This window comes from Leopardus geoffroyi, chromosome X, assembly GCF_018350155.1.
Source record: "Leopardus geoffroyi isolate Oge1 chromosome X, O.geoffroyi_Oge1_pat1.0, whole genome shotgun sequence".
Taxonomy (NCBI): Eukaryota; Metazoa; Chordata; class Mammalia; order Carnivora; family Felidae; genus Leopardus; species Leopardus geoffroyi.
In genome coordinates, this window is record NC_059343.1 from 88,797,521 (window position 1) to 89,042,076 (window position 244,556).

A 244,556-nucleotide genomic window follows, 5' to 3' on the forward strand; every position below is an offset into this window, starting at 1 on the left:
GGTCATGATCCCACGGTTTGTGAGTTTGAGCCCCACATCAGGCTGGCTGCTGTCAGCACAGAGCCTGGAGCCTGCTTCAGATTCTGTGTCTCCCTCTCTCTCGGCTCCTCCCCACTCGCACTCTGTTTCTCTCTCTCTCTCTCTCTCTCTCTCTCTCTCAAAAATAAATAAACATTAAAAAAAAAAGAGAGAGATAAAGGCTCTTTCAGTTTTTTCCTGGCAGCGGTGCCATGGTGGGGGGTCCTGGGCACTCAGGGAGAAACAGGAGGGCACTGACAGCTGGGAAAGTTGGCAGGAGAAATGCCTCATGAGGGCATCACCTGCTTTATAGAATCGGATCCCTCCCTTGGGTTCTGGGATGTCTGACAAATACTGGACAGGTTTGCAGGTCTATACTCTAATGATATTAATGAGGGCAGGGGAGCCTAGTGAAAATTTAATAGACAAGTATAAAAAGTTTCACAGACTCTGTCTGCAGAAGTTCCTTTGAAGGTCTACACAAGGCCGCAAGGGCTGCTTGGAGCTCTCTGTCCAAGGAAATTGTTAACCTTCCTCATTTCTGGAGAACGATGCGATCTGTTTATTAAATGCTTAAATTAAAGGGAGAGGATACAGTGCAGTTGGGGGTTTTCCACCATAATTCATCTGAGGCTCTCAGTCAGGGAAATTCGAGCCCGGGGCTGACTAGGCTTCCTGACCACTTCCTACTCTCAGACTTCCTCCAACCCTATGCCTTTAATAAGTTCAGGTTGTTCAGAGTTCAGCTTTCATTAACCCTTTGAAGTCTGGGTGGATAAATGACAGTTAAAGTCCACAAACCACTTAATGTACATCAAAGATTGGCCAAGGAAACGATTGTTCCAGCATGGATGTTTCTATTGTAAGGATCAAATGAGATAACATGTGTGTGTGTGTGTGAGTGTGTGCGCACGCATGCACCTGTGTGTGAAAGCACTTTCTGATCCTTAAAGCACAGTAAAATACTTTTATGATTATTTTTCTCAATAGGATGTCTTATTTTTTTGCAAGATGGATGCCTGTCCTCATTAAGTGCCTTTGGACCAACCCAACTGGTACTTGTTGAGCCTGGGAAAGTACTACCTCTTGTGTTCCTCAAGCTGATTAATACTTGATTAAGAACCTTCTGATAGGCCTGTTGCTTTGTGCACTTGGAACCAGTGTAATATGTGTATTGTTTCTCCTCAACAAAACTGTGAAAGGCAGAAGATGAAGAAGGAGCATTTCCAGCAATACGGGGCCTTGGGTTTGTCCATTGCTTCACCTAAGAAAGGGGGGGGGTCTCAGGAACACAAGGAATTCTCTTGTGTGCTGAGTAGCTGAGGTACCTTCATGCACATTGGAATGGATCAGTCACAAAGACAGGTCAGCTGAGAAATGGAGCTCATGTCCTGAGAAAACTCTCTTCCAAAAATGCCTGCAGTGACTCTCACATTAATGGTGGAAAAGAAAATTGATAAAGCCCTTTAGAAGGGAATTTGATAATATCTCACAAAATTATATGTCTTTACCTTTTGACTCACCAATTGCCCTTTTGGGAATTTATCCCAAGGATATGCCTCTAACAATATGGAAATGCACATGCATGAGGTTATTCATTACAGCGTTGTTTATAATTGCAAAATATTTGAAACTTACCTAAGTGTCCATAACTAAGAGAGTGGTTGAGTAGGCTTTTTGGTACAGCCACAGAGGCACCTGGGTGGCTCAATCGATTTAAGTGTTCGACTTTGGCTCAGGTCATGATCTCATGATTCATGAGTTCCAGCCCCACATTGGGCTCCCAGATGATGGTGTGGAGCCTGCTTGAGATTCTCTCTCTCCCTCTCTCTCTCTCTCTGCCCCTTCCATGCTCTCTCTCTCTCCATCAAAAATAAATAAATAAAATTTTTTAAAATGAGGATACTCTCTATGAACTGATATGGAGTGATTTCTAGGATATGTTGATGGAGGTGGAAAAAAGCAAAATGAAAAAAAGGTATCTGTAGTATGCTTCCTTCTGAGTAAGAAAAAGGGGAAGTAAGAAAATGCAGATACATCTGTTCACACATACAGAAAGAAACACAAGAAGAATAAATCAGAAGCTAATAGAATTTGTTACCTATGGGAGTGGGTGGGAACAGCATATAATAGGAGCTTTATAGGCATTTTTTGACAATGACTTACAGGTGTCATGAAGGACACAGTGGAAGGAATGGTAGAGTCAATCTGGAGTACCAAGAAAGGTTTCTGTTGCTGTCATGAAAGATTAGTACGTGGTCACCAGGTGGGCTGCTGAGATTGGCTGGGCGATTGTCCCAGAGAGAGGGAACAGTTATGAGCAAAGGTGCAAAGATCCAGACAGGGGAGACAGCCCGGTATATAAAGTGGTTGGGACATTGAGGAAGAGGGTGACAACCGGGAGAGAAGGCTGGAAAAGGCAGTCAGGAACCAGAACATGGACTTCCTTTTATGCAATGGTAAGGAGTTGGAATTTTATTCCAAGTGACAAGAAGCTGTTGGAATATTTTGAGCAGAGGAAATGATATGAGCCAGTTGATGCTGCAGCAGTCTCTCTGGCTACGGTGTAGGGGGTGGGCTGATGGGGAGAGAGTGGAAGCAGGGAGGCCAGTAGTAATACTTATGGAAAGGACTGGTCCTGCTCTGGAGATATTTTGAAGGTACAGCGGGTGGGACAAATTGGTAGATTGGGAGTGGGGGAGGATGAAGGAAAAAAAGGAGTCTGGGATAATTCCCAGATTTCTGGCTTGAGTGATGGGGTGTCTGATGGAGCCGTTTAGCAAGATGAGAAATGCAGGAGAAGGAGCAAAACTTGTGGGAAAAGGTGGTAAGTTTTCTTGGATGTATCAAGTGTGGGGTGTAGGTGGGACACCTAGAAGTTGGATGTATGGGTGTGGGGCTCAAGGGAAAGGTCCTGGCCTGGACCATAGGTGCGGGACCATATACATGGAGATTGAAAGGATGAGGCCAAAGCAGGAGAGTGTATGTACTATAGTGAGAAGAGAAGAAGTTCAAGGACCGAGTCCCAGGGAACACTAACATGAAATAGTGGCATAAGATGAAGACCCAGTAGAGGGAAACTTTTAAAACGAGTGTTAATAGAAATAGGAGAACAATTCAGAGAGCAGAGGGCCACAGAGACCCAGGGGAAGACATTTGCAAGAGGAATGCAATCAATGACTGCAAAGTGGCCATTGGGGCATTCACTTCTGATCTTTGAGCCTGATGGTTGGGGGTGGAGGAGCCAAACCTCAGGGACTAGGGAGTGTGGGGGAAGTGAGGAAGTGCAGTCAGGGAGGGGGACTCTTCTTCAAGACCTTTGACTGTGGAGGGAAAGAGTAAGATGGGTTGGCAGCTGATGAAGGGTTGGAGGAGAACAGGCAAGTGAGACCATTTGAGCTACAGAGAAAGAGTTACTGGACACACAAGGCTGAAAACCCAGAAAAGAAAGGTATTAACCAGTGGAGTCAGGTAGGGTGGGAGGGTCGGGTGGAGGCCTAGATGGCCCGGAGAGCCCCAGGAGAGGGGTTAGGGTTGATTAGGAGAAGGGAGACCTCTCCGTCTGAAGGGTGACTTCTCATGAAATCATTTTTAATACAAAGGAAGCAGCAAAGATCAAATTATCCATGCATGAATTGGGGCTCTTTGCAGACTTGCAGAGTGTGGGCATAATCCTATGTTGGTTCAGATAGGGCCCTGGGGTTTGGTCACAGGCATCTGGAGAGGAGGGTGCAGACAGGGGCGCTGGTTGCGCGCTGTGAACTGCAGACAGTACACACTTGGGATGTGTTTGTACAGACTCAGACACAGTTTCATGTACGCATGGGAGCCATGATAAATCATCGAGGTAAAAATCTCCCTTATAACAAATTATGAGACTTTACAATGAATGCACAGGACCTAATTAATAGGTTTGCTGATTGTTCTTTCCTGCCCTGGACTTCTGCCAAAAGCTGGAGGGCTGAGAACAGGACAGGGAAAAGGGCCCCAGGCTCCTTTCCTAGTTCTCAGCTCTGAGGTCGCCCCTGGCCCTGAAGGCTCAGCAGAACTTGGGGCAGAAGCGAGACCTGGGTTTGGCAGCAGTGCTGATCTTTTATGAAGCAGAGGCCCATTGGTCATAGTTTGTGCCAAGGGCAAAGGACTCAGGGCTAAGACATTCTGTCCCTTTGCAGACAATAGAGCCTGTAAGCTGCTTCCGAAGAGCTCATGCAAGTCATTGTCTAACTGAAAAAACAATGTGCTGACCCTTGCGTGATATATATTGGACAGAGAAACAAAATATTTGGTTTTGGCCCAGGCTCTGGCTGCAAGCTTGCTGTGTGACTTTAGGCAAGTACCTTCCACTCTCAGGGCTTCAGCTGTTCCATCTGCCAAATAAGTGGAGTGAACAGATGATCTTGAAGGCAACTGCCACCCCAACATTCTATCTTTTTTTAATTAATAGACTTTATTTTTTAGAGCAGTTTTAGGCTCGTGGCAAAATTGAGCAGAAAGTACAGAGTGTTCCCATATTCCCCTTTCCCTCCACATGCACGACTCCCTCTCCTATGGACATCCTTCACCAGTGGGACATTTGTTACAATTGATGAAACTGCACTGACACGTCATAATCATTGGGTGGTACATTTTATGGGTTTTGGCAAGTATATAATTATGTGTGTCCACCATCACAGTATGATACAGAATAGTTTCACTAGCCTAAAAATCCTCTTTGCTCCACTGATTCATCCCTTCCTCCCCTCAGTTCCTAGCAACCACTGATCGTTTTACTGTCTCCATAGTTTTGCCTTTTCCAGAATATTGTATAATTGGAATCATACAATATGTAGCCTTTTCACATTGGCTTCTTTCACTTACTAATATGCATTTAAGATTCCTCTATGTCTTTGTGTGGCTCGATAGCACCTTTCTTTTTAGTGCTGAATAATAAATATCCCATTGCCTGGATCTACCACAGTTTATTTCTCCACTCATCTGGTGAAGGACATCTTGGCTGCTTCCAAGTTTTGGCGGTTATGAATAAAGCTGCTGTAAACATCTGGGTGCAAATTTTTATGTGGACATAAGTATTCATCTCATTTGGGGCAATACCATGAAGCGTGATTGCTGGATTGTATGGTAAGTATATGTTTTGTTTTGTACGAAACTGCCAAACTATTTTCTGAAGTGGCTGTACCATCTTGCATTCCCACCAGCAATGAATGGGAGTTCCTCTTGCTCCACATCATCACCAGCATTTGGTATTATCAGTGTTTTCAGTGTTGGCCATTATTTTTTTTTTAATTTTTTAATGTTTATTTATTTTTGAGAAGAAAGAGACAGAGCATGAGTGGGGGGTGGCAGAGACAGAGGGAGACACAGAATCAGAAGCAGGCTCCAGGCTCTGAGCTGTCAGCACAGAGCCCGATGCGGGGCTGGAACTCACGGAACGTGAGATCATGACCTGAGCTGAAGTTGGACACTTAACCAACTGAGCCAGCCAGGCGCCCCTCAACGTTGGCCATTCTAATAGATAAGTAGCGGTATCTCACTGTTGTTTTAATTTGCATTTCCCTGATGACATACCTGATGTTGAACGTTTTTTTCATATGCTCACATACCAACTGTATGTTGTCTGTTCAGGTCTTTTGTCCATTTAAAATTTTGTTTCATGTTTATTTTTGAGAGAGAGAGAGAGAGAGAGAGAGAAGCCGAAAGAGGGGAGACAGAATCCGAAGCAGGCTCTGCACTGTCAGTGCAAAGCTCAACCTGTGGCTTGAATCCACGAACCCTGAGGTCATGACCTGGGCTGAAGCTGGTTGCTCAACCAACTGAGCCACCCGGACAACCCTCCTTTGCCCATTTTCAAATCAGGTTGTTCATTTTCTTACTGTTGAGTTTTAAGAGAGATTTGCAGATTTGGGATAACTATCCTTTATCAGATGCGTCTTTTGTAATTATCTTCTCTCAATTTGTGGCTTATCTGCTCATTATCTTGACAGTGTCTTTCATAGAAACTTTTTTCAGAAATTTTAAATTTTAATGTTCAGTTTATCAATTATTTCTTTCATGAACTGTGCCTTTGGTGTGGTATCTAAAAAAGTAATTGCCTAAGGTCATCTACATTTTCTCCTATGTTATCTTTTACAACTCGATATTGTTGCTTTTAGGTTTTACATTTAGGTAAATGATCTGTTTTGGATTATTTTTTTAAAATTGTTTTATGTTCATTAATTTTTTAAGAAAGACAGAGCATGAATGGAGGAGGGGCAGAGAGAGAGGGAGACACAGAATCCAAAGCAGGCTCCAGGCTCCAAGCTTTTAGCACAGAGCCTGATGCAGGGCTCAACCTCACGAACCGTGAATCATGACCTGAGCCGAAGTCAGATGCTTAACTGACTAAGCCACCCAGGCGCCCTGTATTTTGAATTAATTTTTGTGTAGAGTGTATGGTCTATGCTTAGATTCATTATCTTTTGTACATGAGTGTCTAGTTGTCCCAGGACCATTTGTTGAAAAGGCTACGTTTGCTCTATTGTATTGCCTTTCCTTCTTTGTCAGATATCAGTTGAATATATTTATTTGTGTCAGTTTATGGGCTGTCTGTTATGTTCCATTGATCTCTTTGTGCATTCTTTCACCAATACCATACTGTCTTCATTACTATAGCTTTATAGTAAGTCCTATAGTCAGGTAGTGTGAGTCCTCCGACTTTATTCTTCCCCTTCAATATTGAGTTAGCAATTCAGAGTCATTTGCCTCTCCATATAAACTTTAGAATCAGTTTGCCGATATCCACAAGATAGTTTGCTGGCATTTTGTTTGTGAATATGTTGCATCTATATATCTAGTTAGAAGGAACTGACATCTTGACAATATTGAGTCTTCATATCCATGTACTATCTCCTTATTTATTTAGTCCTTTTTTGATATCTTTCATCAGAGTTATATAGTTTTCCCTATATAGATCTTGTACATATATTGTTAGATTTATACTTACACATGTCATTTTGCGGGGTGCTAATGTAAATGATAATATGTTTTTAATTTCAAATACCACTTGTTCGTCGCTGATATATTGAAAAGTTATGGACTTTTGTATATTAATTGTGTATCCTACAACCTTGCTATAATCAATAGTTTCAGGGTGTTTTTTTTTGTCAATTCATTCAGATTTTCTACATAGACAATCACGTCCTCTATGAACAAAGATTGTATTGTTTCTTCCTTCCCAATCCGTGTGTCTTTTCTTTTATTGTCTTATTGCATTCGCTAGGAACTCCAGTATGATGTTGAAAGGGAGTGGTAAGAGGGGACATCTATACCTTGTTCCTGATCTTTGTATGAAAGCTTCTATTTTTTCAGCATTAAGTATGCCCTTAGCTGTACGTTTTTTGTTTCTGTTTTTGTTTTTTTTTTTGGTAGATATTCTTTATCAAGTTGGGGAAGTCTCCCTTTATTCCTAATTTTCTGGGAGTTTTTATCATAAATGGATGTTGGATTTGCCAAATACTTTGTCTATATCCATTTATATAATCATGTGATTTTCTTCTTCAGTTTATTGATGTGATGGCTTATGTTAATTGATTAAACAATTTTTTTACATTTTTATTTTTGAGAGACAGAGACAGAGTGAGATGGGGGAGGGACAGAGAGAGAAGGAGACACAGAATCCGAAGTAGGCTCCAGGCGCAGAGCCAACTGTCAGCACAGAGGCTGATGTGGGGCTCAAACCCACAAACTGTGAGATCCTAACCTGAGCCGAAGTCAGACACTCAACCAACTGAGCCACCCAGGTGCCCCCATTAATTGATTTTTTTGAATGTCGAACTAGCCCTGCATACATAGGACAAATTCCACTTTGGTTATGGTGTGTAATTCTTTTTATACATGTTGGATTTAATTTGCTAATAGAGGATTTTTGCATCTGTGTTCATGAGAAATATTGGTCTGAAGTTTTCTCATTAAAGCCTTTGTCTGGTTTTGGTATTATGATACTACTGGCCTCAAAGAATGAGTTAGAAAGCATTTCCTTTACTTCTATCTTCTGGAAAAGATTGTAGAATATTGTTATAAGTTCTTAAATGTCCTATAGAATTCACTAGTGAGCCCATTTGGGCCTGGTGCTTTCTGATTTGGAAGGTTATTAATTATTGATTCAATTTCTTTAATAGATATATACTTATTCAGATTGTCTATTTCATTTTGTGTGAATTTTGGAAGATTGTCTTTTAAGGAATTGGTCCATTTCTAGTTCATCAAATTTGGGGCACAAAATTGTTCATAACATCCCTATATTATCCTTGTAATGTCCATGGGATCTGTACTTGTGGTCCCTCTTTCGTTTTTGATATTAGTAATTTATGTCTTCTTTTTTTCTTAGCCTGGTTAGAGACTTAGAAATTTTAATGATCTTTCCAAGAAACCAGCTTTTGGTTTTGTTGATTATCTCTGTTAATGTCCTGTTTTCAATGTCCTTAATTTCCCCTCTATTTTTTATTTTTTTTAATTTAAATTTTAGTTAACATACAGTGCAATATTGGTTTCATGAATAGAATTCAGTGATTCATCACTTACATACAACACCCAGTGCTCATCACAAGTGCCCTCCTTAATACCCATCATCCATGTAGCCCTCAAACCAATTTCCTCCATCAGGTCTCAGTTTGTTCTCTTTCTTTTTTTTTTTTTTTTTTTCTTAAAAGATTTATTTAGTTTTGAGAGAGAGAGAGAACACATGGGAAGAAGGGGCAGAGAGAGGGGGGAACAGAAGATCCAAAGTGGGCTCTGTGCTGACAGCAGTGAGCCCGATGCGGAGCTCGAACCCATGAATTTTGAGATCATGACCTGAGTTGAAAAAGTCAGACGCTCAACTGACTGAGCCACCCAGGTGCCTCTGCTCTCTTTCTAAAGAGTCTCTTGTGGTTTGTTTCCCTCTCTTCTCTTCCCCCCCTTCTCATATGTTTATCTATTTTGTTTTTTAAATTTCACATGAGTGAAATCATATGGTGTTGACTTATTTCACTTAGCATAATACATTCTAGCTCCATCCATGTTGTTGCAAATGGCAAGATTTCATTCTTTTTGATGGCTGAATAATACTCCATTGTATATATAGACCACATCTTCTTTATCCATTCATCAGTTAATGGACATTTGGGCTCTCTCCATAGTTTGGTTATTACTGATAATGTTGCTATAAACACTGGGGTGCATGTAACCCTTCAAATCTGTATTCTTATATCCTTTGGGTAAATATCTAATAGCACAATTGCTGGATGTTAAGGTAGTTCTGTTTTTAGTTTCTTGAGGTACCTCCGTACTGTTCTCCATACTGTTCTCCAGAGTGGCTACACCAGTTTATGTTCCCACCAAGTGAAAGAGGGTTCTCTTTTCTTCACATCCTCACCAACACCTGTTTTTTGTTAATTTTAACCATTCTGACAGGTATGATGTAGTCTCTTATCATGGTTTTGATTTGTATTTCCCTGATGATGACTGAAGAAGATATTGAGCATTTTTTCACATGTCTGTTTTCCCAGCACCATTTATTAAGAGACTGTCTTTTTTTCCATTGGATATTCTTTGCTGCTTTGTCAAAGATTAGTTGGCCATATAGCTCTGGGTCAATTTCTGGGTTTGTTCTGTTCTGTTCCATTGATCTGTGTGTCTGTTTTTGTGCCAGTACCATACTGTCTTCATGACTACAGCTTTGTAATATAGCTTGAAATCTGGAATCGTGATGCCTCTAGTTTTGTTTATCTTTTTCAGGATTGCTTTGGCTAATTGGGGTTTTTTGTGGTTCTGTACAAATTTTAGGAGTGTTTGTTCTTGCTCTGTGAAAAATGCGGGTGGTATTTTGATAGGGATTGCATTAAGTGTGTAAATTGCTTTGGGTAATATAGACATTTTAACAATGTTTGGTCTTCCAATCCATGAGCATGGAATACTTTTCCATTTCTTTGTGTCCTCTTCAACTTCTTTCATGAGTGTTCTATAGTTTTCAGAGTATAGAACTTTTACCTCTTTAGTTAGGTTTACTTCTAGGTATCTTATTGTTTTTGGTGCAGTTGCAAATGGAATCAATTCCTTGATTTCTTTTTCTGCTGTTTTGTTATTGCTGTATAGAAATGCAACAGATTTCTGCACGTTGATTTTGTATCTTGTGACTTTGCTGAATTTGTGTATTAGTTCTAGCACTTTTTTGGTGGAGTCTTTCGGGTTGTCTACATAGAGTATCATGTTGTCTGTAAATAGTGAAAGCTTGGCTTCTTCCTTGCCAATTTGTATGCCTTTCATTTCTTTTTGTTGTCTGATTGCTGAGGCTAAGATTTTCAGTACTATCTTAAACAGTATTGGTGAGAGTGGACATCCTTGTCTTGTTCATGACCATAGGGAAAGGCTCTTGGTTTTTCCTCATTGAGGATGATGTTAGCTGTGGGTCTATCATATTTCGCCTTTATGATATTGAGGTATGTTCCATCTATCCCCACCTTGTTGAGGGTTATTATCAAGAATGGATGCTGTATTTTGTCAAATGCTTTTTCTGCATCTATTGATAGGAGCACATGGTTCTTATCCTTTCTTATATTAACGTGGTGTATCACGTTGATTGATTTGCAAATATTGCTATCTTCTTGTCAGTCTCTCCAATTTTGGAGTGAGAAGTTTGCCCTATGACCTCACTTCTCTCTCTTTTTTAGTATTTATTTATTTTGGGGAGAGTGCAAGTGGGGGGGGCAGAAAGAGGGGGCAGAAAGAGCCTGCACTGACAGGCTGACAGTAGTGAGCCTGATGTGGGGCCTGAACTCATGAACTGCGAGATCATGACCTGAGCCGAAGTCAAACGCTCAACCGACTAAGCCACCCAGATGCCCCTGACCTCACTTCTCTTATGGATCTAAGCTTTTTACTTGTTATTTGATGGAGCGGTGACTTCTAAGCTTTTTACATGCTGTAATGGAAACCAGAAATGTCTATGGTCTTTCTCTGTGGGTTTGTTTTTTCTCCCTCTGGACAGGAACCTTGTCTGTCTTATTCATCTTATATCTTCAATGCCTAGCACTGTGTCTGGCACATGGCAGGTGCTCAGTACTGAATGTATGATGAAAAAAACGAGGGACAAGGAGTCAGAAGACCTGGGCTGTGTGATCTTGGGCAAGTTCCTTCCTCTCTCCCAGTCTCAGCTTCCTCTCTGATGTTGTTTGTTCCTTTACTGCCTCCCTCCCTCCCTCCTCCAGAATGTAGACTCCATGAGATCAGGAACTTTGTTTGTCAGAGAGCCCAGCACGCAATGTGGTCTTTTTTTTTTTAAGTTTATTTATTTATTTTGAGAGAGAGAGAGAACACGAGCAGGGGAGGGGCAGAGAGAGGGAAAGAGAGAGAGGGAGAGAGAGAGAATCCCAAGCAAGCTCCACACTGTCAGCTCAGAACCTGATGTGGAACTCGAACTCACCAACTGTGAGATCATGACCTGAGCTGAAACCAAGAGTCAGTCACTTAACTGACTGAGCTACCCAGGAGCCCTGCAACAGGTTCTTTATTAATATTTGTTGAATGAGGGCGCCTGGGTGGCTCAGTTGGTTAAACGACCGACTCTTGGTTTCGGCTCAGGCCATGATCTCATAGTTGGTGGGTTCAAGCCCCGCCTCGGGCTTTGTGCTGACAGCTCAGAGCCTGGAGCCTGCTTCAGAATCTGTGTCTCCCTCTCTCTCTCTGCCCCTTCCCCACTCTCTCTCTCTCTCTCAAAAATAAAAAAATAAATAAAATAAATATTTGTTGAATGAACAGATGGATGACTGAATGACTGAATCTACAAAAAAAGGGGTTTGCCTTGGTACTTTGATGGCAAGGATTTCTGGGAACTTTCCCCTTCCCATACCCTAATGGGGTGCCTGTCTGAGCTAGTTTTATGTGCTCCTAAGAGAGCTTGATTCCTCTCTAGGAGAGAAACGCAAATAGGTCACATGGGTTAAGATGGTCTGGAGTATATAGAAAAACAAGTAGCCAAAGTTGGGACACAGTGGCTTCCCTTCGTGTCACCCAGGAGAACCCAGGTTGTGCTGCAACATGTGTGTCTGATGGCAGTTTGAAGCTTGAGGTTGAGCCCTTCAAAGCCACATAGACTTAAGTAATGTGACCCAGTTCTTTGGTTTTGCAAAGAAGGGGGCGTGCAACTGGGAGAAGAGAATGCAGTTATGTACCAGTTTCTTCCTAAGGGCAAAAAACAGAATGTTCAGCATTTGTGGGAGGGGCAGGAGTTGTGTTCCCCCTGAGGAATTCTTGCTCACTGGATGGGCAGGGTCAGGTGACACACTTCCATAGCTCGGCCTGGCACCAGAATGGGCCCTGCCCAGGGTCGGAAAAAAAATGTTTTAAGTCTTAGCTTCCCCAGCAGCTTGCAGCAGGGCCCTGCTGTCCCATTTCACAGACGTGGTGGGGCAGATTGAAGGATCTTCAAAGGAAACTCTTGTTGAAGAATTCAGTTGGGAGCCCCTCCGACCAAAGTTCTAAAGGGCCCCTTGCCTTTTGCCAAGAGAAACCCATTCCTTGACCCTTTGCAAGGCCGAAGTTGCTGAGATGTTATGGATGCCTTTGGAGTAAGAACAGGGGACTCACAGGATGCAATCTATCTTTCGGGGACACTTAGTCGTCTATGTCTTTCTTCCTAAGGTGAGCAACTGCTCTTCAGCAAGTTTGAATCAGGCTGTTGAAACAGATCCTGTATTCCTAAGTTTGGGGAACTGGGCGTTATTGGGTAATTTTTACACACAAAGGTCTTTCAGCTCTGCGAAAAACTCTATTCCCATAGAAAATAATCCCCTCGAGTTAACATCTTCTCAACGCAGCCTGTCTGTCTTGTGTGAGATGGAAGGGTGGAAGACAGTGGGGACTGGTGGGATGAGGCAGGACTGGATGGCTTGTAAAGCCTCTTGCAGCCCCAAGATTCGACAATTCTGTGCTGATCTTACTTTTACCGTCACCAAAATCTAACAGGGTCTTCTCTGAAATTTTGCCTTTGGGTATCAGAGACCCAGATTTTGACCTGAGGCTGCTTATTTTAGGGATCACTCTCCTTTTTACCTCCATAAAGACATTTAAGAGGATAGGCCGGCCTCCCAGTTTCTGGAATCTGTCTGGTGAGAGGCCTCTTGGGTCATCTCTTGAGGCCTTCTTGGATGAGCAATTCTGGGAAAACAGTTCTGCAGCAGCAGAGACCCCACCCACCCCAATCAGGGGTCTATTCTGCTTGCTTTGTTCCCAAGGCATATGGCCACACCTACCAGCCAGCTCTGGCCCCTGCAGTAAGCACATTCCCCTATGTGGAAGTCAGTAGTCACAGACCCTTTCGTTTCTGATGCATTTTTTGATGCTCTCTTCCCCTTTTCTTCTCCCTCCTTCTCAATCTCTCAATACATCCAAACTCTTAGAGAAGAGGCTGCTGGACATGCATTCTTCTCTTCCTTAAAAACAGAAACTTGGGTTTGTTTGGGGATGGCAGTGAACCTAGGTAAAGAAAGCCTCCCTTAGGAGGAGTGACCAGGCCAAATTTTGGCCAAAGAGATGTAAGCAGAAGTGCTGTGTAGTATTTCTCAGAAGCTTCCTCAAAAGGAAGGTGTGATTTTTCTTCTCTTTCCTCGTTTCTGTTGTGTGGATTGTGGGTACAATGCCTGGAGCTTGAGCAGCCATTATGGGCAATGAGGCAACATGCTGAATATGGTGGAACAGGAGCTTGGAAGAAGTTTAGGTCTCTGGTGACTTTATCAAGTCACTGTCAATCCTGGACTGCCTGCCTCCAGGCTTCTTTTATGGGGGACACAGACTTCTATCTTTTTAAAGCAAATGTTATTATTTTTTCTGTTATTGCAACTAGAGTTAATCCTACCTAACACCATACCCACTCCATAAAATGAGACTGTAGCTTGATAAGTAGCTCCAGATAATGGGATGGAGTTTGGGGGTTAAAATATGGACATGGAGAAAAGTGAGCATGACTGTGGGACTTTCCCTAGTCCAGAGGCAGAGAAATGCCACTGGGCTGAATGCAGTTTCCCTTCACAATGAGCCCTGTGAGAAGCCACATCACATCTCTCAGATTTGCCACAGTGCTTAGCTCAGTGCCTGACACATAGGACAGATTCAATTAAAACATTATTACAAGAATAACCAATTCATTGCTTTCACAATTGATATACTCAACAGGGCATTTTCTTGTATGATTTCAAAGACATTGGGAGTGCTCCCCCCACTCGTCCCCCTCCAAAAATTTCTTCCCCAACTCACCATCCCCCGCCACGATATCTGAAACTCATATATATTTATTTATTAATCAGTTTGTGTCCGGTACTGTGTTTGACTCCAAGGTTGTAGCAGTGAGCCAAACAGGTATAGGTCCTGCCCTTGGGGAGCTTCCAGTGCAGTGGGGTAGAAGCAATAAATAAAAATATGTGAACTAGTCATTACAATCTGGGATAAATGCAGGGCACCTGGGTGGCTCAGTTGGTTAAGCTGCCGACTCTTGATTTCGGCTCAGGTTGTGATCTCATGGTTCACAGGTTCGAGCCCCACATCAGGTTCTCTGCTGACAGTGCAGAGCCTACTTGGGATTTTCTCTCTACCCCTCTCTCTCTGCTCTTTCCCTGCTCTTGCTATCTATCTCAAAATAAATAAATTTAACAAAACCAATCTGGGATAAATGCAATGAAAGGAACAGTACAGAGGGAAACTTCTTTAAACAGGCTTATGGGCAAAAGCCTCTCAGAGGAAGGGAGACGTCCGAAGGATAGGAGCAAACAGTCATGCAAAGAGCGGGGTGGCTGGCCGTGCTGGCAGGAGCACTCTGGACTGCAGGAACCCCATGCACAAAGGCTCTGAGGTGTGTTTAAAGAACGAATGGAGCTCAGTGGGTTCGGGGCTTGGCAAGAGCAGGGGAGTGACACTCGAAAAGGCTGGAGAGGTCAGCAGAGGCCAGATCATCCTGGCCATGGGAGGGAGTTTGGACTTTATCCTAAGTGCAATGATAAGCCTTTGATAAGCTTCAAGCAAGAGAACACCAAGATCTGATTTTGCATTAAGAAAGCCACTCTGGCTGCTATGTGGAATTGGACAAGGTCCAGTGGGCAAGCAGGGAGACCAGTGTAAGACTTTTGCCTCCCTGTGAGAGAAGAAGGTGGTTTGGACCAGGTAGTGGCAACGGGGCTAGAGAGAAGTAGAGGGATTCGGGGTGCGTGTTGAAGGTCGAGTGGACCAAATGGGCAATGAACTGGATGTGGGAGTTGAGGGATCAAGGGTTCTGCTTTGAACAGTTGTGTAGATGGTGGGAGTTAGATGGTTTTGATCAGGTAGATATTGATAGACTTGTGAAACATACAAGTGGAGCTGGAGAAACATACAGATGGAGCTGTGGGGGGTGTGGTGAGGGGCAGTTGGATTTTTGAGGCTGGAGCCCAGGGGAATGCTTAGGACTGGAGGTGTAAATTTGGGAGTCATTAGCGTGGCAATGTTTCTTAAGACCTTGGGAATGGATGGGACCCACCAGAGAGAGAGTCCTGAGGGGGCAGAGCTGAGCCCAGAGGCATTCCAACAGATAGAGGAGCAGAAGCAGGCAGAGGTGGTTGAGAAGGGGTGAGAGGATTATTTGTAGGCTGCCTGTCATCCCCAACAGAATGTTTTAGAGTTTGAGAAGGCTGGTAGATAGCACCTCTTCCCTTCTGCCTGAAGTCAGAATCAATCGAGAGAGACACACACGGAAGTCAGGAGAGAAGAATATCGCCTTTACTAAGCATAAAGTAGCCGCCTCCATACGGAAACATGAAATGATCTCTAGTGGGCACAGAGTCAATGTCTGACCTGGTCTGTGCCTAGCAGAGCACCTGGCACACAGTAGGTACCAATGTTTGTCGAATAAAGGATTCCAGATGGCAAGATTGAAACAACCTTCACAGGCCATCCGAGCATCACCTGGGGGGCTTTAAACTGCCCATGCACACGTTTTAATCCCAGATCAATTTTATTAACATTTCTGGGGATGCGGTTGAGGCATCAGGTCTCATGAAACTTGCCAGTTGACTCCGTGTGCAGCCAAGAGTAAGAACTGTTGCTCTGGTCCAATTCCTCATTTTACATATGGGGACACTGAGACTTGGAGCAAAAGGGTTATCTGTAACATTAGGGGACTCATTCTGGCCCTGGTGCTGACCTTGTGAGTAGCTGGGACAAGCCAGTTTCTCTCTATGGGCTTGTGGGCCATCCTCTGGGAGTGAGGAGGTTAGGACAGCCCCATCCAGCCCTAATGGCATATTAATCTATTCTCTTATCCTACGTGTGACAGAATTCACTGGGACATGGCTTGTGCCTTGAGATGCTTTGAAATGATGATTAAGTTAGTTTCATGCTTGAAAAGCCTGGTTTCTGGATTGGGATATACAGCAAAGAAGAGATGTTGGGGACAGTTCAGGAGCCACAGAGCCAGTCTTTGGTAGAGAATTTGTTCTGTTTCCTCTTAGGTGGTGGCAGCAGGAAGCTCACCAGTGGACCAAGAGCATAATAGCAGAGGAACCCAGCTGAGGAAGGTCCGTCCAATGGGCGGGGGCCACCCTTTTTTTTCACATTCCTCCTCTTCCAGTTCTTGTCTTCCTTTGCCCAACCCCCTCTGACTTATCTCTTTTTCATTCCCTTCCTGCTCTCTCCAGTTATCTGCATCAGACACAAATCTTTCCAAGGTGAACCTATTCTCTTTGCCTATCCAAGATGTCCTCCATGCAACCCACCCACCTCTCTCCCAGTTCAGTTTGATGACTCAGAGTTTGTAAGTGTGTTGTTCATGAAACAAGAAAGACTAGGAAATAAGGCTGTAGGTGATTCCTGGCTTCACAAAATTACATGGGGGTGTTGTGGTGCTGAACCATGGGTTGACTTTTATAATTTTTTAAAAGTAGGCTCTATGCTCAATGTGGGGCTTGAACTCACAGCCCTGAGATTAAGAGTTACATGCTTTACCAACTGAGGCAGCCCGGTGCCACGCCATGCTTTTTAAAGGTGGATATTTCTTGGGGTGCCTGGGTGGCTCAGTTGGTTAAGTATCTGACTCGATTTCAGCACATGTCATGATCTCGTGGTTCGTGAGATTGAACTCTGAGGTGGGCTCTGTGCTGACAGTGCAGAATCTTCTTGGGATTCTCTCTCTTCCTCTCTCTTTGTCTATTTCCCTCCACCCCTCCATCTCAAAATAAATAAATAATTAAAAAAAATAAAGGTGGATATTTCTTCAGCAACTTGATAAGGACTCAATATGAGTATGAATAGAATCTGGGGGCTGGAAGAGAAACTGAGGCCTAGTGCAACGAGGCAATATGTGAAAATCTCATGGCTAGAGGGCCCTTCTTGGTCTGGGTACTTACTAAGCCCTGGGCTTAGAAATGATCCTGGGTAATCATTTTGTTTTGCAAGTGGGAAAACAGGTCTGACAATGCCAATAACTTGCCCAATGTCACACAGTTTGTTAAACAAAGACTAGGATTATGCCCTAGGACTCCTGACTCCTCTCCTTGGAACACCTCAGCTACCTTGGTCTTCCCCAAAGAGACCTTTAGGGACTAGTTATACACACATATATACGTGTGTGTGTGTGTGTGTGTGTGTGTGTGTGTGTTTAAAAGTTTAATGGGGTGCCTGGGTGGCTCAGGTGGTTAAGCATCCAACTTCAGTTTAGGTCATGGTCTTGACATTCATGAGTTCAGGCCCCATGTTGGGCTCTATGCTGACAGCTCAGAGCCTGGAGCCTGCTTCGAATTCTGTGTCTCCCTCTCTCTCTGTCTCTCTCTGCTCACGCTCTCTCTCTCTCTCTCAAAAATAAACTTTAAAAAATATTTTTTAAAAAAGTTTAAAAAAAATTTAAAAAATATTTTTTAAAAAAGTTTATTTAATTTTGAGAGAGAGAGAGCACACACAATGAAGGGCAGAGAGAGAGAGAGAGAGAGAGAAAGAGAGAGAGAGAGAGAGAGAATTCCAAGCAGGCTCTGTACCATCAGCACAGAGCCAGACGTGGGGCTCGAACCCACGAACCATGAGATCATGACCTGAGCTGAAAGCAAGAGCTGGAGGCTCAACCGACTGAACCACCCAGGTGCCCCTAGTTTATTTTTATAGATGGCGGGGCTGTGGTGAGGACTCTGAAGAGGAAATGTCAAAAAGAATAGACTAAAAGATAAAAGCAGAGAGATCACAAACCTCAGTGTTCCTTGGGGATTTTCCTTTCTGTCACACCTCCCCAGCTGGCCATTCCTCCTCCCTCACATGGCCTTTCTGTGGGCAGCCTCCAGAGTGTGGCTCTGGGCCTCTGGTTGGCCTCCTCTGCCCCCATCCTCCTGCCCCCTGGGGCACATGTTTGCTCACATCGCTTCAGCTCCCGAGACACAGACAACACCCGCATCTGGTGCTCTAGCCTTGGACTTCACACTGCTTTCCACAGCTGGTTTTGGGATATTTCCACATGTAAATATGTTGAGCTCAGCTGGAAAGCAAATTTGGAATTCATCTTCCCTCTGAAAATCTGCGGCCTGTTCCTACACCCGTTTCCTTGGGCGCATCCATAGTCTCCCAGTCCTCCAGACTCAAAGCTATCCTGTCACCAGAGGTTGGTGGGGGGGGAGGCAGAAATGGGAGACTCATTGTTCAATGGGCCCAGAGTTTCAGTCCGGCATGATGAGAAAGTTCTGGAGATGGACAGCAGTGATGGTTGCACAACAATATGAACGTACTTAATGATGCTGCGCTGTGCATGTAAAAATGGTTGCAATGGTAAATTTTATGTTATATGTATTTCACCACAATTAAAAACAACAGAAAAAAACAAAAATCTTTCTTCTAAAAATTGTTTTTCAATTTTATTTGTTTATTTTGGGAGAGACAGAGAAAGTGAGGAGGGGAGGGGCAGAGAGAGAGAGAGAGAGGGAGAGAGAGAATCCCAAGCAGGCTCCACGCCCAGCAGAGAGCCTGATGTGGGGCTCAAACCCACGAACTGTGAGATTGTGACCTGAGCTGAAATCAAGAGTCAGACACTCAACCGACTGAGCCACCCAGGCGCCCCAAAACAAAAATCTTTTAAGCCCTTCTTGACTCATGGCTGTTTCACTCTCTCCTCCCCAGCTCACTCTGTTAAATAAAGGTCATGCTAATTTTTCACTCCGCGGAGGTTCTGCAAACTTTCATATCCTCCAGCATCAACAGGAGTGACCAATTCCCGAACCTCACTCCCTTCTTTAGTCTGGGAGTGGGGTCTGGAATCTGCCTTTAAACAAACTTCCCCACACAGCTCATGGGGATGGGCTGCAGACTGCATTTGGACAAACACTCCCTTGCAGTGTCTTTTGGTTTTGTCCTTTTGTCTCCTTTCCATGACCCCTGTCCCTGCCCCGGCTGGCCCTCATCACCTCACACCTGGATTACAGCAACAGCTGGCCTGCCTTTGGCTAGCCTTTCTCTGCTTCAGCCTCCCCAGCTGCCAGCACCCATCTTCTGCAAATATCTTTGACATCACATCACTTCCCTACTTAGAAGCCTATCATGGCTCCCTCAGCCTGATTAGATCCTATCTCAATTCATCTGACTGGGAGCCAGCCAAGTTGCCCTCCCATCCCCCCTCTTTCCTCCTTCCCTGTTCACTCCCATCCCTGCAAGCTCCTTGATCATTTTTAATCTAATGTGAGCCTCTTCTGCTAGTTTGGGGTGGTCTCCTTTCTACCCACCCGTGAAACACTTCTGCTTACACAAGAGGAATTAGAAAAGCTGTTGAGATTCGGGGCGCCTGGGTGACTCAGTCCATTAAGCGTCTGGCTCATAGTTTCAGCTCAGGTCATGATCTGAGAGTTCGTGAGTTTGAGCCCCGGGTCGGGCTCTGGGCTGACAGTGCGGAGCCTACTTGGGATTCTCTCTCTTTCTCTCTTTCTGCCCCTCCCCTGCTTGTGCTCATTCTCTCTCTCTCTCTCTCAAAATAAATTTTAAAAAACTTAAAAAAGGGCACCTGGGTGGCTCAGTCGGTTAAGGGTCTGACTTGGGCTCAGGTCATAATCTCATGGTTCGTAGGTTCGAGCCCCACATAAGTTCGGGCTCTGTGTTGATAGGTTGGAGCCTGGAGCCTGCTTCGGATTCTGTGTCTCCCTCTTTCTCTGCCCTTCTCCCACTTGTGCTCTCTCTGTCTCTCAAAAATAAATAAACATAAAAAAAAAAACTTAAATGCAAACTGGTGCAGCTGCTCTGGAAAACAGTGTGGAGGTTCCTCAAAAAATTAAAAATAGATCTACCTATGACCCAGAAATAGCACTGTTAGGAATTTACCCAAGGGATACAGGAGTGCTGATGCATAGGGGCACTTGTACCCCGATGTTTACAGCAGCGCTTTCAACAATAGCCAAATTATGGAAAGAGCCCAAATGTCCATCTACTGACAAATGGATAAAGAAGATGTGATTTATATACACAATGGAATACTACTTGGCAATGAGAAAGAATGAAATCATGCCATTTGCAGCAACGTGGATGGAACTGGAGGGTATTATGCTAAGTGAAATAAGTCAGAGAAAGACAGATACCATATGTTTTCACTCATATGTGGATCTTGAGAAACTTAACAGAAGAACATGGGGGAGGGGAAGGGGGAAAAATAGTTACAGAGAGGGAGGAAGGCAAACCATAACAGACTCTTAAATACTGAGAACAAACTGAGGGCTGATGGGGGGTGGGAGAGGGGGGAAAGTGGGTGATGGGCATTGAGGAGGGCACTTGTTGGGATGAGCACTGGCTGTTGTATGGAAACCAATTTGATAATAAATTATATTTAAAAAAAAAAACCTTAAACCTGTCTCGATCCTCTTTCCCGTTTCTCATTGTGTCTGTCTCCCCTCCCCACCAGTGCTGGCCCTGCCTTTCACTAGCTACGTGACACGTGGCAAGCCGTTTCACCTTTCCATGCCTTAACTTCATTTTCTCATCTGCAGAATGGGGATCTTAGCCCATTCTCATAGGTTTGTGGAAAGGATTAAAAGAGGTCATGGATGTAAAAGGGTTTACAGCAGTGTCTGGCACAAAGTAAATGCCATGTAAGTGCTAACTATTATTACTAATTATTCTTATGATGACCCTTCCAGCCAGCTTCTCCCTGGAAACCACTTTTGCTTGGAAGAGCTAACTGAGGGAGTTCTCTGTCAAACCCTGCCCAATCTAGTGGAGGTGATCCGCAGAGCTTCTCTGCCTGAGACAACCTGAGGAACTGGGCTGTCTACCAAGCTCTAATTATGTTCATTAATTTCTAACCAACTAGGAGGAGAGGGAGTGAGATTTGAAAGCAAGAGTGTTCCAGAATATGTACGATGATGTTAGGACAACTTCAAAATACCCTAAAAGGACGGTGGGTTGGGTGCCTTCTTTCCGATGATCTTTCTAGAATCCTTCTGCCTATACTTCAGGTCCTTCCTGATCTGCTTGCTCCCTGAGTTCCTTCTGGGAGCCCAACTGGGAAAGCCTGTCTCAGTGGTAGTTCCCAGCCTGAGAGCTTTGCACCTTGTACCCCAGTAGTCCTTGTCTGTAAATAATCTACTTCCCACATTTCAGTTCTACTTTTCAAATCCCCCTCAGTGTTTTTGTGATAAATACAATGAATTCCTTTAAAAGCACTACTGAATCCACAGTCATTGTCATTAAGTGTTTTTTCTCTCTCTCTCAATGAATACTAAAAGTTCAACTACTATTGGGTTGAGGAGAGTCTGAGAATAATTCTGACATTTTATTTATTTAGTTTTAATTTGTTTTCAGTTTATTTATTTTTAGCATGAGCGTGCACGCACGCAAGAGAGAGAGAGAGAGAGAGCGAGAGAGAGCGCACAACTGGGCGAGGGGCAGAGAGAGAGGGAGAGAGTTGAGAATCCCAAGCAGGCTCCACACCATCTGTGTAGAGCCTGAGCAGGGCCCAAACCCATGAACCATGAGATCATGACCTGAGCCAAAATCAAGAGTTGGTTGCTCAACTGACTGAGCCACCCAGGTGCCCCTGATATTTTAAAAGAGCCCCTTGTTCTCACAAAGGCTGGGAACCACTGCCCCATGGGGTACACGGGAGCCGTGGGGAGTAGCACCAAGCCCTCTGGCTGTCAGTTTTCCTGTCAAATGGAGGTAACTCATAACTACCCCTTTTTCTAAGATCAAGAAACAGAATGTTCTGCATTCATGAGGAGGGGCACAGAGCGGTGATTCTCATCAACGTATGGGGAGGATCAGATAAGAGATAAGAGGGTTCTGGGAGAGGAGGCATGTTCAGGCAGGGGAGCATTAATGCTGCTGTTCCCCTTGTTCTTTTCCTTCTTCTGGGTCCAGCTGGACCAGCTGAGCCCAGAACCCCAAAGCCCGTGAAGGTCTTTCCGGGACTAGTGTGTTCTTTTGTCCCTCCACACCCCTACTTGGTTTTCTGTGGAGCAACAACAAAGAACTCCTGTATGTGACTAACAAACAGCCGCAAAGTTCCTCTTATCTAGTCTAGCAACTGATGTGGCCTCAGAAGTTGTAGTGTTTGTCTCTGTTTAGTTGGGGTTGCCTAGGAAACAAAGTTGTTCTCTCTTTCCCACTCTGTGACCGTGGGCCAGTTTTTTTCCCCTTTTCTTGTAGGGAAAGGCTGGATGACTGGGGAGGGCCATGTGTTTGCTGAGCCATCTTCTGGGTTTCTCTTTTGCATCTGTGGGTTCTTGTTTGGCTGGAGAGTGGGTGTGGGAAGTCTACAGATGAACCGAAGAGTCAAAAAGTCCCTGAGGGCCTCTTGAAAGGGGGAGGGGCTTGGGACCTAGTGGGAGCTGGGAAGAGCCGTATTTGGGTCAGGGTGGATGCCTGGTCCAAAGTTTGTTCTTGCAGCTGTGTGAAGTGTGTGCGCCGTGATCAAATCGGCCGGTGTACACAACGAACTTGGCATCAGGAGCAGAGAGGTTAGGAGCAGGTGGGGAAATTGGGATTTGAGAGGCCAGCCAGGCAGAGGTTAAGTTCTGAAGAAGAGTTTTGGCAATTGGAAAAGAAGAGGCCAGCACGTATGACTGCTACAATAAAAGAAGCATGGCATTTTGAATATATTTGGACAGTGATTGGCACAAGGGATGGGGGCCAAGACCTCTTGGTCCTTGAGGTTTGTGGTTCAGGAAAATCAGGGGGTTCTGTTAAATTTCAACTGGCAAAGGGATAGGCATAGATGTTAGAGGAAGTTGAGAGTGAATGGAATCACTTCCCTGGGAATAAGATGGGGCTTAGTACACAGCTCAGGGTCTATGGGTGTGGCTAAGGAGACATGGAATAACTCGTGGACAGAATCAGAGAAATGGCAGGACTCTGGATGCCAGAGACCTGGGGTCAGGGAAAGAGTGATGGATGAGAATGGACCCCACAGAGAGCCAGAGGAAGGAAGCAGAGTCAGGATCCTTCGACCTGCCCATGCGTGCACAGCTGGTGGGTTTTGAGCCAACTTTCAGCGGTGACAAGTGCAAGGGCAGGGATCCTGAGCATCTTTCCTTGGGGGAGGCGGATCCTGTTGGGCACCATATACATTCTGTGCCCTTTTCTCACGAGGGTCCTCTTAACTCCTTTGCCAAGGTCAAGGGTCTCACGTGGATTGGTATTAAGGAGGATGCGCAAAGTGATCCCAAAGATGTTTTCAGAAGAAGGAAGAGGCCCACTCGCGTTTATTTGGTTCCCTCCCTTTTCTTTTGGGCCCTTTTCTTTTGGGCCTTCTTGGGGTATCCTTCCTCCCAAATCAGCCCCTTAACTTGAGGTTGTGTGTTAGTGGTCACTTAGCCACTTGCTCTGGAGCGGTCTTATGAAAGCAGGGAGCAGGCCAATGTGGTAGATGTGGGGTTGAGTCCCCCAATTTGCCATAATAGCTGTGTGACTTTCGGCAAGTCACTTGCAATGGCTGAGCCTCAGCCTCCTCACCCGTACAATGCGGGTGTTTTGAGAGTTCTGCAAGATCACAGATGTGGCACTGGCCTGCCACTTAGAGGGTGCTCATGAATGTTCAGTGCATCAGAGAAACAGGGCCCCCAACCACGCCAGGGCCCCCCCCCAATACCCACTCCATTTACACTCAGACGCCAGGTTTATTTTTAGAAAAAAAGAAGAGCAAAGTTTATTGAAATTTCAAGCTACATTTGAAAAATCAAAATCCAAATCCTGGAGACATACATCAGAAAATGGAAAATGTTCACTGCCACAGAACCCCCTAGACACAAGCTCCCTGAGTACATCACCCAGGCACCGTCAGGTCAAAGCCATCCCCTCGTCCATCCCTTGTCCACAAGGGGACACCAGCAAGCCAATCATGCAGTTCACTTGCAAGTTTTCCACAAACACCAAAACAAAAGTTTCTCAATGACAATGTGAAGTCACAGCTGCTCTTCTCTGAACCCCATTCTATGTAGTCAGCACCAGTGAATGGTGGGTTTGGCATCTGAATGAGGACCTCACACATCTTCGGGCCGGGGCACACATGGGGCAAGGGCTGCAGCAACAAGGCATCTGTGGCCACATTCAGAGGCTTGGCCCTCCTCCCTGCCTTTTCTCTTTAGTCTTAACCTAAAGGACACACTGGATCAACTTGGTAAATGAACACAGTCAAAGAATTAGCCTTAAGAGATAAGGGACCAGTTGATACTCCCAAAGCTGGTTAGGCCCTTCAACACATAGGTGTGTGTATGTGTGCGCGCGTGTGTGTGTGTATACATTGCTACACTAAGATATAGATCTAGCCCTATGGGTATATATACGCATGTATGGCTATATAGAAAAACTATGCCAATACTAACCAAACAGAACTTTGTAAGCGGTCATCCCAAAGCTGTAATCCCACACTGGGCTGTGCGCAAAGCCATGCATTAGACCATATGAACCAACAGAAGACTGACTTGGCTCAATCTCTCCTATCTGTGGCCCTGCCTTGGTGAGACAGGGGAGAAGAGAGAGGTTGCCTCTGCTCAAAACACGAGTGGCTTCTTCATAGGAACAGTCGTTGTCAGGTGAAGCTGCTGAAGATGGCCATGGAAATGAAAAACAGACCCCTTATGCTTTCTGGAGTAAACTGGCATCACATCTCACACTACCTTTCTCCTTTGCCAGTTGCGGCCAAGTTGCCCAGACCCTGGGAGCCCCCAGGACACGGTGGCATTAGAGGCTCACTGGCTGGGGGTGATGTGGCCCCACGCAACTCAGCCTCCAGAGACCTGCTCTTTGTCAGGGGTCTGTCACTGGAGTGGACCCAAGTGGCCATGTCCTTAGGACATCTCTTGGCACCAGCTATGCTAGGTGTAAAGTTCTCCACGTGAGATGACGCTTGGGGAACCAAAAACAAACTGGAAAGAACTAGGTAGAACAAGTTTAGTGGCTCTGCCCACCCTGAGGACAGAGCCACTTACACCGCAGAACCACCGGGGGCCTCAGGTGCATGTGGGGTTTCTGGAACTGGCTCTTCGGGGCTCAGGCGGGACTGGAACTTCTCCAGCTGCTCTGGGCTTGCCAGGGTCTTCAGGAGGGTGTTCTCACGCTCCAGCTGGGAGTTCTTCTCCACCAGCTCCCGGATCTGCTCCTTCAGGATCTCCACCTCCTCTCTGACTGCATACATCAGATGATTCTTCACCAGATCCTGCCAGAGAGGGGAATCACAACAAAGCCATCCAGGAGCCATCACGGCCCCTCTGCAGCACCTTCACCCTGCTGTCTGGGCACCCCCGTGCTGTCCCTTGTGCCACTGGCCCTCCCCCCAACCTCCCCTATCAGCATCCTGGCCTTGCAGCCCTATTCCTCCCTTTCTCCAAAGCACTTAGACCCACTCAAGAGAGTTGCCCGACTGGACAATGCCTGAGCTGGAGCCCCGCTTTGAACTACACAGGATGCCTTCTGCAAGTTTCTACTGACTTTCAGAGCTGGCCACTTAGGAGCCACTTCTGTTGGTTGCTGGTGGTCGACTCTATACCCGTTTCTACATAAGGTCCTGTTGCTGGCTGACCACCTCTCAGGGAGGACCTGCTAGGCACCCCATAAAGTTTGTCTGCTGTACACATCTTCCCCAGAACAAGATTGGCTCTTTTGGAGACTCCTCCTCTTCAAATGACCCAGCACACCGGTTGCATCTGTGGTGCAACTAGACAGGACACTGGTGGCCCTGGGGGAAGGTGCCAGGATTGCTGCATCCTCTCTAAACCTGATGATTGCACTGGGGGTAGGGAACTGTGTCACTGGGCACTGGGGGCACAGTGAAGTGGTTGCTGACTGCTGGAGGCCCCAACCCCCTGCAGTCATTTTGACTGCTACCTGGAGTATGACCTCTACTTAGTAAGGAGAGGGAGATGGGGAGGGGTGCTCTGCTTCTTGGTTCCTCCCAACTCCTGACCCTAGCCCAGGCTCTGCGGAGGCACTGCAGTGCAGTTGCATCCAATGAGCTCTTGCCCCTGCCAAATGCGGGGATGCAGACAAATTCAAGAGTCTGAGCTCCCTGCCCTGCAACCTCCCCGGGAGGGAGCTACAGGCTGCTGCAAAGAGCGGGAGGAGAAAAGGAGGGGGGTCCAGCAAAGGCGACTGCAAATGCCCTAAAAGGTGCCGCTATGTTGGGATGCTACTTAGGGGCTCCAAGGGCAGAGGAAGCAGGCCGTTGGCTTCCTCAGGCTCTTGCCTAATGGCTTTTGCACCCACCCCCTCAGTCCTGCCCGAGTTACATAAGCGGCAGCTAGGTCTGGGGACAGGAATGACGCAGTGATGCCACTCACCATGGCCTGCTCAATCTTGTTGTCTATGGCCACCACGCTGGCTCCAGAGGCACTGCCAAAACAAAAAGCAAAGCGACCGCGTTACCCACTTGGTTCCACTCTGAGTACCTGGCAGCTGCAGCCAAAGTCCTCCATCTGCCCCAGCTCTTCCTCTCTCCCACCTCCCTGGCCCGGAGTCCCGGGCACTTTGTTCCCAGGCCCTGCAGGAAGCTGCACCTCCCCACCCGGGCCGGCTCCCCGCCGCGTGGAGCAGCGCGCGGGTCCCGGGGCGCACCGGCGAGCGTGGTCTGCTCCGCCGGCCAGGGCGACAGGCAAACAATGGGGGCGCGCGGCCTGGGGAATAACCCCGCCGCCAGCCCATTCCGGCGCCGGCCCAGAAGGTCCCGGGTGAACCTACCGCGCTCCGAAGCTAGCTAGGAATTCCTTCTCGGCTCGGAAGCTTCCGGCCTTCTCCCCAGCGACGCACGGCGCGTGGCCAGCCCTCTGCCCAGCCCTGCCCTGCCCGGCCCCGCCGCCCCTCTGCCTCCGGCTGCCTCCGCCTCGGGCTGCAGCAGTTCGTTCTCACGGCGCATCGGCCGCAGGGACGCTCCGACGGCGGATCCCAGCGCGGCGGTGACCCCCCTCCCTGCGTCCCCTACCCCCGCCCCTTCCCAGGATGCTGCACCGCGGGGAACGGGGGACCGGCGGCGCACGGCTAGCTCGGTGATCCCGCTCGCAGCCCAGCCCCCGCCGGCGCCTCGGCTCGGGAGCTGCGGCCAGTGGTTACCTGTTATCCAGCTTAACGGAAACCACATCCCCTCCAAGCAAGGAAGAGAAGAAGGAGATGTTGAAATTGTGCAGCTGATAGACCGCCACCTCCATGGGGGTCTGATACATTTCGGCGTTCATAGCTCGGGCTGCTTGGGCGGGCTGGGCGGCTGGCGGCTGCTGGAGCGCTGCACAGGGCTGGGCTCTGCGAGTCGGGCCCAGGGGCTAGGAGGGGGGCGAAGGCTGCCGATGGGACGCAAAGCCAGGCAGGCGCTTCAGAGTTGAAGGGAAGTGACTCGAGGGGTGTCACCTAGTGTGTCACAAACTCCACAGCCGCCAGTCCAACCCAGACTCGGAGATATTTCGGCTCCTGCTTCTTTATATAGGAGGAGCTGGCTGCGTCACATGGCGTCAGGGGCCATGCAAATGAGTCCTGTACCGGGCTTTGTGGTCCAGTTAAACCACATCCCCTCCCTGAACCTTAAGCTAGGACTGTAAACAGTTCAGCACTTTCTTGTGCCAACTGGCATCTGCAGAGAGGGCTCTGGAGATTGGTAAAAATCAAACTGGAGCTGATTCTTGAAGAAAGAAGTCCAAATGCCCTAACAAGAGCAGAAAGCATTCAGTAAAGGGTGGCGCTGGTTTTCAAAGCTCTTCTTCAGGTGTCAGCCGGCACACCCCCATGGCTTTGCAATGCCATCACACACCACGCTCCCTGGGTACCCACCCTCACCATCAGGAGCCTCACCTTCTTCCTGCCTCCTGACTTCCCAGCCGCTCTTCTGCACACACACTTTGTCATCTGCAAGTCCCCTCACCCAGCCCGCTGGCCTGCACCCAGTCCCAGCCCCTATACACTCACCTCCTCCTCCTTTGGATGTAGCCTTCTGTGTACTGACACATGCACAGATCTGTGACATGCTCAGAATGCAGCTGAACTAATCTGCACCTCAGTGTGCATGTAAGGAGAGGAGAGTGTCCAAGAACTCCAGTGAGCCGGGGGAACATGTACCATGGGGAGGCTGGGGCCATGTGGGTGACAGAGGAGGTGGGGGAGGAGATGGTAGGGGAATGAGTGCTGGAGTGACCACAAGACAGGGCCCTTTTCCTTTGATCTCCATACCCTACTCTGCAGAGAAAATACCTTCCACATTATCCAGGATTTCATGTCCCTATTTTTAAAAACAATATTTCCTTACTTTCCTATAAACAGCAAACTACAAACCAAGGCTATATATAAATTATCCCAGGAAAACACCTGCCCTGTGATTCGCCCAGCCACAGGTAAGAAAGGCTACTTCACTTCAGGAACAGATTCCAAGTTCCGAGGAAAATGAGGTGGTTGTTGCCTACCAAGAGTTACATATGTTTCCATGAAAATTTGTTTTCATTCTTTTCAGTCTCCAGCTTAAACCAAATAAAAGTCTGCAGCGGCTAGAGGTCCTTTTCTCCTGATGTTTCCTAAGCGAGGCCACCTGGTGGACAGAGGCGGAATTGCAACCAGAAGGAGCAATCTAGACAGAACAAGGGACAGGTGATGACCCAACGCAAGGATTATTGACATGGACTCAGGGCCGTGAGGAGAACATCGGGTTCCACCACACACACAATAGCTGGGATGAAGTTGGGGCCAGTACCCATGAATCAGTTTGTGATTCAGGCAGTGGTCCAAAGAAATACCCTAATGCAATCATGCTCCTGGAAAAGTACTGGGGCCTCTTATCAGCGAAGAAAGTAATTACTATTTGCCTGAGGCTATTTCTCCTAACCAGGTGCCTGGCACCGACACCCTGGCCAAGGCCCCAGTTAAGCCCAGTCTTAAGGCCTTGATTTTCTCCAGGCTGCCAGTGCCATTGTGCAACCGAACAGCCAACATTTTTGCCACTATGAAATGGGGCTCCCACTGGATCCCACAGGTGGTAACACACGCACAAGGGGCCGTTCTACTTGCAAAGGGCTGACAATAGAACTATCTGAGAGAACCTACTGTGTGCAGGCCCAGGATAGTGTATGTCTTCACCCTAGTTTAGGTGGGAGATAATCCCAGTCTCTGGATATTATGTTACCTTTAGGTCATAAATTCTCCCAATTTTGCACTCAACTGTGTGTAGTTGGCAGAACAAAGCCAGACTATATTTGTAGGTCATCGAGAACACTAGCTGAGGAAAAATAAATACTTTTCTTAAATCAGAAGCTTAATTGATACTGGAATTCCCTGATAGAGTAATCTGCCCTCTGTGCCACAGGGAGCTTTCTTGGCCCCAGGAAAGAGTCGAGGAGGTTTCATTGGCTTGTAAATCTTTCCTAAACTAACTATTGCTACCCACCCCCACAATTCCAAGTGAAATGATGAAAAGAAAGAGGGAGAGATAAATAAGCTGGGTTGGCAGAGAAAAAACACCACCAGGGAGACAAGGCATAGGACAGAAGAAAAAATAGCTCCTTCCATGGGGACTCCCTTATATGGAGTCAGAGGCAGAGAAACCAAGGTGGTTTGGGAAGGGAAAGGAAGAGAAGTTTGCTAGCAAAGTTGTGTTTGAATTGTACGTTAATTATGCTTTGATTAAAAATAAGCTGAGTTTGGGGCGCCTGGGTGGCTCAGTCTGTTGAATGTCTGACTTCGGCTCAGGTCATGATCTCGTGGTTCGTGAGTTCGGGGCCCCACATCAGGCTCACTGCTGTCAGCGAGGAGCAGGCTTCTGATCCTCTGTCTCCCCTCTCACTGCCCCTCCCCCGCTCATGCCCTCTGTCTCTAAAAAAGAATAAACATTCAAAAGAAAAGAAGACTGTCTTAAAAAAAAAAAAAAAACCTGGGGCGCCTGGGTGGCTCAGTCGGTTGGGCGTCCGACTTCAGCTCAGGTCACGATCTTGTGGTTCATGAGTTCGAGCCCCGCGTCAGGCTCTGGGCTGTTGGCTCGGAGCCTGGAGCCTGCTTCCGATTCTGTGTCTCCCCCATTCATGCTCTGTCTCTCTCTGTCCCAAAAATAAATAAACGTTTAAAAAAAAAAAACAAAAACCTGAGTTTGAGACCTACCAACCATAATGTCTACCATTAAGTGAGCACCAGCTATGGGCCAGACATTTGTGCCAGCTGCTCCACAAAACCTGTGGTGTAGGCACTGTCACCATCATTTCACAGATGAAGAAACCAACGGTCTAAGAGGCTACCTTGCCCAAGGTAGCACAGCTAGTAAATTACAGAGCTGGGACTCCAATCCAGGTCTTCCTGACCCAGAGACCAAGTTTGTTCCTACTGCATTTAGGAGTGGGGTAGGGGGTAGGTGTGTTGAATAAGTGAATCAATGCAGTTGGGGGGCTGGGTTGGAGGTGCCCAAAAAGCAGTAAGGAAGAAGAAAGGATGAGGGGCAGGACATGTGCCCCTAGGATGCCAGCAGCAGTACTGTTAGAGAATGGTCCAGAGGCCGACTTTGAGCTCCGTCAGCACAGCTGGCTTTTCTGACACTCATGGCAGGGGACAGCAGCATCGGGGACCAGAAGAATATCCAAAGTGTCCGTGTGAAATTTATAGTGGGCTGGGCTCACCCACATCATTTCAAAAGGCAGCCACACAGTCCTCAAAGAAAGCTCACTCTGTCTAAGGAAATAGGAAATATTAATCCAGCCCGGTGGCTCCTGCAATGACAAATATGTAGTCAGGGTATACGATACCCCAAATAAAGTAAGTAGTCTGAGAATAATCACAGTACAGGCAAACCTCCACTTCCTAGGGCCCCACTAACTAGCATCCTTAATTAACTTTTTGTTGTTGTTTCATATTCCTGCTATGCTCAGCTTTTAGGAGAATGAAGCCAGGCACAAGAAAACAAGCTCCTACCAGGGATTTAGTTTTACAAAACAACTTCGAAAGGATGTCCCACGTTCAGCCCACTCAGCCCACGCTCAGCCAATCTCTCATCCCCTCTATACCTCTAGTTTTGCCTGCTGCCAGGCAAGTGAGAAGTGATCACCTTGAGGCCTTAGAATCCACCATTAGCAAACAATGAAACAATGGCTGGATCCCAGGATCCCAGAGTTCGCTAAGGCAAGACAATGGACATAAAGGTCCCTGTAGAGAGATTTTTTCAAACAAGGGCAGGTAAGAGGGGGAGAAGAGAAGAAGCAGGAGACTCCAGAAGGTTTTCTGCTTAACCCCTGGCACACTAGAAAATTCCTCTGCCCAGAATATCTGCAAGAAACCTCACAGTGAGTGGAGGCTTGTGCTGTATGAAGTATCTATGATCTGATCTAACTTTTCTGAGAAAGTGCTGATCCGAGGGGCTCTCTGTGTCCCTATGTCCTACGGAGGTGGGCCCTAGGTAGGAAACCGTGGGCTAGGGATTCACCAGCCCAGCGACCTGTGTGCATATATCCAAATTCCCTTTCTTCTGTCCTACACTCGACAGGCTGGGCTGGACCCAGAGCCAGCACAGCAACAGCAGCTGGCTGATGAGCCAGGTCCTTTGCTGACTCACAGGTCTAGCCCCAGTGGCCACGGGATTCGGCAATTAAACAGACACAGCTGCCCCCTCCCTCTCTCAGGGGTGACTTGTAGATGCAGGGTGGCATACAGGAGGACAGAGCCAACTCCCTCCATTTTAGGAGGGCCTGGAAGCTGACTTGTTGAGCTGGAAGAAGTGTCTCAGCATTCCCACCGATATGTTCCACTTCAAAAGCCAGACTCTCTAGGACAAGAGCGCTTCCTACTTGGGGTTCCCACGGGACGGTGGGACAGAGACTGGGTAGTCTGGGCCACAGAAGGCGTGGGCCAGATTTCAGCACGCTGGTGAGGGGTGGGGAGCTGACTTGGGGTGGGTGTGGCGATGAGGGGGAACATCTCACTTCCCTTTTTGTCACACTTGAAGCATTGTGTACCATGTAGCCCAAAGGAAACTATTTATAGGCAAGTCTTCCTTATTTTCTACAGGGAATGTTCCACCCAAAGATTCGGCAATGGTGCCAGCAAAACACAGGGTCCTGTGTCAGGAGAAGCGGAAAAAGACACGACGTGAGAGGTGCAGGACAAGCCACAAAGCAAACACAGGGTTAGGAGCTGGAAAAGGAAATCAAAAAGGATATTGAGCACTGGAGCATTAGCACAGTTAATGGGGCGGCTGCAAAACAGCCCTCCCCTCTTATTCCTCCACCCCGGCCCCCTTCCGGCTGAAGCTCTGGCTACTACTAATTACTTACTTGTCCCTTTTTCTGAAGAGGCTGGGGGAATAAGGAGGCTGAAATGCCATCGTTTAATTTGTCCTTGCTTCTGTCTTATCTTCTCTCTTCCCCTCTGCTTCCCCCTCCAGTGTGGAAGACCATAGACAGGAAGGCCACTGCAACTTACATCGTTACTTTGGCTTCATGGAAAATCCCCAAAGTCCAGAAGGAGGGAAGCAAGAAGGAAAGACGGGGACAGAGAGAGCGCCTTGTCCTCTGTGGGTCATGTGAACTGCCCTGCATGGCCAAGGCCCAGAACCCTGACTCTCGGGGTGGGGTGGGGTGGGGGGGGCAGGAAAATGGTGGGGGAGGATGCGAACACAGATGCAGAATGCGATGGTAGGAGGGACCCCAAGGAGAGTCCTGGTGGAGATGGATACTCTCTTGGAGAAGCAGTTCTAACCACTGATTTGGGCCAAGCCCTGACACCAAATGACGACAGGAGCAAATGAATCGTGCCTTTCAGCTCCCTCCGGGACAGGGTCCCATGTGAGCTTCACAAACAATCTCTGAGTGACACTAGGGATGAGAGGCAGAACCAAACCCCATTCTGACAGGGCGGGCCTCCCTGCTCACCCTCATTCAGAGGAGTTCAAAAAGCGCTCTTGTCGAATCATCTTGGTCACCCCAACTTTGGCGGCTAACTCTGACGGGAGGCAGTTCCTCCCGGTGTTTTGGAAAGACTGGAAGTATTGGCCAACATTAGCCAGGAACACTGTTTAGCTCAGTGGATCTTAAATCTTATGAACCTTGTGTCAGTATTTATGCCTGTCTCCTTTCCCCTTATGCCTCGCAGCTGGGAAAATTGACCTCCATCATTTTTCTGAGCCCTCTTCTCATTTTCCACCCGCCCCATTACCCATCTCCTAGTGAAATAGATGTTCCTGAAAAAGAGACTGCAAAATTAACCTTAGTCAATAGAATCTCCTCCTTCTCCTCCTTTTCCCTCTCCGTGTTGCCATTATCATTCAATTCAAGTCAGTTCAACTCAATTCAATTCAAAATTGACTGAATGCCTATTTAAAGCCTAAGGCCCTTTTTTTGGGGGGGGGGATTTAAACAACCAAACAAACAAATTTTTGACCAGTCAAAAATTGTGCTTCCTTCCAGAATATCCTGGGCCTGCAGCAAATTCGGGAGTCTCCCTACTTGGTTATATCTTAGTGAAATGTCTGCTTCAGGAAAAAGCCCAGGACTTGAGGGTGTCTGGAAGGGTAGCTTGGGGTTCAGGAGGGCCACAACCACTGCCATCCCCAGGCATCACTTCATTCCTCAGAATTGACTGTGCTTTTTTTTCTCCTCACCCTGACCGTTGGGCCATGCCCATCTAGACGGGGATAACACAGCTGCCGCAGAGCTTGGACTTTTGGACCTACGTAGCTGCTCTGACCTTGTAGCCTAAGTGCCGTGCCTCTAACTCAGATTCTCTTCCTTAACCCTCAACATTTGTAAACTAAGGAGTTTGGAAACCTTGTTTGTAAACAAAGCATAGATATTTGCTCTCTGAGTTACCACTGCCTTCCTTCCGAGAAGGGTGTCCATGTTTAGTGTGGGGATCACCTCTACCTGCCCACTTCTCGGTCTTCCTTCTTTGGCCAGCTCCTCTTGGTCTTAACCTTGGTTAAGGTTAACCTTGGGAGGCTCACCCTCCCAAGCCTGCACCATCTTCAGGCAGGCGGAAGGCCTCCCCTCCCCCAGTCACAGCCCACCCTCTGGAAGTCCTAGCCCACTGCAACCTGCTCAGGAGCTGGGAGAGAAAGGGGCAAGAACATGGCCACCCTTCACGTTTGCACCAGCCCTCCACCAGCCGACCCAAGCCAGGGAGACCCTGGCAGGGCCTCTCCCTGTCCCTTCTGCTCTGTGGAGCAGCCCCAAGAGCTAAAATTCCAAGCCATTTTTTCTTGGAATGGGTTGCCAGGGTTACTTTGAGTGGTGTATGAAGGACTCAGGGCTACTGGTAATGCGTGGAAGACAAGAACCAGGAGGATCTCGCTGGGGATGTGGAGCCGGCCGACAAGAAGCCAATGAAGAGGCCAGGGCCTCCAAGGTGGAGCACCTGGCTCCATTGTGGGCCCTGCTATAGAATGGGTGACCTTTGAAGTGGTACAGGTTTCCTGGGGAACAAAACGCCAGTAATAATGCCAGCCTCTTTAGGTGCTTGGGCTCCTGGGCCACGATGGGCAAGCATTATGAGCCTCCCAAGGCTCTTGCGTTGTATGCCCCAGGCCCGTGCTTACCTCATAGCAGAGCTATTCACCAAGGGCTCACTTGAGGTAGCTCCTTGATCCTCTGTGGTGGGATTCTCTGACTTGTGAAGAGGGGCTCTGCAGATTGCAAAGGGCCTCCCCACTCTCCAGCTACCCCCAGAAGCCTCGGAGGTTCCTGGATGGAAAGGAGGCAGCCTAGCTTCGGTGAGGCCAGTGGCAGGAGGGGGCAGGGGACACGCTACTCGCACCAGAGAAAGGAAGGAGAGATACAAGGCAAAGCTCCTCCCTGGGCAGCCCCCACCCTGGCCATGGGAACAGTGCCCGGGAGCTCAAAAGAGTGTTTGTTGGGAGGGTTAAGGAAGGCCTCCCGGCTCGGTTTGAGAATTGCTGACAAGGAATATACATACCTTATCAGGAAGAAAGAGAAGCACAGAGGCACACACATCCATGCAAACATTTCTCTCAGCCTTTCACCAAGTCTAATTCACAGAGATAGGCAGGAGAAGGACATTATGCATATCTTCTGTCTCTGTCTCTGTCTCTCTCTTGGCTATTGCCAGCTTCCTCCTGACCACAAATAAGTAGTAAGACAACAGGACATGGCAAGATGGCAAGGCAGGACACTCTAGACCAAGCCAGCGTATCAAAAGACACAGCCTTGGGGGCTCCTGGGTGGCTCAGTCAGTTGTGTCTGACTCTTGATTCTGGCTCAGGTCATGATTTCATGGTTTCTGAGTTCAATCCCCACATCGGGCTCTTCACTGACAGTGCAGAGCCTGCTTTGGATTCTTTCTCTCTCACTCACTCTCTCTCTGGCCCTCCCCTGCACTCTCTCTCTCTCAAAAATAAATAAATAAACATTAAAAAAAAGACGCAGCATTGGCTCTCCCTGACATCCAGGGCCAGCTGCATGCTGTGCAGAGTCATAGGTGATAGGGTTCTTGGGAGAAGCGTGGAGAGGCAGTCAGATGGGTACAGGGGGAACCAGTTGAAGCCTCCCACTGTACACCAGGAACAGGAAGCCCTCGTGCTGCCAGGTGCACAGGTTTCAAAGATGTCGATCACACATTAAATTAAAAGAAAAATAAAAGCAAGCACTGCTTGTACGCAATCATATGAACGCCAAAGAAACGATCCTCACAGGCTCCTAGAAGAAGACCGTTCTAACTACAGCCAGTCGTAGCACAGATGCTATGTGACTGGTTACCTGAGAAATGTGATTTAAAGGGCACTGAGAAAAAATCCTCTCAGTACAAGATGTCTGCCTGACCTAGCTGCTGTACTGCCTAACGACATCACCATCTGAGTCATACTCCTGGGTTCTAATGATCATTCCTGGACTTCTTTATAATTTGAGGAATTAAGAAAGGGTTTTTTTTTTCTCCATGAAAAAGCCCTGGGAAAGTGCCACATTCTGCCACGATCGGTTATGCATACTTAAGTATGAACTCAATTTTCATATTACTTTCAACAGAGTGGTCAGGGGCAGATCAGCACTGGAAGACAACTGGACACACAGCAGGTAAACCTTGCTTGGTGGGCTGCAGAGGGAAAGAAATGGATCCTTATTAGGTTTTTATTTTTTTTTTTAATTTTTTAATGATTATTTATTTTTAAGAGAGAGACAGAGAGACAGACAGAGAGACAGAGCACGAGCAGGGGAGGGGCAGAGAAAAAGAGAGACATAGAATCTGAGGCAGGTTCCAGGCTCCTAGCTGACAGCAGCAAGCCCGATGCTGGGCTCAAACTCACAAGCCGTGAGATCATGACCTGAGCCGAAGTCGGACACTTAACTGACTGAGCCACCCAGGGGCCCCAAGGTTCTTATTTTTTTATGTTTATTTATTTTTGATAGAGGGAGACAGAGGATCCAAAGTGGGCTCTGCACTGACAGCAGTAAGCCGGACGTGGGGCTCAAACTCATGAGATCATGAGATTAAACCATGAGATCATGACTTGAGCCGAAGTTGGACGCTCAACTGACTGAGCCAACCAGGCACCCCCGTTTATGAGGTTCTTAATATCAGGATCACCCTGGGGGGAGCTTGTGAAGAATATGGATGTCCTGGGCTCCATCCAGCCCTAGAAAATCCAGTGGAATAGTGTGTGGCTTGGGAAGGGTATTTTCAGATGGTTTGGATGCAGCTTTTCTGGTCCCAGTCCATGGAACTGCCTTTGGGAACCACTGGCCTAAAGGTGACAGCCAAGACAGGGTCTACTCAAAGAGTCCCCAGAGGGTCAGGGTCACCAAGAGTTACTTTGTGTGATACACCATGATGGGGTTCAGAATATTCTGGGCCTAAGGTCTGTTTGCCCTTCACTTGCTTTCCCTTGCCTTGTCAACTCCTGAAAATTTGATCAGAACATGAATGAGCACTGCTAAAAGAAGGATAACCCAAACCTGCTCTAATTTATAAACCAGTCTCTGACAAATTTCACCTGTCTGTTATGAGGAACAGATTGCTTCTAAGACACTTCACAGCTGTCGGTGGGAACTCTGCCTGAGAGGCTGGGGACGCAGAGGGTGGGCATCACAGGGTGGGAAGGGAGAAGAACCCGGGGAGAGGGAGAGAACAGGGAAGGGCTGAGTTTTCTCCAACAGCACAGTTTGGTCAATTAACCAGCCCTGCCTCCCTTCTACAAAAGCCAGCTCTTCGCCAGCCCTGTGCCTGTCACCACCTGGTCAAATGTGGGTCTGTTCAGAGGTAGGCTAGAGGGGTGTGACTCATTCCCTCCTCAGGAGCCTGCTGGGGCTGACTACAAAGAGTTACTAGGATCTCCGCAACCATGCTCATCTCCAAGGGAGGGCAGAAGGGGAATTAGATGCTCTCTCTCTGTGGTACGCACCCGGCCTGTGTTTTGGTATTTTATTTTATTTTTATGTTTAATTTATACTGCCTGCTAGGTTTGGGGCTTAAATAAACAAAAGCTATGCTTCCCCCAAGGCTTGAACTTCCTGGTTGCCTGTCAGCAACAGAGTGACCCTTTTAACCTCTTCTCTTGCTCCTTGAGACAGGCAGTGCCGAGGGTGGGGTTGGAAGAGAAAGATATTTTGGATCCAAAGCCTGGAAATTCTTGGTGCCAGCTTAAAATACCATCCTCGCCCCCGCCCTTTTCGACATGTATGTTAAGTTCCAAAGCCACCTTACCAAGCACAGACTTGTTTTAAAGGCCACAGCAGAACCGTAAGGGGAAAGCACAAAAATGGGAAATTCAAAGTATTTATTGATTTTTTAAAAAATCTACCTCCAGACAACTTTGTACCACCAAGCAAAGACAGAAGGGCCCCAGGTCTTTGTGGGCAGAGCAGGCTTAAAGGCCTATAGACTGAGTAGAGTACGGTGAGCCTGCCTACCTGAAGAAGGCTCCCTGCCAAAGCTCATACACCTTAAAAAATAAGATGAACACTGGCTCCTATGTCCTAGGATAGAACTCTAACAGCAAAGTAACGAATCCTGGTCTGACATCCTGTTATTTGCTAAAACTAATAATACCGTGGAGTTTGTTGACAGACTTTCAGGAGAGCTAAAGTAAATATGGAAACTGAGGAATGGCCAAGTATAGACAGTTACTAGCTCAGCAGAGGAGAAGAAAGGAGTTTCACAGTTATTCCTTGGGCATCTTGGGGCACTGGGGCCTGAGCACAGTGGGGAGGTAATCTGGAGGCATCTGTCACATCACCGGATGATTTCTCTCCAACAATAGGCTGCTGCAATAATGGACTTGGCCCACAGAGCTGGGTCCTGAGCCCTTAGAGAATAATGGTAAGAATCGAGAGGGACTGCCCTAATACACATGCCAAGGGAGGTGCTCCCTCAGAAACACAGCTTTCTACATGAACTTGGTCAAGTAGGAAGAGACTATGTCAAGAGGCCAGAGTTCTTTTTCCACTTTGGCCACTAGCCAGCTGGGGGACTGCTTGGAAGGTTCTAAACCCCCTGTGCTGCCAGCTCCTCATTTATGAAATGGGAACGATGCTTCCCTCCCCAACATATACACCATACAAGGTGGATAGGTTTATAGACACCTCAAAGTCTGGAAACAGATAACATCATTGTATTATTTTTGCAGACTGACAATGTCTTGACAGTAACATATACACATATTTGCCCAGGTTTCCTGACTTGGTGGCTATCCTGTCAGTGACACAGCTGTGTTCTTCGGAAAGTCAGAAGGGCCACGTGATCACTCCATAAGTAAGGGTCCTGGTCCCCAAACACTGCTGGCAAAATGGCTCACTGGGTAAGCAGCCCTATCAATGCGATTTCAAAGCCTGGCATTGCTAACTTTGTGCCCAGTTTCAATTTTTGTTTCCAAGGTTTCACAAGTTATTGGTACGCTTATGGGGAGGGGGTAGCATGAGGGACAAGAGGCTAACTCATTTGCTTGGAGGTCTTTGGCAATCTGTCCCTGTACACAGGACTTGTCACTTGCATAACATTTTGGCCTCAAGAGTCTCTTCGATGGCACAAGCAGTCAGTAGTCGGCAGGACCTCTTGTCTTTCAAGCAGGACTGAAGGCACAGCCAGATAAGACCATGACCGGAGGTGGGCACTGTACCCTCAAAGTCTGGACAGTACCTGGCACACAGTTTCAATATGGTAAATATGTACTTTATAACTAACTAAAAGGTTTGAATAAGTGTTAGAACTTTGCTAATGGTTCCCGCAGGGAGGAACTATAGGCCAATTCATGAATTTGTCTTCTGTTAATGCTTTAATTTGGGGACAATCACTGTCTGAGAGCGATTCTGCAGTTAAAAACATGAAAGACTAGTGAAAATCAAACATACTTGGGAAACCCAACCCAAACACAATTTAATTGAGTAAGTGGCCACTAATGACCTGGAACCGAGGCCAGACCTTTTCAGTAAAAAGGGATAATTCACCCGAGTGTGTGCTCCTGGTTCTCCACTAACGCTAGGACTTTGGTCGGTTTCCATCTTTAGCTGGAGGGGTTGGGTCAGTTGGGAACAGGGCACCCATAGGGAGCAGTGGAGGGTGATGAAGCCCAAGAGCAGGGCAGCCAAGTCTCAGCTGGCAGTAACATCAAAGAGGGATTTGGGGCAAGCAGGCCTCATTCTGAGCCAGTGACAGCCATTTAACTGGAAAGATGTGGGTGCGGTGGGGGGGGGGGGCAAATGGGGGCAGACACACACACACACACACACACACACACACACACAAACCTGTCCTGATCAAAAATACCCTGATACCCACCAAGATAAAGGAAATTCTCACTGTTAATGTCACCATTGGGTTTGAAGTCTGAGGATCCCTGTTAAAATGAAAAGTCTTTCTCAGAAGGGGAAATGTTCAGTTTTTTTTCAGGGAAGGAACACGACGGCCTGCCTGGTGTGGTTCTGAATAGTGGGGGGCTTCTGGGAGAACTGACACAGGCTGGCTAAGTATAGACAGGTGGGGTGCTGCCTGGGAAGGGGCCTCACAATGGGTCCTGGCTGACCGGTGGCCTTGGGCTTTCAGGGGCCAGGCAGATGTACCCCCATATTCCTGGACTCACTGTCAAGAAACCAAACTGCCTGAGTGGGCAAACTCTAAGAGCAGTGGAGTTTATGACAAAGGAGATGGTTTTCTCCTGCCCTCCTTGGGAAAACGGTTCTGAAGAATCTGTGAGGAGCAGGGATATGCCTGAGCCTTACTGGGGACATTTAACTTCCATGTTCCCTGTCCAGGGGATTTTGTTTGCTTGCTTGTCAAGGCATCCTCCCTGGACACACCCTCCTCAAGTTCGACTTACTCATTAATAAGCTGGCACGGGTGACAAACTGACCCCCAGGAAGGCTCCATTGGCTGATAAGGTGTTGATGGGTTCTCCCTCCCATGGGGTAATTTCTTTTTCCCAAGAGCCTCCTATTAACCCAAAGGAACGAAATCTAGTGGGGGAAATGCCAGGCAGAAAGGCAGGTTGCTGGGGGAACTGTCTTTGGCCATTTTCTGCCACTCTCTGTTGGCAGTCGCCTTCTCTGCCTGTGCACCAGGCGGCCCTGGCAGCAGACACAACACTCACACCAGAGCTAGCCAGGCCAGCCCTTGCCCCTCCGCACCCCTCCTTCATACTCTTGTAAAAGCCTGGCAGAACCTCCTCCCTGAAACCCATTCTGGTCTGACCAGGTGATGGCCAACCGCCTAACACCAGGCAGAGCCGGGTCAATGGAGGGAGGGGGCAGGGGGGGGACAGCCCCCCACTCCTCCCTGTGGCCCTGTTGTGAGGCGTTGGCAGCTGGGAGAGGACCTGAAACCAGTTAGCCTGGGGCTCCCAGCCAGCAGTGTATTTTCATCTTGTTTTGACTGGGACTGTCCTCCCCTGTGTAAACATGTCCATGACAGGGGGAAGAAAATGTAGAACAGCTTAAAATAGGTGGGTGGAATACATCCCACCCATGAATCACCAGCACGGGGAATGCCCTGCAGGTGGGCCTTGCTTTAAGCAAACCTGACATATGAAAACCTTGATTCAATAAGCGGGTGGGGATGGACAGCTGTTAGGTCTTGACCTATCACTGGGAGCTCCCAAAGCCACATCTGGTCCAAATAATAACATCAGTGGCTCCCGTGTACTGCTAGCTTAGCAGGCACTGTGCTAGAGTAATTATATACATTAGCCTTTTGAACCTTATCAGCAGTTGGAGGATCGACAGTAGGGGGATGGGTATCATATTATCATTAGGCCCAATTGGTGGATGGGGAAACAGAGGCTCAGAAGGGTTAAGTGACTTGCCTAGGGTCCCCAGGCTAGTAAGTGGCAGAGGCCAAATATGATACCCTGGTGTGTGATTCTAAAGTTCCAGGCTGTCTCTGGCTAGGCGTTTTGCTTTGTTTTAAGGCGATTTCCAGGCATCCGAGGCACGAATGTCCCTTCCCACTGAACCCTCTGCATCACAGCTGCAGGGGAACTGGGAACCTTCTCAGGGTCAGGGTGGGGAAGCCCTTGGGGTCGGGGCTGGTTCTTTCCATTGATTAAAGGATTCCCATCTCAGTCCCCCGGAGGGGGGGGGACCCTTAGCATGTCAGAATGGAATGGATCTGTGTTTCAACTCAGGGACTGGCTGACTGTTTAAGGGCAACTGCTTGACCAGACTCTGGGAAGGCCCCTCAAGTAACTGCAAATAAGTCCAAACTACTCACACACCAGGCCAGGGAAGGGACAAAAGACTCAGTATAATAATCTAGTATAAGGAAAGACCAAATGTAAACATGTATTTTGAAACAAAATGTCACCAATCATGCTGTTGGTGCATGGCTGGCCCCCAGGGCTAAACTGTGAAGTAGGAGTCTGTCTTCAGAACCTTCCTGCTTCCTTTACTGGTACCTTCCTCCTGCCTGTTCCCTCAGGCGACCTGTGCCCTCCTGCTGCTGGGAGTTCCATGGGGCCCCTTACTACTATGTCGGGCGCCCTGCCCTCCCTAGCAGTGCCCACTTCAGGGGAGACTCTGTCTCCCTCCCCCAAATCAAACATACCTGGTTTGAGGGCCAATCCTAAAGGACAAATTAGAGAAATGTATTTGTGCCAATGGCAGGTAATGACTTAACTTGTTTTGCTCTGCCAGATCACAGGGGCTTTAACCCACAGATTTTGGTCAGTGGTATTTCAGGCATGGGTGGGGCATGGGGTTGGGGAGGAAACAAGGTTGGGGGGGAGAACGATAATGGGAGTGGGTAGGTTGTTTTTCAGTGATCTTCAAAACTGGCCAAGTAGGCCACATGCTACTCTGACTATAGGTAAGTCTGGATAGACAGAGAGGGATAAATACTGTATCCTTATACTTGTGCTGTATTCTTTCCAGAACATGGTGGAAAGAGTACTGGAATAGTAATCAGGAGACCTGGGTTCTGGCCTGGTTTTGCCCCTGGCTACCAGAACAACCTTGGAAAAGTCCTGTAACCATTCTGGACCCCAGTTTTCCCTAAACATAAAACGAGAGAATCAGGGCTGCAAATTTATATTTACTTGGGTGCTTATTTGATGAATGATTCCCCTATTTAGATGGGGAGCTCCATGAAGCCATATGCCAAGGGTCTAGAACAGTGTCTGGCACATAGCAGCACTCAGCAAATGGAATACTAGAATGAATGAGTGAATGACCTGAATGAATGAATGGCAAGGCAACTTCTGACTGTGCTGCCCGTTCTAATAGTCTCAGCCTCGACCTCGTCAGATGCAGCTGCGCCTAGAGTGGAGGGACCCAGGCCAAGGGCTGGGTGAAGCCCTCAGGCCTTTGTGCTCAGGATCATCAGGTGCAGGGGCAGCCTCTAGGACCTTAGGTAGCAGGCAAGAGCTTCTGTGAGGCCCAGGATGCCTGCAGGATGCTGGATGGGAGGGCAGTTAAGGGTTATAGGAAGGGCAGGGTCGGTCAGGAGGAGTCAGGAGAGTAACTTTTACACAGTTTTCTGTAAAACGGGAAGCCAAGATAACAGAGAAACTGATGGGTGTCTGGGCTGAGGTAGGAAAAGTGCCGAGTTGCATGGTGACTCAAGGTCAGGAGCTGGAATGGGGCCCGGAGCTCTCAAGCCTCCACTCACCCCCTTGGGGCTGCCCCTGGCTCCAGGCCAGCTCCCTGAATAGCTCCCCCACCCCCATCCCCTCCACAATTCCAGCCTCCAGCCTGCTGCCCTCCCCCAAGGCCACATGGAATCCTACCCCGCCCCCCACCCGCCTCCCTTCAAGGACTCCAGTGCAGTCACCCATCAGAGCTCTCAGAGGCCCACCTCTGGGCAGGCCTGCTCCCCTTCTCAGTGTCTGCCCTGCCCATATTCACGCTCTGACGCAACTCCTCCCCTTCTTACGCAAAAGAGGGGAGGTTGGCCAGCACGGCCTCCCCTCCCCCTCCTAACACACCCCCTGCTTCCCCTCCTCCACTCCATGGCTAGGGCCCTCTCCTAGAAACGCTCTCAGGCATTATTCTGAGGCACTGAGATTTTCTCCCATGGCCCCACTCTTTTCTCCAGCACCCTTCCCATTTTAACACGGGCCACATTTTCAGTCCAAAATGATGAACCTTTTAAGAGTGAAATTTCAGGAATTAGTGAGTGGAGTGAGAGATTATTTATGGGGCAGGGGCCCTTCCCAGAATTCTTGAGATAATGTTTGGGAGGTGGTTACCTCCATACTCTGCTCTGAGTGTTCATTAGGCCAATTCTGGCCTTTGTTGCCCCGGGAGTTGGGAGACCAAAGTTCTGGTTCCTGCACTGCCATTAAACTTGTCTGTGTGACTTTGAGCAAATCAGTTAATCCCTCTGAGTCTCAGTTTCTTCATCTGTCAAATGGGAGTAATTACCCCATGCCCCACCCACCCTGATGGAGCTGTTAAAAGTAAAGGAGTGTGTGTGTGAGTTTGTGAGTGTGTGTGTGTGTGTGTGAGTGTGTGAGTGTGTGTGTGTGTGTGTGTGTGTGTGTGTGTGTGTCTGAGAGAGTGCGAAAGCAAGAGCCAGAGAAAGAGAAAGAGCTTTCTAAATGGCAAGGTCCCGGACAAATACCAGGAATTATTATGTCTCCCTTCTGCTGTGCTTGAAGGACCTATTCAGGTTGCATGGCAGTGCCCTCCTTTTATGAAAAATGTCAGCGTGCCCCAGAACCTTTCCTCTTTCTCATTCTGTCTCTCCTCCAGGGTTTGGCCCTTACCCAGATTTGGTCTCCTACGCACCTCTGCTTTGCTTTAAGAACATCTCTTGCTCTGCCCCTGTCCCCTTCACCACCTATCATGTCACCCACAAGCTTTCCTTTACCATCCAAGGGCCTCCAGCCATTCTTTCTCCCTCTTTGGCCATGACCATGGCCATGGGTGTGCCCAATGCTCTTTCAGCCCTGAACTCAGCCCACCCCCACCAAATCTTTTAAGAGGAAGGATTTGGTCGGCGGGGGGGTCGGGGGGTGGTAATGATCGAACCTGACAATTTGCTATCGAGGCTGAACACAGTGCAGAACACCCAGCATGTGCTCAAGAAACATACCATTGGTTGGTTATAGATGTGTGTGTGTGGGGGGTAGATTTGGGAGTGGAGTCTGCTTTGGGGCCCCTGAAATCCTGCCAGATAGGCAATTGCCTGCTCCACCTCTAGATTCACCAGGCCCTGTACCAGCCTGCTCTTCCCACCCATCTTCCCCTTCACCTCTCAACCCTCAGAATGGGCTGGGCTCTTTCATCTGCAGGACCTGCATGCTATAATGTGATCTCGGGCCTCCCTGGCCTAGTGCCACAGTTTCTCTGGCGACCCCACCTTTGCCCCAGGGACAAAAGGCTGGGAGCAGTTTGGGGCTCCCTCTGAATTTCCCAGCATAAGCAATCAGCTCCCTCTGAAGGACCGCGCCCAAGAGTCTTTTTACCTGAGGAAACTTGGGTTTCCTCCCCAGAATCAGAGGCCCCTGAGCTTTTTCCCAGAGGCTGGAGAGTGATGCCTACCACAGTTCCACACAGATATTGTAGCTGTGCTCCTACATTAGGGGCCATGGCAGTCCCTTGGCCTGGCAAATACTGGAGAGAAAGTTTCTCCCAGATTGCGGGAGGGGGGGGGGTGCAAAGCCATTGCTTGCCTCTGAATGCTCCCTCAGGGCTTCATTTCAACCCTCTCCTCCCCAAAGGAGGAAATTAGAAGCAAAAGGTGACCTTGGCAGGCCTTGCCAGGGACCTGTGATGGGGCAGCAATGCATGGCCTCATTTTGTTGGCCCCTGCCCACCTGCCTCCCTCCCTCTGCCTGCTGCTGGGCCCCCATGTTGGCAGGCAGGTCTGGGGGAGGTGAGACTCTGGAGGCCACTGAGAAAGCTGGTCCCATAACAGAGATGGTGAAGGCAGTCTCAGGGGCCCAAAGTTTAAGCAGTCGGAGGGAGCAGTGGTAGGACTCTGAGGTAAGTGAGGGAAGAAGGAAATCAATAGGACAGAGTCTAGGTCTTCGATGGAGGTTGGACATTGGTAAGAAAGATCACAAACTCTTACATTTGTTAAACCAGTAATGGAAAGAGTAATGATAATAATAATAGCTACTACTTATTGAGAGTTTATTATGTACCAGACATTGTGTCCAGCGCTTTTCATGCATTATTTCATTTATTCCTCACAACAACCCTATGTAATTTTTTTTTTACACATGACACATGAGGAAATAGAAGCTCAGGGAGGTTGTGACCATCCCAATGTCACAAGCCTAGAGCTGAGATTTGAGGACCTTGTTGACTCTGGAACCCATATTCTTCACCCCTAACCCAGCCCTCACTGCTCCTGTCCCAAGCATGGGCCCCGTGGTCAAAGGGCCGACCAGGTACCCTCCAGCATGGTTTGGGCTCCCAATTCCCTGAGAGCCTCAGTTACCTGGAATTGACTTTTCTTCACCCCACTTTTTTCCCCTAAGAGGCCAACAATTGCAATCAAGGATTCGTTTAAGAGCATCCAGTGGATGGAAAAGGGGTCACACAAGAGACACATGAATCAGGAAAGAGACCAACTTTTGTTCTTGGCTCTGCCATGAAATTATCATGTGACCCCAGGCAGGTTGAATCCTCTTTTAGGACCTCAGTTTCCACATCTTCCCAGACATTCTCTCTGGTCCCAGGCAGGGATCAGTAATGTATAAAATCTAAGAGTATCAAATTCTTAGTGATGGGCCACTGACCACCCTCTCCTCCATGGAAGAAGGCCTGCCAATTTGAAAGTGCTCCCACTCCCCACTCCGGGCTTACCCTTTGGTTAGTCTGCTGTAACACTCACCACCACCCTCAACATCTAGTCTGGGATCCACTCAAGACCTCTGTGCCAGGAGGTAGCTCCTTATCAACCAAGCCTTCTCTCCTTGAACATGCATCAATATGTCACTACTTTGAGATGACCTTGATTTGCCCTTTCCTCCCCTTCTTCCTCTCCTTTTCCCCTGCCCACTATTGCTCTGGGAACACCATTCTTCTTTTCTTCTGGCAAACATGTCTGACGCACACCAGCTGGCTTCCTCCTTGAACGCGCAATTCTCCCCTTTGGCCTACTTGGCATCTTCTGGCCTCTTTGGGTTTTGTTTTGTTTTCCCACATATTCAGAGACATGGAAGGAGCCTTGAGGATCAATTAGTTCAATTCCCTCCTTTTATGAGCGAGGAAAGAGAAATTTGGATAGAGTAAATGACTTGCCCAGGGTGATACTGCTAGGCAGGGGCTTCATCCAGGTCTGTCTGATTTGGGGGCTGCTGCAAGGCGGCAAAGCCTTAGCCCATCAGCCACCATTTCCCTCCCCTTCTCCAAATGCACCTCTTGTCCATGTCACCCCACTTGGCACGGATTCTATTCCCTGATTGCTTTCCATGTGTATATACCTAGGTTTCCCAACAAAAAAGTAGTCCCCGGGGGCAGGGAGCCAACTAATTCCTCCTACCTGAAGGAGGTAAAAAGCAAGGGAAATGACCTGCCTAGGGTCATACAGCTCATTAGTGAAAGAACTGGGAACAGGATATGGGCCTCCTAGTTTCCATTCAGGGCCACTTCTACTACATTGAGATGCAAGGCACCTCTGTTGCTCTCCCATTCCCCCCCTTCTGTACTCTACTGAAATGTTTCCTTCTTGCCCCTTCCTCCCTTTTTTATTTTCTCCTCCTTCCTAACTTCTGCCTTTTTCACAAACCTGCTGGATTTCAGAGCCAGAAGGGACCTCAGGGATCATTTGATTCTACCTATCACTTAACAGAAGAGAAAACTGAGACCAGGAGATGGGAAGTCATTGGTTTAAAATCGGGCAGCTAATTAGTGGCCCAGCTGGGACTCAACGCCGGGTCCCCAACTCCAAGTTCAGTGCTCTTTCAACCACCCTCTTCCCATCTGAGCTTTATGTATAGAGTCCTTCTTACTTGAAAGTCCCCCCTCACCTGCCATCCAGGTCCAGCAAGATCTGAGAGTGCTTGCGCCCAGGATCATAAACGCCCCTGGGGAAAGGTAGAAGGAATAGAGAGGCCGGTAACCACTCACATCCTCCCACATCCCACCCCAGGAGGCCCCAGCCTGGCCTTGTCGAGAGTGGTGACTATCAAGTATGTGTTGAGATAAAGCCATAGCCTCTCATATTCTCAGTTCATGGCCTAGACAGTGGCGTCAAAGCCCGAGCTGGCTGCAAAACGAGGTCAGTTCACTGTCCTTCCAATGGAAAAATCTTGTAAAATCAATAGCACTTATAACGTCAACAGACCCGGAGACCTTTTCTCTGTTTGTTTTTTCCTCCTGAGCTGCTCTTTCTCACCCACCCTACTGTGAAGGCATAGACAACACAGAAATCTGGCAAGTGAAGCCAGGAATCTGCAAAGACCAGCCCCCAGGTCCCAGAGCCCTGAATCTAAGGCAGAGAGGGGGCATGTTGAGGTATGAATGGCTCATGAAGACCCCTGCCATGGCCCTCCTGGATCTCTCAGGCAAATGCTAATCAAATCCCTCCCTGGCAACTGGCTCCTGGTTGCAAATAACCAGAAGCTGCTCAGAGCTCTAGTAGAGATTCTGGAAGCTGAGCCCTACCCTAGCTTTACCTCACTGGGCCTTAGCTAAGGAAGAGAACAACTAGAAAGCCAATTAGACAACACCATGGGGCCTTCCTGCACTGGGAAGTGTCTGAGGCCCTCAGACTGGAGTGGATGTTGGCCCTTTTCCCAGACATCCTTCCCCCACCTCCAGCGGGTGTGTCCTACCTTCTCTCCATGCACACAGAGGGTGGCTGCCCCCGTGCTGTTATTTGCATGGTCACAAACAGGCTTCTTCCTCCTGTCCCTAAACTGGTCATACCACAGAGCCTGAAATTTCTACTATTAAATGCAGTTCTTCATATGAAAGTGTTGTCAATTTATTCTAGCCTGGATTCATTCAACAAATATTCATTGACCACCTACTCTGTGCCAGACACTGGTAGCTTCTATCAACTGTGTTTTATGCTATTATCCAAGAGTAAGTGTGTGCCAGGGTGTGGGTCTCTGGACACTGGGGGCATCGAGGCATGGGGCATAAAGCAGGAGACACCTTTTCCATACACACTCATAGGACCAGGGACAAACATCACACCCCAGAGTTGTTGTCCTGGATGACTGCAAGAGGCAGACATAAGGACAATCACAAGGCCTTCCATGGCTAAGGCACAACTGTGCCCTCTGCCCTCTCTCTCCATGGCAGGGTTCCTTGCCCATTGGCAAGGCAAAGGGCAAGACATTTGGGAAGAAGTGGTTCCCTCTTTTCTGATATGTCCTCTGGGCACTAAGTTTGGTTCTTTTGCTGGTCAGGATATATCCAAGGCACTGAAAGGCAACTAGGTAGCTCTTCAGTGGAAAGTTTTCCTGGTTAAACATCCCACCCCCAATGCCCAAATGCATGAACTGGATTTCACAGATCATCTTCTCCTAGGCAAGGCCCTGGCCCTGGGCCTGTTCCCCCAACCCTGCCCTCTGGGCGATCTTGCTCAAGGATGCCAAAGGAGTTGGTGGCAGGAGCTGGGAGCAGAGCCCAGGTTTCCTGGATTCTGGCCTGGCACTTTTGCCACCAGACCCTGCTACCTCTCCCTCTGATCTCTTGCCCTTTGTGCTGCTCTTGTCTGTACCCTCTGGAGGCATGTGCTCCACACACGACTAACATTCACTGGGTGAGATGTCTCTGCCCAACACCACTCAGTGGTTCAGCCATATGGGGCACAGGGAATCTGGCGGTCTGCTTCCCATGGGGCCAGGCCTGGTGGGGAGGGGAGGGCAGGCCACTCTGCTGGTCTGAGATCTGCAGAGTTGGGTCCCTAAGCCTGTCATTTTGTTTTCATGGGGGACCCTAAGTGCAGCCCCTAAACTTGGAAACCCTAGAGCCAGGACTGGGTCCCATGGGGCCCCCCACTCCCAGGCTTGTTGCTATGACACATGGTTCTACAAGTGCTGAGTGGCATTGTAGGGGCCGGATGCAAATGGCACGCAGCGGGGTCTAGCTGTGAGCCAGTTGGCCAGCTGACATTTCAGGGTCCAAAGAGCTTGTGTGTACTGGACAAGCTGTTTATTGTGGTCTTGGCACTGCCCGGCCCTTCAGACAGCAACAAATGCTCCCAAACTGGGAAAGGAGAGGAAATAAGGAATCAGCCGTAGCCAAAGAAGACCTGGAATCTCTTCCCTCACACCATTTGCTCCCTGCAGCTGACGTGCTGCTGCTGCCAACCATCGGAAGTGCCCCTATGAGGGAACTGGAGGGGGCAAGCCCCACAAGCCTCTACTCGTGAAGACCTAGATCCCAAAATCATATACATGCCCACATCAGTATCCTTCTGCCTGCCCGACTCCCAGAGACTACTGCCGAAAGAAGGTCAGGCAGTCAGTATTTGGACTAGGAATGAGAAATCTTGATACCACAAGGTCTAAATGTGCAGAGGAACTGGTATGCCAAGTCTGCAAGCTACACACACACACACACACACACACACACACACTGCATCAGTTAACATTCACTGAGTGCCTACTTTGCACCATAGTTCAAATCACTTCATATACAGTATACAAGTATACATGTTATCTCAATTAACCCTCTCCAATCCCTAGAGGGTCGATATCATTTGAATCATTCTCAATTTACAGAGGGGGAATCTGAGGCTCTGGTAGGTGAAACAACTTACTCAAAGTCCCACCAGGTAGAGTGAGTGGCTGCAGAAGATTCAATGCAAGGTCTCTCTGGCTCCAAAGCCTGTGCTCGTTACACTACAGGGACCTTATGACTAAGCCTATTTGTTCCCTTGTACAAAAAAAACCTTGGGGAAGGAAAGAAGGGAAGGGTAAGAGGGAAGATCCAAGAGCTTGGCCTTGGAAAAGAACCACAATGATGGGAGGGATGGCAGATGAGGGTATGAGAGAGGGAGGATGGGCAGTGGAATGCCTACCAGACACCCGAGCTAAGATTATCTATGTCTGCAGCTTGTCTCTTGGTAACCCCCCTTACGCCCAGCGTGGTGCCTGTCATCACACTGGCACTCACTCAGTAAAACCACTAAAGAACAAATAAGCCCAACATGGCGACCTTGGGGAATACACACAGACCAAGGTGTTGCCTCCCACTTGTTAAGACCCAAGCTTTAAAGTGGCTTCCCCAGAGACTGGGTCACCAGACATTACTTAATCCCCCACCCCTGGCACGTGGCAGGCATTGTGAATAAAGAGACAAACCCAATAGGGTCCCTAGCCTTGAGACGTGGCCAGATTGGCAGGGGAGATGTTAGATTTGCCTTGAGCCACCCCAAGGGGTCAACTGAGGCAAGGGGTGCAGGCTGTGCTCAGTCAGGGAACAGAACTAAGCCCCTGGGCCTCCCCAGGGATGGGGCTGTTGCCTTTCAGCTCCACTCTTGGAGTTGGGCAGCCCCACTGGAACCATTCTTCATTCAGTTGCTTTTACAAACGCAGCTCAGAGCAGTCTCTTAGGATAGTGCTGGCCGCTTTAACTGGCAAAGCTAGAGCCTGAAATGGGTCAGGGCTAGGAGAAGGGGTGAGACCACAGGAGCTTACCCTTGCCTTCTCTCTCCTTAACGTCTGCCAGTGGACCCTCCACCACCAGGAAGGGGAGAACACCCTTCTTCAGAGCTCTCCCCCACTGGCACATTGTCTCCTCCCTCCCCAGGAAGCCCAAGGCTTAGAGAAATGAATCCAAGTAATTAACTAATTAATGAATATGGATGGCAAAGTTGCTGAGGTTGCTGGAAAACACCCTGTTGCCGCCAACACACACAGCCCAGCCAGGCACCCGCCTCCCTCCGTAGGCGAAGAGGAGGCTACAGAGGGACTACTTGACTGTGTCTCCCAAGGCTCAAGCTGCAGCAGAAATGCTTGCCACCAATGCCAGGAGACCTACTTCTGGGCAGCACAGCCCTACTGCAAAGATGGCCCCTCCAGGTGGGGCTGCATTCTGTTCGGTTACTCAACATCAAGGGTACCCTGTGGTCCAAGGAAGTCCGTCTGTAGGCTCTCCCAATGCAAAGTGCAAGGCTGCGGGAGATGGATGGATGGAGATAGGAGAAGGGGAGAGAAAAGGAGAAGGAGAGACGGAGAGCCACACACAGCTGGCAGGAGCCCATCTCCAGCTGTTGGGCGGGCTGTTTCCTTTGATAAAGCACTTGGCAGTACTCCCAGTTCTGTAGTTTCTGGCCTGCGAAAGCACACCCAGAGCACGAGCCTGCCTGTGGGAGGACTTCAGCCTTGCTTTGTTTTCTTTCTTTTTTTTTTAAGCTCTGGAAAATGCCCCTCCCCTTCCAAGGAACCTCGCTCCTCCCTGCACCCTGGCAAATTGAAGTTGTACCAACAGGTGATGTGGGCTGGGCCACCAGTGTGTCTTCACAGAAAGAGTGGCAGAGGGCCTGAGAGGGGTGTGCAGTGAGGCCTAGGCATGTGTGTGTGTGTGTGTGTGTGTGTGTGTGTGTGTGTGTGTGTAGATGGGGGTGGAGACTGTGTGTGTGTTTGTCTGAGAGGCTGTGCTTGTTTGTTGTGGCTGACGCTGCCTTTTGTGTGGCACATCATCACTATTCTCCCCGCCTAGGCTCCTTCCAGCTCACTAAAGTGTCCCTGGAAAGGACTGGGAAATAGGGGAAGTCCCAGGGTCATGTGATCACACAGACCAGCAAGCCCTCCCTCCAATCCTTGGCCCTGTGGCTCCATGGAAGCCTGTCTCCTTCCTCCCTTGTGAAGTGAGGAACCGGGCTTGAAGGCCTCTGGGGCTCCCTGGAGGAACTGGAGCGTGGAGTGTCACAGATCCCCCTGCCCCCTCCATCCTCCAGGCTCATTTATGGCCTAATGACAAAATGCCCCCACTCTGACCAGCTCCCAGAGGGCCTCTACCAGTCCCCAGCTTCCCAGATTCCTGAGGGGAACTTGATCTGGCCCAGGGGCCTGCACCGGCTCTTCACATCGTCCCTAGAAGTTCCTGCTCCTTGGGAGCCCCCAGCACAGAGCTCACTCCCATACCCAGCCAGCCCCACGGAGGCACAGGAGGCCGGGTCTCTGAGGGAACCTCTCAGGGTCAGTTGCAAGGGTGCCACACAGGTGAGGGGGGCCCTGCCGAGGCCAGCAGGAGTGACAGAACTTCCTCCCCAGCCCAAGGGGGAGGTGGCCACTCCACCTGAAGCAGCTCAGGGTGACCATAAACCACTGACCGCTGCCCCACTGTGCCCGTGGCCCAAACCAGAGTGGCCCTTGGCCCTTTGCAATGGGAGAAACGAAAACAAACACAGCTTGGGAACTTTGGACCAACTTCCAAACTGAAGGTCCTCAAGTGTCCGTTGTCCCTCATCCCCCACAAAAAGCATTTGCCTCATGAAAAAAGGGAAGACATGTAGACTCTCAGGACATCAGAGCCAGTCGTCACTTTAGGAATCATCTAGTCAAACCATTTCATCTTACATATGGGGAAACTGAGGTCCAGAGTGAGGCAGAGACTTCTGCTGGTTAGCAGAACAACTGGCATCAGAAGTCAGGGCACTATCCCAAAGACTTCTGGGTCCTGGCCATGGTTGAAAGAAGATACACCAACCTGAAGCCCAAGAAGGTGCTTTGGGACCCAGAAGCTATAGACCCAGCTCTAAGTGGGCAGTGTAGCCTGATGAGCTGAAGCCATGAAGGTGGTGTGGGGCTGTGAGCACTCTAGACCCCTTTCGCCTGCCAATAGTTATGTCTGCTGACACTGCTGGGCCAGTTGGGCATCATACCTGGGGCTCAATGTCAAGCCTGAATTGGGTTCAGAACCCCTGCTCTTCCCCACCTTCACCCTTCCTAGAATATTCTTTATACTGAGGTTTCAAGGTCTGTAATGGGGAGGAAGTCCAGCCCTAATTTTCCCCCTGGTGGGGTGGATGGGGGGACAAACCCAGGTATATGGCCTTTACCACTCCTTTGGGATTCAAAGCCCACCTGCTTCTTCCCAACTCAGACCTAATACCCCAGTTGTGAACACAGAGGATGTGGGTGGGTGGGAGTGCCTACCAGCTCTGAGAAGGTGATAAGCCATGGACAGCTTTCCCAACTGGGAGCAAACTCTGGGGCCAGATTGTAGGCAGATGTCAAAGTCCACCAGGCTGACTGTGGCATACTTAGGCCAAAATTAAATTGATTGAGTCTGTGCTCAAGCCATGGTCTGGGGCTGAAGCTGAGTTGGCCCTTCTCTCTCTGACATGGCCAGCCCTGCAATACTAGAAGCTGCCAACCCTTTACTATGGCTGGTGTGGAAACAGCACATGCTGTTTTCTGAGACAGGGTGACCTGGATATCTGGGAGAAGCTCCATTAAAATAAAGAGCTCAGCATGGAAGATGATCATGCCCACTAAATCAGTTCATTTTGTTCTTGCTCAGGCCTGTGGTATACAAGCATCAGTTAGAACAAGGTCCTTCTTGACTTTCCACTCAAGGAGTTCTGCACCAAGATTCCAGACAGTTGCAACTGGCATTTACTTAATTCCACCCATGTTTTTATGGAGCCCACCATTTTATAAGACATTTTGGCATGTGCTCTTCTGCATATGTGGAGATATATTTTTATAATTGTTCTTGAGTGATTTCTCTGCATGTGTTCCACCCCCGAACTTGACCCAGAGCTCCTGAAGGGTGAGAAGCACGCTTTTGGTGTTTTTTTTCTCCCTTCCTTCCTCCTCCTGTGGCATTCAGACGGTGATATGGCCAAGAGGACAGTCTCAATAGTGCTTGTTCAACTCAGTAGCAACAATTGAGGAGGCCAGTATAATTTCTGAATTCATCTGCAAGTGTATTCAGTGATGATGGAAATCTGCAGCTGGATGTATCTGTTGTGGCAAAGAAAGAGCTATTCTTGAAGGGAGGGCCACCCAAAGCCAACATGTCAGTTGACTTAACCACCCCTCCCCATCCCATCTTCATGAAATAACAAATAAGCAGTTGGGAGAAGGGTGGGGTGCCTCACACCAAGCAGTCATTAAGCCCAGAAGCTGGACATTCCATTTCCCAGCATCCTCTACTCTGTTTCATCCATCTCTTTGGCAACAAGGGTGTCAGGCTGCTTTCTAGGTTCATTTTCAGAAGTGGTGGTCTTCCTGAATCTAGTTGCATGACTACATCGGATCCAGAGTGAGTTATTGATAGGAAACTGGTGAAATTAGAGAACATGTTTGCTCATTTGTGGATATTAACATACACCTTGCTATGGGTTTGCCTAGGAGAAGATATGAGGGGACTGGTTTTAATGGTGGGAACACTTTTATAGATAGGAACCCTGGGTATTTAGGAACACTTTTCTTAAAATGCTCTTTCCAATCAGAACTGTCTCTGGGTTTTCCTTCTCTCTTATTACACAAGTGGCCTCACAGACTGAGGAGCTAGAAATCTCTCATTGCTGGGGCGCCTGGGTGGCGCAGTCGGTTAAGCGTCCGACTTCAGCCAGGTCACGATCTTGCGGTCCGTGAGTTTGAGCCCCGCGTCGGGCTCTGGGCTGATGGCTCAGAGCCTGGAGCCTGTTTCCAATTCTGTGTCTCCCTCTCTCTCTGCCCCTCCCCCGTTCATGCTCTGTCTCTCTCTGTCCCAAAAATAAATAAACGTTGAAAAAAAAAAAAAAGAAATCTCTCATTGCTAATAGGAAGAATACAAAGGTTGTCTAGTGACCTATGTTATAGCTAAGACTGAGAATTTAGCTAATATCCCTAAAAAGTGAACTACTTACTATTAACCAAGTTGTTAATTAGGGTCATGTTTGCACTTCAATTGTCAGCCCCAAACATCTGTTTATTTAAACCATGTCACTTTAGTTTATTACAGTTATAGCCACTGGTGAGATAATCTGCTTAGATTTCACAAGTATGTGTGAATTGCCTACCTCAGCCCTATTTTCACAGAATAAGAATCCTCTTGAAGGCACAGGGTCAGACTAAAGATAATAAATGATTTTCCTTCTCAACAGAACTAAAAACAAGGCTTTAATTAATTCACCCAATTCTAGGATTGAATATCTATATTACATTTCTTAATGATGTTAATCTGTCCAAGGGTGACCCACAGGATTCCCATTGATCCAAGAACAACCTTTAGGCAGACATTTCATTGGCTCAGAGATTGTTTCCCCATCATTAAATGCTGCCCTTCTCAACTGTGGAGTCACCCCCACTTTGTTGGTAGAAACTGCAGGTGGCCAGGGAGAGGGGACAGCAAAGGGGGGCAGTGGTAGAGATCATGAAGCAGAGAGGTGGGGGGATTCATGGTAGAAAATACCTTCCTAAGGAGGAAGAAGCAGAGGCAGAGAATTCCAGGAGGTCTGGGGTAGAGAATGGGGAATAGAGGCCAAGATGGTTCTCCTAGGCAAGCCTAAGACTTGAGGATAGTCCAGACATATACACCCTCACAAACCCTCACACCACACACACACACACACACACACACACACACACACTCACACACACACAAGCACACAGACCTCTTTTACATACACTTCCTTGCCATGACTCTCAAGTTCCATATACAGGAATAGACTCAGGTGGATTTACACACATATGTCATACACACGAGAACACCATCCCTCCAAGATGCTATCTTTCCAGCTGTCCCTTCACAAACACAGGTATCTCCCAACCCACACAAGTGTAGTCACCATACATTTTTTCATACATTTTTTGCATATTTAAACCTGTTTTTTTAAATGTATATCCACATTACTACCTCAATCCCCTCCACACACTCAAGTCCCGACACAGGTACACAGTGACACATAGACACACACTCACATACATTCTCCTTCCCAACAAAGGCAAAAGGAGTCCACGCTCAGTAAAACCTAGTGCTCTGTTCCTTGGTGGAGGGGATCTGAAGGAGTGACTGGATAGTTAGGGGAACTTGCAAAGTACTTTTTCTAATGGCTCTTAGTATGGTGGAAAAGTCCATCAAGGACATTTGAAATCCCTCACAGAGTTCACTCCCTTGGCCTATAGACAAGACACCAGTGGTAACCTTTAGCGACTGCCAAAAGCTTCTAAGACTCTCTTAGTCCTGCTATGCTAGCTGACCTTTGCAAGGAATCCTGGGTATTTTGAACTAGGGACATTTAGTATAAGATATAAAACAAAACAAAACAAAAACAAAATCTTTCCCTGACATTTAAGAACAATACTAAAGCATCTGTCCAATTCACCTGGCAGGCCTGGCCTGTGGCAAGATGGTAAAGAAGGAAAAGTTCATTTTAAAGCCCACCTGCCCTGGGTCCTCATCTTGTCCTCTGCCAGGCTTACTCTGTTCTGGCCAATGAAGACTAGAACTTGGAAAAGGCTTTTGGATTTGACCAGAAGGAGGTCATGGGTAAACTTAGAGGGAGTCTATTAGGTCTGAGATCCAAGTGGTGGGCACTGTGATCTAAGCAGTGCCATCTGCATAGGAAATCTAGGGTCCAGTGAGTTTTGATCCAAGTCCTGCCAGTCTGCGCATTAAAAAGTTCAAATGTGGCTCGGCTGAAAAGCAATAAGATCTGTTATTGACACTGTTTCATTCTGAATAGCACGGAGGACTAAAGGCTTTCTTTACTTAGTTCATTAGTTAGCTAACAAGCATTTTCCAAACACCTACTGTGCATGTAGCACTGTCCCAGACACTCAGTTCTTGCTGTCTCTGCTCCTGCTATTGAATTTCTGAATACAGGCTGTTGCCAGACATCCAATTTTCTGAGTGCTTGCTCTGACAGGGAACAATGACTAATGAACCAAACATCAGGGAGGGCCCTCTGATCTCCAGCACAGAACATGCCCATAAAGGCAGAGTCTAATTTGTTCAGCAAGCAGCTGCCAATTCTTTTGGGATCTTAATTACCTGGAGCAGTTTATATGCATGAATCCCCTTGGGAGAGAAACCCTAAACCCTGTGTTTCTCACACCCTATCATACCCCAGGTCCCATAAATGGCTTTAACCCCCAGCCACTGTACATGGGTACAAAGTCCAGGCCACAGAAGTTCACCAGACAGGCATTCAGGCACTGCACACAGCCTTCCTTCACACCACACGCACGTGCACACACACACGCACACATGCAGAGGCAGCCATGGGTGATAGAAAGCACTCTAGACCACAAGTCAGGAAATCTTGGTGTCAACCAATTCTGCCTCTGCTTTTTTGTGTGACCTTGGGCAACACTTTTTCTGTCTCTGGCTTCTGCCTCCATGCTTATAAAATGAGGGTGGGACTAGTTCTCTATGGCCTTTCTGGTTCTGGGACATGACATTCTGCTTCCTGAGCCCCAAAGGATCTGGGTGATCAGGTCAGGTTTGTAAAATGGGAATGAGACTAGGACAATGGCTGGCTCAGGAGCCCAAACAGTCACCATGACAGAGAAGGGGAAATATCTCTGCCTCCTGGGGTCAGCCCTTCCGAAAGTTCCATACTACTTCCCAAACTGTTCACAAACTGGGCTGGTGGGTTGAAGGCAGCGCAGGCTCTACTGTTCCCTTTTGCCTCATCTGCCTCTCCCGTCATTCCTTGTATAAACCACTGTTCCAATACTCGTTCATTTGAACCAGCCCTTTAGCTCAGACCGACTAGTTCCCTTTAGCAATGATTAAATGGTCTCGAGAGTCTCCCAAGTCTGTAAAATGTAAATAACAGCCGCTGCCCTGGCAGCCTTCACAGGCTTTCCAAAGGATCAAATAAGATAAAGTCTGTGAAAGTGCTTTAGAAATTGTCAAGTGCTATGCAAATTTGAGAGATTACTATTAATGATGGGTGGGGAGGCAGTCACGTGATGCCAGAAGCTGAGTGCCAACTTGCCTGCTCTCCTTACCATCTCCCCTGGGTGAAGGCACTGGCATTGCCAGCCAGCCTGTGGCCAGCTAACACATCAGGGGGGATGGTTTTTTGATTAGCACTCCATTTTCCCTTAGCGGAGTGTAGGACCAGAGGAAAGAGGTCAAGGAAGGAGTAGGTCAATTTGGGCATGGTGAGAGAAATGTCTAGAGTAGTGATTTAAAATTTTTATCAAACAGAGTCTCAAGGGAAAACCCAATTTATAAAACAAAACAAAACAAAACAAGCAGAGCTACCATAATAGTTGAGTAGTTGAGGCTGGGGTGAGGGGCATGGGGCCCCAGTGGATGGGCCCTCTGCTTGCCCTTAAGATCACTCTGATGGGTCTGTAGGGCTCCAAAGGAACACACTGGAAAACTGGCAGTGTACAGCAGGAGCTCATGCCTGGCACCTAGTGCTCTAAGCATCCAGAGGACAGCCAGCCACAGCCTGGGAACTGGAGGGACAAGGGTATGGGGCACAGAGAACAGGAGTGAGAAAATGCTATAGAAAGGCAGACAGAGTTGGGTGCAACACTTTTTGCCTACTCAGCAGCCTTGACTAGGGCCCCAGGCCTGCATTCTTGGATAACGCCAGAATGGGGTTGCAGCACTGGCAATCAGTGCTGGAAGGCCCATGCAAAACGTGGGTCCAGAAATGGGTGAAACCAAGGCCCAATGTGAACAGTACTCTTGCTTTCTCATTTAGCTTAAGGGAGAAGGAGTTGCTCCCCAGGGTGAATCCACTGAAGTACCTCCTTCTAACGTGTGGCCCCACCATGAATGAGCATCCCTGGCATGGTGAGGAGGAAAAGGCCAGAAGGAACTGGCTGGACATCTTCAGGTGGGGTCAGTGGCCAGGCAGACAGATACCTGCCACCAGCCCAGGAGCTGAGCAGAAGAGGAGCTTTGAAAGTGCTGGCGGGTACAACTGAGGACCCAGCAATCCAGGCAAGGCAAGATTGGAGCCCAGAAGCGGAGTCAAAGAACAAGGAGAGAGAGCTGGGGAGCCAGGGGGTCTGGGAAAACTGAGAACAGTTCCCTCCTGGAGCCCTTGCTCCATTTTTCCCACTCTACCCACCCAAACAGGCTCAGCAACAACGCACAGCTGACCGACTAGGCAGAAACCAATCAGATACTGCAGGTACCAGATGAAGGATCCAGGCCCAGATAGGGGTTATGTGTGCCCAGGACTTTCACACAGGCAGGCCATGGGTAGTTGCTGACTCCGAGGCTGATGGGACAGTGTCAGGGATTTCATGAAAGTTGCTGCAATGGGGAGGATATCATAATAATAAAAAAATCACCTTAGAGTAAATGATGCTGGCATCCTAGAAATATCCGGTGCTGGTATTTCTATATTATGCAGGCCCTTTGCGAAAAGCCCAGCATCTTTCTCTAGGAGATTCTTATTCCACATGTGTCTTCCCCTGATTCCTTTTCCACATGTGGTGGCCTAGAGCTCCTTCTCAAATTACCCTGAGGTAGCTGCTACAGAGACACGTTTGCTGTGCCAGGGCTGGGCAGGAAATGGGTAACCCAGAGCAGAGGATCAGCAGCAAAAGCCATTTGTGCTTGAAGGAAATGCGAACATTTGGAATTCCGGTGTGCTTGGGCGGAGGGGAAGAGGTCATTACATCAGTCCAGACGGTCTTTGTCCCTGCTCTTCTGGAAGGGAGCAGTGGGACCATCTCGGAAAATGTGTTGGATGAGAGAATCACTTGGCTAGGGGTTACTTCCCCTGCATAAGCCTGTGTGAGTGCAGACACGGGGAAGGAGGTGGAGAGGGGGGCTCCTGAGGGGCCTGGAGAGGAACAGAACTCAAGGAGGAAAGAAGAGCAAATGAGCCAAAAATAGCTTTGCAACAGACCCCTCCTGAAGGACTGTAACCCTTGCTCCATAAGTGGTTAGCGCTCCTCCCTTCAAGCAAGAATGGTTTTGCTATTACAAGCAATTGCCTCACGCCTGCTTTCTGAGATATTTAAAGAGTCAACTGATTCAGGTACACATGAGGGGGTTTTCCAGATTCTTCCCTGCATCTTCCAAAAGTGCGGGCCTGGCTGGGTTGGGGGAAGGCACAGAGGCTCAGGCCCAATTCAGCTCCCTGATCCTCAGGCTAAGCCGGAGCCTTCATCCTGATACCCAGTGCCTTGTGTCTGGGCTTCAGTGTGGGTGGAGCTGGGGCATAGCCAGGAGTCTTCCAGTTACCTCTGTGAAAGGTAACCACATCCCCAAGGGACAGCCTTATACATAGGTGGAGAAGGTGGCTGCCTGCTTTGTACGATTTGAGGGGCTAGAGGTCAGAACAAATTTTCCCAAAAAGGTCAGTTCCATCAGCCCACAGCTAAGCCTGCAGTTCTCACTTTGCTTACTCCATTGGAAGGTCCAGGTTTTTTTTTCTATTTGAGAGAGAGAGAGAGAGCGTGCACAAACAGGGGAGAGGGGCAGAGGGGGAGGGAGAGAGAGAGAGAGAGAGAGAACACAAACAAGGGAGAGGGGTGGAGGGAGGGAGGGAGGGGGGGAGAGAGAGAGAGAGAGAGAGAGAGAGAGAGAGAGAGAGAGAGAGAGGATCCTAAGCAGGCTCCACGCTCAGTGTGGTGCCTGACACGGGGCTCAATCCCATGACCCTGGGATCATGACCTGAGCTGAAATCAAGATTTGGATGCTCAACCAACTGAGCCACCTAGGTGCTCTGTGGAAGATCCAGGTTTAAACAGAATCGTGACTTGGGAAGGGAAAGCACATTCAGCTACTACCAACATTTTATACCTTAGCAGGATTCATTTCATCACATTAGCAGTAGCAGAAAGCAGGTCTCCCCTAGGGGGATAGATGGCTCAGAGGTCAGGAGGTTGGAAAGTTCTGAATATATAGTTGACAGCCCTCAGCAGCTGAGGGTAGTTTGAGGGAGCCTGTGCTAGAAGGGGGATTGGGGAAGACAAAACAGTGTCAAAGACCAATCCTACCCAGTTTGCTGTCTTCTGAAAGATGTGCCTGCTTCCTCTGTCCCAGCCGAAAATGTTTCTGATTTGACAAGTAGGTTTACAACAAGGGAGACACAATCTCCTCTCCAGACTGAGGCCCTTCCCCAGAATTCATACCCATCTCTGCCCACTTAATGCAGGGACCATGTGCTGGTGAGGTCTGGAGCCAAGATGCCATTCACCTTCCCTACTGGGCTTCAAGGCCTGGCAGGACCCACCCCTTGCTTCCTGGGGAGCATGAAAATAGTCATTAGTTCTTTGTCTGTGGTGGGGTGGGGGTGGGAGGGGATATGTGCTCCCTTGGCCAAGCCCCAGCCCTGGAGACAAAGAATAAGGAAGGAATGCACAAAGCACTGCACCTGGAGGCCAGGAGTCTGTCTCCACTAGTGCCAGGCACAGACCTGAGTGGAATGGGTGCTCTGAAAGACAGCTGGGTTGGAATTTGCTGTGGTCCCTTTGCACTGGAAAGGTTAGAAGCCATCTGGACAACTAGAGCTCTAAAGATGGAGCACTGCCGCCCAGCTGAGATTCTCCAGAGACACACGGGAGCCTAATGAGGTTGCCAAGAGAGCCGTCTGGCAGCCTCACATCAGGGGAAGGGATATGGAGCAAAGACACAGAACCAGGCTCCAACAGAGGGCCCATAGCCAAGATAGGCACGGCAGGCAAAAATGCAAAGATCATTCACAAAGACAGCAAGTATTAAGTCCAGCTATAGCCCGACAGAGTGAGCCACTGTGCACCCCCTGCCTCTTGTGGGCGGTAGAGACTGGGGGAGCCGCATTCACCCAGATTGCCACAGGGCCAGCCATGGCGACATGGCCGTTGCGGCTGGTTCCAGGGTCTCGGCCTAACTGCCTTGCAAAAAGCAGCGTGAGCCTCTCTGCCCTTCACCTACAGCTTGGCCCCTGGCAGGGTACACCTGGCCAGCTCTGCTATTTTATTAAGTGTGTGCTGAGCCAGGGAGGAGCGAGGGAGGGAGGAGGATGGACTCGAGGAAGGGAGGAAGGTCCAGGATGCCAGCCTCCTGAGGTAGATTCCGAATGAATACACTACTGACGGTGAAAGGTAGCAGCATAGCCTCTTCCAATTCTAGCACGTCTGGGAGTCATTTTTCAGCTCACACTTCCCTCCTGTGACAGATACATAAATCCTTGGCTGAAGAGGTTGCCGTGCCCCTTCCTGTCTCAGACACGATTTCCTCAGATGAATTGCACCACCTCCCTCAGACTTGCATGGGTCAGATGACCCGACCAGGCACAGTGACATAGCCATCAGGCTGCGATGAAGAGGGAGAAGGGAACTATGATTTCCTATCAGCAACCTGGCCCTGTCTCTCCCCGAGTCAAACCAGGTACCAGTGGACAGGCCCCTTAGAACTTCCTGGACGAGTCCATGGCATAAACAACCATATGACAGGTTCCAAAGACACCCAGAAATGACATCTGTGTGACTGAAAGCCAACTCGCAAGCATTTCTGGGTGTCTTTTTCCACTTTGTGAAATGTCCACGGCAGTGCTTGGTCTCAGCTCACCTTCTCCTTACACTCACATTCTCCTTCTAGTTCCTATATACCTCCAGGGATACAAGCTCACTTTTATTTCAACCCAAATAATGAGGAAGGAAGAACTACTGGGGGAAAAATTAGACCCATAGCACAATTTCAAAGCTGGCTATACATGATTTAAAAAAAAAAAGATTACCCTTTTTTTTGGATTATCCACTGCCATGTCCGAGGCTACCCCAGCCATGTGAAATTCAACCATGATTGTATTTGGAATCCATTTACAAGCAGATAATTTATTTTTGCAAGAATCTTCCTTGTTTATGCTCAACTCAGACTGGTGTCAAAGAGACCCTGCATGCCTGAGTTCCCAGAGACTAGCTAGAAGGGTGGAGGGCGGGCAACGTGGGATTCAGTGACTGCTGCGGATATTCCACAAAATGCATAATGAATATGGATTAAATCAAAATGTGACTCTACCCAGATCAAAGAATGTGGCTACGTGGGTATGGCAGCTAAAGACAGAGGTGGCAATGAATCGTTAGCACACAATTTAGTATCATTAAGAAACAAGCATCCTGGATGCTCTAAATAGGAAAGAAATAGGTAGGAACTATGAGGTCATCTCCCTTCTCTACTCTATGGCCATCAGGCACTAATGAAACCCTACACTGCTCCAGTCTCCTGTTGGACAGCTAGCTCAAGGGGTTAGGGCAGGCAGTTGGGTACTCTGTAGTCCAGTTAATTCTGCTCCTTTCCTATCTTGCCATCTTCCAAATGTGTGTCACTGGTCGGAGGAGAGATGGCGGGGGGGGGGGGTTGGCTAAAGGCAAAGGTGTGCCTGTTACATTCTCAACTGTTACAGAGGACAGAATGAAATCTAAGTGGAGAATTTGGAGATGGTCTAAAGGATAGAGAAATACAAGGTGGTTCAAAGTCTTTAAAAAAAATAGATACCACTAACTTGGAAAAGAGGGCTGACAAGGGGCAGAATAACTACCATTAAAGCATATTAAGTGTTGTATAAAAAAGCTGGAGGTCGGGGGTGCCTGGGTGGCTCAGTTGGTTAAGCGTCCGACTCTTGATTTAGGCTCAGGTCATGATCTCAAGGTTCCTGAGATGGGTCCCGCATCAGGCTCTGTGCTTGACAGCACAGGGAACCTGCTTGAGATTCTCCCTCTTTCTCTGTCCCACCCTGCTCTTGCTCTCTCTGTCTCTCTAAAAATAAATAAATAAACTTAAAAAAAAAGAAAAGAAAGATGGAGGTCAGAATTTAGGAGGAACAGTCTCAGAAAACAAAGGTTGTTTAACAGCAGATTTACCACCAAAGGATATTGATGGTATTTCCTCTCTTGGAGGTGTTGGCTGCTCAGCTGTCTCTACTTGGCCCTTTTGCTAAAGACAGTTCCAGGGACCAAACAACACAGGAAAGAGATGTAAGGCTCCTGAGGTGCATCCCAGCTTGACGGCAGGAGACCACCTTTCTGCTTCCCTTCCAGGGCTCATCCCCATTATCTGCAAGGTGAGCCCTGGGAGGAAACAGGGCATGTTCCCTGTCTCAGGGCAAGGGAAGGAGGAAGTGGACCAAACTTATTTACCCAGAGCCCATCACAAACTCCCAGCAGAAACAGGAACCCTCTTCTACAGTTTGATTTTATACAAATTTCCCACCAAATCTTGTCCGAATCTGTCCAGAAATCAGCACAAGTCCATGTCGCTTGCCACAGTCACTTATTTCCCGTCCTGCTGTGGCTTTGTGCATTCAGAGAAAGACTGTAACCTCCTTGACTTGCTTCCTGGAAATACCTCCTTACATTTGAGTTGAATTTGCCTGCGAACAATGCTGAGAAGAAATCGCTGGAAGGTGGTGAGGACAGCCCCACCAACTTTCCAGCGGCATTCTCCCCACCCTGTGTGTGGGGGTGTGGTAGAGACAGTGCCCTGGAGCAAGGCGAAGGCCTGCTGGTAATCTGGAGTGTTGAGTGTGTCATGGGGCAGCGCAGGACACTGGGGGTATAAAAATAGCAGGGTGTTCTTACACTTGGAATAGGGCTGTCACAGGAGGCCTTCAAGGTAGGTGTACATGGACGAGATGATCTCAAACCATACAGTATGGCTCTCATTATCCTCCGCCTCCTCTTTCCCGCCTCTGCTAACACAGTGTGGTAGTAGGGCCCCAAATGCAGTTTTGCTTACCACTGTCAAGATATTAGCCACATGTGGGGCACCTGGGTGGCTCAGTCGGTTAAGTGTCTGACTTTGGCTCAGGTCACAATCTCACGGTCATGAGTTCGAGCCCCGTTATTGGGCTCCGTGCCGACAGCGTGGAGCCCACTTCAGATCCTCTGTCTCCCTCTCTCTCTGCCCCTCCCTAGCTTGTTTTCTCCCTATTTCATAAACAAATAAACATCAAAAAAATATTAGCCACATCTGAGTACTGCTAGTATAGTCATTTATTTAATATTTTCTCTAAAATAAGCAGATTCACCTGTGAAAAATGCTTTCACCTCAGGAACATTTTTGAGATCAAACAGTGTATGTGTTAGACACATCCCCTCCCCCACGACATGTCAAATAAATAAACAGCTATACAAATAGAAAAACAAAGTTAGTCCATGTAACACCTAAAATCATTTTGCTTACCACCAGCATACATTTACCACGCTTGGGGAAACAGTACTCTCTGTATAGTGCCCGCAGATGGTCCCCACCGCCAACAGGCAAGGCTTTATCCTTCTCCAATGTAAAGCAGGCAGGGCTTTAGAATGCCTGCCTGGCCCGGAATACCTTTCCTGAGCCTGCCTCCCTCGTGCCTTCCTCTTAGGGCTAGGGCCCAGGCCCTTATTAGTTTTCCCCTTTCAGGGGCCAGCCCCAGCCAAGGTTCCAGGTTGAGAGTTTGCGAAGGAACACAGGGCCCTTATTCTCAATCAAGTGCTCCTTCCCTCCAGCTATTTCCCCTGCTGAGAATTCCACACTAGACCTCACTTACCTCGGACAGTGCCCTCTCTGGAGTGGACTTCTTCAGCCTTGGCCCCAGGGGCTGCATCGGTGGAGTGCCCCAAGCCCACATCAGTAGCCTGCCAGTGTGGCCTGGTGGTCACACACGCCCCAGCAACCTCTGGCTGGGAGCTGGGGACACGTGGTGCCCCTAGCTCGGAAGCCAGCCACCGGCCCTCTGCTTCTCGGGTGGTCGTTGGGAGATAGAAGGAGGCCTGAGCAGGGACATGAAAGGAGGGGCCAAAGCCTGCTGCAGGCCAGAAAGATGTGCGCCCATATTGGCTAAACCCCAGGACTTTCTAACAATCAGGGCTGAGATTCCTTCAAGCCCAGGCAGGGTGTCGACCCCTTGGGGATGCTTTACTAGAGATTCCTGTTTCCGCTGGAGTGTTACAACTTTTGTTGTTGTTATTAAACAGATAATAATCCCCCCCCCCCGGCCCCGTCCCTCACCACCCCTACACCCAATCTAACCTGGACACTCTCAGGGTCTCTGGATACAAAGCCCTTAGAGCAGCAAAACTGCTCCTAGGCTGGAAGCCCCGCCCACTCGGCTCCTGGCTCCTGGCTCCTGGCGGCTCCCAGGGGCGCCCAGAGCCTCTTAACTTCCACCACCCAAGGGGAGACGCCTTCCAGTTCAGGGGAGCTGAGTTTGAAAACCCTGTGGTGAGGAAAAGCAAGCCAGGTGAGGACCCAAACCCTACAACTTGAAAGGATACCAGTAGATTCTTATTTGTGACCTTGTTTCTTTGGAGGTGTTAATTAACCTCTACTTGGTCTGGGCGTGGCACAATCTACCTCCCCTCTTTCTTTCTGTCCTCTAAACTCTCTCCTCCTCCCTTTCCCTCCCTCAAATTCACCTTCTACCCTCTACCTGGCCTCTCCTCCTTTCTCCTCAGACCTCTCCTCCCTTTCTTCCTCTCTCCTTCCAGCAGCCCCTAAGGTACCAAGGAAGACCATAGAGCCTATAGTGCAGCACTGTTTCTTGTAGGAATTCCAATATCCCTTCCGATCTCAGGGATCTATGACTGATTGAGTGGCAAGAAATGATTGTTGAAGGTACTGAGCCAAGAAGAATGAGGGCTAATAGCAAGGGAGCAGGGCGTGTGGTGGTGAGGATGAGGGCACTAGGGTAGTGAGCAGGTGTCTGGACAGGTGTGTGTGGGGGGGTGTTTCTCTTCTACTCAATCTCCCCATTGCAGCTTCCCAGCAGTGGAGATGCTGGTGGGGACATGGTTGGCAGAGGACATCAGAGATGACCTGCCACATAGGGAGCCCTGCGCTCTCATGCCTGGCCTTGCTAGGAGCTCTCTGGTTAGTCAGATGTCACCTACTATGACTTATAGACTCTCACCACACAACTCGGGGAGGGATGACCAACTTTGAAAGACTCTGAATGCAGTGCAATGTACCAAACACTAACACTCACCAAGCAGATTGGTTTTATGGTAGCTCATCTGTGCATTAGTGAGGGGAGAGTAGCTATATATAATGTTTGTCAAATTCTCAAAGGGTCCTGCCTGAGTCATGCAGCTGTAGGTCTGGTGAAATTGGGGGATTTACCAAGAAAGCAGGTTTCTAAGACAAGGGGTCATTCTAGTCTCTCTTCTTAGCTTTTTTTTAGATCTAGATGTGAACATCCAAGACCTGAAAATACCCCTGATTCAATTGAGAATCTTCACAAAGACACACACGAAGAACTAGAAAAATGCATTCTGGATTGAGTACCTGAGTTTTGGGGCTTAAGGGGCCACTGGGAGACATTTAGCAGAGAGGCTTGTTAGCAACCGTACATTGACCACACCCCCTAACATCCTAGTTCTCCTTACTAACTCATTCCAAGCCCATCATCCTTTGAGTTTTGAAAATCAACCCTAATGTTCTACTAATCTGGACTCCCTCTTAAGGTCATGACTCTTTACACATTTACCACATTCCCCTTCCCTCTTCTTGTTTCTGTGAACTCCTTCTCCCAGCCACACCATTCTAACATTCAGGCGTCCAATGACTTAGTCAAGTGCCTGTACATCCCATCCACACACATCAGGAGTTTAGAGGCGTTTTCCTGAATATCTGAGTGGAAGAAGCTCTCCCCTCCCCCATTTTGTCAGTAGGGAAAGCAGCAGCCCACAGGAGGGCAGGGAGTTACTTACTCGAGCTCAAGCATCAGATTGGTGGCAAAGTCGGGACTGGAACCCAGATCTTCTGGATCTAAATCTGACCCACTTTCCACCACCTCGAGCTGTAGCTCCTCCAGGAACTGTGCCTCCTCCACGAGTTCAGGGTCCTCCCCAAGCTGGGGCTCCTCCACGAGCTGGGGCTCCTCTAGCCTTTCCCCTTTCATCTCACTGCTGCCCAGGAAAGCCTCGATTGCCTGGCAGGGGTTGGTTCCCTTTCTCTGTCTCTGTCTCTCTCCCCTCCCTCCCTCCCTTCTTTCCTCCCTCTCTCCCTTTCTCCTTCCGTGTCTCTCTCAATTGCTCTCTCCTTCTCTAGCTCCCTCTGTCACTGCTGGGCTAGGGTGGGAGCAACTGGAAGCTCTTTCCCAGCTCAAAAGAAAAGTGCTCTGGGAGCCTCAGGGCCAGCCTGAGCTGGCTGGGCTGTGGAGGCAGGAGGAAGTTCCTGGCCCTGAGTGCCTTAGGGGCTCCTAGGCTCTGAGGGAAGGCTGGAGCTCCTGGGGTGAGCCCTGCCCTCTGAATCTTCTGCCGAAGGCCGGGCCAGCTTCCTAAACTAACTCCCAGACTGAAGGGGAGGGCCGGATCCTCCGGGGGGAGCCCAGACGGTGGCTCTGCCAGCCAGCGGCTCTGCCAGCCAGCCCCTGTGGTGGAACTTTGAAAAAGACCAATGTTTCAGCAACTGATTTCTTTTTCAACATGAACAGCAGGCCTTTCTGTCCCCCTCGCATGACTGTGGCTGTGGCAAGCAGCCCCAGCCTGAGCAGAAGCAGGATTCCAGGGCTGGGGCTCCATAACACCCAAACCACTGGTCAATTCTACTAAATAAAATCAAATAAAAAAACACCGTTTTTGGCATCAGGTGGACCCAAAGCTGGTCTCCTGGCATGGAGATGTTGTGTACCTACTGGGATGGGATGTGCACAGCCGTCTAGAGACGAGAAGTCGGAAGACCATTGGGTCAGAGAATCAGGAGACATGGTTTCTCTTTTCAGCTGATCACTAATTGGCTGTTTGTTTTGGGGCAGGTACGCAGCCTATTCTGGGCCTCAGTTTCCTCATCTGTAATGGGAGGGGATCAGACCAAATGGCTGCGAAAGCCCTACTAGTTTTGAGCCTCTGAGTCTGTGTCTAAGATGTATGTGGAGGCAGAAGGTGCTGGCCCCCAACTCTGGGAAGGGGGAGGCTCAAGGTCTTGAAGAGGTAGTCCATCCCCATCGTCACTGCCCTCTGAAACCCTTTTTCATTTGTTATCAATGCCAGTAGAGTGCTCTCATGCTTCTGTGGGTTTTGATCTCTGGTAAAAATCTCAAAAGCTTGCCCTGCGTACCGCCACCCTCCCAGGAAGGAAGAAAGCCAAAAGCCTTCTCAGTCATTTATACCTGAGTGTGAATGAAGAAGGTTCGGAGAGCAAGCCTTGACAGGGAGAAAGCTTGCCAGACTGGGTTGCAGGTGTTACATGGCTCTGGGCAGGAGAGGGTGTGTGATTGATGGAGTGAGGGGAGGGGTCAGTGAGTGGACTGGTGAGAGAGGAAGGCAAATCAGAGAAGGTTTTGTTCTGGTTCCACAGAAGATTTGCCTAATGTAATGAACTGAATGCTTCCTGGGAGCACCCTCTCACTTAACCTTTCCAACCACACTCCCCCATTCTTTAGATGAGGAAACTGAGGTCCAGGGAAGTCACTTACCAAAGTTGCAGAATCTGTCAATGGTAGTTTATCAGATGTGAAGCCCCTGTGCTTCATGAGCACGCGGTGGCTAATGTCGTTCTCTGCTTCTTGGTGGCCCCTTCAGGGTCTTTTGAGGGTGGAGAAGCCCATCCCAGCTCCCCTACAATGGCCAGCACCTCCCACTCTTATGGTAGAGAGACAGGGAAAAGCAGAGTAGGATCCTGATTCTCTAGGATCCTGACTCCCCAGGACTCAACAGCCCTGGGTATGCCTCGCAGCTACTACTAGAATAGGATATAATATGTCTCCTACGTTTGAATAGGAGAGTAAAAACACAGCATTTTGGAGACATGGCCATTTCTGGGGGCCAATTTCAAGTATAACTTTCAGTGTGTTAATTCTTTATTTGCTTCACTGACCTTCATCCTGTTCATCTGGCAAGTGAGCTCTTCAAAGTCTTCCTGATCCTGATTTTCGGCTGATAGACTATTACAGCCTTTAGAGAATCACTCTGCCTAAATCAAGACTGCTTGATCTTGGCAATGAGAAAATGTCCTTGGGGTTTGCTTCTATATGAAGGCTTCAGTGAGCAAGAGGAACTTCAAAATCCACATCCTAGGGCATCGTAGTGACTGGGTTCATTTTGCCTTTCCTCGCTAATGATTTGGGGCAAGAATTGCTCATAGAGAGGTACATGCAGTGCTCAAAGTTTTAACAAGGTGACTTCTTTTTGCAGACTTTCTAATCCCAGAGGAAGCCCCCTTAGCTTGTGTTCTTGTGGCTTCCTGCACCTTTCCTTCATTATGATCAATTGTATGATACATTTATTTGTGTAATTATTATTTAATGTCTGTCTCTACCACTAGATTGTAAGTTTCCTGCCACAAGGATTCTGCCTGGTTTTTTGGCTGCCACTGTGTCCCTTATGTCTAATCTTTGTGTGTGAGGAAGAAGAAATCCTCTTCTTCCACCTGGGGTGGGCAGTCTTATACCAATGCTCCCAGCACAGGGGTGCTCCCCAAAACTGTAAGATGGTGGAAAATGGGTGCCCCTCCCACAGAAGCTAATTTGGCTAAGAGATGAGAAGGAGGCATGGGGAAAGGTGCCCTAACCTCTCTTGAGTCCATACCCCCACACCATTCCAGGCCCGGGAGGTATGTGCTAGGTTTAATGACTGGCCTCCAATGGAAATTTCATAGACATTTTTATTATGAAAGTATTTTCATGCAAACACTTTCTTTCATATGCCACACGTGCACTTTGCTTTTTCCTTATGAGTACCTGCTTCTGACTCCTTTGCCTGTCTGTCCCCTTCTGTCCATGGTCCTTATAAACCAGCTCCTCTTACACCTTTACCCAGTTCTTTATGTCTACCGTCACCACCTTCCCCACATTTACAAAGTATTATAACATACCATGGTACTTTCATTTAGCTTCTCTGAATGCTTGTAGTCAGGAAGTTCTTCCTATTATCTAATCTCAATTCTTCATGCTACAGTAGAGGCCTGTTTCCTCTTGTTCTGTTCCTAGTGTAGCTTGGAAGCAGCTAGTCACCATCTCTGAGTTGTCACTTTTCTTATATTTGAAGATCAACCACTCTTCTCTCTCTTCACCACCCTCCCCTCCACCCTCAAACTCCTCTTACATCAATCATCTTAGTTCCTATAGCTCCACCCCACTGCTCCTTGAAGCCCCAAGTTTACCTCCCATTGGCTAAATAAGTCTCATTGGCCTTATCTGGACCCTTCAAAATTAGATTCCCTTGGATCGTGCCAAGCTCTCGACTGTTACCTGCCTTGCCATTATGGTGGGACCACCTCTCTCCAGTGAAAGCTCCTTGGAGCCCCTTGATCAATGTCTTTGCCCCTCTCCAAGGTGTAGCCCCCCTTCCCCTCTGTTTTCAAGTTGTTTTTCAGCCTGGACAAATATCTGACATTTGCAGCCCAGAAAATTTACACCTCAGACTCCAGAAAGGAGTACAGCCTGAAGCTCTGTGCCCCACTGCCTCTGTACAATGAGGAGCATTCATAACTCAGAAGGAAGCCCACAAAGAGAAAAGAAAACCCAGATGACCCTCCCCTTTCTCTTTTCTTTATAGTAAATAATTTACAAAACCAAATTTTCCTCCCCACAGGCTATACTCACTTTATCACCGGTCCCCAGGGCCAGCCTTTACACATTTCCATACTGTCATGGACTATTTTTAGCAAAGGATGACATTAAGTACTAGTTGCCCCGTGTGCTTCAAACTCATCTCTTCCTCTTGTCAGAATATTAGTCCTCCTCTTTTGGACCTGCCAGCTACTCATGGCCTAGAGATATTTCCAAGGGTGTGAGCAGCTACCTAGTGGTATGACTTCAGTGGGTCTTTACTAAGTCCTCTGTTTTAAAATGTCTCATTTGGGGGCACCTGGGTGGCTCAGTCAGTTAAGCATCCGACTTCGGCTCAGGTAATGATCACAGTCTGTGAGTTTGAGCCCCGTGTCGGGCTCTGTGCTGACAGCTCGGAGCCTGGAGCCTGCTTCAGATTCTGTGTCTCCCTCTCTGCCCCTCCCCTGTTCATGATCTGTCTCTCTCTGTCTCAAAAATAAATAAACATTAAAAAAATTTTTTTAAATAAAAAAAAAATAAATAAAAATGTCTCATTTGGCCCGGGTCTGCTCATTAGAATTAGACTGGGTCTCATGATTTCAGTATTAGAGATTCATTTCTTTAACTCAATATCACTTCCTCAGGAAGCCTTGTCTCTCCCTTGTTATATTCTCTGTCAAAAGCTCATTCCTTTTCCCTCTTGGCACTTACTTAGTTTGTAAATACACATCCATTAATGTGTTTGGTTGTTGTCTAGCTCTCCTACTCTGCTGACTATTCTATGATGGCTGTGACCATGTCTCTTGTTGTGAGTTTCCCATTCTATTCCCAGCGCCTAACAGTGAGCCTGGCACATGGAAGGTGTGCAGAAAATACTTGTTGCTGACCAAACATGCTCATAAATTTAAATGTGAGTTCTCCAGGGCACTGGTGGGAAAGGGTGTGAGCACGAGTGCCCAGCATACTAGTTGGGGGAGAGGGTCCCAGAAAGCAAGGGCAGAGTGCTGACCATAAGTAGCACTCTCCTTCCCCAGGTGACTTGAAGCTGGTTCCCTTTGCTATCCCTTTCCTATCAGCTTGAGGCTTCCCTCCTTCCTCAGCTTTACCCCAGGACCTTCTTTGGTAGGGCATCCGGGAAAGAAGGATTTGACCAAGGTGCATATAAGGCTAAAACTAGCAACTTTTTAAGGCTAGCAACTTTTTTCCAAAGACACTTGGGAAAACTGTGTATATATTCTCATGGCAGCACCTTGACATGTCCCTGGTTCTGTTACCCACCTCAGAAGGGGCTTGGTGGAGATCAAGGCCAGGGGTGCTGAGATATGAAGCCACACACCCCCCTGGGTCCTCTGGTGCTCACCTTCGACTGTACTCCCAAGCTCAACCCACCTGGTCCCAGTGAGCTTTCTTCAGGCCCTAGAGGCCCTAACCTACCAGGGCTAGCCCAGGTCCCTGAGGAGAGGGTGCTAGGGACCAGCTCACCTAGAGTCAAGGGGAGCAAGGAGAGGAGGGCCAGAGTTGGCCTTCCTCTAGTTCCTGAAGCTTGGAGACTCTGGGTTTCAGTCTAGGAAGAATGGAAAGTGTTCTTGGCTGCTGTCCCCACTCCAGGCCAGCCCCTTCCTACCCACGATCCCCACTGGACTGGCAAGGCTCCCCTCCCCGTCCCAACCAGGGAGCACTGTAGCTGCTTCCCATCATGCCAAAGCCAAACCATTCTTAAGGCCCTGCTGGAAGCCACCGCCATAAAGTGACTCTCCCTTCCTAGTTTGCTTTGGCACCACCCAAGTTCCAGACCTGCAGAACCAGGGCGCAGCAAGTTTAAGGCCTTTCCGTCAAGGAGCAGGAGTCCCTGCTGGGCCTGAGTTGCTCTAGTGGAACTGCTTTGTTCCCCTGAAGGCCTTCAGGACAGCTACTCTACTCCTCTACTCTTAGCTCCCCAGACTCCATCCTAGCCTTTTCCTCCTTCCAGCTCTTCTTCAGTGCTAGGCAGGGTAAGCACTCAATAAATCCACAGTGGGTGCTTGGTAAAAGTGGGCCCTTGGTCAGTAAATGATGAACTGATTGACTGAGATGCTTGGTCACTCAGTCCAAGGCCAAATGAGGTGTTGCCATCATTCATTTCTCTGTGTACCTGGGCTGGCCAAGTATGTTGCCTTAAAACAGAGTGGGGCTTTTCTTATTCTTTCCTTGTTGTTGTTTTTGTGTTTGTTATGTTTTGTTTTGTTTGGCTTTGCTTTTACTGCAATGGACTCTAAACTGGAAGGGCAGGGTGATAGGGACAAGCAAAGGGCTCAAAGCCTGGGAGGGCTCTCAAGAAAAGGAAATTCTGCACCTCAACCTCACACTCCCCAACATTGACTAGATTCTGGCTGTGATCTGGGAAACTTCAGGGAGCTCTCCTGAGCCCTGAGATGATGGTCTTGAGTTTGTCTGAGGATTCATGAATCTGAGCTTTGGATACAACATGTCTACTGGTAATTCCCACACCACTTTTCTTTTTACACTGTTTCCCCATTTCTTCCTCTTTTTCTCTAACCAGAGAGCAGTGTCCCCAACTACTCTCAGCCTGTGAGCCACTTACCGGCTGGCAGCACAGTGGGGCGGGCTCAGGCAAAGACTGGAGAAGAGCAGAAGAGGAACTATTGGTTTAGTCACAAACTCTGAGCCAATGGAATATTAGATTGATTGGGCTATTCTGTGTTGTAGATAGTCAAATGAGCTTATTAAAGAAATATGTCAGCGAATCTGGTAAGCCTGATTTTGCTGGGGGCTCAGTTGCAGCAAGCTGGTAATGTAATTTTCTGAATAGACCAGGAAGAAAGCTAAGAATCATTGTGAATTCAGGCCAGCCTGGGGACTCTAAGGCTTCACGAAGAATATACTGGGAATTGGCCTTCTTTTAAACAGCTCCTCCAGCTTGTAGTAAACCCTTTTCTGCATGGGGTCCCAGAGCAATCCCTGAACCAACAAGCAGATACAAAAGGAAGAGGGACTTCTAAGACCTGTTCTGGGGCCCCTCCAGATGCACCAGGCTGTCTCTTAAGCAGCATAGGATCAGGTAATAGAAGAAGTCGCCCTCCCTGCCCCCCTCTGCCCCCACCGCTGAATGCCCCAAACCACACTAAGCCCACAGCAGCTCACCTGCCTGCTTACATTTGCTGCTGAGTGTGGGGACTCAGGCTGGATCACCTTTGCAACCTGATTGCCTCTGAGAAGACTGCTTGCCTGACACTACAGGGAGAGTAGGCTTTTCCCCTGGAAATATGATTGAGCTCTGTAGACCCCCAACAGGCTTCTGAATGCCTGGCCTCAGGGAAACCTGCCACTGAGCAAGCAGAAGTTTGATGCCTCAGTAACCTGGTTCTGTTACATAAGGCACTATGGGAGATATGAGTCAGGGCCCTCAGGCTGGCCTAGGCCCAACCTAGTCTGGGAGTGAGGCTATGCAAGGTGAGGGAGGGCGGTCGAGGGGTGGTGTGTATATGTGGAGGAAGCCAGCAAGGAGCCACTGGAACCACTTCTCATCACTTCTCACCCCCTTCTTCTTCAGGGATAGCAGGCGTGGCCAATCAATGGCCTAGACAGCTCTGACAGAAATCCTGGCCAGACCCCTAAGCTGTGAGCAGCTGCTCTACATCTCCCCTGAAGAGAAGACAAGAGGAAGTGGGTTGAATACCCAAGCCTATTTTGTGAGTAAATTCTTCCTTCGAGGAAGGATGAGGAAGGTCCCTGTGGGGCTTTGATCACAGGCAGGGCCCTGATTTTAAGCTGGGCCTATTTGAGGAAAGCGGCTCCCAGGAGAGGAAGGCTGATAGCATAGCCTGGGGCATCACTGACCAAGCCTGCTTCCAGCTCTTGTTTCTCCTTGGGCTAGTGTCTGCACCATGGGAAGCTTCCCATTCGGTCTCCTGTACTGGATGGCTAGGATCTCACACCTGTTCCCAAAAGGGCAATAGTTACTTTAAGGCAGGGATCTCCAGCTAGAAGGTACAAGTGAATTCGACTTGCCCACTGATAAGATTCCCTGCTGCTTGGATTAGCATTTGGAAAAGTCTGCTTTCTACTCTCACAGACCCCTGTCTTATGCCCACTCCGACTCCTTAGCCCAGATGAATTTCGGCACAGTCGATAGGGGCCTCCATAAGCCCCTGCCAAGACTCCTCATCAAACCTTTTTTTGAGGCTAAGATCTAGCCTTCTGGACTTCATGGGGCTTCCATGGGTTCTATGGAGGGCCTGCTCTGCCAAAAGCTGTGGTCCTACAGAAAAGTCCTAATCCTTGTCCCATTATTGCAGGCACTGGGATGGCACAGCATGTCCTGGGCCATTACTGTGGCTTCATCTAAAAGGGAAATTTTGTCTTTTTGACCCCTGTGGTCCTGGAATGCCTTCCCTTGAGCGCACTGAGCACACAGAGTGCCCCACCAAATGTGCCCAAGCTTTAGTCCCACTTGGCACGTTGGCTTCTCTGGAGCTCAAGAGTCTATTTTGCACGACACCGACCAATTTATTATGTAAACTCAGCCACCCATGACAAATTATGGCTTTGTAGTTATCTTGAGAGATGCCTTAAATAAGAGGAGAAAGTTCAGGTAGGAGCAGCATCGCGATGAGCAAACACAGTTCAACGGCCACTGCCAGCTGCAGACAAGGCTGGCCTCACTCCTCTCACCTGGCCCCACAAGGTCGGGGGCAAGTACTGACCAGACACATCTATCTCCATTTATCCAGACTCCCTGGCCTTCAGGACCTGTTCTGGAAAGGAACCAACACTCTACCTGGAATCGAGAGCTTGCTAGTTTATCTGGATGTGCAAATATAAGCAGGAGTATTAACCTTGCTTCCTCTTCCTCTTCTCTTCAGGCAGGGAGGAAAAATAAGGTCACCCTGGAAGAGTTATTTTCTGAGGGGTGGGCTCACTCACATGGGTCCATTCCTGGCAAACTGGAGGCGTAGGTGAAATTCGTGCTCTGTTCTTACCATCTGTCTTTATGAGCACAAACCTTCCACCTTCACCTCTTCAGCTCTCATGCTACCCAGAGCCCTGGGCTGCAGCAAACCTTCTGTGGACTCCAGCCTTGTCTCCCTACCTCTCTTCTCCAAACTTGGCTTTCCCATGCTTCATTCCCATAAAGTCTTCCTTCCAGTCAGTTGCCTCCCTCAAAGAAGGTCTGGTAAATAAATCCACACAAAGAAGTCAATGATAATTAATGATGTCACATGTGACTCTTTTAAAAGGTATGGTAGACCCTGGCCATTTATGAAAGGGACACACTAATTCATGAGCATCCCGAGACCATATCATTTTCCCTATAAAGCTTCTATGTCCATCACTTCATTAAACTTTTTTTTAAAGAATTTTTTTAATTTTTGTTAATATGGAAGAAATGTTAACAGTAAAACTGGTGAACCTAGGGTACATGTACTGAATTACTGGAGGCTTTTTTCATTTTATTTTCTTGTTAAATACACTTAAATTAAGCTTTACTGAGGGATAATAAAGTACAAGGGTTACTTTGAAGTGATGCTCTAACCCATTTTGTTTGCTAATGTATGTGGAAGTAGCTTAGTCGGCCCTGGTGCTATAATAAAATACTATAGACTGGGTGGCCTCAACCATAGGCAGTGATTTCTCATAGTTAAAAGTTGGAGGTCCAAATTCAAGATACTAGCCAGCTGGATCCTGGTGAGAGCTCTCTTCTGCTGATAGTCACTTTATCACTGTGTCTTCATCTAGTCAAGAGAGAACTGTGGAGTCTCTTCCTTTCCTTAGAAGGACCTTGATGCCATTGGGAGAGCCCCACTCTCATGAAGCCACTTTTAGCTAAACCTATCTCACAGAGGCCACATCTCCAACCACTGTCACATTGGGAGTTAAATTTGGGAGGACACAATACAGGCCATAGCAGTCAGGTCTCAAATCGTTAGTCTTCTGTAATTCATTTTGTGCTTATAGGCTAGAATACAGAAAAAAGAAAAAACTTGAACTTTTCCATACTCCTTTCTTTAGAAAGGATAAGAAGCTGCTGAAGCCTTGCCCACTTTTCTCTTTCCTTTTTTTCTTTTTTTTTTTTTCTGGATGTCCATTTGGTGACAGGATTTGGACATGAGTACGTATCGGCCAGAGGACTCATCAAGGTGGGAAATGGCTGTGTTTTTCTTTTTCTTTTTTTTTTTACTTTTCTTTTTTTATTTCTTTAATTTCATTTTTTATTTTTTTTAAATTTACATCCAAATTAGTTAGCATATAGTGCAACAATGATTTCAGGAGTAGATTCCTTAGTGCCCCTTACCCATTTATCCCATACCCTCTCCCACAACCCCTCCCGTAACCCTCAGTCTATTCTCCATATTTATGAGTCTCTTCTGTTTTGTCCCCCTCCCTGTTTTTATATTATTTTTGTTTCCCTTCCTTTATGTTCATCTGTTTTGTCTCTTAAAGTCCTCATATGAGTGAAGTCATATGATTTTTGTCTTTCTCTGACTAATTTCACTTAGCATAATACCCTCCAGTTCCATCCACATAGTTGCAAATGGCAAGATTTCATTCTTTTTGATTGCCGAGTACTACTCCATTGTGTGTGTGTATATATATATATATATATATATATATACACACACACAATATACAATATACAATATATATGTGTATATATATATTATATATATAATATATATATTATATATATATAATATATATATAATATATATATATATAAAAAGAAGATATATCCACATCTTCTTTATCCATTCATCCATCGATGGACATTTGGGCTCTTTCCATACTTTGGCTATTGTTGATAGTGTGCTATAAACATGGGGGTGCATGTGTCCCTTTGAAACAGCACACCTGTATCCCTTGGATAAATGCCTAGTAGTGCAATTGCTGGGTCACAGGGTAGTTCTATTTTTAGTTTTCTGAGAAACTTCCATACTGTTTTCCAGAGTGGCTGCACCAGCTTGCATTCCCAACTTCATTAAACTTTTTAGCTTTCTTTTCATGGTGTTCACTAGCAGCTGACTCAGGAAGGGGGTGTTGTCCCCAAAGAAATAGATGTTTCCTCATTTCATAGAATCACTACATTTGTTTGGACTCTGAGGAGAGGACCTGGGCAATCCCACTTCTATGTGTCTAGACCCCAAAGAATTGAAAAAAAGGGACTCAAAAAGATACCCATAGGGGCACCTGGATGGGTCAGTCGGTTAAGCTTCTGACTCTTCATTTCGGCTCAGGTCATGATCTCACTGTCATGAGATCAAGTCCTGTGTCAGACTCTGTGCTGGGCATGGAACTTGCTTAAGATTCTCTCTCTCCCTCTCTCTCTCTGCCCCTCCCCTGTGTGTGTGTGTACTCTCTCTAAAAAAAAAAAAAAAAAAGATACCTGCCTACCCATGATACTAGCAGCATATTTCACCATAGCCAACAGGTGGAGGCAATCCAAATGTCTGTGGACAGATGAATGGTTAAACGAAATGTAGTTTACCCACACAATGGAATATTATTCAGTCATTAAGAAGGAATGAAGTACTGTTACATGCCACCACATGGGTGAACCTTGAAAACATCATGCTAAGTGAAAGAAGCTGGACACAAAAAGCCACATGTTGTATGAGTCTACTTATGTAAAATATCTAGAGCAGGCAAATTCATAGAGACAGAAAGTAGAATAGAAGTGACCAGGGGCTGAGGGGAGGAGAGAATGGGGAGTTATTGTTTAATAGGTATGGAGTTTCTGTTTGGGAGGATCACAAAATTCAGGAAATGGATAGCAGTGATGGTTGCACAACATTGTGAATGCCTTTAATGCCACTGAATTGTATACTTAAAAATGGTTCTAATGTCACTGAATTGTATACTTAAAAATGCTTAAAATGGCAAATGTTATGTTACATACATCTTACTATAATATATGTATATACTACTTATATACTTTATATACATACATAAAATTCACACACATCATATATACATATGACATATGCATGTCATATACATACACCAGCGAAAGCCTCTTAGCACATGGAATTCACATCTGTGCCTCAAGAAAAAGACAATTACTTACATGTTGAGATTCTCATGAGGCATCCAAACCATAAATGTTAAGTTTGCAAATGCATTTGCATTTTTAACAGGGAATGTGCCTTAATCCAATAGTGCCTATTCTTTGTCAGACCACTAGGCACTCAGGAAATAGTTATTTTAAATAACCTTGGGCTAGGGAAGGACTTTCGAAGCTTGATACCAAAGGCAAAAAATCACAAAAGGCAAAGAATGACAGGCTTAACCACAGAGAAACCCAAAACCTCTCCATAGCAAAAAAAAAGAAAAAAAAAAAAGAAAAAAACAAAACAAAACAAAACAAAAAACCTCCATCCTCGAAATCAAATGGCAAATTAGTTGACAAAGGGTTACAATCTCTAATTCAGGGTTTCTCACGGTGTGGTTCTGCATACCACTGGTGCCACGGGAGAGGGGTTCGGTTTTAGATGGTACACAGTCATAGAACTGAATTTTAGAGTATGAATTTGGACATGACAGCAGACAAGCAGGGGAGTCATTTTGCCCCTCAAATCACACCATGTCAGTGGCTACGCCCTCAGAAGTCAAATCCAGGAATATACACTTATGAAATCATTAGTTCTAAGACCTACTTAGAGAAGCACAAATAATTTTTATGCAAATTTTTCTTGAAAACCTGCTCTCTGAATCTCCATCTTTCCCCTTACTGCTATATATCAACTCAATAGGGAAAGTGAAATGAATTAGCACACACAAAGCCATTCAAAATTTTTGCTCTTTATTACTTTCTAAGCATCTGAGTGTGGGAACTAGTTGTTGCCAGGTAGAAGCTTAAAGGTAGACTCCTAGGACTTTTAGAGCTGGAAGCAAACTCAGATTCAGAGTGTCTCAGACCACACTGGGCAAGTGTGCTTGGGGACCAAAGGCAGAACAGCCGATTAAGAAGTTTTGAATAAATTCTTAGAAATAATATTTCAGGTTATAACAACAGCAATAACAGACTATGGCAAAAGCTCTCACACCAGCTTGCCACACCTTACCAATCAGTTAAGGCCCCTTGAATTTCAACTTTGCAAGTTTTTTTTCATAGGCTACATTTATTTTATTTTGTTTTATTTACAATTTTTTTAATGTTTATTTATTTTTGAGAGAGAGTCACACACACACACACAGTATGAGCAGGGGAGGGGCAAAGAGAGAGGGAGACACAGAATCCTAAGCAGGTTCAGGCTCCAAACTGTCAGCACAGAGCCCAACTCGGGACTTGAACTCATGAACTGTGAGATCATGACCTGAGCCGAAGTCAGATGCTCAACTTACTGAGCCGCCCAGGCGCCCCTATTTACATTTTTTTTACTTACATTTTTTTAAAGTAGGCTCCACACCCAACAACGTAAGGCTTGAATGCATAACCCTGAGATCAAGAGTCACCTCTATGGATTGAGCCAGCCAGGCGTCCCTCATAGGCTATATTTAAATTGGAAATTTTAGCTGCTTATCCAGTATGTTCTATCTGCCTCCTTAGTTCTCCAGTCTTAGAAGCATATTCAAATGGTAAGGCAGAGTCCCTTACTAAAAGGGTGACTGACCATCCCAGTTTCCCTGGGACTATCCCAGTTTCAGCGTTGAAAGTCTTGTTTCCTCACATTGGAGAGTTTGTCACTCTACCTAGTAAGGACATTTTAACCACTTGATTAGTTTCTGGGCTAATAGTTACCTCTGCTTAACAATTCTTTCTTTGCAGACAATTCTTTAGTGTCTGATTGATCTCAGGTGGATTTTTGGCTTTGCTCTTTGTTGTGAGGCATCAGGCAAGTTACTTAATTTTCCCAAGCCTCAATTTCCTTTATTAAAAATCAAGAAGGGTGATAACAGTACCCATTTCATTGGGTTGGTGTAAGTATCAAATGAGATTAGTATATATTGTTGTAAACGCTCCATCAATGTTAGCTATTAATCTATTATAATTGTTAGTTACCTAACACAAGATTGAAGGGATGGTATTTGAAACACATCTTCCCTCACTCAATATTTTTTTCAAGTTTATTTATTTATCTTGAGAGAGACAGAGACAGCACGAGTCAGGGAGGGGCAGAGAGAGAGGGAGACAGAGAATCCCAAGCAGGCTCTGCTCTGCCAGCACAGAGCCTGACCCGGTGCTCAAACTCATGAACCATGAGATCATGACCTGAGCTGAAATTCAGTCAGATACTTAACCAACTGAGCCATCCAGGCACCCCCCCCCCAATATTTTAGAGGCAATTTCACATACCAACAAGCTGCATGCCTGTTACCACTCATTCGTAGGTATATACACAGCACGGTCCACTGGAACTACCAGGCTATGAGAGTTAATGCATGTGGCTCAAACAACAACAGAAATCCCACTTAAATATTAGTAAGTATTTTTCCAAAGACTAGGTTATAATTGTAAAATCTTTACATAAGACCACACCAATAATTAAGCAGTCATCTGACAAAAAAAACAACAGCAACATAACAACACAACGGTTATGGGCACTGGCTGTATAACAGGAAGCCAAGGGAAAACCAAGTGAGTGTAAAACGCATCCCTGCCCTCATATTGCTTACACCCTTGTGTTCCAAGGATACCAAGAGCTAAGCCCAGGAGCCAGGGACAGATCAAAGCAGACAAACCAGATAGAAATGAAGAATGTACCCTGCCCTTCCTCCCTAGAATATAGGGGCCCTTGCAGCAGGAGAGTAGGCTGCAGAAGAGGCAGGAGAGTCTCTCTCCCAGGAGAAGAGGCAGGCTTGAAAGTAGACAAATTAAAAGAAAAAAGACACCCAAGCAGGAATTTGAGATATCAAATCATTAAATGGAATAGAAGTAAAAATGATGGCACTTGAAACATTAAATCATTAAATGGAACAGAAATAAAAAGTATGGCTGAGTTTTGAAGACAGAAACCCTGGAATAAATGAAGTAAGAAAAGTCAAAATTTTCACTTTGGAGAAGGCTGGCCAGCTCAGATACGGGAGAAGTCCCATGACCGACAATAATGGTCTCCTACTCTGCTAAGGAGCATGTCATTCTGGGCAAAAGCTAAACCAAACTCAGAATCTCCAATTTCTGAGGTCCCAGGAAAGGTCAAGGAAAATGAGATAATGCTTTGTCCTGCTGGAACTATAGGGCTATTACCACAGGACCAGGTCACTCCCCAGCCTCACCGAAGCCAGAGGGCTTGCTGGTTTGCTACTCAGCTGTTTGGGACACTGAGTTGCTCTGATTCCAGGAGGCAGGGTACTCAGGTACACCTTCTTAACAATTCGCCCTGCTCCCTCCACCCATACCCCCAACTCATAGTATTTCCAGGCTTTGCCAAGAACCAAGAGTCAACAGACAGGTGTCAATGGAGTAGGTGACAAAGGAGGTTTTTCCATTCAAGAAACCCAGATAACCAGAAAGCATCCCAAGGTATGGCACAATCCAATATTTTGATCTCAGGCTCTCAGCCTCATACCTCATGCACATAGGTCCGACCTCTTAGGCCCTAAACCTAGGAACCAGAGCTGAGGAAGCTTTCCCTCTTATACTTCAGCAATGCCATTTTGGGGCAGTTTCTCTCCCGGTTGAAATAGTACAAATGCTATAGGCCCTCTTTCCAGGTGTTTCTGCCACCCCTCCCCCACCACCAATTTCCTACAGAGCGGAGGGCTTTAGCTCCGCAGGGATGCAGAGTCTGTCTGTGGTGTGAATACACTTGTAGTAATCTTTGGCCAGAAATGGAAGATTCCCTCGAAACCTGTTCCACATGTGGCCTGGTTTCTTTGAGACAATGAGATAAATTGATGCGTAATGTGAAACAATAAATGAGAAAGTGCATTGAAGGCATGGAAAATGCCTGAGAAATACAACTTGTTATGATAATGCTTAGCGAAGTCAGCAGCCCTGCTTGTCCCCTCCTGGAATTTCTGGGCTGAGGAGGCAAACCTGGTCCTTAGCATCAAGTGAGGGCAGTTCCTACCAATCTTAATTGCTTATAAAATTTCCTATGTGTGCTTCACTGAAAAGCCGCCCAATGATTCAAATATTCTGTGGATGCTCAAAATTGCTTATTACGTTGTCTCAACACACCACCTGCCCATGACCTGGAATCTCAGAACTACAAGGAACCTTAAGAGGCCAGAGTGATCAGGGAACTTGCCCAGGTTCACACACCGAAGTAGAGCCACAATTTGTACCATAACCCAGGTCTATCTCAGTGGGGTTCTCTTTCTCTTAATATAACCTTTGTTGTTGAGAGAATAAGATCCACCCCTATACACACGCACTAACACACACACACACACACACACACACACACACACACACACACACTAGTGTCCCATCCCAATGGTTCTAAGAACACCAGACCTAAGGCTGGGTTTCCTGCTTCCCCTGACTCAAAATTGCCTCCGTTGTCTCCCCGCTAAAGACTGACTCTTACCAGAGTGTCTCAGACTGGATGGAGGGCAGAAGCCACCTTATATCTTCCTATTATGTTTCTCCCCTCTCCCTCTTTCCTTGCCCTTCAGCAGGATTTCTAGAAAGTATGACCCACACTCCTACACAGACCTGGGAAGATATGGGTTCATCCACCCACCGGTCCTAGGATGCTCTCTGGGGCTGCTTTTGCCCATCATTGGAAATTGAAGTCTGTAATCCATGGAGGAGGTGGGGGTACCCCCATCCAGAGTCTCAAAAAATTCTCACACATCTCTAATTTTTCTTGTTCTCCACCCTCTCCCCACACCAGCAGAGGGCTTAATTTGTCTTGACATTTTGCTTACCCTCGCGGTCAGCCAGGGCCACTTGGTAATTTAAAAGCCCTTGCAATCTCAATCTGAGTTTGCATATTTTGAGAAGGGTAGAACTCAGATCCCAAGAGCATCCCGCGGCAGAATCTCCAAAGTGGCAGTGGAAATGTATGCATTTGAGGATGGGTGCTGCCAGTTACCCCCAACCTATCTAGGGCTCTGTCCACCTTCTGGACTGCAGCATTTCCCTGGGAAAGTCTCCTGCGGGCACCTTTCAAGATCGGGCTCCCACCTGCAGGGCCTCCCCTCAGCCCCACGGGACTCCAGGTAGCATCAGCGTCAAGTCTTATCGCCCCGCCCCTTGTGAACTTCCTGGTAGTGCCTTCTGTCAGAGGTGAGGGTCCGGCAGAGGATGGCGCTGGCCTGGCCCGCGTGCCCATCTGTATGACCAGTCACCCACCTGTGGAAGAAGAGCAGGATGGACAGCATGGTCTGGTCGATGTTGCGGTTGCAGATGCCCTCGTTGATCAGGTAGCAGGGGTCCCGCAGCACGGGCTCTAGCGAATCCTGCCGCATTATGCTGTTGAGCTTGTCGGTGTTGAGGTTCTCGAAGATCAGCTTCTCCTGCAGCTGCCGAAAGTTGTTCACGGTAGGGCTGCCCGGGTTGTTGTTCTCTCCGCTGCTGTCGCTCTGGAGCCCGCTCCTGTGGGCCAGGTCCAGACAGCAGTTACAGCAGTCCAGACCGACAGGTGAGCGGCAGTCGGTCTTGGACTGGGCCATCTTCTCAGACTCGGGGGCCGCTTGGCCTGCGAGGTCAGGGTCGGCTGGCAGGTGCGCGCCCGCCAGGCTGGCCTGAGGGGACTCCAGGGTGTATGGAAAGCACGAGCTGCGAGAAGAGTTGGAAATTAGCACCTAAAGCCAGCCACCCTCGGCTCGGCCCTCTCCCGGCCAGGTCTCCCGGACCTGCCGCTCCGGGTGCGAATAGAAACAGCTGGACAAACAGCTCTGAGCGGATCCTTGGGCTCACTTCCTCCTCTTCTTCCTCCTCTTCCTCCTCCTCCTCCTCCTCTTCCCCTCCCCCTCTGCCCTCCCCCTAGGTGCCACCCGCGGCCCTAGCACAGTCCCAAGTTTCCAAAGTGTGAGCGGGGCTCGGCGGACCTGTGGCAGCAGGAAGGGCGGGCGGCAGGGCAGAGGGAGAGCCGGGGCGCGCCCTCGCTCCCTCCCTCCTTCGCTCCCTCCCTCCCCGGCTCGCTGGCTCTCCCGCTCACGGGCTCCCCTGGGCTGTGCCGGCTGAGCGGTGGCAGGAGCCGAGAGCGAGTGACCCAGTGAGCCGGCGAGCGAGTGAGCGAGCCTCACGCCCAGGAGTCAGCACGGGGCTGTGACAGCATGTAAATTACCCCGCGGGGCGGGGGGTTGGGGGGCGGCGGAAAACCCTCAGCCGCCGCGGCCAGCTGGCTTCTGCCCCCAATCCCCTGCCCCCGCCCCCCCCCCTGCACCCTAGGGCCCTCTCACCCTCGCACCCACACGGCCGCCCGCACCCTCGCCCGCGCTGCCGGGAGCCGGGCCCGGCTCTCCCCACCCCGTCCGCGCGCCCGGCGCCTGGGCTCGAGCTCTCTCGCCGCTCAGGGCGCATCCTCCGTTAAGAAATCTACTAGCGATCTCTGGTCTCCAGAGCTCCGCGGGAGGGCAGACGTTCCGCGTCCCACCGAGGACGTGTCCCCCTGCAGGAGAGGCGCCGCCGCTCCCCGCGAGCCCGCCTCGTGGCCGCCTTCAACCGCCGCCCCCCACAAGCCTGTTTCTGGCAGGGGTGGGTGGGGGCTGCAAAGAGATCGATTGCCCCCACAGAGAGTCCGAAGTGCCAGGCACGCTCTACCGAGTGCCCAGTGAAAGCCTTTGAACGACACTCACAGAAGCGCGCTCAAACTCACCTCGGTTTCTGTCCCCTTCTTCTCACTTCTCTTCCCCTCTTTCCCCCACTGGCTCTCTCCTCTTTTCCCTGAACCCCATTTGAGGCGATCTCTGCCCGGGCTTCCGGGAATACCCGGCTCCCGGCCGGCTTCCCGCTGCCTTGCCCCCTCACCCTCTCTGGGCTCCCGTCTCAATTTGCCTTTCCGTCTCTCAGCGCTTTTTCTCCACTCTCTTCACTTTCTCTCATTTTTTTTCTTTTCCGTTTTTCTTTCTTTACCCATTTCCGCCCCCTCTTCCTTCTCTTTCTTGCCCCCTTTCTTTCCTTATTTTTCTCCGTTTCTGTATTTCCTCATTCCCCCCTCTTCTCCCCCATTCCTTTTTCTCTCCTCGTTTTTTCTTCCTTCATTTCCCCCGTTGTGTTTTCTCCGCGCGTCCGTCGCCTCGGCACCACCTCTTTCTCCTCAGTTCTGTTCTTTTCTCCTCACTTCAGTATCTTCCCCTACTTTTCCAAGCTTACTCCCCGCACCCTTTTTTGATCTTCACCTGCCACTTTAGTTCGTCTCTGCCCTCACCCTTTCAAGAGCTGCGGTGAGGGAACGCTCACCGGCACTGGGGCCGTGTCGAATGAAACTGCGGGCTGTGGCATTCTCAGTTCTGAGGAGAACGTGATTCTGGGGCCCCGGAAAGGTTAAAGGTCAAATCCGTGGAGAGCAAGGCAGGCTGGTTCCTTGGGTCATACCCCAGGCTTGCGGGATGTAGGGATGTGCTGGGTGGGCAAGTGGTAGACTTTCAGGGTGTCTCAGGATTGGAGAATTGGAATACGTCGAATGTGGAGGATTCCCTAATTATTGGCTCCCGAAAAAAATTCAAAATATTCATGATCAGTTTTCACACAGAACTCCAATGGATTTCAGTTTCAGTCAGCACTTCCCACCCCCCTTCCGCTCGCTTTTTTTCACAAGCCCGCGGCCCTGGCCATAGAGCAGTATATACCGCCATCTTGTGTTTAAGACGTGGAACAACATTCGGTGCCTCGCGGTCAGAGTTCAAGCTTTAGGAGCCGGCAGGGGTGCCTCCTAGTGGAATCCACAGGGCATTAGTTCTGAGAACAGGAGGGAAAACTAGGCGGAGCCTTTACTCTAAAAGCCCCGCCCCCCCGCCCCCCATGACCAAGCTGTAACCGCGGACGCCAGTCTGGGCCAGAGCCACCCTGTTTCTGGTGGAGCTTCGCTTGCCTCAGTCCCTGTAGACCGGGCTTCCATACACTTGAAATTCTCTCTAGGTGCTACAAGCATCAGCCCTGTGATTAGGAGCAAAGGGAGGCCAAATAACTCCTGTTCCCAATGCCCTCTGGGTCTTTTTTTTAATTACTTTTTTAAAAGTTTGTTTATCCTGAGAGAGAGAGAGAAACAGCGCGAGTGGGGGAGGGGCAGAGAGAGCGGGAGGGAGAGGGAGAATCCCAAGCAGGGTCCGGTCTGTCGGCCCAGAGCCCCAGGTAGGACTCAAACTCTCGTGAGAAATCATGGGATCGTGACCTGGCCGAAAACCAACAGTGGGAGACTCAGCCTACTGAGCGTCCCCGGCGCCCCGGCCCTATAGGTCTTATATGGGGTCCCACATCTTTAGGAAATGGAAGGAGGGAAGTACTCTCTGCTGTAGGGGCCAGAAAACCAGAAATGACCTGTATCCATAGCTCCCGACAAGGTCCCAAGATCAGAAATGAAAGAGGCATTTGGAGGTCAGTGAGCAGACCTGTAGAACTGAGAGCATGGTCCTTATGCTCTCACAAACTGCTGAGGATTCAGTTTGGTCTCTCTAAAGGCAATCCTTTAGATGCAATAGTTTCCCTTTTTCTTCTTCTTCCTGGTCTTTTTTTTTTTTTTTTAATGTTCTTGGGTAAAGGCCAGAGGAGGTAGTAGAATATGAAATTTCATATGGTTGTGCAGACTTATAGCCTACTGAATTGTTTTTTAATTACAGTGGTTATGATTTTCCCTCTTGTTTGTAATTATTTTATGGTAAACATTATAACAAACTGTATTAGCTCCATAAATGTTTACTTAAGTTGTGTTTTGAGAACTGCTGGGGCCTTTTGCTTCTATACGTGCCTGAGTCCTCTTATCTTTGTGCATAACCTTGGGACAAGGCCCTGGTGGAAGTATTTCCTTCTTGGCATTTGGCACCATTAAACCCAAGATTTTGTCCCCTTGACATTTCCCTTGTTGTACTCCTTGCTCTCATCAGTGTTGTTAATAATTCAGTGCAGCTTTGCTTACTATATCCAGGCTGATCAGGAGCAAATATAACCTAGGTATAGAAAAATCTAGATAGTTCAGTGATAGAGTTCAGAAAGCTGCTGTGTGTCTGCATACAAGTCCAGCTTGTATTGATATATAGTATACCTCCACAGGGAAGGCTGACGGGGCAGGGCCCCCTTGGCTTCTCTCTGTGAAGCCTTGCTTTGCCTACATATATTGTGTTGGGTGGAGACGCTACAAGCAGCAAAATGCTCTTGCATAAGCCCAGTGAGCAGAAGGGGGCCCCACTTCAAGACAGAGCTGGTGGCTCTCTGGGTGGAGCAGAAAGCGAGTATAAGGGGCATCTCCTTCTCAGATGGGGTCATTCAAGAGTCACTTATTCTGCACTTGCCCTGTGCCAAGTATGGTGTTAGTGGAGATTCAGAGGTAAATGAGACACAGCTCAGGCCCTCAAAGAAGGTATGGTCTAGCCAACAAACCAGATACGTCAAGAGACAAAAGCAGTACAAATGAGCGGTGATGAGGGAGGCCTGGTGTGTGGTGGGAGCAGGTGCTGTGGAGTGTGGAGAAGATGTCAGCTCTGGAAGGAGGAAGGGCAATCTAGGTGGAGAGAGTAGAGAACAGAGACCTGGTGGTGAGGACAAAGTGTATGCTGGGGCCCGGGTGTGGGGGACGGATTACAAAGCAGGTCAGTGTTGTGGGAGAACAAGATGAGAGATGGAATAGTGTGAGTCGAGGCTGGAAAAGGATGAGGGACCAGGTCTTAGAGGGACTTGTGTGAAACATGAAGGGGATCTCGACACACAAGTCTGCTGTGCATTTGGAAACTGTTAAGAAAAAGGATAGGGGCTCATGCGTGACTCAGTCGGTTGAGCATCCAGCTCTCAATTTCAGCTCCAGTCATGATCCCAGAGGTTGTGGGGTCAAGCCCCAAGTTGGGCTCCATGCTGAGCAGATTCTCTCTCTCTCTCCCTCCCTCCCTCTGCCCCTCCCCACTCCTCTCATGCTCTCTCTCTAAAAGAAAAGAAAAGAAGAGAAAAGAAAAGAAAAGAAAAAGGATAGATACCATTTATTAAGTCCCTGCTATGTGCCAAGCACTTTACATATATTATCGCATATAATCCTCACAACAACCCTGTGAAATAGGTATTGTAGTTCCAGTGATGAAATGGGTTTAGGGAAGTTAAAGAAGCTCTCAGGTTACATAAGTAGTAAGTTAGGCATTTGAATTTGAACCCAGAGCTTTCAGACCTGGAAGCTTGTGCCTTTAACAATTAGGTGGCTTTTTTGTAAAGTTTATTTATTCATTTTGATGGAGAGAGAGAAAGAGTGGGGGAGGGACAGAGAGAGGGAGAGAGAGAGAATCCCAAGCAGGCTCCGCGCTGTCAGCGCAGAGCCTGAGGCGGACGGGGCTCGAACTCACAAACCTGAGCTGAGCTGAAATCCATAGTTGGACGCTTAACTGACTGAGCCACCCAGGCACCCCAACAATTAGGTGACTTTTTAATGATGGGTTTATCAAACATTTATAAAGCATAACGGCTGTTTAAAGAAGATCACACACTCAAAATAAAAAGGTGCAATCAACGATTTACTAATATATTAAAAGATTTTTATTTGTAAGGAAATTGGCAAATCTGGTATAATAATTAATACTAGAATATCTGAGTTTTGGATCACCTACCATGTGTCAGGCACCGTTCTAAGTGCTTTACATGGCACCATCCAGTTTAATTTATCACCACAATCCTGCGAATTAGCTCCTACCATCATCCTCACTTAAGAGATGGGAAAACTGAGGCACAGAGAGATTATCTGGTCTATCTAAAGAATAGGTAGCTGCCCTCTAAGCCCTTACAATCCAGCTATGTTCAAGTAAGGCACACAAATAGTGATCTTCAGGCAATCCCTTTTCCCTACCATTGAAATTCAATTTTGTTAACATTTCTTAACTGGGGAAAGCAGATTATCCTTCCGGAAACTTTTCTCAATTGTCCATCACAGATTTGTAGATTATTATAGCCTGGCAAGGATTTAAAACCTGGATCAGGGGATCTTATTTGTGCCAAGGACCCCTTTGAAAGTATAGTGAAGTTTAGAACAATGTTTTCAGATACATAAGATGAAATATGTAGAATTACAAAGGAAATCAATTATATTGTTATGTTGTTATCAAAAGATTAAAAATAGAAGGTTGTGATATAGTTATATAAGTGCTTGTTATTAATGTAGTAAATGACAAGATCTAGATGCAGCTATGATAACTTCAAAGTAATGATGAGTGTAAAAGTATTTAAAGACACCTGTAATAACAGTAATGTGACAAAATACTGATTTCCACCAGTGATGAAGTCACGGGTACTGCTAATCCTACTGTGATCTGTTCTTTCTATTTGTAATGAAAGGAAATCTAAATTTCAGTTAGAGGTTGGGGAAAATAAAGACATTTTTCCATTGAAATTTATTTATCCTCTGAATTTTTAAGAATCTTTGTTCTAGACCAACCATTTATAATATTAAAACAATAGTTAACATGAATGAGCCTTTACTACATGCAAGCTACTGTTCTGGATCTTTATTTAAAAAAAAAATTTTTTTTTCAACGTTTATTTATTTTTTTTTTGTGACAGAGAGAGACAGAGAATGAACGGGGGAGGGGCAGAGAGAGAAGGAGACACAGAATCGGAAACAGGCTCCAGGCTCTGAGCCATCAGCCCAGAGCCTGACGCGGGGCTCGAACTCACGGACCGCGAGATCGTGACCTGGCTGAAGTCGGACGCTTAACCGACTGCGCCACCCAGGCGCCCCTGTTCTGGATCTTTACAACAATTTTTCATTTATCCCTCATAGTAAGCTTATGAGGTAGCCTTGTTTTATAGCTCTGAAAGAGATGGAATTAATTTTCCAAGGTTACATAGCTGACAAGTGGAAGAGAATGACAAATGTATTTTCTCACATTTCTGGAGGCTAGAAGTCTGAGATCAAGGTGTTGTAAGGGTTGGTTTTCACTGAGGCCTTTCTCCTTGCCTTCTACATGGCCATCTTCTCCCTGTGTCTTCGCATGGTCTTTCCTCTGTATACGTCTGTCCACATTTCCTTGTCTTATAAGGACATCTGTCATATTGGATTAGGATTCACCTTAATGACCTCATTAACCCTTTTAACTTAATTACCTCTTTAAAGAACCCTATCTCCAAATATAGTCACATTCTGAGGTACTGGGGGTTAGGATTTCAACATATTGGATGGGGGGGGAGTGGACAATATAGCCCATTACAGACTCCAGCCACAAAGATTCAGATTCAGTAGGTTTGTGGTAGGGAACAGAGATTTATCATTTTAATAGGTCCCTAGGTGATTCTTATAGGCAGGCAGGTTTAGGAACTATTATGTTCCCAACTACAAACTTTCTTAGCACAGTGCTTGGTCATGGTGGGTGCTCAATAAATATTTGTTGTTTGACCAAGAAGAAATAGAATATGGAGATGAGCCCGTGGGGGACATTTTCAAGAGTCCTTAAGGATCATCAGGTAGAAGTTAAATAGTTAGGTCTCAAATAGACACCTCTGCAGATAGGGAGCTGGACCCGATGAATTCAATGTCCCATCCTTCTTCCTTTTAGTTTTTTTATACACAAAAAGAACAAGGTGCAAATTTATAAGCAAGTGTTAAGAGAACATGAACTAAGAACTGATTTGAAAGGGACAGCATTAATAAGGAAACAAAAATAAGATCCTATATATGTAGGATATTTGTGTCTGTGATTGTGTATTTACTTCTACATGGAGCCTTGCCTGTGGATATTGGAGGTGTGTGGGCGATGTTGGAATATGGAGATATACAAGCAAGGAGGATTTGTATAGAGGGGTGTGTGAATGGGCACTTGTGTCAGGTGTCTTGATCTCATTTGAGGGCCACTTTACATAGAGCTCAAGAAATGGTTACCATTTTAATAATTAAACATTTTTAACAGTTTTATTTATTGTTGAGAGAAAGAGAGACAGACAGACAGTGAGTGGGGGAGGGGCAGAGAGAGAGGGAGACACAGAATCCGAAGCAGGCTCAAGCCCTGCTTGAACCCACGAACCTCGAGATCATGACCTGAGCCGAAATCGGATGCTTAACCGACTGAACCACTCAGGTGCCCCTTAATAATTTTTTTTTTTTTTAAATTTTTTTTTTTCAACGTTTATTTATTTTTGGGACAGAGAGAGACAGAGCATGAACGGGGGAGGGGCAGAGAGAGAGGGAGACACAGAATCGGAAACAGGCTCCAGGCTCTGAGCCATCAGCCCAGAGCCCGACGCGGGGCTCGAACTCACGGACCGCGAGATCGCGACCTGGCTGAAGTCGGACGCTTAACCGACTGCGCCACCCAGGCGCCCCTAACTTTTTAAAAATGGTAGTAGTAGTAGTAGTAGTAGTAGTAATATAAGGCTGTGGTACTCAAAGAATCTGTAGTTTTTGTAGATATTCTTTAAACACTGGTTTTACTATAGTTTGGTTTTCTATCCCTCTGTTACAACTTGGATTTGCTTTACTCAGATTTGACATATATTTCTCTTGGTGGAATTAAAATATATCCCCCCTATAGAAGAATTTTAGATGGAGTACTGACAGTGGTTACTTCTAACGAAGGGGTGGGGTTAGGGAGGGTGAAAGGAGTAAAGGCAAGGGACTTTCTAGTTTTATCATGTGCCAAAAAATTAGTATGTTTTACTATATAAATTAAATAATTTTATTATTAAAGTAACACAAGATTATTTTTTGTAATTTAAAATCTTTTTTTAAAGTTTATTCATTTTGAGAGAGAGAGAGAGAGAGAGAAAGCATGCACAAGCAGGGGAGGGGCAGAGAGAAAGGGAGAGGGAGGGAGAGAGAGAGAGAGAGAGAGAGAGAGAGAATCCCAAGCAGGCTCCCCACTGTCAGCACAGCCCTGATACGGGGCTCAAACTCACAAACCATGAGATCATGACCTGAGCCAAAATCAAGAGTTGACATGAGCGTCTGGTTAAGCATCTGACTTTGGCTCAGGTCATGATCTCACGGTTCATGAGCTGGAATCTGCATCAGGCTCTCTGCTATGAATGCAGAGCTCACTTCTGGATCCTCTGTCTCCCTCTCTCTCTGCTCCTCCCCTGCTTGTGCTCTCTCTCTCTCTCTCAAAAATAGATAAATAAAAAGAGTCAGACACTTAACCAACTGAGCCACCCAGGTGCCCCAATACAAGGTTATTTTAGAAAACAGCTGGTGTGAGATGGTGTGAAGAAGCCTCCAAATTCACTCACAATTCTGCCAGCCAAGAGCAACTTTTATCTTACTTAGCCTCCCTCTTTGCAGAACTGTGTCATGGAGGTCATATGTTATCACATCCTAATATCCACAGCGCATTGTCTTCTGGAGCTCAAGGTCTCGTGAGAGAAAGAGAGAGAGAGAGAGAGAGAGGAAGAGTGGCTTCCCAGAAGAGGTGATGTCTGGATTGAGACTTAAAGATGCATTTCGAGGGCTGAGCCCATTTTCTAGTGCCTAGTAAGCATTTGCATAATGCGATGGTGGATATAAAACACTTAGTGGCTAGCACATAGTAAGAGCTAGACCTTATTATTACCTGACCCTTTCAAACAGATTTGAATGGCAACTTGTGTTCGCTATGAGGAGTAATTGAGATAATGCATGTAAAGTACTAAAGATAGTGCCTGGCATCTAATATGTACACGGTACATGGCGGCAGTTTATAGCGTTGTTTGTTGGTAGTGGTTTTATTATTTTGGGATTCTACTGGATTGAGATGGAATCTTCTGTCTCTGATCTTCTGTTGTTTGACTCTGGAGTTTGTCCTGTTACATTATTTCCTTTTCTTTATTTTTTTCTTTAAAAATTTAAAAATATTTTGTTTTTGAGAGAGGGACAGACAAACAGAGCTCGAATGGAGGAGGGGCAGAGGGAGAGCAAGACAGAATCTGAAGCAGACTCCAGGCTCTGAGCTGTCAGCACAGAGCCCGATGTGGGGCCTGAACCCAGGAACCACCGTGAGATCATAACCTGAGCTGAAGTTGGATGCTTAACCGACTGAGCCACCCAGGTGCCCCTGTTCTGTTACATTAAGATATGATGTCTCCAAGTATGCTTATGTTCGGAGCTCTTTTCCTCACAACAACCACTGGCTAACCACCACTGCCACTATCACCAGCCACGTGGTGTGCTCCTGTTGTAATCTCCAAAAGCATACAGAACCTATTGGAGCTTGATGGTAGAAGTGGAGCAGACCCCTGGTTTGCCTTAGAAAATATTTTTTGTATACTAAAGAGATAGTTTCTGGGTTTCTGATTAGTACAGCTCCTGTATTGCTGAAGACAGATGGTAGAAGTGAATCAAAAGCTTTCCCCATCTTTTGGGGGCACTTTCATTATTCTGGACCAGAGGGTAGAGCGTACATAGGCTGCAAGTGTGCTCCTCAGTCCAACCACATCTCCCCACAAAAGCCAAGAGCAACTCCTTCCTCACCAGCAGCTGGCGGTCACTTTTTCCCAGGGTCCCTAGTTAGTGCAACTCTTAGGGTTTTTGCAGAGCTTTGTGGGTATTCTAATGGGAATTTGTAATGTTTATTTATTTTGAGACGGAGAGAGGGAGAGAGAGAGAACAAGTGAAGGAGGAGCAGAGAGAGAAGGAGAGAGCGAGAATCCCAAGCAAGCTCTGCTCCACCAGTGCAGAGACTGATGTGGGGCTTGAACCCACAAACCATGAGATCATGACCTGAGCTGAAACCAAGAGTCAGCTTAACCAACTGAGCCACACAGGTGCCGCTCTAATGGGCATTTGTAAATGGTGGGTATCAGAGATTGCTAGAGATTGCCACCCTATTAACCCAGAGTGCCCTGAATATAATCAATCTTCTTACTAAAGACTTCAGTAAGAAGGCACAGAAGACCTTTGTTTTTTCCATGGTCCTTTGTGAACTAGCTTTCCACCCCTCCATCCTGATGATCCTGTTTTCGGGAGTCATCTCCGTTCACCCAATACAGGAGTCCTCTGCCTTTTTGTAAGGAAAAACTGTGCTGAACTTTCCTGAAGCTTTGATCTCCTCTGGCAAGAGGGAGGTTAAGGGTAGAAGGAAGCTGAATGAACCTAGGGGCTGCCCGTCAGGGTGTGGGAGTGAGGAGGGTTGGGGGGCAGGGACACTGTTTTCTGTCTTCCCCTCTGAGCTGCTAACCCAGGCACATTACAGAGAGCAGGGCAGGAGGAAGGTGACTACCTTGAAGAGATAACTTGTAAGGCTTCCATGTTGCTTGTAGATCCCAAGCTACTGATTAGGGACCCCTGACCTAATATAGCAGAAAAATGGTTTGTGTTGTTGTTGCTGCTGGTTTTTAATATCCTTCCCAATGTGTATGTCCCTTCCTGTATTAGCTTTCTGAATCTTGATACTGTGCACTCAGATTGATCTCTTAGCCCTACTTTCCACTCCTTGGGCCATTTTCATTTACGTTTCAGCCACCTCTGGAATTCTGGACCTGGTTTATCTAGTCCTTTGTCACCACTCCATATGTGGACATAAAGGCAGCCTCCAACTCGTACATAGGCTAAGATCTCAAAGTTCATTCCGAAGTCGGTTGTTTGGAAGGAGACATGCATTTTTCTATAGAAGAAGAAAAAAAATGTTATAAATATTAGTTACAGTTTCAGACCAGCCCTATATATATATATATATATATATATATATATATATATATATGTGCCATTCCACTATATATATTAGAAGTGTGTATAATATATATATTGTATATTATATAATATAATATATATAATAATATATAATATTATAAAATATATATTAATATATATAATAATATATAATATTACATAATATATATTAATATATAATATATAATATATATAATATATAATATATATTGTCAGTTATTATTATATATATTAGTTATATATATATTAGTTATAATATTAGTTATAATATAACTAATATTAGTTACAGTTTCAGACCAGCCCACTCTGACAGCACAGAGCCTGGAGCCTGCTTCAGATCCTCTGTCTCCCTCTCTCTTTCCCCTCCCCCGCTCACACTCTGTCTCTCTGTCTGTCTGTCTCTCTCTCAAAAGTAAATTAAAAAAACATTAAAATTAAAAAAAATGTGGGCCATTTTCAAAGAAAAATTAGAAAATCTTGGTCATCCAGCTAAAACAGGAAGAGAATCCAAGGGAACAAGAAATGCTTTAGCCTTATTGCTGGCTGGAGCTGGAGTCAAGGAAGTTGAATTGGATGAGGTAGATGAAGCTTTCATGGAGGCTCTCTAGGGGACTTTTGATGACTTTGCAAGGTTGCAGAGGGTCACAACACTAGTTCTTTATTATTTCTAATTTCACTTCAAAACTGATGGCTTTCAGGGTGCCTGGATGAGTCAGTCTTGGTTTTGGCTCGGGTCTCACAGTTCATGAGTTCAAGCCCCACATGGTGGCACAGAGCCTGCTTGGGATTCTGTCTCTCTCTCTCTCTCTCTCTCTGTCCTTCCCTCACTTGTGTGCCCTCTCTCTCTCAAAATAAATAAATAAACATTTTTAAAAAACTGATGGCTTTCAGGTGTGGCTGGCTGGCTCAGTTGGGGGAGCACTCAACTCTTGTTCTCAAGATCCTGAGTTCGAGCCCCAGGTTGGAGGTGGAGCCTATTAAAAAAAACAAAACTGATGGCTTTCAGTAATCATAACTACCATATACTGGGCTCCTACTGTGTGACAATTCACATACCTGCTCCTCATTTGATCCTCACAATAGCACTCTAATGTATGACCTTTATTTTACAGACCAGGAGACTGGGTTTCAGAAAGGTCAGTGAACTTGACGAAGGTTTTTAGGTACAATTGAAAAGAAAGCCAGTGGTTTCCCATTCCCCAACCCCATGCTTTTACGGTGTGTACCCAGCCACCCTTTTCTTTCCCTTGTCAGGAGGTACGTTATGAGCATTACTCCTAGGGCTATCAGCCATGATTAGAGTTGTTTGTTAGCTCATATAGGAAATGAAGAACGAAGAAGTCAAGAGAGGTGAAGGGAGGGAGGAAAGGATGGAAGAAGGGAAAGGTTTTAGCTAGGGAGAAGCTCAATGAAGAACCCCAGATACAGAAGTGCTTCTCAAACTGTACTGTGCATATAAATCACCTGATGCCAGCAGTGCAGATTATTCTTCAGCAGGTCTGGGGAGGGGCCTGAGATTCCTGCTTTCCTAACAGGCTCCTGGGTGCCCCTGCTCCTGTTGGTCCAGGGCAACACTTTGAATAGCAAGGCCGTATAGCGTAAATGATAAACAAAAAAATCAGACATCGTTAACATCCCGTTCTTAAATTTTTTCAATGTTTATTTATTTTTGAGGGGGGTGGAGAGAGAGAGAGAGAGAGAGAGAGAGAGAGAGAGAGAGAACCTGAAGCAGGCTCCAGGCTCTGAGCTGTCAGCACAGAGCTGAACGCGGGGCTCGAACTCACAAAACATGAGAGCATGACCTGAGCCTAAGTCCATAACTTCACTGACTAAGCCAGCCAGGTGCCCCATTACCCTGTTCTTAATTTAATCAGGATCAGCTTGTACACTGAACAGTCACTTTATTATTCTCTTTTCTCCTGTAGGCTGTCCCAGGCCACTGTCTCTGCTTCGGGTCTCCCTGTCTGTTTCAGCTTATGCCCACCTGCTCTTTTAAATCCAGGTGTTAAAGACATATGAGCATCTTTTGCCACTCTGAGCTCTAAGCAGCCTTAATCAGGCATTAGTTTCTCTTGGCACCTGCTAGATCTCTGGCCATGGGGTTCCAGGTCTCAACAGCTGCTCCCAGCTATCTTTCTACCACTAGGAACAGGCTTTATAAAGGTAAAGCGTGTAACACTACTGTCCCAGTTCTTTCTAATTTCCTTTCTCAGAGCTGCTGCCTTCATTTGCAGCCAGAAACAACCTGGCTTATTTTTTTGGCAGAGTTGAAATAATACCAAGCATTAGTCTAAGGCAGCCATTGGAAAGGCTCTTCACAGAGTCTTCCCGCCAATTCCAAAAGGCCAGTAAAATTTATTTCCTGGAAGCTTATTTGCCCTACCTTGCCACTGTCTCTCTCCCCTCCCCCCAGGATTTTGATCATGATCCTTTTGAGCCATTCTTCAAATTTTTCTTCTATTTTTAGAGTCTCTGACTCATTCTTCCCCCATAGCAAAAGTCAGGGAGGGCCTTCTGTTCTAGCCAAGCTCTCCTTTTTAAAGTTGGAAATAGTCTTTCCAGTGTCTACAAATCAACTTGATGATTGGTGGTGCACAATGACTGGATTGCTTTTCCATCTTCTCTCTCTGCGTGTCCTTTCTAATTCCCCTTTTAGGTAGTGTTTGTCCAGCCTCCACTTGAGTACACTAGATAAGTTCACATTTCATGATTGGATAAATGAAAAGCTGTACTGAAAAGGACTTGCAATCTTTCCTTTGTAACTTCTATCCATTAATTTTACTTTTACCATATGGAGCAGAAAGAATCCTTCAAATGTTTCATGACGGCTGTCATATTTTGTTTTAACCATCTCTTAGCCCAGTTCCTAATCAGTCCTCAGTAGTTTCTTGACCCCTATCTAGATGCACCTTAAAATAAGGCACCTAGAAATGGATATACCGCTCCATACTCATTGGTGCTGAGTACATTTGGACCGTTCCTTCCTGTGACCTTCTAATACAATTTTACGATTATGTTGGCTTAAAAAAAAAAGTCATCTTGGGGCACCTGGGTGGCTCAGTGTATTAAGCGTCTGACTTCAGCTCAGGTCACGACCTCGCAATTCATGAGTTCGAGCCCCACATCAGGCCCTGTGCTGACAGTTTGGAGCCTGGAGCCTGCTTCAGATTCTGTGTCTCCTCTCTCTCTGCCACTTCCCACACTCGCACTCTGCCTCTCTCTCTCTCTCTCTCTCTCTCTCTCTCTCTCTCTCAAAAATAAATAAACATTAAAAAAAAAAAGTCGTCTCTTCACATATATTGAGCATCTACCTTGAGTCAGACACAGTACCTAACATCTACTAAGCAATCTGTCCAAAGGTTCAGTGGTAGAGGGTCTCTGTTCTCTCTTACCCCATCGGGCCAGGAGACGGCATATAGCTAACCTCTTCCAATACTTCTTCCTGTTGTCTACCACCCTCCAGGTCTCTCACTTATTGACGACCTCAGCACCTCACTTATTTTCTCCCCAACTCTGGTTACCATCCTGAGTGACTTTAATGACTCATCTAAAGCTTCATCCTTTCTTCCTTTTTTGTTTTTTAAAGTTTACTTATTTAAGCAATCTCTACACCCAATGTGGGGCTCAAACCCACAATCCCAAGATCAAGAGCTGCATGCTCTACGGACTGAGCCAGCCAGGTGCCCCCAAGCTTCATCCTTTCAATCATTTTCACCTCCAATCCACTTCACCAACCAATTCCCATGATCTACTTTATTTTCAGCAGAGGACCTCATCACTTATTTCATTATGCAAATCAAAGCCATCAGATGCTCACTTTTATTTTCCTGCCCTGACCCCACCCTGCCATATAGTTGCTTCCCTACACATCCTAATCTCCTTCTCTTTTTTCTTTCTTTTCTTTCTACTTTTTTCTTTTTTTTCTTTTTCTTTTTCCTTTTTCTTTTTCCTTTTTTTTTTTTTTTTTTTTTTTTTTTGCCTTGCAGGAATAGGCCTAGCTTGTCCAGTTCAAGGCTAAGCCATGTATTTATGCTTCAGAGCCCGTTCTCTCCCATCTCCTTGGAGACTTTTCTCCATTGGTTATCCCTTTTCTCATCTGTATCCTCAACCACTCTTTCTCTTTTTACTGGCTGCTTCCCATTGGCATTTAGATATACTTGACTTTCTCACATTCAAAGGAAAAAAAAAACAAGCAAAATTCTTCTTCAACTCTGTTCCCAACTGGTGCTCACCCTATTTCTTTCCTTCTGTGATCACGGAAGCTTTTCAAACACAGCAGTCTACACTTGGTGTCTCCATTTCCTCACCTTCCATTCCAAACTCAGCCCTGCCCTTTCCCCCACAGTCTGGCTTTTCTGACCCCAGAACACCACTCTTACTGTTCTTTTGAGGAAACCAATGACATCCCGATTGCCAAACCCAGCAAACAATTTTAAGTCTTTATTTTCCTGGAGCTCTCTCTGCTGCATTTAACATAAATGATTGCTCTCACTCCACTTCCGTCCTCATGCCTCTCTTGAAAGTGCCTACACTTTGGCTCTGGTCATGCTGTTCCTCTCCTGACTCTCCTCGTTCCTCTTGGTTATTCCTTCCTGTTTTCCTTTCTGGACTCTTCCTCTGCCACCCCTTCAATGCTGCTCTTTCCCAGGATTCTTCTCATTCTATACCTTTCCTTGGGTCATCTTATCCATCCCCATGGTTTTACCTACTTTGCTGTTCACTCCCTGATCTATATTTATAGCCTCAGATCTCTCTCATGAGCTCCAAACCTGAATATTCAATTGTGACTAAACATATAGGACATGGTATGTTCCACAGGTACCTCAAAACTAAGCTCAGTATGTCACAAATTCATCTTCCTTACATCTGCCTCCCCCCCCCCATCCATCCCACTACCACCATTTTGGTGATGCAGACTCTTATCCACACAGTTGTCCTGACCTGAAACTTAGGAGTCACCCAAGACTCTTCATTCAACCAGTTGCCAAGAGTTGTTAAAGTCTATCTTCTAAGTATCTGGTGTGTCTTTTCTTTTCTTTTTTTTTTTTTTTTAATTTTTTTTTTCAACGTTTATTTATTTTTGGGACAGAGAGAGACAGAGCATGAACGGGGGAGGGGCAGAGAGAGAGGGAGACACAGAATCGGAAACAGGCTCCAGGCTCTGAGCCATCAGCCCAGAGCCTGACGCGGGGCTCGAACTCACGGACCGCGAGATCGTGACCTGGCTGAAGTCGGACGCCCAACCGACTGCGCCACCCAGGCGCCCCATGGTGTGTCTTTTCTTTATGTTACTACAGAGTACTAGTCCAGACTCTCCATCACCTTTTTTTAAGCTATTTAAATAGCTTCTCAACTGGTCTCCTGCCTCTTGACCTACTCCCCTTTATTTTTTAAACATTTTTAATGTTTATTTATTTATTTTGAGAAAGAGAGAAAACACAAGTGGGGGAGGGGCAAAGAGGAGAGACAGAATCCCAAGCGGCTCTGCACCATCAGCACAGAGCCTGATGTGGGGCTCGAACTCATGAACCATGAGATCATGACCTGAGCTGAGATCAAGAGTCAGAGGCTTAACAAACTGAACCACCCAGGCTCCCTGGCCTATTCCCCATCTAATCTGCTCTCCATATTGGTGCTAGAATTGGTTTTCTGTAATGCAAATCAGATCACATCATTCCTCTGCTTCAGGCCTTAGCATGACTCCCCACTATTTATTGGTAGTGTCCAAGCTGCTCTATATACCTTTATAAAGCCTTTCATAACCTGGCCCTGCCTACCCTTCCAGTCTTATCTCCTATAATATTTTCCTTGTCCTCCTACCCAAATAATACCAAACTGAACACCCCATTAAGCTTTCATGCCTTTGTACATACGGTTCTGCCGAGAATGACCCCTTGTCTTCCAGCCAAACTTATTCAAGTTTCAAAATTGAGCTTGGAGTGTGTCAAGATAGTTACACAAGAAACTAACAGTAATTTGCCTCTGCAGAGAATTGGGTGGCTGGGGCAAAGGGGTAGGAGGCCAACTTCAGACTCCCTCCCATTTCTCATTCTTTTCTACATTTCCTATTTTGCACCAGAAATGTGAATTGGCTACTTGAAACATAAATACAATGTGATCCTTTTTTTAAGGAGACTTAGGGATCCTATCTTCTAGAAAGTGGTCTCCCTCTCATCCTTTCCCTTCTGTGATTTTACCTCCTTTCTTTGTGTTACTTCTGGGTCTAGTACATGCTCATGTAAGTGAAATAATCACATTTGTTGTAATTGATCTTTTACGTCATCTGTCTCTCCAGACTGTGAGCTCCTTGAGGGCAGAAGCTGTCTGTGGTTATTTCCCAAGAATCTGGCATGGTGCTCCATAAATGTTTATCAAGCCAAAGAAAAAATGAATGAAGAAATGAAATACGAGATGCCCCAATTGTAAAACAGGGCTCCCAAGCCTGTGTCTTTCCAAATATCCCTCACTTTGTTCTTTTGCCTTGTGTTGAATCTAAAAGTAATAATTTACATATATTAAGTATTATCCATCACCTTGTCAGTTTGGATTTAGCATCATCCAAGGCTGCCCAGATCCATTCAAAATCCCTCCTACCTTGAATCATTGGAAGATTTGATCGGTATTTATATGTCTTATTCCGGGTCACTGAATTACAGAATGGAATACTTTGTCCAACACATGCTGTTTATTGAACACCTACAATGTGTTAAGCATTGTGCCAGGTGCTTTTTACACTTGACACTGTCACAGCATTTGCTGAGAGGTAGATATTTTGATCCCCAGTTTACAGATGTGGAAATTGACATTAGTATGGTTAAGCACTTTGCCCAAGGTTACATTTCTAGTAAGTGGTGAAGCTGGGATTTGAACTGAGGTCTTTTGACTTCAAAATTTTGACTTCAAAAATCAATTTGACTTCAAAATTGATTCATAACACTACACTGACAGAAAGGGGCCTCCCCACTGCCTGACCATTCTGCAAGGGGTTCTTCAACGTTGGCTTGAAGCTCTTGGTGCCTAGTGCTCACTGCTCACCAAGGCAGTCCCTTCCATCTCAGGCAGTTTTGACCGTTTTAAAAGCTCTTGTTTGTAGGAAGCCAAAATTATAAATGAGCTGAACAAGACACACCAAGAATAGAGCCTTTTGGCTCCCTGCTAGAACTTCCCTTTTGGTCTGACACCAAGCCATTAGTTTACTCAACTAGTTACAGACTCATCCCAACAAACACCTGGAGCACCCAGCCTATATTTTGCCATCTCGTCTAGAAGAAAATTATGGGAAACTTTGTCCAATGCCTGGATAAAATGTAATCCGCTATAGCTATCACATTCTCTGATCTGCCAATCTAGTAACCAGATTAAAAAAAAAAAAAAGAAATGAAGCCTGGGAGGGATATTTGTTTTTAACAGCGCAATTTGTCAATGACTCAAAGTAATGAGTTTCTAGCTGCAGACTTTCAGACATCATTGAGAGGCTGTCAGGAAGATGGTTTTTGGGCAGCGGGCTTCCCAATGCTCTTCAAATGACATCTAAATAGGCAGGGCCCGCTATTTTCATTGCTTTGAATTGTACAGCACTGTCATTTGCACCTGGTTTTTATTCAGGCTTCTATTTCAGTTTTCGATTTTATTTTTCTTTGACTGTGTTCTGCCCTTGCACATGTTTTCTCTGTCTGGTTCATTCCCGAAATTTCTACATCCTCCTTCCAAACACACACACACACACACACACACACACACACACACACACTCACCCTCCTTGTCTGTTGAGAGTCAATGCATATGCAGCTCCCCCCCTCTGGAAGCCTTCTCTGATGCCCCCACGCTGGGTAACTGCTTCTCCTCTGTGACGTAGTAGGAAGTGCACAAGGTGACCATCACAGAGCAGATCCCCAGGAAATGTTAGTTCCCTTCTCCCTTTCGCCTTATATATTTCTACAACAGTGTTGATCACACCATATTGTATTTTCTTGTTTACTTGTCTGGCTTCATCACTCAATTTTGAACTTACAAGTTCGTTCATTTGACAGATATTTATTGCATGTCTACTGTGTGTGCAGATCGTTGCTCATGCTTAGTGCTGGGGGTACAATAATTTCTGAAAATCGTAAGTTCACCATGTCTTTTTCATTGTTGTATTCATAGCACCTAGCATAGTGCATGGCAAATAAAGAGTGTTCATTAAGTGTTTAAGAGAAAGCATTTCCTCAGCAGAGTTCCTCCAAGTGTGGTCCTTGCACTACTTGCATCTGGAGGGGTGCAGTTTAGATGTTAAATGTCAGTTCCTGGATCTTTCTCTAGATCTACTTAGTCAGAGCTTTGTGGCAGTATCAGTATCATAGACAATGACATTTATCTGAGGCGTGATTATTGATAATAGATCTACCAAGTCAGAATCTCTGAAGGTTGGGCTGCAAGAATCTACATTTCCATCTAGTAGTGCGGGTATTTCTTGCACATTAAAATTTGGGAACTGTTGCAAAATGGGGGGGGGGTGTGGAGCTAATGGCTATTTTTGGAAAGTGTAGCTAAAACCGATTGAATCATTCTTAATGCCTCTGACTGGGGTAGGAAAATTTAGTAAAGGCGGAAAAGGGCATTAGTTAAAATTCTCTGGGGAGGTTTTTGAAATAGATGGACTAGTCTAAGATGAAAAGTGGAATTATTGCTAATAAAATCTAATCTTAATTTAGGTCAAATTTATGATGCCAGAATGTTTTCATTTTTATAGAGCTACATGTATACTTGATAGTGTATATAGATAGATAGATAGATAGATAGATAGATAGATAGATAGACAGAGAGATAGAGAGACTTTTGTCTAACCTAACAATACCATATATTGATTCCCATATTATAGACTTGAATCATAAATTTGTTATTTTAAACTATGACAGGGTATATTACAATTGTATTTGTGCTTTGGCCCGGATTATATATATGATTTACCTGATGCCTAGTCCTTGATCACGAATGATAGTAGTGCTCATTCTCCATGAAACTTTGATCTGTTTTACCGTTTTGTGCCATATTTTTCCATAGCATTCTGTTATTAAATTGTTCTTTGGTAATAGATTAGGTATGTAAGATCTGAGTTAATCAAAGGCACCATAACATCCCTTTAAAGAAGACTTGCAAAGTTGCATTTTATGACCTTGCTCCTGGGGCCTGGAACTTTCTATTTTAAGTTTGCCTTGACATGATCCTCATAGTCAAGAGCTGAGGTGTCTATGCATCAGGGCACAAACCTCTTAAATATACCGGGTTTGTGTTTCTGCTTCCTTCCTTGTAACTTTACTTTTTTAACAATTTAATTTAGGGTTTTGTTAGCGGTGTCACTGCTGCCAAGATGGACCACAAGCCACTGCCCTCACGGCGCCCATTAGGCACCATGTCCAATGACCTGAGACTTCTGTGCAGCGATCCCTCATTGGAGCTGAGTGAGTACCGGGACCAGCAGTTCGGTGGCAATAATGATGAGCAGGAGAAATTACTGAAAGAAAGCTTCACACTTTATGTGGGGATCTTTCCTTTTATACTACGGAAGAGCAAATATATGAGCTCTTTAGTAGATGTGGTGATGTCAAGAATATGTTTATGGGCCTGGATAAAATTAAGAAAATGGCATGTGGTTTCTGTCTTGTAGAATACCATAACAGATTTGCGGCTGAAAATGCCATGTGGTGCCTAAACGGGACCCGCCTAGATGATCGTATTATCCGCACAGATTGGGATCTAGGCTTTAGAGAGGGCAGGCAGTATGGCCATCCCCGACGTGGGGGCCAGGTAAGAGACGAGTTTCATGAAGATTTTAATGCTGGTAGAGGAGGCTTTAGAGAAGCCTATGACAGGAGAGAAATCCACTAATGACAAACCTGCAGCTCTGGCCCCTAGAAAAGTCTATTAAGGAGCACCACCAGGTCAGCACATAACCCATTTTGTAACAAGTTTAAATTACTTGCTGAGCAGAGACCCTTTTGATGTATTTTTTTCTCTCTGAAATGTTATTAAATGGCACAAACCAAAACATTCTCTTGTTCTTGTCTTAATTTTGAAGCTGGCTGTCAGATTACCAATTTGTCCATCTGGTGGTCAAAAGTGAAGTGTTCTTTAGGAATAAATGAGGTATGTAAGATCCAAGTCAACCAAACTTCCATTTCAGGAAGACTTCAGTTGGATTTTATAGTCATGTTTCCAGGGCCTGAAATGATTTTTTAAAGATATTTGACAAATAAAGTCAAATAAATGGAAAATTAACAAATATATATCAAAGGAATAAAAGCACATTACTTTAAAACATAAGAAAAAGGCAAGAACTGTGTCTAGTTTATTTCTGTATACCCAGCACTTTGCACAGTAGAGCCACTCAGTAAATGTTGAATAAATGGGGTGCCTGGATGGCTCAGTCGGTTGAGTGTCTGACTTTAGCTCAGGTCATGATCTCATGATTTGTGGGTTCAAGCCCTGCATCGGACTCTGCACTGACAGTTCAGAGCCTAGACTCTCCTTTGGATTCTGTGTCTCCTTCTCTCTCTGCCCCTCTCCCGCTAGTGATCTGTCTCTCAAGAATAAATAAATGTTAAAAAAATTTTAAGAAAAATATGGAAGAGTTTATAATGAAACAAAAATCCTCTTTCTCCACCTATTCCTATCCCAGGCCTTTTCCCTGGTCAATAACTTTTATTTTTTTTTTTAAAGATTTTGTTTTTAAGTAACCTCTGCACCCAATGTGGGGCTCGAACTCATTATGGGATCAAGAGTCGCATGCTCTACCAACTGAGCCAGCCAGGAGCCCTTAATTTTTTTTAGCAAGTTTTTTGGTTGTTGTCATTTCTTTCCTGGTAGTTTCTTCCATATTTCTAAAACACCATGACTATATATACTATTTATTTTCATTTTAAACATCTTCTATTGACTTCTTGCTTTCATAGATGAGTGTTTAGTTCACTTACACTCACATTTGAACTTTTCTCCATCTTCTTAATATAGTTTACACTTTATTTACTTTTTATTTTTTAAAATTTTTTAAATGTTTATTTATTTATGAGAGAGAGAGTGTGAGCGGGGGAGGGGCAGAGAGAGAGGGAGACACAGAATCTGAAGCAGGCTCCAGGCTCTGAGCTGTCAGCACAGAGCCCGATGCGGGGCTTGAACTCATGAACCGTGAGATTATGACCTGAGCCGAAGTCAGATGCTTAACCGACTGAGCCACCCAGGCACCCCAACATTTTATTTACTTTTTCTATTGTTACATGACATAGGTCAGGTTATACTGCAGTAACAATCTAAAAAACTTTAGTGGCTTAAAATCACTAAAGTTTGTTCCTCACACTACATTTCCATTGCCAGTTGCCTGGGGGTTCTGCTTCACACTGCAGTGATCATCCTTCTTCTGGGGCCCAGAAGGCCTAGACACCGTTATTAGTGTGAATTAGTTGTTGCAATTCCCTCCCTCTTGCTGGTGATTGGTTTAGGAATCCCAGCTTAAGCCGACCAGAGGTTGACAAACCCTGCGATGATCATTATTTATAAATTCAGGGGTGGACGATGATCAATGGGGACCCCAGTAAAAGTGAAATGAAGCATTTTTAGTTTATGCGTGAAGGAGAGATTGTCTCTGTCATTCCCACTGGATGCGAATAAGTATGTATAGAAGGATTGCTACAAGCAGCCTTATAATCACAACAGAAACTAGCCCCAGGAAGAACTGGACACTTTAAACGGTAAAAGGAGGGACCGAAGAAACTGCATCCTTCAAGAAATTATTCAGCTTCTGAAATCAACTAATCTTGCAGCACGCACTGTGTCTCAATGTCCTATTGTGTGAGATAAGACATTATTTTATTGTGTAAGCCAGCTTGTTAACAGGCAGCTGAAAGCACTCTGATACCAAATACTTTTTCTTGATTCTATTCTTGTGTAAATGATTTAAGTTTCTCCCTTGAGAGCTCAAGCATCTATCTCCGGGGTTCATGACCTTACATCTGGAAAGTTAGTAAAAATCAGTTTCTTACTCCTGATTCCTTCACCCTGTGACCTGAGGTACTCTTCTCTGGTCAACAAAATTCTTGCCTGAATAAGAGAGGAAAAAGAATGTCAATTCTTTATAGAATGACTATTATGCACTGGGCACTTTGGGTGAGGCTTTAAAACACAGTCCCATTTATTCACAACAACCCTGTGCCTGTTACATAAGTGAGGAAACTGAAGACTGGAGAAGTAAGGTCACCAACTAGCAGGCGGCAGAGCTGGGGTTCAAGGCAAGCGATTCTATGTCAAAGCTGGTGCCCTTCATCAGGGTACTCCATTGTCTCCTGCCCTTGCTTACCTTCAGTCAGGCCATTAGGTCCAAACCTCTCTTTGACGTTCCTTTTTCTCTAGAAATTATCCCACTGACTACATCGTATCTGAGCTCTCTCTCCCCCAAGCAAGCTTCTTGAATGTGTTGTCCTTTCTGCCTTGATATCCAGTATCACTCAGGCTCAACACGAATACCATCCAGCCATATTTATCTTGACTTTGTGGGAGAAAAAGGAGCATCTGACATGGATTTCTGGCCAACATAATTTACTCTGCATACAGTAATGGAGTTTACCAACATCTTATGATCTCCCTTTTACAACTTCCTTGAAATGGAAAAAGAGATTTTGAAAGTCGTGGGATCCAGAATTTGTTTTTAATTACATAATGTTTCTGGAGGAATATCTTGGCATATCTCTCAACCCCTCCTCCTAGTGGCCCCACTTGTATTGCTCCCAAGATGTCTTTTCCTAGATTCAGGGAAAGCATTTAGCAATGTCTTGTGAAGCATACTTTTGGTTAAGTAAAGGAACGTTCATACTGTATGGCTAGAAGACTCCTCCAGTAGTGTTTACAATACACCAAGTTCTTCAAAATCATGCTGAATACATCAATAGAATAAAGGATAAAAGTCACATGATCATCTCAATAGGCACAGAAAAAGCTTTTGAAAAAATTCAATACCCTTTTCATGATAAAAATGCTCAAAAACTAGGAATAGAACAGAGCTTCCTCACTCTGATCAAGGGCATCTATAGGAGCGTCTGGATGGCTCGGTCGGTTAAGCATCCAACTTCAGCTCAGGTCATGATCGTATTACGATTGGTGGGTTTGAGCCTTGCATAGGGCTCTGTGCTGACAGTTCAGAGCCTGGAGTCTGCTTCATATTCTATGTCTCCTTCTCTCTCTGCCCCTCCCCCGCTCACACTCTCTGTCTCTCTCAAAAATAAACATTGAAAAAATGTAAAAAGGGCACCTATGAAAACCCCACAGCTAACATACTCAGTGTTGAAAGACTGAAAGCTTTACCCCTAAGACCAGGAACAAGACACTTTTATTCAATATTGTACTAGAGGTTTTAAGCTAGGACAATTAGGCAAGAAAATAAAATCAAGGACACCTACATTGGAGAAGAATATGTGTAAATATTCTTATTTGCAGGTGACATGATCTTATATAAAGAAACTCAGGGGGCACCTGAGTGGCTTAGTCGGTTAAGCGTATGACTTCGGCTCAGGTCATGATCTTGCAGTTCGTGGGCTCCCACATTGGGCTCTGTGCTGACAGCTCAGAGCCTGGAGCCTGCTTCAGATTCTGTCTCCCTCACTCTTTGCCCCTCCCGTGCTCACGCTCTCTCTCTGTCTCTCTCTATCTCTCAAAAATAAATAAACATTAAAATTTTTTTTAAAAAAATAAAAAGAAAAAAAGAAAAGAAAAGAAACTCAGGAGTCCACAAAAAATAACTATTAGAGCTAATAGTTTAGCAAAGTTGCAGGATACAAAATCAATATACAAAAATCAATTGCACTTCTATGAACTATCAATAAAAAAATCCAAAATGAAATTAAAAAAGCAATTTCATGTATAAGAAAATCAAAAATAATAAAATATTTAGGGAAAAAATATAACAAAAAAGTGCTAAATGTATACTCTGAAAACTACAAAATATTGTTGAAAGAAATTAAATAAATAATTGAAATTAATGGAAATAAATTGAAAAATATCCTGTGGTTCATGGATTGAAAGACTTTTTACTATTGCTAACAGACAATAACTCCCAAAGTGATCTATAGATTCAATGCAATTCTTATCAAAATCCCAGCTGATTTTTGTAGAAATCAATGAGCTGACCCCCAAATTCATATGGAAATGTAATAGAATGACCAAAAGAATCATAAAGAGAAGAAGTTGGAAAACTCACACTTCATGATTTCAAAACTTACTACAAAGCTATATAGTAAACAAGACTGTTGTACTGGCATAAAGATAGACATACATCAATGGAATAGAATTGAGAGTACAGAAGTAGATTTACAGTCAAATTTTTTTTTGACAAGGGAACTACAACAATTCAATGGGGGAAAGAATAGCATTTTATTTTTTCTTTTTTATAAGTTTTTATTTAGGGGCACCTGGGCGGCTTAATCGGTTAAACGTCCAACTTCAGCTCAGGTCATGATCTGGTAGTTCTTGAGCTCGAGCCCCACATCAGGCTCTGTGCCGATAGCTCAGAGCCTGGAGCCTACTTAGGTTTCTGTGTGTGTGTCTCTCTCTCACTCTGCCCCTCCCCCACTCATGCTCTGTCTCTCTCTCTCTCTCTCTCTCAAAAATAACAAAATATTAAATTTTTTAAAAAAAATACAAGTTTTTATTTAAATTCCAGTTAGTTAACATAACAGTGTAATATTAGTTTCAGGTGTACAATATAGTGATTCAACATTTCCATGCAATACCCTATGCTCATCACAAGTGCCCTCCTTAATCCCTATCACTTATTTCACCTATCCCCCACCCACTTCCCCTCTGGTAACCATCCGTTTGTTTCACTACTAGATATTTACCCAAAGAATACAAAAATAAAAATTCAAAGGGATACATGCACGCCAATGTTTATAGCAGCATTATCTACAATAGTCAAATTATGGAAACAGCCCAAGTGTCCATCGACTGATGAATAGATAAAGAAGCTGTGGTATATATGTACAATGGGATATTACTCAACCATAAAAATGAATGAAATCTTGCCATTTGCAAAGACGTGGATGGAGCTACAGAGTATTACACTAAATGAAATAAGTCAGAGAAAGACAAATGCCATGTGATTTCACTCATATGTGGAATTTAAGAAACAAAATAAAATGAGCAAAGGGGAAAAAAAGAGAAGCAAACCAAGAAACAGACTCTTAACTATACAGAACAAACTGTTGGTTACCAGGGGGGAGGTGGGTGGGGGGAAGAAGACATCCAGATGGCCAGCAGACACATGAAAAGATGCTCAACATCACTGACCATCAGAGAAATACAAGTCAAAACTACAATAAAATATCATTCACACCTGTCAGAATGGCTAAAATCAATACAAGAAACAACAGGTGCTGGCAAGGATGTGGAGCAAGGGGAGCCCTCTTGCACTGTTGGTGGGAATGCAAACTGGTGCAGCCACTGTGGAAAACAGTATGGAGTTTCCTCAGAAAGTTAAAAATAGAACTACCCTATGATCCAGCTGTTGCACCAGTAGGTATTTACCCAAAGAATAGCCTTTTAAACAAATGGTGCTGGGACAACTGGATATCCATATGCAAAAGAATAAAATTGGACCCCTACCACACACCATGTACAAAAATCAACTCCAAATGGATCAAAGACTTAAAAAGCTAAAGCTATAAACATGTTAGAAGAAAACATAGACATACATCTTCAAGACCTTGGGTTAGGCAATGGCTTCTTAGATATGATGCCAAAAGCACAAATAGCCAAAGGGAAAATAGATAATTTGGATATTATCAAAATTAAAGACTTTTGTGTTTCAAAGGACACCAACAAGGAAGTAGAAAGACAATCCAAATAATAGGAGAAAAATTTTGCAGCTTACGTATCTAATAAGGGACTTGTATCTAGAATATATAAAGAAGTCTTATAATTAACAATAAAAAACAAATAACTCAACTTACAAATGGACAAAGGATGTAAATAGATATTTCTCCAAAGAAGAAATACACATAGTCAATAAGCACATGAAAAGATGCTCAGCATCAGTAGCCATCAGGGAAATGCTCTCAAAACCACAATGGGATGCTAGCTTGCAAACACTAGGACAGCTATAACCAAAAAGTCCGATAATAACAAGTGTTGGTAAGAATATAGAGAAATTGAAACCTTTGTATGTTGCTGATAGGAATATAAAGTTGTGTGGCTGCTTTGAAAATAGTCTGTGAGTTCCTTGAAATGTTAACATAAAATTGCCATATGACCCAGCAATTCTACTCTTAAGTGTATACCTAAAAGAAATGAAAACATGTCCACACAAAAACTTGTACATGAGAGCTCATAGTACCATAAATTATAATAACCAAAACGTGGAAACAACCCATAGTCCATCTACTGATGAATGGACAAACAAATGTGATATATCCATATGAAGCAATATTATTTGGCTGTAAAAAGGAATGAAGAACTGATACATGACTCAATATGAACGGACTTTGAAAACATTATGCTAAAGTGAAAGAAAACCAGTCAAAAAGGATCACAGATTATATGATTTCACTTATATAAAATGTTCACAGTAGGCCAATCCATAAAAGAAAGTAGATGAATGCCAGGATTTGGGGGAAAGTGGAAAATGTGATTGCTAATGCATATGAAGTTGCATTTTGGGGTGGTGAAAATGTTTTAAAATTGATTGTAGTAATGGTTGCACAGGTCTGTGAATATACCAAAAGCTTTAAATGGATGAATTGTATGGTATGTGACATAGCTCAATAAAAGCTGTTACAAAATCATGCTGGGGGTGCCTGAGTGGCTTAATCAGTTAGGTGTCTGACTTCAGCTCCAGTCATGATCCCATGGTTCATCAGTTCTAGCCTCACATCGGGCTCTCTGCTGTCAGTGTGGAGCCTGCTTTGGATCCTCTGCTCCCCCTTCTCAATGCAACTTCCCTGCTTGCACGGTCTCTCATAAATAAATAAATAAACATTAAAAAAATAAAACAAAATAAAAAAAATCATGCTGAATAGGGGTGCTTGGGTGGCTCAGCCTGTTAAGTGTCTGACTCTTGATTTTGACTCAGGTCATGATTTCATGGTTCGTGAGTCGGGCTCTGTGCTGACAGAGCAGAATCTGCTTGGGATACTCTCTCTGCCCCTCTCCCATTTGCATGCATACCCTCTCTCTCAAAATAAATAAACATTAAAAGATCATGCTGAATAAAAAGCTTGTTGGAGGTGGACAGAGAAAAGGGGGCAGACTATTTTATCTGTGTCTCTTCTAGTAATATCGAAGGCTTTGCTAGATTAAACACTTCTTACCTAAGACTTGCCTTCCCTACAACCCTTTCAACTTCAGCCCATTTTCTTTTGATTTGTGTTCCTTGATCGGTTTTTCTATGGTGCTAGTACCACGAACACCTTCCTTTGTGGGGTGAGGGGATGTATATTTAGTCTGATATTTGGATTCTTTGCTGTATTCTGTCCTAGAGGAACTATCTGCTTGTCTGGGTAAGGATAGGACACTGGAACAATTTCTGATCTAAATCCAGGGATAGCTGGAATGGATATATAATGCGACAATTAAATCATCTCCTCTCTGAAAGATAGTTTTGCTATCCACTTGATGCTTTTGGATTTCTTTGTGTATCTGGCCAATGAAATCTTCATCTTTACCGATTTTCCAGATTAAAAAACCAGTTCCCTTGGAACTTTAACTGGCTATCCCCAGAGAGGCAGAGAGAGAGGGAGAGAGACAATCCCAAGCAGGCTCCATGCTATCAGCACAGAGTTTGATGCAGGGCTCAAACCCACAAACCACGAGATCATGACCTGAGTGTAAATCAAGAGTCAGACACTCAATGGACTGAACCACTCAGTCGCCCCTGACTTTTACTATTTTATTTTTTTTTAATTTTTTTTAACGTTTATTTATTTTTGAGACAGAGAGAGACAGAGCATGAATGGGGGAGGGTCAGAGAGAGAGGGAGACACAGAATCTGAAACAGGCTCCAGGCTCTGAGCTGTCAGCACAGAGCCCGACGTGGGGCTCGAACTCACGGACCGCGAGATCATGACCTGAGCCGAAGTCGGCCGCTTAACCGACTGAGCCACCCAGGCGCCCCATGACTTTTACTGTTTTAAAACTCATATTCATTAAATAAATAATTATTGAGTCCCTACTATGTGTCAGCCACTCTATAGGTTTTGAGAATACAGCAATGAACAAAATGGACAAAGATTCCTGCCTTCATGGAACTTGTGTTTTCAAAGGAGAGGGCAGAAAAGAAATAAGTAAAATAAGTAGGTTGGATGGTGATAAGCTCTGAAGTGTTCAAATAGATCAAGGAAGAGATATAAGGACTATGCAAGGTTGGACTGCAATGGAATATAGAATGCTCAGTAGGTCTCACTTGAGCAAAAATCTTTAAGAGGTGAAGGAGTAAGTCATTTGGATACTGAGTGTGATAGATTTTGTGACTGTAATAATTCCTCTCATCCAGTATGTTCTTTTTGTAACATGACTTTGCTACTCTTCCGATCAAGAGGTAGAGTTGTCCCCTCTCTTTTCCAATCTGGGCTGGTCTTGTCATTTGCTTTAACTAACAGAATGGGATAAGAACTATTTGTAAAACCATCAATGCTAGGCCTTAAGAGATCTCACAGCTTTTGTTTTAGCAGTTAACCTCTTAGTACATGGTTGCTATTTAGAGAAGTCTAAACTCTCCAGCTGGAAAAAAAGACCATGAGGAAAAGAATTAAGGTGCCCCAGTCAGCAGCCAGTGCCAAGGCTCCAGTCATGTGAGTGGTGCCATCTTGGATACTCCAGATCCAGTCAAGCTGCCCAATCTGACACCATGTGGAGCAGAGATGAGCCTTCCCTACTGAATTCTGCCCAAAGGACACAGACAAAAAAAGTAAATCTATAGAATAATTATAAATCATGTTAGATTCTACAAAGGAAGCAAACAAGAGGATAAGAAGAGTGACATAGGGGACATACTTTAGAGGCACTAGCCTGGGACATCATCTCTAAGGGGTTGACATTTGAGTTCACACTTAAAGGACACAAAGGAATGGTGGTAATAGTGTACAAGGCAGAAGAAACATCAAGTTCAAAGACTTTGACACAAAGAGGGAACTTAAGTGTGTTCCAAACACTTAAAGAAAACCAGGGAAGCTAAAACAAGGAAGATGAGGCCAGAGAGGCAGACAGAGACTAGATTGCATAAGGTATAGCCAGGTGGTCAAGAATTTTTATTTCTTTTTCCCCAGGTGCACCGAAGGTTTTAAAACAATGTAGTGGTGTGATCTTTCATTTTGAAAGGGTCACTTTTGCTGTTGTGGGAGAAAGGATTAGAGGGGGAGAAATGCAAGTGGAGAAATTCGGTCATATTGCAATCTAGGCTAGCCTTGAAAGTAGCCAGGTTACAGTGGTGACAACGAAGATGGAGAAGTGTGGCTAACTTTCAGATACGTTTTGAAGAAACAGCCTGCTGATGAGTGAGACATGAAGCACAGGATAAGAGAAAAGGAAGAATCAAAGATGACATAGATTTCTGGTTTAGGCAAAGGAGTGATGGTGGTGCTCTCTGCTGAATGTAAGGAAATGATTAGGAGAATCCAGTCTTCTGTTTTGGAGATGTCAAATGTGGTATATTTGCGTGATATCTGTATATAGGCGTCAAGTGGACAACAGGAACCCATAGGAGAACTCCTAACTGGGAGATTTATTTGGGGGTTGCCAGGAAAAAGGGCACTTAGATTTAGGGGAATGGCTGAGATTACCCAGTGAAAGAATATAGCATGAAATGGGAAGAAGGTATAAGACAGATCACCGAAGAATATCAATATTTAAAAATTAACTAAAGGAAGAACAGATAGCAAAACATAGTGAATGGTGGCCAAGAAGTTAGGAGGAAAACCACAAGACTGTGGTGTCAAGAAAGGCAAGAGAGAAATGTATTTCAAGTGGAAGGAGTGGCCAACAGTGCTAAATGTTGCTGGCAGCATGAGTAAAATGAGGACAGGTAAGTGCCTATTACATTTGGCAATATCTAGGTCATTGGTGACAAGAGCTGTTTTGGTAGAATGGTAGAGGTGGAGGTCTGATTGCAATGGATTGAGGATTGAATGGGAAGGCAAGAAGTGGTGACAGCATATGTAGAGAGCTGTATATATGAAAAGTTGGCTATCAACAGGAATAGATAAACGGGATGGGAGTTGGATATATGGACAAGGGAGAATGTATATTTTTAAGATCAGCAGTATTAGAACACACTTGATCTTTGATGGAAATGATCCTAAGGAGAGGTAAGGATTGGTGTTGCAGAAGAGGAAGGAGATAACTGAAGAAGATTCCTTGAGGTAAAGAAAAGGGACAGGATTCAGAGCACAATGGATGGACTTGAGTGCCCTTTCAAAGTTTAAGTCTGCAAACTTAAAGCAAAACTGATCAACTTAGTCATGTGATACCCCCCTGCACTATTCAGCCGCCTGCTTGGGTGAAGTCTCCAAGAAGGCAAATGGCAGAGGTCATTCGAGATTGGAGTTTGGCCAGAAAGAGAGTTTCAACAGAGGGAGAGATGACCAAGGGAATTGACTGTATTTGCAAGGATGAAACATGGATTCAGGACTGGCTAAGGAATGAAATAAAGTCAGAATGGAGGCTGATGGATATTGTGAAGAGTGATGGCCAACAGATAGGAGGTCTTGGAGAGGGTGTGTGTGTGTGTGTGTGTGTGTGTGTGTGTGTGTGTGTATCGGTGGTAAGGATGGTTGGCAGAGGAGTGTGACATTTCAAATAAAAATGGCAGAGGTGGTAGGATGTTGGTGATGATAATGTCCAGGGGTAGCCATAGGAATAGGTGGCTGAGTTGGAGTGAAGGAAAAAAAAAAGCATGGGAGATGGCTAGGTCGAGGAACTGAGAATCTGGTGGTTCATCCATGTGAATGCTGAAGCACTAACTTTGTGGAGTAGGAGGACAACATCATCTACTGAGTGTGAGTCAATCAGTGTGTTTGCTCTTTTCCAAAGAAGCTGGTTTTTGTGTTTGGACTCTAACTACTCTGAACCTCAGCTGGACCCTCTGCAATACTGGGTAATTCACCATTTCCCTAATTAGCTCCCTCTCTCATTCCTCAGAAGAGTTATTTTGGCTATATACTACTTTCTGAAGTAAGTACCTCTCTCCTCACGCTTTGTGCATGACTTTGCTTCCTACCATCAAAGACCATCGGCTATCAGGAGGGCAATCTCTCACACCAGCTCCTTACATACAAACTTACTTATATATGCACAATACCACCGTTTCTTCCTTAAGTGGGATCTAATCTGTTCTCCTAAGACTAATGCACCATCAATGTGGAGCTCCACAAATGTGCCCCATGCCAGCAACATCCCCTCTCTTCTGTATCTTTACCCTATTTCTACTCAATGTTTCCCCTGAGGATCTGAACTGGCACACATCTGTCCCATCTGTATAACAGCAGTGGCTGCAACCATTACACCACTGTCCTTCATCTGGGCTTGTCCTCATGGGCAAACTCATTGAAAGTAAAGTAAAACTAGTGGAGAAGGCATTGCTGTCTCCACCTCTTCATCTCAGAATCACTTCTTTATTTCTCTTTTAATTCTTTATCATCTTGATCTAATTTCAAACTTACAGAAAACTTGCAATGAGATTTAAAGAAAAACTCATTTTGCCTTTTACCCAGATTCCCCAAATGTTAACATCTTACCACATTTCTTCATCCTTTTCTCTCACCCCCAGCTCCTCCTCCTTCATTCCCCCTCCCTCCCCCCTCTGTTTCTCTCTCTGTCTCTCTCTTTCACACACACACACACACACACACACACACACACACACACATACACACACACTCTTTTATTCTGAACCACTTGAGAGTAAGTTGCAGGCATGATGCTATTTACCTTTGATACTTCAGAATATATTTTCTAATTACAAGGACATTGTCTTACACAACCAAGGCATGATGATCAAAATCAGGAATTTACTAAGCTACAGACCTAATTCCGAAATCAGTTTTCACTGAATGTGTTGACTCAGTGATGTCCTCTATAGCAAGAAATTTTGGTTCATGAGTAGCACTCAGCTTTCATGTCTCTTTTAATCTGAAATAGTTCTACAGTCCTGTGTTTCCTGACATTGTCCATTTTGCAGAGTATGCACCAGCTATTTTATGGAGTGTCCTTCCATGTGAGAGTATCTGAATTTTCCTCATGATTAGATTCAGATTATGCACTTGTGGAAGGAACGTCACAGAAGTGCTATCTCCTCAGGATGTTGATTTGACCTGTTGCTGGTCACGTTAACTTTGATCACTTGGTTAAGATCCCATTTGCTGGGTTTCTCCATTATAAAGTTACTATATTTTTTCCTATTCTACTAATAGATATCTAGTAGGGAGACACTTCAAAACTATATATAAATATCTTTACTCCTCAAACTTTCTTCTGCTAGTTTTGTAATACACTGATGACTCCAAACAAGTGGTGGCCAAATGCTCTCCCCCCCTGCTAATTTTACCAGTTCTCCTACATTTAAAAAAAATGTTTTTATTTATTTTTGAGACAGAGCATGAGCAGGGGAGGGGCAGAAGGAGAGGGAGACACAGAATCTGAAGCAGGCTCCAGGCTCTGAGCTGTCAGTACAGAGCCTGGCACGGGGCTCGAACCCACAAACTGTGAGATCATGACCTGAGCTGAAGTCAGACGCTTAACCAACTGAGCCACCCAGGCGCCCCTCCTACATTTATTATTATTGTAAAGATGACCTTTCTCTTCTCTTCCATTTGTTTATTTCTTAAAGATTCCTATATTTTGCAAAGGCTTATCATCTTTTATTATGATACTTTATTTTAATGCTCAAATTTCCCAGATTTGGCCAGCAAAAGTCTCTTCATGCTGGCTATAGTATCAATTTGACATGCTCCTATCACTCCTTGAGTAGTTTGTTACTTTTTTTCACAAACAAGATAGTCCCAGCTCATCTTACTCCTTATCCTAGTCCTGAAATTAGTCATATCTCCAAGGAATCTTGTTCCTTTTGGTGAAGAATGTCATTTAGGAATGAAGATCTGGGTGTTTATTGTGCTCGTTCCCTGTAGAGCATCACAGAACTATGAAATAGATGTATGTATATACACCTACACACATATGTATATGCATATAATGTGCATAAATGAATACCTGCATTGCAGCTAGATCTATTTCTGTATCTATCTATATTAAAAACCATAAAAGCACACTGGTGGTTCAATTCCAATTCAATACCACAGAATTCATTCTGTCCTTCTCCTTTTCCATATTTTAATTTTCTTCACCAACAGTAAGATAATCTGACTCCCATTATCTACAATATATTATAATCACTTCTTTATGTACTATACTTTGGCTTTGGTTCTACCAATTTGCCAAAATTATTCTTGCCAAGGACACAAATTTTTGTAATTGCTAAATCCAAAGCTTACTCTCATCCTGATCTTCCATGATCTCTCCTGTGTGTCTGACTGTGTTGAAACTGCTCCTTCTTTCTTTTTTTTTTTTCCTCTGGGCTGTGCAATTTGATTTCTTCTATTTTTTGATAGAATATATATCTAGAACATATAAGTGTAGGTTCTTATCCCTTCTTCCATAGAGCCAATGTACATATTCTTAAATATTAGACAGCCTGCAGAATTGGGGAAAGGTTATGAACCACTCGAATTTGCTAGTAATTCTGATAATCCCGAGTATGAAGTCAGTCTCCAGTTTTTGGGAATATGGAAAACCCCAAGATAGTAATTGTGTTTATAGTATTGGTTTAAGAAGGTACATATTGGGGTAAAGATTCCAGAACCCCAGGAGCCCATAGTCCATGTTGTGGGAATCTCAGCTCATGGGCATCTCCTTACTTTCAAGTCTCAAGGCTTCAGTGTTATGTCAGGACTAGGCCAGAACTCAGGAGACTTTTATGGTTTGAAGTGTTGCTGAGTCTCCTCTCAGTTTTAAGCTAGAAGTTTCCTGGAGGAGGCTGGTTGGCATGGGGCCTGTTTGCTTGAGAGTTGTCATCCTATGTGGGCCCGAGTGTCTGCTGAGCTGGCGAGTGTGTTGAATCATCAAAACCAAAGCCCTTAATGATAAGTGATGATGAGCATCTTTTCACGTGTCTGTGGGCCATCTGTTTGTCTTCTTTGCAGAAATGTCTGTTCATGTCTTCTGCCCATTTTTAATTGGATTATTTGTTTTTTGAGTGTTGAGTAAAAAGCTAAAAATAGAACTATCTTATGATCCAGCAAAATCACACTACTGGGTATTTCCCCAAATAATATAAGAAAACTAATTCAAAGGGATACATGCACTGCTATGTTACAGCAACATTATTTACTCTCTCTCTCTCTCTCTCTCTCATATATATATATATATATATATATATATATATATATATATATATACACACACACACACACACACACACACACACCATCACACCATGGAATATTATCCAGCCATAAAAAGGAATGAAATCTTGCCATTTGCAATGACATGGATGGAGCTATAACAGAATGCTAAGCAAGATAAGTCAGTTAGAGAAAGACAAGACAAATACCACATAATTTCACTCATATGTGGAATTTAAGAAATAAAAAAAACAAGCAAAGGGAAAAAAATAAGAGTGAGACAAAGCAAGAAAAAGACTATTTTTTAAATTTAATTTATTTATTTTTAAGAGAGAGAGAGAGAGACAGAGAGTGAGAGGGAGCAGGGGAGGGGCAGAGAGAGGGAAAGACAGAATCCCAAGCAGGCTATGTGCTGTCAGCATAAAGCCTGATGTGGGGCTCAAACTCACAAACTGTGAGATCATGTCCTGAGCCAAAATCAAGAGTCGGACACTCAACCAACTGAGCCACCCAGGTGCCCCAAGAAACAGACTCTTAACTATAGAGAACAAACTGATGGTTACCAAAGGGGAGGTGGGTGGGAAGATGGGTTAAACAGGTGATGGGGATTAAGGAGTGCAATTGTAGGAATGAACATAGGGTGTTATATGAAAGTGTTGAACACTATATTGTACACCTGAAACTAATACAACACTCTGCGCTCAAACAAACAAACAAACAAAAAAACAAAACCAAAGCCCTCAAGTTACTGTACTTCCCACAGGGGCATAATATCTGACAAGACTCCTCAGTATTTTCACTCTGGCCCTGATCTTCCTTGACCTCTCCTCTGTGTATGACTCTGTTGAAACTCCTCCTTCTTGAAACTCACCACTTCCTTAGTGCAGTAGGTAAAATAATGCCCCCCACAAAGATGTTCAAGTTCCAATTCCTAGAACTTACGAATATATTGCCTAATATGGAAAAAAGGACTTTGCAGATGTGATTGAGTTAAGGATCTTGAGATGGGGAGGTTATCCTAGGTTGTTTAGATAGACCCAATGTAATCAGAAAGTTCTTTATAAGAAAGAAGGAGAGCAGTTAGAAAAGATGATGTGATGACAGAGGCAGAGATAGTGAAGGAGACAATACTATGCTGCTCTCTTTGAAGATGGAGGAAGTGATCATGAGCCAAGGAATGTAGGTGGTCTCTCAAAGCTGGCAAAGGCAAGCAAATGGATTGTTCCCTAGAGCCTCTAGAAAGAACCAGCCCTGTTGACATCTTAGCTTTAGCCTAGTGGAATTGATTTTATTTTTTTATTTTTTTAATTTTTTAAAAATGATTTATTTTTGAGAGAGAGAGTGTGCATGAGTGGGGGAGGGGCAGAGAGAGAGAGGGAGACACAGAATCTTGAGCAGGCTCTGGGCCTTAGCACCAAGCCTTATGATGCGGGACTTGATCCTACAAACTATGAGTTCATGACCTGGGCCAAAATCAAGAGTCGGACGCTTAACCAACTGAGCCACCCAGGCACCCCAAGACTGATTTGAGATTTCTGACCTCCAGGGATATAAGATAATAAATGTGTTGTTTGAAGGCACTGAGTTTGTGGCAGTTTGATAACTAACAGAATAAAAATAGAAATCCCCTCCTTATGTGCAAGGGATATATTCAAAGAGCCCCAGTGGATGCCTAAAGCCACAGATAGTACTAAATCTTACATTTACTGATTTTGCCTATACCTACATACCTAGGATAAAGTTTAATTTATAAATGAAGTACAGTGAGAGTAACAACAGTAACTATTAAGAAAACAGAACAATTACAGCAACATACTATAATAACAGTTATGTGAATGTGGTCTCTCTCTCAAAATATCTTATTGTTCTGTACTCACCCTTCTTCCTGTAATGATGTGAGATGATAACATGCCTATGTGATGAGATGGAGTGAGGTGAATGAAGTAGGCTTTGTGACATAGCATTAGGCAACTATTGACTTTCTTTCTGACTGTATGTCAGAAGAGGGAACATATGCTTCTGGACTGTGGTTGAAATAGCAGAAAGCAAAACCACAGATTGGGGGGACTACTATACAATACAATAGCAATAGAAAATGAATACACTTAGCTCCATGACACTACACTATCCTTCTTTTTTTACCACTCAGGCTGCTCCTCTTCTCTCCTTCCTGGGCTCCTTCCCTGGCACCTCTTCCTCTGCCATTCCTTAAATGTTGATGTTCCTCAGGGCTCTATCTCCAGCCCATCTCTTCCTGGGTGTACTTATCTGCTCCCATAATTTCATCGTTCATGCTCATGATTTCCACACCCATGTCTTCAATCCTTATCTGAGCTCCTCATCTGCCCAGCCATTTGTCTACTCAATTATTCTGCCTTGTTATTCCACAGACTCCTCCAACTCAGCATGTCCCAAACTGATCTTATTATTCTCCCCCAACATTTCCCCATCTACATTTTCCCCCAAAGTCTGATCCTCTTTCTGTATTCCCTCCCCAGATAGTGACACCACCATCCCCCAGGTACCCAGTCAGACTGACCTGACTCACCCTTCTTCTTCATTTATTTTGTCACAAAGTTCTACTCAAAGTTCTAAATCTCTTTTATATCTGTGTTCTTTTTATCCTCTTTATCTTTCTTTTTTTTTTAAGTTTGATTGTTTGTTTGTTTTGAGAGAGAGTGAGCAGGGGAAGACCAGAGAGAGAGAGAGAGGGAGAGAGAGAATCCCAAGCAACCTCCACACTATTAGCACAGAGCCCGATGCAGGGCTCGAATTCATGAACTCTGAGTTCATAACCTGAGCAGAGATCAAGAGCAGACACTCAACTGACTGAGCCACCCAGGCGCCACTCCTCTTTATTTTTCTTAATACATTTTAGTTGTTTCCAACAGCTGTTCTGCTTCAGTCTCAACCCTTTTGGGTCCACCCCTCTCATAGCTACCTGAGTAACTTTTCTAAAATGCAAATTTCATCGTGGTGGGCCCCTATCAAAAACCATTCAGAGGTTGCCCACAGCTTCTGGGTAATATCCATATATTCCTTGGAATGTTGCATAGAGTCCTTTGTGATCTACTTTCAGACTATCTCATCAGCCTCTTCTCTTTATTCTGCTCTACACCCAACCTATCTGCCTACAATATTATCCATTCATTGCAGTTTCTATATTTTCTTTGCCATCTTTCTGAAATGCCCTTTTTCCACTGAATAATGTCTACACTGCTTTTAAGACTCATCTTCCCCTGACTGCCCTCCTCTCACTTCCACTGCCTATTAGGAACCCATCCTATATGCTTTATAGCAGCTTGTAGTTCTCATATTTCAGTACTTTGTCACACGTTATTGTAATTGTCTGTTCACTTGTATTTCCCCTACTAGACTGTGGACTCTTTGAGGACAAGGACTCAGTATACATCAAAAAACAAAAACAAAAACAAAAACAAACTCTCATCCATAAAAGAAATGAAATTCTGCCATTTGGAACAACATGGATGGACCTAGAGGGCATTATGCTAAGTGCAGTAAATCAGAGAGAAAAAGGCAAATATCACATGAGAGAAAAAGGCAAGTATCACATGATTTCACTTACATATGGAATCTAAAAAAACAAGACAAATGAACAAACCAACAAACCAAACAGACCCTGAAATACAGAGAACAAACTGGTGGTTGCCTGAGGGGAAGTAGGTAGGGGGATGGTGGAAATAGATGAAGGGGATTAAGAAGTAAAACCTTCCAGTTATAAAATAAATAAGTCATGGAGATTAAAGGTACAGCATAGGGAAAGAGTCAATAATATTGTAGCAATGTTGCATGGTAGACAGGTGGTGACTACACTTACCATGGTGACCACCAAGTAATATATAGGATTAATACATTGTAATTAATACAATGTAATTAATACATTGTACACTTGAAAGTAACATAACATTGCATGTCAATAATATTTCAAAAATAAAGAAAAAGAAAAAAACATAGACTCTGGTATAATGAATATGATTTACATATGACAGTAGTGAAAACCAATTAAATTGGTTTAATTGCTTTTGTGACCTTTGTAGTCACAGGTATGTATCTTATTTTATTGTGTGTGTCTATATATACACACAATGACAATTCCTTGAAATAAAATGTAAGATTTATATATCAACCATCCATGTATTTTTATATATTTGCTAATCCTCTCATTCTGTCCATGTGGACTTCATTTTTATTCCTCAAAGCTTATATTTCCTCAGAAGAAAACTTACAGTCCCTTCTATTTTTTAAAATTTATTTATTTATTTGGAGAGAGAGAGACAGAGACAGAGACAGAGAGAACAAGCAGGTGAGGGGCAGAGAGAAGGAGAGACAGAATCCGAAGCAGGCTCCACACCATCAATGCAGAGCCTGATGTGGGGCTTGAACCCACAAACTGTGAGATCACAGCCTGAGCTGAGATCAAGAGTCAGACACTCAACGGACTGAGCCACCCAGGCACCTCTTAAAGTCCCTTCTAAATGACTATCTTCAATGAACAGGCAAGTAATTTTCCACAGATGCACATACCTGAGTTCTTCATCCTCTCCTGTGAACTTATCAGGAATTAGAGAATCTGAGAGTTGAAAAAGATTTTTATAGGTTTCATTTTCCAGTACTTCCCATCTCTGGTAGCTCATCCAAGTGAGCCTGTACATATACAGACTTGCAGGTCCATCCTAGAGGTACAATGCAGTATAATCGGAGATCAGTTTAGAAACTTTGATGGGGTCTAGTCATCCTGCCAGTGCCTAAATACCCTGGATAGCAGTATAGGATATACAATTCTTCTTAAACTTTAATGTAGAATTTTACTCAGTCTGGGTAGGGGTCCTGAAGTTCTGCATTTCTAGGAAACTCTCCTATAATACTATGCTGCTGGTCCTCGGCCCACACTTTGAACATCAAGGGCCTTAAAAGCACAGAGCAGTGGAGGGGCTCCTGGGTGTCTCAGTGTGTTAAGGACCTCATTGGGCTGTGGTGGAGATTTTTTTTAGGTATACAAATTGACACAGATAGATTCTTTTGAAAATTCAAGCAATCCAAACAAATTGAACTTTCTCCTCATTTTGATTTTGAAGACTAATTCGAAGAGAACATCTTTTAACAGTACTGTGCCTTCTCATACAAGAATATGCCACTTTTTATTTGTCTTTTTTTTATGTGTTATGAGACATTAAATGAGATAATGCTTTAAAAGCACTTAGCATAGTTCCTGGATGTTGTAGTCCTCAGTACTTAGTAGCTGGTAGCTTCTCTCTCTCTCTCTCTTTTTATTTTTTTTTTTTATTTTTTTTCCAACGTTTATTTTTTATTTTTGGGACAGAGAGAGACAGAGCATGAACGGGGGAGGGGCAGAGAGAGAGGGAGACACAGAATCGGAAACAGGCTCCAGGCTCTGAGCCATCAGCCCAGAGCCTGACGCGGGGCTCGAACTCACGGACCGCGAGATCGTGACCTGGCTGAAGTCGGATGCTTAACCGACTGCGCCACCCAGGCGCCCCACTCTCTCTCTTTTTAAATATTTGCTTATGGAGGGGTGCCTGGGTGGCTCAATCAGTTAAGCATCTGACTCTTGATTTTGGCTCAGGTCATGATCTCACCATTCTTGAGTTCGAGGCCCACATCAGGATCTGCCCTGACAGAGTGGAGTATGCTTGGGATTCTCTCTCTTTCTCTCTCTGCTCCTCCCCTGCTTGCTCTCTTTCTCAAAACAAACAAACAAACAAACAAACAAACAAACAAACATAAAAAGATTTGCTTATGGAAAATTTCAAACACATACAAAGTAGAGAGGATAGTATAAGTGAACCTCCATGTATCCATCTCCCAGTTTCAACAATTATCAACAAATGGCCAGTCATGTTCCATGTGTACACCAACTCATTTCTCCCTCCTCTGGATTATTTTATTTTATATAAAATTTTTTTAATGTTTATTTATCTTTGAGAGAGAAAGAGAGAGAGAGAGAGAGAGAGAGAAAGAGAGAGAGAGAGAAAGCAAGGGAGACGCAGACAGAGAGGGAGACACAGAATCCGAAGCAGGCACCAGGCTCTGTGACATCAGCACAGAGCCTGACACGAGGCTCGAACTCACGAACCATGATATCATTACCTTAGCTGAAGTCAGATGCTTAACTGACTGAGCCACTCAGGCACCCCGTGGGTTATTTTAAAGGAAATACTAAACACCCATATCATTTCCTCCATAAATACTTCAGTGTGTATTACTAAAAGATAAGACCTCTCTCTCTCATTGTGACCATTATGCCATTATTCTCACCTAAAACTTTAACACAAAATCCTTAATATAATCAAATGCCCAATCATCATTCAAATATCTCCAGTGATCTCATAAGCATCTTTTTGTTTTTTTAAAATTTTTAAAAATGTTTATTTATTTTTGAGAGAGAAAGATAATGTGAGCAGTGGAGAGACAGAGAGAGAGAGAGAGGGAGACAGAATCTGAAGCAGGCTCAAGGCTCCAGCTGTCAGCGCAGAGCCTGATGCGGAGCTTGAACCCACGAACTGTGAGATCATGACCTGAGCTGAAGTCAGATGCTCAATCAACTGAGCCACCCAGGTGCCCCACATAAGCATCTTTTTGAAGTTGGCTTGTTAAAATCAGGATATGAATGGAAGTTGTATTATTAGTAGTATTATTACTATTATTATTTCTGTCACACAAATATCAAGGCTGGACCTTCAGTGATGGAGAGCTTATCAGCTCCCAGAGCAGCTCATTTTACCTTTGGATAGCACGACTACTAGGTTTCCATTCAACATAAAAAAGTACTTCTGCTCTCTGTTCTTTCCACTGGGTCTTTACACAAGACAAATCTACTCCCTCTGCTCCATGACAGCCTGTATTAGTGTCCTGTGGCTGCTGTGACAAAGTACCACAAACTAAGTAGCTTTAAACAACAGAAACTTATATCTCAGTTCTGGAGACTAGACATCTGAAATCAAGGTCCTTGCAGGGCTGTTTTCTTTGAAGGCTCTAGGGTAGAATCCCTCCTTGTCTCTTCCAGATTCTGGGGGCTCCTGTTCTTTGGCTTGTGGAAGTTCAACTCCAATCTTGAGCTCTGTCTGCATATGGCTGTCTTTCCTCTGTGTCTGGGGCCAGATTTCCCTCTTCTTGTAAGGACATTGGTCATATTGGATTAAGCAGCCCCCTCATGCTAATATGACCTCATCTGAACTAGTTGCATCTGCAAAGACTCCATTAAAAACTAAGGCCATGGGCGCCTGGGTGGCTCAGTCGGCTGAGCATCCAACTGTGGCTCAGGTCATGATCTTGCAGTTCATGGGTTCAAGCCCTATGTTGGGCTCTCTGCTGTCAGCATGGAGCCTGCTTTGGATCCTCTATCCGTGCCCCCCCCCCCACTCTCTCTGCACCTCCTCCTACTCATGCTCTCTGTCTCTAAAAAATAAATAAAAATTAAAAAAAAAACTAAGGGGGCGCCTGGGTGGCGCAGTCGGTTGAGCGTCCGACTTCAGCCAGGTCACGATCTCGCGGTCCGTGAGTTCGAGCCCCGCGTCAGGCTCTGGGCTGATGGCTCAGAGCCTGGAGCCTGTTTCCGATTCTGTGTCTCCCTCTCTCTCTCTGCCCCTTCCCCGTTCATGCTCTGTCTCTCTCTGTCCCAAAAATAAATAAACATTGAAAAAAAAAATTTTGAAAAAAAAAAAAAAAAAACTAAGGCCACATTCTGACATTCCAGGGGTTAGGACTTCAACATACGTTTTGGGGGGGACACAATTCAACCCATGACAGACCACTTCAAATATTTGAAGTAAACCATCAAATCCCTTATAGTCTTCCTTTATCTGGGTTAAATCTTCCCTGTTCCTTCAGTCATTCCTGAGGTTCAGCTTTATTCTTTCCAAACTGCTGGCATTTATTGAATAATCCGATTTGACTCACTGATTGAAATGTTGTTTGAGCAGTTTGACCATGCAGAGTAGACCCGAACTATTTCCTCCCTGGTTCCACATACTTGATTTCTATTCCTATAGCCTAGGTTTGAATTAGTACACTCCCTCCCTTCCCCTCCCCACCTCATCTCAGGCCATGTTATGTGTTCCCCTTCTGTTCTTTTGGTTTACCTCTACCATTGCACTTACCACACTATGTGACAATTATTTGTGTGAGAAAGTGTTAAGGGTGTTGTAAGTCAACTCAATGAGCTAACAGCATGTTATGGCCATAAAATAGCTGACTCATCAAACATTCATTGAAATTTTACTATGGGCCAGGCATGGTAATGGTGCAGTGGATACAATTTTGAATAAAGCAGAATCTTTGCCCTCAGGAAGCTCACAGTCTAAGGAGGGATACAAGCATATGAACAGACAAGAAAGACATGGCAGGATAAGTGTTGTGAGAGAGGCAAGTTCAGGATGCTTTGGAAGCATAGAGGAGAGATATCTAATCCAGCCCAGGATAGGGCATGTTAGGGGAATGCTTCCTTGAGGACATAATGCCCTGGGCCAAGTCTGAGAGGATGACAAGAAGTGTGCCAGGCAAAGGAAGAGTGAGCAACAGAGGAAATGAGCATCAAAGGAGAGGCTGCCTTGTGGGCAAAGACATAGAAATGTTTTGGGAACTTCAAGGTTGCAAGCTGTTTGGTATTGCTGAAACGTTAGCTGTGCATGAGACATGGTGGGGGATAGAGCTGGCAGGTTTGAGGAGATTCACCTGGTCCTGAGGTAGCTTGGAATCTATCTTATAGGCAATGGGATGTTACATGATCATATTTGCATTTTAAGAAGCTAATTCTGGTGGCTGTGTGGATAATTGGATACAGTTAAAACCTGAGGCAGGGAGACTAGCTACTTACTAGGTGTGTGATGAGTTGAGAAATATTTGAGAAATTCAACTCTCAAGATTGGGTCAGGGTTTCGCTTTCAGGGTAGTGAGAGAGAATGAGGAGACAGAAATGACTTTCAGGTTTCTGGTATGGCAGTGATGGGGTGATGCCATCATTTGAGACAGGGAATATAAAACATTGAATAGGGAGGTGCCTAGGTGGCTTAGTCGGTTGAACATTCGACTCTTACTTTCGACTTGGGTCATGGACTCAAGTTAGTGGGTCTGAGTCATGCATTGGGCTCTGCATTGATGGCCTGGAGCCTGCTTGGGATTCTATCTCTCCTTCTTTCTGCCCCTCACCTGCTTGTTCTCTCTCTCTCTCTCTCTCAAAATAAATAAATATCCTTTAAAAAATGAAAAGAAAACATTGAATAGGTTTGAGGAGGAGATACTGAGTTTGGTTTTGAACATTTCAAACTTGAGGTACCTGTGGAATTTTTCAAGACTTTGGGTAAAGTTCTGGCCTGGAAATATAGATTTGGGTGTTATCAGAATGAAGGTAAAATGGAAACAATGGGAATGGATGGAGAATTTGGAAAGTGGGGAGAACCAAGGACCGAGGATGAGATACTGGTCAACACCTACATGTTGATGGAGGAGGAGGATCATGTGAAGGACAAAGCAAGAATAGTTATAGAGGTGTGAAGGGAACTAGGAAAGTGTGGCGTCATGGAAACCAAAAAAAGAAAGAAAAGAGTAGCAGTGTTAAATGACACTAGAAGATCTAGTAAAATAAGGGTTCCAGGAAAGACCTTGTTTAATGCTTTTCTAAAAGCCAAAGAAATTCAAAATTCTCTTCCCATTTCCCTTTTCTCTGTACTGATTAGCCTCAACGAAGAAGAATATCAGGTTCAATTGACCATTTGTAGTGAAAACTACCTCCCTTTAATAATCTGAGATTTCCAGAACTTTTATTCAGCAAATATTTATCGAGCACTTACTGTACACCAGGCATTATTCTAGACTTTGTTCTAGGTTTATCATTAGTAAACCAGACAGACAAAAATCCCTGCTCTCATGGAGCTTATAACTGAGATGCACTATAGCTATGATTCTGAGTCCAATTCCAACATGTGGCAAGATATTTTCCCCTACACCACCAAGCGATTCTTGGTACACCATCAGCTGGGTATCCAATAATTCAACCCAATTCTGACACTATCTACCTAGATGTAGTGTTAGAATCCACTGGTTAAGGGCTCAGTCCTACAAGACTGCCCCCCACCACCCATTTCAGATGCCAATCACAAAGCCAGATTCTCCCATGTGCTTCAGATCCACCAGCTATAGATGGAGGTTCCAATAACCCTCTTCTTCGGTTCAATTAACTTGCTCAGAACTCAGAGAAACATTTTACTTACTAGATTACCAGTTTATTATAAAAAGATATAATTTAGGAACAGCTAGATGGAAACGATGCCTAGGGCAAAGTATGTGGAAAGGGGTGCAGAAATTCTATGCCCTCTCCCATATCCCAATATCCCAGCATCTACATGTGATCACCAACCTGGAAGCTCTCCAAACCCAGTCATTTTGGCTTCATTACATAGCCATGATCCATTAAATCACTGGCCATTGGCAATTGATTCAACCTCCAGCCCTTCCCCTCCCTGGACATCAGGGGTGTGGGGGAAGAGAAACTGAAAGTTACAACCCTCTGATCATGTGGTTCTTTCTCCTGGCAAGCAGTCCTCATCCTTAGGTGTGGTCCAAAAGTCACCTCATTAACATAACAAAAGACATATTTTTCTGCTTTCATCACTTAGGAAATTCCAAAGAGTTTTATGAACTTTGTGTCAGAAACAGGGACAAAGATCAAATTCATATTACTTTTTTTTAAATGTTTATTTATTTATTTTTGAGAGAGAGAGAGAGAGAGAGCACAAGCAGGGGAGAGGCAGAGAGACAGAGGGAGACACAGAATCGAAAGCAAGCTCCAGGCTCTGAGCTGTCAGTGCAGAGCCCCACTCAGGACTTGAATCCACAAACCATGAGATCATGTTCTGAGCCCAAGTCGGTTTCTGGACCCACTGAGCATCCCAGGTGCCTCCCCACCACTTTTTTTTTTTAAAGAAAAGCAATAGCTACTTTTATTTTATTATTATTATTTACTTATTTTTGAGAGAGAGAGAGAGAGAGAGAGAGAAAGAGAGAGAGAAAGAAAGAGAGGAAGACACAGAAACCAAAGCAAGCTCTAAGCCTTGATCTGTCAGTGCAGAGCCTGATGTGGGGCTCAAACTCAAGAACTGTGAGATCATGACCTCAGCCAAAGTCAGAACTTAACCAACTGAGCCACCCAGGTGCCCCCCAAATATGTATATCTTATAAATCACAATATCACAATAACATAATGCTTATGAGCTGGGTCTAAATCATGGAATCACTCTCTGCTAACTATGTGACCACATAGATATATTACTTAATCTAACCCTTAGTTTCTTTATCTATAAAATAGGGAGATGAAGAATTATTGCCTAGAGGTTATTATTAAGATTAAAAGAACTAATGCCTGTAAAATGCTTTGAACAGTGTCAGGTAGATAATAAGAGCTCAAAAAATGTTAGTTATTATTCTGGTGTGGAGAGGGCATGGAGACAAATCAATACACAACAAAATACGAGTTAGTGGTAAGTGCAATGGAAAGAAAGAAAATCAGAATATTTTGTAACTTGTAGTTACTTTAGTTTGGAAGGTTTACTGTGAGACTATGATGTTTGAGCTAAATTCTGAACAAAAAGAAATTAGCTATGTAACAATCCTGGCAAAGTACACTCCAGGTTGACCAATTATAGTCCTTGGGCCAAATCCAGTCCACAGCCTGTTTTTGTAAATAAAGCTTTACTGTTTATGCACTGTCTATGGCTGCCTTTGATGGGAGCTGAGTAGTTGTGTCAGAGACCATATGGCTCACAAACCCTAAAACATTTACTGTTTGGCTCGATAGAGAAAAAGTTTGCCCACCCCTGCAGATGCAAAGGCCCTATGCTGGGCTGAATTTGGAGAGTTCAAGGAACAGAAAGAAATACTGATATAGGTAGTAGGAGTAGTAGTAATCTTGCCTCCAATCAATATTAAGCCCACTGGTCTGTAGTTTGAAAAACCCACCTTCTTTCCCTGTTTGAAAGCAGTTCATCTCTAGTCCTGGAGGATCTGATACCGGTACTTCTCCCAGGTGTATGATTTCTCAATGACAGTAGTTCATCAATCTTATCTGCGTGTTTTATTTGCACATTCTAAGTAGCCTAGGGAGTGATTCATTCAGGCCTTATTTAATTTTTTTAATGTTTTTATTTATTTTTGAAGGAGAGAGAGAGAGACAGAGCATGAAGTGGGGAGGAGCAGAGAGAGAGGGAGACACAGAATTCGAAGCAGGCTCCAGGTTTTAAGCTGTCAGCACAGAGCCCGATGCGAGGCTCGAACTCACCAACTGTGAGATCATGACCCAAGCTGAAGTCTGAGGCTTAACCGACTGAGCCACCCAGGTGCCCCAGGCCTTATTTAAAACTTGAATCTGGACCTCATTTCACTGATACCTTTGAATTGGAATTTATTGTCTTGGATATTAAGTTAATTATTATTAAAGTCTCTTAAAATTTTTTTTGAGGTTTATTTATTTTTGAGAGAGAGAGACAAAGCACGAACGGGGGAGGGGCACAGAGAGAGGGAGACACAGAATCTGAAGCAGGCTCCAGGCTCTGAGCTGTCAGCACAGAGCCCGACGTGGGGCTCGAAATCACGAACCGTGGGATCATGACCTGGGACGCTTAACCAACTGAGCCACCCAGGCACCCCTGTTAATCTCTTATACAGGTATCACTGCTTTTTGGAAGTTCACGTTACACCATTTTGCATTCACAAAAGACTTCTGTTAGTATCTGTTTTCACTAATTAAAAAAAGAAAATCTGAAGAGGATTCTCCTTTTTACAAAAAGAGATGAAAATCGAAAACAGCATTTAGTGTTTTGAAGTGAGCTCTTATAGAGGCAGGAAGCATCCTGAGCAGCAAGAGAGACGCTGCCTACCTAGCTCCTTCCCCTGGAACCACACTCAGTATCTCAGCATCAAGTTGCCATAGCTTTGAACTGAGTTTGTGAGTTTCTGTGTTTTATCTTGACTTATTTTTTAAATTTTTTTTTTTTTTTTTTTTTTTTTGAGAGAGAGAGCCAGTGGGGAGGGGCAGAGAGACGGTGGGACAGAAGATCTGAAGCAGGCTCCACGCTGACAGCAGAGAGTCCAATGTTGGGCTTGAACTCAAGCCGAAGTCGGACAACTGACTGAGTCACCCAGGCACCCCTATTGTGACTTATTTTGTGCATCTGTTAGCAAGATCCGTTATCTTTTCTAAGGTATCAGAAAAGCCTAAGAGAGGTTATTTTGGGGGTCTCAAAAAATTTCCCTATGATTTAGTGCTAATTGCTTCTTTGCCACTGCCATTTGTTTGAAATTGCCATTTCAGCTTAAGAGAGGTTTCACAGGAACACTGTACCTTCAGATAGCAGGGGAGCCCTGTATATATATAACAACCTACATATCTATATCTATATATCTACATCAACACCATTTTCAAAACTGTATTTTGAGAGATGCTAGTGTCCTATGAGATATTAGTAAGTGAGAAGAATATAAAAGTTCCATGGTCAAACATATTTGGGAAATGTGAAATAAAGCTAAAATAGGTTTTGTGTCTGGTAGGACTTCTTATTGATATGCTAATGTGTGCTGTGTCTCTGAAAAGGAGATTCATGGCACAGCATTTCCTAAATTTATTTGATCACATTCTTTTTTTTCTCAGAACACCAGTTAATATCTTGATGGGCTCTAGTGTTTCTTGAGTCAGTTTGAAAATTGCTGGCATGTAGGCAGTCGAGGCCCTGAGTAATGTGTCTGGCCTCCTGGCATGAATTTGCTACAAATGTCCTAGTTTCTGCCAAGAGTTTCTTTCCATGTGTGATATTTTCATTTCAGACTGAAGATTGGGGTAATTCTGTGATTCTGTAGCAAAGATCATCTCTGGAGCACACTCTTTCCTGTTTATTGCCATTCATCCAGGAAATACTAGCACCTGCCATGAGCTGGGTAGTGTTCTAAGCGTTGGAGATACGCCAGTGATGCAGATAGACAAGGTTCTTGCTCTTGTGGAATGTATACACTAGTGTGTATGTATATGGAGGAGGGCATATAATAAGCACATATGGTAATTTTAGCTAGTGATAAGTAACCTGAAGGAAATAAATAGGGTGTTGTATTAGAGAATAATGTGAAAGGGTTACTTTAGATAAGGTAGTCAGGGAGGGCTTCCCTGAGTAGGTGATATGTAACTTAAGAGAAGGAATTAGACAACCATGTGTTGAGTAGAAGGGAGAGTATCCAGCTGAGGGAAGAGAACATGCAAAGCTCCTGCGGTAGCCAAGAGCCTGTGGTTCAAGGCATGTCAGAGTGCCAGTGTGTTTGGACTACAGTAAGAACGAGAGTGGAATAAGATAAGGTTGGAGAGGTAGGCAGGGGTCAGCTAATGCCAAGTTTGATAGATCACAGTAAGCAATTTGAATTTTACTCTAATGGCAGTGAGGAGAGGGATTAAAATATTGGATTTCCATTTTAAAAAGATCACTCTAAGGGCACCTGGGTGGCTCAGTCGGTTAAGAGTCAGACTTTTGGTTTCGGCTCAGGTCATGATTTCGCAGCTTTGTGGGTTCGAGCCCCTTTTCAGGCTCTGCATTGGCAGCTCAGAGCCTGCTTGGGATTCTCTCTCTCCCCTCTCTCTCTGCTCCTGCCCCACCCAAGCTGTCTCTGTCTTTCTCAAAATAAATAAATAAACTTAAAAAAAAAGATCATTCTCGGGGTGCCTGGGTGGCTCAGTCGGTTAAGTGTCCGACTTTGGCTCAGGTCAGGATCTCATGGTTCATGGGTTTGAGCCCCTTGTCGGGCTCTGTGCTGACCGCTCAGAGCCTGGGGCCTGCTTTGAATTCTGTGTCTCCCACTCTCTCTCTGCCCCTCCCCTGCTCACGTTCTGTCTCTCTGTTTCTCAAAAATGAATAAACGTTAAAAAAAAAAAAAACCAAGATAATTCTGGCCACAGTATTGATTGCAAGAAGTCAAAAGTGGAAGTGGGGAGACCAAAACAAGACTTGATGGATTGAATGCTGGGTGGTGGGGAGAGGAGAGGGTGGCAAGGGTAACATCCTAGGGTCTGGTGTTAAACAGCTGAGTGATGCCATTTACTGAAATGGGGAGGAGTAGAAACCAAGAGTTCTCCTTTAGTTACATTCAGTTACGAAGCATCCACATGGAGATGTAAAATAGCCAGGTGGCTAAACAAGTCTGGACTCAAGGGAGAGGTGTGAGCTAGAGAGATAAAATGGGGATTGTACTGAAAACCATGGGATTAGGGGAGGTCACCAAGGGGGTGAGTGCAGAGTAAGAATAGGACCAAGGACGGAGCCTTGGGACAAACCAACCTTTGGAGACAGAAGACCAGGAGGAGGAGGAAACGACAGAGCCTAAGGAACAGGCAGCAAGATGGGGGAAAAATCAGGAGACTGTGGTGTCAGAAGTCAGACTCTAAGTGACCTGGTGTGGTGGTTAGGAAGGCATGGCCAGCGAGAACGTTTGGGCTAGGGCATGAAGACCCAGGAAAGACTCCAGGAAAATATTTGGCGATGTAGTGTGCATATCAAAGATATGTGTTTCTTGTAACAAACATCAATTTGGAGGAATTACAAAATTAAGAAAAAACAATACCAAATTATAGATCAAAGGAGAATAAGAAGTATCAGGAACATGCCATTTCTGCATGCTGGAAACCTAGTTATTTTGAATCACTGTTTCTTAAGCCATGAAATGCCCGGTTCACAACTAGTTTTAGAACAATGTCCTATTGATGGGCCTTTGCCAAAGTACCTTTCTTCTCACCATCCTGTTAAGAGCTCCTTAGTTAGAAAAGCCTTTGGTAAACCTCTGGATTTCAGACAACTAGCTGCTTCTTTTGAGAGCAGTATGAAGGTTCCCTTCTGCAGAAGCAACAATTCTCTGGTGCAACAAAATCTCCGTTCTCTGTTTTTTTCCTTCTGAAACAGACTGGGCTCTGTGCTTCTCTCTGTAGAAAGTATCTGGAGCCATTCTGCCTTTCCCCCTCTCCAATTCTTAGCTGAAAAAAAAAAGAGCCCATGAACTGTCCCTTTCATACTCTAGGACTGTGGTGTGGTGAGTCAGCTTCAGATTGATTCAATTAAACACCTCAAGCTGAATCTGTCAAACATCTTTTTCCCCCCCATGGGCCTGATTTATTTTGGTAATAGGATCAATGCATGTTATATACAAAGGTAACCATTATAAATAATTATAAACAAATAATTTCATCACTTGCAGCCCATTTTGCATCTCCTGCCAGATACAAAACATGTACTTTAATACATTTACAGTGATAATTTGCATAAAACCACTGAACTTGGGGATATTTTCATAGCAGCTGCTTATGTGATGTGATTAGCAAAATCTCCCCCACCCCTTCATACCCACCCACACACACTATTAGTCATTCCTTTGAGTTAATACATTGAAGGCCTCTGTTAAAATTAAAACATTATCTAGTCATAGACAAACGAAGCTATTAACATTTAGCTCAAATTAGTTGATTGAAATCCTTAATCAGTAAAGTCTTTGGTGAAAGGGACCCAGAAGCTGTTTTCAGTTTTGACTAGGGAAAGGAAAGGTCCCAAATATGGGCCGCTGTCTGGGGAGGGGAGATAGGGTTCCAGCACTCTGTATAGAGCTCTGGTCAGTCAGAGGGACTAGCTTGAAAGCACTGGATACTCAGGTGGAGGGGAGACTGCTAAAAAGTGAAGGAGACAGCAGCCTCTGAAGAATGGTAAATGTCTTTATTGAAAGCAAATGTTCTCTTGGGGTGCCTGGGTGGCTCAGTCGGTTAAATGTCTGACTTTGGCTCAGGTCATGATCCTGTGGTTCATGTGCTCGAGTCCTGAGTCAGGCTCTGTGCTGATAGCTCAGAGCCTAGAGCCTAGAGCCTGCTTCAGATTCTGTGTGTGTCTCTCTCTCCTCTCTCTGCCCCTCCCCAACTCACCCTCTCTCTAAAAAATAAATTAAACATTAAAAAAATTAAAAAAAATAAAAGCAAATGTCCTCTTTAAAGCTATTTATTTATTTTGATAGAGACAGAACGAATGCGGGAGGAGCAGAGAGAGAGGGAGAGAGAGAATCCCAAGCAGGCTCCGTGCTGTCAGCACAGAGCCTAATGCAGGGCTTGAACTCATGAACCCTGAGATCATGACCTGAGCCAAAACCAAGAGTCAGATGCTTAACCGACTGAGCCACCCAGGTGCCCCAAAAGAAAATGTCCTCTTAATGACAGTCCTGGCAAGAGCTAGCTGGTTTTGTTCTGGGGTCTGTGACAAAGTAGTCACTTCGTGTTTTAGAAAATTCTCTAGCTCTCTGCAGAGATCATCCAGTGAGGTTAAAGAATTCTAAGGGATCGATTGAGTTCTGACTCAACCTGGGGTTTTTGTGAGACATAACCTAAAAAAAAATTTCACTACAGGGGCGCCTGGGTGGCTCAGTTGGTTAAGCGCCCAGCTTTGGCTCAGGTCATGATCTCACAGTTTGTGAGTTCAAGCCCTGCCCCAGGCTCTGTGCTGATAGCTCAGAGCCTGGAGCATGCTTCGGATTCTGTGTCTCCCTCTCTCTCTGTCCCTCCCCCACTCATGCTCTCTCTCTCTCTTTCTCTCTCTCAAAAATAAACATTAAAAAAATTAAAAAATTCTTTCACTATAAAAGAAATGTTCATTGTAGGATATTTAAGCAGTTAAAACATACATAGAATCAAACCTGAAAAATCCTCTCAATACCCCCTATAATTCCAGGCTCATGCTATTTGTAGCATGCTCTCAAGTTCTCTTCTATGCACTTACCCAGCATGTACATAGGTTGACCCTTGGACAACATAGAAGTTAGGAGCACAGAGTCCTGTGCAGTTATAAATCCATGTGTAACTTTTGACTCCCCCGAAATTTAACTAATAGTCTACTGTCAACTGGAAGCCTTACTGATAACATAAACCACCGATTAATGTATATTTTGTATGTTATTAGCGTTATATACTGTATTCTTTTTTTGTTCAACATTTTTTATTGTTTTTCTTTTAATTCCAGTATAGTTAACATACAGTGTTATACGAGTTTTGGGTGTACAATATAGCTGTATTCTTTTTTTTTTTTTTTGAGAGAGAGAGAGAGAGAGACAGAGAGACAGTGTGCATGTGTGGGGGAGGGGCAGAGGGAGAGAGAGAATCCTAAGCAGACTCCATGCCCAGTGCCAAGCCCAAGTCAGGGCTCCATCTCATGAACAGTGAGATCATGACCTGAATGGAAATCAAGAGTCAGACACTTAACCAACCGAACCAACCAGGTGCCCCAGCTGTATTCTTAAAATAAAGTAAACTAAAGAAAAGAAAATATAATTAAGAAAATAGTAAGGAAAATACATTAAAGTACTATACTGTAAAGAAATCTGTGTATAAGTGGATCCATGCAATTCAAGGTCAACTGTATATTTTCTTACACAAATATAACCATCTCTACCTGTTCTATATACCTCCTTGTTCTTCTAATTCAAAAAAATTGTTTACTGTGGTAACATATGCATAACATAAAAGTTGCCATTTTAGCCATTTTTGGGTGTACAGTTCAGTGGCAGTTAGTATATTCACAATGCTGTATAAGCCCCACCACTATCTAGTTCCATGACTTTCTCCTTTTTCCAAATAGAAACTGTGTAACCATTAAACAGTAACTCCCTATTCTCCCTTTCCTTAAGTCCCTGGTAACCTCTATTCTCTATTCTGTCTCTATGCAACTTGTTCCTTTAAAGTTGTTTCTAAAAAGGTAATACATGGACATTATTAAAAAAAAATTCAAACACTACAGAAGGGTGTATACAATGTTAAGTACTTCCTCCTATGCTTGACCCCCAGGAAATCAGTGTAATCAATTTTTTAGGTATCTTTCTGCAGAGTCTATGCATATATAAGCATACTTGGACATATACCCTCCCACTTTTTTTACACAGGAATAGCAAACCATACATCACTTGCTTTTTTCATTTAACAATATTTGAGAGAGATAAATATATGAGATATATATTCTTGGGCACCTGGATGGCTCAATTGGTTGAGTGTCTGTTGATTTTGGCTCAGGTCATGATCTCATGGTTCATGGGTTTGAGCCCCAGGTTGGGCTCTGCGCTGGCACCGCAGAGCCTGCTAGGGATTCTCTCTCTTCTCTCTCTGCCCCTCCACTGCTCACTTGTGCATGCTCTCTCTCTTAAAATAAATAAGCTGTAAAAATAAAAAAATTCTTATTTATTCACTCCTCCATTAGGCTAGGATCAGTTTACTTCTGACTCAGCTTTTGAAAAAATAAATGTTTCATTGTGTCAAAAAACACAGAACATAGAATTCACCCTCTCAACAATTTCTTAAGGTACAGTACAATATTGTCAACCACGTGCACATTGTTGTGCAACAGATTCCCCAGAACCCGCCGGAACCCCGAATCCTGCATGATTGAAACTCTACATCCATAGAACAACAACCTCCTCACCGCACCCACTGTGCTACTTTCAGTTTCTATGAGTTTATTTTAGATACCTCCTATAAGTGGAATCATGCAGTTTTTGTCCTTCTGTGACTGACTTGTTTCACTTAGCACATTATCCTCAAGATTCATCCATGTCCCAGCATATGACGGGATTTCCTTCTTTTTTCAGGCTGACTTGTATATGCCATATTCTTTTTTTTTATTTAAAAAAATGTTTAAAATTTATTTATTTATTTTTGAGGGATAGAAAGACAGATAAAGAGAGAGTGTGTGTGCATGCATGTCGGGGAGGGGCAGAGAGAGGGAGAGGATCCCAAGCAGGCTCCACATGATCAGTGCAGAGCCAGATGCAGGGCTCAAAGTCAGGAACTGTGAGATCATGACCTGAGCCGAAATCAAAGTCAGATGCTTAACCGACTGAGCCACCCAGGAGCCCTTACATACCACATTCTACTGTACATATATGCCACATTTTCTTTATCCTTTAATCTGTCCATGGACATTTAGGTTGCTTCTATCTCTTGTTTACTCTTAATAATGCTGCAATGAATGTGAGGGTGCGAATACCTCTTTGAGATTTTGCTTTCAAGTCTTTTGGATATATTTCCAGAGGTGGGATTGTTAATGCATATGGTAGCTCTTTTTAATTTTTTGAGGAACTCCCATACTGTTTTCCATAGTGGCTGCACCATTTTACATTCCCACCAACAGTGTACAAAGGTTCCAATTTCTCCAGATCCTCAGCAACACTTATTATTTTCTGTTCAGTTGCTTGTTTTTAAATAACAACCATACTATCCAGTGTGAGGTGATACCTCATTGCATTTGCATTTTTTCTGATGATTACTGATATTAAGTATCTTTTCATATGCTTGGTCATTTGTCTATCTTCTTTGAAGAAATGCCTATTCAAGTGCTTTGCCCATTTTAAAAATTTTTTTGTGTTTATTATTTATTTTTTGAGAGAGAGACAGAATGTGAGTGGGGGAGGAGCAGAGAGAGAGGGAGACACAGAAACCAAAGCAAGTTCCAGGCTCTGAGCTGTCAGCACAGAGCCCGACCTGGGGCTCGGGCTCACGAACTACGAGATCAAGACCTGAGCCTAAGTCAGCCACTCAACTGACTGAGCTACCCAGGCACCCCCGCCCATTTTTTAGTTGGGTTATTTGTTTTGTTATTGGGTTGTGGGAGTTCTTCATATATTTTGGATACTAACCCCTTATCAGATGTATGGTTTGCCAAATTTGCTCTCCATTTGTGTTCTTTTGCTGTGCAGAACTTTTTAGGTCTGATGTAGTCCCACCTGTCTCTTTTTGCTTTCGTTGCCTGTGCTTTTGGTGTGACTCATGAACTTTTATTTCTCTTAGGGTCAGACTTTCATCAGGATAGCCTGGTTGTGATTTTTGCCTTTGTTTCCACCTCAGTGCTCTCTAGCACATTGTTTAACAGGGGTGTTGGCTAATTGCTATTGGTTCCCTGATGGGGATACACCCAGAACTACCTTAATTTTTCTGGACTCCTTCCCATGCGCCTTAATGGGAGGCCTATGTGAGAAGGGGGTGTTTCCTCCCATTTTCTGTCTTCTTGCCCCTTAATCTCCTCTTTTATCCCAAGCTAGGTACAGAATCTTCTCCAGGGCCTTCTCCTTCTTCACTCTCCCATCCTCATTTTGCGTGGGGTGGTGGTCTCCCAGCCAAGGACAGGTCAGCCAACACGCTGGCTCCAGACTAATGAGGCTTCAGGTTCCAGATGAACCCATTAGCTTATTAGGGACATTGTACCTGGGTAGCTGGCATCTGTCCCATTGTCCTCTTTAATGACTCTCTGGTTTTGCCCATCAAAGATTTGAATGTGCAAATGAAACTGTACTTTCTTTTGTTTTGCTTTGTTTTGTTTTTAAATTTTTGTGGCTTTAATCCATCCCCACAACTTCTGCCCAGGGCCAATAAAACCTAGCCATTCTCCCTTTGTAAAAAGAAAGAGGGGTTGGGTTTCCTTCAATTGTCTGCCTTTTTCTGTCTCCTCCACTATTTTTGTTTTGCTCTGTAGTTAACTTTGCATCCAGCAGCTTCATCTGAGGACCTGTGCGGTGGACCTAGGAACTCTCTTCTTGCGGTTGCAGCAGCCTTTTCAGTGCTCTAACCCAGTGGTTTGTGGGACCAGGGGTTTGGCGGGTGGGAGAAGAGTTTTTCCATAGTCTTCTTTCTGCATTTCACACACATTCTGCGCTCGCTCGCTCTCGCGCTCTCTCTCTCTCTCTCTCTCACACACACACACACACACACACACACACACACACACACACGCCCGCCCGGGCCCGTCTCCGTGTGTCTTCCTTCAAGATGACAGGGCGCTGGAGAAAAGGCTGCTGGAATCAGCTGGTAGGTACAGTAGTAACCCGAACCCCACCCACTCGCTGTCTTTGCTTGCTCAGGTTTCTCCGGTCACTCCTGCCAGGGGAGAAAACATGTAGATGCGCCTCCACAGGAGGGGCTGGGGGAGCTGGGAGCGGCGGGGGCGGCGGAAGGTGAGCCGGAGAAGGTGGCCGAGCGCCCCTGCTGCCGGGGCCTTTCCCAGTGCTCCCTCAGGGCGTCAGCCCCAGCCCTGTGTGCCCCCCACCCCCCTTTTCGTAGGGATTGCCTTTTTTTTTTTTTTTTCCTCTGCGGCGGCGGAAATGACAGTGTGGTGCCGCCGTGGTGTCATGGTGCTGCCCCTGGACTGAGGGGCGAAAACTCTTTAAGTTTGGCTCGGGAGAGCCAGCCACGGTAGCGTCGCGGCCGCCGCGCTGTCCCTGGCGGGCCGCGCGGGCGGGCGGATCCAGGCTGCTGCGCGGCGGCGGCGGCGGCAGCGAAGGCGGCGGCCTAGAGCGGCGGCGGCGGTGGCGGCGGTCGGGGAGCTCGCGCCAGAGCCCGAGCCAGCTCCCAGCGGAGGCAGGCGAGCGCCCGGCGCCCTCGGGCGCGCCAGGGAGATGGCTGGCACCCGGGAACGCTATGGGTAAAACGCGCCCACTCACCGCGGCCCCGGGAGCCGAGCGCCACCGCCCGCGTAGGGCTCGGCCCGGGCTCCGGCTCCCGCTCCGGCCGCCTCTCAGGTGCCGCTGGGGCCCGGCGCGGGCCGAGGACTCCGGGGCTCGGCGGGGCGGGGTGACGGGGCCCGCGGGGCTGGAGGTGGCGGCGGCGGTGGCCCCCGGCCTGGTCTGGGCGCCCGTCGCTGCCCTCTTGGGACGGAGTTTGCACTCCGGGGTGCGGGGCCGGGGCTGCCCGAGGCCTCCAGCGCACCGGCCGGCCCAGCGCGGGCGGTCGAGCGGCTCCCCCGGCGCCTGGGCGCGAGTCTGGGAAAGGGCACCGCCGCCTTCCCACGCTCCCGCGGCCCGCAGCCTCCTCGGCCCGGGCGGCGCCCCTCGGCCGGCCATCCGCCCGGCGGTGGCTGCCGCAGCAGCCCGAGATGCTGCGGACACCCTGCCGGCGGGGAGGCCCCGTGAAACTTAATCCCTTTTCTGCCAGGGCAGCGATCCTCCGGTCTCCGTCCGGGTGGTTCCTTATTTCTGGCCTAGCTGCGAAACCGGCTCAGTGGGAGAGAGGGAAAACTTAACATTTGTCCAGAGGACAGACTGCGACCGAACCGGGGAGAGGTGGGGTTTTTCCATTCCTGGCTCGTAAGAATTAAGTAAATAACGGCGGAGTCGATTTTCAGAAACATTTTTGGTGATGATAAGGTTCAGGTTACTTAGTACTGTGTATATAGCACATTATTTCTTGGAGGGCTCGCCCCCCCTCACCCCACAGACAAGGACATTGGGATCCTGGGGTCTTTGGTTTCTCCACTTTCTCTCTTCCACACTCCCCTACCCGCCTTCACGTTCAATTGCCTTCTTCCTGCCTCCTCACACATCTACCTGCCCACCCAAATCTCCCACCAGAACCCACCCATTCCCCAGAGTGCCCCCCATCAACCCGTGCACTCCGCCTCCCAGCTCTGCAGCCTCTTGCTTCTCAACCAGTTTGCCTTTTTGAGGATTTCTGAGTGTGGGGCGAGTGGATAGTGATGACTGTGTTTGTGAGCAGGAGCCCTTATGCAGGAATATAGTGGAGACTGTGTAAATAGACAAGTAATGTGTGTGGGTTGATTCCTTGGATTCTCAAGTTGGGCCATAAGGGCTGCCTTTAACCCTATTCTGTTCCCTCCCAGTATTCTCTCTCATCACTGCTCTGGCAATGTTCCAATAGAAGGAGAATGCTGAATGGGGAGATTCCCTCCCCTCTGTCTGGCTTAACCCCAGCTGATTACCCCAACCCTCACATCCCGCTTTTCACCCCTCTCCACTCATCACTGCCCCCAGGGGGAAACAGTCTTTGCTATTTATATATATTCCTGCCCAATCAATTAACATAATACAGATACATAATGTGAATTATATTTTTCCTGATTGCTCCTCACGACTTGATTTGTGTGGTGGAAATACAGGTCTAGGAGTCAGGAAGATCAGAGAGTTTACCCCAAATCTGATGTTACTTTGGCTTTTTGGCCTTAGGACATTCCTATGACCTTTCTTTCATAGTTGATGCACTTGTGTAAAAGGCATAATATTGTGTGCTGGGTATTGTGAGTCTCGGCTTGGTCCTTTGAAGATGAAAGGGTTCTATAAACCCTCAGCATTATACTTTTCCAATAAAGTACTTCATTTACCTTTTATTGGGATAATGGATTTGACTGGGTGTAAGTAGGAACCCCAGTTTACTGGAAAGCTTCACTTGCCATTATTAACCCCCCCTGGGAGCCAAATCTATTAGCATACTTAGGTCCCAGGTCTCTTTTGTTTTGTTTTGTTTTTGTTCCTAATGCATCTACGACTGAATGAAAACATGCATAACACTAGGCATACAGAGTAAGAGTGATTATTTTAAGTCAAGGCTTGAATCATGTCTAATGTACTCCAACCCAACAATCTGAGTCAGACTCCCTTTGAAAACATAACCTCACCCATTTTTAGCCTGTATGGGGGCAGTTAATTTCTACTGAAAAGTGGCAGAAATCACTTCAGGCATGGCAATATAAGCATGATTAGCATCTACCAGCGGTGAGTCAACTGTATTTATTAAGCACCTACAATGTGCAGAGTCCTCTGCTGACTGGGCTGAGGCCCCAGTCTTGGCCTGGTATTTTGTCCTGCTTATTTGAGGCCTGCCTCCATACTTGCAGCTCCAGGAGTAGGACAGGGAGGAGTGAGGCAGCGGTAGAAGCTTAGGGACATGAAGGGGGTAATTTTTCCCCTCCCTCTCTCATGACTGCTAGACTTCTCCTCCAGCATGTTGTACCTTGCAGGGCCACCCCTGGGAAGCCCTGCCACAAATCAAAGTGACTTGGTTGCTTCATGAACAGTATCATCTGAACAGTGCAAATTGATTTAGCTGAAATTGGTTTAGTTAATCCCTCCTCTAAGAGCAGGGCAACTTGCTCCAACTTGCAGATCCTAAAGCAGTGCCAGTGGAGTCTCATAATTGCATCCAAAAATTGCTCTGGGTAGTGAGTCCGTCCATTCCCTCATCCCTCCTCCCATAAAATCTGCTGGCACCATGACAGTTGAGAAGGAAACAGCAGAAGGAGTATGTCTTTACTACTCAGCAAACCCCACTGGCGTGGTGAAGAGGGGGAGAATGCCCTCTTTTCTGTCTGTCTCTTAGCACTCAGGTTCTCTCTTTCCCACCAGGGACACAGAGCCCCCCAAAAGAGGCAAAGGCAGGGCTGAGGCATGAGTGTGTCACGAATGGGTGTTCCCAGAGGTACCTGATCCTGATTGGCCTCTTGTGTGTCTGTCATTCAATCTTTAGGGATCTTGGTAACTCCCTAGCTGTGGGGCCATGTGATTTAGCTGCTAGTGGAGGCCAGGGGGTGCTCCATTTCTGTTTCGCATTTTTCATCTTCTCTTGCGTGCAAAGGGGAAGACAGGGCACTGTGTTTGAGAAACGCCTCCTCACTTGAGCTGGGGGTCTTTACTTAGGGCATGGCATTGTCAGATTATGACGTGTAACATGTTGTTGCTGGATACACAGCAGTTCAAAAGGGTCTCCCGTGGTTCACTTTTTGAGGAATGTAGTGTTGGTACCCAGATGGTATTGCGGGAATCACTGTATTTCGGGTCTCTCGAAAAATGTTGTGTTCATCACTGAGCAGTGTAGGGAAGAGACGAAGTGTTTCTCAACCAGCATATTGGATCATGCTAATGAATGGGAAGACCAGATCAGTGGTGTTGGGACCAGAAACTCCAACTCCCAATTAGCCCCCTGTGCAGACCACTAGCCCCCTCTTTATTTCCCCTCTCTTCCAAGGATCAGTATGTTTTCCTATTTTCTATCAATGAAAGCTCTCCTAAAAGTCTTCCACAGGCACTAGAGGTCTGTGGCTCCTCCTACTATTTCTCCTTTTCCATCTACCCCTTCTCCATTGACCATAGACGGACATAATCTTTTCAGTAATCGATCGCCCAGCTCCTGCATTTCCCTTAGAAATCCTATGAGCTTCTAAGACTGCTAGATGGTTAAAGTATGAGTGGTGGAGGGGTTTGGAGCAATGTACCAACATCCCACCACTCCCTGCTCCATGTAGGGCTCACCTGAGTGCACGCAAGGGTGTGGGTTCGGTCTAAGTGGGTTAGCAAAATATCCTTAGTAAGACTTAGCCTACTTGGGTTCTTGTCTCCCTGCAGAGCTATGACTGCTTGACCTTGGGCTTTGTCTCAGACTCTTTCCTGCAGATCAGACTCCACTGGTTGATGAACAGCATCCCCAGGCTTTGGATCTTTTCTCTTACAGAGACCAAATGATCTGATAACAAACCCATTATACAAACGAAAATCCTCCTGAAAAGGAAAATTTCAGCATTTACAGTTTGCCCAGTTAGGAACATAATGTCCAGGCATGGTAGACAACACTAATGTAAGACAGTGACATGTCTGAATGTATACGGCCCAGAGATAGAAAAATGATTTACGGTCCAGAATCCTCAATTGCTTTGTCTATAGCCCTTTGTTCAGTGTTGCTAGGATCCATGTGATTCCCCAGGGAGTAGAAGCTTGATTTCGAATAGGCTTCTGTTCTCTGTCCCTTGTTTCTGACCTGAACTTGGGGTGCTCTCAGCCTAACATTCAACAGTATGCCCTACATACATATATTGCTAATTTTATCCTGTAGAAGTAGAGAGGACTGCCCATCCAGGTGTGTCGCTGAGCATTTAAAAATTTGCAAATATTTCACTGGGTTAGATAGGTTGGGAAAAGCAGTCCTAGATGGAAACCTGTACTGGTAGCAGAAGGTAGATTAAGTTTGTTCTCCAACCTTGCAACTGCCAGTGTATTTTGCATTAAGATAAAGGTATTATGAACTATACTTAGGATTCCTGTCAATTGTCATGTGTCACCTTGGCAAATCCTTTCCTTGGTTCCCTACATTAATCTTCCGCGTTTGTAGTAAATTTAGGACCTTTTTGTTCTGCTATTGTGATATTCATTTTTTTATTAAAAATTTTTTAATGTCTATTTATTTTTGAGAGAGAGAGAGAGAGCCAAGGAGGTACAGAGAGCCAGGGAGAAACACAAACCAAAGCAGGCTCCAGGCTCTGAGCTGTCAGCACAGAGCCCAATGCAGGGCTCAAACCCATGAACCACGAATTCGTGACCTGAGCCGAAGTCAGATGCTTAACTGACAGAGCCACCCAGGTGCCCCTTGTGATATTCATTTTAATGTTTATGATGACCATATTATATGAAATGGCCAATGGTTGGATTTAGGAGCTAATCATTGTAAAGAAAGCATCATTAAATCCACATGCTATAAAATATTAAGTAGGCTTTAATAATCTTTTAGACAGGAACTGGCTCTGGTGCTGTCAGTCGGTAATCAACCTCTAGTCCTGAGCATGATAAAAGCTGAAAGGAAGGAGAGAAACAGTTCTTCCCTTGGTGGGGGGGGGGGGCTCCAGTCTAACAGGGGAGACATATGAACATAAGAAATACCATAATCAGACACATGGTCCTCCAGAAAACTCGCGGGGGAGTGTGACTGTTCTCCATCATGCCAACCATGTGTTTGGACGATTTTCCAAACATTTGCTGCTTTCCTCAATAACTTGTTTTGTATCTGTCATCTGTGAATGTATGATGAGAATATCTGTATTTGTAAAGCCAGTTAATAATTTTATTTTATCCACATGTGATCTTCATAAGAGCCTGTGAGCTGGGTAGGGCAGGTAGTTTTCAATCCACAGATGAGGAGGCTGTGGCCCAGATAGTTTAAATGTCTCACCTAGGATCACTCAGCTAATTCAGTTTAGAGCCAGGACTCTAACGAGGCTCTATTATGAGGATCAAATGAGATAATGGCTTTGGAACCATTTTGAAAGTATAAAATGGTATGCAAATGTGAGATGGCTGTTATTATTAGTTATGCTTACTGACCACCTAGCCTCTTTTTTTCTGGGTTTCTGTTTGCAGTCTGTGTCCCTTTAGGGTGAGAATTCTATGCCTTGGTTGCCTTTTAGGTTCCCAAATGATCTTTTCAGCTTCAAGGGGTCCTTTCCTACTAATTGCATTCCGGGATAAGGTTGTCTTCCTTTTCAGTTTCAAAAGGTGTTCTCATTGGTTTGTCCTCCCATGGGACTCCTCTCCCCTTTCCTTGTCCTCTAGGAGCACCCATTATATCTTCCTTGAGGTGTATACACCAGGCAAAACTAGCCACTGTCATTCAGCATCTTGCCTTAGCCAAAGGAAAGTAATGCATTTTGTTCCTTGCATGATGATGCCCTTCACTGGTCAGCCTTTCTAGTCACACTAATAAATAAGACTTGTGTTTTGAGGAGGTAGTTTTCAATAAGCCATGGTGTCTTTCCTATGTGGGAACAGATAGCAAGAGGTCTGTAATAATAGGATGTCAGAGCTGGAAAACATCTTAAAGAGATCGTCCGGTGATTCTAGTCCAACTTGAACGACACTTTATAGTTAAGGAAACATCAGACTAAAGCCGGGACTCATTCTCTCCTCCCCTAAGGCAGGGAGATGGGTTTGTAGTGTTTTAAAGGAAAAGCTCATGGGACATTCGCATTAATATCCTGGAGAATGTTTATTTTACATTAATTTCTTTTTTAAACAAGTCCTACAGCTCAGCTCAATCCTCATTCTACAGCTCAGAGGTCAGGCTTGGCTTCACACTCACAGTTTCTCTGTGAAGAAGGGGGGGCCATGGCTTCTCAGGGAGGTAATGAGAGCCCAGGGCCATGCTCTGCAGACCTAGAAGATGAAAACTGGATGGAATATAACCGCTGAAATAAGGGGACATTTAATTATGTTCAAATCACATTTGAAGTAATAGAATTCTGCCAAGTGCGGATCATGCTGAAATCAATCTTTCATTTCATAAGCATAGAATGCATCATTTTTATCTTAATCACCTGTACCAAAGCTCCTCTTTTTGTATTTCTACTTACTCACACAGCCTTATGATACCTTCTTACTTTTTTTTTCTCATAGACTTCTGTTTTTCAGGGCTGTCAGCCTGAAAAAAGAGCAGGGTTCAGGGTGAAGAAAGAGCAGACAGAAACAGTTTTATAATAGAGCAAGGGCAAATACGTAAATGTACATATTTGACTACATGGCAGTAACTAAATGAACAAATCAGTGTATGTGCGTGTGGGCATTTGTTTCTTAACATGGCACTTGGTAGACCAGCCTGCCCAGCCATTTCATCAGTGCATTTTTATGACAAACTCTTGTGTTCCCTGGCTAAAGCTTCATGATTACCTGTTATCAGTTCACACTCTATCAGTTTCACATCCTGTCTTTATCTTTTAGTGCACTCTCTAATTCTGCATAGATTAGTGATTCACAGACTTTTTGAAGTTGCGATACTTTGCCGTTGTTTCATTTCTGCCATACTGTTTCCCCTGTCCTTTCTGAAAGTATTTTGTGATATAGGAGTCAAGTATTTTTGTTAGGAGTCTTGTATTATGTAAACGAATAAAAGTTGGGAGCTGAGAGCTTTCTGACATCCACTGATCATTAGAGGTGTTCCAGGGGATTGCCAAACCTTGACCTACAAAAACAATTGGAAGGAATAAGCAATCCAGTAGGGTTTAGAATGACTACATAGTTGCATAGATGGCAGTGTAGTACAGTGGTGAACTGTTCATACTCCAGGGTCAGACCTGGGTTTGAATCTTTTTGGTTTGTTTGTTTTAAATTCAGATGTAATTCATGTATCATAATATCTTCACTGTTTGACAGCATACAATTTGGTGGATTTAACTATATTCACAAAGTCATGCAACCATCACCACTAATTCCTGAACGTTATCATCATCCCCCAAAGAGACTCTGTACCCATTAGCAGTCACACATACCCCCCATCCCTTTCTTTCCCCAGCCCTTGGCATCCACTAATCTACCTTCATTCTTATGGATTTGCCTATTCTGGCATCGCATATAAAAATAATCATATGACTTTTAGCATAATGCTTTCAAAGCTCATCTATGTTGTAGTATGTGTCAGTACTTTATTACTTGTTCTTGATGAATAATATTCCATTGTATGGACATACCACATTTGTTTATCCGTTCATCAGTTGATGGACATTTGGACTATTTCTACCACTTGGCTATTATGAATGATGCTGCTATGAACATTTGTGTGCAAGTTTTTGAGTGATCACATCTTCAGTTTTTCTAGCTCACATGCTAACTCTACATTTAACCATTGGAAGAATTGCCAGACTATTTCCTAAAGCAGCTGCACCATCTTACATTTCCACCAGCAATGTATGAAGGTTGCAATATTTCCAAATCCTGGCTGACAGTTGCTATTTTTTAAAATTATAGTCATCCTGGTGGGTATGAAGTAGTAATATAGGCATCCTGATGAGTATGAAGTGGTGTTTCAGTGTGGTTTTTATTTGCATATCCCTGATGGCTTATGATGTTGAGTATCTTTTCATATGCTTACTAATCATTTATTTGTAAATCATCTTTGGAGAAATATCAATTCAGATCCTTTGCCCACTTTCTTGGTCTTTTTATTGTTGAGTTTTAAGAGTTCTGTATATTTCTAGATACTAGACCTGTGTCACATCTATGACCTGCAAGTATTTTTTCCCATTCTGTGAGCTGTCTTTTCACCTTCTTGATGGTTTGCAACACAGAAGTTTTAAATTTTGATGAAGTCAGATTTATCTATTTTTTTCTTTGGTTGCTTGTACATTTGGTATCATGTAAGAAACCTTTGCTTAATTTAATATCACAAAGATTTACACCTATGTTTCCTTCCAAGAGTTTTATAGCTTCTACACTTTCATTTAGGTTGTTGATTTGTTTTTAGTTAATTTTTTTATATGGTGTGAGATAGGGCTCTAACTTCATCATCTTGCATGTGGATATGGAGTTGCCCCAATACCATTTGTTGAAAAGATTATTCTTTCATCACTGAGTGGACTTGGAATCCTCATCAAAAGTCACTTGCCTGTAAATATAGGAATATATCAGGTTATTTCTGGATTCTCAGTTTTATTCTAGGTTTGAATCTTAGTTCTGCTACTTGCAAATAAGTGTGGTCTGGGAGAAGTTACTTTTTTTGATAATAATACTACCTACCTTTTAGAGGATTGTTGTGAAAATTAAATGAGATAAGGCATATAAAGGGTATTATTTAGTGTCTGGCACATAGTAAATGCCAGATAAATTTTACGGGGAAAGGTGGTTAGATAATCAGGAAGGTAGTGAAAATGGGACATAGTTGAAAGGATGCTGAAATATTAGGAGTGACCAGAACAAGGTGGCCTCATGAATGAGAGATGAGATGAACAGATGTTTGAAGAAGTTGAGAAAAAAATTCAGTTCCACAGTCTCAGCTAAAGCAATTGTGACTTGAAGATAAAACAGAATAGAAGCAGTATAGAAAAATTACTTACCATAAGCAACAAATTGTAACCATCCTCTATTATTCTTTGTAGAGCTGAAAATCATTAAGGTGGGTTATTTTAGAGCACTAGTGTTTGACTTTCTCTGTCAAGTACTCTTTTCTCTTGCTTTTTAAAAATGTTTTTTCCATTTTTTATTTGAGAGAGAGCATGAGTTGGGGAGAGGGGAAGAGGGAGAGGGAGGGAGAGAGAGAATCCCAAGCAGGCTCCACACTCAGCATGGAGCCCAATGTAGGACTTCATCCAACGACCCTGGGATCATGACCTGAGCTGAAATAAGAGTCAGATGCTCAACTGACTGAGCCACCTAAGCGCCCCTTTTCTTGCTTTTTAAAAATGCTTATTTATTTATTTAGAAAGAGAGGGAGAGAGTGAGTGCAAGTGGGAGAAAGGCAGAGAGAGAGAAGGAGAAAGCAAATCCCAAGTAGGCTCCTCACTGTCAGCACAGAGCCTGATGCTGCTCGAACCCATGAACTGTGAGATCATGACCAGAGCCCAAATCAAGAGTTGGTCACGAAACCAACTGAACCACCCAAGCGCCCCTGTCAAGGAATCTTTTGAGAACATTTTGAATGCTGTGGACAACCCTCTCCCCATGAGAATGCATATATGACAAACACACAACATTCTTTAAACTGTTCTAGGAAGTTCAGAAATCCCTGGTTAAAAATCGTGTTTTGACCTTATTCAAGGCAATGCTGACCCATAGCATACTTTCCCAAGCTTAATTTCATAGTGAGGTTCAAGTGTTACACTTACTCAGGAGCAGTATTTACGGTTTCAGGGAAATTCGAAGAGCTTTTTGGCTTGTAGAGAAAGGTTTGTATGGCACTCTCCTAAGTAAGACTTAGAGGAGTACCACAATTACTCTAATTGTTTTTGTATAGATTTGAATGCATAGACATCTTTAGCAATGCTTCTGACCAACTGTCAATTTTTTTAAAAAAAATTTAATGTTTATTTATTTTTGAGAGAGAAAGAGAGAGAGAGAGTGCTTGAGTGGGAGAGGGGCAGAGAGAGAGGGAGATACAGAATTCGAACCATGGTCCAGGCTCTGAGCTGTCAGCACAGAGCTTGATGCAGGGCTCGAACTCATGAACCGTGAGATCATGACCTAAGCCAAAGTTGGACTTAACCAACTGAGCCACCCAGACGCCCCTGACCAACTGTTATTTTGGAGGGAGGCTTACTCAATTCTCCCAGGTAGCTTTCAATGCAGATGTTAAAGAATGCAGACATCCAGTTCTGGAAGAGGTAGTAATAGAAATGCAGTGTGAAGTGGAGTTGGGCCTAGAAGGAAAAGATATGATTCTGGAGGGGACTTGGAATGAGAGGAAGAATCAGAGAAACTGGGGGGGGGGGGACACAGAGAGACAAAAATAGAAGTGGAAACATGCTGTTTAGAAACACTCTTGTAAATAGTCAAGATAAACTTCAGTGAGGGAGGTGGGATGATTGAAATAAAGGTGTAGGGGAAAGAGCACAGGCGCTGGCATTAGACTGACCCAATGCTGTGGGTATGTATAATTCCTGGTTGATTTACTTAACAATGCTGAGCCCCAATTTCCTAACTATAATAGGGGCATGGTAGTACCTTCCTTACAGGATTCTCTCTCTCTCTCTCTCTCTCTCTCTCTCTCTCTCTTTTTTTTTTAAAGTTTTATTTATTTATTTTGAGAGAGAGAGAGCGAGCGAGCAGGGGAGGAGTAAAGGGAGGGAGGGAGAGAGAGAGAACCCCAAGCATGCACTGCATTCAGTGGGGAGCCAGATGTGGGGCTCGATCTCACAAACCATGAGATCATGACCTGAGCCGAAATCCAGAGTCAGACGCTTAACCAACTGAGCCACCTAAATGCCCCTTCTCACAGGTTTCTTGATAGAATTTAATGAAATAATGTGTGTAAAGTGCTTAACAGTACTCAGAATACAAGAGGTGCTCAATAAATGCTAGGTCCTTTCTTCCAACTTGTACTTTAAGGGATCTTTCATTTAACAATTATTGAATACCTAGCATGTATGAGGCACCATGCTATGAATAAAAATATGAAATAGTTGATGCCCTCAAGGAGCAGAGAGAGTTAGCTGGAGACAGATATGTAAATGAAATAAAACAGAATGTTCTGGAAGCCACCAGTGGTTGTGGTGATAACCATGTCATTATCATTTACATGATAACCATGTAAATGAAAAGACCCCTAGGTTTCCAGGCTTGGATAGTGATATTCATCCCATAGGGAAAATTGGAAGAAGAGCAGGTGTTTTGGGGTTTTTTGGGGGGGGGGTTGGGGGAGAATAAAAAATTCACTTATGGACATGTTGAATTTGATCAGTGGGGCTATCAAAGGCAGTATTCCCGCCTGGAACAAAAGTTGGAATCCATCATCTCTAACTAAAGTCTCTTCCAATTTTAAGGTTCTGTGATATATGCACATTGTAATTGGTTTACTTTTTCATCTATATAGGTGAATGCTGATAGATAATATAAGCTACATATTGCCAGCCAACAATTTTGAAGCACCTGTGAATTATAAAATAAGAATATCACATGTCTCACATTTTAAGAAAGTGGTTATCCAAACATCTGAACTTTCCAGACCAACTGAGAATGGCTATTTTACAAAAAGACTCTCTACTTCTACAGCCCAGTTTCCTTTAGATTTCCCTTAAATAGCTAGTTATCTTTGTGCACTTAAAAGGTTTGATTTAGAAACAGCTTTTAGGGATGCATCTACTGTACTTATTCACAAGGTATAATTGTACTCAGCGTTTAAGTATCCTGTGAGAAGGCTAGGCAGAGGTCACTGATTGACAAAATCTGAACAAATATCAGTGGCAGAATCAAAATTTTCAAGCCCTGGTGAGGGTCTCCAGTGCTAGTAAGGTGATGAACAAAAGTTATTCAAAAGCAAATGATGTTTTTCTTTTTCTATAAATAGGATTAACATTTTTTGTCAGATAGTTTTGTCCTTAGTTAAGGCTAGGTTAGAACATTTCTCTGTGTTGGTTTTATTTAACAGAAGACCCATGGCAGTATCTGTATGTTCAGCTCAGAAATATCTGTGGCAGAAGAGATAGGTTGGCCAAGAGATTAGTTTCATGTTAATTGGATGACTTCTTTTACTCTCCAAAACATGTACCAGAATGAAGACTACCAGGTCTGAAAATTTCTGGCTCCTCACCTTGCTAATTTATATCTTGATGTTGATTTGCATCTTGTTACATTTTAAGACACATGGGGAGGTGAGTTCCATAGTAGGTTTGTGCTAATTCAGTGGGTGTCTTTTAATAAAATCCAGCTGAAACCACAAGGTGATATGTTGTCAGTATTGATCAGCAACTATTTTTTTTTTAATTTTTTTTTTCAACGTTTATTTATTTTTGGGACAGAGAGAGACAGAGCATGAATGGGGGAGGGGCAGAGAGAGAGGGAGACACAGAATCGGAAACAGGCTCCAGGCTCCGAGCCATCAGCCCAGAGCCCGACGCGGGGCTCGAACTCACGGACCGTGAGATCGTGACCTGGCTGAAGTCGGTAATCAGCAACTATTGCTGAGTAAATTGAACGGTTGAAATCATTTCTCATGGAGCTTGATGAGATGAAGGGTTTTCTGGAGGTGAGGGAAGGAAGTGGATACTAGCATCATTTGTTTCTAGTAACTCAGTTTACTAGAAATGGGATAGAACAGGAATTTCCATGAATGGTAACAGGAAGTAATTAAAGTTCACACTCTGAAGAACTTATTATTCTGCACCGAGAAGTACATTCTTCTGCAGCTCACTCTTGTTTTTTACACAGGCTCTCAGAATGGAGTCACTTCAAAAGCCAGAGAGTTAGCTTGAAATATGACCTGATTTTCCTTCCACTAGAGGTGAAATAGGTGCAGCCCCTATATTTTACCTTGAAGTAAAATACAGACCAATTTTGGAGAATGGAGATTGAGAATTTTGCACAGGCTCATCATAGTCCAGGACAAGAGATTTCAGTGGATAATATGTGACTGGCATGGGCCAGTATTATGAGCTGGAATAGTAATGTCGACCAGTAAACCAGGACTCCGAGGTGGCCACTTGGTTCTCTTATTAGTGCAGGAAAATAAACTCAAGCATTTGTCAACCACAAGGTGTGAAGGGGAGAAAAGCCTTTTGATTAACGCCCAGATTGCATTGCTATTGCTTCAGCATCACTGAAGAATCTAGCATGTAAAGCCTCCATTGGTTAGTGTATAATTATGCTGCAACCACTTTTCCTTTGGAAATACTTAGTGACTCTTGCATTGTATTCCTTGCAGGTGAAAGCCCAGCCTCTGCGGTTCTTAATGCCTCAGCAGGATTATTTTCACTAAAGATGGAAACACTGGAGTCTGAATTGACCTGTCCAATCTGCCTAGAGTTGTTTGAAGACCCCCTTCTTCTCCCTTGTGCTCATAGCCTCTGCTTCAGCTGTGCCCATCGAATCTTGGTCTCGAGCTGCGGCTCTGGTGAATCCATTGAACCCATTACCGCTTTTCAGTGTCCAACGTGCAGGTATGTTATCTCGCTGAACCACCGGGGCCTGGACGGCCTCAAGAGGAATGTGACTCTGCAGAACATTATCGATCGCTTTCAGAAGGCTTCTGTCAGTGGGCCCAATTCCCCAAGTGAGAGCCGCCGGGAGAGGACTTACAGGCCCAGCACTGCCATGTCTAGTGAGCGAATTGCTTGCCAATTCTGTGAGCAGGACCCGCCAAGGGATGCAGTGAAAACATGCATCACCTGTGAGGTCTCCTACTGTGACCGTTGCCTGCGGGCCACACACCCCAACAAGAAACCTTTCACCAGCCACCGCCTGGTGGAACCAGTGCCAGACACACATCTTCGAGGGATCACCTGCCTGGACCATGAAAATGAGAAAGTGAACATGTATTGTGTATCTGATGACCAATTGATCTGTGCCTTATGCAAACTGGTGGGACGTCACCGAGACCATCAGGTCGCATCCCTGAATGACCGATTTGAGAAACTCAAGGTAAGGGATCTGGGACATATCCCTTACCCAACTTGGTCTCTTTACACACAGTTGTACAGTTAGCAAGCTCCCTAATAAAGCTAGGTCCACTTTTCCTATATGACAAGTAAATTCACTCCAAGTTGTTCTCGTGAGGAATAGCCTCTGCTCACTTGCAAGCTCTCACTGGAACCTGTTTCGTCTGTTGCATAAACCTCCTTGCATTTATTCACCTCTGGCCAGTTCTGGAAGGGTTAACCCCTGGCCTGCCACACCAGTAGTCTGTCCAGAGACACAATGCCCTCTCTCCTTTGTCAGTGACATATTGCACACTACATATCATGATCTTTCCACCTCTTCTTTTAAGTATGTGAGTACCTATGTAGGTGTGCTGTAATTAGCATATGTGCTGATATGCATGTGTATGGGTCTAGCAGCGGGAAGGTTGGGTGTGTGTCTGTGGAGGTGTGGGTGGAGGTATCTGAGTGTATTTATATGGAGGTGAGAGATTTTTGTGGATGACAGCTGTGTATGTGTTTGCACGCTCAGTACAGTAAAGCAACAAATGTTTGGCATCGGCCGCTTGCAACAAATTGCCATCAAGCCCTTAACAGGGGGCTAATTCTAAGCCTGCCTTAAAAAAATCCAAAACAAAACACACAAACGGACAAAAAGGAACCTCAGTTTACCACGAAATCAGGAGGGATAATCAAGTATCAGACCTAAAAATTTAAGCCGAAGGCAATAAATATTTAATCCAGTACCAGATTTTGTGCCAATGTTCATTTTTGTGGGTTGCAGACTGAACCACTTGGTTGCATTCCCCGCCTTGGAAGTTCCTAGTCTTTCATTTGCATTCAGTGGACAGAGTTTTCCGAAGCGGTTGTGCCACATGATATTTATGTGCAGGTCTCAGTGCCTATTTTGTAAAACCTTACTACTTCACATTGATGTTAACAAATGTCAGCTCTGGCCAGTTGTCTTTTTTTTTTTAATTTTTAATGTTTATTTATTTTTGAGAGAGAGCAAGTGGGAGAGGGGCAGAGAGAGAGGGAGATACAGAATCTGAAGCAGGCTCCAGGCTCTGAACTGTTAGCACAGAGCCCCACACAGGGCTCAAACTCATGAACCATGAGGTCATTACCTGAACTGAAGTCGGACATTTAACCAACTGAGCGACCCAGGTGCATCACCCCCCAACCCCGGCCAATTGTCTTATTCCCATTACCTGCCTGCTGTGTGGTTTAACTTCTCTTAAGAAGGGAGCTATTTAGCAGAAATTCCAGAAAAGCAAAATGTTTAAATGACTGATAAAATTACTACCCCAAAAGAGACTGGATATATAAGCCAGTTTGGAAGGAAGACCCAGATAGGATGGAAGGAGGGCAAGAAGGAAGCAGAGATTTTCCTCTTGTGATGCTCTGAAAAAGTCAGGGTAACTTGACTTCATAAAAACTTCATAAAAAGTTTATGAAGGGGGGCACCTGAGTGCCTCAGTTGGTTAAGAGTCCGACTCTTGATTTCACCTCAGGTCATGGTCTCTGGTTCATGAGTTCGAGCCCTGCTGTCAGCACAGAGCCCGCTTGGGATTCTCTCTCTGCCCCACCCTCTCACTCTCTTTCTCTTTTTCAAAATAAATAAATAAACTTAAAAAAATTGGTACAAATTTTATGAAGTTGGTGAAAGTAGCAATACTCAGAACAGGATATCTTTTCCCTTCTGTAATTTGTTGCAGGTAATATCGAGAGTAGTCACTTTGACAATGGTTTGTGCCTTTTTTGATTTTTATTTATATCTAATATTTACAAATTTGCACAAAGCTCAGTGTTTGTTGATTTCACTCAATGAGAATGATATTCTCATTCCAAAGCTGCAGAGAGGAATAATCTCATTGACTTCAGTTCTTAGAATCCTAAGATGCTACGCCTTACTCTTGGTCTAGCTGAAGCCTTCCACTTTAATGTGGTGTAAACTAAGACTTTGATAGACTAAGTGATTTGGTCAAAGTCACAGAATTGGAACTGGAACTCAGCTTCTAGACTCTGACCTAAGTATCCTTTCTCCTGTGGCATGCTGCCTTTGTTTTGGACCTAAGTTTTGCCCATGAAATGTGATTTGAAACTTACCTTTATGCTCTGGCAATTGCACACTTCATGGGTCACAGATAATGATTAACAGCACTGGGGGAGGGGGAAGGACATACTGTATAAACTTGCAGCCTCATAATGGTAAGAGATGGGGGTGGGGTTGCAGGAAGAGTGGAGGATATGGATGGAACAGTCTCTGCCAAATATTTGCAGGTGTTGGAACTATAATAAGGCATTGGCCTTGAGAAATACTCCAAACAGAAAAATCTGTATCCATATGTATGGTTGAGATAACAAAAGACTGGAGAGAATAAGCCTGTATCTGCAGAACCCCAGCTTTTTGAAAACATCCGAAAACATGAAAACATTGGCTGACTGATTAGATACTTGGCACCATGCAGCTACGGCACTTAGTCTCCAGGCTGGGATGGAGCACAAAAGTATTTTACCAAAAAGATACTTTAGTCTGTAACTAATCAGAAAGTCTTGGAGAAAGAATGGCCAGATTTTGAATTGTTCCCCTTTAATTTTTTTAGGAAATGTGCAGAAAATTCTGATTATAAATTAAGTGGAAACTTCTTTTGCTCATGTTTGGACCGAGAGTGGAAACATATGAATCATTCCCAACCGTGTGGTTTGTTATGTTCTCTGGAACATCTTGGACTTTGGGGAGGGAGAGGTGGTATGTGCGTGCGTGCGTGTGTGTGTGCACGCACATGTGTGTGTGTGTGTGTGTGTGTGTGTGTGTGTGTGTGTGTGTGTTGGATGTGTGGGGATCACTCTGGTTTGGTGTCCAAGTATAAAAGGCTATTAGTTCTCCACATTAAGCAGAGAGGAAGCCTGACTTTTAGTGTCACATATACTCACTTCGTTAGGTTCATTTTAAGTTAGAATAGCATTTAGGATTATCTTCTTAATCTGCTAGATTCTTCCCCAAGGAGAAAGGAGAAAGCTGGTTGTCAGAAGCTACAGGGGAGATGGGCTTGGGCATACTCTGCTGACCCTGAGTGGAGCACGAGAGTCCTACAGGAGAAGTGGAAAGGATGATAGTATATATATCTAGGGGTTTTATGTTCTGGCCAGTAAATGAATTGCTATTTATTTGTTTTTTTCTTTAACGTTTATTCATTTTTGAGAGACAGAGAAAGACAGAGCACAAGTGGGGGATGGGCAGAGAGAGAGGGAGACACAGATTCCGAAGCAGGCTCCAGGCTCTGAGATGTCAGCACAGAGCCTGACGCAGGGCTTGAGCTCAAGAACTGCCAGATCATGACCTGAGCCAAAGTCAGATGCTTAACTGACTGAGCCACCCAGCACCCATAATTGCTCTTTATTTGTACTTTTTGGTTCTGGAGCTTCATTTTTGGCCTTTATAACCACCCTTTTTTGTACTAACCTCCCCGAGTTGGATTAGTGGTCTCTAGTATTTATTTGTTTGATAAAGAATAAACAAACTGTTATGTTATAAGATGAAAGGTCAGAATAACCAGAGGCCAGCCTGTCTTCTTAACATGTACTCAAAATGAATTAGAGGGTTTGGGATACTTAGTCTGGTTTATTATCCATATTTAGTTGTCCATTCTAACTATGTGTCCTTCAGAAGGCTACTTAGTGGTTCAATTAAATTCTTCAATTTCAAAGAATAATTTTGTTTGTAGCAGTTATTACAATAGTAAGGCCTATCAGAGTAATTATTTTCTCCATTACTTCTTTTCATTTACTATAAAAATGCTTCATGTATTAGAGTTTTCATTGTCACGAGTTTCTCCCCTTAGAAAAGATCAATGTTATTGCATTAGTAAGTGTTGGCTTTCTAAAAAGAGGTCAGGTTTTAGTGGCTCTGTATTGATGACAGATCTCAACTGCTTATTCAAAGTCTTGTACCACTCGGTTCCTGTGCTGCCCATCTATCTTTCCCCGCTACCACTTTCAGACATGCTACCTTTATCTGCCCAGACTAGCCTCCTAACAGTCTGTTAGACATACCACTCATTCTCTTTTCTAACTCTTAACTTTGACTCACGCTCTTCTCTTGACCTGCTGAGGAATCCTACCTACTCTGTAGTTCTCAACTGAACCCCTACAAGGCCACTCCAACACACCCCAACGGTACCATACATCCTTTGAGGCCAGACATAATGTCCTTTATTTCTTCAGTATTCTTGCTGTCTTGCACACATAGTAAGTATATGCTCAAGAAATCCAAATGAATTAAATCTTTAAAATGGATCCACAGGAAGTATACCAGCGTCTCTAGCTTGCTTTAGATCTCATCTTGTAAGATGGAAATCTGTCTTGCCATTATGACTACTTTCGAAGTCTGAAAAGAATCTCCTGTGCACTACTGATAATGTTCAAAGCCAGAGTGTTAGTAAAAGTATGGCATGTCCTTAATTTTAAGTTCCTATTCATTTGAATTGCTGGATTTTCCAACTGCCTAACCCTATGGTGACATCTGTATAAATCAGATGTGATTATTCTAATTCTCTTTGAGAGTGATGTCTTCACATTTCCATGCCCACAGCCTGCCAAAAATATAGCTGATGAAAACCAGGGGGGAATAGAGGAATTTCCTGAAAGGAATAAACAAGCACATTTTCTTTTTCTCATTACATTTCCACAAATTCATTACTACAAATAATTCTTAAATGCAGTTACATTTACATATCAGGGATCTTGTTATAAAATATGACCTGGCACTAGAGTAAGCTTTTTGTTATGGGAAAGTAAAACACACACACACACACACACACACACACACACACACACGAAAAGAGAGGCTGAGACAGAGAGAACTAAAGATTGCTAGACAAAGAGAAGGGAGATATGAGACTTGGAGAGTGTTCAAAGGAAAGCCACAACGAGAGTTAAAAAGTTGGAAAATATGATATTCTAGAATCTTATCAGAGTTGATTACTTGCTCTTCTTCCTACTCCATTGCTCTGTCATCCACCCACCCATTCTCATTCAGCCACTGCCTTCTCCCAGTCATTTTTCTGCTCACCCACTTGACACCCACTTCTGTCTGCCAAGACAGATGCCCTCTCAACTTATCTACCAATGGACATTTGACAGTTTCAGAACCAGCATGCTGATTCATATAAGAGAAAGAAAGAAATATCTTTATGAAAGCCTGGGTTGAGAGAGGGTGTATTTGCATACATATGTATGTGTCACCATACAGGAATGTATGTATTTCTGCATGGTTGAGTGGCTGAGAATGACTGTGTTTGTATTTCTATGTATATCTATAAATGTGTTGTCACTGTGTGTGAGGTGGAGAGAGCGTCTGTGTTAATCTTCTGTGGGCATATCTGTGGATAAGTTGGGTATGAGGGAGCCATAAGTGTAAGGTCATGAGTATGTTCCCCCTAAGAAGGGGTATGGCCTCAGTAGAACCTATCCTGAGACTAAGGATCTCCCTGATAAACAAGCCATATCATAAGTCCTCATGATTAGAAAAATCTTCAGTGAGGCCAGATGGGGTTACCATAGGTGAGGGAAAAAGTTTTTCCTCAATTTGACTCACTTAGGTACTGAGCCACTGTAGTGAAATATAGTATGAGCAAAGCATTTGAGTCCAGATTTGCACTCTCTTAAGATATGGTGGTGGACATGTATGTATGGGGGTAAGGGTAATATCTGTCATGGGTTTCTAAACTAGCTAAACTAGCCTTCAACTGACAATCATAAAATCATTCTTGCTTATAGATCTGGCTTCTCTGTGGTCTCTTAATTGTCCAAGACTTGCTCCCCATTACTATACTATATACAAATCTCTGTGTGTTTTTTGTGTGGCAGGGGGATAAAAATGCATTTATTCCATCTCTACTCAAACTGTGTGCTAACACACTCATCTGAATTCCTGTTCTTTTCCCTCCAATAGTTACATTGATTACCTGGCTCCGTTCTCATAGAACATTTCTGTGTTGCAAGATGTTTTCTGTTGTTTTTCTATAGGTTTGAGAGCAAGCTTAGCAAGTGGATACTCCTATTATCTGTGCTGTTATCTCTCTGTTTTTGTTGTTTCTTTTGTCCCAAGTCTTTTCCTACCCAACATCTGCAAGGAGCTAACAACAATCATTAGTCTGAGCACAATTTACAAAATGTTGACTCAGAGACCAATTCCTGGGCGGATGAAAATCCTGTCTATTCTTATTGGGCAAAGGAACATATTACAGAAATATATAATAGGTGAGGAAAGAATTATTAAACCCAAAGAAGTGAATTTGAAAGGGGAAAATGTGATACTGACATACAAGTTCTTGAAGGTTGATATAATGAGGTAATGTCTTGTTCTTTATCTCCCCTGAAGACAGACCAGATAATAACTTAAACTGTAGCACCAGTGATCGAGGCCAGGGATTCACTCATTCATTTAACAAACAATCCATGAACACTCATTTTGTTTACTGAACACTTACACCATTCAAGTCATTGTGGTCAGAGCTGGGGACACAGGAAATGAGGCACAGTCCCTGCCTTGGGGAGCTTTGAACTTAGTAAGAGAGACAAAGAAGTACATCAGAAATTCCAAGGCAGCCTGATAAGTGCCATGACAGAGGTTTGCACGGGATGCTCTGAAGCAAAGAGGAAGAATCAGGGAAAGGAAGTCACTGAGCTCAAAACAGGGAACCAGGAATGAGTTTGTCAGAAAAGAGGGTCAGAATGGAGAGAGACTGAAGAACGAATTGACGGGACTTGGCCAATGACTGTGTGGTTACAGACGATGGAGAGAAAGAAGTAAAAAATGATTTTGGAGTAGGAGATGTCTTGAAGAACAGTGGGTCGGGGATAGAAATGGGGAAATTAGGGAGGGGCTGGCAGTTTGGGTGGGCTGATTTGGCTTCAGATTTGAGTTTGATACGATCGTGGGTCATCCAACATGCATTCACTCATCCAACATTTCCTGAACACCTATTACATGCCAAGTACCAGAAGGGATGTTGGGGTTATAGTGATAAAGAAAGCACAGTCCCAGCCCTGGTGGAGCTTTCAGCTTACTGTGGGGAGACAGATAGTTAAGGACACAGTTATAAGACAGTGTGGTGAGTTCTGTGACAGTGGAAGCACAAGGGATTGAGAGAGAGCACAGGAGGGACATCAAAAGAGACTTTGGGTAGGTTTTTGGATGCCCAGTTGGGGGACAGGGATGGAGTAAGGAGCCTCTGCTCCAGCAGAGAGAAAATAATTTGCTCAAATATCTGGAGGAGAGAAAGCACGGGGTACTCTCAGAACCAAAAGGGCAAGTGTTGTAGAAGGAGTTGAAATTCAGGCCTTTGTGGTGGCGGAACGATCAGGGCTAGAGACATTAGATTGAATACTTTTAGCATGGAGGTAGAGGCATGCAGTAGTGAGCTGAGTGAAGGCCCAGGACTGAGCCTTGCAGCACACTCAAGGTCTAGAAGGTAGACATGAAAGAAGAGCAGATGAAGGAGAAAGAGGATGATGTACATGACAGGCAGGAACTGAAGAGGAACAGTTCAAGTAGAATACAATATTGAGGACTCCAGGAAAGCAGAGTTGGCTTTGGCTCACTATTCTGTTACCAAAGTAAACACTGGATTTAGTGTTTTCTTTTAGAAGGACCAAATAACAATATATGCTTTAATGCTAGAGATTTAACCATGCTGTGCACCTGAAAAGAGGGGGGAGAAACAAAATGCAGGATGGTCCATGTTACATTCCTGATAAGGGCCCTATGGGAGGCATGGGTCTTTAATGAATGACTTCAGAACATTCTGGAAAAAAGAGGGATGGCTACCTGGCTCACCTGGCTTGAGGACCAGTCTGGTCATTCTCTAACAAACCTCAAGTAGAGTAGACCTTGTACATCCAGTATATCACCTGGATCCCATTCTGGGACATAGCCCCATGCCTGTATAACAGCAAATACATGTTTGGGGATGGAAGACACTCCAGCATAAGGGTGTGGGCTTCAGTTGGTGGACCAGATGGTGTGTTCTGCTGTTGAAAGGCCATATGTAATTGATACATAAAGTGACAGACTGAAGCGAAAGCAAAGTGAGTATTTTAAGACAAGCAGTTAAAAAAAGAAAGCAGAATGTGACCCCAAAAATGTGCTAAGATTTTTGGCTACTGGCTTTTGGAATATCTGGGAACATCAGTGAGCAGACAGGATGTCAGAAAAAGAGCATGTCGATAAATAGTAATGGGGTCACTGGCTCAGATCATCTTTTTTTTTAAATCACAGCAGGATTCTTTTATTTTTTTTTAACGTTTATTTATTATTGAAAGACAGAGAGAGTCAGAGCGTGAGCAGAGGACGGCAGAGGGAGAGGGAGACACAGAATCTGAAGCAGGCTCCAGGCTCTGAGCTGTCAGCACAGAGCCCGACGCAGGGCTTGAACTCACAAACCGCGAGATCATGACCGGAGCCGAAGTCGGACGCCCAACCTACTGAGCCACCCAGGCGCCCCATCAGATCATTTTTAAAGATGATGTTGTCTTTTGCGGATTGGGGAAGGCTCCAGTTTGGAGTACATTGGCCTTTATTCCCTTTCCTCCTCCCCCTGCCTCTCCCAAAGCTCAATTCCCACATCAAAACAGTTGGGATCTTGTGTAGACTTAAATAATGTTCCCCTGGTACCTTTTAGAAAGCCAGAGACTCTACAGGCATTTGGTGGCAATACTATATGTTTAAATAGAACAGACAGAAAGCTTCACCCCCCTTTTTAAGCTTTGAGACTTGCTGTGGCAGGTAGGTGTGTGTAAGTGTGCTCATGTATGTGTGAGCACGTATGCCTTCACAGAGCATGACAGGTGGCGATCGTGGTCGAGAGTGCGTGCCACCAGGGGAATCTCTGGCTTTCATGAAGAGGCAGTGTTTTGCCTCTTGGTTTCTTGAGGGAGCCAATGGGAAAGTTAATCTTAAACAACCTGTGTCTAAAGAAATGAAAAAAAAATCCCAGCAATTATCCCATTTCTTTTTATGGGATGCTGTCTGGAAGAATAGCCTGAGCCTGGTTTCTCAGAATCGGGAAACGTTTCCCTCTTTGTGAAGGGTATAACAGAACACAAAGAGGTCAAGTGTATATGATACAAATGAAGTGGAGACTGGATAAAAATGGAATCCGTGTTGACCGCCAGTTTAGCTAACTTGGGCCTTTTAAAACCTCAATTATGCAAATCAGCCAAATATTCCCCTCACGTTGTGCCATTGAGACGCGTGTACAGTTTTGTGAAAGCTGTAATGATGGAGTCATCCGGAGGTGAAGAGGATCTCAGTTTCATAGTGCAAATGGCTTCTCTAACTCTCACACAGGGGAAGGACCCAGAGGTAACCTCCTGCAGCAGGAAATGGGAACTTCATCCTGCTCCCCTGCCAACCTCCCATCCCCATTTCCTCCCAGCAGATATCTCCATTCCAACATCCCCTGCCACTTTGGCTCTCTCTTTTGTCATGGTTCAACTGTTCTAGAAAGGCACACTAAACTAGACCTGGACACAGGGAGCCTGGCCCAGTGATTAACTAGACGACACAAGAGAAGAGCAAAACAACCCAATTTTTAAAAGCCAAACACAACACAACCACGAAGAGTCATGTTTAGTTTTACATATAGAGACTATATAATCTCACACACACACACACACACACACACACACACATACACGCACATACAGAGGCACATGCATGCCCACAAAAACACATACATACGTGTACTCTCTTGGTCTGCCCCGCCAGAGGATAGGCAAGATAATTACTTGGCTAAATCAATGAAATGACTCAAGCCTAAAGTGGCCCAGAATTTCTAGTTCTAAGTGATTTGTCAGTGCTAGGCATGATAAGGAAGGGTGAGGAAATAGACTGCATAATTGTATCAATTCTCTGCTTCCCTTTGCATATGTTCATTATTGAGAATCAATTTCAGTTTGAGAGGAGGCTTTAATTCCTTGTAAATGAATAGGAAGTGAGTAAATAAATGTTCAGGGTTTTCCTCAAATTATGTCTCGTAATGTAAGAAAACAGTGGCAAAAAGCCATCAACAGATGGTGTTTTCATTAGCCAGAGATTTATTTTTTCAAAGCATTTTCATATTAATGAAGTAAGGTTGAAATTAGAGTCATCTTGTCAGTTCTAGTTCCGTGTTGTTAAAATGTGCTGGTGTTCTACAAATTGCTAGGAGGCCAGAGAAAAATAACCATTTGCCACAATTTTGTGACAGTAACCCAAGGTCCATAGTCTAACCAGACCCCAAATTATGCTTTCAGCCCTAATTTTTATTTTCAGTGGCTTCACAGAAACTGTGAGTCTCCATTCTGGGCCATAAATGAGGAACACACGGATCTTAGTTCTGCTCTGTACTATGAATTATTTATAGGATGTTTGTTTCATGACAAGCGTTGCAACAGGTTGCATGTACTTGTTAGAAAACATTTTCCCCATGGAATCCTAAGTTTGAATGGAAACGCAATACAGTTTGAAACATGACTTTCTAATACTGTGTCTGCTCCGACTTCATCAATCTACATTACATTTACCTAATATGCCAATCTACTCGATGGTGATACATGGGTTTTCCATTGATCTAGGAATCGGGACCACTGTGCTAGTGGAAGTCATAAACTGATCGAACCCATTACCAATGCCCACTCTCTAACCTAAGCTGGACCCTTTCATCAGACCGTAGCTCTATCTTATTCACACTCAGCCAAATTTTTGAAGAGGAGTCCAGACTGGTAGCCTCCACATCGTCACTGCTGACGTACTCCCTAACTCTGCATTTTGGCATTTGCTTCCAACACTCTACTGAAACTCCTTTTTCAGAGGTCACCCGTGGCTTCTAATGACCATATCCAACTGCCTTTTACTAGTCCTCATATTTCTTGCACTCTCTGCATGTTTGACAGTGACAGATCCCTTCTTGAAACATGTTTCTCTCGATTATCCTCTCAGCTTGGCCCAGACTTGCATTACCAACTCCCTTGAATATTGCAGCATCCTCTTAACCAGCATCCCTGGCCTTAGTTTCAGTCCGCCCCAAATATTGCTGATATGTTGATCTCATAAACACGGCCCTGATTATGTCATTGTCTTACTCAAAAGCCTTTGGGAAGTCCCCACTGCTAAAAAATAAAAGGAGGTACAAATTCCTTACCTAGGCATTCAAAACCTTCAAAACAGGACCTCCACCTCCATTTCCGACCTTGTCCCCCACTACTGTCTTGTACCCTCTCTTCTAGCCCAAGTCAACTTCTCTTCCCTGAAAATGTCCTTATACTTAATTCTCTTTTACTCATGTTATTCCTTGTGCCTGGAACACCCTGTCCCCCTCCATCTCTGTTTGTTAGAATCCCACTTATCCTTCAAGACCCACCTTAATGTCACCTCCTCTTTCTCTTTGAATTCACTGCACCTTCAACAGAGTAGGTACTCATTACTTTTTGTTGTATTAAATCTCTGAACTACTGCCATTTCTTTTTTTTTTTCTTGTGATATCTACTTATCTTAGAGATCATGCCCAAACCAACAATTGCTGCCCTTCTTTTTCCCTTCTCCATTCTCTTTGCCCTTGCTAAGGAGAAGGCCACGGATTGAGATGGTTGTGGAGTTAAAGAGAGCCAGGGGAGAAACCATGCCCAAGCCAAGAACAATGGAATAAATGGGGAAAAATCACTTCCATGGGAATAAAGCCAAAGAAACTAATAGAAATCTGGCAAGAGGGAAGCGAAGATTAAGCTGGTTCTCATAATCTGGTTTGAGAACAAGTGAGATCAGACTGCCCATTGTAGAAATACATATATCCATGGGAATACATTCTCTGGGATGGACTCCTGGGACAGTGCCAAGAATACTAAGGAGCCACAGCTACTTAGTAGACAAGAAAGGGGCCAAGTACATGAGTCCTCTCCCCCTTCCCCCACTTCCCTTTGCTTCTCCCTCCATTCCCTTGTATCAAAAACATGAACTTTGAACAATTACAAACCAAAGGAGCCATGGAGACCGTGATGAAGCAATGTACACAACCAAGGGAAGGAATGTTAGCAGAGGAAGGGCCAAGAAGTTGGGGTATTTGGAACAGACTTTGTGGGGGTGTTGGGATGGTGAGCGAGAGAGGAGTGGATTTTGGGACTAGTCCTAAAGGAGAAGCAGCCACCAAAGCTGAAGACTTGGGAATGGGAAGGAATATAAAAGCCCATTATCAACCAAGAGTAAAGAACATTGTGTTTTTTTCACATAAGGAATGGGAGGGAGCAGCCTGCTCAGCTGAAAATGCGCTAAGAGTTCTGAGTGCTGTTGTAATTTTGTTATATTCAACAGATTTGCACAGTGGTTCTAATGCACACCTAAGAAGATCTATGTACCAGTAAGCAATGATAAGCAATGGATGTCCTATCTTGATATGGCCAGGAGTTGTCACTTTGAAGTCTACCATCTCCATGGGCTAGTCCTTAGGGCCAAAGAAGAGGAGCTATGAGATACAATGCTTGATTTTTTTTTAATTAAAAAATATTTAAAATGTTTATTTTTGAGAGAGTGAGAGAGAGAGAGAGAGAACGTGGGCAAGGGACGGGGCAGAGAGAGAGGGAGACACAGAATCCCAAGCAGGCTCCAGGCTTTGAACTGTCAGCACAGAGCCGGCGTGGGACTCAAACTCACAAACCGTGAGATCATGACCTGAGCCGAAGTCAGATGCTCAACTGACTGAGTCACCCAGGCACCCCTAAATTTTGTTAATGTTTATTTTTGAGAGAGAGAGAGAGAGAATGGGGGAGTGACAGAGAGAGAGGGAGACATAAAATCTGAAGCAGGTTCCAGGCTCTGAGCTGTAAGCACAGAGCCCAGTGCGAGGCTCGAACTGAGCCTAAGTTGGAAGCTTAACCGACTGAGCCACCAAGGTGCCCCAAACAATGCTCGATCTTGATGAATCTCACGCTTAATTAAAGTACAGTCTTTTTTTCCCCTGAAGGAACCTACTGATAAATCTAAAATGGTTTCAATAAAAAGACAAAAAAATCACAAATACTTGGAAAAAGCTGTGGCTGAGGCAAGAGACCTGGGTTCTAGTCCCAGCTTTGTCACATACTAATTATAGAACTATGAAGGACACTTTACCCCCATTCTGAAGCTCAGTTCTCATCTGTAAAATGCTGACATATCCTACCTCATGGATTGTTATGGTTATTAAATGGTATATATGAATTCGCCTAGCATAATATTTGGCAAGTACTGATTGTTCAATAAATTATAGTTCCCTTTGTCTACTCATCCATAAAAGAGAGAATAATACCTATTCTTATGCCACACTGTTACTATGAAGGCAAAATACTATGAATACTTTAAAAAGTTAATATTATAGAAAACATAAAGTTGCCTTAATATCATGAAATTCTACATCCACGAAGTCATGAATGTCATCTTTTTTCCAATAATGAGAGCCTGGAGCAAAAAAGGTACAGTGTAGTTAATTAGCACCTAGAACAATGCTTGGCCCATAGCAAGTGCTCAGTGAATCTTTGAATGTTTGTCAATTGACCAAATGACCTCCACATAATGTTGGTTCTCCAGCTCATTGAACATTTCTTATTTTTTCCCCTCTTCCCTGTTTCCCTCTGGCTTCATACTCTCTGCGATGACAGCAAACTCTGGAGATGAACCTCACCAACCTGGTTAAGCGCAACAGTGAACTAGAAAATCAAATGGCCAAACTAATACAGATCTGCCAGCAAGTTGAGGTACGTAACAGAAACATTTGCATTTCCTTCAGAGGACCTGGATCAGGTGGTCAGTTGGGGGGCAGTTGAGTTCTGTCAGAGTGTAGCTCAGCCATTTGGAGTGAAAGACTGAATGGCAGTTCTGGGGAAGTCTCATTCCTTTAGGATGCTTGTTCCAAGAAAAGGGGCAGATAGATATTATTTACACAAAAATAGATACGTGGTGGCGATGGATTGGGGAGACAGAACTTCTTTCCAAGCGGCAGGCAATAGGAGAATCCAACATGAGGTGTGTTTCTTCTTTCATCAATTATGGACATCTTAGCCCCCTAAAGAGATCTCTGAGGTGTCACAGGGGATCTGGGAATCCTGGGTCCTTGGTGTAGGGTGAGGTTTGTTCTGTGCAATATTGTGTCCACGACAGTATTATCAAGACTGCTCCTCCTCTTCCTAGCCTCTCCTCCCTTTGTCCCCACACACCTCATTTGGTCCTCACTCATCGCCTTGCCACTTACTCTTGTCATCAACAAATAAGATCTATGTTCAAGTTGTCTGTGAATTATAAAGTGTCATACAAGTATAAGGTTTTCAAAACTTGTTACCTACGTGATATCTACATCAATAGAGCAGAGCTTCCAAGAGGAGTCTTTTCATAAGTGGATGTAATAAAAAAAAGATGTTATTTCTCCCTCTTTCTCAAGAGCATGGAACTTCAGCTGTAGCATTTGGTTTTGTGTTGATTTTGTTAAAGAGGCAATGGTAGGGCTTAAAGTCTAAACAGGGTTGGGTAAAATGTTATAGGACCCCTTCTGGGCAGTGACAAGATAAAAATTTTTCTAATTCTATTTACAACCTGATAGTCTAGTTCTAAACTTACTCATGTGACAGATAAATGTAATGGTTCAAGTTAAATCCCACCTAGGGATTTATATTTAAGACAGTATGAGACTCTTGTTGTGAGAAGAATCTTATATGAGTAACCACTGTTGATTGTTTGGATTTCTTAAAGTATTGCATTTCTTAAAAAAAAACTTTTTTTAATATTGGGGCGCCTGGGTGGCTCAGCCGGTTGAGCCTCTGACTCTTGACTTTGGCTCAGGTCATGATCTCACAGTTCGTGGGTTCCAGCCCCATGTCAGGCTCTGCACTGACAGTGTGGAGCCTGCTTAGGTTTCTGTCTCCCTCTCTCTTTTCCTCTTCCCTGCTTACTCTCTACCTCTTTCTCAAAAAATAAATAAAAATACAAAAAAAATTAAAAACAGTTTTTTAACGTTTATTTTTGAGAGACAGAGCATGAGCAGGGGAGGGGCAGAGAGAGAGGGAGACACAGAATCTGAAGCAGGCTCCAGGCTATGAGCTGTCAGCACAGAGCCCGATGTGGGACTCAAACTCACAAACTGTGAGATCATGACCCAAGCTGAAGTCGGACACTTAACCAACTGAGCCACCCAGGCACCCCTAAAGGACTGCATTTCTTAAAGTGGGGTGTACTTGGATGATGAGCATATCATGGCAATTTAATCCCTGCTGGGCACTCCCATTTGTGGAAGAGAGTGGCGCTATGTGGAGGGTACATAGGATACCAGGTGCGAGATTGTGGAATATCGTGGGAAATTTAGGGAGAAGCCCAAGGAATGGAAAGAAAGAATTGAATGTAAGTTGCAAAGCTGGCTTCTAGACTTGACTCTGCCATTAACTGATAGTATGAATTTGAGTAAATCATTTACCTTCTCAGCTTCAGTGTTCTTACCTGCAAAATAAGAGCTTGAACTGACTACATGACCTTTTATGTGTCTTCCAGACTTCACAGGTCATGATTCTGTGAATGGTTACTTTCTTCATACTCTTCTTTTGCTCTTTGATTTCATCCTTTACAAGTGGGGAGAAACAAAACAGAAGGCATTTCAGAGTGCTTTTCAGCTAGTCAGAATCCCTCTGTGTTCCACTCAATCAAAGCTCCTGATTATGCTGCTAGATTACAGTATGAGAAACCCACACTGGTGGAGAGACAAGGAATCATTGTAAGCAGGAGACAAGATAAGGAATCCCTTGGCTTAGAATTTTCAATGATTGAGGGCAGGGTAATGGCTAATAGTGAATAAAATGTGGTTAGAAATTATAATTATCACCTTCCTCATTCTCATCAAAAAGACTATTAAGTATAGTGTCTGAGTTGTAGTCAAATTAGCCAGGTAAGCAGTTTATTCTCATTGCTTATTCATCCTAAGACCTCTCTAACATCTTATCATCCCGCCCCTGGGAAGTGTATCACTCTGACCAGCCTCACCCAAACATAGCCCTGTTGTGGCCTTTCCCAGCCCACTGCACCCATCAAACCTCTGTATGCAGGGCCCCACTCTTTTCAAGTAGCAAGGAGCTAGTCTCATAAAACAATGCATCATTGTGTTAATAGAGAACTACTCATTCTGGCCCCTCTAGGTAAAAGTGATGTTTTAACAGTGCCTTGTTTGAGCCTTCAGGAGATGACACGAGAGCTGCCAAATGGGAGGGAAGAGCAGCCCCATGATGAAACAGCAGAGGAGGTGATTAAGAAGCTCCCTTAGGGATGCTTGTTAAATCCATTGTATAGGCCTCTGTCTGTTCTGGCACACGAAAGGTCACCTTTTACTAATATGTATTTACGCACAGCATTGTGCTGGGTACAAAGAAAAGAGCACAGGCACAGTGTCTGCCCTCGGAAGGCTTACACGCTGCACACATCCACCCTGATACAGATATACATGTGCAGGAAATATAGATAATGGAATAAAATGTCAACTGACAGTTGGCAAAGAACCATGACATACTGCATTATATGTCGAGGGTGAGAGTGTATGTCGGGACTTGACTCCATTGGCTCTCCAGTTTTAGGATTCTGTCTTTGACAGGAACCGTTCAGGATGGTTTATGGAGGAGCGCGGCTGGGCTCTGACATCATCCCTTCTGAAAGGTTAGGGATGTGCCCTAAACTGGCTCCTAATAATAGGGTGAATCCAGGGTACTCATTATACTCATTCAGCACAGAGCCTGTGTGTCCAGGAGGCTTTGGAACAAGGCCTGGGATTAGAAATGCAGTTAAAGAAGGGACTTGAGACTCCATAAATGCTTGTAAATAGTTTCCAAAATGAAATAAATAGTAGGATACCGTCTGCCATGAGAACTGGACACTAAAGGATGATTTGAGTTTTTTGCATCTTATCTAATCCAGATTTATCTATAGGGAATGACTATATTCACAGAGCAAAGCAGACCTTTCACTTAGGGTGGGGATGGACGATACAAGCTAAGGCACTTCTGAGAAAACTGGAAGAGGCTATTTTCCTGCCAAACCTGTTCCTCTTCCTTATTGTCTGCAAATATTTTTGTCATAGACTGACTTTTCATAGAGGGGCCATAAATACTGCCTCTCTCTCTCAGTTCTCTCTCCTTGTTCTCTATTCTCCTCAAAAGTAAACAAAGCTGCACTCTTCCTATTATTACAGAAACAGAGATTACGATCACCGCAGATTTGTTCGCTGAATTCTTCAGCAATTCAGCTTGTTCCCGTCACAGCCCAGCCTTCAGAATTCAGGGGATAAGCAGTTGGAAAATATTTTTTATTTTGGTTGGGACTGGAGAGCCCCGGAAGGAGGTAGAAGCAGAAAGAAGACTCCTTTAATCTGGTTAAGGGAGGGCATGCTTCGACTTTGCTCTTCTGGCCACTTGATCTCTATATATAGTTCTTTGTCCTGTCTCATCAGGCATCCTTTGTTGACATTGCCAAAGGAAATCTCTGTTTAATGCATAGCCAAGGGAAAATGTATACCAACAGATGAATATTTCCTCTTGGCTTCCAGGACTGCACCGTTTTGTGAATAACAAGCATTCCTGAAAACATCGAGGGGAAGAAAAATAGTTAAATACTTAGTAATCAATCAGTCAACAACAAAGTGTTTCTGCAGCAGATACTGCGTACTCAGTGTGGTGGGCAATTTGGGAACTATAAAAGAAACATACGCTGTTGATGGCCTCCAGGAACTTTGGAGTCCAGCTAGGGAAAACACTGTGTCTCTCAAGCAAGCGACATGTGTATGGGGAGTACAAATGAATGCAATGTAGGCTTTCCACTTTTACTTATTTAGTCTTGTCGGTAACTTCTGGGCACTGAGCATATGAAAGCACTTTCCTGGAGATTTTGTGTGCGCCCTGTTTTCCTCCCCTCTGGAACTGCTGCAGCACAACAGGTTAGTCTATCCCAGGAGCTCCATGGGAAGATTGATTTCTTTCTGGCCCTTCCCAAGCCTTTTCAAGGAGCTGGGGGCTTTCCTTAGTTGAGGGGAATTTCAGCTTTCTGTCTTGCCCCCAGCTCTTAGCTTCAGTACCTTTCAGAAGACTTACTGTGGGTGGCTTGGGTGGCTTGGTTACTTGAGTGGCTTACTGTTTGTACTGTGTACTGCAAGGGCATTTGGTTTGGGAAGGGCAAGAATAAATGCCTGACTCCTTTTCCAAGCATAAAAACAGGTGGCTTTTTTCCCCAGGAATTGATTTTTAAGAACCCCACTTCTATGGATTTCAGTAGATGGTCCTTTAGTGTTTTAGAGTGGTCAAGCTAGACGAGAGAATCAAATCTAAATCATTAAAGCACAAATCTGTCGTTGGAAGACTCTTCTCCAAGCCCCAAGGCCATGACAAAATTAAGCAGTGAATAGAGTGAACTAAGTGTAATCAGGGGAAATTTCATAGAGAAAATGCATTTTAGCCGAAGATTTAAGGAGGGAAAATAAAGTACTCCCTCTGCTGAGACAGTGTTTCATATGGGCAAAATGGTCTGCTACGCTCTGAGTGTATGCTAGGTAGATAGAGATAAATAGGAAATGGTCCCTGCCCTCAACTCAGGGAACTGACCTGGCAGGTAAATTGTCAAATATAGTGTCAAGTGATAATTATTGTAATGAAAGCAAAGTGCAAGATGACAGGCTAGCCTAGAGAAAGAAACACCTAAGTCTGCCCGAGGGACTTAGGAAAGAAAATAGGGTGAAATAAAAATGGAGTTCTCTTGAAATAAGAGGAGAATTTTCCCAACAAAAATGAGGTGAGGTAGTGAAGGGGACCACGGTCAAGAACACAGAAGGGTAAAGAGCACAGAGATATGCAGGGCACCATTACAAGCTTGCTTCAGCCAGAATGTGCGATGTGAGGACCATCGCAAGAGATGAGTGTGGAGAAGTAGCTAGGGCCTAGATAATGAAGGACCTTGTAGGCCATGCATAGGTATTTGGACTTTATCCTGAAGACTCTGGGGAGCCATGGAAGGATTTAAAGCAGATGAATAACTGGATAAGGCCTGCACTTCAAGATTGCTCTGGCTGTAGTATGGTGGATAGAGCAAGGGTCAAGGGTCAAAAGTGAAGGCAAAGAGTCCAACCAGTTAGGTGGCTTTTACTGATACAGGGAGAGACAAAGACCCAACCTAAGGCAGTGGTAGTAGGGTTAGGGAGGAGGGGATACATTCAAAACATTTGTGGGAGGTAGAATCAATATTACTTGGTGATCAGTTAGATGCAATGGGTGAAGGGGTGAGAAAATAGTAGGATGATCCCCATGTTTCTGGCTTGGGTCACTGAATGGGTGTGTCGCCTTTTAACTAAGTTATGGAGTACAGATGGAGTTAATTTTCTTTTTCTTTAACAAAATTTTTTTAACATTTATTTATTTTTGAGAGACACAGAGAGGCAGAGCATGAGTAGGGGAGGGGCAGAGAAGAGAGGAAGACATAGAATCCAAAGCAGGTTCCAGGCTCTGAGCTGTCAGCACAGAGCCCAACGTGGGGCTCGAACTCACAGACCTTGAGATCATGACCTGAGCTGAAGTTGGACGCTTAACCTGAGCCACCCAGGTGCCCCTCTTTTTATTTTTTAAAGGTTTTATTTTAAAGTAATCTCCATACCCAACGTGGGGCTCAAACTCACAACCCCAAAATCAAGAGTCTCACACTCTACCAACTGAGCCAGCCAGGCACCCCGAGATGGAGTTCTTTTTAGACATGAGAGGTTTATTGTGCTGTGGGTCAGACAGGCAGGTAAGTAAGTGGGCAGCTGGCTTGCTGGATCTGGAGGTCAGGAGAGAGGTCTGGGAAAGTGATAAAGACCTAGGACTCGTGAGCACCGAAGTGGCACATAAAGCCATGCAGAATGTGTAGAACGAGAAGACCCAGGACAGATCAGCCCGATTGTCACTCAGAATACAACAGACTCATCAATCAATGGCTTTATGTACCGTGTTTTGCAAGTTGCATATTATTGTTGTCTGTGGTCTGGGTGAGGACAGATGTCCATCTATGTTGTGCAAGTGTGTGTCCATGTGGGAATGGCATTGTGTGTATCTAGAATGGTATTTGCACATGCCTTTCTTTGTGGTGGTAAGCTTTCCATAGAGCACACACGTGCTCTTACGTGCCTTTGCACATGCTATGTATTGGTCTGTTTCATAGGTGGCTGCCTGGGTGTTCATCTTGTGTGTGTGTGTGTGTGTGTGTGTGTGTGTGTGTGTGTGTGTGGAGGAGATATTGTAAAGAGGGTATATGTGGAAAGAAGAATGTATGTCTAGAGAGAGAACTGGTGTTTAAAGTGGGTCGTGAGGACATCTTTGACCTCTATATTTGCCCTCAGAGGGTTCTTTTCGAGCCTGTGGTATTTTCTCCATACAGGAGAAACCAGGATGCAACTGGAGGAGATTGCCCTGTTTCCAATCAGAAGTGTTGTCTCTTGTGTTTAGAGCAGGTTTCCCCTGTCTTCTCCTCTACTTCCCAGGCCTGTTCTGGCTTCTCCTTAGCAACATCAAAGGCACAAGCCAATCACTGGCTTTGGAATAATTTCTAAACTAATCAAACATTAGCTACAAAAAAATTGCATTTTATCAATGGGAGTCCATGTCGTATAAGAGCACAAAATTGCACCTTTAGCTCCTCCACTCCCCCACTGCATCCGAGTAATTGTGCTCCTGCACAAATCAGCAGATGCCTGGAGTGCACGAAGATGTCTTCTTAGAAACATGTCAGATGGAGGGGCAATCACAGGGCATGAGGAGGATTGGAGAAGGTGAGAGGACAAGGCAGGAAAGGAGTCCAATGGTAGATGGTGAGAGAGTATGTGAAAAAGAAAGGGAAAACAATCCCAATGTGCCAGTTTACTCTCAAGTGCACACACAACAGAGTTCTTGCCAAATTTGTGAGGGTGTTCTAGCATCTGAAGAGCTCTGAATTTTCTGGCCTCCTGGGGCTATTCTGGGGTTCTGATTGCCACCCAGTCATCAGCCCAGAAACCTGAACTATTTTAGGATTCCATTGGCTTTCGAATGAAATGGAATTTATGTTTTATTGGTAGTGCAGAAAGAACATTTACATTGAAGGAGTAAAACACAAAAATCTGATCTCACACATGAGTAGGCAAATTGTATATTGTCTGCATGCCAGGGAGTAGAATTAAACATCTTCATGCTTTCACACTCCATTTCTGTCAAAAACAGGTTATTGGCAGCAAACCATCTGAAGAAAACCACTGACCTACAGTGAGCACTGCCGAGTCCCATGCTTAATGCTAACCTACTGTATAGCTGCAAATGCAGTGACACACCATTAGTCCAGTAGGCAAAAGCAAATGGTATTCCCAGGGTTTTGCTGTTCATTATTTATGTTTTTTTAATGTTTATTTATATTTGAGAGAGAGACAGAGCATGAGTGGGGGAGGGGCAGAGAGATGGAGACAGAATCTGAAGCAGGCTCCGGGCTCCAGGCTGTCAGCATAAAGCCCAACTCAGGGCTCGAACCCACAGGCAGTGAAATCATGACCTGAGCCGAATTTGGATGCTTAACCCACTGAGCCACCCAGGCGCCCCCTTTTTAAATTTTTTTTAATGTTTATTAATTTTTGAGAGAGCATGAGCAGGGGAGGGGCAGAGAGAGAAGGAGACGCAGAATCCAAAGCAGGCTCCAGGCTCCGAACTGTCAGCACAGAGCCCGACATGGAGCTCAAACTCACGAGTCATGAGATCATGACCTGAGCCGAAGTCAGATGCTTAACTGACTGAACCACCTAGGCGCCCCGTCCCCTTTTATTTATGGTCATTTGAGCAATAGAGAGTCAGTAAAACCTATGTCCCTTTTTCCTTTGTGAACCTTTATCAGAAAGTATTTATTAAACTCCACTGTGTGCTTAGCATTGTTTCAAGTGCTCCAGGAACTAGAGGAGGTATGTATGTCACTATCTTTGTCTTCAAGGACATTGTAGTCTAGGTGGAAAGCATAACTAACAGTATGAAGCAGCAGTAAGCAATACAAAAGAAAATGGTTGAGTGCTAAATTGTGTGAGACCAACTTGAAGTGCTGTAAGAGTTCAGAGGATCAGGAGGTTGAAGAAAGCTAACGTCATCACTGTCCTCAATAGCTGACATTTACTGACACTTCATATGTGCTAGCCATTGTGCTATGCACTTCACATGCATTATCTCATTTAATCCTCTCAGCTACCTCTGAGATAGGTACTGTTGTTATCCATGTTTTTTTTCATATGAGGAAATTCAGATAACTAAGTGACTTATCCAAGGGATGTGATGAGACCCGAGATTTAGAGAGGCAAGGAGGGACCTGATCCCTAAAGACCTTAAGAGTCACGTTAAGAAGTTTGGAATTCATCCCCAGGTCAGAGGGTAGCCAATTAAAAGTCAGTATGAAGCCATTTTTAAGTACGGGAACAGTGTGTTTTTAAAGAGATTTTGCTGTCTGGCTGCTGAATTAAGAACACACTCAGAAGATTTAAGACCAAAGAGACAGGGACCAGTTAGGGGACTATTGTAGCACAGCGGCTGGTATACAGTAGGCACTCAATGCACATTTGTTAGGTGGATGGATAGTTAGATGGGTGGATGGGTGGATTAATTTTAAGGAACAAATTCTGGTGGACAGAACTAGTGAAGTAACAATAAAGGATAGAAAGGGATAGATTTGAGTTATAGTTAGGAAGTTATAGTTAGGAAGTAAAATGTATGGGATTTGATGATTAATTGGATACAGGGGATGAGAAAGAGAAGTTAGAATGATGCCCAGGATTTCTGAGGGGCCAGTGGTGCCATTCATTCATTCAGGGAACACCAGAGAAGAATCAGGTCTAAAGGAAAAGGATATGGTAAGGAGATGTGTTCGGTTTTGGAAACACTGAGTTCATGGTGCCTGTGGTTATGCAAATGAAGATGTCACTGAGCAGTTAGATATGTGGGTCTAAATTTCAGGATAGGGGTTTGGGATGGAAGTAAGGATAAGCAAGGCAAATGAAGATCTTTTTGGGGTGATGGAATTATTCTAAAGTTGGATTGTGGTAATGATTACACAGTTTCATAATTTACCAATAATCATTGAATCATCCCCTTAAAACAGATGCACTTTATGGTATGTTAATTATATCTCAACAAGCATTTTAAAAATTAAAAAAAAAGATAAGCAAGGCACTGCCATATAGGTGGTATTGGGACCTTAGAAATGGATGAGATCACCTAAGAGAGTTCACGTGTTAGAACTCTCTGAATATACTGGCATTTAAGGCAGAAATGTTGGAGTGATCAGAAGGATAACCAGAAGAATTTGTGTCATGGAACCCGAGGGAAGAGAGTGTAGTATTTACAGAAGATTTAAATGGATGATCTCTTTCATTTTAATGATAGGAGAGACATAAATATCTTTACTTGCCAACAGGAAGGAGCCATTTGACAGGGAGAAGTTGAATGAAGGAAAGAGAGGGGAAGATGAATCAAGCGAGGACCCCAAGAGAATGGGACACAGTGCACAGGTAGAGGGATGAACTTTCTAGAGGAAGAGAGATATCATTCATTTCCTTGTAACAGACAGGAGGGAAAGATGGTTGGTTGAGGATGCAGGTATGTTTGTTTACTGGTTTGTTGTGAGAATTTGAGGGAATTCTGTAGGGTGAATTCTATTTTCTTTGTGAAGAAGGAAGTAAAATCACTTGCCATGTTTTTACTATGAGTGAGAAAGGAGGTGATGAGGTTGGAACTTGGAGGACTGTAAGATTTGAATTCACTGCGTAGATGTGGAGAGAGTTAAGAGAAATATAGGATCGGTAGGAAACATTGGGAACCCACTTGAAGCTGGACACTACGAATTTAAAGGGGAGTCAATCTATGCTTATGTGATCAGCATATAGGTCACACCTAAAACCATGAGAATGAAAACACACAGGGAGAGTATGTTGGCTAGGTAAGAGGAGGGATGGAGATTGTCTATCTATCTATCTATCTATCTATCTATCTATCATCTATCTATCTAATGTATTGTTATATTAGTGATCTAAACATTTTATCTGTCACATGTGTTGTATTTTTTTTTGTTTCAGTTTGCCATTTATCTTTATTTTCTTATGGCTTTTGGTTTTTTCTGGATTGTGGAGGAAGGTCTCCACTCCTTAAACTTTCTTTTCATATTTTTAGTGACTTTCTTCTTTTGTATCTTAAGTCTTTATAGACCTGCAATTTATTTTAGGTTATGAGGCTTTACAGCTTATTTTAGGATATGAAGTTTTGTTTTCTTCCAGATGAATAGCTACAATGCCAAGACCATTTATTCTCACAAGAGTCCTTTTCTCATTGAATGGATCTGTCACCATTGGCATATATTGGGTTTCCATATGCACTTGGACCTATTCCAGACTACTCTGTTCCACTGATTTAATTTTCTGTTCATATGCCAATACCTGACTATTTTTGTTCTAGTGGATTTATGGTAACTTTTAATATCTGGAAATATCTATTATTTCTTTGTCATAATTTTCTTGCTATTCTTGGATATTTTATTGTCACTCTCTACATGAACCTTAAAATAATTTTATCCCATTACAAAATATACTCAATTTGGATTGTGATTATCATTGCATTAGAGTTATATGTTAATTTTAGGGAGAAATGATGATAAATTTTCCTAGAGTTATAGTATTATCTCTGCATTTTTTAAGTTTTATTTTTGGGACCTCCTCTTTAATATTTCATTGTTTTCTTCAAATAGGTATAGTAGCTTTCTTGCTAAATTGGTCCTTAGGTATTTTATGGTCTTGTCCCTGTTGTGAATGGGTTGCTTTTCTATTTCGATTTAAAACAGCATATGTAGAAAAGCTCTTGGTTTTATATATTTTCTTGTATATAATAGTCTTACCAAATTAAGTCTCTTAACTAAAAAAAAAAGCTAGAGTCTCTTAGGTTTATCTGAAGTACCTCTGTTTCTTTTAAACCAATATTTATACCATTTATTTAATTTTCTCATTTTCTTTTGCCTCAGCTAAAACATTAAAAATACTGCTGAATGGGGCGCCTGGGTGGCTCAATCAGTTAAGTGTCTGACTTTGGCTCAGGTCATGATCTCATGGTTTGTGGGTTCGAGCCCCACATTGGGCTCTGGGCTAACAGCTCAGAGCCTGGAGCCTGTTTCAGATTCTGTGTTTCCCTCTCTCTCTCTCTGCCCCTCACCAGCTTATGCTCTCTGTCTCAAAAATAAACATTAAAAAAATTTAAAAACACTGCTGAATAATGGTGGTAATACCAGACATCCTTGCCTTGTTCATGATCTGGGAAACACTTCACCACTTTGTGTGATGTTTGTTATTTGTTTTTTAGTGTATTTAAAAATTATCATTTACTTAGAATTTATATCTAGATTGACTGCTCAGTTTTTTTAAAAAACCTTTTAGAGGGGCACCTGGGTGGCTCAATCGATTAAGCGTCCGACTTCGGCTCAGGTCATGATCTCACGGTTTGTGGATTCGGGCCCCACATTGGGCTTGGTGCTGATGGCTCTGAGCCTGGAGCCTGCTTCAGATCCTGTGTCCCCCTCTCTCTCTGCCCCTTCCCCCCCACCTCTCTCTCTCTCAAAAATAAATAAACATTAAAAAATAAATAAAATAAATAAAAAATAAAAACCTTTTGGAATGTATTAATATAACCCTATATGTTGATATATTTTCTAATGTTGAATCATTCTTTTATTTCTGGAATAAATCCTGTTTGCTTATAGTATTTTATTCTTTCATTGCCCTTTTGGATTTCATTTTCTATTTTATTGAGAATTTTCCTGTATATATTCAGAAGTGAAATCAATGTGTAGTCTTACTATTTCCAGTATCTTTTTTAGGTTTCTTGTATTGTGGTTATACTAGATTGACCAAATGGATTTGGGAACTTTTTATCTTCCTCTGTGGTTTTCAGTAGCTTAAACAGCATGGGAACAATCTGTTCTCTGAAACATTTATGGAACTTAGCCTCAAAACCATTGGAACATGGGGTCTTTAAAAAAACTACACATCTTTTTTTTTTCTTTTTTTTTACAAAGCAAAACAAAACAACACAATACTAACAATGGAAAGGGGATATACTCATAGATAATGGTGTGCTGGTAAACATTTAATAATTGGCCCTCAGAAAAAGCCATTTTTAAAAAATGAAATCCTCTGTTATGATTTATCTCTCTCTTTTAGTTAGTTTATTTATTTATTTAGAGGGAGGTGGCAGAAAGAGAGAGAGAATCTTAAGCAGGCTCCATGCTCAGCTTGGAACCTGATGTGGGGAGCAGTCACAGGAGCCTAGGATCATGGCCCTAGCCAAAAATCAAGGGTCAATGTTCAACTGAGTCACCCAGGCATCCCCCTTTTAGTTTATTTTATTGTCCTTTTCAAGTTTCTCTTAAGTTGAAAAGTTAATTCATTTATTTTCAATGTTTATACATTTTCCTGAGTAGATCTTTAACTGTATCCTATAGTTTTTAAATAGTGTTTTTCCATTTTTTTCTATAAAATGAAGAATTTTAGTTTTGATTTCCTCTTTGATTCTAAAATTAGGGGTGTGTGTCTTAATTTCAGTGATTGAGGATTTAGGGGTTTATATTTTTGTTATTCTTATTTTACAGGTTTATGATAAGAGAAGGTAGACTATAAAATCTCTACTTTTTCAAATGTATCTGTATTATATTGTTCTTTGTGGCTAAGTACATGATCAATAGTCAATGTTCCATGAATAGAAGAGAATAAAGTGCATTTTCTTTTTTTTTTTTTTTTTTAAATTTTTTTTCAATGTTTATTTATTTTTGGGACAGAGAGAGACAGAGCATGAACAGGGGAGGGTCAGAGAGAGAGGGAGACACAGAATCGGAAACAGGCTCCAGGCTCTGAGCCATCAACCCAGAGCCTGACGCGGGGCTCGAACTCACAGACCGCGAGATCGTGACCTGGCTGAAGTCGGACGCTTAACCGACTGCGCCACCCAGGCGCCCCTAAAGTGCATTTTCTATAGAGTACAAAGTTCTATACATAGCTATTACATTGTTTTACTGATAGATTAAAGTAAATCCTCTATATCCTTGCTTATTTTTTTAGAGTGAAACCTTACTTCAGCTGTCAGTTTCACATATATCTTTTTATCTTATCAATTTATCTATTTTTAAATGTTTATTTCTTTAGAGAGAGAGCGCGTGCTTGTGGGTGTGCGAGTGGGGGAGGGACAAAGACAGAGGGAGAGAGAGAATCTTAAGCAGGCTCCAAGCTGTCAGCACAGAGCCCAACTCTGGGCTTGATTCCACAAACCGTGAGATCATGACCTGAGCTGAAATCAAGAGATGGAGGCTTAATGGACTGAGCCACCCAGGCGCCCCTCTCCATCTATTTTTAAGAGTATTTGTTTCCTAGAAGTACAACTGATAGTTTAAAGCAAAGGCACATTTTTAAAGTTATTAATACATATTGTCATCAATCTCTGTTCACCAAAGTAATTTATACTCCCACCAGAAATATACAAGAAAGCAGATGGGGCTTTCCTAAGTTTTCCTCTACCATGCTGTTTTGGAATGCTATTGAGTTCAGTCACTTACATTTGCCTTTTTTTGGTCTTTAAAAGAAAACTTCTTGGATGCCAGGCAGTAGTCAAAAACAGGAGCTCCCACTGGTTTGGGGTTAGGGTCATCAAAACGGACAGATGTCATCTAGTAGGACTAGTATTCCCACTGCAGATAAAACCATTGAGTCTTTAGGGTTTGGGTTGCCTCAGTACAGAGAGAGGTCAGAGAGATCAAGTGATTTTGATTAAGCAATTAAATATCCCCAGTTGGCTCTTAAATAGCTCTCTCTACAATTCCTGCTGCCCCCACGCCTGAATCCCCAAGACTCTCACTGTCTTTGTTCTGTCCAATAATTGACTTTTTCTTCTCTCTAATATGTCTGTCAGTTTCTTGAAATTCATGAATGAAGGAAAACTGCTATACAGAGATCTGAATTTTCATAAAGAACATCCATTTCTGAAGATATAATTTTAAGGGTCAATAATTAGAGTGGAGGCAGTGCATAGTACTGATGGCATCTTCTTTTTTTCCCCTACCATATAACAGTAGTATTTAAGAGTTCATTAGAAATACACATGGCCTTTGAAAACCCAGTATTAAATTCCTCTTCACAAAGTAATCTGAGTCAAAAAAGTCAACTATAAAAGTACATTTTTAAATAGAATTCAGAAAATGAATATGAAGCAATCATTAGATGAATATTATTAAGGAATTATTTGTTCACTGTGATTATGCAACAAAATATCCTTTTATTTCTGAGATGTGATCCGAAGTATTTAGGGTGAAATGGTGCAGTCTTTTGGATTTGTTTTAAAACATTCCAGGGGCGCCTGGGTGGCTCAGTTGGTTAAGCAGCCAACTTAGGCTCACATCATGATCTCTCAGTTCATGAGTTCGAGCCCCGCATCGGGCTCCGTGCTGACAGCTCGGAGCCTGGAGCCTGCTTCGGATTCTGTGTTTCCGACTCTCTCTGCCCCTCCCCTGCTCACGCATTCTCTCTCTCTCTGTCAAAAATATAAAAAAAAATTTAAAAAATTTAAAAAACCATTCCAGCAAAAGGGAGGGAAATAGATCAAACAAGTATAGCAAACTGTTGATAGCTATTAAAGCGGGGGAGGGGGGGAGTACAAGGCATTTCATCATATTGTCAAGTTTTAAATATGCTTAGAACATTTCGTAATAAAAATGTTTAAAATGATAACAGTTACATAACTGCAACCAGTAAAACCATGCTAAAATGTATAAAGAAAACATTTTAAACTTTTTCCTACCCCTCTCTCCATTGAAATCTTTTACAGCCTGGCTTATTTTTTGCCTACCAACTCCTTTTCCCTTAAAGTCACATTGTTTGAAGCTCCTCCGTGAGGAAAATGTGATGACAGGGAAAGATCCAGGTGTGAGAACTAAACCACACTACTGTCCAAAGACAGTGCACAGGAAATTGGCTGCTAGTCAATGCATCCTTCCTTAGAAAATGCATTTGGAAGCTGGTGCTGGAAATGTGAGATCTGAACTCCAAGAGATCATAAACCTGAGTTCCTGCAGTATGATCATATTCAGAACAAGGTCAATGAAATCAGCCCACTATTCAGATGAGGCCAACACAACCCTTTCTTTAGGTTCCAGATGAGATTAACAAGAATGATTTATAGAATATAAATAAGTTCTGAGTAATAACTTAAGCCTTTCCATGATTTATTTAAAAAAAATTTTAATGTTTATTTATTTTTGAGAGAGAGACACAGACTGTGAGTGGGGGAGGGGCAGAGAGAGAGGGAGACACAGAATCCGAAGCAGGCTCCAGGCTCCGTGCTTTCAGCACAGAGTTTGACATGGGGCTCAAACTCACAAACTGTGAGATAATGACCTGAGCCAAAGTCACACACTCAATCGACTGAGACACCCAGGCACCCCAAGCCTTTACATGATTTAGAAACACATTTGTGTGTGCACACATACACACTTACAAGCCATAAGTACCCAGACTATCTCAATTAACCAATGAAAGATTATGGAAATTTCAGCTGATAAATGATCAAGAGTTGAAATGTCAGCCAACTGATTTTACGCTAAGACAAGTAAGTGTCCACATAAATCAAAGCCTGACTTTCAGTTTTCTGGGAAAGAGGTACTGAATATTTCCAGACTAGCCTAGCAACTGGAGGTGGTGGAGGAGTGGATAAGGGCATTTGTATTATTTAACTACTACTGTGTTCCAGGTTCTGTGCTAAGACCTTTATTTCTATTTTCTCATTTGATTCTTCCAGCAACCTGTGAGATAGGGTGATGTTGTTTCTGTTTTACTCATCAGAAAGATGGGCTCAGAGGTGTTGATTGACTTGTTTGAGGTCACTCAGCCTGTAAGTGTCAAAGCTGGAATTCAGACTCAGGCCTGCTTGACTTCAAATCCAGAGCTCTTTCCACTCTACTTTGTTGCCTCCTGGGAGGAAAAGGTGCTGAGAAGAAATGAAAACTTAGCACACAAAAGTCCTCAAAAAGAAAAAAAAAAAAAAGAATGCAGGGTTTTTTTGCTCAAAAAGAAAAAAAGTTATAGCTACAAAGAGAGTGATCAAAGGGCAGGATAACTTTGATGGTTAAAGTGAAACAGGGAATCTGAAGGAGCCCTGGCCTTGGGATTAGAAAGCTTAGTTTGGGTTGTAACTTCATCACTTGCTAGCTTATATGACTTTGATCATTCACTTTTACCTCTCTAGAGATTGGTTTCCTCATTCATAAAATTCAATAATGCCTGTCCTATCTATTTCATGAGGTTGTTATAGAGATCAAATATAGAGACCAGATCTATCTGAAAGCTCTCTCTAGTGTACACCACAACAACTATAGAGCTATAACAACTACACGACTGTAGTTAATGATTTCTTTGACTAACAGTAGCAGTGTGTTAAGATGATCACCCCTTTGGAATTTCCCAGAAAATTGAGATTCCTTGTCCTTTGCTTTATATTTTCTCTAGAAGCTACTGTATCTCCCAAAGTGAGGAATGGAGCCCTGAGCCCTAGGCAGAAAGCAAAGACCCAAAGTAAATTGCACTCTGTGCCCCCTCATATCCTCACTGATTGTATATAGGTGAATCGTATTAAGAGGGACATCAAAGGCAGACCTGTAAGGGAAAAGAAGCTCCAAAAAGGTAGCCTTTTGTCTGAGCAAGTGTGATGATGGACACACAAGACCTACTTGCTTTGTCCTGGAGGCGGTGAAGAGATTATGGCTTACAGGCATTATGTACCTGGAAACATACATGAACACACACTCACATGTATGTGAACCTCGGGACTTCTCACCTTAAGGCAGCATCCATCAGGATAGGGTCTCTGGATGAACCAGTGTAACCTAGAGCCATCTCTGGTTCCAGTAATACTTTCATAATACCACACTCTCTGTTCATATTTTTGACAGTTGCCTCTCATCCTTCCTCATCAATACCACAGGCAGGCTGACTGGTAGATTCCCAGCTCTGTAGCATAGGGATTGAATGTGGGAGGGTGCAGACTCATCAATGCATTAACGAGTATTTTAATGAGCCTCCAAAGTATAGAGCTCTACTCTGCTTGGAGCTGAGAGTGCAGGACAGATGGGTTCCTCTCCCTCAGGGAGCACTGCAGAGGAGGCTAAAATGGAATGTAATTACGGTACTGTATTCTAATACATGAGGGAATGTGCTAGGTAGCTTTCTTGATCACATACCTGTTTCTTTGAGACTCAACCTAATATTTTGGGGGCTCTGAGTCTGGGGGATTGTGTGAATTATGGGGGAACCCAGAGCAGAAAAACAGAAAGTAACAAGCTGGGGCCAGCCGAATTTCTTCCCAGCCAAGGATGTGAAATGTAATTGGCGTTTTTAGCAGAAATCATCAGCTGACCTCCCTCTTGGCATCAGCTTCCTGCTCTGAATGGAGGGAGTAGGTGATAGTCGGCTCCAGGTAGGAAGAGAGGCCATCTTACCTGCAGAGACAGGGCAAACCCTGTTCAGTAGTATGGAGGTAACTGCATTTGGGAATGAGGTCTAGGTACTTAAGGTGTGAGGAGAAGAAGAGTAAGAAAAAGAGACATGGCAATTTCTGAGACAAGCAAATAGTGACCCAGTATTTCCAGAAAGGGAAAGCAGACAGAGGAATGGAATAAAAATAAAGCAGATGGTGGAACAGTGCTCACTTGTTTGTTCTGCAGAAAAACCCAGAAGATATAGTGGTTACAATAGTAGTAATCATGGTCACTGTCATCACGATAGTAGTTGTAGTAAAGACAAAACAAAACAGAAACAACTATTCGATTACCTATCATGATTCAGAAAATGTATTAGGTGCTTTATTTCTGTTATTTAATTTAGTAAGCATGTGCAAAACCCTTTGAGGCCAGATGCCAGTATTATCCTCATTTACAGAAAAGGAAACTTAGTCCACTCACCCAAGACCAAACAGGTAGTTGGGAAGCAGCAGAACCAAGAGGCTAATGTGAGGCTGTCTGACTTCAAAGCCCATTATTTTAATGAGTTCCATTTTTAATTTTGGTTTTTGGTTCAGTAATGGGGAACCCCTACCCCAGGATTCCCAGGGACCCTTCCCAGAGAGCCCCTGCACACCTCCTCTCTCCTTCTCGTTGTCTTTCTCTCTCTCCCCATCCCCACCAAGATAACCTGACTAAGGGCTCTCCTTGGAACCCACTAGCCCCCTTGGGCTTTTCACTGTACAAAACCCTTAGCTCTAGTCTCTGTCCTCACTCATGAGGTACTTGGGGCTGCTGGAAATATGTTCTCAAAACATCTTTTTTACTTAGTCATGGAGTTGAGTATTGTTCAGAAGGCTCCCTTCTCACTGATGTGCTCATATAGAATTCTTCAAGCCCTTGTCCTGGGGCTCTTTCCTGGAATTCTCCATCTTCTTTCCCTATCCCCCACTCTCCTACCCCACTCCACCCTTTCAGCTTGGAAGCAATATAGGCCTTTCTTAAGCTATTTTTTTTAACATTTATTTATTTTTGAGAGAGAGAGAGAGAGAGAGAGAGAGAGAGCGCATGCGTGAGGTAGGAGCAGAATCCAAAAGCAGAATCCAAAGCAGGTTCCAGGCTCTGAGCTGTCAGCACAGAGCCTGACACGGAGCTTGAACTCACACACTGTGAAATCATGACCCGAGCCAAAGTCGGATGCTTAACCCACTGAGCCACCCAGGCGCCCCTTCTTCAGCTATTTTTACTCTTCCACTGGGCCCTTGCTTCTTCTAGCGACCATCTGCCTTTTCTGAACATGGAACCAGGTTTCTTTTTTCTCTGTTGTCATCCAAAGTCCCCTGTCTCAGAAAGAATGACTTCTTTCTCAGAATATGCCCACCGTGACCTTAGCTAGAATGTCCCTGGCCCTCCCAGTAGTGATTCTTGGCTCTGTGTATTTATAGGGAATATCAGGGTACTGAAGCCATCTCTCAGAAACAAAGGTCTTGGGAAGGGATGCTTATGTCAGACTTGAGTACAAAGAGGGGCTAAATGCTCCCCCACAGTCTAGTCGGTGACTAGAGAAGGCATAATCTTTCAGTGGCCTGCCCTGCTTTCCTTCCCTTCCATAATTCTATGGTCGTGAAAGGCAGTGAAAAGGATGGCTTGGGGAAAAGCCCTGGACTAGAAATCAGGAATCCTGGGTTCTGATACTGACTCTGCCATCCAGTAGCTGCATGAACTTGGGCCAAAGAGCCTGTTCATACCTCTGTCACACTGCCTGCTCTGCTGGATTGGAACTACCTGATTACATCTTGTTTCCTTTGTTGGACTATCTGCTTCTTAAAGGCAATGGCCATGACCATGCCACATTCATCTCAGAAACTGCAGGTCCTAACTAGTCTCTCTGACTCATTCTCTACCCCTCAAATCCATTTTCCACATTGCCGTGGGAATGAGCCTTTTAAACTGCAAAGCCCGCATGTCACTCCCCTAGCACAAACCCTTCCATTGTTCCTCATCACCATTAAGGTAAAGGTTTATAAGACCCACAGTGATCTAGATCCTGCCTGTATCTCTAGCATGCCCTTTTACCACTTGCACTTTATACTGTGCTCATTCCACAAATATGTAAGCATGTTTCTGCCTTGGTCCAGGCATTGGGAATGCAATGTGAACATGGCATCTGCCTTCACAGGACTTAGATTCCTCTTTTCTGCTGACTGACTGCTGCTTGTCCTTTAAGACTCAACTCGGGCACCATCTCCTTCAGGGACATCACCCATGCTCTATACCTTTCTCCCCATCTTCCTAGTCTGGTTCCCATGTGTATATGGAGTGCCCTATGCATACTTCCATCATAGCACTTCTGTGTACCAATTTGTCTCCCCACCAGGCTGTAATCTCTGAGAGTGGGAACTGTGTCCTATCCACTTTTTTATACCCAGCACATGACTTGGTACACAATAGATGTTGAGGAAGGATAATTGAATAAAAAGTACCCTCTGGTGGCTAGCTCTTATAAGTACAATCTTTTATGCATTGTAGAAGGGAGGAAAGCGTAGGCAATTACCCAGGAGAGGTAAAATTTTCTTTCTTTTAATATTGGGTCAGGAACCATTTCAGAATGTGTGGTCTCCTAGAAGCTATGTTGTTGTCCCAACAAGTCTTTCATAATGCAGCAAATAATATGTAAATGACAGAACAGAATTACCATTTTGAGTAATTGTGTAAAAAGAAAACCTAAGGGAAACTCATCCCATGCAACAAAGAAATGTAACCTACTATACAATTTTTCATTATACCTTTATTTCAGAGCCAGCACACTCATATTCACTCATTCATTCAACAAATATTTGTTGAATACCTGTAGTGTGCCAGGCACTACTCTAGGTGTTGGGGATAAAGTAGTGAATGAAATAAAGTCTTTAACATTAAGTTTACATTCTAGTTGGGGGAGATATACAGTAAACAAATGTATTTTTATTAGGGGTTTAAGTGCTATGGATAAAAAAAAAAAATTAGGGGAGAGTGACATCACCAAGATGGCAACCTAGGTTGCTCCTGACTTTGTTTCCCCTCACAAGAAGAACAACTAACATCAAATCAAGAACAAGACACAGCTGAGAGGATCCTAGTATATGGGAGTGAGGCTGAAGTACCCTTCTGCTCCACGGAGACCCAGACAGACTGCATTAGAAGGGTGAGAAGTGGCTATGCATTGCTCCTCCTTCAGTCTAGTGCAGCACTATGCAGAGAGGTCTCCCATGAACCTTCAGTTCCTCCCATGGGGAAAGAGAACCCACTGGGGACAATTATCGCCCCCCCCCTACATTGGGGGTCACTTTGTGAGAATCCCTACTCTGATCTCACACCACGGGGATTTCAGGGGAATCTGTGGGGCTCAACCACTGGGAATCTGACTATGGTGGAGGAGGGGGAATGGATTGAAACAACTAGTGTAGGGATCTTGGCCCAAAGGGTAATCCCAATGGCAGCTTTGCTTACCCACAGAATCAAGTTGGGGGAACACTCTAACTAAAGTACTTTGTGGAGTGCAGACCTAGATGTGGATCCTCAAACAAGGAGGTTTGCCAGCCCTTGAGCCCAGTTTGCCCAGGCCCAAGCAAGGAGCTGCATCACAGTCCCACCCACTTTGGGGAGTGTCTTCCAGCCCTATCTGACCAGAAGGGCTGGTGAAAACTTCCAGAGGCAGTGCAGCCCAGTGGCACTTGAGCAGAGAGACCAGCGGGCAGAGCTGATCACCCCTAGGGCAAAGCCAGTCCTGGTGAAGCCTTCTGTATATAAAGGCAGGGAGATTGATTTCTAGCTAAGGCTGAGGGTAGCTCCTGTCTCATCCAAACCAGAGAGACCAGGAAATTGACAGTGGCCTAGAGCAGTCTCTCCCCATCCCACCCAGGCAAGGGAGCTAAGACATAGCCCCACCCACTGTGAAGGCTGTCTTCTGGCCCCATCTAACTGGAAGGTCTGGAAACAACTCCTGAAAGCTGTGCAGTCCAGCGGCACTCAAGCCGAAAGGCAAGTGGGCAGAACTGAGAGTTTTCAGAAAAAAGCCAGCGGCCCTGTTCGGTCAGGGAACTTGGGTTGTGGGTTGGCTTGAGTTAAGACAACAAAGAGCTTTACTGGCTTTAGAGCTGCTTCTCCTGCTGTGCCCAGTCAGGAAATCTGATTCATAGCCCTGCTTATCACTGAATAAAATCTTCAGATTGTCTAACCAGGGAACCTAACCAGAGGACATGGGAAGCTGCATAGTCCATTCAACAGCCCTGTGTATAGTGGCACTTAAATAGAGAGCACAGCCTGTGGGTCCCCCCTTCTGAAGAGCAAATTGATAAAACCATGATTACTGACCCTAAAAAATGGGGATCTATAACTGTCAGTGCATTTGGAATAATCCTGTTAAGGAAGTTTAGTGAACTACAAGAAAACACAGACAGCTAAATGAAATTAGGAAAACAATGCATGACCAAAATGAGAATTTTGATGAGGAAATAGCAACCATCAATAAAACACAAACAGATGGGATGCCTGGGTGGCTCAGTCGGTTAAGTGTCCGACTTCAGCTCAGGTCATGATCTCACAGCTCATGAGTTCGAGCACCGCATCAGACTCTGTGCTGACAGCTCAGAGCCTGGAGCCCACTTCGGATTCTGTGTCTCCCTATCTCTCTCTCCCTCCTCTGCTCATGCTCTATCTCCTTCTCTCTCTCTTAAAAATAAATAAACATTAAAAAAAATTAAAAAAAAAAACACAAACAGGGGTACCTGTGTGGCTCAGTTGGTTAAGCATCTGACTTGAGCTCAGATCATGATCTCATGGTTCATGAGTTCAAGCCCTGCATCGGACTCTCTGCTGTTAGTGTGGAGTCTGCTTCAGATCCTCTGTCTCCCCCTCTCTCTGCTCCTCCCCTACTCGGGCTCACATGCTCTCTCTCTCTCTCTCTCCTTCTCTCTCTCTCTCTCTCTCTCAACAATAAGCATTAAAAAACACAAACAAACAGAAGTCTTAAAATTGAAAAATACCGTAACTGAACTGAAGAATCCAACAGAGAGTTTCAAAAGTAGGCTTGACCATGTAGAAGAAAGAATCAGGTGACCTGGAGGATAAGACATTGCAAATTACCCAGTCAGAGGAGAAAAGAAAGAAGAATGAAAAAGTGAGGAAAGCCTGTGGGAATTATGGGACAAAATGAAAAGAAAATATTCACATTATGGGAATTCCAGAAGGAGAAAAGAAAGAGAAAAGTATATTTAAAGCAATAATGAAAATGTCCCAAACCTGGGGAGATAAATGGACATCCCCTATGAGGCCCAAACGATCCCAAACAGGTTGAATCCAAGACATATAATTAAATTGTCAAAAGTCAAAAGAAAGAATTTTAAAAGCAGCAAGAGAAAAGAGAGATGCTACATACAAGGGAACCCCCAAAAGATTGGTGGATTTCTCAACAGAAATTTTCAGGCTAGGAGAGAATGGGATGACATATTTAAAATATTGGAAAAAATAACCACAAATTCTATACCCAGCAAAGCTGTTCTTCAGAAACAAAGAAGGGATAAAGGCTTTCTCAAACAAACAAAAGCTGAGGGAGTTTATTACCACCAGACCTGCCTTACATGAAATGCTAACAGCAATTCTTTGACTGGAAGTAAAACTATGCTAATTAATATCATAAAAACATAAAAAGGTAGTATAAATCTCACCGGTAATGGTAGATATATAGTCATAGATTCTGCAGTACGGTACTAGTAGTGTATAATGTACTTACAACTCTAGTTTAGAAGTTAGAAGAAAGAACATAGGAAAAATAACCATAAATACATTAATCTGTTATTAGTTACATGATCTCAAAAACATGTAAATTGTGGGGCACCTGGGTGGCTCAGTCAGTTGAGTGTCTGACTCTTTATTTTGGCTCAGGTGATGATCTCACAGTTTCGTGAGTTTGAGTCCCCTGTCGGGCTCTGCACTGACAGAGTGGAGCCTGCTTGAGATTCTCCCTCTCTCTGCCCCTCCCCTGCTAACCCTATCTCTGTCTCTCTCAAAAAAAGTAAATAAACTTAAAAAAATACACATAAATGGCAACAGCAGTAACCTAAAATGTGAGGGGGAGGAGAAGGAAAAGTGTGAAGTTTATGAATTTTATTGAAGTTAAATTTTTATCATTTTAATATAAGGCATTACAAATTTAAGATATTTTATGTAAACCTCATGTTAACCACAAGGGAAAATCTTGTAGTAATTACACAAGAGAACACTGTAAAGAGGTCAGAGAATGCTGATATTAAAATACACCAAATACAACAACAAAAAAGTGCAGGATAAGAAACAAAGAAAAAGAGATCTGTGAAACAACCAGAAAACAATTTTTAAAATGGCAATAATAAGTCCTTATCTATCTATACTTATTTGAAATGTAAATGGATTAAATTATTCAGTTAAAAGACAAAAAAAAGGCTGAATGGATTAAAAAAAAAAACATTGAAAACTGCTGACTACAAGAGACTCACTTTAGCCTTAAAGACACACATAGACTGAGAGTGAAGGGATGGAAAAAGACATTTCAAAAAAAAAAAAAAGCAAGAGTAGCTATAATTATATCAGACAAAATAGACTTTAAACTAAAAATGGTAAAAAGAGACAAAGAAGGTCATTATGTAATGATAAAGAGATCCATACATCAAGAAGATATAACACTTATAAATATTTGTCCAACACTAGAGCACATAAATATATAAAGCAAAGACTAACAGAGCTAAAAGAAGAAATTAACAGTAATACAATAATAGTTGGGGACTCTAATGCCCCACTTTCAACAATGGATACATTGTTCAGAGAATCAATAAGGAAACTGCAGATTTGAACAACACTATAGACCAAATGGACCTAATAGACATATACAGAACATTCTGTTCAACAACAGCAGAATACACATTCTTCTCAAGTGTGCATGGAACATTTTTTGGATAGACCATATATATGTTAGGCCACAAAACAATTCTTAGAAAATTCAAGAAGATTGAAATACTGGGTATCTTCTCTAACCATGATGGCATGAAACTAGAAATCAATAAAAAGAAGAAAACTGGAAAATTCATGAACACATGGAAATTAAACAACACTCTCCTGAACAACCAATGGGTCAAAGAAGAAATTAAAGGGGAAATAAAACATTTCTTGAGACAAACAAAAATGGAAATAAAACATACCAAAACTTATAGGATGCAGTAAAAACAGTTCTAAGAGGGAAGTTCATAGCAATAAATGCCTACATTTAAAAAGCAAGAAAAATCCCAAATAATGAACCTGACTCTACACCTTGAAGAACTAGAAAATGAAGAACAAACTGAGCCCAAAGTTAGCAGAAGAAAGGAAATAATAAAGATAAAAGCATAAGGCGCCTGGGTGGCGCAGTCGGTTGAGCATCCGACTTCAGCCAGGTCACGATCTTGCGGTCCGTGAGTTCGAGCCCCGCGTCGGGCTCTGGGCTGATGGCTCAGAGCCTGGAGCCTGTTTCTGATTCTGTGTCTCCCTCTCTCTCTGCCCCTCCCCTGTTCATGCTCTGTCTCTCTCTGTCCCAAAAATAAATAAACGTTGAAAAAAAAAATTAAAAAAAAAAAAAAAGATAAAAGCATAAGTCAATGAAATAGAGAACAGAACAACAATAGAAAAGGTTAACCAAACTAAGAGTTTGTTCTTGGAATAGAGAAACAAAATCAACAAATCTTTAGCTAGACTAACCAAGGAAAAAAGAGAAAGGACCCAAATCATCAAGATTATAAATGAAAAAAGAGACATTACCTAACTGACACTACAGAAATTCAAAGGATCCTAAGAGCCTAGTATGAACAATTATATGCCAACAAATTGGATAACTTAGAAGAGATGAAGAAAATTTTAGAAACAATTTACCAAGACTGAATCAAGAAGAAATGGAAAATCTGATAGACCAATTACTAGTAATGAGATTGAAACAATAATTTAAAATCTAACAAAGGACCAGATGACTTCACTGGTGAATTTTACCAAATACTTAAAGAAGGATTAATGCCTATTCTCAAATTCTTCCAAAAGTTTCAAGAGGAGAGAACACTCCCAAACTCTTTTTATGAGGCCAGCATTATACCAAAACCAGAAAAGGGCACTACCAGAAAAGAAAACTACAAGCAAATATCCCTGATTAATATAGATGCAAAATTCTTTTTTTAAATTTTTTTAGCACTTATTTATTTTTTGAGAGAGAGTGAGTGGGGAAGGGGCAGAGAGAGGGAGTCACAGAATCCAAAGCAGGCTCCAGGCTCTGAGCTGTCAGCACAGAGCCCAATGCAGAGCTTGAACTCACAAACCGCAAGATCATGTCCTGAGCTGAAGTCAGATGCTTAACTGATTGAGCCACCCAGGTGCCCCTAGATGCAAAATTCTTAATAAAATACTATCAAACCAAATTCAGCAGCACATGAAAGGGGTCATACACCATGATCAAGTGGTATTTACCCATGAGATGTAAGGATAGTTCAACATTTGCAAAGTAATCAATGTGATGCATCACATTAATAGAATGAAAGAAAGGAATTACATGATCATCTCAATAGATGCAGAAAAAGCATTTGACAGAATTGAACTTCCATTCATTATAAAAACTCTTAACAAATTAGGCATAGAAGGAACATATCTCAGCCTAATAAAGGCTATATATAACAAGACCACAGCTAACATCATACCCAGTAGTGAAAGTTTGAAAGCTTTTCCTTTAAGATCAGGACCAAGACAAGGGTGCCCACTCTCAGCACTCTTATGCAACATAGTACTAGAACTCCTAGCTGGAGCAATCAGGCAAGAAAAAGAAAAGATATAAGAATTGGAAAAGAAGTAAAATTGAAATAACATGAGTTTATATATAGAAAATCCTAAAGTCTTAACCAAAAAACTGTTAGATATAATCAATGAATTCAGTAAAGTTTCAGGATACAAAATTAACATAAATATCAGTGACATTTCTATACATTAACAATGAATTTTCTAAAAAAGAAATAAATTGATGCCTTTTACAATAGCGTCAAGAACAAGAAAATCCTTAGGAACAAATTTAAGGAAAAAGATCTCTACTCTGAAAACTACAAGACATTAATGAAAGAAATGGAAGAAAACAAATGAATTAAAAAGTATCCCATGTTTGTGGATTAGAAGAATTAATATTGTTAAATTGTCAATACTACCAAAAGCCATGTATATATTCAATGCAATTTCTATCAAGATTCCAATGGCATTTTTTTTTTACCAAAGTAGGAAAAACACAAGAGACCCTGAATAGCCAAAGAAATTCCGAGAAAGAAAAAGAAAATAGGAGGCATCACACATTCTGATTTGAAGCTATACTATAAAGTCATAGTCATCAAAACAGTATGGTACTAGCATAAAAATACACAATGGAACAGAATTGAGAGCCCAGATATAAATCCAAGTATATACAATTAACTAATATGTGACAAGAGAACCAAGAATACTCAATGGAGAAAAGACTGTGTTTTCAACAAACGGTGCTGAGATAATTGGTATTCACATGTAAAAGAATGGAGCTGGACCCTATCTTATACCACTCATAAAAATTAACTCCAAATAGATTAAAGACTTAAATGTAAGTCCTGAAAGCATGAAACTCCTAGAAGAAAACATAGGAATAAAGTTCCTTGATAGGTATATTTATGACTTGTTTTGGGATATGACACCTAAAGCACAAGCAACAAAATCAAAAATAAACAAGTGGGACTGCATAAAACTAAAAAGGTCTACATAGCAAAACAAACCATCAACAAAGTGAAAAAACAGCCTACAGAATGGAAAAAAAATATTTGCAAACCATGTATCTTATGAGGCATTAACATCCAAAATACATAAATAACTCCTATAACCCCATAGCAGAACTCCTATAACCCCAAATAGCCCAATTAGAAAATGGGCAAAGGACCTGAATAGACATTCCTCCAAAGAAGATATACAAAAGGTCAGCAGGTACGTGAAAAGATGCCCAGCATCATTAGTAATTAGGGAAATATACATTAAGACCACAGTGAGATATCACCTCATGACTATTAGAAAAACCACCATCAAAAAGGTAACAAATGCTGGCATGGATGTGGAGTAGAGGGGAGCCCTTGTGTATAGCCCTTGTGTATAATCCCAATAGGTGGGATTATAAATTGGTGTAGCCACTATGCAAAACAGTATGGAGGATCCTCAAAAAATTAAAAGTAGAACTACCATATGATCCAGATATATTCAGGAAATAGGGGAATGAAAACCCTAACTCAAAAAGATAATCTGCACCCCCATGTTCATAGCAGCATTATTTCCAATAGCCAAGACATGGAAACAACCTAAGTGCCCATCAATGTATGAATGGATAAAGAAGTTGTGGTATATAATACAATAGAATATTATTCAGCCATAAAAACCAAGGAAATCCTGCCATTTGTGACAACACAGATGGACCTTGAAGGCATTATGCTAGTGAAATAAGTTAGAGAAAAACAAACACTATATAATCTCACAAATGGAATTTTAAAAAAAACCCAAAATGGAGCATCTGGGTGGCTCAATTAAGCCTCCTACTTCAGCTCAGGTCATGATCTCACGGTTTGTGGGTTCGAGCCCTGTGTTGGGCTCTGTGCTGACAGCTTGGAGACTGCTTGGGATTCTCTCCCTCTCCCTTAGCCCCTCCCCCATTAGTGTTTTCTCTCTCTCTAAAAATAAATAAACTTAAAATAAAACCCCAAACTTCCAGAAAAAGAGATCAGAATTGTGGTTACCAGAGACAGGGGGTGAGGGCAGTAGAAATTGGAGGAAGGTGGTCAAAATGTACACGCTTCCAGTTATAAATAAGTACTAAGAATGTGATGTACAACATGATGACTAGAGCTAACACTGCTGTATGATGTATAGGAAAGTAAAGAGAGTAAATCCTATGAATTTTCATTACAAGAAGACAATTTTTTCCTTTTCTTGTTATTCTATCTAAATGAAAACATGGATGTTAGCTGAACCTATTGGGATAATTACATATATTTTACAATATATGTAAATCAAAACATCGTGCTGGTATGCCTTAAACTTCTACAGTGATGTATGTCAATTATTTATTAATAAAATTGGAAAAAGTAGACTAAGGTATAGAGTGGGGTGTGAGATGAGATGCCACTTGAGCATCTGGATACATATTAGTCATAACTCCGAAAAATACATAGATGTTGGTTCATCAGGCCTGCTTAAAACATAGTTATAACTTCAGAAAACCATATAAATGTTGGTTCATCAGATCTGTCTAAAACATTATGGGACTTCTAGAGTTTTATTTCTTTCTTTTATTCTTTTAAATTTTGAAATAAGTTTTAACTTCACATAGAAGTTGCTAAAATAATATGGAGAGTTCCCACAAAGGATTCACCTACCCTTCCCCATTGTTAACATTTACATAATCGCATAACTACCATAACCAGGAAAGGATCACTGGTGTAATATTCTACCAAGCAAACTACAGACCTCATTCAAATTTCACCTGGGTTTACATGCCCTCAACGTTGTGGCGGCAGGGGAGGGCTCATAATGCTGTGAACTTTATCACATGTATAGAGTTGTGTAATCACCATCATACTTAGACCAACAGTTTCATCACCCCCAAGAAACTAATTTGTGCTACCTTTTTATAGTCACATTTGCCCCCCTGGCAACCCCTGATCTGTTCTTCTTCACTATAATTTCTGGAATGTTATGTACATGGAAACATGAAGTGTATAACATAGTATGATCCGCTTATGTCACTAATCAAAATGCCCCTGAGATCCATTCAAGTTGTTGTGTGTATCAATAGTTTTTCAATTTTTTTTTATTGCCAGTGTTCTACAATTTGTTTATACATGCCCCCACTGGAATGTATAAATGCTGGAAGAGCATTTCAGCTTTTTCCAGTTTTTGGCTCATACTTATAAAGGTGTTATGGGGATACCTGGGTGGCTCATTTGGTTAAGCATCTGACTCTATCTCAGCCCAGGTCTTGATCTCAGGGTCGTGAGTTCAAGCCTGCACTGGGTTCCATGCTGGGTGTGAAGCTTACTTAAAAACTAAAAACAAATAATAATAAAATAAGGTGTTAATGAACTTTCATGTGCTTTTTTCTGTAGACATAAGTGTTCATATTTCTATGGTGGAATCTATAGTTTTAGGTCTTCAGAGTAGTTTAGAAGCAAGTGCTGTGCTTCACAGAGTGAAAAGAACACGAAAGATATGGCTTCAGCCTTGCTCTGTCATTGATCGGTAGAATGATATTAGGTAAGCCCTTCTCTCTAGGACTCAAATTTCTATCTGTAGAGTGAGGGGCTAGGAACCTATGATTTATTCAGTCTTTTCCATATCTAACAATTCTGTGGTTCTGAAGAGATAAAAAGGAGGTTTCTACCTTATTTCATAGAGGACTTCTAGCTTCTAGCTGTACAAGTAGCATACCAGGTACAAGCCTAGATTATTCCTGTCTCACTTGTTTCCTTGCATGTTCTAAACAGTTCCCTTGTGTGGAAAGAGAATATGGGTTTGAAAGTAACTAATCTTAGAAGTTATTTTAATATTTATTTTTGAGAGAGAGAGAGAGTGTGTGTCAGCGGGGTAGAGGCAGAGCAAGAGAGAGCAAGAGAGAGCGAGAGCGAGTGAGAGAGAGAGAGAAACAGAATCTGAAGCAGTCTCCAGGTTCCAAGCTGTCAGCACAGAGCCTGACGTGGCGCTCTAACTCAAGAACCGTGAGATCATGACCTGAGCTGAAGTCAGATGCTTAACCGACTGAGCCACCCAGGTGCTGCAGAAAGTAACTAACCTTAATACTACAAAGGCTTGGAGGTCTGATACCTGAGGAGAAAGGCCTTTAAAACTAACACAGAATTGCCACATGGCACAGGGTCATTCCTATGTCATGTATATGGAACAAACTCCTTCTGTTGCTAGTATTGTTGTTAGTTACACTCAGAGTAAAATAAACACGGAATTTGTACATGTGTGTCCATATGTATGTGTGTGCATGATGCATATTTTCTAAATGTTTCATTGTATACATTTTTATCCTATATATTTTTTCAAAAGTCAGGAAGTAATTCTACAAAATATTTGCAATGCTTACGTCTAAAGAATGTGATTATGTTGGGAGCCAATTCTGAGATGAAAAGAACTATGTGAGCATAGTCTCTCTGTCTCTGCCTCTCTCTCTCTCTCTCACATACACATATGGACACACACACACACACACACACACACACACACACAATGGTTAGATCGTGGACAAGAGACAGACTACCTGGGTGTAAATCCCGGCTCTGCCGTGTGCTAGTTGTATGATCTTGGGCAAGTCACATAACCTCTATGTTTTGCACTTTCTTCTGTAGAATGGCAATGATAATAATGCCAACTTCAGAGGGTTAATAGGATACATAAATGAGTTAAAATATATGAAGCAATTTGAACAGTGCCTGTTGCATTGCAGGAAATGTGTCTGCCAGTCACTGTCTGTCTGTCAAGAGGCCTCCCATAGCATGGATCCCTGAGTGCAACATATTAGGATTCTTACACTTCTGGAAATGGCCTGGCTGCCACCTCCCCCCAATGTACACTCCGTTTCTAACTTCAATAGTCCCACCCCCCACCCACCTTTACCGCTATAAACCCCTCACCCACTCCTCTGCCAAAAAAATTAACTTGGGCACTGAGGCAGAAGGTTGCTTAACTCTGCCTCAGTAATTTTTTTTCCTCCTAAGCTGTAGCTACTCCAGCACAGGGGACTAAAAATCCTATTAATAATTTTGCATATCCACCAGAACTTTAAGTGATCACCCTCCCCCCAAACCTAAAGAAACAGATAAAATCCATTTGAAAAACAGACCTATTTCATTTTTCCTATTTTTATGTAAAGCTGTCAGGACCATCTTTGAAATATTGTGTTGTTTTGCTTTAGAAAACAAGAAAAGATGGTCTTGTCTTCTTCCTTTTATACTTTTGAACCTTCCTGATACAAGGGCTCTAGGGTGGTGGTGGTGGTGGTTGTGTGTGTGTGTGTGTGTGTGTGTGTGTGTGCATGCGCGTGTGTGAGTGTGTGTGATATTGACCTAGTGTGATCTGGATTAATAGCTTAGGGTGCCTGGGTAGCTCAGTCTCTTAAGCGTCCAACTCTTGGTTTTGGTGCAGGTCATGATCTCAGTTTCATGAGTTAAAGCCCTATGGCTGACTCTGAGCTGGCAGTGTGGAGCCTGCTTGGGATTCTCTCTCTCTCTCTCTCTCTCTCTCTCTCTCTCTCCCCCCCCCCCTCTGTCTCTGTCCCATTCCCACTTATGCTGTCTCTGTCTCTCTCAAAAGTAAATAAATCAATTTTAAAAGGCACCTTAGCTTAGATGCTGCCATCATAGGTGCCATATCTGCTTCATAAACATTGTGGCCTCTTATTTTTTCCCATGTTTATTGAGATGTAATTGACATATAATATTGCGAAAATTTAAGATGTATGATGTGATGATTTGATATACATGTAGATTACAAAATGATTACCACAATAAAGTTAGTTAACACATTCACCACCTCTCATAGTTGTCTTTTAGTCTGTGTGGTGAGAGCATTAAGGATCTATTCTCTTAGCAGTTTTCAAGCATACAATACAGTCTTGTTAACTATAATCAGGGAATCTAATAAAGCTGAACTCCTAGAAACAGAGAACATTGCATTTTCTGGAATGCATCATTTTAAGAGAGTAATGAATTCTTTGCAGCACAGTAAGGTGACAAAGCTGTTCATAACAACTCCTTGATAATCCATCAGACGGCCAATGTACCTCTCACTCTTCCTTCTCATTTCCTTTGCACAGACGTGACTTTGCAGACTGAAGGCAGCCCGCCTCAGCCACTTTTCTCTGATGTTGTGGAGTCTGAGAAGGTGGGGTTGGTGGTCACCTGAGCTGCCCTGGGCGATAATGGGGAGTGAGAAATTTGCTGTGCCTTCCCACTTCCTTGAGTACTGTGCCTGCCTTTCCTCTCCACTTTGTTCTCAATTAATGTGTTAGCTAACGATGGTTAAGATGTTGCTACAGTCTTAAGATCCTGAAATTTTATCCAGGTACACCTGAAGGCTCAGAATGACAGCGCAGCTCTCCATAATATATCTGCAACCTCCGTTTCTAGCCTTATTTCCCTCCCTTGCACCTGTCAGGCTGATCTGCTTTATCCAAACATCCTCTACGTTCCCGCCTGTGCTTTTGTTCATGCTATTCATATCCTTCTCTTGGCCTAGAATTCTCTCTTTAAACCTCATTTCTGTGAGCCCAAGTCTTGCTCATCCTTCAGGACCAGCTCAGCTACATGAAACCTTCTCTAATCCCCTGATTGTCCTTTGCCACAGGCAAACTTCGTTTTCTCTTCTCTGTGCCCTTGAAGAGCTTTGTTTGTATTCTGCTATATTGCTTGTTCTGCTCTTCCTTGAATTGTAATTAGTTTGATTCACACTCATCTTCTCCACTAGACTGTAAGTACCTTGAAGGCAGAAGCTGAAGTCTTTTGCATCATTCTGTCCCACACGGGAACCCACATAGTGTCTTGTACACAGTGTGGGCCCTCAATAAATGTTTGCTGATAAAAACTTCCCCCAACGATCTTATTGCTGGCATTTCAAAATCTTCTTGTGGGGAGATCTATTTGGGCAGAAGATTTCAGGGAATGAACTAGGATGGCATTGACTGTAGAGTGGAGGACCCTGAGATGAAGATGCCAACCCAGTGTGCTATTACCACATAAATGAATTTCACCTGAATCTGGGTATAGGGCTCATCACTACTTCATACATGCTGTTCCACCTGAACAGGAAATCCCAGCTCCTTCTGAACTCTTGTGCAGTGGTCCACATGACTGATGGATGTGACTGAGCTGAGGAGAGTGTGTGAGTGAGGAAGTTTCTCATGAGGATGGGTGGAGGGAAGGCTGATGCACTTTGAACCCAAGAATAAAAGACCTATAGAACAAGCGTGTGGGAGATGGCCCAAGAAAACTATCAAATAAGCTCGCTGAAAGAAACTCAGGGTAAAAAAGTCTACTCCATTTACATTTCAATACAAAATAGAAACAATTGCCAAAATAACTTTTTGTGCCCTCTTTTAAGCCTTTGCAACGTGTGGCTTTTGTGAACTCCCACATATTTATTTCCTTGTAGTGACCAGCATTAGAGTCCTTCTAATGGGACATGTGTGTTTGTGTCAGGGAAGGGTGGAGATTGGGGAAGACTAGGTCTGACTGTGGGTTTAATCTGTGGGCTGGGAGGTAGGAAGGAACTTTGGGAAACAGTAGATGGGCAGTTGGATAAAAACGTGCAAGTCAAATTCTTGCTGCCTTTTGGAAGAAAGAAAAGAGCACAGAGCAGGAAGCAGACCTGGTGACCTAATAGGGAGGCCTGTGTTCCCTAGGGCTTGGGCCTTAGAAGACTCCTGCTGAGAGTCGGTCTTAAACATCAGAAATTCCTCCATGCCCCTGCAAAAATTGCCCTTTTTGGGGGGTGGAGAGATTTATACAAGCAGGTTTCCAAGATTACTCTAATGGTGTTTTCAGGGAGGATAGATTTTTCCACAGATGAAAAGCCTGTCAAACCCACTAACCCAAACCAAAGAGCAAAGGCCAAATAAAGATGTAGAATCTCCCATCAAAAGACCAGCCTGCCAGTCCACCAACCAACCAAAAGTGCTTATTAAGATAAGCCTGGTTGTTTTCAACTAAGGGTTAATAAACAAGTGAAATATGCCAGTGCATTTTCAAGGAAAACTGCAGACAGGGAAAATACCAGGGCTTTCAAGTACTTTCCAAGCAATTTGAGATGTTTTATTCACATCATGAAGACAGTTTTACCCTGGAGTATTTCCTGTTCGGAAAATATTCAAGGAACCTGCTCTTTTGGGCTGCTTCTTGACATGGAAAAATTTTAATGTCACTGCTTTACCTTTCGTTTGGGATTTTGCCTCTTCAGCCAAATTTCTGCTACCTGTGCCTGGCTGTTTTATTTTGCCCACTGCAACTGTCCAAACCGCACCCTAGCTCCCTCACTTCAATCTACATTTTCTGTACAAAATGTGTTTACCATAGTACATTTTCTAATGTTTGTCATTCTTATTCTGATTTTTCATTTTACTAAGTCAATCAGTAAATGTTGTGTGTAAGGCATTGTGCCTGTTACAGCAGGAGAAACAAAGTGACATAAAAACTTTCCTCAAGGAACTTGCTGTCTAATTGAAGTTTTGCAAGCGAGGGAGTGCTTCTCATATTTGACCTTTCCTTTCGATTCCTGTTACCCTCTTTGGCTAGACCCTGTTCACATCAAAATCATTTCCTAAATTGCTCCCCCAGCTTACCATTACCCCCAATCAAATCAATCCCAGGTCATCTTTTTTAAGAAAAAGTTAACTTGATGGTTGCCAGAGGAGGGGATGGGGGGTATAGACAAAATGGGTGAAAGGGAGTGCTGGGGGGGGGGTACAGGCTTCCAGTTATGGAATGGATAAGTCACAGAGGATGAAAGGTACAGCATAGGGAATATAGTCAATGATATCGTAATAGTGTTGAATGGTGATGGACAGTAGCGACACTTATGGTGAGCACAGCATGACATATAGAGTTGTTGAATCACTGTGTTGTACACCTGAAACTAATGTAACATTGTGTGCCCACTATACTTCAATTTAAAAATGTATATATTTTTATTTTTATTTTTTTAAGTTTATTTTGAGAGGGAGAGAGGGAGAGAGTTTGTGTACATGCATGCAGGAAAGGGGCAAAGAGAGAGGGAGAGAGAATCCCAAGCAGGCTCTGCACTGTCAACACAGTGCCTGATGCAGGGCTCAATCCCATGAACCAGGAGATCATGACCTGAGCTGAAATCAAGAGTCAGACGCTTAACCCACTGAGCCACCCAGGAACTCCCCCCAAAATATACGTATTTTAAAAAGTCATTCTCTCACCATCCTACCCTCCTCCCCCCAAACATATTTTTCAAAGATACCATGTTGTCTAATGAATAAGGTTCAATTTTGTTATCTTGGCTCAAGATTTCTCTCCTTTTTACCTTTAAAATCTAAGTCCTATCCATCTTTAAGTCTCAAGTCCCACTGTATTCAGGCATCTTTTCTACACTTCCCCTGAGAGCAATCTTTCCCTTCAATTTCTGTAGATAATATTCTACATCACTCATTGGTATGCTACCTTAACTTGTTTGTTTTATATGCATGTGGCTTTTCCCTGTTCAGATTGCAAATTTATTGGGCCACCTGGGTGGCTCAATCGGTTGAATGTCCAATTTCGGCTCATGGCCTTAATCTCACAGTTTGTGAGTTCAAGCCCTGCATCGGGCTTGCTGCTGTCACCCTGTCAGTGCACAGCCCACTTCATATCCTCTGTCTCCCTCTCTCTCTGGCCCTTCCCCACTTGCACTCTCTCTCTCAGAAAAAAAAAAAAAAAACATTAAATATTGCAAGTTTATTGAACGCAGGGCCTGAATGTAATGTATTACACACAAAAGATGCTTCATACATGTTTGATGATGAAGATGGTGATGATTTTTCCTGATTTCAGGGTATGTATAGGATGGGTTATGAGGGTGGGTGGCAAAGGAAAGATCCTGAAGGTGGGGAATGAATTATTAAAGCTTTTACAGTAACAGTCCAAAAGGGTGATAAGGGCTTCAGCTTATTGATTCCTTGGCTCAGAGCCTCATTAGTATTGCCAGAATAAATTCAGTGAGTTTGAAAAGAAAAGAAAGAGTAGGACTTTGGTACTGCTGTGAATTTATGTGGGGGCTGAGAGAGAAGTAGAAGTCAGAAGTAAGCCAACCTGAGTAACTCCAGTAATGATAATAGCATTAGCAAAAATGAAAGAAAGAAAAAGAAAGAAAGAAAGAAAGAAAGAAAGAAAGAAAGAAAGAGAAAATAAATCAGAGGTGGAAGCCAGATGTAGAGGGAAGATGATGAGTTTGTTTTTAGACATACTGAATTTAGGGTAACTTAAGTAACCAAGTAGACATGTCTAGCAAGCAGTGAGCTACTCCCTACCCCCATTCAATTCAATACAACAAATATTTACTGGACATCTACTGTATGCCAGTCACTATGTTAGAGATGCAGTCAGATAAGACACTATCCCTGGCCTCCAGAACTTATGTTTGAGTGGGGATGACAGACTAACAAATTCCTACAGTATAAGGTAGTAAATGGTATAATTGAATTATATATACAGTGCTATGGTAGTATAAATAGGGGATGCATTTGGTCCAAGCAGATGAGAAAAAGTTACAGAAGTGATGATTTTGGAGCAAGGCCTGGAAATATCAGTGGATGTTTGTTCAATAAACCAATAGGGAAATGAATTTCCAAGTGAATGAAGTCTCGAGGAAAGGCACAGGGTGTGTGGCACCTAGGGGAGCAACAAGTGATCTGGAGTGACTAAAGAGAATGGGATAACAGAATAAAGATGGGGGCACCTGCGTGGCTCAGTTGGTTAAGCGTCCGACTTCGGCACAGGTCATGATCTCGTAGCTTGTGGGTTCGAGTCCCTCATCAGGCTCTGTGCGGACAGCTCAGGGCCTGGAGCCTGCTTCAGATTCTGTGTCTCCCTCTCTCTCTGCCCTTCCCCTGCTCTCTCTCTCTCTCTCTCTCTCTCTCTGTCTCTCAAAAACAAATATTAAAATAATTTTTTTTTAAAAGATGGATGGAGCAAAAGAGGTGATGGTTGTCAGAAAATGGACAGGAATTTTGTTACATTAGCCTGGGGAGGCAGTCTAGTGTGATGGTTTGAAAGGTATGGACTATAGTGTCAGACTGCCTGGGTCCAAATCCCATCTCTGCCACTTACTAGGTGTGTGGCCTGGAGTGAGTCACTGAGTATCTCTGTTCTCAGTTTTCCCATCTATGAAATGTGGCTGCTGGTACCTGCCTCAGAGGATTGTTTTGATGATTGAGAGAGCAAGTGTATGTAAACTGATTGAGGTAGTGCCTAGCATATATTGAGTGTTATGTTGGCCCAAGGGCTAAATTATAAAGAAACAAGGCACTACACCATTGTGTCCTACATCATCAGCAGGTTCAAAAGGAAATTATAAATGGGAACTAAAGTTGACAGATACTCTAAGCACGGATCCAGGGCGCACTAGATGAATCTCCTGTTCTCACATGAGTGGGAGTTTCTTGCAAGGGTGACATATCTGCCTTGGAAATGTAGATCCAATTTAGGGAAGGGGTGAGGAGTCTGAGAAAAAAAATTACAATGGCCGGAGTGGGACTGTTTATTCCCAATACATGGAAGCTCTCATTATGGCATTCCCTCTGGAAAGTGGAAATAAAATGAAATAAGGTTGAAATACCACCAGCGTATTTTATTTCAGTTAAGTAAGCAACCAAAAATTGGCCAGTGGGGACCTTCGAGGGCAAGAGAGGAGGCAGCAGGGTCCAGCGACAGGCATTTTGCCAGGTTTGGAGTAGGTAAAGGATCCTTGAGTAGACTCTTGGAATGATTGTGTTTCCCTGTGTGATTGCTCTGTGTGCTGCTCACATGGAACTGAGCTTCGTCCACCCAGCCAGCCAGGCCAGGGGTTTCACTTGACAGAACTCGGTCTGAATTCTGGTGTTACCAATGACTAGCAAGTTACTCACGTTGCCCAAGCTTCAGTTTCTCCATCTGTGGAATGGGAATAAAGGTGGCTCCTATATTATAAAGTGCTTATGATAATTACACGAAATAATGCATCTATAAAGCATGGGAACATTAGGTGCTTAAATGACATAAGTCCGTTCCCCTTCCTTTGCTTTTCCACTTGGGCAACCCAGAGATGCCCGCTCTCAGTTCAGCCCTGCTGGGCACTTCCTATCATCTCATGTTAATAGTAGTAGAGATGGGAGAAAGGAGAAATCAGGATACAGAAAGACAATGAAAAACGGTGGCTTTTCTTTTTTACAACCCCACTCTGACTTTGCAGTGGAGATATTTTGATGTAGCCAGTATTCCAAAATAGAAGAGGTATTCAGATACTGGACAGCCTAAGGTGAGAGGTATCTACTAACACATGATGGCAACGATGTGAAAATATAGCTACACATGCATTTCTCTGATGTGAAGTTGTAGCTGCACAGTCATATGTTTTAAATTTTTTTTCTTTTTAATGTTTATTTATTTTTGAAGGAGAGACAGAGCAAGAGCAGAGGAGGGGCAGAGAGAGAGGGAAACACAGAACCTGAAGCATGCTCCTGGCTCTGAGTTGTCAGCACAGAGCTTGATGCAGGGCTCGAACCCACGAACTGTGAGATCGTGACCTGAACCAAAGCTGGACACTTAACCAACTGAGCCACCCAGGCACCCCTCATTCATACATTTTAGAATTAGAAGGGAACAAGGAAAATCGAAACCATTGTTTTAGGAGGGTAGAAATCAATTGTTGCGATGTTATCTCAATATTATTGTGCCTGTGGAGAGGGATCCTCTTTTCCTGACATACTTAAATCTCCTTACCATCTTTTCAAAAGAACAGCAGGAGAACAGGGTGCTGGAGTAAAGGGAGTTGCACAGTGGGAATAACATGCCCCCATCTCATCTGTCCTTCTGCCCAGCCTTCCATTAACCATCATGATCTACCAGAGGCTGGAGAGTTTCCTATCTGTGGTGCTTCAATGCCCTTGCATCATTAATATCATCATCTCTACCCTTCTTCTAGGACTGGATCTTATGAGGGAGGTATGGAAGAAGTTGTGCATGCTTAGCTGTCAATCCGAACCTTTGAGAGGCAGCAGGGGACAAAGGCAGCAATCACTGTGTAATATTCTGGACTTTCTTGGCAGGTGAATACTGCTATGCATGAGGCAAAACTTATGGAAGAATGTGACGAGTTGGTAGAGATCATCCAGCAGAGGAAGCAAATGATTGCTGTCAAAATCAAAGAGACCAAGGTAATGCACAGCCGCTTCAGTGAGGCCAAGGCAGAGTTGACTTTACAAATGTCAGAGTTTCCTCCTGATGATTCCAGGGTGAACATGGATCGCAAAAATAAGAAGAAAGGAGGTGGTAGGGAGGGAGGCAAAGAAGAAGCAATGTTTGATTTCGTGCGATGAATCCAGTAAAAATGATGGCAGTTCTGGGGTGTTAGAAATGTTCTATATCTTGGCCAGGTTGGTGGTTACATGGGTGTTTGTATATACAAAAAAAAATCATTGAGTTTTACACTTCAGAGGTGGGTGCTTTACTGAATGTGTTATAAGTCAACCTGAAAAGAAAAAAGAAAAAAAGTAATGGTGGAAATGAGGGTCAGAATTATGGAAGGACCAGGCATGCTAATATAAGGACTTTGGGCTTAATCTAAAAGGCATTGGGAAACCATTTTAGTTCCTTAGGAAGGGAGAAGACTGATCAATATGGCAGAGGTATGCAGAATAGATCAGAACAGGATGATACTGAAGTCAGAGAAGCAAGTTAAGAGGCTTATGGAGTGTTTCTTTTTTAACTTCTTAACGTTTATTTATTTTTGAGACAGAGTGTGAGTGGGGGAGGGGCAGAGAGAGAGGGAGACACAGAATCCGAAGCAGGCTCCTGGCTCTGAGCTGTCAGTGCAGAGCCTGACATGGGGCTTGAACTCATAGACCGTGAGATCATGACCTGAGCTGTAGTCAGATGCTTAACCAACTAGCCACCCAGGCACCCCATGGAATGGTTTTTGGTATGAGTTGATGAAGACCTAAACCAGGGAAGCACCAGCACAAATGGAAAGGAAGAACATAACAGGCACTACTAGAAAGGAAATGATGAGAATCATTAACTGATTAGCTACAAAGATGAAGGGGAAAGAGAAGACATTCAGGTTTTTAGCTTGGAAATTGAAGAAGCACGGTCAAGGTCAGGTGTGAGCCTCCGTGCATCTCTATGGTTTTAGGCTTATTGGTCTGCCGGTCAGTGTAGTGATTATAATAAGTTCATGTGTATACAATGTGAGGAGTTATGAGAGTCTGGAGTGATAATCAGTACTTTGTGCCATGCTTGATGGTTGGGTCCAGCTAACACAGGAGTTGAAATTTCTGTGACCCCAGGCCTGTGAACACACAGGTATGCATACAGATACATAGAGAAATACATACACAGAAATGTAGATACTCATAAAGAACAAAGAGTTACTTTTTATTAAACTCGTATGTGAAAAGCTATTGACAATAAAATGTAAACAGTGATGATCTCTGGGTGCTGGGGTTTCTTTTTATACTTTTATTATTTTCACAATATTCTATGGTGAGCATGCATTGCTTTTATAATCAGAAAAATTAATGTTACCAATAAAAAGGTGGAGGCCGATGATCTACAGTATATGACTGGGTGTATATGCAATGTGGGTAAGTGGGCTGGAGGTGGGAGGAGGGGCTGGCAAGACAGACGTAGAGGGTAGGGTGAGGAGGTGAGTGGTAAATACAGGGACCTTGGGACATCAGTAGGCCTTATTTTTAGAATCACCGCAGCAAATCTCCTTTGTGTTGTTTTATAGTTTTTAATTAAGCCCTGGATATTTAATCTCATTTTTCTTTGGCTCATTCCTTGAAGGTAATGAAGCTGAGAAAGTTGGCACAGCAGGTTGCTAATTGCCGCCAGTGTCTTGAACGGTCAACAGTCCTCATCAACCAAGCTGAACATATCCTGAAAGAAAATGACCAGGCACGGTTTCTCCAGTCTGCAAAAAATATCGCTGAGAGGTGAGTTCCTTCTCTTTTTACGTGCCTGCTCTTATGAACAGGGGGCAGCTTGAAGTCCCTTAATTCCGTTCAGGCATGTATGTATGTAGCAGCCACCATCAGATAGGTACGAAGCCTCAGTGGTTCATTGCCCTGTGGATTTCTGGCACCCTTTTCTCTGTGTAGCTCATCTGTTCCTCTAGTGTCCAGCCAGTCATGGCCCCTTGCTGTGCCCTAGCTCTTCGTGGCCCACTCCGTGCTAGAGCTTTCCATGTTGATGTTAGCGTAGGGCCAGAGAAATATTTGGCCACAGAGATAGGTGTGTGCTCTTCCTAAATCATTGTGTGGTTCTCATTGCTTTCATTTAGTTATCCATCACACAGATCCTTTAGAGCAGTAATTCTTAGGCTTTTATTTTAATCAATGGCTCCTTCGACAGAGTGATGAATGTCATGAGCCCTCTACCTGAGGAAAAAAATGCATAGTAGATATATACACACAGAATCTTGCATACAATTTCAGAAAACTCATGAATCCTTAGCAGGCCATCTATACACCATTTGCAAAGAATCTGAAGATGAAAGTGAAACATTGCTCAGTACAATCACCAAGGCTTCGAGGGGCTGCAGGGGCTCATTAGGCAAATCTGACTTCCTTCTATCTCTCTCTCTCATTTACTGGAGACTTTGGCTCTGGGTTCACAGTATTCCTTTCTGTTGCTTCTGCCATCGTTCTGGGTGCCATTGGCGGCATCCACATCTAATGCCAGCTGACATTGGCAGCTGACCACATCTAATACTCTAGCCATCTAATCTCCTGGCTCCTTGCCATCCCATCCTCCAGTGACCCTCACCTCTGCTCCCCTTCATCCACCTACTTCCATGGCTCACATGCTGAACCTCACCATCACTCAGAATAAACTAAAACATCCCACCTTCTAACTACAACCTCTGTACTTACGGTTGTTTGTTTTTCTTCCAGTACATCCATTCTTCAACTTCATTGGGACCTCTAAGGCCTGACTCCTATCTACCAGCTACCTATTGTCTTCACTTCTTTCTTTGGCCTATTTAGGGTCTATGATTTCTCATTTCAGCTATTCACTCTCTTTTCTGTGTACCCAGTTCCCTTGCCCCACTGTCTTTTTATCCCACCAACCTGGTAAGACCCCCAACCATGAAGCAGCCCAGCTCTTCTCACCTTTTCCATGCCTATGTTTGAGTTGCAGAACCCTCGGGGAGAAAACTCAATAATCAAAGAGGTTGGTACTGCTGCATCGCAAATTTATGGCTTCTAATCTCCCCTGGGCCCTCGGTACTGACCTGAAATCCTTCTGTGTTGCTTTGGTCAGCTTTCTTTCTGCTTTGTCTCCATAATGGCCATTTCAAATTTTCTGTGTTCAACTCAAAGTTCTGACCCTGCCACCTTCCTGCTCATGCTCAGCAGATGACTTTACATCCTATTTTTATAGAGAGAGTGGTAGGTAAGAAATGACAAATTCCTCAGCTTCTCAAGCCAAGCTGGGGGGCACACCTACATCCACATCCATGAGTTCCCCCTCCCTTTTGATTATAATAGAAGACATGTGCTTTGTGCCACATGCTTCCTTTTTACCATAGTTTCTTTTTTTTTTTTTTTTTTTTTTTTTTTTTAATTTTTTTAACGTTTATTTATTTTTGGGACAGAGAGAGACAGAGCATGAACGGGGGAGGGGCAGAGAGAGAGGGAGACACAGAATCGGAAACAGGCTCCAGGCTCTGAGCCATCAGCCCAGAGCCCGACGCGGGGCTCGAACTCACAGACTGCGAGATCGTGACCTGGCTGAAGTCGGACGCTTAACCGACTGCGCCACCCAGGCGCCCCGCATAGTTTCAATTTCTACCTTTCTCTAGTTGACTTCACATGGACTTTTAAAAATCCACTCATGTCTCTCCTATCTAAAACATTCCTCTACCTCCTACCTACTCTAGCCATTGCCTTATCTCTTTCTTTCCCTCATGACAAACTCCTTTTTTAATGTTTATTTTTGAGAGAGAGCGGGAGAGAGAGAGAGAGAGAGAGAGACATCAGGTACACATGACAGGGAGGGGCAGAGAGAGGGAAGGACAGAGGATATGAAGTGGGCTCTGCATTGATATCAATGAGCCTGATGTGGGGCTCAAACTCACAAACTGTGAGATCATGACCTGAGCCAAGGTTAGACACTCAACCGACTGAGCCACCCAGGTGCCCCCTTTATGGCAAAATTCTGGAAGGTCTTTCCATTTCCTCACCTCTGATTTATGCTTCTTAAACATTTATTTATGTACTTATTTACTTTTTAATGTTTATTTTTAGGAGAGAGAGAGTGTGTGATCAGGGAAGGGGAAGATAGACAGGGAGACACAGAATCCGAAGCAGGCTCCAGGCTCCGAGCTGTCAGCACAGAGCCCAACGCGGGGCTCAAACCCACGAGCCGCGAGATCATGACCTGAGCCAAAGTTGGACGCTTAACCAACTGAGCCATCCAGGCGTCCCTCTTCTTAAACATTTAAAAGTTATTTATATTCAAGTAATACTTGCACATAGTTAAAAAGTCAAATATTACTAACATTCATATTGCAAAAAAATAACAATCTTCTCCTCACTCCCAATTTCTGCTCTCCAATAATAATATTGAACATTTACTTTGTGTTGGGCATTATTCTAAGGCCTTATAAGTATTAACTCATCTAATCCTTATAAAAACCTCATGAGATAAACACTATTATTATGCCCATTTTAGAAGTGAGAGAATGAGGCTCAGAGAGGTTATATGACTTGCCTAAAATCACCCAGCTAGTAAGGGATAGAGGCAGGATTCAAACCCAGGAAGTCTACACTTTTCCAACAAAGCCAAGCAATTTCAACTCTATTAGGTATTTCTTTTTTTTAAAGTTTATTTATTTTGAGACAAAGAGAGAGAGAACAAGCAGGGGAGGAGCAGAGAGTGAGGGAGAAAGAGAATCCCAAGCAGCCTTGGTGCTGCTAGCTCAGAGCTCGATGTGGGGCTCTATCTCATGAACCATGAGATCAAGACGTGAGCCAAAATCAAGAGTCAGATGCTTAACCAACTGAGCCACCTAGGCGCCCTTCCATTAGGTATTTCTGTTGGCATTACCTTTACATTTCTAAATAGCATCATTATATTGCTATTTTCTTCAAATTTAGACATTAACAATTGACTTCTACAAATCTGGAAATTTTTCAGCCATCATTTCTTCAAGTATTTTTTTATGCTGCCTTCTTCTCTTATGCAGATTCCAATTACATGTATATTAGGCTGCTTGAAGTAGTTATCAGCTCACTGATGTGTTGTTCATATTTTAGCCATTTTTTTCCTCTGTGTATTTCATTTATTTCTAATGATATGTCTTGGAATTCACTAACCTTTTCTTCTGTAATGCCTAATCTGCCATTTATCTCTCTAGTGTATTTTTCATCTCAGATATTATTGTTTTCATCTGCAGAAGTTCGGTTTGGGTCTTTGTTTATCATCCATATCTCTACTTAACATATTTAGCCTTTCCTCTAGCTTTTGAACATATGGAACAACACTAATTCAAAAAGATATATGCACCCCTATGTTTATTGCATTATTTACAATAGCCAAGCTATAGAAGCAACATGACTGTCCATTGATAGATGAACGGATGAAGATGTGGTACACACACACACACACACACACACACACACACACACACGATGGAATATTACACAGCCATAGAAAGGATGAGATCTTGCCATTTGTGACAACATGAATGGACCTCGAGGGTTTAATGCTAAGTGAAATAATTCAGACTGAGAAAGACAAATACCATGTGATTTCACTCATATATGGAATCTAAAAAAAACCAAAACAAATGAATAAACAAACAAAAAGCAGAATGAAACCTATAAATATGGATAACAAACTGATGGTTGCCAAGGGAAAATGGGTGGGAGATGGACAAAATGAGTGAGGGGGAATAGGAGATACAGGCTTCCAGTTATGGAATGAATGAGTCATGAGAATAAAAGGCACAGTATAGGGCATATAAGTCAAAGATATTGTAATAGGGTTGAATGGTGACAGATGGTAGCAACACTTGTGGTGAGCACAGCATAACGTATAGACTTGTCAAATCACTATGTTGTATACCTCAGACTAATGTAATGTTTTGTGTCAGCTGTACTCAAAATCATTAAATCAAAATCATTAAAATCAAAACATAGACAAAACATGGAATACAGTTATCATAACTGTTACAATATCTAGTTCTAACATCTGTGTCAGTTCTAGGTCAGTTTCAATTGATTGCTTTGTCTCCTCATTATGGGTTGTATTTTCTTCCTTTTCCTATCTGATAATTTTTTTTTAATTTTTTTTTCAACGTTTATTTATTTTTGAGACAGAGAGAGACAGAGCATGAACGGGGGAGGGGCAGAGAGAGAGGGAGACACAGAATCGGAAACAGGCTCCAGGCTCTGAGCCATCAGCCCAGAGCCTGACGCGGGGCTCGAACTCACGGACCGCGAGATCGTGACCTGGCTGAAGTCAGACGCCCAACCGACTGCGCCACCCAGGCGCCCCCCTATCTGATAATTTTTGACTGGAGGTCAGACATTATGAATTTTATTAGGTGCCATATATTATACTTCTATAAATATTCTTTTTTAATTTTTAAGAATCTTTTAATGTTTATTTATTTTTTGAGAGAGACAGAGACAGAGAGTGAGCAAGGGAGGGGCAGAGACAGGGAGACACAGAATCTGAAGCAGGCTCCAGGCTCTGAACTGTCAGCACAGAGCCCAATGCGGGGCTCAAACCTATGAACTGTGAGATCATGACCTCAGCTGAAGTTGGATGCTTTACCGACCAAGCCACCCAGGCGCCCCTCTATAAATGTTCTTAAGCTTTGTTCTAGGACACAGTTAAGTCACTTGAAAATAGCTTGATCCCTTGGGTCTTGCTTTTAAGATTTGTTCATTGGAATCAGAGCAGTGTTTAGTCTAAGGAGAATTTTTCCACACTAGTGAGGCAAGATGTTTCTGAGTACTCTGACGAGTGCACCATGCATCATGAGATTTTCCAGCCTGGCTGTTGGGAACAGACACCATTCCTGGCCTGTTGTAAGCACCAAGGATTGTTCCCTTTCATCTTTTTATTTTTTTTTATTTTTTTTTTATTTTTTTTTTTTGGTGCTGTTTCCTTGGCCTTGGGCAGTTTCCTCATGTGCATGTGTCAATTAGCATTTTGTTGAATACTTAAAGGGGAACCTTCAGAAGGTCTCCAGAATTCTCTCTGTGCAGCATTCTCCTCTCTGGTACTCTGCCCTGTAAACTCCAGCTAACTTAGTCTCCCGAACTCTCTGTGTTCTTTTTTTTAAAAATTTTTTAACGTTTATTTTCAAGAGAGAGAGACAGAGAAAGAGAGAGACAGAGAGACACACACAGAATCCAAAGCAGGCTGTAGGCTCTGAGCTGTCAGCAGAGAGCCCAACACGGGGCTTGAACCAGTGAACCATGAGATCATGACCTAAGCCAAAGTTGGACACTTAACCGGCAGAGCCACACAGGCACCCCTCAGTGTTCTTAACTAGGGATTCCGTTAAGCTCTTCTGGATTTCCCCTTCATGTACCATTTTACCCTTTTAATATTGTTGGAACAATTTTTTCCCATAGTTTTCGAAGAAAGAGTACATGGGATGTAAATTTTTGAGACCTTTTTGTTTCAAAAATATTTAAAATTTATTATCACATTTTATAGGCTGGAAATAAGTTTCCCTTATAATTTTGAAGCCATAGCTCTGTTGTATCCTAATTTCCAGTGTTGGGTTGAGAAGTTCACTGCTATTTTGATTCCTGACCTTTAAGTATGATTTATATTTTAAAATATGAAGCTTTTAAGGTCTTATCTTTAACCCAGTTTTTCTGAAATTTCTCCAGGATATGCCTTGGTGTTGGTCTTTTATCCATCACTTTTGTTGGACATGAAATACTCTTTCCAATCTGAAGACTAGTGACTTTTCATTCTGGGAGATTTTCTTATATTATTCACTAATAATTTCCTCCCATTTATTTTCTCTCTTCTCTGTTTCTGGGACTCTAATTAGTCAGGTGTTGGACACTCTAGATTTTCTGCTTTAAAATCTTTTCTATTTTTAAAAAATGTTAATTTATTTATTTGAGAGAGAGAGCTAGAGAGAGAGCGAGAGAGAGCACACATGCATAAGTTGGGGAGGGGCAGAGAGAGTGGGAGACACAGAATTTGAAGCAGGCTCCAGGCTCCAAGCTATCAGCACAGAGCCTGATGTGGGGCTTGAATGCATAAACTGTGAGATCTTGACCTGAGCCAAAGTCAGACACTTAACCGACTGTGCCACCCAGGTGCCCCTTTTCTTTACTAATTTTTACAACATTGTCTTCTTGTTCTATTATCTAAGATGTTTCCTTAATTTTTCATCCAATTCTTCTATTAAAATTTTAACTTCAGGGGCTCCTGGGTGGCTCAGTCGGTTAAGCATCTGACTTTGGCTCAGGTCATGATCTTGAGGTTGCTGTTTGAGCCCCACGTCGGGCTCTGTGTAGACAGCTCAGAGTCTGGAGCTTGGTTTGGATTCTGTGTCTCTGTCTCTGCCCCTCCCCTGCTCATGCTTTGTTTCTCTCTCTGTCTCTCTTTCTCCCAAAAATAAACATAAAAAAATAAAATTTTAATTTCAGCCTTCCTATTTTCATTTATAAGTGCTCTTTCTTGATCTTGTTTCCTTTTCTTGTCTTTTCTTTCTTTCTTTCTTTCTTTCTTTCTTTCTTTCTTTCTTTCTTTTTTTTTTTTCATTCTGTCCTTGCTTTGTGTTGCAAGCTTCTTGTTTATCTTCCTGGAGATATGAGTGAACATTTAAAAAGCTTCTTCTAAATTCTGCATTGTTTTGGTTTCCTCCAAGTGCCTTTTCTCTATTAGTTTGTTTCACTTTCTGACTTTCCCTAAATGTCTGATAATCTTTTGCCTTCCTGTTTGAATTTAAGCACTAGAAGATGACTAGAAGATCCGAGGGGATGGGAACAGTCTGTTGCTTGGTGAATTTCACTGTAGAATAATAAGGTGGCATGCCAGATTTTGACTGAGGGGACCCAAGTGTTAGGTCTGTAGGTGTTTTGTCTTCAGTGGGTCAGTTTTCCCTGGAAGGAATCCACCAATCTCCTGCTTCTGGTGGGAGATGAGGGAGGGGTCTAACTAAGCCTGGCTGCTATCATTCTAGGAGCCAAGCAGGGAAAGGTTGCTAGGGGTTTTAAGACTGCTTTTAGTACAGCGGAAAGTAAACCTCACATTTCCTGCCAGGATGAGGAAGGAGTAGTCTCTGATTCAGTGGATCCAGGGTCTAGCTGCTCTTCATACAAACTTCCAACTGTCTGTGGCACAACATCAGCTTGCTGTTGTTGGCTTCCTGACCCAGCTTTCTCTGGTCTGTTGTTGGGTACCACTCATCCATCCCTTTTTAGCTTCCCAACGTTTGTTGACAGTCTTTTACTTGCTGGCATGTCTTTTTCCATTCTCGTTGTTTTTGTGGGTTTATGACATTTTATTCTTTGACTGTCATCTCAGTGGTATTTCATGAGAGCCGAGATGAACATAAATTTAAACCACTGTATTTAATCATCCTCGCTCACCCTTCAATTCTCCGAAATATCTTCTGCCATTACCACACTATTGTAAGTGTTCTTTTCCAGGTCACCAAATGAATACCTTGCTGCTAAATATAATAGACATTCCTTTGTCTTCCCATACTGTTTCATCTTACTTAATCACGCAGTAGCACTTGTCCCTACTGACGATTTTTACTTAAATTTCTCTGCCCTTAGCTTCCATAAACACTCCTGGTTTCCTCCCTACCTATGTGGTTTCTTTTGCCTTTGTGAGCAGATCTCCTTTGACCTATTCCTTTAATGCTAGTGTTCTTTATGATTCTTGTTTTAGGCCATTCTCTTCTCTCTTGAGAATTATCTGCCCAGCCTAAATATCTTCATCGATGGTTTCTCATAGGGTCTGAAATTCTTCCTCACCAATAATAATTGTAATATATTAAGGACCAAGATTTCAGTTAAAGTCAAATTTTAGCTGGGAGAGTATTCCTTCTCCCTTACAAATGACACTTATTATATTGTCCTTAATGGAGGTCAGAGCCTTGAGAGACAGGTAACGTTGTTTTGCTTAAAGTATTAAACATAGAAACACAAACAGACACACACTTACATATACCCCAATGCCATTTTTACTCACCCTTCCAGCCACTGTTAATATTTGGGAGTATAGTATCCCAATATTTATATTTAATATGTATTTCACAAACATAAGGTCATGTTGTATATACTTCATTATACCCTACATTTGGAACTTAACAATATATCATGAACTTGTCCCTGTCATTGGATTTATTTATTTATTTATTCATTTATTCATTTATTTTGAGAGAGAGCATGCAAGTGAGGGAAAGGGCAGAGAGAGAGGGAGAGAGAGAATCTCAAGCAGGCTCTGCACCATCAGCGTGAAGCCCTATGCCAGGCTCAAACTCACAAACTGTGAGATTGTGACCTGAGCCGAAGTCAGATGCTCAACTGAGGCAGCCAGGTGTCCCCTTGTCATTGGATAGTATCATATAACCTGATTTTCAGTGACCTCATAGTATTTCATCTTTTGATGTGTAGTAACACATTACTTAGTTCAGTCCCCATGGTTAGACAATTAGGTTACATATAGTGTATTGCGTGCCCTTAAACAGTTGCATCTTTGCATATACCTCAATTATTTCCTTAGTAAAAACTTTATGAAGTAAAACTGTGGTGTCAGAGAATATTTGCGTTTTAAACTATTTGGGTATTTAATGCTAAATTGATCTTCAAAATTTGTTGTCAATTTCAGTCCTGGTAAAATATGGAGGCATTACCTAATATAGGCATAAAAAGCTCCTATATTGTCATTAGTTATAATCTTAAATGCTGTCTCATTTTATCTTACATTTATTTGATTCCTCAAGTAGTTGGGCTTTTAAATATATTTGTTGGCTACTTATTTTCATGTTGTATGAATTGATTTTCTGTCTTATTTGTCTACACTCTTGTCACTACTTTCCTTTCTGATCACCTTAAAATCTGCTCTGCCTCCAATTTTGACCCCTTCCAGTCCATTACTGCAGCCAGAGTACTCTACTTGAAACATAAATTTGAGCATCACTCTGCCTAAAAAGGCTTCAGTGGCCCACATTGCTCTTCGGGTAAAGTGTAAAGTTTGTAACATGACCTACAAGGCTCTGTGTGACTTTGCTAATTCTCCAGCCTTCGGGCAAGAGAGAACACACACACATCCATGTAATCTTTGCTTACCTAACTCCTACTCATCGTGTAGGTCATTGCTTACCATAAACTTCCTCTGGGGAGAGTTCCCTTAGTGCTCAAGTCCTTGTCAGGTGGATCTTGTGTATGTTACACTCCCTTTGTAGCAGCACTTCTATTGCCTACTTAATGTCTTTCTCCTCTATGAACTGTGAACTTTGTGAAGGCAAGGACCACAGCTGTGTATCTCCAGTGCCTAGCACAGTGCCTGGAACATTAGTTGTGCTCAGTAAGTATTGCATGGATGGATGGATGGATGGATGGATGGATGGAAGAAAGAAGATTGGGGAGGTCAGGAATAAATTTCATGAGCCAATTTTCTACCTTAACTCTTGCCCTAAAGAGGTTGTTTTCTTCTTACTCATCAAATCCTGGAAGAATAGCCTAAAGAGTGAGACTTTAAGATTATACTGGGTTAGCCTTTCATTTGTTTATGCTGGCCTGCAGTTTATTCCTAAAACATCTATTTCGCAAACAACCAAGAGCTATTGTTGGCAGAAGTATAGCAAGGTACACGTGCATGAGGATATATATTTGTTTAACTCCTCAACCCTTACAACTAATTCATCATAAAAGTTTCCCCTCTGGTCTTTTTACATCCAGTGCCTCTTCCCTTCATTCTACCTGCGTATTGTTGCCAAGTTCATGTTTCTTTCCATTGTGTCATTTGCATGCTCAAGAATCTTCATTGGCTCCAATTCAGAAGGTCTGTCACAGAGCCTCAACATGTATGTTTTGGTCAAAACTCCCCCAAGATAATTATGATGTGTAGTCATGGTTAAGAATTGCTGAAGCACATAAAAATTTACCTTAATTTAAAAAAAATGGTCTAAATTGGTTCAGGGTATAAAGTTTAGAATCCGATGAACATGGATTAAGTTATATTTCTTTTTTTCTGACTTTTCCTGGTTGTGTGACCTTAGGCAAGTTACTTAACCTTTCTATGTGTCCTTTTCATGTACAAAATGGAAATAACATTTACTACACAGGATTATAGTAAGAAGTAAATTAGTCAATGTATGTAAAGTACATGCATGGTCTCTTCTACCTACTAAATGCTCAATAAATGTTAGAAGCTGTGTTGCTGTTAATCATTCCACTATTCACTCAACAATTATTGATTTGCTATGTGTCCAATACTCTGTTATGAACTGTGGAAGATATAAGAGGTACAAAATACCTGCTCTTGAGATGCATCAAACTAGCTGGGGAGTTAAAGCTAGCATAGCATTATATAATAATAATAAATAATAATAAAATTAAACATAAATGTTATAAAAGATCAAATAATGTACAGTATTTAAGTGAAGGCTGTAATTCAGCCCCAGCATGCTGGCTTATTGATTAGCATAAAAAAATAAAAAAATAGAGGGGGAGGCAAAAAAAATCTCTCAAACTGCTCTTACCAAGCCTTCAGAGGTCTAGTTTTGATGCTGCCTGCCAGATGGAAAATGATGCAGAGGAGGAAAAATCCTGTATTTACTTCTCAAAATTAAGACAGGATGGGGGAGTGCATTTGAGGGGTGAACATATGTGAATAAATATGGTATAACCCTTAATTGGTTCCTGATGATTAAAATGTAAATGGTTCCCACTGGAAAAGCATAGATATGATATTTTTCACTTAATGAATCAAGCCCTACGAGTCCTTTATTTTCTTCTTGTTGAACCAGAAATCAAACATTGGATAAAGGTTGCACACCCATTTTGATGTATATTGATGTACTTTTCTCTTTTCCAGGGTCGCTATGGCAACAGCATCTTCTCAAGTTCTGATTCCAGACATCAATTTTAACGATGCCTTTGAAAACTTTGCTTTAGATTTTTCCAGAGAAAAGAAACTGCTGGAGGGGCTAGATTATTTAACAGGTGTGAAAATACTGTGGTTTCCTTCCTGTTTAAATGCTTTTCTTTTGGTGTTCTCTTACTTTAAGATAATCGGAAAAGAACAATATTTATAATGAAAATGCTTTTATAAACTTTAAGACAATTCATGTATCTTTTTAGATAGAATAAACTTTAGTTCATGTAACAGAAAAGGAGATGATGTGTGAAATATTTATGGGGGCACATGGGTATACCATTATACTTAGAGGTAAAGAAAAAGCAAGACGTTGCTGATGGATTTCTCCTTACGAGCCTATCAGTAATATATTGTTGCTTGTTACTGAGGGAGTTAGAACTCAGGTGGCAATTATGGAATATTAAAGAATCTCCTGCATAGCGATAGGTACCATTCAAATGGTTTTAAGGAAATTTAGGAACTAGCAGATTAGGAAGAAAAATGTAAGAAATATCTGGCTTGCACACAATTCTAGGAAATGAGGGGTGCATCCAGCCTATGAAAAATGCTGGATACCCTCAGGATTAATGAATGACCATTTCATGAGAAAAATATATACATACAATAGCCTTGCATTTGTCATTATTTTGGCTAATATATTAAAGTAACTGTCATTTACTGAACATCTCCTTTATGCCAGACACTGTATATTAATTTTATATTATAAATATGTACAACCAATCTATGAGGTAATTATCATCCCTTATTTTACAGATGAAGCAACTCATTAATTTGCACTTGGCTATACTGCCAACAGTCTATAATAAAACTTATTTGAAAATAAAAAGCAATAGGCCAAAGGTCATGCAGTAAGAAAACCATTTGACCACTTTGCTCTAATATCTACATATGTGTTGGTACAGGCAGAGTAGACATCCGGGCAATCAGTTCAATACCTTAGGCTTATATCTTTGCCTAAAATGTCTCTGTCACTGAAGCAGAAGTGCTTTGGGGAAATTTGAAGTCTTAGCACTTGGCTTCAGGTTGTTCAGGATATGCTATCTAAAGCTTCTTATTAAGACAGCCTCCTCTCTATGAGGTGTAGAGTTGGGCAGCGAGGGTAACAATTGTTAAACTTGCAGAAAGGAGAGTGTGCTTTCCTTTACCTTCTTTTCCACCTTTCCTTACAGCCCCAAACCCACCATCTATCCGAGAGGAACTCTGTACTGCCTCCCATGACACCATTACAGTCCACTGGATCTCGGATGATGAGTTCAGCATCAGCTCCTATGAGCTTCAGTACACCATATTCACTGGCCAGGCTAACTTCATCAGTAAGTCATGGTGTAGTTGGGGCCTGTGGCCAGAGATAAGGAAATGTAAGGAAGCAGTAAGCTGCTCAAGATTGGCCGGGGCGCCACGAGGCAAGTGTTTGTAAGACATGTTAGGTTGTTTAGCACAGTGTTTCGTAGACAGTGCAAACTCCCCCAGTGCATTGCAAAGACCTTATTGATGGGTGACAAGCAAGTTGTGTATTTCCTTGCTGGGCAGTCACTGGGGCCACTCCCATTTGTTTATGTAATCCTTAAGCCTTTCCTCAGTTACTCCATGTCACTCCACTCTCCCCAGTCAGAACACAGCTCAGAATTCATTCCTGGGTAGCTAAGCCACCATCATTGCTGATCCTCTGTGTGTGAACATCTCTCTCCTTGACTCTTCTTCCACTTCATTATCATGGTAAAATATGCTATGTTCAAAGACTACTACTTCCTTTAACGCACCTATTTGTATCGGCGACTATAGCGACAAGCCTCCTGCCTCTGTCACTGTACCCCTTGTCCCTTTCCTCCAAGAATTACACCAAATACACAAATGTGTCAGCAGGCCGCAAGATGAAAGATGGTCAAAAAGCAGTCATTGGGCTCCCATTCTATGGTTTCTCCTCCTGATGAATTGGAGCAAGACATGGCAGAGTAGAAACCTGACGCATCGATTGCCAGACTGAAGGGGGCCAGCTGCAAGTTCCCCTCCATGTGCTGGGGAGAACTGGAAAGCAGAATTAAAACTGGATTCCAGGCTGGAACAGATTCCCACCCTAAGGTTGCATCCACACAGCTGCAAATTAGTATTTTCTTTGACCTCTGTGCTTGTGCTTCTGTGTCTGACTTCACAGGGAGAGGAGTTTTTCCAATGAAACCCTCCCAATAGGCTTCCCTTTTTGGTTGTGTGACAATTCTGGGCCACATGCTGGGGTGGGGAGATGAGAACACATTGGGGGTCAAATTTCTAAAAACACTTGCCTCGTGCAGCTCCAACCTAAGCCACTTGGCCTGGGTAGCTGTATTCCTAGGTATTTTTTCCAGGTGGTGGAGTCACAAACTCTAAGGCCTCCCTGACATGCTTTTCTGCACTTGGCTCTACTGCTCTGGAATGGCTTACAGCCAGCAACTGTGCTCCTCCTTCCTGAGATGGGGAGAGCGGTGGTCTCCTGGGAGTTGAGAAATAAGTCCAAGAAGTGACAAAGATCCAAAGGCTGTCCTCCTTATTTTCAAAGATTTATCGTCCTCCATGAAGAAGAGCTTAATGGACAATTCTTAATAACAATAGGATCATAGCACCTTAGAATTGGAAGGAAACTTAGATATCATTTAAGCTAATCTTCAATTTTACCAGTCACCCAGTAGATGATTGTCCTGTCTCTACTCGAAAATTTCCAGTGATGAGTAGCTCACTTCTAACAAAATAACTCATTCAGTTGTTGTTGTTGTGCAGCTATGAATAATTGTCAGTGCGTCCCTAGAAAAGGCCCAACTCTCCCTCCTAGTAACTAATGACAATGATAATGTGTACGTGCATTATGCTTTGTCATTTACAAACACTCCCACTTATTCTTCATGAGTTCTTCCTTAACCATATGAAAGAGTTGATATTAATTCTGTTTTATAGATGAAGAAGCTGAGGTTCAAGATAAATGAGTTGCCCAAGGTCACAGAGCTACAAACTGATGGAGTCAAGATTTGAACCCGAGCCTGTCAGACTTTAATCTTAATGTTTTCTTGAATTAAACCCACAGCTACCAATTTGTCCTAGTCTTGCCCCTTTATGCCTCACTAGTAAACCTAATCCATCTCTCACATGACAGTTCTTCAGATCATTTTACGTAGCTCTCATATATGTCCCTTCTAAATTTTCTCTTTTCCAGGCTTAAATATCCTCAGGTCTTTGAATCGTTCCTCATGTGACCTGGTTTCAGACCCTTTACCATCATGGTATCCTTTTTAGGAATACACCCATGTTTGTCAGAGTGTTTTATACAACATGCTGTCAAAAAAGTGAAAACAGTACTCCAGAAGTGGTCTGACCACCACGGAGGTTAGCTGGATTATTTGTCTTATACATTAGCTGATGACCCCCGCCCCAAACCTTTTTATTCCAGTAGTCACATTGCCTGTGTTGACTCCTGAGCATGTAGTCAGCTGAAATCCCTAGGTATTTCAAAATCTTGTTCCTATACAGTTGATTGTCTAAACTGAAATACAACACCTTGAGTACATCCCTATTACATTTTGTCTGGTTAGCTGTGACTCCACATTCGAACCTGCCAAAATCCTTTTAAATCCAGTTTCTGCCTTCCCAGCCTGCCTTCTATGTCTTCTTCCAATCATAAGTAGAAAAATGGGATAGGGCAGGGACAAGTGCAGAGCCCTGAGCAAAATTTTGTCTGGCAATGGGCAGATAAGATGAAACAATTTTACTGGGAATACATATTCAGGAAGATTCAAGGTCTCAGTCCTACCTGTTGGTCTGGCCTGCCCCTGTTCTGCTGCTGTTGATTGAACTTGGACTCTGAGAGATGCTTTTCCCTTGAGGTTTTTCCATATTTTCTCTTTTCTTAGACCACTTTATTTACATGTAGTCAACATACAAAAAAGTTGTCCATCAACAGATCAATGGATAAAGAAAATGTGGTATATCCATACAATAAAATATAATTCAGCCTTTAAAAAGAAGGAGATTCTGCCATGTGTGACAACATGCGTGAACCCGGAGGGCATTGTGCTAAGTGAAACAAGCCAGACACAGAAGGACAAATACTACATGATACCATTTATATGAGGAATCTTAAAATAGTCCAACTCCACATTTTCTTTAACCAGAAATGTCTTCCTTGTTGGTTAGTATTTTGTCTGGAGAAATAGTCCCCTTATTTTTTTTCAGCTTTCTCCCTTCATTTCTAATTATCTCCCCACCTCATCTAAGATTTGGGATGGTCACAAGCCAATGATGTTTCAGATGATGCTGTTAGCTGAATTCAAACAGATGTTTAGCTGACTGTATTCCCCATTACTGTATATCTTTTCTCCTTTTCAGTTTCGTGATTTGCATTATGAAAGCACTGGCTATACTCTGTCTGGCCAGGCAGTCTGTAACAAACTGCCACAAAGATAAAACTTCTATTTCCTCTCTTTTTCATTTCCATGCAAATGTTCTCCACTACACATTTACACTTGGCTTCATGGATTTCCATATTGTGGTCTTTCCCTTTGGAACAAGGTGTATATTTCCATTACCATAATTCAGTCATAAACCCCATCTCACCAAGTCTTGGTGATACCCAGAGAATCCTATATTTACCTTTTTAAAATGTAGAACTGGTTTTCAAATTACAGAAAAGTTGTAAGAGTAGCACAAAGAATGCCTGTAAACTCTTTACCCAGATTCATCCACTTGTCAACATCCACTTGTCAACATGTTATTTCATTTCCTTTATCATTTGATAGCATTCCCTATCTCTCTCTCTATATTTCTGAACCATTTGAGAGTAAATTGCATACATCATGACCTTTTACCCCTAAATTCTTCTGTGTAGGTTTTGTAAGAATAAGGAAACTCTTACCTAACCACAGTACAGTTATCAACTTTAAGAGATTTGATACAGTACTTTTCCTGATCCACTATTCATATTCCAATTTTGACAGTTGACCCAATAGTATCCTTTATAATGTGAAGGACCCAATATTGTCCTTTAGAGTCAAGGATCAGGTATTGCATTTAATGTCATATCTGTAGCCTCCTTTATTTTTTTTAATTTTATTAAAATTTTTTTAAAGTTTATTTTTGAGAGAGAGAGAGAGACAGAGCATGATTTGGGGAGGGGCAGAGAGAGAGGGAGACACAGGATACGAAACAGGCTCCAGGCTCTGAGCTGTCAGCACGGAGCCCAATGCAGGATTCTAACTCATGAACCATGAGACCATGACCTGAGCCGAAGTCAGACATTTAACTGACTGAGCCGCCCAGGCTCCCCTAAATTTTATTTTTAAGTAATCTGTACACCCAACGTGGGGCTCAAACTCACAACCCTGAGACTTAGTCACGCACTCCACCATTTGAGCCAGCCAGGCACCCCTCTTGTAGCCTCCTTTAATCTGGAACACTTAGTTTGTCAGTCTTTGTCTTTAACGACATTGACAGATTTTTTAAATGTCCTTTTATTTCTTTATTATACTATCCCTTATTTTGGGTTTCTCTGAAGTTTCCTCATGATTTATATTCAGACTATGACTTCATTGCTGGAATACCACATGGGACGGGTGTCCTCCTTAGGACATCACATCTCGAGGCACATCATGTCCACTCGCCCTTTGTTGGTGATGCTAATTTTGTTCAGCTAGTCAAAGGTGTTGCCTGATTTCTTCATCCTGTAGTTACTGCTTTTCCTTTTGCAACTAATGAGCAATCTGTGTGGTGATAACTTTGAAACAAGGAAACTGTCTTGCTTCCTTATCAAACCCATCTCACCCCCACTCCTGTTTTAGCACCAATCAAAACTCCTTGCCTGGTCCAGTCTTTGCTCTGATGATTACAAAATTATAATTTTCCAAAGGAGGATCCCCTCCCACTTTTACAAGTTGACCTTCTACATTCTACTGTAAGCCAAAGCCCCACCCTCTGTCTATTTATCTACTTATCAGTATGGCCTCATGAATTCTCTTTTCAATGGTTTATAATTCTTCACTGCCCTTGCTTATTTGGATGCTCAGGTTGTCCAGGTTTAGCCAGTAAGACTTTGAAGCTTACTCCTGGGTTCTTATATTCTGCCATAATTTTCTTGAATACTTCTTTACTTTCTAGCATAACAAAATATTCTAAGGTCGTATTCACCTTATCCTGCCCCAGCCTTGAAATCAGCCATTTCTCTAAGGAACCTTGGTTCCTTTTAATTGGAGAATGTTATTATAGAATAAGATCTGGATACTAGAAATACACACATATGCCCATGCACATATGCATGTGCACACACATAATGTACATACGCATGTACTTAACATATGTGCACATATGGATGCCCATATACACACACATATATAGAAATCATGAGTTCATACCAATGCCTCCAATTCCAGTCCATGTCCACACATTCTTTGTTGCCTTCCCCCATTTGATATTTTTACATTCCTACTTCCACAATGAGAACCTTGGCTCCCAACAACATCAACACATGTACTCATTTGCTTAATCCCATAATAGATCTAACAGTTCCAGAAGTGCTTTGTCCACGCCACTACAAAAACAAACAATAGTTCAGGATTTGTTTTCAGTTCTCCTGCCCCCATCCTTTTGGTGTGGTTGTTTTTCATTTGAAATGCATTTGGGTTCATTTGCTTCAGTTTGCCTTCAGTTTTGGTCCCTGCTCTTCCCATTCATATTGATTTAATTTTAATTTTCTGAATTTGTGAAACAGCAGTGTGTTTCCAAAAGGGAAACCGATACAAGAAAAAAGTGTATTCAAAGGATTGTCATTCTTGGGTCACCTGGGTGGCTCAGTCGGTTGAGCATCTGACTTTGGCTCAGGGCATGATCTCACAGTCTCATGTTTCGTGAGTTCAAACCCTGTGTCGGGCTCTGTGCTGACAGCTCGGAGCCTGAAGCCTGCTTTGAGTTCTGTGTCTCCCTCTCTTTCTGCCCCTCCCCTGCTTGCACTCTGTCTGTCTGTCTCTCTCTCTCAAAAATAAACATTAAAAAAAAAAAAAGAAGTGTCATTTTCACCCCTATCTTTTTAATCCCCTGCCCTTCCCCATCCCTTGTAGCTAACCAACTACAATATTTTCTGGGTTTTCCTTCCTATTGTTATTGGTGTTTTGTAAACAAGCAGATATATGTATGCTCCCTTATTTGCCCTTCTTCCTTGGAAAAAAAGTGTGTACTATACATGCATGCTCTTTTGCAATTTGTTTTTTTCAGTTAACAGTAAACCCTGGAAATCACTCCATATCAGTTAACAGAGTTCTTCTTCATTCTTTTTTTTAAGCTTATTTAATTAATTAATTTATTTATTCATTTATATCAGGGGAGGGGCAGAGAGAGAGAGGGAGAGAAAGAATCCCAAGCAGGCTCCACGCTGTCATCATGGAGCCCGATGTGAGGCTCGATCTTACAAACCGTGAGATCATGACATGAGCTGAAATTAAGAGTCGGATGCTTAACTGACTGAGCCACCCAGGCACCCCACTCTTCAGTCTATTTTCGTAGCTACATAGTACTTAATTGTGGCATTTGTTTTTTGTTTTGTATTGTTAGAAGTATATCTGGAAGACCATTTATTTCCCTTTTTGTATTAAAGTCTAGTGTGCAGTTTATGATTCATATTGTAAATTGGTACATAGCTAACCAGGCCCTCAAACATTATTCCTGGCCCTTATCCTTATTGTCTTTTCCTGAGCATAACTGAGCGTCTTCACCAGTTATTCTTTTTCTAACATATGTGTTTTCCCTCCTTCATGCTTCTTTTTCTAGTTTTATTTTAGACTTTTTCAACCATCCACCAAATTAATTATAAAACCCTCATGATCAGATCTCTTTCAAACCACTCATGATTACTTTTCATTTTCAACCTCACTAAATCCTTCACTAAGGCTGCATAGAAGTGACTACATTCGCTGTTCATTTTCCTTGCCCATTCCTGTCCATGCTTTGTTAGAATTGTGGTTAAAAAGCAATAAACTGATTGAAAGACAGGTAACAGAAGAGAGAAGCCTGGATAACTCACAAACCAGAACGTCAACCCCTCTTCTACTAACAGTTAGCCAAATACATGTTTTTAATTATGTGCATTTTTCTTGGTTTAAGTCAATGTTTATGGTCTAAAGAGTTTCGAAAGCAGAAACCTAGATCTCTGAGCTTGGGAGGGAAGAAGGTTCCAGGCAACAATGTGTTCCTGGACCACCCAACTTCGAATGAATATTGGAACCAGGAAGGAGCAAAAGATGGGTAGTGCCAAGTGGGGATATGGCAATTTTGCTTTGGTTATCATGCCATCTCCTTGGCTTCCCTATGATACCTCAGAGTCCAGTTAGATTGGGAAGTGAGGGTGAGGATGGGGAGGGTGAGATGAGCCATAAGCCCTGAAAGCTTCACTACCTTGCAGAGACCAAGGAACATTGCTGTCTACCCCATGAGTTGTGACGTAGCGGAGAGAACACTGGCCTAGGGTTAAAGAAACCAGGGTTACACTCTCAGCACCATCACCATCTTTCTGTGGCCTTGGGCAAGTCACCTTCTCTCAATCTTAGCTTCCCTTTGTAAAAGGACAGAAACATGGCATGTAGGTGTCCTTTTGGCTCTGAGATTCCATGTTCCTGCGCTGTGCACGGGACCACTCCACCCATATGAGGCTAGACTCAGCTCTCAGGGGATTGGACCTTTGGCATAAAGATCCAGAGACTCCATAAAAGTGGTGATTCGGTGATTTTTTTTTTTTTTTTTTTTTTTTTTTGTATAGTGGCCTTTCCTATATTATTGCGCAGAAAATTGAAGCAACCTAAACTTCACTAGTGATGACATTCAATTGCCTGGCATAAGCCTAGCTCCATGGGAGAAACAAAACAGAAGATATTTATCTCACTGTGTATCCTGGGACTCAAAAGAAAACAAAGTGAAATTAACCTTTCTTTGGTGGTGGGGGGGGGAGGCTTTTGATGAATTTTCAGTGTGCTTCTCATCCTATCTCTACTACCTGCCGGTTAATGTCCTTGTCTTTCCCCACCTTACAGGCCTGTATAATTCAGTGGATAGCTGGATGATTGTGCCCAACATTAAACAGAACCACTACACAGTGCATGGACTTCAGAGTGGGACGCGCTACATCTTCATTGTTAAAGCCATAAACCAAGCAGGCAGCCGGAACAGTGAACCTACCCGACTAAAAACAAATAGTATGTTATGGTGTTCCCAAAAGGAGAGATCCGTTTTCCCCTCCATGCCAGGGAGTACATTTAGCCTGAGCAGGTACCCACAGCAATGCCAGAGAGCAGAGGCACTGGGTAGAGGAGTTTACCATTTTAGTTGATGCTTTGGGCACGGGCTCCGTTGGTGCCCCTGGGGGATATGTGAGTACAAAGATATACACAAAGTATATGTAGTAGTAGCTGGTGTTCGAGGAGGATGTTAGTCAAGGCTTTTTCTCTGCACCCCATCCCATGCATGGGGAACAGTTGTGTCAAACAGTACTAATTTGCGATGATCTGGTAGAACCCTTCTGCAGAAAAGCCATACCTCTTAGGAATGCTTCTGGATGCAGGTGACTGAAAATCCAACTAACTTAGCTTAACACATAGTATTTTTTTTCTCTTTCTCACAGCAAGAAGTTGGAACGTAGGCAGTTCAGGACTAGTGCGGCAGCTCGTTCTGTGATGTCGTGAAAGATCCAAACTCCTTCTCCCTTTGTGTACTGGCGTATTGTCACATGATCACAGTATGGCCATTTCAGCCTCCAGTTGTCTTATTTCCTTTTAAGAGAGGAAGAGGGGGAAGGAGTTGGTACACATGATGGCTATCCCTTTTACTGGGAAAACGGGCACATTGCAGAAGTGTCCCCAAGCTTGTCTGACTTCTGTTTCCCTCTGCTTCCACCTTGTTAGCCACCCCTAGCAGCAAGAGAGGCTAGGAGCTTGAATATTTAGCTTTTTTGGCCTCTATAGTGAAAGTGGGTCACAGAGAAAAAGTAGGGAATGGGTGTTGTGTTCGCCAGCAGTGTCAGCCGCAGACCCATCTTGTATAATACAGCTCTTGCCATATCCAGCAGTTGGCTCTTTGTAACTTGTTTTGTCATATGGTTATAAGGAATCCTCTGTCACGAGTGATCCTACATGACAAATGTTTTCTCTGATTGTTGATGATGATGCAACAGTCACTCTGACAAAGTTACGTAATCATATGTTATTTACATCCCAATTGTAAGAGGGTAAAAAGATTGTCATTACTGAGTTGTTTTTGTTTTTTTGTTCTGCCAGCAACCACCTCATCAGTTCCCCTCACTTTACCTCACCTCAAATGCTCCTTCCCCTAAAATCCACTCAAATCCCAAATCACCCACTGAAATAAAGCAGAGTAAAAAACACATTTGAGAACATGAGACCCTTTTAATTTGATAACATACGAAGTGGGGGGCAGCTTATTCTTATTTTATTGAAAAGGGTGGCTTCAGGCCTACTTCCTTAATATAATCCAAATAGCACCAACTTGCACTGGCCCACAAATGAGCATGATATCAAGAATCTCCTGGTAGTGATAGCCCTGAAGGACGAAGATGGAATTCTTAAGTATTTTCTTATGCATTTTTTTCTACTTTTTTCAGGCCAACCCTTTAAACTAGATCCCAAAATGACTCACAAGAAGTTGAAGATCTCCAATGATGGGTTGCAGATGGAGAAAGATGAAAGCTCTCTGAAGAAGAGCCATACCCCAGAGAGGTTTAGTGGCACAGGGTGCTATGGGGCAGCAGGAAATATATTCATTGACAGTGGCTGCCACTACTGGGAGGTGGTCATGGGTTCCTCAACATGGTGAGTGGATCCCACTTACATTTTTTTTCTTCTCCTTTCTCCTGCTGTCAGGTTCCTAGGAGATTCAGTTCCGTAGCACAAACGTAGTACCAGTATGTCAAGGTTAAAAGGAATGTGATGAAAACCACTCCTAGAAAAATTGGCCAGCTTTAAACAAAAAAATCTTGGGAAATATACTGGGATCACAGCTGGAAATTACTACAGCATTCTAATTGCTGACTTTGTAAAGCTCTAGTGCTATCAACATTATGGATCTAAATGTAAACTGTTTAGTAAATGAAGAAGTTAAGGATACCTGCTTCTATGGGATATTCTTGTATATCCCATATGGTATCTAGCATAACTCAGATCATTTTTAAAAATTTTTTTTAGTGTTTATTTATTTTTGAGAGAGAGAGAGACAGAGCATGAGCGGGGGAGGAACAGAGAGAGAGGGAGACACAGAATCCAAAGCAGGGTCCAGGCTCTGAGCTGCCAGCACAGAGCCCGATGCGGGGCTCGAACCCACAAACTGTGAGATCATGACCTGAGCCGAAGTCAGACGCTTAACCGACTGAGCCACCCAGGCGCCCCTAACTCAGATCAAATAATGAATGTTTATTTCTTTCTCCTTTCCACTGTCTCACAGGTATGCAATTGGCATTGCCTACAAATCTGCTCCCAAGAATGAATGGATTGGCAAGAATGCCTCCTCATGGGTCTTCTCTCGATGCAATAGTAACTTCGTAGTGAGACATAACAACAAAGAAATGCTGGTGGATGTGCCCCCACAGTTGAAGCGTCTGGGTGTCCTTCTGGATTATGACAACAACATGCTGTCTTTCTATGACCCAGCTAACTCTCTCCATCTTCATACTTTTGATGTGACCTTCATTCTTCCAGTTTGTCCAACATTTACAATCTGGAACAAATCCCTAATGATCCTGTCTGGCTTGCCTGCCCCAGATTTTATTGATTACCCTGAGCGGCAGGAATGCAACTGTAGGCCTCAAGAATCCCCTTATGTTTCTGGGATGAAAGCTTGCCATTAAGTTTCAAGAGAGCATAGAATTCACTGGGTCTACAGTTCAGCGGTTCTTCCCCTCCTAAACCTCAGTTAGTGTCCAATATACAAGATAAAAAATAAAGTTCATCTGAAGCATCCAAAATAACTAGGTATTATAGATTTAATTTTTGTGCACTAAAGCTTGTATCTGAATTAATGTGTTGAGTTTCTCTGAGCAAATTTTCCAAGTAGTCTGGGGTCAAGCCATTGGAGGAGAAATCTAGAGAATACTTCTCATCACTGGAGAATTCAAATTTCCTGATGATTTAGGAGTGTAAATGATACTGGAAGGAATTAGGATAATTCTAAGTAAATAATGTAGAAAGATGCTCTGAACGAGGGGCTAGCCAGCAGGAAAGGCGTGTGTGGGGTATCAGCCTCTCTAGTACTGGTCAATTTGGCCAAGTAGAATTTTGAAGGATCGGATGATCGCATATTATATGTAGTTTTTGATAAAAACCTACCATCAAGGATTTATTGTAAAGTAAAAACACAAATGTGTATATATAATATACATAAAATGAATAAATATGTATTATATATTCATTTTATAATTATATATACATAATAATTTTTTTATTTGCTCGTTTGAGTGAGAAATATACTGGAAGGGAAAAGAAATTATATCGTCCATTTTTGTCCCCTAAAGGGAACATCGAAATCAGGCAACAATTCCCCCCTCTCTCCGTTCATCCCTCCTATTCTCCTTCGTGTCACACACACATGCAATAATGACATAGATGGTGGGAAGAGCTCTAAACTGGAGTAGGAAAGATTGGGGGACAAGACTGCACAATAGCCACTAACGCTGGATAGAAAATTGATCCAATACAAGCATTATGTGTAGTGCAGTTTCACTGAGGCTGCCTAATGGAAGAGGGTCATCTGAATTGTTAAAAATTCTTCACAGAATATCTCAAAGAAATATAGCTTTATTACTCTGAAGTACATACAGTTACTAGAATTAGGCTAAAAAAAAGAGTTGCATAATAATGGATGTTCTTTAGGAACTTTATTTACTTAATCCGTGAGAATGGAGTGTTCTAGCTGCAACAACTATTTGCATATAAAGGCACTTGTATTTTCAGATAAAACACTTCCGAAGTGCTTCAGAATGCCTGTGAACAGTCTGTTTTCTTAAACAGGTTAAATAATCATTCCTCTTGCAATCTTGTTTACACTATCCATCTGCTTAGCCAACCCTTCATGGCAAATGCAGTTTGTCATCACTGTTGTTGAGGGGCATCAAGTTTATGGTCTGTGCTTTTGTCACTTCCACTGCGGAGACTGGGGATGTCAGAACCAGAGCTTTCTCCTTCCCAGGAGAAGAGTCTCCAGGCTTCAAGGAGTCTACTTCTTCGGAGCTGTGAAAAGACTACTTTTGTACAAAATGGTAGCTGTAACAAGCCACCAGATTGGAGCCTTGAAACAATGCCAAAACTTCTCCCTTCTTCCTTTCCACTATCTTGGTGGATGTTAATTCATTAATTCATTCAACAAACTACCACATGCTGGGTACCGCTCTGCTGCCGATATACTGATAAAACACAGTCCCTTGCTGTCAAATGCCTTACTATTCTGTAGGAGAGACAAATAATCTATATAACCCCCCTAAATAACAGCTTTGTATTGTTTTTTTCACCTAACATGGAAAGCAAGACTGATGCAAGTACAGATGGCAGGCTCAAACTTAGGCATCTGGTAGCAAAGTCCGCTTTTTTTGTTTTAAAAAACGTATGTAATTTCTGCTGATTAGGAAATGAGCAACCTCAGTAAGATCCAGCAGTGCTGGGAAATAGCACTTTGGACTAAAATAATCCTAGTTCTTCTGCCATTTACTAGCGGTGGGACTAGGGTAAGTTACTTCACTTCTCTGAGCCTCTGTTTCCTCTTCCGTAAAATAATACCTACCTCACAAGGCTGTTGCAAAGATTTAAAAAGATAGCACATGTAAACTGCCTAGCATAGAACCTGGCATTTAGTGAAGTGCACAAGGAATATTAACCTCCTCTTCCCAGCCCCAGCCCCATTACACTGTAGTGGTGCTTTACAATGTATGCCTTTCATCTCTAAGTTACTCTGGTCTCTCCTCTAGGGCTTATCCCCCAGTTTTTAAACACAAGTTATTCCCCACACCCCTTCCTAAAACCTCTCACTGGCTCCCATAGCATTCAGTAGAAGGTCCCATTTACATGGGGTTTGGCTTTTCAGGTCCCTGTTGGCTTTCCTAGCTTCATCTTTTGCCATTTTCCTCCTTATAGTCGTTACTCTGGACAAGGTCAATTACTCACATGGGTTGTTCTCTGGGCCTGGAATGGAGACATTATTGACAGTTTTGATGCCCAGAGTAAACAGGAATTGTTCTTAAATTAAGGGAATAGTGTGAAGATGCTATAAATGCAGAGCACTCCACCTCCGCCTGGACCAATTTCCTCTACCTGATCCTTAGCTCTCCCAAGCTATTCATTTGGTTTTTTTTTTGTGCCCTTTAGGTTTTGGTGGCCTGGGACAAGGCTTCAACTTCCCCCACCTTATTTTTGACTTTAGCCTAGACTACTTTTCCCCACCCTGACCCCTCTCAACCAAATTAACTCCTGACGCCCTTGCCTGGGGCATGTTCTCTTCTGAGCTTCCGTGGCACCTTTGAGTGTTCCTCCCTTCTCAGCAATAATCACACTGTATAGCGGTGTTTTTCAGTGTGGTCCTCAGACCACCTGTTAGAGCCACCTTTGGTGTTTGTTAAAACAGTTTATTCCTAGACCCCACTCCTGATCTACTTAATTAGACTATTTGGGCACATAGGTGGAATTTGACATTTTCAACAAGTTCCCAGGTGATTCTGATGCACACAAAAGTCTAATGTATAATGATCTTCCCTACTAGACTGTGAATACCTTGAGGGCAGGGACTGTGTCTTTTGTTGTTGTATTTTTAATACTTGGCATGGTGTGTGGAACAGAGTAGCTGCCTAATGTTTATTGAATGAATGTATGAATGAACGAATGAATTATCAAAAGTTTCCTTGTTGTAGTCTGATATCCATACTGGTGTTTGTTATTTCCTGGGCAGAAAAGCTTGGTTACTTCTCCATTTGGGCTATATTGATATTATTTTGCAAATGCCCCAGGACTCATGCATATAAATGAGTGTTGTCTGCCTCAAAAGCCCTTTGGGAGTTAACTTGGGGAATTGTCTAGAGCATGTGGCACCATTCTTTGCAAAAACTTTTCAGTCTTTTTGAACTTCATTCTTTGAAGATGGATTTAAGTTTTGATTATAGCCCCAAATCACTCAGAGGTTAGCCTACTGAATAATGTAGGAAATTAAACTGGCCTTGAGGTAAGCAATGAAGTTTCTGAGACAAATAACGGAAAGTGCTTTTCAAGAAACAACATGGTGGCAAAGTATTCAGTGGGGGTGTGGTGAGTCCCAGATACTTCAAGGCTTTCCTAGATAATGGCAATGCTAGGGACCATAAGAGAAGTCATTGACTACCTCTAGCTGAACCCAGTCGGACAAAGGGAATAGGACCTGTATTTAACATCTTCAAGGAAGGTGACTTCTTCAGTTTTCATTGTTGTTGCCCTACTCAACCTATTCTCCTACAATCCTTTCTGCTAGCAAATTATTCTTTCTGTCTGCAACTTATGCTCGTTTCCACTTTTTATATTGTCTTACTGAAGAAAGCACAAAAATAATCAAAATAAAGTTAAACCTGTTTTAAGAATATGAAAGAAATTTTAATGCCACATTGGAGTTGTGACTACTTGTAAGTAAGGATTCCTGCATCTGTATGTTTTTATCATGTAATCACATTGTGTAACTTTGGATGCAGTGAAATTCAGATTTCAACAAAACCACTTATATGTTCTTTTCAGCTAAAAATACACTAGGTGAATTTTCTAAGCTTCCATGGTTTACATATTTATATATGACTACCTGGATGGAGCAATCCATGGATGGATTTTTTGATTAGCTCAAATATTTGATACCCTTTCCTCTACAGAATAGAGAATGTGAGGCTGACAGATAAGAACCACTCCCATGCTTCTTTCAATTCCTGAAGCCAATTGCAGCCTCAGAGCCATTGGCTGTATTTGGCCGTGTTATTACAGGTTGGCCAGTTGACTGCCATCAGGTCAGGTAAAACTGCCTTTTACGGTCTGGTCGGCCATCTTCAGACATATTCTCTGTTGTTGTTGTTGGCTAGAATATTTATTAGACTAATGTCGGACTATTTTTTATCAAATATTTTAACCCAGGCTTGTTTGTACTGGGAGCTCTGGACCAATAGCGTCTCTTCTAGTGACAGAAATCTGAGCATCGGCAGATTATTACACAGCCTCATCCCTCTAAAATATCCCAGCCCATCCAAAATGCTATATTATGAATTAAATAAATATATATGTATTCATGAGTTCTTGATTGTCTCTCACTGGAGTTTAAATTGGGGGGAACATTGAAATGAAGATGGCCATGGGCTACTGGAATTATCTAAATGACTTGGGGGAAATCAATTATCATATACTAGGTAGAGATTTGGGCAGAGAAGACCCAGGGTGGGGGGGGGTCTAGAAATTGAGATCCAGTCATGCAGACTGGTTTGAGGAGCAGGCAACAGTCAGGAAGACTAAATAAATGAAGGTCTAAGGCCCAAGGAGACATGCACATTAAGTTTCAGGGATTGAAGCAGAAGGTGGGAATTAAGGAAGAATAAAGAAAATCCCAGTGCTGGAACCTATTGGTTAAGGTCAGAGTAGGGTCAGAAGTGACTTGAAACAGTTTGTCAGACCATGGGCTTATAGAAACTATGGCCCCAAAGCAAGAAGATTAAAATATAAAAGAGGCAAGAATTTGGAGTACCAGGGGCTTAGTGGTTTTACTGGAGAGCAGTCTAGGCGAAGGGCAAATATGGGGCTATTACCCACAGCTAGGATTGCATATGTTTTTTTGGGATGTAAAGTTTGGAAGTCTGTTTTATACGTTAGGCCAGAGAAGATATGGAGCCCTTTATGTTTGCCTACCTAGGAATAGGGTTGGTCCTGGAGTCCCAGTGAAACTGAGCCTGCAGGTGGGGGTGAGGTGGTATATTATAAAGATTAGGAGTAACAGAGGCCAAGTAGGTTGTTACATGGACGTTGGAAATGTATATAGCATAACAGTTAATGAGAATGACTCTCCTCCACTGTGAATTTCCAGGGGTGGAGGATTAAGGTGGCCTTCCTATAATTGTTGGGCACAATATACAAATTCCAATTGTGACTGGCCTGGACTGGTCATTCAAGAGGCATTCACTCTGTTCCCAGTATTCCTCTCATTTCTATGGGGGCATACTAAGATGAAAGAGTATTCGTAACATTTATAATCTAGTGGGGTACCCAATTCAATCGGTCTTCCCAAATAGTTTTTAACCTATAAATGCAAATTGCTCATGGTATCTGAGAAAGGAAGGCATTGGAAGACACGGGTGAGAGTGGCAGCTCTTACCAGACTTGTACATGGGACATACATAGTAAATGCTGACTGAATAGAAGTAGAACCTGATGAGCAGAATGACAAGCAGGCCACCTTGTACACTGTGAAGTTTGTCTTAAGTGAACTTTACACCACCCTCTCAGGCACATAGCTCTGGTCCAGCATTCCCACAACTGCCTCTTTGTAACAGGCAATTTGTTCTAGAAGGCCAGTCTTCAAAGAGAACAATTAGGAGAATTAATAAATTAGCCATCAGTAATGGGCTAGTGGAGGAGTATGGGGAAAATTCACATCCCTCCCAGCTTCTCACTCTAACTCTTCCTTCCTTCTCAGAAAACAAGAAAATGTTAACAAGAACCTTCTAGAGACAATGCTCTTGTTGTCCAACCTGGGGGGTGACAAGGTGGGGAGGGTTTGAAAGGGTCAACCAGCGATGTTCTGGTAGCCTTGCAGGGGACATATTTGGGGCCAAGAGGCATCTTTCAAATAATGGAATATAGATGCCAACTCTACTTCCTGTCAGGTTAGCCTCGTACACAGAACACAGGGGATCTGCTACTTCTCCAGCCAGACTGAAGTCCCAGAACATGGTATTTGGGCTGGTGTTCTCTTTGATGCACAATGGCAGGAAAAAGGCATTATGATCTACATATCTTTTTGTCCAGCTTAACTCCCCTGGTGATAATGGAGGGTATTGTGATATGCCAGAAATGGGAAATTGACAGCAAGCAGCTGTCAAGCACACAAGTCCAAGGCCTGCCTGATTCAGCAGGTAAAGTACAACGAATCATTTTTAGTTTCAGTTTATTATTTATACAATGAAAGAAACAGCAGTCAAAGGTTCCTGCTCCTAGTGGAAGGAAGACACTGTAAAAGGGGCCAGAGGACTGCAACGGTAGTCATTGGACATCCCCTTGCTAAAAAGCCAATTTTAGACTTCAGCTAAGTGGCTTTATAGTATGTAGCTCTATTCTGAGAGGGATGAGTCAGGAAGACTCTTATCTCATCAGATCCCAGGAGGTGGGAAGGGATGAAAAATTCTCTTGACAGCCCCCCAGGGGAGTGGGGGGGATAAGGAGGCAGTGGGAGGTAAGTAGCAGTGGCCTTGAAGCACTTCCTTGCAGACCTCCCATCCTCTAGCGTTCTGGGGATATAACAGGTGTTCTGCCAAGACTCAGATTAGTTATGGTTTAAGCCTTTGCCTGCGGGACCTATGTGGAGAGTGTGAGGCTGCCATGGTGGAGCTGTTCCTCTCTAGTAGCTAGCTGAACACCCAGGTACCTTCCTTGGGGGGAAGCAAAAGGAATCAAAGTCAGAGTCTGTTAAGGAACTCTCTCTCTCCTTTCTACTGACCTTCCATTCATGTCCTTTCATTCTCCTCTGTGTCTTTGGGGTTGGGATGGAGTATGGGTAAAAAATTAAAGGAATAACGGGACACACAACGAATTCAGACCCTGCAAAATTCAGTACCAAGGCCAGAGAATCCCCAAACCCAAGTCCTTTGCTATCTCTGGCTCTTTGTTTTTCAACCACAAATTGAAATGTATGAGTAATTTCTACAGTCGCTTTTAGCTCTAACACTATGCATTTCCAAAAACGCAAATTTACTGAATGTAGTGGTAGGAACCTAATCTGCATACCTACCCCAAGAATGTTGGGACATCAGGGCAGATCATCAGGAACCCTATGACTAGAGCAGAAAGGTGGATAACGTTACAGTTACTTTGCGACCTCCAACAGATTCTCTTTTGAGAGGACTATACTCCTCTTTACACACTTCTGTTCACTCAGAGCTCCCATGCCAATCTCCCCCACTTACATTTGCCACCATTATTTTTTAGTTTTCCACTGCAGCCCTCTTCTCTTGATTTGTTCACTAACTGTACAAAATACAGACACTGCTCTAGCTAGTCAGGTCTCAGTTTCAAATTTCAGGTCAGCTGCCTGATAGATTTCCGTATGTCCACGTAGGAAGTTGCCAAAGACATTACATTTTCTAAGGGCAGAATAGTTCATTTGATACATAAACCAACAGGGGTCCTATGTGTCACCAATCACAGCCTTTCTTCCTCAAACTTCCACAAATACACTCCTTACATGGAAGAGAGAGGGTCTTGGCATTTATCATGCAATTACTCATTTATTCATTCATTCGACAAATAATTTACTGGTAGACTCTTTGTCAGGTGTTGGAGTTCAGTGATGACTGTAACACATAGTCTGTGCCCTCATAGAACTCATTATCTAGAGGGGTGACAGACCATCGATGAATGAATCTTGTAATAGGAGCTATCACTGACTGCTTACAGTGTCCTTGACACTATTCTAAGCACTTGAAATGTAGTAACTAATTTAATCCTTCCAGCAATCCTAAAAGGTAAAGACTATTATTGGCTCCATAGAACATGAAGAGTTAATCCCTGTGCCCTTGCCCAGACCCGTAGATTTGGTGGTGCCTCGTGAGCTGCTAGCACGGGTCTTGGCCTTAGCTACCTTGGGCACGGGGTAAAACGAGTTTAATGCCCAGCACCTCAGAAATGATCCCGCCCAGTGGCTCCAGGATTTGGGGTTGACCAGGAAGTAGTCCCAGGACTGTGCCACGGTTTTCCCTTTCTTTTTTCATCCCCTTTCCCTCCCGCCCCCTGGTGCCCCCCCCCCCCCATTTCCAGGACAGCCCCTCCCTCTGAGCCGCCTCTTCTCTGACTCATTTCCCCTTCCCCGCCCCAAAGACCTTGGCTTTCTCTCTGTGTCCCTTTTCTCTGGCAGGAAATAGAGGAAGGGCTAACTGGCTTTGGGAACCAGGTGAGCGCTTTTCCCAGGGGATGAGAAATGCTCCCTCCCCTCCCCCCACTTTCAGAGGGACAGGATATCTAGGAGGTTCCTGCAGCCTGAGCGGCCGGCTTTCCAGTCATCTGAAGGCCCCGGTGGCCCAGCATGGGAGGTGCCACACCCCGCACAGTGTCTCCTGGGATGTGAGGAGGGAAGTGGCGGCCCAGTCAGACTAGCCGACAGGGCTATCGCGGGCTGAGCGGAGCTCCCGGGTGGGGAACTCGCCGCGCGCTGCCCTAGATGCTGGGCGGGGGTGGCCGGCCCCACAGCCCCCTAGGAGC

The 244,556-nt window shown here is 43.9% G+C and overlaps 2 protein-coding genes and 1 long non-coding RNA gene across 13 annotated transcripts; 2 read left to right on the top strand and 1 right to left on the bottom strand.

Moving 5' to 3' along the window:
• Nucleotides 1–17,599: 17,599 nt before the first annotated feature.
• On the top strand, nucleotides 17,600–24,819 carry LOC123594005. Its single transcript, XR_006710642.1, has 2 exons — nucleotides 17,600–17,641; nucleotides 24,706–24,819. It is a non-coding gene; the product is annotated as an uncharacterized LOC123594005 (long non-coding RNA).
• TSC22D3 (TSC22 domain family member 3) lies at nucleotides 24,119–86,515 on the bottom strand. 6 transcript variants are annotated; one of them, XM_045470552.1, is made up of 4 exons: nucleotides 86,459–86,515; nucleotides 85,340–85,765; nucleotides 26,778–26,829; nucleotides 24,119–25,657 (listed from the first exon to the last, which is right to left on the bottom strand). In XM_045470552.1, exons 2-4 carry the CDS (start codon nucleotides 85,657–85,659, stop codon nucleotides 25,427–25,429), a joined length of 603 nt encoding a protein of 200 aa, XP_045326508.1. In that variant the 5' UTR covers nucleotides 85,660–85,765; nucleotides 86,459–86,515; the 3' UTR covers nucleotides 24,119–25,426. The 6 variants fall into 6 exon arrangements, with proteins under 6 accessions (XP_045326508.1, XP_045326509.1, XP_045326511.1 ...); XM_045470553.1 differs by lacking the exon at nucleotides 86,459–86,515 and adding an exon at nucleotides 86,038–86,287; XM_045470555.1 differs by lacking the exons at nucleotides 85,340–85,765; nucleotides 86,459–86,515 and adding an exon at nucleotides 32,715–32,840.
• Nucleotides 86,516–106,113: 19,598 nt separating this feature from the next.
• MID2 (midline 2) lies at nucleotides 106,114–240,388 on the top strand. 6 transcript variants are annotated; one of them, XM_045473113.1, is made up of 10 exons: nucleotides 106,114–106,186; nucleotides 156,894–157,609; nucleotides 171,277–171,372; nucleotides 211,047–211,154; nucleotides 212,788–212,936; nucleotides 224,041–224,168; nucleotides 225,273–225,506; nucleotides 233,136–233,297; nucleotides 234,719–234,926; nucleotides 235,555–240,388. In XM_045473113.1, exons 1-10 carry the CDS (start codon nucleotides 106,138–106,140, stop codon nucleotides 235,955–235,957), a joined length of 2,253 nt encoding a protein of 750 aa, XP_045329069.1. In that variant the 5' UTR covers nucleotides 106,114–106,137; the 3' UTR covers nucleotides 235,958–240,388. The 6 variants fall into 6 exon arrangements, with proteins under 6 accessions (XP_045329069.1, XP_045329072.1, XP_045329074.1 ...); XM_045473116.1 differs by lacking the exon at nucleotides 106,114–106,186 and adding an exon at nucleotides 142,720–143,030; XM_045473118.1 differs by lacking the exon at nucleotides 106,114–106,186 and adding an exon at nucleotides 142,724–143,030 and having other exon boundaries at nucleotides 225,273–225,416.
• Nucleotides 240,389–244,556: the final 4,168 nt, after the last annotated feature.

Excerpts from the sequence above, each read along its gene's own strand:
- TSC22D3 (XM_045470552.1), bottom strand. The coding sequence starts at position 85,659 with ATGGCCCAGTCCAAGACCGACTGCCGCTCACCTGTCGGTCTGGACTGC. Across the intron at positions 26,830-85,339 it reads ATCCTGCTCTTCTTCCACAG|TGCCTCTGGAGCCAGCGTGG; the intron begins GTGGGTGACTGG and ends TTGTTTTGGCAG. Across the intron at positions 25,658-26,777 it reads ACAAGATTGAGCAGGCCATG|GATCTGGTGAAGAATCATCT; the intron begins GTGAGTGGCATC and ends CCTCTCTGGCAG.
- MID2 (XM_045473113.1), top strand. The coding sequence starts at position 106,138 with ATGTCCAATGACCTGAGACTTCTGTGCAGCGATCCCTCATTGGAGCTG. Across the intron at positions 106,187-156,893 it reads CGATCCCTCATTGGAGCTGA|GTGAAAGCCCAGCCTCTGCG; the intron begins GTGAGTACCGGG and ends TATTCCTTGCAG. Across the intron at positions 225,507-233,135 it reads ATTGGCCGGGGCGCCACGAG|GCCTGTATAATTCAGTGGAT; the intron begins GCAAGTGTTTGT and ends CCCACCTTACAG.